The sequence below is a fragment of the Anguilla rostrata genome, chromosome 15, assembly GCF_018555375.3.
Source record: "Anguilla rostrata isolate EN2019 chromosome 15, ASM1855537v3, whole genome shotgun sequence".
NCBI classification, from domain to species: domain Eukaryota; kingdom Metazoa; phylum Chordata; class Actinopteri; order Anguilliformes; family Anguillidae; genus Anguilla; species Anguilla rostrata.
The window spans coordinates 32,974,673-33,244,672 of record NC_057947.1 but is presented as its reverse complement, the minus strand read 5'-3'; the positions used below and the strand labels follow the sequence as shown (position 1 = coordinate 33,244,672).

Genomic DNA, 270,000 nt, shown 5'->3' with positions numbered 1-270,000 from the left:
GGTCAATGGGTTGCTGTACATGTGTGTGTGTGTGTAGTGTGTTTGCCTACACGCATACTGTGTGTATCAACGAGACCCATGACTAGCTGTAAATGCTGTCTCGAGCTTCTCGCTCGCTCTGTTACTGACTGAGTGTGGCCCACCCCCAAATCTCACTGAGGTCTTTCTCTACAGTATATCATATTATCTGTCATGTGTCATGTACTGTGTTCCAAGCATCTGGGGATCTGTGCAATGGGCATGCAGCTCTAATCGATAAGGTTCTCAATGGGGTTCACCATACGCGGCCAGCCAACCCTGTAATGCGCATTTAAGCGACCACTTCATGGCTTGAGATATATCTGTTTATCTCAAATTTATGTGCGGATGAAGTGCTTTTAGCCCCCACGCACGTCCTGGGCGTTGCCGACTTAAAAATGCAATATCATGGCACTGATATAATATGTTTTTATAAAAAGAAAAACAATGGAAGGAAGATTCATCTGGTTTATATCACATAAAGGGCAAGATGTATAGCATGTTAAATAGATTTTCTGACATGCATTTTTTTAATGATGCTGGGCTATGCTTAGTTGGTTCACGATTACGTTTTGATGCCATTGTTTAAATTACAACCGTAAGCCAGCAAATCACTACGTCGTCAAAACACGGTGGCTAATAAAAACATGGCTGCTATCATCAACTCTTTAAACTATATTCTCGTTCTTCCTTTCTATCTATATACGCAGTTTACCGTCCCTCGACAGTGATTCTGAGCATGTAGACATTAGTACATGAAAGCAGAACAGCTTAATTCCCTGTTATAAATGTTATAAATGTATGGACTTATCTGAAAGTGTAATGATAAATGTATTTTACAACAGTTTAATATGTTGCATTATCTGATAATTTTAATAATTAAACATTTGTCAAAATATCGTATTGTATTGTAAAATATCTTGATAATATATTTTAATTCAATATGTTTTCAGTCCGTTCCATTTCTGTTACTGTCGGATGCATTAGAAGTACAAAAGGCACTGGATTTTTATTTATTTATTTGTTTGTTTGTTTGTTTGTTTGTTTGTTTATTTATTTTTCTGATAATGTGCACAGCCCTAAAAAGCACTGGCTCAGGATTAGTCTCATATAAAGGTACTGGAATCCTGTCTCCATCTCTTTAGCTACAATGGACAGCTACAGGTGTTCAGCTTTGCAAGAGTCTAACCTTTTTTTGTTGGAAATGCCGGTTGCTGAAAGGAAAGAATAATTCCTGCAGCCTCTGGCATCACACATTCTCTTTAAAATACTGAGCTGTTTTGGTCTTCTTTTCCCTCCAGAAATGAAAGGAGGCCTCTCTTTCTGCTTTGCTGGGTGCTATTTTTTTTACGTGATTTCATTACTGCTAGTTCACTGAACGGTGGAGATGAGCTGGGGTACCGATTACTTTGGAAATGACTTCTCCGAACTGTACTGTGTGCTCAGTCGGAGATTTCAGGATAACTGTCACACAGAGAGGAGAAAATTACAGCATTGTTTTAACGATGTCCGGGAACCTACGATTTTCAAATTATTCATGCGACCATGCCCCCCAGTACTTAATGTAATTGTTAAATTGCTCAGAGAAGTCTCTAGATGTGTGAAATTTATGATGGCTGGAACTGACTATTTTTGAAAGGTAAATGAGCATGCCATGTTTATTTGTTGTCGTGGAAATGAGTGCGTTTGTCTGAGGAGAATGCTTGTTTACATTATGATTTGGGTTAAATCATCAAGATGGCTTTAAATTGTCCTTCCGGACAATGCTGTACGGAAGATATGTTTTCTCATCACGTAAATCATGACTCCTTATATAACAGGTTGTTTTCATGTAACATAGTTGGGATTTATTGACTGAAAGGACACTGCTCGGGTGAATCCAAGAAATTTAAATTCAAAAATGTTTTAGACCGTTATAAACTGTTGAGTGCCAGATTTTATGGGAATAGTGGTTCTTTTATTTTAGATTTAATTAAAAAATATATCTGTATATTTTCTGCCATAGTATTGTTTTTCAAAAAAGCAGTTCTGGGTCTTAAATTTAAATGTAGCACTTGATTTTCTGCCATATATCATTGTTAAAGAACAGTCCTGCTATCCTTGCATTTTCAGTCAGACTGCCCGAATTGTCACTGCTTCCAAATTTTAGAATGTAAAATCTAAAACAGAAACACGAGCGTGTGCATGGGGACACACCCCCTCTCTCTCAGGGCCACATGCATGGAGACACACCCTTCCTTTCTCTTCACTTTTTAACAATACTGCATCATAATTTTGGGGTTTTCTTAAAAATTTTAATTTTTATCATTTCTGAGAAATATAAATGCCAATTAAAAAAACAGGGATGTCAACATCCCACCACTAGGGGGCCACCATGGATAGAGATAAGAAAACGCAAGACTTTCGTCATTTCCAAAGAAGAAAAGAAGTTTAATTAAGGTCAGCACACATAGCCTAGCCCCAGGTCTCAGTGCTGCCAATTTTTCCGCCCCATGTTTTTCGCCACCCTAGGCGGTCTCCAAGAGTCACCTAATGGACGGTCTGGGCCCTGTTTAGGGGGCATATGCGTGGGGGAGACACGCCCTCTTCGTTTCCTGCAGCCATTTTGCTGGAAGATTGATTCCAGAGACTGCAGCACAGACAGCAGCGCATTCATTCTCCCAAACGCAGTCAGTCTCCCTCCGCTGACTGCCCCCCCACCCCCCCCAACCCCCCCTGGCTGTAATCATTTATTCATTCCCACCCATGATGCACTGCTTCGCTCCCCACAATCTGAGTTGTCGGGAGCTGAGGCCGGAGAGGTGGGATGGCTGGCGTCTCTGCAGTCGCAGTGCTCGTCCCTGTGCGGGGGACCGGGGACACGTGCAGCACGGGGAGCTTTTCGGGAACACACACTTTAAAGGAGGAACGCTGCCTGTGCACCTCTCGGGTGTTTCTGAGTTTATGGCCTCTCTCAGAGAGAAAAAAAAGGGGCAGTGTTGGGACGTTAGGGAGCGAGCCACAGAGATAGGCTCTGCGCACCGGGGTGCTCACAGGGGCACTAATGTGCAGAGGGGGGGGACGTTAGTCTACGGGTGAATTAGTGCGAGGCGGAGACAGAACTGCCTCCGCAGCAGCTGTAGTGCAGCCAACCTCGTCTGAACCCCGGCGGAGTTCGGGCTTGCAAATGGAGTCAAGTTCACCGCCTAATATGGATAATTCACTGGCTAAGAAAAAAAAAAAAAAAACCTTGCTTCTGGATGCATATCCAATGATTGTATCACTGTGTCAATGTATCATACATCATTACAAAATTATGTCAAGTTCACAGCCTAATAGGGATAATTCACTGGCTAAAAAAAAAAAAAAAGCTTCTGGATGCATATCCACTGATTGTATCACTGTGTCAATATATCATACATCATTACAAAATTGAACATCTGCTCAATTTTATAATGATATATCACTATACATCACACACAAAAAACTATTTTGAAACAAGCGGTGCTTTGTAAACCGGCTTTATAATTTGTGTGGGCCAGAGTCAAGTGTATTTCCAGGCTGCTTGGCAATTACTGGTGTGTCATTGCACTGCAAACGACTCGGCTTGGAAATCATTTCTTGCTTCTTGCTTTCGGAAGGGGATGCATCGATTTCCAGGGGCCGGAGCAGCTGTTCAAATCGACTACAGATTTCCTCGCTCTTGTGTGTGTGTGCGTGTGTGTGCGTGTGCGTGTGCGTGTGCGTGTGTGTGTGTGTGTGTGTTGCGTGTTGTGTGTGTGTGTGTGTGTGTGTGTGTGTGTGTGTGTGTGTGTGTGTGTTGTGTGTTGTGTGTTGTGTGTTGTGTGTTGTGTGTTGTGTGTTGTGTGTTGAGTGTTGCGTGTTGCGTGTTGTGTGTGCGTGTGTGTGTTTTATCTTACTGTATATTCCAGGAGTCTGATAGTTGGCTGGTGTTCATCTGCCTTTGACATCCAGGAAGCCGATTGGACAGGCTAAGGCAGAGGCACAGTGGCTCCCCTGGCTCTCCTCAGATTGGGCGTGAACAGCCAATGGTGTGACCTCATTCCCTGCGGCTGAGGGGACTGGTCTGGGTGTCAGCAGAGGGGAGGGAGGACACTGAGCTGGGGTGGGTTGGGCCCAGTAAATGAGAGTTATGGAACCAGCCTGGATGGGGAGGCTGGTTCTTTAGGCTGCTGATGTCATTGAGGAACAGACGGGTTCCCTTTGGGGGAGAGGTTGGCGCTGGAGCCAGACTCCTGATGCAGGCAAAACCCCATAAATCTGTTCCTCTGTTCTTCTGGGTAAAATGGTCGTCTGGACTGTTCCCCTTTCAGTGTTCCGTTTCTAGTGACGAATGGCATGGAATCAATAACATGTGTAGGCAGTGGATTAAATGAAGCTTCCAGTGTGACACTTCACATGGAAATACAGACACTGTCCATTTTGTGCAATATTTTCATCATTAAGAAGAATTGCAATGCATTTCTGCTTACATTTTCCTGTTTTATTTTTTGGCAGTAAAGAACTTAACTTTGAGTCATTTCATTTTTATGCAGTTTTGTGGCAAAGTTACAGCTTCTCTGTTCAACTGTATAATGATCTTGCCAACACTTCACCTGAACTTGTGAAGCCTCCTGGCCCAATAGCCACGGATATTGCTCACTCCTGAGAATCCATGTCAGATTTGAAACCACGTTATATGAAATCAGAGAGGAAGGTGTAGCATATTCACGAGACATATTGCTGCCCCAGAATGAGCATTCACATTTCAGAACCCCTCTGTCACAGCAGTTCTTCATGTCTGCTGCTGCTGCTAGTGTGTGCGTGTGTGTGTGTGCGTGTGTGTGTGTGTGTGTGTGTGTGCAAGCGTGTACGTGCGTGCGTGCGTGTGCGTGCGTGCATGTGTGTACGTGCGTGTGTGTTGTGCGCGTGTACGTGTGTGCGTGCGTGTGTGTGTGCATGTGTGTGCATGTGTGTGTGTGTGTGCGTGTGTGTGCGAGCGTGTGCGTGTGTGTGCGTGTGTGTGCGTGCGTGTGAGTGTGTACATGTGTGTACGTGCGTGTGTGGTGTGCGCGTGTACGTGTGTGCTAGCATGTATGTGCGTGTGTGGTGTGTGTTTGAGAAGGGGAGAGAAAGAGTGCTCCATTGGACAGTGAATATGGCAACGGATCTGCTATTATGCAACTAAAATGTCTCTTCTTCACACTTAACCATGGATTAAACTCTACAGTCTTTGTGTTTAGAGGGCAGAGAAACGGCAAAATCACACTCATTCACGTTCATTCCTTTTCCATGCTGTGTTCTAGGCTCTGTGCCTCACCCTTTTCACACCTGCATGTGATCAGTATGCCTCTCAGACCCCTGCAGCGTCCTTAGGGTGCAGTATTTAAACTGACCTGTACGAACTGTGCAGCGTGTTCTGATGCAGACTTATGGGTCACAACTGTCTGTGGGGCATACGTTAGTGTGCAAGTTTTTTTTTTCTGAATTTTATAACGTGTGTGGATCTAACCTGGTCTCATGCCTTTGTAAGTTAATTGAACTGCATTTGCAAAATGGCATCCATTTCATGCTTTACACAGTGAAACCACTTACAATGAGCAGTTAGTTTTGTAATGAGTAAGAGTCCACCGATTCTTGATGATCTGCCATTTGATTGATTGATTATTTTGGCACCTTGAAGTTGGACACCTGGGAAGGTTGGATACAAAACTGGCACTTTACACATTTCATGGTCAGTCGTGTCATAGCAGGTTACCTGGAAAGGTAGCAGATTACCTCCCAAAACCTGAGAAGTGCTAAAATAATAACTTTTTGTGAGTTTCTGAATGTTTATGGAATATGCATAGATTGATTGAGTCTGTGTCATACGTGCATTGATCAGTTGTGTAGTTGTGTGGACGTTGAATGTATTTGCACTGATGGAACAGAATTGGTGGTGATTGTTCTTTAAACGCTGCTATTTGGAAGCAGAGACACATTTAGCCTCCTTTAACCAAAAGCACTTTGTATTTATTTAAGCTTGAACAATGATCCTTAGAAGTGCTCAATTGAATTGGCCACTCTCAAAATGAATTTTGCTGGCAAAGAACTTTTCAATTTCACAAAGTTTAATTTGATTTCTTGCTTTGAAGTCACACCACCAGGGATCTTTTGAGCTGGCTCTTCATTGGCTATAGAGCTTTTCCTTTTACTTATTTTGCACTACCTTTTTAATGAAATCTTTAGCTGGATTTAAGGCTTGGGATTTGAGTTATGATGTTGTATGGTGTTCAGATTTAATATATTGTTGATGTAACATATACATACTTTTCCTCCTGGATACTAGATACATCAGTTGCCTAGTGAACAATCATTTGGTTTTGGAAAGTTATAAATTATAGCTAAAATTATCTTTCTTTTGCTGTTTTTTGTTGTCCGTGTTATTTACACTTCCTCCGATTTGTAGTAATATCAATCAATACAAAGAGCACTGTGTCAAGTATTCCTGTAATGAGAAATCTCATTTCATTCACTCCAGCATTCATTGCATCATTCATTGCAGCAGCTCTGATCTGCTCTGCTTTGCTCTACGTGTGTGAAGCGTTATGGTACTTGTAGTTTTCCTTGCCATTTGCACTTCTTGTAGTTTTGCCATAACGGCCTTGTAAGCCGTCATGGTCGAAAGCGCTTGTAAGTCAATAGGTTTAAATGTAATTCAGCGCAAAAAAGATCAGACTTCTTCAGGACCTGCTTACCAAGATCAAGTGGTTTTCAAGGAAAACCTGAACCTGCCGCACTAAGACTTCTAATAAAATGGCCTTCACTGTGAGCAAGGTCAGGAAGCTCTGGACCAGCATTCAATGTAGTGCTGTAATGGAATCTTTTATATTGCATTTCACATTTTTGACCAAAAGCAAATGGAGGGAAGCTTTTTTTTTTTTTCCTTGAAAACACATTAATTTTCTTGATGAATGGTACCTTAACATGGTAACGATGCCACAAAGAGGCTGGAACAGGGGTGAATATATGCTTGCGGCATGAAAACTTTATTAAAGATACTATATTAAATCATAATAGCCCTAAAAAGGCTTTTTGCCAGCATCTCTACAAGTCAAGGTTATTACATGCTGATTTTCTGTGTATCGGAAGCAATAACTAAAAAAAAAAATTAAAAAAAAACTTAAATATTTACACAAATATTTTGAAAACTCTGCTGTAATTGTTTGATCGCCTTGGTTACTGTACATTTAGTGAGATCATAAAGTACACGAACATCTGCAGTGTGTTTTTCTTGTTTAATGGTTACGATGATAACCTCTAAAAGGCAGTTACAGGAGTAAAGTATTATCAGCTACATAAAAATGCACATGCACAATATTCCTCATAGGAGAAATGGCCTTTGATAATTATTTTGTCACACTGTACTATGTAGCTGATACAGCATGTGCATTTATTTATGCGGTGTCTAAATGGGCTGTATATCTGTAAGATAAAGTGCTTTGATCCTTAAAAAGATATGGTTATGGAACTCTCTAAAGGCTATTTTTTTCTAATAATTGCAGATGTGCTTAAAATATAAAAGTCCTAATTGTGCAGTTACGGAAATCTGCAGGACAGAATCTTAGCTCTTCACATGCTTTTTAAGTACCCTGTATGTAAAAATAAAGCACTCCGTTTCTCTGGATGATTTTCAGCTCTGTTGAAATATGAAATATTTATAGAGTTCGCAATCTATTAATGCCACCATGGCAGCAGGGCACAGACTGGCAGAGGCAGATAAAAGCCTTCTTACATGACACTGTTATGCAATATTCTGTTGCCATTCCATTTAAAATTTATACCGCAAGTTTCACGATAGGGGATGAATAACGTTATTACGAAAAATAACGTTTCTTACCTTATATAAGCATTGGATCGTGTTCCCCCCCTCGTGGTCATGTGGCCCCCCCAGTGGGTGTGGCCCTAAACAACCACATAGACCGTTTATGCCACGGGCCGGCCCCGATCAAGCGATGCTGAGAAAAGGCCACAGTCTCACAGTGCCAGCACAAACTGAGAATCACACAGAGCGAGGGACACAGAGTGAATGTGATCGGAGAAGGCCGGTTTGAGCCTCAGAAACGAGAAGAACGATCTCTAACCCAGGACGGGTTTATTGGAGTCGACTCGCCGCCGAATCGCGGAATCATACGAATGAAACGGTTCGTTTGCGCGTCGGAACGTTCAGCCGGCAGCAGTAAAAATTTATTTACGCAAATGCGCTTACAGTCCAGATTCCTCATTGCGCTGTTTTACAGAGAGCGGAGAGAACATTTGAGCCGGAGTGGGGGGGCGGGGGGGCGGGGGGGGGCGGGGGGGGAGCTGTAAAATGATTCATTGACTCTGTGAAAGTCATTCGAGGCTAGGCCAGGACCACCAGCTCCGTTTGTTATAGTCCCTTATCGCAGGCTCCTTTCGCTGGAGTCCTGACAAGGCCTGATTTGTTGTACGTCAGGGATCTCAAACTCAAATCCTTGAGGGCTACGGTGTCCGTGCGTTTCAGTATTTCAGCGCGGTCCCTGATTGGCTGAAGAAGTCACACGCCTGGTTTTAAAGGCCTCAGTTGGCAGCTGATTGAAAGGAAACCACAACAACCTGCAGACGCCTCGGCACCTCTGGACTGGAGTCCGGGCTCCCCGTCATACGTCTTCACTCATTACCTGGACAGAAGGAGACCTGTCTGCGCCTGTGTCATGTGACTGAGGAGGCGTGGTGGTGGCACAAAGGCTAAAATTAAGTGGAGTGAAGTGGGTCGTAAAAAAATGCAATCGCGTAGCAGAGGGAAACACAGGACTGTATTTTAGCGCTCAGATCCAGAGAAATAAACTCCCACCACAACCCCCCCCCCCCCCCGGAGCCGTCCCCCGCTCGTGTGTGAAATAATAAACCTGTCAACGCGCAATTTAAAAAGCCCACAACAGAATTATGGCGTCCAGCGTTCCGGCCTATAACAATCCATAAATCAAAAGTAATGGAGCTGAAAGAAATAAATGTAGAAGTAAGAGATTATTTCCGTGCTGTGCCGCAGTGCCAGGGGGTTGAGAGAGCGCTGTCTGTTGCTATCCGCTGTTATTGGATTGAATGGAGAGGCTCCAGCGTGGGCATGCCGACAGGTGAAAAGACCAGAACCTTAGAGAAGCAGGCCCTCTGAACTCGTCTAAACCCATCCTAATGGATGAATGAATGAATGAATCATCGCGTTTCCGAACGCTCAAAGTGCTTTACAGTGATGGATGGGAACTCACCTCACCCACCACCAATGTGTAGCACCCACCTGGGTGATGCACGGCAGCCATTTTGCGCCAGAACGCCCAACACACATTAGCGAAGGTGGAGAGGGAGAGAACATTTTTTTGCCAATTAAATCAGGGGATGATCAGGTGGCAAGTTTGCGCGAGCCATTTAGCCAGGAATTTAGCCAGGACGCCGGGGAACGCCCTACTCTTTGCGATAAGTGTCGTGGGATCTTTAATGACCACAGTGAGTCAGGACCTCGGTTCAACGTCTCATTCGAAAGAAGGATGCGTATTCCTGATGCAACAGGAAGCAATGTTTACATATGAACATGGCCTTCTATGGTACAGGTGTGCGGTCACGTCTCTGTGAGGACATGCTTAAAGCATCTCTGCCAGGTTGCAGCTTGCATAGGGCGGGGCCTAAATGGTAAATGGTAAATGGACTGCATTTATATAGCGCTTTTATCCAAAGCGCTTTACAATTGATGCCTCTCATTCGCCAGAGCAGTTAGGGGTTAGGTGTCTTGCTCAAGGACACTTCGACACGCCCAGGGCGGGGTTTGAACCGGCAACCCTCCGACTGCCAGACAATCAGTCTTACCTCCTGAGCTATGTCGCCCTGAGCTAAAGCCACGCCCCCTGCTCAATTAATCAGTATTAATCAATTAATACTTGTGATAAGAAGCTGCAGGTGACGCTGCATGGTTTGTAGAAGGATCACATTAATGCTTGGGTTCTCCTGAGTCGGTAGTGAAGCACTGGTGAAGGTCAGAAGAAACAAACCTGGGCCTGTCGTCTGTCGGGTAATAACATGTCTGGACTGATGCTGGTGCTTTCTGTGCGCATGGCTATGTGGCTTTCTGGATATGCGTTGCATTGCAGGCGTTTAGCAGACGCTCTGGATAAAACGTACACAACATTTATACAGCTGGATATGTACTGAAGCAATACAGGTTTGGTACCTTGCTGAAGTGTCTTGCCTGGGAATTGAACCTGTGACCTTTAGGTTACAACACCAACTCCTTACCCATTTTACTACACCGCCTCCCATGTGGCTGTCTGTGGCTGTGTGTGTGTGTGTGTGTGTGACTCTGTGTGTGCACACACTGCAGGGCCAGGGGCTAAGCTGTACTACTATGCTGTTGTGCTGATGTAAATGGGTGGTGTGGATGTTCTACTCATTGGCCTCAGGCTTTGACAGTTTATATAAAACACAGAAAGTAGTGGTGATATCACCAGGGTGATGAGATTAGGGCTGTCATTAAAATCATGTCTTCAGTATATTTTCATCTCTTCCAAATGACAGAGATTTTTTGCTGGATCAAATTGAAAAGTTTTCCTCTTTTTAAACAGAGCAGTAATGAAGAAATTAGAATGGAGAGGCTAAGGGGATGAATTTATTCCTTAATAAATTAAATCTTCTTCTTGGCATTACAGAAAATGCCCTTGATCTCCCTCTTTCATATGAACAGATATTGTTTACTGGTTTTTCTCCCCTTACTGAGATACATATTTCAATAAGAAGAAAAACAAGGCGCTCTCTTTTACTGTCTGGTCTCCATTGGTGTGGCTCACAGACAGAGCATTGCCTTTGACAGCATTGAATTATGGGTAAATATGGCTCTGCGATCCTACACATCACAGCCCCTTTGAGTACCACTGGGCCCAGCCATAATAAATCTGAGTCGCACCTAAGTCTTGCTTAGCAAAGAAACCTGTCGGGCAAGTAGAATTTTTTGCGAAAATTTAGGTTGCGGAAACTTTGAATCCATCCAAGGTCTGCTATCGATTACCCCCCCCCCCCCCCTCGGGGTTGATCTTATAAAATACAGCTCATAACCTCTTATGTGTGGTATATGTGATATGTGGTACCAGGAATTAAGTAATGGCGCTGTCCACCAGGGGCAGCACTGGCCCTAAGCACAGGTAGAGCGGCAGCTGTGGCCCATTGTAATCACCACAGCTGGTGCTTATTGCCTAATCACTGGGCCTTACAAAAGGTTTTGCTCTCAGGCCTAAAATTTCTACATCAGTGGGGTTGACTTAAATGAGTTAGTTTTGTCTTCGGAGAAATATTTGTGATGATTTTTCTGATTATGTCCCAGAACTTCACAAGTGTCAGTGCAGTGCCTTGTTCGCATTCTACTAATTTGTGATAAGCTAGTTGGAAAACTTGCCTTAATGCACTCTTTAGAAGCACTGTGTCATGCAACTTTCTGCTTGAACAGTGTTTCTAAATCCCTTTTGATTCGCTTCCATGAATTTGTCAACTTCTGGGAACTTGCTACCCTCACATGTGCCACGACGTGAGCCTTGCATGCTAACCAAGCTGCATTCAAGCCTTTTTACGGATTCCATCGATTGCTTTCAACAACCTGACCATTCTCAAAGTTCAACAAGCATTGGTACACGCTACCTGTGACTGAGCTGTAATTTAGGATTGTGAACTGAACGTTTGCTCTTGAAATTGCATCCGTAAAAATATTGTATGGTGTTTGTCTGCCATTCAATTTTACTGATGGAGGACCTTCCCTTGTTTCAGACCATTATTGATTTTTTTTTGTCTGTTAATGCTGTTTTATCGTTTTTTTTTTTTGTTTTTTTTTGTGCCTGTATGGATTTGTTGCAAACTGAGCACAAGGAATTTACTCCACTGGTGTGCAGTGTGTGCCAGGAGGGTACTGTTGCACCCAGTTTTTTTTCTGTTTGACATTTTGTCCAGACAACCAGATCCTGCTATTAGGAATGACCAAAAGTCTTGCTTCGGTACAACAAGAGCCAAAGAAAAGAGACAAAACAACAAAAGAACTACCATAAAACAAAAGAACATTTCTCCTCTTCTCCAAAACTTAACTCAACAAAACACTTAACTGAACTTCCCTGGGCAATCCTAAATACATCACCCAGCAAGAATTGAAGATGTTGGCCCTGATTAGGTGGTGCCAAGGTAGAGTACTGGGAGGGAAGGGTTGATTTATGACAAGGACCGCTTCTTCTAAGGGTTTGCCAAACTTTCTTTCTGAAAAGTAACTCCAATCTGTCAAAACAAGAGCAACCTGATTTTTATTATCAAAATGTGTACTGGAGCACCGTTATGTTTTTTTTGAAGAACACACCAAACAGAAGTATGTTCATATGTGATTCCGCCTAGTTTATAATATGAGAACGTATTGCCACCTCTCTCACATGCTTTAATACTAAAAAACCAGGTATCTGGTAAACCTAAAAGAATAGTGGGGAGAGTTCAGCTGAGTTTGGTTTCTGGCACCCGAATACACGTGATTGGACAGTATGCCTTCATGTGACTCGCGGCAACATTTTGCCCAATCAGAAAACAAAAATGTCTCATTAGCTTTCACCATGTGGATGGGCATCTTGGATTTTTTAGTGAGATCATTATATATTTTTTTTAATGAAATAGTGAAAATGCAGTTTTTATGCAAGTGCATGAATATAAGGAGCAGTCCAGGAGAAAGATCTATCTATCTATCTGTCTATCTGTCTATCTGTCTATCTGTCTGTCTGTCTGTCTGTCTGTCTGTCTGTCTATCAGGCTTCATCTCAAACTGTAAAGGCTCACTTATCCTAGAATAATACCGCTCTTCCGTAGTGTGATGTGTCTCACCCCGTACAGGAAGGTAAAGTTTGTAATATAATCCAGTCACTGGAGCAACTTTTACTGCCAGTCTGCACCGGACCCATCCTCTGGGGGCCCTGTTTTCACTGTGTGGCTCTCCTCCAGCTTTGTAGAGACTGAGGAAGAGACTGAGGAAGTGCCTCTGTAGTGGTTTTGAAGCTGCTGTTTGAAGTCACTGCTCTGCTGCAAAACCCCTGCCTTACAGGAGGGGCAGTGAACCTGTGAGCTCGCTTGTGAATTTTCAACCTCTGTGGACACTGATAAGACAAGGTAGTAAAATTTAGTTAGCTATGGGCAGTCGTCTAATTAAAAACAAAAAGTTTAAAACCTTGCCAGGTTCATCAGATTGCAAGCTAATTCCAGTCACATTATTATTTGATTGCTCCTTTGAAACTAAGCCAGTGTTCCCATGTTCACTGAAAATGATTTTGGCTGGGATGGACCGTGAATATGCATTGCAGCTGAAAAGCTTCTGGGCCGCTGAGCAAGCAGAACCGATGTCTAATTTAAAGGAGGATTTTGTACGCAGAGCGGTTCCGGTCCAAGTGGACCTAAAGCAGTAAAGCGCACGCACCCGCTGAGAACTCCAGTACAACAAGAACTCCAGTACATCAGCTACTGTTCAGAGGAACTTTGCAGATTGCCCACTGGATTTAAATACATCGAACTTCCAGTTAAGTTTCTGAAGCAGTAGTCTCATATACGAGTGCCCTCTCCATTTGTTTACGATATTTACTTTCCTGTCACAAAGTGGCGCAGGAGTGGCCCTTTTATTGTGTGATCAACATCTTAGAAGTGGCAGCACTTTTACTCTGAAGCTCTGAAGTGTCAGATAAGCGCTTCCAGCCGGTGGGGCGGGGGCGCGGGGGGGGGTTTGAGTGAGAAAGTGCCTCGTCCCACAGCCAGTCTCCACGGTGCTCGACCCGGGAGAATCGATAGCAGGTGAAGATATCATCATCATCGTCGCCCGCGCTCTTCATCTCCCGACCGAGGCGTTTCCGCTGAGTGGCTCCGTGTGCTTAGACGCATTAGTCCAGACGAGTGCAGCGGGTTTATTACTCAGCTGAACCTATCGGATGCTTTTCTGCCGTTTCAGCCTGGCGCTGTGGCTGGATTTGGGCTGGATGAGGGCGGGGTGGGGCTGTGGAAGCGGAGTCTGGAGGACTGGATTTGGGCTGGGTGAGGGCAGGGTGGGGCTGTGGAGGCGGAGTCTGGAGGACTGGATTTGGGCTGGGTGAGGGCAGGGTGGGGCTGTGGAGGCGGAGTCTGGAGGACTGGATTTGGGCTGGGTGAGGGCAGGGTGGGGCTGTGGAGGCGGAGTCTGGAAGACTGGATTTGGGCTGGGTGAGAGAAGGGTGGGGCTGTGGAGGCGTAGTCTGGAGGACTGGATTTGGGCTTAAGAGGGCAGGGTGGGGCTGTGGAGGTGGAGTCTGGAGGACTGGATTTGGGCTGGGTGAGAGAAGGGTGGGGCTGTGGAGGCGGAGTCTGGAGGACTGGATTTGGGCTGGGTGAGGGCGGGGTGGGGCTGTGGAGGCGAAGTCTGGAGCACTGGTTTTGGGCTGGGTGAGAGCGGGGTGGAGCTGTGGAGGCGGAGTCTGGAGCACTGATTTTGGGCTGTGGATGGTGCTGTGGAGGCAGATTCTCAGCTGAGCTAGGGGAGAGGAAGGACTGAGTTTCGGCTGAATAGGGCAGGGTGGGGCAGGGAGAGGAGGGATTGTGTACGGTCACAGGACAATGCTGAGTGTCACTGCATGAGGCTCATTGATCATCTCTATTGTTCTGTCTTCGCATTCATTCCTCCTTGGAACACAGTGTTCTGCGGGATGGTAATATATATGCTTATGAGGAACTTCTATTAGTAAGAGTGGGGAAAGGAGATATGGAAGCTGGACTGCTTATGCCCAGAGATGATATGTGTGCGATTGGTGCTGGGCAGCATGGCTGCACCTCAGGGTCCAGGCCCTGTCACCAGAACCCCCCGCGACATTTGTCTTAAGTAGGGGGAATTATTTCAAGCTTAGGACAAACTCAGAGATCTGGGACTCTGGGCTTCTACTGGGCCACAGACTGGGTCGGTGTGTATACTCCATAACATGACATTGCCATAGAGAAACTGTTTCTGTTTGATACTTTTCTCTTCTCTTCAGATCTTACGCACATGTGGTTTTAAAATTTTATTATTCCTCTGTCTTTCAACCCCTTGAGAGAGCAAGGGGTGGAAAGACAGGAAAAGATGAAGATCACGTAGCGTAGAATAAAAACACCTACCTTCATGTTTCCTGTGGGAGAGAAGGAGAGAGAGAAATAGAGAGCAAGAGTGAGAGAGGGAGATAGAAAGGCAGACAGAGAGAGAGAGAGAGAGAGACAGACAGACAGACAGGCAGACAGACAGGCAGACAGACAGACAGACAGGCAGACAGGCATACAGACAGACAGACAGGCAGGCAGACAGGCAGGCAGAGTTGTCAGTCGGGTTTCCACTGAGCAGTGCTCCTCACCTCCTGTGAACCCAAATCTGCCCACCATCAGCGTGTTAATATTCCGTCTTTTCCGATACATCACAGCTAGCCCGAGCGCTCGCTGGTGACAGCAGTAATGATGATGAGGATGGTCATTGTTATTGATGGAAGGCGATGGGGTATCGCTTTCCCCAGAGTTTATTACAAGCTCCAGAGTCTGGCATGACAAGAACTTTTAAACAATCTCCACAAACAACAACAGATGTATTAGAATGTACAATTAGAATGTACACTGCCTGGCCAAAAAAAAAAAACGTTGCCGTTTGGATTTTTTTGGACAGTGCCCACTGTACAAAGCCTCTGGAGGCAGTGTCGTGATCTGGGGTTGCTTCAATTGGTCAGGCCTAGGCTCAGCAACGTTATGCGTCTCAGTTTAATTAATCATGTTCTCATACAGTACAAAGACCAGCTCTGTGTCAATACTTGTGTGCATGAATCTTTAAAAATACATTTTGTATGACTTCCTTTTGATAATTCTCTTTTTAAAGTCAGTCTTTTGTTTAAAGAAAGAAGTGTATTGTGCTAAATGACTTAAAGGAGTAGGAAACTAACTCTGTCTCTGGCTCGAAGTCTACATAAAGGAACAGCAAATGAACTATTGTCTCTGACTCAAAGAAGGTTAGATAACTGTGAAGTAACATAGGATAGACTTTCATATTCTGCTGTGCTACTAAATGCTCTACCATCAAGGCTTCTAACAGGTCTCTCTCTCTCTCAGTTCAATTCAATTATTTTTAGAATGACAACGTGTGCATGTGCGTGTGTGTGTGTGTGTGTGCATGTGTGTGTGCATATGTGTGTGTGTGTATGTGTGTGTTTGTGTGTGTGTGTGCATGTGTGTTTGTGTGTGCATGTGTGTGTGCATGTGCATGTGTGTGTGTGTGTGTGTGTGTGTGTGTTTGCGCATGTGCGTTTGTGTGTGTGTGTGATAAGAAGTCCTGGCAAATCGAAATGCCAGCCCTGCTTGTTTCAAATTTACATTTCATTATTTATTCACTTTGCTGACACCCAAAATCCAGTGGCTCACAGATAATAAGAATCCACATACCATGTTTTCTCCTCAGTGGAGTCAAATTTGGTACCAAATAAATAAGTTAATAAAATAACTGAAGTATTTGAGATTCACGTTCACTTTCTGTTTGCGTCTTTATGTCACATATGTGAACACCTGGCATTTGAATTTCAGCCAACTGACTGCAAGACCAGCTCTTTCTCCCCCAAGCCACAAAAAACGGACTCTCAATAGCCACGGGGGAAAAAAAGTGACTCCTCATATTCCTAATATTGAGTTATTATCCTTTCTGCTTTCTTCGTTCCGTTCACATTCTGCACTTGTTCGGGCCGAGAGACTCTGCCGCTCTTCTGCGGTGGTGATCCATCGTCTCACCTGTGTCAGCTGATAAGTCCGTCGGCAGCGCGGCGACCAGTGTCTCCATAGAAACATTGACTCTCCGCGACGGCAGTGCCTTTAACCGCGGAGAGCGCTCGATCACACCAGACGAGCTATCGATGTCGGGGGGGGGGGGTGGAGCGATTTGGGTGGAGGATAGATATCCGGACGGGGGGTGTTGAAATAGGGAGGTAGAAGAGAAGTGTGACCGGTGAGAAATTGAGACGGCGGCGAGGCCCGAGTCACGTCGATCCGATCTCCTCTCCCGTGACGGACGGCGGCAGAGCCGCCATTAGTACAGAAAACCACAGGGGGGAGATGTGTGGGGGGTGCGCAGCCGTCAGTGAATAATGGCTTACATAGCCGATAACATGCATCGCCATTTCCCAACTGCACACACACGGTGGCTAATAACCGAATATACCCTAGTCATGATGGACGGCAGTCTATTAAAAACATTTGCTTTTACTTTTGAAGCCATAATTGTTTAGCCTGAGTCATTTTAGCAGCCACCCAAGTAAAGTTTGTCAGATTCACAACATTATTATTAAAAAAAAACATTATTATCCCTCTTTCTGATAATTACAGCAGAAGGAGGTCAGTTTGCACGATCTCCCCCACCCCCCCAGATTCTGCTGATTTTAAATGAATTTATTTATTTGATGTTTTTACAGTTTCTTTGATCTGGTGCTGGGGGGCAGTTTCCTCTCCATGGCCTGAGGCGAGGCAGCGATTGGTTCAAAAGCAGAACCAAGCTGTGCCAGCGTTGCATCTGGGCTAGAACCCCTCGCCACTGAGACTGGAAATAGTATTTAATGGGTAATTGAGTTAATTAGCATTCCCTTTATGGTGCTGAATTTAAAGTGCGGCACTGTTTGAAAAAAGAAATCTGAAACTTTATTTCTTTCCACTCGATCATCTTGTGATTATGAATTCTGCTGTGTGGCATTTCTGGAGCCTGAATAATGTAAGAATAAAAAAAATGTGCAGTGAGTGGATGAAACGCAACCATTCCCATTTAATAAGGAGTTCTCCGCCAAAATCGAGCATTTCACCATTTATGTGCGCCATTGTATGAGACAGGTAATTTGTTAATTTGAAAGCAGTTAAAATATTTTTTTAAAGACATACACGGGACAGTGGTGGGAAGTCATTAAGCAGCGTAATCGCACTGTTCCTGATTCAAAAGCAAACACCGGAGCTATTTTCCGTCTACGGTGCTGGAATTACCAGGTAACGTGAAGGAAGGTGTGCAAAAGGAAAACAATGGTTCTGATCAAAGTTCAGAATCTGAACAGGCAGAAAGGGCAGCGTTGCAGCGCCCCTGCGGTAAACGTAAGAGCTGTGATCAGTGTGGAAACGTAATGGCGTCAGACCCTCCGGTGAAACATAACATAACTTTAAATGACAACTTATTCGGGCGCGTAGATAGATTGTGAATGTGAGTCTGGGCATTTATTATGAATGACAAGGTCTCTAGCAAACGATTCTCCCTCCTGGAACTGCAGCGATATATTTGAATGTAACCGGTTCAATTGAGCGTCCCCCATACTTATATTGGAAATACATTTCAGACAAGCTGAAGAGGAGGCCACTGAGAGCACTTTTTCTTTTTTAACCTTGTTTAGACCTTTTGTTTATTTCCGTGCATATAGCAGACGCTCTTATCCAGAGCGACTTACACAACTTTTTTTTTTTTTTTTTCATAGCCTTTACATTGCATCCATTTATGCAGCTGGATATATACTGAAGCAAAATGCAAGTTAAGTACCTTGCTCAAGGGTACAAAGACAGTGGTCTTACCCGGGAATCGAACCTGTGACCTTCAGGTAACAAGACGAGCTCCTTACCCATTACACCACACTGCCGCCCAGTGACAGCTGGAATGCTAACTGAAACCCCATGTTAAAAAGCCGAGTCAAAGGCGTGTACTTTCAGTTATATTTAAAACTCCCAACCCCCTTCCAATCCACTTCAAATGAGCAATATAATATTTCTACACTTTGAGAGAAAGAAGGCAGGCTTGATTGGGTCTGTAGCTTTGGAGTTTCCTGCACAGCCTCCATTATAGTGGGCTTAATGAAAAAGTCAAGGAGTCAAATTCATTACAACTAGAGAAATTTGGGAGAATATATGCGTGTGAAAAGGAAAAAACTATTTCTGTAATATTGAATTACTGTTTACTTTTGCAGAAAGAGTGCATTGATTTTATTTATTTATTTTATTTTATTTTTTTGAGTTTGCTTATCATGACACCAATAAGTCTAACCCGGTCACAGTGTGTTTTGATTAAGAGGCTGCCATGGGCAATAGCACTGTTATTAACAGTTCCCATGCTGCCAAGCCTTTGAATAGGGCTTACTGGGCACATAGTAGAACATGTGCACTACGTTTATTTTAGTGGCCGATTCTCTCTTCATGATTAAGGATGAGGTATGCTTGTCCTTACTATTTTACGGTGGCTGTACTGTGCTAGCATTGAAACAGTTTCTATGTTACAGGCATGGTGTGTGAGCTATTAGATTCTGATGTTTCCCCAAAAAGGAAGACCTCGCGCATAAGCACATCTCTCTAGAAACGAAGAGCTGGGATGCCATGATGCGAATGTAATTTTTTTTTTTTTAAAACCTTGGCTGGACAATATTTTCTATAGCTACCAACCTGCAAACCTCACACTCAAAGAAATCATCAAGACTGACCTTAATAATCTGTTCCAATAAGCCATCTTGCTTAGGTTGTTTTTCTGCTGAAAAGTGAATCAGTAACAATTCCTTCTAAAATGACATTCAACTGCGCTCACATTGTAAACTGTCTATATTCATGAAGCAGTTAGCTGAGTTGATACAAACTGAATGGCCATTAACCAGAATGTTAAATGTTAAATATCAGCTTTTTATCCGTGTTTCTGAAAATGCAGGCTTGTATGGAATATGGAACAGCTGCGATGACCAGTAAACTGTCGGCGTATTCAAAAGCATTTTCAAAAATCAGGAAATCTCTGGCAGTGATTGCCCTGGCAGCTCTGCGTCTTTTCAGCCTCTACTCAGCCATCAGTGAGGAAGCTAATCCCGTCATTAAAGGACCTTTCAGCGGTTTGACATTTAGGGGATTTGTTCCGGAGATTGAGCAATCGTTTTTTTTTTTTTATATCAGACGGGCGGCCACTGTTCTGTTCCGCGCAGCTGTGGGGAGCGAGAAGGGAGTCGGGCGCGCGCGACGGAGGGGTGGAATCGGCAGATGTTCACGACGCTGCGCCGCAAGAACTCGTTCAAGTCGGTCTTCGTATGCACAAGTGTGCGGAGCAGGAAAGGTCAAAATAAAAAAAAAACCTTAATTCCAAACCCTAATCTACTCGCCTTTCAAGAAGGATCAGTGTGTATCATTTTATAATTTAATGAAATGTTGCTTTTGTCATTGCGATATAAATGACTTAATGTTCACCGAGCAGCTATTTGTTGGTGCTTTCAGACACACTGCAACCAACTCAGTATGAATTTGTGACCTGGAACACAAATGTGGCTATTTGAAATTTATCACAGACTCAACATTCACATGTGATTGTAATTTGGGTTGGGAGAAATCCTGGATTCTAAGGGAGTTTTTACTGGTGGTGGGGGGGGGGGGGGATTCTAAGGGAGTTGTTACCTGAGCTGCACTCTTGTTTGCCTCCCTGTCGTTCCCTGTGGCAGCTCTCACCGCTAATGCTAATCATATCTGAATTCTTCTAAGATCTGCTGCCTGCTCCATATTTCATGCACCAATGTCCCAGAATGGGGCCCGATCCAATATAATGCCTAAAATTACCATAAAGACTCAGCAAGCTGGAAATCAGCTGCACGTGCCTTACCTGTCCTCAGGTGCCTCAGGTCTGCCTGTAGACACACCTGTTTTCCTCATCCTCAATGTTCTCCCAGTATCATGTATGTGTATATGAGTGTAGATGTAAAGAAATGTACAAATGTGTGTGTGTATATGCATAGTGTACGTAGGAAGAAAAAAAAAGGATTTGCCCCTTCCTGATTATCTCTATTATTGCATATCTGAGCGTAGTCAAATTTTTTTCAAAGTTCTATTTTTGTGAATACAATCTCTCAACATGAGCTGGCAGGGGCATCAGACGTATCAGTATCAAGTCACGTTTCTGTCAATCAGCTCACCAGTTTCATTGTCAGAAATTTTGATCTCAAGTCATCAGACTCCATATGACAACCGTGCCACTAGACTCAGCACTAGGTATCAGTGAAAAGTGCAGATCTAAACTGAGCAATTACAAATTATTTGCACAAGAACATATTTATTCAGCTGCATCTGGAATACAGCTGAATAAATATATATTTCAGATTCTTACATAAAAGGCAAAGCATAGCCCCGTCTTTAAGCGCAGAAATAAATGTCTCCTCACTTGGAAATGTTTTCACCAAGCATTGCCCGTCAAAGACAACTGTTCAACAAATCTCTATGATCAAATTTAATTTGCAGTTTAATATCAACTTCACATTTACATTTAAACAGTCTATATGACTATATTTCTTTGCATTTACAAGTTTTAATATTCTAATTGGCTGAAATCTAATTTTTTTTCCTTGTAATTTATTTAGCCTACTTAACTTTCTATGAAAATGTTACATACCTACTCTAATTTTTAAGATAACCATGCTTCTGATTAAAATTTAACCTCCTCATGCAACATTTTTCAATACTGCTGCATGTCCATGGTCCTGAGTATTCAGACTGAATACCAATTGTAAACATCATCCATGCTCAATTAATGGTAATCACGTAATCAATGTACTGTGGAAAACTATGGTGGTACAGATGGGACAACTATTGGAACATGGCTTGACAAAGAGACTATAGACGGCTTGTGCTGAGGCAGATGTACATGCAAGATGACGAGTTGGTTGCCCTAGCTACAGCCCTAACTGTGACACAATCTTGACTTTGAAAGCGTACTGATTCAGTCATGCTTTGTAGAAAGCTTCAATGACTAAGATGGCTCAATGTCATCAGGGAGCTTAGTCAAAGAACACCGGCCAATCTCCCGGATTAAGGATGTCCATACTAATGTGTGAGGACAAAAACAGGCATGAAACTGCAGATCAGCATGTTCCTATTCATCATATCACTTTGATCAGGGCTTACCTTATAACAGAAGCTTGGATCCAACCGCCAGCACATCAGGCACTTATTCAAAATGGAGTGGGGGGGGCTTGCAGTCCTTGCAGAGACAGCCACTGGGCTGAATCTTATTCAAAAACTTCATGCCCTCAAAGACCAGGGCATGAAGGCTGAATCTTTTTTCAAAACTCAGATTCAGTTATGTCACATATGGCACGCTTGTTGTTTTAAAAACAAATTGAAACTGCACATTAACGAGGCGTAACTGTAGACGGCTACATTAATGCACAATAATTTGTTGAGTGTCAGGACTTGGGATGGATCTCCTCCTTGCTGGATTCCGGTAGCCAGAGACAAACATGTAAGCATGAGATCATATAAACCATTTACCTGTGTTGTAGTAGCAGCAGTCGTAGTATTTAATAGTAGTGGCTTCCTGGTCGGAATGTAGTAACATTGCCTTAGCTTCAGTAGAGTAGTAATTGAACTAGGGGTAGTAGTGGAAGAATCATCAGCTTTAGTTGTAGCAGTAATAAAAGCAATAATTGTCATTTTCCCAACGTTATTGGCCCCTCTCACTGGTTGCTAAGTGACATGTCTGCAGAAGCCAGCGCAATTGGCATGTTTGATGTGGTCTACGGAGTTTCATTGTTACTGTGTCAGGTGCCAAATTTTATTCCAGGTGAGGAATCACAGGCTTTCGATTAATGGAGGATATGAGGCAGCGAGATGGGGAAGGGTTAAAATGTTTAAAGTTATGCATTTGCATAGATATTGCACCTTTTTTTTTACTATTGCAATTTTTATAAGGTTCAAAATCAACATTTCAATGCATAAGCCTGAGACCGACCATTCGCATACATCCTCCTCGATCATTCTGTGCATTCAAATGGTTATTAAACCTGCATCCCTGTTGACAGTAATTTTTTTCCCAAACACGGCACCTTGAAATGCCAACATAATTCTTGTGACACATTCTTAGCATGTAGTTGCTTTGCATACTCACAAAAACAGAATTGTTTATATTCAGAAAGACACCTCTGAAGGAAAAAAAAAAATATTTATGGATTTAATCTGCATACAAATCACTCCAGAAAAAAGATCCAAATGCGTTGGTTATTTTATATAAATTCATTCTTCACACTCTTCAAGTGTGATTAATATAATTTGTTTTAATAATGAATGCAAAAAAAAAACAATCAAAATGGCTTTATATGCAGGCTGAAATGCAAGATTATGCAAATCCTCCATTTCTGTTTAGTTGTGTATAATATTCTTTCAGACTGACAGTTTTTTAATCCTATAGTGTCCCTTCAACTCCCCACCCACCACCCCCCCAACCCCCAACCCCCCAAGTGAGCCAGGACACCCAGCACAGCTCAAATTTAACTTGTGATTTTTAAAAAGCCTTTTTCTTCCCATCGGGAATCCCCAGTCCTATTCACCAGCTGCTCATTCGCTCATCGCTGAAATCCTATAAATTTAGGGGAGCGCAGACAAGCACATGCTCCCCCCTGAACTCACGCAATGACATCACCGCTGCCTCTTTTCACAGCTGAGTCCAGTTTGAGAGACCCATTTGGACCCGATTTGTCAGACCAGGAAAAGTTTTACTAATGCTCAGCGGTCCAGTTTTGGTGCTCACCGTTGCCTCATCTTGCTGTTCTTAGGGGACAGGTGTGGAACCCAGCGTGGTCTACTGTAGCCGCTGTAGCACATCCGCTCCATGGCTCTGCATGCCACTACTGCAAACAGCAGAGCAGTTGTGGTGTTTGTGTTAGCTTTACATTACATTACATTTAGCAGGCTCTTATCCAGAGCAACTTACACAACCTTTACACAGCATTTTACATTGTATCCAGTTATACAGCTGGATATATACTGAAGCAATTCAGGTTAAGTCAGGTACCTTGCTCAAGGGTACAAAGGCAGTGTTCTACCCAGGACTCGAACCTATGGGTAAGGAGCTTGTTACAAGACCAGCTCCTTACCCACTGTGCTACACTGTCGCCAACAAGTCTGCCCATTGTCCTCTGACGTGTCTCGTTAATGAGGTGTCTGTCCACAGAGCATGCCCCTCTCTGGATGTTTTTGTTCATCGGACCATTTTCTTAAATCTCTAGAAACTGGCATGCGTGAAAATCTCGGAAGGGCAGCTCGAAATCGAATGCTGTGCAAAACCAGGCAGAAGCATTCATACACAATGAGCATAAATAATATTATATATTCAGTTATGGAAAATATATTCTGCCACTCGGTCCTCAGTCTAATAAAGAATATTTGCAGATGCGTATGAGTAATATAGAGTTTGCGTCTGCGTTGTTGTTTGCGACGTGAAGATGCCGGAGCTCAGGAATAGTTTATAAATGATGCACTGTGTGCACGGGGCAAAGGTCACTGAGAGTCCATCGCAGTAAAATGGAACTCAGGACATATTTACTGCTGCCTGAAATAATAATAGTGCCTGAAACAGGATGCTTTGCTCTTGCCTAGCAATGCAGATTGCACACCACAGCTAAAAACACGCTGCATTTGTTTTGCCATTGTCAAGAAATGATGTTTATTTTGATAGTATTGATAGTATTGAACCAATGTGTGGGGAGTGTGATTGGTGCAGAAGAAGATCGTATAAACTTAATCATTCTTTGTGATACTTTGTGCTATCTCGTAAAACAAGTAATAGGTTGACTATAACTCAATGGAAAGGCCTTTGGGCACAGGTGTGGTGTTACAAGTGATACTACCTTAAAAGAAACAGGTGATAAAGGCGAACAGGTGATTCAAAACGGAAGGGTCAATCATGTGCCCTCTCCTTTCTCACTCTAGTGAACAGTGTCTCATATTAGTACAGTTCTATTCCACAACCCCTCAGACACTGTGTGCGCTCTGTCCGTGGTCCTGAAAATGCAGTTGGGCATTTTAGGTAGTTCCGGTACCAGTGCAGTTCCTCTCCTTGTTACTTTGTGAATGGTGTGCTAAAGCAGTGGCTGTCCATGGTCCTGAACAATAGCCCTGGTACTTTCATTAAAAATACATGCTTCATTAAAAATACATGGAGGTCCGCAACTCCCAGTGAGACAGAGAAAAGGTTTACAAATGAGAAAGGAAGAGGCTGTGGGAAAACAGAGGCCGTCACAACCTGTCATATTGTACAGCCTGGCATATTAATATTTAAAATAATCTTTGAGAACATTTTTAAAAAAATTTTTAAAAAAAGTTCATATGACTGCCAAAGTATTTTTTTTATATCTCATCCTGCAAAAACCTCTCATTGTGTGTTTTATCTAAAGCATAGCAGGTGCATTTTGGGTTAATATCAGTGATTATAATATTGTTAATATTCCACTGCCGTCAGGCCAAGTGTGATGTTTTTTTTTTCAGTGCTGGCCTAGCTCTGACAGCAGATTGCTTTGCTATTCTGATTAGCATGCAAATGGAATCAATATTTAAAAAGAGGGAGAGGAGAGTGTATGAGATTAATGAAGGCCAGTCAAGTATTCCCAAAAGAAGCTCTCTCTCCTCCAGGACTCTCTTCAGGAACCCCCCCAAACAGACACTCTCTCTCTTGGTCTGGCTCTTATTTGAGAGAAACCTTGTCTGACGAAAATAACTTATAAATAACATCCAGAATGCACACTCACACCTGCACACACATACACACACACACACACACACAGACTTACAACTTACACTCACTTGCTCAGATGCTGGCGGTTAAGAAAAAAAAAAAAAAACATTTTGAAGATACTAAAGGTTTGACATTCTAAAGAAACCTGCTGCCTATCACGACGGCATCTGCATTACAGCCGTGGCGGGAGATTCACTTCCTTAGAACGTCTCTTCCTTTTCTCCTCCCATGTTTAAGGGGTGCGTGCCACATCTGCGCAGAGTTTGTTGTCATTTGTTTGCGGGGCGGACAAAGAGCAAACAGAACGCTAATTACACACCGCGGTTTCATCACCAGCGTCTCGCGCTCACTCGCCAAATCAAAGTGGCACGGCACTTATGCACTTGACCGTTTCCTCAACTTCACTGTTTGCTGAGTGTGCATTGGGGGCGACATAGCTCAGGAGGTAAGAGCGGTTGTCTGGCAGTCGGAGGGTTGCCGGTTCGATCCCCCGCCCTGGGCGTGTCGAAGTGTTCCTGAGCAAGACACCTAACCCCTAACTGCTCTGGTGAACGAGAGGCATCAATTGTAAAGTGCTTTGGATAAACTGATATCTTTTTTTAAATAGGGTCTTTATTGTGTACGTCATACAGTAGGTGTATGTTTTCACTCAAATATGATCTTTAATATTTTTAAGTCTTAGCCTAGATATTGGCTCCGGTTTCACAGTCAGGTGCAAATGCTTCTCAGACACTTTTATTATTTTAATGCACTATTTCTGGATTTCAAAAAACCCCTTGCTAGGATTTGAAAAAGTCTGAAACTTTCAACAAACATTGCCAGTTTCAGCTCACTTTTCATTGGCTTCCTCCGCTCCTAAAATTCAAGTCTTGACTCCTGACATTTAAGGCCTGTCATGGTGGGGTTTGGTTTCTTGCTACTGTGTACCTTGGAGCTACCGACCCTAACGATCCCAAAGTAAGTCTCAGTACAGTAGATTTTGGTCTTTCAGACACACAAAACTTATAAAGGGCACTCTTTTTGGTGACAGAGCCTTCTCAGGAAACATACCACACCTTTGACGTTTTTGCACAGATTTTTGATTGACGTGTGGCACAGACTTCCTCGTGATTGGCAGTAAATTCGCTGACGGTTTGACACCTCGGAGGCGAAGCCGACCCATTCCCTTCTGTTCTCCGACCCGCCGCTCTACACCACGGTGTACCTCCGTACGCCCTTCGAGGGACGGGTCTGGAAGGCTGTCATGTTGGTGCAGAGTCACTGACGGCAGTTAACATGCAGTCATTCCCCTGGAAAGACAGGTGACATCTGACAGCCTGAATAAAAGGAGCCTTGTCTGTTAAAAGAAAAAGGCAGCAAGAATTTTTTTGTGTTTATGTATTTGTGTATTTACGTATTTGTGTTTATGTATTTGCATTATATTCAAATTATAATCCCTTTTAGGATTGGTAGCCTCCCTGCACTAGGGGACCTGCTGGTGTAAGATTTAGCACAGTTCCACAGGCTGTAGCCATCCCACTCTAGGTGCAGCTACAGCCAGTTATGTTGTGCTTTGGAGCTGCTGGCCTCAGTCAGGACTGAACCACACAGAGTCGGTTTTAGGATTCTGGTGGCCCTAAACGGGACTGAACTGGGGGAACCAATCGCAGACTGGGAAATCGGCGCAAGAACATGTTGGAAAGGGAATTATTAACCGAAATATGCTTCATTTTCCAAACCCAGCAGTTATAACCGTCAACACTCTTGTTGGACGTCCGGCATTCTGAATACCTAACACAAGTGCATCAACAGTTAAAACGCCTCACTTGTGTAACTTACGTGAAATATAAATATATTTCATTTCATTTGGTAATTATTTTCAAAGATGTCAAGTTAAATTGTGGAATTGTTTGATAGGCAGAGCAAACTATTGGATTAACCTTCAAATCAAAATGTACAACTCGCAATAATTAAAATGACTTTCCAAAAATACATGGAAAAAAAGCCTTTAAACTTGAGTTGTGTGTCACATGAGTGGTTGTGGTCCGAAAAGACTGCATGGGGCATTTATGCCAGTCGCTGGCCCTGAAACCATGGGGCTGTAAAAAGACATGAGCGCACCAGCGTCTTAGCAGGATTTGTCACACAGAGGTTAAAGTAAGGCACTCCCACAGTCAGTGGCACTCTAGTACTTCTCTATGTTTCCCAATAATGTTTTACTCCAAACAGGTGCTGCACATCGCGCATCAGCCAAATGATGTTCCTCGGTGCCCGTAAGGGTTGGGGAGACAGCCAATGAGCACCAAGAGCCAGGAATCTGTTGGCATGGCTGTTGTGGCAATGGCCCATTTGTGTATTTGTATTCAATGTCAGCCTGGCTTAGTGGGCCTCACAGGCTTGTGTGTGTGTGTGTGTGTGTGTGTGTGGGTACGTGTGCGGGCAGGTGTGCATGTGTACCCCTGTGTGCGTGCGTTTGCGCGCAGTGTATGTACTCACTATAAACCTCAAAAAATAACATTGTTGTAGTTACATGTATAGAATAATAGAAACTATTTTATGCAGGGATTCAATCAGCGATAGAAAGGCACTGAAGGAGGGTGTAACAACAGTTCATAGTCTCTAAATAAGGAAGTGCATCATTAGGAAGAGGACAGGTCTGTCTTGTTACATGGACACTGACTGTTCAGATCAGGGCTTCCCATTGTCCAATGTAAAGCTATACTGAAGAAAAGGGGGGGGGGGGGGGGGTAAAGAAGAGCTATACAGCGTGATAGCTGACATGGGAAAAAATGTCCATGAGTCAACACTTCACAAACTTGGCCTGCATGACAGGCAGGAAACCACAGGAAAGTAGGGTACCAAAAAAAGGTTTAAAAAAAAAAAAAAAAGAAAAGAAAAAAAAAAGAATCCAACCCCCATAGTAATTTCCATGACAATCCACCAGTACAATAGCCCATTATATAAAACATTGCAGTGCACAGTCTGCATTACAGTGTCCAATTTGAGAAATAGAGAGAGAAAGAGAGTTGGAGAGAGAGAGAGAGTAAGAGAGGGAGAGAGAGAGAGAGAAAGAGATTTTCTACTGCCTGACTTGGTTTTGAGATGACTGGCATTCAGGCAAAGAGATCCGTCATGCATTTTACATCACGATTTAATATGTCCAACCAGAAATAATGTAATATAAAACCCAAGGCCTCCAAGGTATTTATTTAATGTCAGACTTTACTGAACCAATAAAAACTTTCCCCTCACCCTTAGAAAATGGCACTGTTCCCTTGGGTACACGCTTTGTAGTTCAGTCGTCCACTTTTTAATCCAACCAGTTATGAATATTTCATGAAAAAAATCATTATGTGATGAATGCAAATGAATCATTTCATACATAACATATGACAGGGTAGAGCTAACAATGTAAGGTAGAGTCTGATATTTGTTTTGATAAATGTGGCCAAAAAATGAAATCACTCTCTGGTTCTGCAATGAAATGTATTCTATCTGCAATATATTTCACACACACACAGACAAAAATAATAAAAGGGATAGATCCACTAAGAATAATATTCAGAAGTTTGTGCTGCTTATTGTACAACTAACAGCTGTGAACAATATCATTTTCCATATTAATAATTAAATTGTTGATGCAAATCAAGTAACCACATATTTTGTTCAAATAGTTAGCAAATGTCTTTCATGAGTCCAATAATGTCATGTTATAGCCACAAAACATGGCATTTTTGCCAACTAATTAGCCGTCATAAAATATTTGTGAGTGAGAGAGTTTCATCTTCTCTGTTGCATTAGTTTCAGGTTGCAACAGAGAAGATGGCTGCGCCTTGTCTCAGTTGTCTGAGATTATTTTATTATTTATTATTATTTTTAATTCAAAAATGGGTCCGGGTTTCAAGTTATCTTGGAAAGTGCAAAAGAAAGTAAAAAATTAAAATGCTGGTTTTCTCTGCACCTTGAACAGGTACTGACTTAACATTATTTGGAAACTTAGCTGTAAATTACCTACCTGTACAAGGGATTCTAATTTGATGTACAAATAATGTCTCAGGAACAAAAATTGGAACCATAGTGCCACAGGAGATATTGTTTGAATGATCAGAAATCTAACGTCTTCAATATTTCTTGGAGGAACTTACCATCCCAATTCATAGACTTGGACCATTTTGAAGAATTCGTTGTCATCTTTTTCAGCAAGCAAAGGGCAACGCACAATTCGCTACTAGAATGTACGACAAACTATGTGCGTGTACATGTGTGTGCGTGCATGCTTGTGCCGTAAGCGGTGGGCGCGTGTGAGTGAGCGCAAGCATGTGGGCAGTTTTGTGCGCGTTCACCTGCGTGTGGGGTTGAGCCCCACAGACACGTGTTCAAGGAGAACCAAGGAACCAAGATGGAGCGGGGTTTGAAACTAGTTGGAGGTAGGGATAAAATTAACGCAGCGCGGTGGATGGCTTAGGGCCAAACAAAAGAGAATGGTTAACACACGGAACGTTTATAATAATAACCATTGAAACACAACAATCAATAGCACACAATAATCATTAGCACATTTACGTAGATGCAGTCATAAATGTTGCTACGTTCAGTCTGTTGCTAATTATTCTACGATATATGCCCAGACTTAGGCCTACTTGAGTCCTTTGGTTTGGTTCCGCTGTTGAAATGCTTTTTGTTTTCCAGAAATTGGTACGAAAAAGCGGAAGCCTTTTTCCCGTTTCTTCAGTTTCAAGACACGCAACTTGATCCTTGACACAGGCCGCTTGCCTCGTGGGACTTGCTCTGCAGGACTCGATCCCTGTCCGATTCTCTCCTGGTTCTTCTTCGACCACCTCTAATCGGCGTTCCTCCGGAGCGTCTCCTTCCTCCAGCAACCGGGGGTAAGAGTATACGCGAGATACCCGGTTGCAGGCCTCCGCACGCCGGCTGCATGCGGAGAGGGAGACGGGAGAAGGGTGGTGAGTACAGAGAGCGGAAATTGAACAGAGAGTGAAACAAATCCGACCTCGGTTTTTTACTGAAGGTTGTGTGTATTTCAAATTTTACAGTAAGCCAATTGATTTTTATAGTTTTTAGTCCTAAAACCCAGAAGTAAATTTGCATTTTTTAATCAGATTTCCAATGCTTGTTTCCCACTGGGAGATCATTTTCTGCCTAAAAAATAAGGTTTGTGGTTAATGCAAAAGGTGAGCAGAGTTTTTGTTCTACGAGATAAATTACTTCCAGTAATATATGAACCCTGTATTTCGAAACTGTTATGTGCTTCTTTTTTTTTTTTAGCCACAAGTGAATTGTTTGATTATAAATCGAAAATTGTGGTGTATATATTTGTCCCAAACATTATGGAGCTCACTGTACATATGAAGTGGGAATATTAAGAAATAGCTGCCTGCATCTCAGGCCAGAAGCCCCCATAATACAACACACAAAAAGTATTTCATTGTATTACAAAAATTAAACAAAATCAGTCCTTGGTCCCATCCACGTTTCTTGTTATAGGCAATATTTTGTTCAGCTGAGGTCATTGACAACATGTTTAAGTTTTACCATTGTAATCGTAACACCATCCAAAATGGACTCATTGCAATTTTTTTTTTCTTTGAACTAATGTTCCTTAAATGTTTTCAAAGACCAGCTGTCACACACAGCAATTAGTATCCTGCTGATTTCACAATTTGTCTATAATGTAATCAGTTGAAAATTGTAACCTCATTCTAAAGGAATTTCCTTAGAGCACATTACTGAAAATTAAATCATTAGTAGTCCTGACTGAGCACTGGGAGATGAAAATGGGCCCTGCATTTACTCTACATGGCCTGCATCACTATTTCATATAATGTGGCTTTAAGTGCAAAAAAAAACAATCCCGCAGCAGACATTAAAAGTGATTAATTTAGAAAAATGAATCAACTTAAGAACAATTTAGGTGTTGCAATCGTCAGATACCCAGTTTTACAGAAAATAAAAGGGACAAATATGTCATAAAGTAGTTTAATCTTTTATGGTCATCAAACAGCAACTTTGCCACTTGGAACATTGTGCATTTGCTTTTCTGCTAATATCATTGGCTTTACTTGTTCAGTCAACCAATGACCAGCCATTATTGCAATGGCTGTCATTCTCACATGACCCCTAGACGGTAAGGTTCAATAACTTTTTGGGGTAAGGCTGAATGTGTAAAAAGAATAATTTTACATTTTTCTATTTGACCAAATGATCTGCTTGTTTGAAATCTGCTGAGCTCCTTGATGAACTTATGTAGGGTTTTGTCTGTGTGCTGTGTGGTGAGAGCAGCATTCTACTGTGGGACTGTACACGTGGTTAAAGATGAAATTAGATACTCTTAGTACAGTGAGTTTGGATAGGTCTTGTGTTCTTTAAAATGAGAGAGACAGGGTATCAAGGTCTGCTGTCTGTCCAGTAGGTTTTACAGATCGCCATTTAATAGTTGTAGGAAGGTGCATTTAAAAGAGGTAGTTATTTATTGGAAACTGAATATTAAATTAAAATTACATGTTTGTGCCAAGTGTGAGAAATGTTGGCAGAAGTGGAAAGGGGGGAGGGTGGAAAGGGGGGGGAGAGAAATTTAGAAACTCTAATCCTTTTAGTGGGAAGGTGGGTACAGTGCAGATTATAACCTTTTGCGACCAGTACTCAGCTCTTAGTGGGACTAGTAGCAGAGGGGCTGTGGGGGAGGAGCCTGAAAGGGGAATCTGATAGAGGCGGAACTGATAAGACACAAGAACACTGATCTGTTGTAGGCTCTTAATGTGGGGGGAAAAAGAAACCTGGCAACTATTGTGAATTATAGGGTATAAGGGGGCTTTTATTAGAACCAGCTTCTTGACTTTAAATGACATGCATGCTCCGACCTAGTGCATTCTTTTGTTTAATTTGGAATGGAGGTGCAGTGAAAAAAGGTGTGCTTTTTAAACCTTCCTGGAGGGTGGATAAAGTTGTGTGTTCCGACGAGGCGGAGGATGTGGACAGTGGAGCGAGCTGCAGGGGGCTTCGCAGAGAACTTCCCGAGCGGTCTCTGGAGAAATCAGCAGACCCGGACTCTGAGCCCGGTGTGCTGGAACTCGCTGTACAGCGGCTGTGGGACGGATGTGTTTGGGCCAACGCCCCAGACACTGATGGACGGCCTGCTGATGCTTACGGGATGCTTTGGGGATGCATTGGACAGGATCTTTATTGGGTGGTGATGGAGCGTTTGAAGAAAAGGGGGGCTTCCACAATGCTATCACCAGGCAGTGCTCACTTTTCTGCCAAAGAAAGGGGACTTGTGTCTGTAAAAGTACCAGAGACTTTTGGCACTTATGTGCTGATTTTAAGATACTGTCCATAAATGTGTCGCAAATAGATTAAAGAAATGTTTGTCTAGACTCAACATACACAACAATCGAACATACTGTATCCCTGATCAAGACAATCTGTTTCTGATAAGAGATGTATTAGACTTAGCAAATGTTCACAACCTGAACTTAGGACTTTCTTTTTCCATTGATCAGGAGAAAGGTGTTAATCTTGTTGATCACTGAGCTAGCGAAATTGCTAGAATCATTTGGGTTTTGGGATGGATTTTTTTCCAGGGGTGTGAGGTTGCTGTATTCCAGTGTGTCCTGTTGGGTAAAGGTTGCGGGGTGGGGTGGGGTGTCAGCAGGCTGATAGAGGTGCAGCAGGGCATCAGACAAGGGTGATTATTAAGAGGTTAATATACCTATAAATTTGGCCATGAATTACCCTTTCTAGGATTTTTGATAACACTTTGTATGGAGACAGGTCTGTAGTTACCTTCTGTAGTTTTACCTTACTGTCTTTTTTTGTAAAGCACAGTAGCTCTGGCCTTTTCAAATTATTGGGGGACTTTTGATTTAGAAATTATAACAGATGTATTTATTAAAGACATTGTGCCAGAAGCGAAAGGTATTACGTAAGAACGCTGTCACCTTTTACGTGCTTTTCCTGGGAATGTTGCTGCCTTTGTTAACACTAGAGTTGTGGCGGAACATTTCTGCTAATCTTATGAGGGCTAACCTGGCAAAGTGGAGGAACGCCTTGCATGGAAAATCGACTCCTGCTCCTGTTCACACACGCACAACACCAAAAAGGAAAATTGCCAGATTTAGAAGGTTTACCGGTTAAGATGCGTGTGTGAGCAGGGCTCAGAGGGAAAGCTCCCCCAGCATCGAGCGAATTCAGTCAGGGCCAAACGTAGGGTAACGAGGGCGGCCCCAATCGAAACATCAAACAGCACATCAGAGAATGGGGGGGGGGGTTCTCTCTCATCCCCTCAACACTCTCTTGACGTATTTTCTCCCTGATTCACGCCTGCTTTGATTAGTTCCATTAGCTCTGGATTGTGCCAGGTGGCTGCTGGGTGGTCTGGTGCACCATTGCCTTGAACAAAACCGATGCTCCTTAACTGTTTGAATTAAATGACGCCGTTGTCCCCTCCCACCCACATCCCCACCGCCATTTTCATTTGGCTTGGCTGTAAAAGACCCCATTAAAACATGAATGGAATAAGAAAAACAATGCTTTAATGTCTTCAATAATCCGCTGCATCATAACCTCTGTCATTGTTGTTTCCAGGGAGTGAATTAAATATAAATCTACAAAAATACAATTCTTGTCTGAAAAATTATTCACAGGGCATGTTAGTTTGCAACTTCAAAAAAAAGAAGAAAAAAAAGCAAAACAAGCAGCGTCTAATTTTTGGCTAGTTACCCGAGCCATCCGACAGACACATTCGTTACAATCAGTCGGGCCATCTGAAGCATGCTCAGCAATGCGCGGCTAATGAGCCAAATTGGGAAGTCGGGAAAAGTACCAAAAGACCTTTTGGATGCTTCTCTATTCTGGTTCAGTTTCTATGGCGGTGATTTTCTAAATAGGCACCAAAAGTCCATCATTCCTGTCGATGTACTCGAGGCAGTTATGACAAACGGGCCTATTTGGAAGACTCTAGGCAAGCCTCTGTAGATATTGGATTGTCACAATCGCCTGAATTCATTTAAACAGTCAGTGGGGGTAAATGGGCTACACAGGTTGAGAAGGAACATGAAATAGAAGACAGAATAGAATAGAATGTCAAACTCAGAACGAGTATTTGAGTGACCACGAAACAGAAAAGAGCTGAGCAGCTGACTAATGTCGTCTGAGATTTGACGGATGTGTTTTTCACAGCAAATATTCCACTTGCAAAAACGAATTATCCTATTTTTACATGCATTTTAAATAGGCGTGGAATAAATGGCAGGGATATTTAGGATTATTTCGGGGGTGTTTTGCGCTTCTATCTGTTCCACCTGAACGCTGCAAAAATGCGCCCCCCCCCCACACACACACACACACACACACACACACCTGCAGTTCTGTGAGCTGAAAGCCACACATGAGTGTGGGGACCTTTCTGTCCATCATCATCTGTGCTTAATTAGGGATAATGCGTGTCCCTTACTGTGGAGGGGATAATTATAGACTGACAAGAAGGTCCCTTTGACCTGAGGTATGACTGAATTGCAGGTGAAAAAACTGCCCTAGATTAACTATAGCACTGTGGTTTTGTCATGTGGAGGTACTTAACGTTTTTCATCATGAACGTTTTTCATTAAATTTATGAAACGTTCACATTATACAGAGCTGGGAAACAGCAGGTTTTACAGAAGCCAGTCATTCTCTTGTGGCCTTTGCTAGTTAGTTTCTGACTATGGTGAGAACTATGTCTACAATCAATGTGCTAACTGAAAAGACACTTCACATTATATTCCAAATTGTAAGAGAGAGAAGAGTTTTATGTTGAAATTGAGAAAGAAAAGAGAATTACACTAATCTGCATGATATTCATATTTCAGAAGAGACGCCACAATCACTAATACAAAAGGCAGCATATGTGTGATCTTTTTATCTTCCGAACGCAAACACATTTGATTTCCTGTTGCCGTGGTTTCTACGTCCAAGCATCCTGTTAATTTAGCAACTGTATGCGTGCGGCAGCTAGTGCATATTTTCATATTATGCTAATTTATGAATACATTAGAGCGGTTCGGTGTGAAGTAATTATTTTTCTGCCCCATAATTAGGGTAAACGAACCCCTGCGCCCATTCTCATTTCAACTCAATTACCGGCGTGTCCTACCCACTTAATTCCTCTCTGTAATTTAAAATGTGAATTCACTTCTTTTGATATTTCATTTAAGAGTTAACGCCACGTGCTTTCTGTGATTTCCTGATGTTCTGTCTGTCCCCCCGGTTTGACTGACTGACTAGTTGCATGATTGTTTTTTGTGCGTTATGTTAGAGGTGCACCCAGAACTTTATGACATTTTTTCAAACGAGAGACATCAGGTATCATCAAACTAATTCTGTTTCAAGTGTGATTTTCAATGGAAAACTAAATCGGGTGTTCTGTGCTTTTAATCCGAGTGCTACACAATGTGCATTGCTTCCTGGTGTGCTCGCTGTATTCCCAGCAAAACCTTTATTTCTAATTACTTTTCACATTTCTAAAGCAAGCCAACAGCACTGAAAAGGTCATAATGATGAAGGTGTGATTCATAACGCGCATGAACACAGCCAACAGAACTTCTGCTGCAATCACCACCCCATCCGACTTACAGTCGAATGCCGCTCGGAAAATAATTTAAAGTGATATTTGGTGCAATCGTGTGTTTCCAGGATCGTAGTGGTAATCTCCATATGAGGTCCATCCATATTGAAAGGAGGCCAAGCAAAAATAGCAAAAGTGTCTCTACACCGGATTTTACGGTTTCATATTAAACTTGGTAAATTGCTTTTTTTTTTCTTTCTTTTTTTTGCTCCTCCCTTCAAAATACAATCACAAACGTTGACATTTTCTGACTTGTGTCCTTTGTCAACTTGGGTCTGCTGAAGAAGATGACTGTTCATTGTAATAAAATGCTTATGGGGGATAAGAAGGGAGATGGAAATCAGGCTTTTCATTATACTCCAGGTCGTTTGATGGATGGGCTCAAAGTTGCCTTGTTCAGTTGATTAGATTTTGCACCAGCCCTCCTCTCCAAACACACACATACACGCGCACACAGAGACAAACGCACACACTGATGCACGCACACGTACACACACACACACACTGATGCACCACACGCCCGCACACACACACACACACACACACACACACACACTGTTGCACGCGCGCGCGCGCACACACACACACACACACAGACATGCACTGACGCGCACACATACACACACACTGACGCACACAAACACACACACACACATGCACTCACACTCACTCATAGATACAGGCACGCACGCACATGCACACACACACACACACACCAATAATACATTTAAGAGTATGTATCCTGCTTTACAGAGAGAAGAGAAAGGTTAATAGAGTTTCTCCCGTTGAATTAAACAGGATGTGAAATCTCGACAATTATCATTTTTTTAACAGTCTTGGCTAAGCCTGGAACAGATAGCACTATTTAAAGGGAAGAGTTCATGAAAATGTGACAGAATCTTAAACTGAATAAAATATAGATGGGTTTCTGTACAGAAGGCTGGCTGCTGCGATTCATATTCATGCTCTGAAGTACATGGATATGACAGTATATGCTGTATATTGGAGGATCTTTGCACAAAGATGTTTTAGCTACTCATTAAAAACTGCACTAACATGTAACTACACACTACGCGATTTTATTCACTGTGAGTCGGTGGGTGGCATAAAGTTTCAGTGATATTAACATAAAGGTGGTTATAATGCTAATAGCCTTGTAGGCCTGAAGGTGCTTCCTGCTTCCATAGCAATGAAGATGTGGTTTCTGTCTTATCCCTCAGGTAATTTTGGTGGTTTTTGGCAGTTGTGGTTGTGGAAATGGATATCGATTTGGTTCTGTTGCCCCCCCTCCCCCTTCATGATGTCCAGCTCTACCCAATTAGAACTGACTTGACAGGATAACCTTACCTGATCAGAATTAGCCCATAGATTGCGTTTTGGCCAATTAGAAAAATGAGGGAAATTGTGTTTTAAACAATCATTACCTAATTAGAAAGCAAATGGGTCTTTGTAGAACATTAGAAAAATGTTCCCATTGACCCCTCTGTCTCACAGAACATGTATTAGGGAAAAACTGTGAACATTACCAGCAAATATGAGTTCTTTTTATTTTTATTTATTTTTACTAGGATTGATTATGAAACTAAAAATAAAAGTTCTTTCAAAAGAACTCCAGTTTTTTAGAAGATGTTCCATAGAAATGTTTCATGTGCTGTGATTGTCAGTATATCAGAGGATGCTTTGCTTTGAGTAGAAGTGCACTGCTTTATGGTAGTGCAGCTTTGTAACAGCAGGAACAAGAAAAAAAAAAATACAGAAAAATATATATTCTCAAAAACTGCAAAATGTGGTGAAGAAACTTTTTTGGTCGTAAATAAGGCATTGGTGACCATACTCAGGATACTGAGTTATTAATAAAGTATATATCATCTGCGAGTCATACAAGTAATCTTGGAATAAACATCAGGGAAGTAAATAAATATTGCACTATATTTCACATTCAACGAAGATGGTGTAGTGAAACATGTAGTGTTCAGCAGATACAGAAACAGAGTTTTACGGCTGGCTTATTTAGAGGCTGGGAACAACCGAGTAAGGTTCCACAAAATATGAGATGTCCCCAACCCACCCTATGGACCAGCATGCATGCATTCATATGGCCGGTATGAATGAATATATAATGCTGATAATGCCATACCTTCAAATAAGATTTATATATTTATATATAATATTCTTATAATCTTCTTGCATGTCATACAGCTTGCATTTTGGGCAGCAGTGTAGTGTAATGGGTAAGGAGCTGTGCCTGTAACCTAAATCACAGGTTCAGTTCCCAGGTTGGACACTGCTGTTGTACCCTCGAGCAGGGTACTTTAACCTGCATTGCTTCAGTACATATCACAGCCGTATAAACAGATGCAAAGTAAATGCTATGTAAAAAGTGTGTAAGTCGCTCTGGATAAAATTCCTGTAATGTAATGCATTTCCTGTGAGGACAGACATGGTAGCAGCTCAGATCTGATCATGCCTCATGGCCCAACATGGAACAGAAAGATTCTGCCCATGCAGGTCAGGCTGACAGATGGCTCAGTGACCTCAGACACAAGCTCCAGTTAATGCAGCTTATTTTTCACTGCTAATTACAGTCTTCCTTTGCCCCACAGTCAACATCAGAAACCTCTGATGAGTTCTGCCAGAGACCTGAGAGGGACAATTACCACATTGAAGGTCTGCAGCTGTAAGTAGAACTGACACACTGTGCTGACGCTGCTACTGTACTGTATATATTGTGTGTCCGTGACGCTGTCCGTGGTGCTGAATGGACACAGTGCTGTCCATGGAGATGAATGGACATGATGCTGTCCATGGTGCTGAATGGACATGATGCTGTCCATGGTGCTGAATGGACATTATGTTGTCCATGGTGACGAACGGACATGATGCTGTCCATGGTGCTGAATGGACATGATGCTGTCCATGGTGCTGAACAGACATGATACCTGGTGCTGTCCATGGTGCTGAAGAGGACTGGTGTTATCAATGGGACTGAACTCCACGGTGCTGCGGTGTCAAGACCCACGTTTATTCATTTTCTTTAAAACGGCAGGGGATCGTAAAAATTGGCAAATCAGTTCTTTGGACGAATGCTCACTTGGCCTTTATAGAACTCCAGCCCAGGCACCACAGATTTCAGGCCACACAATTTCCTGCTTCCTGGATTTTTTTTCGGTCCTTGAGTATGACACTGATCCTGATCAGCATAGGGTGGGACCCTGTGATGAGATGTATTAGAGTATGTCATTGTGCAAGATGGAGTACCCCAGTGTCTCTTGACACTTTACCGAACCTGCCCTCCTAGTGCCCCCCTCAGGAACCTACAATAGTCCTGTCCCTGTCCAACAAAGAGCCACCAGAAGGGATATAGAGAGGGGGGGGTGGGCACATTACTGAGGAATTTTACTCTTCCTCCACATTCTGTAATTCCATCTGAACAGTATCTCTTACAATCCTAAACTGGAAACCAAATGTGTGAGAGCTTTTCCCAAAAAAGGTACTTCACTTGCCCTTAAGATTTCCTACATAACTTGATGCACCGCTGCATGTCTGATATTGCTTTTCATTATTGCTTTTACTTCTACTGGCCATTTGTTAGCTGATCCAACAGACATACTGTCTCTGTTGCTTACCATCAATATATTTTTTATTATTATGTGTAATGCTCCCTGGATAAGGGCATGTACTAATTCATATTAACAAGCATACTTATACAGCCTGTTATTAATGACAGTTTTAAGGATGCAAATGGATGCAGTATGCACACCGCTCAAGTATTATTTGTTGTGGCGAGAATAATAGATCACGTCAGTTAAAAAAATAAAGATTAATAAAACATACTCTCACACATTTAAATGTGGATCAGGTTCTTCTTTTAAGGCTGGCTTAGCCTCAGAGTGTATATGTTCCAGAACATTCCGGAACAATCGATGAGAGCGCACTTTGTGTGATTTGAGAGCTGTGCTTCTCACGTGTGGTCCTGCTTTTTCTGGGTGTCTGAGTACTTGGTTTGACCCTCATCTGTGTGAGCATCCATACAGTGTCCATACAGCCTGTGCACAATTCTGTGTTTGAAACACTGATAAACAGCTTCTCTGCCCTGTCTCTAGACCTCTTCTTTTTTGGTAGGTTGACCTACAAGTGAGTTAGGGTTATTTTTTTGTGACATTGTAAAAAATTGTATCTGTTATAATCATAAATTGCAATTATTACACAGATTGCTCTTCTCCCTGGCATCTGACAATGTATAAAAAAATATAAAACAAACTCATTCTTTACTCAAGTGATCTGAAGGAGTTTGGAGATGCATGCATTCAATTTGCCTTGACACGAGTGCACCTCCTTGAATTAAACCAGGAACAGTGACTCAGCCTTGTTTCAGGCTACATATTCCATTGTCCTTATTAGCGATGACCGGGAAACCAATGAGCTTCAAAAAGGTCTTTATACATCCAAGGTCCTTTGAAAGGAACAGGGATGAAAGAGAATGTATTAGCAAGGTGCCTCTCTGTATGTTTGCCCTCAACCTGGATGTATTTCCCCTCGTCAAGCAGCACTATGTATTATATATGAACATTGTTGGCTTGCAGCTCCTTGTTAGCACCTTCTGAAAGCGTCACCTAGCAGCGGGTACCATGGTGACGGGCCCCATCTAAAGAGAATCCGCTTCACAGGTGTGACAATAAACGGCTCCAGGCCAGAGGTTGGCTCCGGGTTATTTGTGTTTGGCTCGTTGTGGATAATTAGAAAGGGGGTGGAAAAGCCAAAAAAACCCAAAAACTCTGGATTAATTCAGCTGGCAGGTGTTCCCCTCTGAATGGAGAGGCAAAGATAAACCTTGTGGGGGGGGGGGGGTAGGAGGGTAGGGGGGGGGAGAGGGGAGGGGGGAGAGCATCAAACATAGAAGAGAATAATAAATGAGAAACGGGATGCTGGGCCCTCAGCCTACAAATGAGGAGCAGAGAATGTGAGCAAGCGTCAAACCTTGCGCCTTGTGTTTATCTAAACCCGCATTTACACCCCTTTCCCCTTTTTTTTTTTGGAATGCTCAGGGGCGTCTGTGAGCCGTGCTCACCCCCTCCTCCGCTGGGACGTCCCGAGAGCACAGGCTCCCCTGTCAGCCAGCTCTCATTTTCGCCCGCGGTCCAGCCGAATTCGGTTGAGGGCTACCTTTCATTTTCAGGTGGCGAAAGCAGGGTCCAGCGGTATCGCAGTTTCTTCACTCCGGTTTTGACTTGAGAAGAATGTATGCATCCCCATGGGCAGGTCAAAATCATTTATAACATTCTTTTAATACTCTGTTGGTTGTAAAGAGCATCACATTGTCGGGTACATGTCTCTTGTGTGAGTGCTGCAAAGGCTACTCCTGTTAAAAAAAACAATGGGATCTGGAGTAGTGTGCAACTAAAACATACCAGATGAGACCAGGAGGATCACAGAGCAATAATCCATCATCAGTATCCACATGCATATTCAATACATTTATTTTAGGAATTATGTCTAATCTATGATTATGAATTAAATATCTAACAATATTAATATCAAAACATTGCTGGGCTATAGCAGGTACCTATCTGTCAGGGGTTGCTGGTGCAAAATGCATCAGTGTCATCCCACTGACTCTCACCCTCCCTCCCTGGCCAATCCTGTCCAGCCCACAGACAGCGCTGCCCATCAGGATTGGGTACCAGACCATCAGGCACATCCACACAGTGCAGGACAAGCCAGCCAGGAGGCCTCTTCCTGCCGAGGCTGCTTTCATCAGACCACACCCGCTGCAGTTCTCCCGTTCTCAACTCCACACCACACCAAATCGCCAGGCCTTAATGATGGATGTTTTTCATGTGACCTACAATTGGACATAGGTCACCTCTCTCTATATTGTTTTTTTTATTTTTATTTTTTTGAGGTGTGATGTCAATTAGCTTAACACGAACTGACAGATGTTCCCAAAGTGAGAAAACATGCCCAATCGCGAATCCTGAGTGTTTTTTTGTTTTTTTAATGTGACGGGACTCGAGATGACATCGTATCGCTTGATAGACGAGATCAAAATGATGAGCTCCGGGGAGCTTGTGCTGCCGTTCCTCTTTCCTTATTGCCACAGCTAATTAAGACGGAGTGCATGGCCTGTGCCACTTAAGGCTGTGACCAAACACCCAATCAGATCTTCACTGAGGAGAGGGTGCGTCACTAACTGCATCAAAGCCTCTGATCATTGAATAACCACAGAATTAATACCTCAGATATTATGATTCCTTTATGGTTTACATTTCGGTTTGTTGCCCTACATTGCAGCTCATATTACTGTGCAGTTATTAATTTTCTTGTCCCTTTTCATTTTTTTTTTTTTTTGTTGCATTTCTGCAGATGGAAGAACTGGAAGTACCAGCATTCAGCCTTGAGTCCAGCACCCCAGCCCTGCTCCAACACCGACACTGACACTATGGGAAAAGCCTTCCACCATCCCACTCTCCTTCCCATGACTCCTGCTGAGAACTCATGTGATACACACACATTACAGTTTTCAAAATTACTCCTTCATTTAAGCAGGGTAGTCACATTGAGATTGACATCTCGTTTGCAAAGCTCAAACGTGGCACTACAAGTCTCAGGAGGTTGGGTGGGTGACTGATTGCTCAAACCAAAGTGTCGAGTTTGAAATCAAACTTCGAACAATATAGAAACACAATAATGTGATTCAGATGTACAAATGCCGCAGCGTTAATGGATTCGTTCAACTGCTGATCCGCAACTGCCAAAGCTTTAATAAACCTTGATTGCATTTCCTGCTTTGCAGAATCTGGATTAATGGCATTACGATTTTCCTTCAGTAAGCATTTTGTCATCTGAAAATGACAAATGCTAAAGGTAAATTGATTTTATATGGAGATGGCTTTTATTGATCCCCTTTCGTGTATGAGTATCATAATTATCATAATTATATCACCTCAGATTCTTTGCTTCCTGGATAGAATCACATGCACCACAGATGCTCTATAGAAACCAGATGGTCAGCTCCTGCGTTCCGTCTATCTCCTCTACGATGTCTTGGCCGGTAACAGGAGTCCCTGGCACTGAATTACAGTTGCATCATTGGAGTGGGTCTTGCCCCTTGGTGTGACAGAAAATAGAGAAGGTGGGATTTGCTCATGTGTGGATTTGAAGGTGCTTAATGAAGCTACTGTAGCAGACAGATTTTTATGTAATTTTACATAAGCAACTGGTCTTGTAACCTGAAGGTCACTGGATTGATTCCCGGGTAGGACACTGCTGTTGTACCCTTAAGCAAGGTACTTCACCTGCATTGCTTCAGTATATATCCAGAAGTATAAATGGATGTAATGTAAATGCTATGTGAAAAGTTGTGTAAGTCGCTCTGGATAAGAGCGTCTGCTAAGTTTCTGTAATGTAATGATTTTTTTTCTGCATCGGAATGACAAAATGGCTGCAGATTTGCACATTTTTTCACATTTTGGACATAAGACTGGTGTTTTGATGTTTTTGCACTAAAAGACATTTCATCACACATCCGGGTTTATTAATTTACTTAAACATGATTTTATATGTATCTGACTGAAAAAATTATGAGCATTTTTTGGATGAATTTATTTCTCTATTCTTTTATGTATTGTTTCTGGTTTTGTATTAAAGAAATATGTAATGATAAATGTCTTGAAACCCATTGCTATTAATTTGCTTCAAAATGGTTGTTGAATAAAGAATTGTTTCGCACTTCATTTCAATTTCAATTTTTTTTCATGATAAAAAAACAAATTCTTTTCATGTTTGGCACCTGGTTGTATTTTTTCGCATTTTGGATTATAGTCATATGTGATTTGTAGTTTGTGTTCTGATAGAGATATTTCACAAAAAAAGTCTTCAAGCAAATTGCTATTGATTTATTTCACAATTCTTTTTGAATAAACTAGATTGTGCGTGCATCTGGATGAAACAATGATATCAGAATTTTAGCAATTGCATTTTTTTATTTTGCAAAGAAAGGTATTTCCTAATAAAATCCTTAGAACAAGTTGTATTCTTTTATTTCATTATAGTTGTTAAATAGACATGATGTGCATGCATTAGAATGAAATATTCACATATTTATAAATTGAGATTTTATTCACATTTTGGAAATTAGTCTAATTTAATATGCTGATTTTATAATAGTTTTAATTATAATGAAATTTATTCCACAATGGTTGTGAATGTATCTGGATGAGAAAAAAAAACACATTTAGAATTGTAACATTATTCCCATTTTGGATATAAAAGACTATAGGCTTGTGTATTTTTTGATTTTGCACTGAAACAGATTTCATAATGAAAGTTTTTCAATCATTTAAATTATTTTATATCATAATGGTTGCAGAATATACGTGATTGTGCATGCATTCTAATATAAAAATCACATATTTAAATTTTTCACATTTTTTTCACATTTCAGACATAAGACTATAGGCTTATGTATTTTATTGATTTTGCACTGGAAGAAATTTCATCATAAAAGTCTTTAAAATCATTTAAATTATTTTATATCATAATGGTTGCAGAATATACGTGATTGTGCATGCATTAGAATGTAAAAATCACATATTTAAATTTTTCACATTTTTTTCACATTTCAGACATAAGACTATAGGCTTATGTATTTTATAAATTTTGCACTGAAAGAGAAATTTCATAATAAAAGTCTTTAAAATCATTTAAATTATTTTATATCATAATGGTTGTAGATTATACGTGATTGTGCATGCATTAGATTTAAAAAATCACATATTTAATATTTTCACATTTTTATCACATTTCAGACATAAGACTATAGGCTTATGTATTTTATAAATTTTGCACTGAAAGAGAAATTTCATAATAAAAGTCCTTAAAATCATTTAAATTATTTTATATCATAATGGTTGCAGATTATACGTGATTGTGCATGCATTAGAATTTAAAAATCACATATTTATTATTTTCACATTTTTTTCACATTTCAGACATAAGACTATAGGCTTATGTATTTTATTGATTTTGCACTGGAAGAGAAATTTCATCATAAAAGTCTTAAAAATCATTTAAATTATTTTATATCATAATGGTTGCAGATTATACGTGATTGTGCATGCATTAGAATTTTAAAATCACATATTTAAAATTTTCACATTTTTTTCACATTTCAGACATAAGACTATAGGCTTATGTATTTTATTGATTTTGCACTGAAAGAGAAATTTCATAATAAAAGTCTTTAAAATCATTTAAATTATTTTATATCATAATGGTTGCAGAATATACGTGATTATGCATGCATTCGAATTTAAAAATCACATATTTAATATTTTCACATTTTTTTCACATTTCAGACATAAGACTATAGGCTTATGTATTTTATTGATTTTGCACTGAAAGAGAAATTTCATAATAAAAGTCTTTAAAATCATTTAAATTATTTTATATCATAATGGTTGCAGATTATACGTGATTGTGCATGCATTAGAATTTAAAAATCACATATTTAATATTTTCACATTTATTTCACATTTCAGACATAAGACTATAGGCTTATGTATTTTATTGATTTTGCACTGGAAGAGAAATTTCATCATAAAAGTCTTAAAAATCATTTAAATTATTTTATATCATAATGGTTGCAGATTATATGTGATTGTGCATGCATTAGAATTTAAAAATCACATATTTAAAATTTTCACATTTTTTTCACATTTCAGACATAAGACTATAGGCTTATGTATTTTATTGATTTTGCACTGAAAGAGAAATTCATAATAAAAGTCTTAAAAATCATTTAAATTATTTTATATCATAATGGTTGCAGATATACGTGATTGTGCATGCATTCGAATTTAAAAATCACATATTTAATTTTCACATTTTTTCACATTTCAGACATAAGACTATAGGCTTATGTATTTTATTGATTTTGCACTGAAAGAGAAATTTCATAATAAAAGTCTTAAAATCATTTAAATTATTTTATATCATAATGGTTGCAGAATATACGTGATTTGCATGCATTCGAATTTAAAAATCACATATTTAATATTTTCACATTTTTTCACATTTCAGACATAAGACTATAGGCTTATGTATTTTATTGATTTTGCACTGAAAGAAAATTTCATAATAAAGTCTTTAAAATCATTTAAATTATTTTATATCATAATGGTTGCAGAATATACGTGATTATGCATGCATTCGAATTTAAAAATCACATATTTAATATTTTCACATTTTTTTCACATTTCAGACATAAACTATAGGCTTATGTATTTTATTGATTTTGCACTGAAAGAGAAATTCATAATAAAGTCTTTAAAATCATTTAAATTATTTTATATCATAATGGTTGCAGAATATACGTGATTATGCATGCATTCGAATTAAAAATCACATATTTAATAATTTCACATTTTTTTCACATTTCAGACATAAGACTATAGGCTTATGTATTTTATTGATTTTGCACTGAAAGAGAAATTTCATAATAAAAGTCTTTAAAATCATTTAAATTATTTTATATCATAATGGTTGCAGATATACGTGATTATGCATGCATTCGAATTTAAAAATCACATATTTAATATTTCACATTTTTTTCACATTTCAGACATAAGACTATAGGCTTATGTATTTTATTGATTTTGCACTGAAGAGAAAATTTCATAATAAAAGTCTTAAAATCATTTAAATTATTTTATATCATAATGGTGCAGATATACGTGATTATGCATGCATTCAATTTAAAAATCACATATTTAATATTTTCACATTTCTTTCACATTTCAGACATAATACTATAGGCTTATGTATTTTATTGATTTTGCACTGAAAGAGAAATTTCATAATAAAGTCTTAAAATCATTTAAATTATTTTATATCATAATGGTTGCAGAATATACGTGATTGTGCATGCATTCGAATTTAAAAATCACATATTTAATTTTCACATTTTTTTCACATTTCAGACATAAGACTATAGGCTTATGTATTTTATTGATTTTGCACTGAAAGAGAAATTTCATAATAAAAGTCTTTAAAATCATTTAAATTATTTTATATCATAATGGTTGCAGAATATACGTGATTATGCATGCATTCTAATTTAAAAATCACATATTTAATATTTTCACATTTCTTTCACATTTCAGACATAATACTATAGGCTTATGTATTTTATTGATTTTGCACTGAAAGAGAAATTTCATAATAAAAGTCTTAAAAATCATTTAAATTATTTTATATCATAATGGTTGCAGAATATACGTGATTGTGCATGCATTCGAATTTAAAAATCACATATTTAAATTTTTCACATTTTTTTCACATTTCAGACATAAGTCTATAGGCTTATGTATTTTATTGATTTTGCACTGAAAGAGAAATTTCATAATAAAAGTCTTTAAAATCATTTAAATTATTTTATATCATAATGGTTGCAGAATATACGTGATTATGCATGCATTCGAATTTAAAAATCACATATTTAATATTTTCACATTTTTTTCACATTTCAGACATAAGACTTATGTATTTTATTGATTTTGCACTGAAAGAAAAATTTCATAATAAAAGTCTTTAAAATAATAATTTTTTAAATATCATAATGGTTGTTGAATAGATGTGATTATGCATGCATTAGAACATTAGAAAAATACATAATAACAAAACATTTTCATTTTTTTCACATTTCACACAAGACTAGGCTTATGTATTTTATTGATTTTGCACTGGAAGAGAAATTTCATAATAAAAGTACTAAAATATATTATATATATATATATATATATATACGAAAAAAACAAATATAAAGACAAATATATTTTCTGCTGTAAAAACAATTTCCGGTACCATCTCATTGTTTTGTGCTGTGTTGTGTAATACTGTATCAGTTGGTCAGACAGATCAACACCCCCCATGTGTGCATTGTACTGGATGATAGGTGATGGGCATGGAAAGTTCTTTGAAATCCAGACACCATCTTGCTTCACCCTCCGCTGTATTGTGTCCCCAGTGAATGCTGCATGGATGGTGGAACATACAGCCACCTCTCGTGTGTCCATCCACTTCACAAAAACCAGAGGACCATCCCTTATCCACCGTAAAGCTCCTCTTCCTGACTTCTTAGTCAGAGCATTACAAGCAGTGCGTGGACATTCCTTCCTGTTCTCCCTATATGTCCCACAAGCACCAAAGTTTTGTCCATACAAGTCCCTGAAGAGCTTTGGGCTCGTATAGAAATTGTCCATGTACACATAATATCCGGAACCCAAGAATGCACGATTCACAAGTGACATCACAGAGTTATATGAAAGTCCTTGTCCTGTCTGAAAGCTGTTCTTTCCTGTGTACACAGCAAAATCCACAGTGTATCCATTGCTGGAGTCACAAAGCACAAACAACTTGAAACCCCACTTTGTCGGCTTTTCTTTCATGTACTGTGTCATACCAGTCTTTGCTTTGGTTGCTACCATTCTTTCATCCACTGCAAGGTTCCTGCGAGGATGATAGAAGGCTTTGCAGGCATGCTGAATTGTGTCCATGAGAGGTCTGACCCGGAAGAGTTTGTCATGCTGCGGTGTGCCCCGCTTCCTGTCATTTTCTTGGTCCTTGTCTGCATCACTCATGTGTACATTCCAGCAAATAGTTCTGTATCTGTCCCTTGTCATTACGGTTGCTGGGAATGGGACAGAGAAAATGCTACTTTGCCGCCAGTAATCTCTGATTTGGTCCAGCTTTACCATTGCCATGTAAAAAATCAGTCCAATGTACCTGTAGAATTCCTCTATCCCAATGTCAGTCCATTTATACTTCCTCCCTTTTGCTATTGCCCTGGCAGCATGCTCGTTAGTGTTCTTGCACAGTGTCCTGACAGCATCTGTAGAGAAAAATAGTTTGAACAAATCCAGAGGAGTGTGGGCTTCTGTCGAGCTCAGCTGCACTCCAGGTTGCCGCGCAGGACGGAAACGCATCACCGGTGGGGCCACATCAGCAGATTTCTCAGTTTTCCATGACTGAGCTGGCTGAGCTGCTTGCTGCTTGACTGGTGTCCTCTTGCCACTCTTGCGTCGCCTCTTAGCAGGTGGTAAACTAGGCTGTGTTACCTGATCAGCATCTCTGTAAATGTAATAGAAACAAAATTGTTAGGAAATGTGACATCAAATCAAACTTTATTTAGCACATTCCCATCAACAACAATGTGATTTACAAAAAAGGGACAAACCACTAACTAATGAAAACAAAACTTAGAAAATGTGGCAGTTATATCTTATACAAACAAATAACCGAACAAACACAACCAGATGCAGAGAGGTAGCCTATAATTTTGAGATGCAACGGTTAGTGTGGAAATTTACAAACGCGCATATTACTCGATATTCCTACAAACACACACATAAATTGCAATACAGTACACATATTTACAAATAATAAAAGCTATCAACGAAACAACATTAGCTAAACTCACGCAACTCATAAATAATGCCTCAATCTGAAGTAGGTCTTTTTAGCTAAGTGGTTAGTTTATTTCCCGAACTTACATGCAATATGCTAACATCGATTGTGCGAGGACACCCGGTTTTAGAATCCTAGCCACGCCAATACACGCCACGCATAGGTTATTTACGTACAGTGATCAAGTAAAATAGTTACAGTGCAATTTTTTGAGATGCAGTATTTGAATCGTTCGTAGTGTGGCAATTTACAAACGCGCATATTACTGGATATTCTTACAAACACACAGATAAGTTGCAATACAGTACACACTACCAATATTATCGTAAGAAATACACTTACTCATGAAGTTGATCCTCAGCTGGATCAGTTCGCAGTTCGAAATGACACCGTTCTTCATCAGTGTCAGCTTCAGTGTCCGGACCTGATGAGTTCGCGTCTTCATGGTCGCTCTCCCACAAAGCATGAAGAACATCCAGTCCAGTCATTCGTGCCATTTTCCGAAATGAAATGTAAGGATTGCCCGAGAAGACGTGGGCTATGCTTCTGTGTGACATTTTATCCTTGTTTACAGTAGGCGCTCTCGCACATCAAACGCATCGCCCCTCCCCTGCCATCGATAGCAATTAGCATGTCATTATCTTGTGAATGTGGTCTGGGCGTACTTACTGCCGAGCGAACATCACATATTAATGAGAAAGACTTAGCACATGGCAATGGTCTGTTTAATCTCATTTTAAATAGCTTAAAACAATTCATATATTTTGTCAATGGGTACATTGGAATGCCACGATTCTAAGGTTTATGTCAATGTCTTTGTTGTGTCCGTATGATAAAAGCTCGCGAAGTTATTCATCCAAATAGCAACGAAATCTTGTCGAGCTCCGCCGGCGGAGCTCTCGACCCCAGAGAGTTAAATCAGATAATATAGAAAAATAAATCACTGAAGCACAACAACAACAAAACATAAGAAATCACAATGCAACTGAAAATTGCGAAGCAACTGAAAATCGCAAAACACAATAACATCACAGAAGGGTGCTGCATCTCAGAAAAATGACAACATAAGTGTTTTCCGATTTAGGCGGACATATCTCTATTAAATGTAGAATAGTGAGGACAGATAATTAAAACATTAGTTTAAACAGTCCTCACTGGCTCACAGGAAGGTACATAGGCTACACACGTTCACTTGTTGCTATGTTACAGAATGACGAAGTAAAACTAGTAAATAAACTTGATCCCATGTGGATGCAGTTCCTTTAGGCAACTTGCAGTACACCACGTTTACTTGAAGTCGTAATCTGCAGGCCGTGGCTATAACCAGAGAGAGACAGTGCTTCTCTCCGCGGGTTCTTTATCGTCTGCAGGCCTTTGCTCTCGCTCTTGCTCTCGCTCTCCCTCTCCGGCAGGGTTTAGGCCCAGATGTCCTTTCAGAGGCCGTGCAGAAGCCTCCAGGGCCCTGGCAAAACAGACAAGAGGAGGGCAGCAAAGAGACAAAAAGAGAGAGAGATAGTACAGGAAGTGATGTATTGCACCCAGTCACCATGTGATCTGTCTGTCCAGCCGTGATCATGTGATCGTGATGCGAGTCTGACCTGTCGATTCAAAATGGTGCCCTCGGGTGGTCGATAATGTATGCTCTCACTCTACCATTGTGTGTTCAAGTGTGTATTAACGTTGTAACACTGAGCTACTGTACACTATCATTGGACTTCATAGGAGTTTCAAACTTCAGACATTACACCCGAATAAAGAAAGTCTTTGATTCCACATGTCTAAGCTTGAAAGCTATTTAATTGTCGCTAGCTAACAGTAGGCATACTTACCGATCTTCACATTCTGCGACAAGTACCAGGTTAAAAAAAAAAACGCAAATACTACCTGTATGGGTCATTGTGATATTGCAGTGTCTGTGGGCTTCAGAATTGAAACCAATTTCTTGCAGGTCTCTTCATTTTTTTGGAAAAGAAAAAAAGCATCCAGAGGAGGGGCGATGCTTAGACATTTTCAGCTTGGCTTGCCTCACCCTCACAAAAGTGGCACAACATTAATATAACATTAATAACATTTACATATTACATGAAGAAAAGAGTTCACTGGACTTAAGGTTTTTATCACATAACAAATAACCGGTTAACCCTGCCCACTGAAAACCTGGCATTTGGCCAAGGGGAAAAACAAGCCAATTGCGGCACAGGCTTTTATGCATTAATTTATTTGTTTTTAATATTTTATTTCATTTTTTTGCAATTAAAAATATTTCTTGGCCATTTGTGAATGCAAAAAAGTATTAGAACAACGTATCAAACAACGTAGCAAAGGATTCAATTTTCTGTTGTCTGGACCTTTAATATTTCCAAATGTAATAAATGCCATAAGCCTAACCACAGAAATGCTTAGCTAAATGTAAGGTGTTAGCTAAGATATCACTGGATAAAAAACACATATTTAAGCTTTTTTAAAGTATTCATCATATGTTCTGCAATGCAAGACAGAGCTAACGAGACAGATAACACAATATCATTCCGTTAGATAGAATTACCAACAGAATGAGCCAATACTACTACCTGATTCACCCTAACCATGCTACAACTTCCAATTAAAGTAAATTAACCCTTGCAATACTCACCCAGTTCACCATGGTCATAATAGCCAGTGATGTGTCTTCCTTCTGGGAAGACCTGTTTTTCACCTTATCATACAGGACCACACACGTAAATACATAAAAATACATGACAATATACTGTAAAAAGTGTGATCACATGCAAACAGAATCACATATGTTCAGGAGGATTAGGGTTCTAGGGTTGCTCTATAAGTTTGGATCACATTTAATTTATCAATTTTATTTGAAAAATCTGATATTTAAGTGAGCTTTAAAGGGCAAAATTGGGTTTTAGAGTTAAAATTATGGTTTGGTAAGTGTTAGCTCTGAGACAAAATTATCCTTGTGTTCAGGAGCTTGGGAAAAGGTTAGGACAAGGGTTAGACTGATTTTAGATGAGAAATTTTCCATATTTTATTAAATTGATGATACTTTTGTTGGATCAATTTAGAATTTTGAATTAAGAGGATCAAGGCTTGATTGTTTATGGGTTCAATTGGGTTCAAAATGGACAGTAGACAAGCTACTAGAAGACGATTTGTCAGGAGATTAGGTTCCTAGTTGCTCTATAAGCTTGGATCACTTTTATTTTCATATTTATTTGAAAATCTGAATTAGAGCTTAAAGGGCCAAATGGGTTTAGATAAATTATGGTTTGTAATGTTAGCTCTAGCAAATTACTGGTGTTCGAGCTGGAAATTGGACAAGTACACAAGCTACTAGACAATTTTTTTGGCTCATCCAAAATCAAAAACAAACCCATGTCCTAACCTTTTTTCAAGCTGCCGAACACAACCGTAAACTTGCCTCAACCCTCAGACTTACCGTCTTCCTAACCCTAACCCTAGTTCAACCCTAATTTGAGCCCTAAAGCGTAATGAAAACCATAGGTACATCTAAAAACATCTAAATACTCATTTAGAATGAATGAATGAATGAATGAATGAATGAATGAATGAAAAGCAATGTGAATATTATGAATACAATAATACAAATGCTAAATAATATGTTCGAGGTCATGTAAAAAAAAAAAAAAAAGGTTCTCCCTAAAAAATGTGTATATAGATTTTCTATAGTTATAAGTCCAGTAATTGTTAAGGCAGAGACGAGATTGGGGTTGTTTTTAGGAGCTTGGGAACGGTTAGGACAAGGTGTATGAGCAAAAAAATATTGTGGAGTGGAGATGTTAAACTATAGCCATATATATTTGCATAATCTTTCAGTGAAATACTTTTGAAAATAAATTACTTCAAACACATTTCGTCATAGTTCTTTTATTTATCATGGTGCAGTTGTTTAAAATACATTTTAATTGAACCGCAAATAGCCTTGTCCAGATAGGATTAATTTCATTACAGGTGATGTAATTTTTTTACCAGCGTAATTCAATAATTTTATTGACCATGTCAGTGATTTTTACCAGGCACGAGAATAATTGTTCCGGCTGAAAAAAGTGAACACCGAGGTCCTCTATTAATTCTATTACCATCTGGATCAATGAGTCCATATTTGATGCAAATCACAACTATTTGGGACAGCATATTTTTAGAATATGTACTATTTCCAGCTTTGGATATTTAATATATTTTTCATATATGTTCCAAGTGTTCGTTTTTTTTTTTTTTCCTTTTTTTTCCCTGGAAGGGGGGGAATGTATGAGGAACAAACCCGGGAACAACCAAACAGACCCCTCAGTGATTTTGAGGAGTAATAAAAGGGAAAGCCTTTTTCTGTGTGGATGGGGCATTGAAATCACTGATGATCAATGATAAAAATAAAAAATATATACATTACCGACTGTCCTGAAATGCTAATCTTGGCTGGACAGGGCTAAGGGCTAGAATTAGGGTTTCAGTGTGAGGGCTAATGCAAAATTACAGCTGTCTTCAGGAGCAAAGGTTAGGACCAGCATTACTCTTTTTTCAGTAGTGGGATGTAACACTATAGCCATATATATTTGCAAATATTTTCAGTGAAGTACTTTTTTCAAAATAAACAACTTAAAACACATGTATTAATATTTATTTTATTGAATTGATGATATTTCAGTTGTTAATTGACGAATTAGATATTTAATTACAGTACAAACCTGGTTTAATAAATCTGACAACAGGTTGGCTCTGCAGACTATCTATTATATAGACTATATACCTTTCTTTTATGTAATTTTTGTTTTGTTTAATACCATTATTTAAAATAAAAAAAATAAAAATCACCTCTTCATCTAAGTTTACTTAATTTCAGACATGCACTTGTGCACTCAACAGAGAAACAACTCTGCAGCCAGCACGTTCCTCCTTCCTGCAGCTTCTGCATCCATTTATACACACCCTTTGCATCTTTTATATCCATTTCTCAGGAGGATATATAAATGGACCGCATTTATATAGCGCTTTTATCCAAAGCACTTTACAATTGATGCCTCTCATTCGCCAGAGCAGTTAGGGGTTAGGTGTCTTGCTCAGGAACACTTCGACACGCCCAGGGCGGGGTTTGAACCAGCAACCCTCCGACTGCCAGACAATCGGTCTTACCTCCTGAGCTATGTCGCCCCCACATATATACTGCAGCAATTCAGGTTAAGTGCCTTGCTCAATGGCATCGTTCTAGCTGAGAAGTGAACCTAGGTTACAAACCCAGCTCCTTAATAATCACATTACACTGCCACTGCTATGTAGTGCAGAGTACAGCACACCACAAAGAACCACACACTGACGTTCTCAGGTATAATTGTAATGTACCGCTCAACCAGTACAACAGAAGTGGTTTTTTTTTTTTAACATTCCAAAGGTTTGCTCCATCATTGACTTTAGCCCCTGCCGAATGCACAAATAAAAGAAAACTGTCGGCGTGTTCTGGGGCCAACGCACGTCGCTGTCCCCTAACAGCAACACCAAATGCACCGCCTGTACATGCCCTCCCTCGTACGGAATCCCAGTCCTGGGTAAAACAAGTATTCTTTTTGGATTCAAATGCTTTCCTGTGCTCTGTTGATCTCGGCTGGGGTAACTGAGCCTGCCAATATGACCAGAAGGGCAAGGGTTTGCAACTTTTTTTCAAGAGTGGTTTCAATGGTTCCAATACACCAGACAAGATCAGTAGAAAAGCGTAGAAAAAAGCATTGGAATCCAAAACAAATACATATTTTTGACCCAGGAGGTCTGCAGCATCCCATTATGTACTGCATGTGACTGCAGTGACCGTTCGAAAATGAACAAAACAAAAACCAGTGCACCCACACAAATTTAACAGACATGCATCCCACACTATTTGACGGGCATAGAGTCAGTCTCCCGCGTCCTTTGTGTCTCATTCAAGTAGCTTACATATTAATTAATCTAATTTCTGTGCATGCATAAATAGCTAACATTGGATTGCATAAATGAACACAGCTCGCATATCAAATAGGTTGAAATATTTCTTGCATCTGTGTTATGTGTTCATGCATTCATAGTGTGCAGTGCATTCATAACGGCACAAAGATAGCATAATGCAGCAGCGTTTGCATTTAAACCTGGTTTGGGCTGGTTTTAAAAACGCAAATGCATTATCAAAGACCAAACTTGCACAGCGCTTAATGTTGCTATTGACACACCCTCTACTGCAGTACCCAACCCATGTCAACACATTTCAGTTCACTGCAGACCACAAAACTGGCAAGTCTGGCACAGGCGACAAATATTCTGTTTGCGGGAGATTAAACTTGCGCCCTGGCACGTGTATTCTCACGTTACGACGAAAATAGGCCCCATGGTGTTAACAATCATTGCTATATGAAACACAACATTATATATCAGGTAAACCCAGGGAGATTCTCCAGCCTGCTTAACTAGAGGCCAGATATTAAGGCCTGGATAACCCGAAATTGGCTTTTATTTGATTAAGCTAAAACAGATACTAATAGTGGGCCGCAAGTTTTTGAAAGAAAAAAAAATCTTACATTTAAGTTAAGTGTCCGCGTTTTCTCAAGGGCATATAGTCTGTCACATGCACCAGTTGCGGGCTGTTCTAAAAGGCTGAATTTGAAAACAGCTTAACGAGGCAAGAAAAGCAAGACATTTTTGTAAAAATAGATAAACGTCAGATTGAGGGAAAAACAAGGGCTTAATGTGGCTCAATGACATTAAATCAAAATAAAGAAATTCATCTTTTATTCAGGCGGCAGGGGTATTCAAGGAGATAATGTGGTGAAGATTTTAAGTCAAAATGAAATCTATATGGAGGCCCACACACTTAGAGAAGACCCTCAATTGAAAGTGAACGGAACAGATTAAGCTTAATGCCACTTAATGGCCTATAACTGACGCTGAAAATTCAAACAAGTGTTCGGGGCACCACGTCATATGACCTAATGACCACCAAAAGGAATACACAAAGTTGCACATCCATGAGTGCACGTAATAAATTAAAGAACGGGTAAATTGCCCCAGAACAGGCCGAAATTAGAGCTTAATGTGGTTTAATGGCGGAAAAACGCCCAATGAAAGCGCGCGGCATCAGAAGGCCATGCGGAGAGAAGAATAGAAGTAACAAGAAATAGTTTTTGTTTGTTTATAATGTTTTTTCCAGCTTTTTTTTAGATCAACGGTCTTCTTATTCAAAAGAAAATAATTTGGCATAGAAAATAGTTACAATGTAACTTTCTTTTCACCCCTCCCTATGTATAGTTTAAAAGGAGTTATGCAACTATCATATAAGTCCGCATATAACTGTATATGGCAGTATAACAATCTCCCATTAAATGGTCCAGCAATCCAGCCATGAGTCAGCTATACATTTTAAACAAATTGCAGATAATACGTACCTATTATGTCACATCAAGTTGCGTATCTGGAAGCACAAAGTATACGGTCTAACAGAACACGAACCAGGGGTAAATACTGTGTGCATCGGACTACCTACATGGATAGCTTGAATACCCATTACAGGAGATAAACGTATAGTGCCTCACTGTGTAATACCGTTACAGTATAGGGTGTCTGCACCTGCATGTCCCAGAAGGTAACGGAGAATTAAATAAAGCATCAGTTCGTCTCGTCAGCTCTTCCGGGCATCCATCAGTAATGAACTTTTCGGGTTCAGCGTTCCAACTGACAGAAGGACGACGCATGTATGGCGATCCATGGGATTCCTGGCAGTGGAAAAAAAATCATTCGCCTAAGTAGGAGACTTGAAAAGTTGTTGTACACCGCCATGAGTGAGCTTGAGCGTGGCTGGGTATATTAGGGACGAGTGGAGACCGCGACCTCGGGCTACTGCCAGCAGAAAAGAGAAGGCTCTAATCTGGTGACCAGCCTGGCGCTGGGCTTGCATCGGCGAAGTCTGGTTTAAAAATCGGATTTCTACCCTCTGACTTTAGACGGGGCGATTTCCTGTTCGTTTTGCCAAAGGTAACCATTTTGTGAGGGCTTTGGATAAAAAACAAACAAACGGGTCACAGCATTCACCTTCTCCTATCATCAAACTCTGCCCATTTAGCCTCAAGCTGATCCTGTTTGGCCTGGTGCAGCGAGGCAGACATTTTAGCTCGTTTAACTTTGGCTTGCAAACAGGCAAAATCATCCTGCAATTGACCCGTATTTACTACAAAAACAAAGTTTGTTATTTTGGCGATTCGCACTAAGATGCGGCCATCTTGGAACAAGATGGGTTGTGACGTCAGTAGTTGGGTTGTCCCCCACTGCCTAAGTTATTCCTTATCAGTAAACTGCAATGAGCTCATTGATGAATCGTGAGAAACAACAAACCCGAGAACCTAAGAGGGATCCTTTTGTATTACCCAGGGTTATTACCAAATAAATCATATTAATTGTCTAAACTGCCTCTGACGCGACCGCAACTACTGTCCTGCTGGCTGGCGGCCCTGTGGGATGGGGCAATTGGTCTGCAGTGACCACATTTAAAACATTGTGAAGATTTTTAGGGATTTGTGGTCTGAAAAACAAATAGTTCGCATTCATCAAAGACCACCTGCTCCATGTAATCTTAATAATAAAGTGGCCACTGTAGACCAGTCATCAATAAATAAATTCCCTTGTACTTTTTAATAGACATGGTGTGAATTGCTCCTTTATTTTATTTTATTTTATTTTGGAGAAGGTGTCAGCAACTGAAATAGCACTTAGAATTCCTGTTAATATTTAAAAGGGAAGTTCCAGCACAAGTTGAAATAAAGCAGTTTGGGCTTGTGTGGTACGCATTAACTGAATTGTATTAAAGGCTGTTTCAGACCACAGGGCAGAAAATTGCAGAAAAACATATCAGTCAACACCACAGCAACATTTGTGTAACGGCACGTGCCACAACCACATTTTGTTAGTAGGGAGTCATATCACTTCACCGCTATACACGATTATCACTGTTATCTTAAAGAGTGCCTTAAATACAGGCAGTGATAAGCAATACGACTACAAAAAGAGCAGTATAACAGATAGGGAAAGCAGACTTTGTAAATACACAAAATATTATATTCGCCTCAATGAACATTGAGGGCAGATCTTTTGGATTATGGTAGATACAACTTTAGTATAATTTATAACAGTAAACACTTCTAATCCAGTGTTCCACATCGTAGTACTGGCTTTATATTATTAATTGAGAATAAATGATATAATATGAATATGTTTACAATGGCTGATGCGGAGGTATATAAAATATAAAACTGATAGGTCATCAGAAGCTTACATAAATGCCTAAATATCTGTCATCTCACTCACACAAAACTGTCTGGGCTAATTTTAAACAGTACAGTAAATCTGAAACTATATGTATTTTTTATTATTTGAATACAACTGAATGCAAATTATATGTATTGAAGAAATTGATCTATCCCTTTAAATGAGTAAAACTTTTTTTTAGCTTTATGCAGGATTACTGTTGTATCAATTCATGGTCAGCCAGTCTTCGCTGGCAGCAGGATTGGCAATGTCACTGCTTAGGTCATATGAGCAGGTCCTGATGCTGTTGTAGTCGCCATGGAAACAGAGAAAAGAGGTTGGCATCACAGAGCACGCTCATCACGGAGTGACACAGAGTGAAAAGGGGAGGGAGGGGACTGTGTGTGTGTGTGTGTGGGGGGGGGGGGGGTAGGAATACAAGTCAGACGAGCAGTAGAAGGAATAAATCACCCTGTTTCTGACCTTTTCCGAAGAATTTATTACACCGTCTCAACACCTGAAGATTGCCCTCCTAGCCAGTAATCTGTGGGTGTCTGCCGAGAGCCATGAGCTTCATCTCACAGGGAGTGGAAGTCATCGTGTTGCATATATCGCACCTCCACACAGGCACTCTGGAGAAATGCGGATATTTTTCCTAACTTATTGTTTGTTCCGTTCATATTTCAGTCCTTTGAGGTTTGAGACTTGCCACCGAGTTGGAAGGCGAAGAAACGATCCGACTGCGTGAAGCCAAGCCCACGACACAAAAAATGTGTTTGTAATGACGCCATAACCTCCGTTCCACAATGCTGAAATTGTTGTTTCTGAGACCCCTAAAGTTACGGCGACTAAGACTGTACCATTTCTACGACCACAAAAGCCTCTGGTTCCCAAAAAAGTAACAACAGTCTGAAAAGTAATGGATCGTGTCAGCTTTGAAAAAGATTATTTTAGAACACAAGACAATATTGTTGCTTCTGCATGTTCACATCGCTGCCCACAGTGACCGGATGACATACAAATCTGAGACTTTAGACCAACACTAAGCACATTTAGTCACATATAGTCACAACAAGCACTGAATAAATTAAAATGTAACAAAGTTTCTTTACTCTTAAATGGAAAAACTTAAGTATGCCTCCTTACCATACTATTCCTTCTGACTTAAATTCTGCATATCATAGTATTTTTGGGGATTCTAATGTTTCTGGATATCATCAAATAGCCAAGATCTTGCTGCATATTTGGTTCAAAAAATCTCAGTTTGTAAAAACTGCAAGTGGAGAGAAGATTGTATTGATGGAGTTACTAAATGACTAACACTGATGCACTCACTATCTAAGAGTAACTTTTTTTAACAGGACTGAGAAAGTACTTTCTTGTAAACAATTCAGTTCTGTTATCTGCACATGGAGCAGTGAGGAATGAGTTGTATTTCCTGGGAAATGAGACTGGATAATGTGGGGAGAAAGATGGGTTTTATAGGTTAATAAAGTGGCATCAGAGACAGCATTTTATTGTTTACTCAAAAACGTGGTGTTTTAATGTTTAATTGATGAGCTAATTCAGAGCAAAAGGTAGAGAGAATGTTATGAGGGCAGGGCACACCCATGTTAAGTTCTCCCAGTGGCCCAATCTGAACCCACACTGCAAGCGACTCCTAGCCAAATCTGGGCTGATTCTGGCCCAAAGTCAGCACTGCCAGCCAGGCCAGAATCAGTAGAGATTGCTTGCTATCAGGGAAGGAATTTTTACATTTTTTCAATTTAGCTTTATAAAAGTTAATTTACTCATTTGTGACAACATGTCGTCAATGTTCCCTTTAGTGCCAGCCCTACTAATTTCAGTTTCTCGACCACCTTACAGCTTGCATCATGTTAGTACCTTAATGCTAGCCAATAGGGCAGTGTATGAAACAGCTCAACAAAGCCTCTAATCTGGCTTCAAACCTTACACATCTGATAGATCTGTCGGCTCAACGACGAAAAGGAAAGGTTGGGAAATTGATCAGCCCTAACGCGAACATCAGCCTGCTCTTCATCAAGGTCTACCAGCGCAGAGCTTTTTGTGCCTACAGCCCTGTATATGTCTACTGTACCTCAAACAGATCTTGTCTAAAGATCTAAAACCAGTCAGTGTGTGCATTAAGAATATGCAATAAGAGGAAATCAGTAAGAGGGCAAACAATCTTTCATGGCACTGTAGCACACTCCCTCACAGAGATAAATGCTACTAACACACTCACAGGGTTTCACACTTCCTGTCTCGTTCTATTTCATAATGATTGGCAACACCTCTGGATGAATCTTTTCTCGTTGCGTGTGTACGCATGTGTGAGCTTGTGTATGGGTGCATGCACGCTTATGTGATCTGTTATCTGTCTGTGAGTATTAAATATAAGGAATAGGTTAACAGTTCAGCTGCCTACGTGTCATCTTATTATCATCACCAAAAAGGTTTTTTGATTTGTAAAGAAACGGAGGGCAGACTCATTATGGCAATCTCAAGTGCATGACATGAATATCACACGCCGATGACAAGGCCTTGATTTAAAAATAAAATGTCTAGACCAAGCTCCTTCTCTTGTTAAAAAAAAAAAAAAGTGTTCTCTGGATGCAGTAGTTTTTTTTTATTTTCCCTCGGTAGATCCAAGTGTCACTTGCTGCCCTCATTTCACCCCCCCAGTCTCATAACGAGGCGTGTAATGTGTTTAACAAGTGTTCCGTTACAGACAGGAGCTCTCCAAGGAACCCTGCCTTTACAAAAAACAAAAAAAAGAAAAAGAAATTTAATTTTAATGGTGAGGAGCCAGATGCAACCTTGTGAACTCAGAGAGGAGATGAAACACCTTTTTTGTGTGGGTGTTTTTGCAAGCTCTGCTGTTGTTTCCTTTTTCTTTTCTTTAAAAAAAAAAAAAAAAATGATGTTCACTTTGTCGGAGCTGAGGTTCTTCATATGAGCTGTGATTCTGTTTTCTCTGGTGCCGAGGGAGATTTACAAAAGAACTCAAAGTGCAGGCAAATCTGCAAATCTTTGTTAGATCGTGTTTATAACTCTAACAAAATCTTGTCTTTTAAACATTGAGCTAAAAACAATTATTTGATTGCAATTGCCACTGTGATCAAAACCAATGCACTCATCTTAAAGAAGGAAGAATGTTTTAAATACCCTTTTGGGGTTTTAATTAAGTGATCTGATTTTTAATGACAATATTTTTTGTGATGATGTGAACATGATTAATCTTACATTTTTTAATTAACTTTAAAGTTTTTGTTTGGGTGGATTTCTTGAAAAATGTTATCCAGTACTAATTGCACATTACATGACTAAACATTTAATTGCCAACATAATCTGTGGATTACTCAAAATATGTCATCTATTCTGATCACTTTTGGACTATTTCCAACTTCATTAGCCAAGTACATGCTGTAATATGTATTAACATAATTAATTTGCTTATTTGCACTCAAAGATTATAGGAGTCTCCTATAGAGGAAGAGTGCTCCAACCCTCAGGCCGCCTCTCCTTCATAAGCACAAGCCTTTGAGAAGCAGCATTTAAAATCACCTTAATGAAATGTGTCATGCCCTTCCTGCTCATGTCTAAGGGTGCCTTCAGGCAAGAGATGAATTACCAGGTTACAGGAAATCAGAGTGAGACACTGTTCAGAAACTGGCAGCGTCAAAGATCACTTATGTCAGCGGTGGGAGAAAACGGCGGCTTATCCGTTCTCCTGTAATCCGCCTCCAGCAGAGAGAGAGGGCTGTAATTAGCAGGCAGGCGTCACAGTTTTGGAAGCTCCACCTCAGGCCATTTGATGCCTCAGCATGGACCAAAGTACCCGTAGGTACAAGCTCTTAGTCAGTTGACATGCATTATATGCATTCATATATGCAGTAGATACCATGGTTACGGATAAAGGGTATTGTTAGGTGTGACATGGAGCGGAGAACCTGCAACCCATTTAGCCATGACTATAAGCACAATGTAGCACGGCCTCAAGTGTTGTATTGCTTTTTATAAAAGAATGGCTGCTGCTCACAACAAATGTTTTCTTTTTATATCCCACGGAAGACATTTTTTATTCACTAGAACGCGAAGATAAACAACTAGGGAAAGATGTCGAAGGACGATGAACGGGAATTTTGATTGAGCGTAATGTAATTTCAGACAGCTACTGCTGCTAGCCGTAGACAGACGCTGGCTCGCCCGTCTAATTTGTGCTGTAGGGTCAGCCTTCTATGCGTGTGGGTGGTGCTGGGAAAATCAAATCCCACTACAATGTTAAATGAAGCATTCCCTTCTCAGCAACATATCTGCATGCCTCATTTAGATTCCTACACTCTGCGGTGGATACTGAGGCGGCTGGGGTGTGAGATTATTACAGCCTTATCTGGCCCAGGCAGCAATCTCTGAACACCTATACATACCCATATATATATATTCTTTATTTTGTTTGATCTGTAGACATTTTCACAGAGCGGGTTTGGTAGTGAGAATGAAATTCTCTCTCATCAACTCTGCACAGCAGTAGATCGTTCCGTGCCAAAGGGCTTCTATTATGGGCTGCTGGGACATTAAAGGATTTTTTCGTTTGGTGTCTTTTTTTTGCCCTCTTTCTTGACCGCCGTGTGTCTTGTGGGAACTATTTTTTGCAGCCAAGGTGTCAAAGGTGTCAAAGCAGCGATGTCTCACTCTGGTGGCAAATTAAGGCGTGTCTGACACAGGTTAGTGACGAGAGACTTCATCAGGGCACCTGCAACACAGTGAAATTACCTGTGGGCGTGGTGGATGTTTGGCTTCATTATGGCCATGCAAAACAAAATGGCTGCTTTCTTACCCTTTAATACCATTTTGTCAAGGCCATAGCAACCGGCAGTCTTGTCATATTTGATATACTTGTCCAGGAGGGGCATAACTGTCAAATTCACATTTATGGCACCTCAAAAAAGCCGCCTCAGGCAAGGGATGTTGTGAAGATAGTCTATGACCTAGAGATGGAACAGAAGGCGCACGGGAATAGTTTAGTTTTTATATTTTCAACCTAAATTGAAATAAGTCTAAAGTATTGTGCTAATATTAATATTTTATTTTCTTCACAGTTGTAATTGTTAGTACTAAAACCTATGTATGGGCTGTATTTATTTTTGAGTTAGTTGCCACACTATTTAAGCAACAAAATCCATATTCTCTACTTGAAATACATTTTGTTGATGCACTTACAATGCTTTGCAGCACAACACTTCCATCGCATTCACTTAAACCAGTAAGAAACTTATAAATAATTCAGTTAAGCAATGTCGCCTTATCAATATTTAGCTCTGATGCAAAAAGGCGAGCTTTAAACCAAAACAAAACTCTTTGCATAATAAAAAAGCTAAATGCTATCAAGCTTAAGTAAAGGGGTATGTCTCACCACTATTGCTAGTGAATATATGATCTCTATATTTTTGCAAAAATTTATTTGTAGGACCCACCTAACTTGGTCACACAGCAAATTAGTTTGAATGCAACTATGGACACCAGTTTATTGAGAGCAGTTTTTCATCTGCAATTCATGCAATCCTTCAGCAAAAGGTTGTTAGAGCCTTTTCTCAGTCGATCATTACACTGTTCCTCCCCAATAATCTACATAAATTGTCACTAATTAATAGGGATGGTGAGTTTCAATTATTTTACACATTGAGTGATTGCATAATGTGCTCGATTCCAAATCGATTCCTAGCATGGGGAAGAATCAATTTTTAGAATGCATCTTGGCCGGGTGACACTACTCATTGTATAGAAAATGAATGCATGCACAACCCAAGTTTTTCTATCATAATGAAGTTTTAATGCTGAGCCTGTTGTGTCAACAAACACAGTCGGAATCAGATATGGTACAAATAATTTTATTCTAAGCTCAAAAATGATGTGCATCCACCAAACCAAGATACAACAGCGTGGCTGAATACTCAGTTCTGATTGGCTGGGACATGTGCATTGTTTTTCCAAAGTTTATTAGTATACTTATTATGTCATTCTGCGGGTTTCCATATATGTTTGGGAGTTACATTGAGAGAAAAGGGAGAATAATTTCAGCCATGTTTTGAAATCAGCGGATCAGACCCAAATATTCACTCCTGAAATGCAGTCTCTCTTAGAGAAACATATGGACATTTTTCCTCAATGTGGGAATTTGAAAATCCCTGTCATGTGATCACAGCAGTGTGAAAATAAGATTAAACGTCCAAGTTTAATCTTTGTTTTCATTTTGTGGGGCATGTAATTATATCTTATTTACTTCCTGTGATGTTTCTGGGCCTTGAGGGGGATGTCTGATATTTTATTGCTGGAAGCAGTTGTGTAGTATGATTACAATTTACATGTGGGGCAGATACAGTAAGATGCCCAACTGGAGAAGCTGTAGCAATTGTCTGCTTGATAGAAAATAGGGTTGTAAATAAGTCTGTTGTGAAATGAAGTGGATGCAAGGCCCTTGGCATGTAATAAAAAGCAAAAAGCCATTTTAATAAAGCTTATAAAGCAATTGTGGATACATACAGTATGTCATGTACAATATCCTCTGAGCTACTGGATATTGGCTTTAAATGGAATAATGTTCGATGAAAGTGCAAAACGTGTAAAATTTAAATGGTTGGATTCAGATGCGTAGGGATGAATATCATTTCAGTATAATCCCAGACAAGAAGATGGGAGTTATTTAAATGGATTATTTCTCCAAAAAAATGATTGGCTGGAATGTGTAGCATTTTTCAGGTATTTCAGAGTAACTGGGTGCCTAAAATCCTCTCTGCACATACCAGTGTGTCCCAGATTGTTGATTGTCAACATTATGTTTTCAGTCCTTTCTTCAAAGCATTCTTCAAAGACCCATCTGAGCAGATTTTCCCAGCACCTACAAGATACATTCATATTCATATTCGTATTTGAATTTTCAACTTTTTTCAGTGTTTCAGTGGTACCTACATTACCAATGCCTTACATGACCTCCATGGTCTTCTACTGTACTACTTGGCTTGTTATGTAAGTTATGTATAATATGTGTTGCCCCCCCCCCCCCCCCCCCCCCCCCCACCCCAAAAAAAACTGCTGTATCACCCACCCTTCCAAACGATCACTCTTCCCCCCAAAATCCTACCCCCAAACCTCCTGCATTCCCCCCCCCCCACCCCTGCCCCCACTGCCTTCTGTCTTCCCCTTCTGTGTTATGCAGTCCCATTTGATTAAACCTGAAACTGAAATACAGAACCAAAGCCCATACCCCCTCCTCCAAGTGTCCATCACTGCCTGAGAACGGGAGGTGGTTTCCATGGCAGTGGGATTCCACAATCGGAGGAGCAACAAGATGTGACAGTGTGCCTTTTACCCGTGGGAGAGAACTGAAGGTTCATGTGTTTAGAACAGAAAGGACTAGGGGGATTACAGCCTCAAAAAGTATCTTTACATCATCAAACACACGCACACACACACACACACACACATCTCTCACTGACTTGGGTATTCACCCAGTAAACCCCCTCCCTATTGGTCGATGCACACTCACATGCTAAAACGCTTGGCTAATCAGACCACTAGCGTCTCCATTTTGCTGCAAGTTCCTCATTTCTGATCACAGCCACCTTTTACAGCTACAAACTGACACACGCACTCTGGCTTGGATGCATGAGATAATGTCTATTCGTTCATGCGATCATATATATATTCAATGATCAAAAATTCTTTCAGAGGGCAGTGTAAGCACTTTGTTCTGACTGACCTTGGGCCTTTCTTTCAGATTATCTCTAAACATTTTTAATGTTGATATTGTGCTTGATAACACAGCAACTGTAATTGGTATCCCCCCCCCGCCCCCGCCCCCACCCCCACCCCCCACTCTCTCCATATTACCAATGCACATAATGATTGTTTATCATCTGCATTACTGCTCGAGTTAATTGGGTAAGGATTCACATGGGGAGCATTGTTGAGCAGACAGACATTAATGAAACGGATTGCGTATGCTGATATCGATGCCACTTTGTATTTCATCCTTGAGGCATCACAGAGCCAAAAGATCTCAATATACTGTAAAGGATAATAGCGTTGTCACAATAGACATTGTCTGAATTTATGTAGTTCACATAGGACGATTTCGAAAGTGCGGTTTCTCTCATTCTTTTATGTACTATCACTGTTATCAACATTATTGTTCTGCTTCTGAAATACTGGGCTCCACGTCTGACAATACCATTAATTTGTAATAGTAATTTTCCACTTTTAAGATATATGACGTCACGGTTTAGAGCTTTCGATAAAACGAGGAAGACCGGTTCATTTCATACAGTCTGACGCTGGCATGCTCCCGCCACATGAAACGTTGGTCGCACAGCGCAAGCAACGCCGCTGCAGGCATCATGGGTAAATTCTCTGTGCCCCTAGAATTCCTCTTTAGCTCGCGAACGGGGACAAATATTTCCAAACCATAAACTCAAATGTGCACAGCATGTATATGACACGGAAACTGCTTCCTCAAGGGCCACGTTACCAAGGCTCAGGTTCCACAACTGTGAGAATCATCTTTGTCCAAAGACAAGAGCAAGTGCTGTAATCAGAAAATGGTGCCAGAATAGTATTCTTGCATCTGTCCATTTTAACACTGAGCCCCATCTTACCTAAACATTAATTAATGAGGTATATACTATTTAAGAACTCTATAGAGTGATGTTGAAATTTTGCAGATTCAAGAATAATTCAAGACAAAAAAGTTAATGAAAATTCACTTTTTTCTCTAACTTCCTGTTCAGCGTGGTAAAGCTACAGTCTCCAGTAATACTGCGCAAGCATGTGCATCCCAGCTTGTTCAATTATCCATGCCCTCACTGCATTGTGAATGGATTAATACATTCAGGGAAACACATTTTGCCACATAGCCAATGTGTGATTGGATAACACAAAATTGACTAGTGCAGAGGAAACACAACCAATCTGACGCAAGTGCCCCAATATAATATGGTAAATACATGCAGACACCACATCTCTCTCTCCCCCCCCCGTGATTCATCTTTCCGCTGTGTTAGTAGCACATCATGGGGAGGGCAGGACATAGAGAAAGATGCAGTAGGGCTTTAAACAAATACGTGACAAAGGAACAGACCAGCATGGCAAACTGTGCCTCAGAATTTCCAGCTGAGTACCTGCTGAGATATAATCAAAGCCTTTAGTTCCGGTGACGCCAAAATTAAGCTGTGAATTTTTTTCTTTCAAAATCACAGTCCTCATTCAAATGACTTGGGTGATTGACTCTTAATCAGATAATAATCTGTAGTGCTGTGGGTAGTGGTATGTACTAAATGATTGTGGTGCTTTTGCGAAGCTTCGCACTGCTTATGGAACCATGAACACATTATATTTGAGGATATTAATGAACAAAGGGTGCGGAGCGAAGAGTGGTTTTTAAAAATTTTTAATTTTTTTTTTTTTTCACAAATGGGATGCCAATTCAAAATGTAACCGACTAAACAGAGCTGATGAAGGCTTCCGGATCGCCTCTCTGTACACAAACGAGGCCTGAGAGGTTAGCAAATGAGCAGGCCAAGGAGCTGTGAGCGAGCAGCGGGCTCTCGTTGTGTGACACGGGGGTGCGGGTGTGTGGGGGGGGGGGGGGGGGGGGGGGGGGGGGGCGGATGCAGGGCCTGGGACAACAGGGGCGAAGTGAGAAATCCAATTATCTCGGTTAGCGAGCTGACATTTCGATGCCCCCCTTCGCCCCACGCTCTCCCGCCTTATTTGTCCAGCTGTCAGTAATCGCGGCCCGGGCTGAGAGGGCACATTAACCGCACCGTGGCAACGGCGGCAGCGGCGGCGGCGGCAGAGGTGGAAAATGGCCGTTATTCTGCACAAGCCCCTGGCGGTGGCGAGATTAGGGAAAGCTGCAGCGCCCCCCTTTCAGACGAGGTGGGGGGGGGGGTCGATTCCTCACGCTCGTTCCCCCTGGATCAGCTGGCCTGCCCAGCTTCTGTTTTGATAAACTAGAAAAGGCACCGACTGTGTGCGCTTTAATGACTGTTGAGAGGACAGAACAATGGGAACTCATCATTGTAAATATTCCACTTAAAGGGGCTTTTGTGTGCCAGTATTGTTTTCTTGCTCCAGTCGGATATTTGCGATGAATTAAATGTGAAATTATTGCTGTCGTGCCCAGAAAGCAGGCCCAAGGCTGCTGAAACAGTGCCTGGCCGAATACAGTTCTTTCAGCATATGACCCCCCCTTCCTCCCTGCTGTCACATATGTGTCTCTCAGCTGGGGTTTGGATTAAAACCGGCATGAGCAATTTAATAATTGTTTGTCTGTGATTTTGACAGATCCCCTCCTGTCTTTGGCAGATCTTGGAGGCGGTCAGTGGAATTAGCCAGTTTCGCATTGCCCTAAAGTGGCTTTTGTGGATGCTTTTACTGAAATGGAGTCTCTTTCAGTGGTGAGAGAATCATCCATGGAAGCCAGACTGGAGACATCGAAAAGTAAGAGCACTGCTGTTGTATAAAGTGATGTTTGGCACCGGAATTAGACCTTCTCTAGAGGTCCAACAGAACATCCAGGATCCGTCTATGAAACCTCTGAAATGTAACCCAGGTAAAAAAAAATTTGATTATGTTTCAAAAAAATGAAAAGAAAATGCAAGTGACTGCATTTTTAGTTCTGGGGAAATCATCTTGGTCTGCCTGTGGGGGCAGGAAGGACATTGTGTGTTCAGCAGGTTGATTTCTGGCTGCAGTGTCTGATATTTGATATTGTAACTGTAAAAAGTTTTTTGTTTTTTTTTAAAGTCAGAAAAGTTTGTAAAAGACAGCCAGACATCCAGATCTTTAGTGAAATCATTACAATTTCGCCCACAGCATGCTCCAGACACCCCAGCATTAGTTGATGATTCAGACATTTTTGGACCTCTTGGGTACAAGTCTAATTCCCAATACAAATCTGTCCTGGAAAGAAATACCAGAGTAGGGCTTAGTAATATTGCCAAAAAGACATCACAATAGTTTATGCTAAATATAATGATCCCATACCAAATATTTTTATTTAGGGTTTATTTTCATGCTCTCAAAATCATGCTCTTTTGTTTGATTTATCTGCTTCGAAGGCTTGTTAGCTCTGGTTATATATTTAGTAAACCGTATTTGTCCTAATTGTGTTAGCAGCAGCACAGAGATGCAAATCAGCCAACCTGCAACATGCACGTCTATAATGGGCCACACACTATAAATACAATGTAAAATGTTTGGACAATAGAAATACATTATTTTTTTGTCATGCCCTCAACATACTTTATGCTGAAATTCTGTTTCTGAGATTGTTTGTGTTACCATCTTGTGCCTATAGTTAATTTTCATTTCTGGAAATTATTTCAGACACACATTGTCAGGTGGTGAATCCAGTTAGCCGCTGTGTGACCGTTACAAATCAATCTCACTGTTCTCAATTAGCTTGATCCTAAAGTAAGACACTGTGGGCAGCAGTTGGTCGGCAGGTCTATGATTCAGCTGTCATTCAAGTCTGGTAAACAGTTCACGGGAAATGTAAAAAAAAAAAAAAAAAAAATCCATAACATGAATATAGAATATGTCTGTATTGTGATCATGTTATGGCTCAAGCTAGACCAAGGGTGCGTTTAGTGCCCAGTATAACAAGAGATGTTTGTTCTGGCTGGCAAAATCCTCAGGTGTGGGCCAAAATATTGTTATTCACAAGTAGATGCTGAGCGCAAAAAAAAATGCATTTCAGGGCTCTAGCTTGTAGAAGCGCTCTTATTACACGGCCTTGCTTGCACAGTCTCTCTCCGGAGTGAAACCTATTAACCTTGCCTCAGGGGCATGAAGCGGAGGAGGATGGGTGTCAGCTCTAATCTGCCCACCCTTCTTGGATTCAGCGAAATCACAGCAGTCAAATGCAGCATGTCTTTCAACACCTGAAGATGTCGACTTCTTGCTTGTTTTGTGAACAAAAAAAAAAAAAAACAGACAAAAAAAAAGGACTTCCGGCCCTGCGTAAACCCGGGGCTGGAAATCGATCGATTGCGCTTTTAATAACTTTTATGGCATTTGCAGTTCAATCGCATCAAAACAAAGCAATTGTGGATTAGTCGAGTGCCCCGATATCTATCTCAATAAAGTGTTCTTGTTGCAGTGAGGTATTGTGGAGGGAGGCTCCAGACAATGAAAATGAATTTGAGCAATCGACACCTTGGGTTGTGTCTGTTTGGCCAGGCAATAATAAACATACCTGCCTTCTTTTTGTTTGAAGAAACTTAGCGCCTGATTTACTAAGACCTTTAGCATGTGCAAAACCTTCTCACGCTCACAAAATAATGATAACACAACCGATGATTGGTGCCAGACAAATACCATGACCAATCATTGATCATGTTATTGATTTTGCATGTGCTAAAAAGGTCTGTGTATGTACAAGGTCTTTGTAAACCAGGCCCTTCATGTGTGGTTCAAAAGGCAGACAAAATTTATTCTTGTCTAAGATTGTTCTGTTTCCCATCAAACTGGGGTTTGGTAAGCAAAGGAACGTCCTCTGTGAATAATTATTCGTGCTGTGCAGGGATATCTGATTGCCTGATGTTTCATCAGTGTACTCCACACCAATAACGAGTTACAGCTACAGCTTCACGTACTGTATTACTTCCATTCACTTAGGGCATCTCAAAATGTCCCTCCGTACTTTCCTTACTTTGATCAGCTCTCGCTGCGAACAGTGAACGGCAAAATGCTGCCTCAACAAAAACAGAATATTCAATGCACGCGCCACAACCATGATATGGATAGGTGAGCATCTTCATTAAAGTCTGTTCACATGCTGCATAAAGCTGGAAGGAGAGCGATAAATATTTCACTGATTGGATGCGAGCCTTAAACAAGTGCCAGAGGCCGTCACCTCCAATCAATAAAACACAAAATCCAAAAAAAAAAAAAAAAGTTGCTGACAGGTTGTTCTCTGGCGTATGGAGAAAGATTATTATTTGTGAAGAAAGATGGATGTCTCCACATATTGTTTTCCCATTTAATTTTCCACTGACTGCCATTTGTAAACAAAAATCAAGAGCTTTGTAAATAATCAACAGGAAAAAATAGCAAACATTTGCAATATTCAAATTTTATTATGCTTATGCTTCTCATAAACATTAAGTGTTACTCAGCGCTAGTTCAATTGGTGTTTAGTAATTATTTCAATTAATGATGCACTCATCACACATACTCACAATACTTCTGCTCTCACCCTCTGCTAAATTGCTTCCCTTTATAATAAGGGGATGTAAAGATCTCAATGAAATGACAAGCTACCTTTTGAGATGTTAAAAATTAGTGGCCAAAGCACATTAAAGTCTGACACGTCTCAGATGAATTAAAAATGGAAAATTATGTATTTTCCTCTGAACAAAGGAATGGGTCCAGTTTAATCAGCTATTGAAAGCGGAGGTGAAATTCAAATGTAATTAAAATATGTGCATCACAGAAAACGTAATTCACACTTCTCCTTTCTTCTGATTAACATAACATAACGTAACACAATGCCGAGAACAGACCATTCAGCCCAACAATGCTTGCCGTTTTCCCGACTAAATGAATGCTCTGATTGCCTACAGGCTAGATAGTATCTAACACAGTATCCAGCCTAGTCTTGGCAATCCCCAGAGTTTCTGCCTCTACTATATGACCTGGCAGGCTATTCCACACATTGACTTCTCTCTGTGTGAAAAAATTCTTCCTAATGTCTGTATGAAATATACCTTTTGCTAATCTCCATTTATGTCCCCCTCGTTCAGAACTCAACCTCATGAATCTCTTGTAGTTCACTTTGTTGATCCCTTTTATGAATTTAAAAGCCTCGATCAAATCACTGAGTCTTCTTTTACCAAGCTTGAAGAGGTTAAGCATCTTAAGCCTATCCTCATAGCTTTTATCTTTCATACCAGGAAACAATTTGGTTGTTCTTCTTAAAGGAGACGTTTCTTTTTTCTTTGTGATATATTTGCATTTATGCTGGCCTTTTCCTTCAGTTAGGATCTTGTTAATTACACAACTCAGTGGGCCCAAGAAAACCTCCATATTTCTTCGTTAAGAAATTGATTAAGAATGCAGATGGTGTGTGTTGCATTTACATGAGTTCATTTGGCTAATACGTCTCTGTTGAGTTCGAAGAATCTGATTTGATTTTTAATTTGAATCCAAGTGTATATTTAATCCTATTCACATTATTTTTACATTCACTCATTTTGATCTTTAATTTAAGATTCTATTCATTTATGTTCAAAATCTCTGTTCTGGGATTTTTTTTCTCCTATAAACTATGTGAAAAACAAATCCCCCTTGTTATAAAAATGCTTCTGCACACAGACATTTCTATTACATGTGATATACTGTGCTCTTCTGTAAAATTTAGTGTATTTAACTTGAAGTATATCATCCTGTATTTATTTGCTTGTCTGATTCCACTGAAAAGCATCTTTGTGTCACTGTAAAAAGCACCATACTAATAAAGTTGAATTGAATTGATGTTTTCCTTGTAATCAGCTCATCTTTAATTCTGTACTTCATCTTGGAAAAAAAACCATAGAAGAAAAAAAAAAACCCCACAGAAGGTTTCTCTGTCCAATATCTTTATCTTCTCTTGTCACGGTGTGAAGAGCATTCTCATGCTTGTTCTGCCTTTTTAGGCTCATTCTAGCAGAAGAAAAATCCAAGAACTAAAAATATCTAAGGGTCACAGTCACAGAGCAATTGTTCAAAACTGAGAATTACAAAGTGGTGGTGAAACCAGATGATAATTTATACGCCAAGACGAGTACAAGATTGGGGCAATTTTTCAAATACATCAATTTTTCAAAGCGTCCCATTGATGCACTAGGTTAAAGTAAATATTACAGATTGAGGAATTTTGCTCTTTTTTTCACTCCTGCATAAACAGATGGCAGGAGAGCTTCTGGGAGTAATTACACCAATAAAGATAACAGCTTGTTGCAAATGCAGTAACATAATTTTGGCAATATTAATGTCCATTTGAAAGAAGGGTTATATTTTAATCAAACATGTCATATTTTATTAATGATGATGTGAAGATATTTGATGGGTAAACTAAAAGCTTAGTGATTCAGCCAGAAGGTTGGGGGACGGGGGTGCATTGGATCATGGGTAGTTTCTTTCCTTCTCCGAAATTTTGTAATTTTGTAGTAATTTTGTAATTCACCTGATCTGAATCTACTCGAAAATGGGTTTCGATACAAGCAGGAGCTGAAGATGGCTGCAGTACAGGCCTGGCAGAGCATCGCAAGAGAACATACTCAGCACCTGTATATGGGTCACAGACTTCAAGAATCCGTTGCTTGCAAATGATATGTGATAAAGTACTAAATATTATTACTTTCATTTACATAACATGAATATGTCCCAAGCATTATGGTTTCCTGAAACTGTGTGTGTGTGTGTGTGGGGGGGGGGGGGGGGGGGGGGGGGGGAGTATAAAAAGTATTAAGTGCTGTAATTTCTGCAAGTTTATTAAGAGATACCCTAAAATAAAAGCTTAGAAAGTACACTTCAACAACATGTGACTTGTTTGATTACAAATTTTAATTCGTGGGGGACAGCGCCCTCTTTGTCCCGAACATCATGGAGCTCACTGGACATAGTGAACAAAACTGGATATACAACAGCACAGGGGATTAGTAGTTCCTTAATGGTTACATTATTCTGGACAGCCTTTCCTTGGAAGGCAAGGTTGATGCCGATCATTGCTGATCGGCACCGAGGGGTCATCTTCACCATGTATTAAGGTCAGTGTCAAGGCCTTAGTCTCCAGAAATGCCAAATCGGGCACTGACAAAAACAAAAAAAAAAAAAAAAAAAGAAAGACTAATCCTGGAACGATGCCTGAGATGGAATTTTCATTTCTCACTTCCGTCAGCTGAGTGCGAGTTTGATTGACTTTCTAATTTGGCAGCGCATGACCCTATTAATGACTTTACATTAATCAGGTCCCAGTTACTGATCAGATGTGGGCAACAGCAGAACACCGCGCCAGCAAGCTGAAAAGAGCAGTGGTGCAGAGACAGGCCCCGGGTTGATGTAATGCATTATCGATTATTGACTCTTACGCACACTTCATAAGTGAACTTATTTTTTGCCTATTTGCACATGAGCAAATAAACAAATCTAATTCACAATTATGTTAATATTATGGGTCACATAATATATGTGTTTAAAATTTGTAGGAAATTAATTATATTTCATTTCATGGTTTCCAAATTTATTGGAAAATTGTTTAAAAAGTGCATATGATTCATTTTAAATGAAAGAAAAATATGAATAAACACCATCCTGTATCAACACTACATTTGACATGGCTGATCCTTAAGGATACTCTGCATTAGATTTGTTAGAGAAGTTTGCACGTTGGACAACAATGCAGCTCTGTAATGTACAAATACATTTTAATTAAAATGCCACACATCCTCAAACAACGAAAATATAGCCACAAGCAGTTAATTCTTGTGGTCAAAGCATCGCAAGCAACAATTTGCCCAACACTTTGGGCCAAAATTTTCACAGTCAAGGCACAACTGTCAAGCTGTAAGCAGCGATGAAAGGCACTGGCGAATCAAGGCATGTCCGACTCAGTTTCGGTAATTTCAAGACCAGAGGGTGCACCTTCAGCACAGTTGTAAAGGAGGTTGGTTTAAAAGAGGAACACATTTAATTGTGTGTGAGATGAAGGTTTGGTTTCATTGTGACCAATCAGAATGGCCACTTTCTTTCCATTTAATACCACATGAGTCAAGGCCATAAGCAAACTGGCAGTTTCAGCATGTACTTCTCCAGGGGAAGCAGTGTTTTTAAGAGTCGGTAACCTTGGAGGCTTAATTCATCTTAGCTTAATATAAACCTAAATTATTGGGGGTTTTTTCCACTTCCTTTCTGCGACCGCACTAGTGGATTTCAGCTTTTATACCCCTGCTGAGCCACCAGAACTTTAATATATTTAAAATAGATTTGTGTTTGCACTCAACACCTGCACTATGAATGAATGAATGAATGAATGAATGAATGACTAATTGCATTTATATAGCCCTTTTTCCGTATGCTTGAAGTGCTTTGCAATGGTGAGGGGAATCTCACCTCACCCACCACCAATGTGTAGCACCAGCCGTTCAAGGAGACGTGTAGTGGGCCGTCGAGTTTGATAAACCCACTGTCACGCATCCAGACAAATCCACTGTGGCTTGTGACAGAAGGAAAATAGAGGCGGCCTTTTTTTTTTAGATGGTCTGTGTATAGACGGAGTGTAGCACAGTGGGTAAGGAACTGGGCTTGTAACCGAAAGGTCGCAGGTTCGATTCCCGCGTAGGACACTTCCGTTGTACCCTTGAGCAAGGTACTTAACCCGAAATTGCTTCAGTATATATCCAGCTGTATAAATGGACACAATGTAAAATGCTATGTAAAAGTTGTGTAAGTCGCTCTGGATAAGAGCGTCTGCTAAATGCCTGTAATGTAATGTAAGGATAAAACAAAAAAAGAGCAATGCAGCTAAACAAAGTTCACTTCCTCCATTTCCTCCCTCTTAAAATTCTAGTCACAAATGCGTTACAACGGAAATGTAGTGCTGTTTTTTTTTTGTTTTGTTTTTTTCTGGAGCAGTACAGGATCATTTCCTTGCTTGAGGGTACAAAGGCAGCACCCCCTGTGAGATTTGAACCCGAATTCTCTTGAGCACAAAGCCCTGCCAATTTCTTGGGATTGCTTAAAGTAGAAATTATGCGCAGTGCAATATCCGTCACTAGCCTACATGTCTGCTATCAATATATTAAATTATAGAGGTAAACGCCCTTTAGTCAAATATCTGAGGATGATACGCACAGTTAAATTGTTGTGTTGGCTGCGTCCTTGTAATTTTATACTTGCAAGTTAGATGTTACTTGTCTTGTTTTAGCTGGTTTATTTTTTTAGCAATGAGCAGCACAGTGGTGCGGTGGGTAGCCTCACAAAGGAGAGGATTCCAGGGCCTTCCTGTGCGGAGAGTCTGCATGTTCCCCTCGTGTCCGTGTGGGTTTCCTCCGGGTGCTCTGGTTTTCTCCCACAGCGCGAAGACATGCAGGTAGGCCAACTGAAGACTCTAAATTCCACACGGAATGTGTACGAGCGTGTGAGTGAATGCTGTGTGTGCCCTGCGGTGGATTGGCGTCCTGCACAGGATGTATTCCTACCTCTTGCCCAATGCGCACTGGGATAGGCTCTAGAACCGCCCATGATCCTGACCCTCCCGTACAGATTCAGACGTATCTCAGCTTCTCCTCTCCCACCTGTCCTCTGGACCTGAACACCTCATCTCTCCTCCAGTCCATTACTTGTGACATCCTTCTCTACAGGTGTACCTCTGGTATCCTCCTTGGTCTCCTCCTCTTCTTCCTGGGCTCTGCACCAAATTCCTTGATCCTCTCATCACTGATCATAACATGCTATATCGCTGCTCTGCTTATGACACTCAACTCTTGACCTTCCGACCAGCTGACCTTCTGGTCTCCATACATACTGTATCTCAGCCTCCACAAATGACATCATTAGCTGGATGGAAAAATCACTGCCTAGAGCTCAGCCTAGCAAGCGCTGAGATGCTCTACCTCCCTGCCATGTCATACCCCTTACAAGACCTCTCTCTCGCTCTCGCCCTGGGCAACTCCATCACCCATGAACCATGGAGTGGTGCTAGATCACAAATTTAACAACCAGCATGAATTGCAGCAGTGAGCCAGGACCTGCAGGTTCTTCCTCTGCAACATCGGGGCAATCTAGGCCTGTGATTAATCCAGCTGATTTTCTGGCCACTCCGCAGCCTCTGCACACCTGGCCCCTCAGTGGTGGAATGAGATTCCCCAGGTACTCCAGCACAGGCGTCCACCTCACAGGCTGAAGCCCGATCCCTTTAGACTGCACCTTGGCTCCTCCTCTCCACCCCTTCTTGATGATTTTTAGCCCAAACAAAAAATCTTTTCTTTTTTGCTTCAGAGCCAGTGGTTCCATCTGTTTTTATTTAATGTGGTTTCACACTTATTTGAATAGCTTTGATTTTTTTAATTAAATTTATTCGCACAACTTATACAACTTAATTTAATAGGGTATTTGACAAGTTCCAACTGTATCCTTTGAAGCTTTGTGTAAGATTTTTGTTTCATCCCATTTCAAAGAAGGTCAGTCTGTGATCATGTAGTCTCTCTCTCTCTCTCTCTTTCCTTCTCCCTCTCCCTCCCTTTCCCTCCATCTCCATCTCCCTCTCTCACTCCCTCTCTCTCCTCCTGTAGAAAGCAGTGGGACGGTTCAGCTGAGCATCTCACTCTCTCTCCCTCTCCCCTCCTCTCATCCTCCCTCTCCTCTCCTCTCTACTCCATCTCCTCTCCCTTCTCCTCTCCCCCTCTCCTCTCCACTTACTTTCGCTGAGCATGGACGTTCAGAGCATCTCCCTCCCTCTCTCTCTCTTCTCTCCCTCTCTCTCTCTCTCCTCCTCCCTCCTCCCTCCCTCCCTCCTCTCCTCTCCCTCCCTCTCTCCCTCTCTCCCTCTCCTCTCTCTCTCCCTCCCTCCTCTCTCTCCTGTACTGTAGAAAGCAGTGGGACGGTTCAGCCAAGCATCTCTCTCCCTCCCCGTCTCTCCTCTCCCCTCCTCCCTCCCTCTCTCTCTCCATCTCCCTCTCCCTCCCTCCCTCTCTCCCTCCCTCTTCTCCTCTCTCCTCCTCTCCTCTCTCCCTCTCTCCCTCCCTCCCTCTCCCTCTCCTCTCCTCTCCCTCCCTCCCTCCCTCTCCTCCTCTCTCTCTCCTCTCTCCTCCTCTCCTCTCTCCTGTACCGTAGAAAGCAGTGGGACAGTTCAGCTGAGCGCCTCGTGGAGCTGCGGCAGACAGGAAGATGAATGGCGCAGCCCGCGCTGTACTTGCAGACTCCTGCATTTTTCCTGGGGGGGGGGGGCTGAATACGTACTCCTGCTGAGGGAGAAAGTACAGAGCTGCGGGGGGGTGGGGGGGGGGAGAGAAGAAGTTCTGTGTGGAAAGGAAGAAAAATAACGGAGGAGATCAAGAACTTTTATTTCACCGCTGGTCACGAATTGCACCCTCATTAAAATTTCAGATAGAACAATGGAAGGGGTGGTGGGGGGGGAGAAGAGTGGTTTACTGGGTGTGGATTTGAACTCCCGAGGGAAACTGGTTGCTTGGTCAAACCGCGCGCGCTGTAGGTCAGTGTCCTCTGCAGAGGCAAGAGAGACCCACGGATGTCTAAATACTGCAAATATTAAGGTTTAATGAGGAAGATAAAAAAGCTTGTTTAAAAACTAAAAACCAGGCTATTTTAAGAGCACATTTCTTCCAGTTACTGTGCTCCAGGAGAACTGAGTTATCTTCACTTTTCTCGTGTATCTGAAGCACTCAAAGTTATTCACAAAAGGCTTTTTTTTTCTTCAGATGTCTTAATGGCTGCTTGTTGCCCAAAGCTGGGAGAGCATTGACTAATATTAATTGCGCTATGTCTTAGTCGATAACAAACATAAAATAAATCTGATATTCTAAATTCAAACTGAACAAAGAAAGATTATTCACTCACAAAACGTGTTGCACAGCATATTGACACATCATAACCTTTGCTGAATCTGTTTGTATTTCTTTATCTGAACTGAGGCTAAGGCACTTTAAATGAGCATTTGAAGACCATTTACTGAAGTCAGAACATTCACAAATAATATCAGACCCAGTTGGTTTCATTATGTTATCAACAGCAGATATTATATTTCTGAAACTGAGAAATGTGATAAAAACTCAGCAAGAATCCTTGCCAATTGCATTTTATATTCTGATTTTTTTACTTTTCAAGGTTACAAGCCAGAGTTGCTCCTTGTTAGCTTTCTTACTTGCTGAATCCAATAACAATGTGGCCGTGACACCAATAACACACTGAACCAAATATACTTACACACCGATGACATTGAGTTGTGTGTAAGGAAACCCCATTTTGGCAAGGTGACGTGCAATTTAAATGGAAAGAAAATGGCCTCACCCTTAATTGGAATCAACTCAGACAGTGAACAGTAGGAGGCTTCAGATTGCCGGGGAAGTGAGAATTTGTTTAAAATTACAGTTTCAGAATCCAGCAGTTTTAACAGCTAACACCCTTGTTTAATGTTTGGCACTCTGAATATGGATAAACTCCTCACTCATCCAACATGTAAATTAGATTTGTTTTATTTGATTTGTTAATTATTATCAAATATATCAATTATCAATTCAGTCACCAAATTTGTTGTTAGGTAGAGCAACCTGTTGGATCAACATGATGGGGAGAGAACTGGGTGAAGCCAAGATGAGATGTGGAAGGTGGGTTGGAGAAGGACTGGCTTATCTGAAAGCTGACAAATTTACTTAATAAAGTGGCCCTATGTTGTTGAAAGTAGGGCTAGGTACCATGATATTACCATCAAAGATAGATTCTCAGCCTTGTTTTAATGGCACTGGAAATGAATATGTTAGGAAATCGTTCGGCCATTGATTACCTCTAAATTTACTTATGCTTTTAACAACAGAGGCGATGGTCGTCGGCAATAATTGTTAAGGCTGGTACTGCGGTCTCCATCTTCAGGCAAAATATTATCAATGTGGCAAAGCCAGTCATACCACACTGACATCTCCTTGAAACTGGAACTGCCTCTAAAAATGTCAGTTCCAAGCTGGCAGGCATGAACAACAATTATCTACATAGACACGAAGACTTTCAATTGATGATTTCAATTGAATGTGACCGAATGGTTTTCCAGACTTAAAATAAAAAAGGAAACCATGAATAACTTTGTGTCCTGTGTCTCTTCAGAAGTAGGAGAACACCATGATACCTTTTAATTATCATGGCTTTTGCAAAAAAAAAAGTATCTTCTGTGGTGGAGCCTTTAACGGATCTTTTAAAAGCAAAAAGCCAAATCTGCCTGGTCTTCTACCTGTCGGCAGGCTTTTAAGCAGGAGGTCAAGACTCTCCTAACGGTGGCTCTGGTGTTGGCTGCCCCCCTCTTCTGGAGGTTGATGCCAGTAATGTGGGGGGGCAGGAGCAGGTCCTGCTCCAGGCTGATGCACAGGGGGTGGGTCATCCTGTCAGCTCCTTCTCCAAAAAAAAAATTTTTATTTTCCACCAACTGAATTATTCAGTTTATTGAGAAGGTGACGCTGGCTCTGGTTTTGGGTACTGGAACATTTGAAGGTTTATTTATGTTGGATCGTCAGTAGGACCCCTTGTGGTCTATACAGACCACCACCCCTCTTACTTTCCCGCACTCTCTTCAGAACCCAAATCAACATCTCATGCATGTACAGTCGTACCAGCCAGCTGACATTCGGCACGTCAAGGGCACCGAGAATGTGGTGGCAGATGCACTGTAACGTGTTCCTTGAAGTATTGCTGCTCATTCTCCATTTCTCCTGCCTGCTCTTGTTTTGACTCCTTTTCTCCTCTCTAGATGCCAGAGTTTCTGGGGGGTGAGAGGATGGTCACACTCCAGTCAACAAAGTCTCAGTGTTTCACTGGAGAAGTGTGTGTGTCTGTGTGTGTGTGTGTGTGTTAAAATTTGTTCTTTGGGAACTGAAGGGGTCCTTGATGTCTCATCCCCAAGTGTGTTATTTTTACCAAAAGTATAATCTGCTAATGTGCCGGTTTGACAAGCAACTGAAAGAAATGTCATGTTTGGATGTAACTTTGGGACAATGAGGACATTACTCATGCCCCAAAGCGACTAAATCCAGTAACAGCCATCATTTATTAAGCACCTCAAAGAATTCTGCTCCAATTTAAATTTGATAACAGGTAAGTTCTCTCCAGTAACCTAACCACCCCAAAACCTCTTTTGAATCAGATCATTTTACTCAGGTTTTCTTATTAAGCAGTAATATAATAATAAATGTTTTCACGTGCATATAATGCAATTAATGCCATTGCTTCCCAGTCCAAGCATTCATGAGCAACATTATATGGCGCTTCTGTGAATGTTGTTTAAACTATTATGGGGTTGTGGGGACCTCAGGTGGCTGTTTTAGGAACTACAGCTGACCACATCCACTCAAAATTCATTCTTTAAAAATAAATGAGTACTTCTTGACAACATTTAAAAAAAGATTATCCTGAGTGTTGCACACATTTTCTGAATTTCAACCATGAACAGTTACAATTAGCAGATAAATCATTGCACTCAGTTCAATCTGAAGTTGGTACTCACAGTACCAACTCAGCACCTATCATGATAGTAATCCAATGACGCAGCTTGATTAAATTTTCACAAGTTACAAAAAGCAGGCATAAAAATTGGTTTGATGTAGCATTGTAATGTGCCAGTCAAGTGCTTCACCAAGATCTCGTACTTAGCAATGACTGATAGAAGTCTAAGAGGCAAAAGAAACAGGGAAGTGGCTGTGTGCATTGGTTTCCAAGGAAAAGTTCAAAACAGGCATTGTGTAGAAACAAAACATTTTTTGATTGACGCAGGACAGGTAGCCAGACAAGCAGGCAACCTATTTTCAAAATATTAAGGATAATGACGAGTAGTGGAGAATATGCATGCCCAAGTGTGCATAACTTTACTTTTAAATACGAGTAGAGATCGTTCCACTTACATCACTGTGAGCAATGTGTATAAATCTTACAGTAGCAGCGCTATCTTGTCAAGCAGATTATTGCAGATATATAATGTTCTGGGTTTAGTTTACAGGCATTTTAGCAGATTCTCTTATCCAGAGACACTTATCCATACATTGTATCCAATTCTACAGCTGGATATACACTGGAGCAATGCAGGTTAAGTACCTTGCTCAAGGGTACATCAGCAGTGTCCTACCGGGGAATCTAACCTGGAACCCTTAGGGTGCAAGACCAACTCCTTAACCATTATACTACACTGTCTCTGCTCCACATTTGTGTGCGCGCGCGCGCGTGTTTAAAGTCGGTCAGTGCTTTTCTGGAGTCGGTAGCTGTATTTGTACATTTTTTAAAATCTGTGTAATATTGTGCATACTGTTTATTGCGCTGTCTGCACTGTTGTCGCTTGTTATCACTATTATTATGTAAACACTTTTTCACTGCACTTTTTTGTGAATTATTATTCTTGTCACGCCGCTCTCAGAATTCACCATTCTTTCGTTCACTTTTTTCTATTTAATGTTGCGCACCCCATTTACCATATCCCTAGACAGCCGGGTCGTAACACAAACACAAATATCAGTTTTTATATCATACTGGTACATGTTCATTTCTTTAAGCGGTGGCCTGAGGTTGCATGCGTGCATTTTTTTCCACCACAAGGGGGCACAATTACACCTCAATCACTTCAGTGATTACTAGTGCCACTCCTTTTAAAGGCTGTTGGTGCAATGAACAAAACAATCATTCAGCTCTATTCTATGGCGCTTCTCTTGACCAGATTTTGGTAGGGATGGGTGCGGGAGCAGGTTAAGTAACTTTGGGACACCAGACAGAACTCAATCTGTGCACCATAACATTTATTTTTTTAAAATATTTTGAGTCTCCATTTTTGACATTGTACATAACTAAATATCAGTTCAGTCTCAATTTACAGTACAGTAACAACTCATTGACACTCTATTGATAATCAACATGTGTCTTGTTGCTAATCAATAGATGGTCCTTAACTTTGTCACCAGACATTTTGATGATGTCATATGAGGATGAAATGTGGGTAAACAAAAAATGTTGATAGTCATGTCATTGTGTTGTTGAGATTCACTTAACTTCGCTTGAATTGACCACAGATAAGCCATATACTGTATGTGCAGTAGATAGTTGACATTCAGCTGAATATTTGACGCTCACTTGATGTCTGCTCACATAGTGGAGAGAGAGTTTGGATCATAGACTGTATAAAAACTGAGATATTGCAAACAGTCAATACTTTGTTGCTTGTCAATAGAGTGATTTGTGACAAGTTTTTGTGGAGAATTACCTGACCTACGACTGACTTTCAATTGACACTCAACTGATTTTCAGTTCATATCAAACTGAGTTTCAACACCAGGACACAAAAAATAAAGTGTTGCCACATATTCCCTGGTGATGCTCTTCCAGGTCTGAATTTCATCAATCTTCAGTTCCTCTTCGATTCAGGGGATTTTTGCCTTCAGTCTTGTCTTCAGCGAATGCAACGCATGTTCACTTGGATTCAGGTCAGATGATTGACTTAGCCAGTCAAGAGCAGTCCACTATTTCCCCAGAAAAAGCTGCTTTAGCAATGTGTTCGGGGGTCATTATCCTGCTGCAAGGTGAACCACCACCCTATGCATTTTTCTGGCATTTAGTTGGTTCTGAGCAGATAAGATGCTTCTGTGCAGTTCTGAATTCATTCTGCTGCTTTTAAATGTACTTTTTTAGAAAAAAAAACTGTAACCTGGTCGTTCTGCTCTTAAGGTTTACAAATGGTTTGTATCTTGCAGTGAACCCTCTGAGGTTATGCTGGTGTAGTCATCTCTTGATTTTAGCTTTTGACATGTCTATACCTACATCCTGGAGAGTGTTCTTGATCTGTCCGACAGTTGAAAATGGGGTTTTTCTTCACAATTGAAAATATTCTTTGATCATACTCTACAGTGGTACTCCGTGGTCAGCCGGGTTGTTTGCTATTGCCGAGCTCACGAGTGCCTTCTCGCTTCTGAACAATGTGCCAAACGGTTGATTGTGTCACACCCAATGCTTTGGTGATGACTCGGAGTGATTTATTTCGATTTTTTCCCCACTCCACAATGACCTGGTTTACTGGCATTGACACTTCCTTGGTCCTCAAGTTGAGAGACAACAGCAGCAGACTCAAAATGCAAATTCCACACCTAGGACCAACTCAAGACCATTTGTTAGCTTTCTTGTGCTTGAACTAATGGTGCATCAGCACACAGCTGGCCAAGAAACAGCTGAGCAGCTAATTGTCTAATTACTTTTGGTTCTCCAAAATGGGAAGACTATGTATAAAAAGGGCAGTAATCCCTACATGGTTCATCTGATAAGGATGTAAATACCTACAAATTAAAGCTGACAGTCTGCACTTTAGCCTCATATTCATCGTTGCATCTCAGATCTAATGTGTTGAAATGCTGAGCCAAAACAACGCAAACTTGTGTCACTGTCTAAATACTTAGACTGCGCTGTGTGTGTGTGTGTTTAAGTAAATGTCTAAGATTAGATTCAACTTGGCTTAACAGGTACTCTCAGTCAAAATCTGAGTTCATTTTTGCTAAGAGAAAAGTGATGCTTACGATAACGTCTGTGTTATCTAATCTCATGGGAACACACATAAAGGTTCTAGAGACACAGTCTAAATGAACAAGATCATAATCAAGTATAGCCACGTGAAACGACATAGGCCACAAGGTGATCTCATCTAGATATTCATGCCACACACGTGTGCTGGTTATCCACATCAACACTATACAGCACAGCAAATCACCCTGAAATACACCCACCTGTGGACCCTGCTAAATATCCACCTCTAGAGCAGTGTGGTGTGCGCATTGTCCCTGCAGGGGGTTAATGACACCTCTGCTAATTACAGAAAAATTGTTTAAAAAAAAATAAAAAAATAAAAAGTGTGAATGTGTGTTTCTGTAGACAGGCATATGCGTGCTGTTGGCTGTATGTTAAAACTGCAGCGTGTGCCCATATAACATATTTTCCATGCTAATTGTTCAAGGACAGATGGTGAGGAACATTTGGCTCTATTGCCATTCTGGGGGGGGGGGTGAGGGGTTAGGGGGTCAGTTCTGCTGAATTGCACTGTAGGGGCACGCGCATAATCCCCCCCCCCCCCCCCCCCAAGCCCAGGTGCAGGGACACACACAGGGGTACTACTTGAGAAATAACACAGTCATCAAGCTCTCCTGGGTAGCACTGCACTCACACAAACAAGGAAATGAAGCCCATCAGCAAGTCTCCACTTTTCTCCACAGGATTCTAATAGCTTTCTTTTCCCACTGCACCTACCTGGGGCATTTTAATTAGGGCCCGTGGCACTAATCAAAATGTACACACTGTGGAGGTAAGTTTAATGTGTCAAATTAGCATACATTCTGTGACAGAATCCGACTGTACCACTAAAACCAAAACTCAGAAAAATTTACTGAGATTAATAATATCCATCATAATAGTAGAGCAGTTTCTGTGCATGTGGCAGTGGTTAAACTGATCGAACATTGTTAATTTGGAGTGCATTTGACTTATACACTTTGCTTTTTTGCACTTAAAAATCAGCACATTCAAAAGTGGCTCCTTGCATAAACACATCCCTAATTCATGAAGGGCATTATCATCGCAGTTGTTATGGAGACCTCAGTCATAGATGCCATGAATTACAAGGAAAATATAAAGCAGACGGGCTCCTGCACAAACTGCCATGGTATTGGTTTTGCCACTGTGTGGCAGAAAAACATAACAGTTTCTATGAATGGTCCTTTGTAAGAGGTATATAACACTGTTATAAGCAATACGTAGTACATTCATAACCACAGCATAGACATTCATAAATACTTAAGTCAATAACGGGAAATAGGCATACACTTTGCTATGTCACACATATACTTTGTGATGTAGCACGAAATACTACTATGACAAACCAAGCGGCACACAATTTATCTGTCAAGAAAAATATAACAGAGGGTAAGGAAATGAAAGGAATTATACAGACCAGTAGATTAAATTCATAGGCACACTGAAGATTGATAATGGGTGCAATGCATTGTCTTGTATGTTTTCCGTAAAGCATGAAGGCGTTGAACTCCTGTCATTTTAAAAAGGCTGACAAATGCATTAGTTAAAGCATTGCAACACTTGCTTTGAGAAATACTATGATATGACCATTTTTAGAGGCATGTAACACAAAACATTCACTCTGAAATGTGTGCGACATCCAAAGCCTGTTTAGCTTGGCTGGTGTTCCATTCTTTGTGGTCAGAAGTCAACGCAAAACCGTATCATATGGAATCCGGTCTGGAATCCTTTTCAAAACAGACAGAAGTGATTTGGGAACAATACCTGTGCCAATGGTTAGTAAGGATGGATTTACATCAAGCATAAACAACATATTCACAAGGAATGCAGTGTTTGTAGTATCGCTGTATTCACTCGCTACCCTTCTTGTGCTGGCAAGGGACATCGCTTCATAAAACAGATTTCAAACATGTACAACTTCCAGAAAAGCAGTAACCGACTTTAAACACTCACTCGCACGCGCACGGGCACGCGTTCACGCACGCACGCACGGACGTTTGCACACTTACGCCTTCCGACCTAATTGAAAAATGACATGATTGCTTTGGTTACTGCACACGGTCCCAAATTTTCGATTTACAGTAGGCTACATGTCTTGAATGTACAGGATCCAGCACACAGAATGTTTACTTCAAACAATAACTAAATAATTTTAAAGTCGGTTTACATTCTTTGTTACTTTTGGCATTAGAAAGGTGTTCATAAACTTCTTTCATTCAAGATAATACATTATTGTAACGTAAGAACCTTGGTTGGCCGGATTGTTCTGTTCCACGTTTCTACCGGTAGATGGCAACACATTCCAAGCTTTGTTTTCGCGTTCGTGTAGCCTATTAGTGAGCGTGAATGTCAAATTCAAATAGCATACAACCAAACCATCCCCCTGATAAAATAACAAAAATTGCAGTTTTATATAAAGGAATTTCGTTTAAAATGTAATAGTATTGGCAGTAACATTTGGAACATAAATGTGTAGGCCAAAACATTTAGTAGATTAAAAATAATAATAATAAAGTCGTGGGCTACTCATTTGGATAAAATAAAGATTCCTTGGAATCAGCACCTTTTAATTTAATCTGAAATGTTTCATCTGTAGTCACCATGATTATACTAGCATTTAAAACTCCCTGCTTGTTTTTCAGAGACTGTCTTCCTCTCTATGCTACTGTAAATGTGATTCGTTTTTTAAAGAGAATGGGAGGACTCAGACGGCCCCCTAACCAGTCAGTTTCAGTGACTGTGTTCGTCGTATTTGGTTCAGCACAGGGACCTTGCATCCTGAACGTGAAACTACCAAGTTCACAACGTGTTTGATTTTCTTAACATCCACTGTATAAATGCGCAGGGTCGTGGAGACAAGACAAGACATATTTGAGGACTAAACGATCCGGCGCAAAGGTAAGCTTATACGCTTTCGTTGTTTTTAAAGCGTGTCTTTAAACGGTAGCCTATAGCCTAATAAGCGGTATAAATAGAGACGCAGTGTTCTCTTCGCCCACCCGTAGCACTATACACTGCGGTGGTGTATGTCGTTGCAAGCTAGCGACCCAACGTGAAGAAGAATGTACACAATACATTACAATGAGCCCAATAAGAAATTATCACTTTTGGGCGTGCTCCGTAAACATAGAATCACGAGTCTAAAAACGGTAAATATTGTGGTACAGCTATAGTGGAAATGTAGGCTATACGAATATATAATAAGATGCATGATTTCGCTTTCACTGATGACTCGTCAAAAGCGAGAAATAACATGGTACTTGCTATTTAAAACATTGCTATCCTTCGAAAAAAAAAAATGAATCAGAAATGATAACTGGCGACTATTAAACTAGCTTGATAGCAACGTTAATGTTCACTTCATGCTTCTGTCTATCGTGTCCACCTAACTGCAGTCTACATTAGGAGTACATAATGGAGACCGAATGGTACACACAATGACATCCTAATTATTGTGTATTAAATAAAATGTGATGTAGCTACGATTTCATTTTGTAATAATGGGGCATTTTCAGTGGACTCGAACAGAATCAAGACACCATAGCACGTGAAAAACAACAACAACAACAACAACAATAACTATAATAGTAATAATAATAACAATAACAACAACAATGAAATAATAAATAATGGTATACAATAACGCATAACAACAATATTGCAATAGGCTACGCGATGAAATCGCTCATTTCTCATAAGAAAACTTAATGAAGGCAAATAGACTTCCTTTCGAAGGCTACCACGTACTGCCTTATTAAATTTTGACTAAGGTTTGTCAGTGAACTATAATGGAACGAGCCATCCGATGTGTTTTCACGTATCCTAGTGAATGTTGAATTACATTCTAGGTCAGTGGTTATTTCTGATTGAGTGGTTTACTGTATCATTGTTTGCATTACATGAATGATGCCTCCAGACAAAGACGCGGACAGTTTTCTATTTAAAGGTTTCAGAGAGGCGGCTAGTTGACATAGCACAGTTAACAACAAAATGCTGTCGGCAGAGAATCAGGCTAATATTTTAGATCCATATATTTCTTTAAAAAAAAAAAAAAACTTTACCATAATGTTGGTGAACAACAATTTTGCAATTTATTTTGTAAGTTCAGTTTTAAGAGCTAAATTGTTTTAATTGCATATTTTTTAGGAATTTTGCTGAGCATAGGTGGGCGTGTTAGTAATTTGCATCAGACACTTTATGATCTCAGTTTACAAGGTGATAATGCATTCTTAAATCCACTCTGCTGGCAAGACTAATTTGAGGCAAAGTAATATGTGTTAATACGTTGTACTTCAGATTATAAAAGCAGTAGGCTACTCCTATTGTAACGATGCTGGGGGGGGGGGGGGGGTTGCCCAGTGTTTGGTAAAATCCAACCACATAAAGCTGTTTGCTCAAAGGAAATGTGAGTTTCACTTTGATCCTTTCATTTAATGAAAGTCATGTTCACAGTTACACCGGCTGAGAGGTTCTCTCCCAATTAGTTTGAAATTGATGGATTGCCTAAAATGTGATTTTATTGTGATTTTAAATGTGATTTATTAAAGCGATTATTTATTAGTATTTGGCACGTTTAGCCACAGTGTGTTACATATTCATTCAACCCTGTTGACGGAGAGCGTAATGTGAAATGGCATCCTCTCAGTGCTGTCTGTTACTGCACAGCCTTTCTATGTACGCAGAGGGGACAGGTAGGCGTACCGCGGAGGTAATTTGGACAATATTCAAAGCATCGCAAATGAGCTTAATCCGCTGTAGTAAAACATTGCCATTTCCCTGTAGCTCGCATAAGAAATCGAAATGAAGGGCTGATGTTCTCCTGTTCCACGAGTGCCACGTGTCACACCTTTCGGCCTCCTGAGGTTTCCCATATTCTACATATCGTTACATAGGATATACCTGTCGGTTCACCAATGTCCTTAATTCTTTCATTTGTCAAAGAAGAATATAACCGTTACAGCTGTTGTATGATTGCGGAGCTATTCGGTCACAAGGTTTCCAAATATTGCGCCAAAGATTTTTTTTTGGTTTGATGGAAAATATTGATTAACACCACCCCCCCCCCCCCCCCCCCACCCCCACCCCCACCCCCACCCCATCCCATGTGTATATTTAGAAACTCTTGTGGTTAAAGTGTATTGTAGAGGTGCAGAGATGCAATTTAAGGTGAATACATAGCATAGGTAGAGGTCTAATGCTTTGGAATTCTGCAGTAAACAAAGAGGAAACTACGGTTCCTGATGGATTTACCTTTGGAAACTTCTCAATGCTGAAGTTATCCTACAATGCCCTTCTGTCAGCAGTGAGTGGGTGGAGTTGGGTGGAGTTGGTGGGGGGGGGGGGGTGGTGGTTACTATTAAAAGAATTCTTATTTACAACTGTGGTGCACTATCCATGAGAGAAAATGGCAGGGTATGAAATGACTGTTGAAATTTCAGACACCTTAGGGACAGAACCTCTTCCAAGAGAGCGGTTTTTATGTTTCTTTTCCACCTTTGTCTGAAAACGGAAGGAGGTTTCTGCTGGAAACCTGCTGCGCCTTTTATTGTTTTTGCGGTTCTTGGGGGAAAAGTGCATTATAGTGTTATTTCAAAAGGCAGATTCCTAAAGGACAATATATAATAATATAATATTTTGAAATGTGAACTGCATTACTTGGTCCTGTTGGTATGGACCTATGGGTTGAATATTTGAATGAGTAATTTCTTAATTTGGTTAAGGTTTTTATATGGAAAATATTTTATTTATTTTAATTACCGTGTTTAGTTTAATTTGGCTCCATTTCTCAAGCTGCCTTTATAAATTAATGCTTTTGAACCTGAAACATGTGATTGGTGCTTCTCTGGGTGGGCAAAGAAGCAGTAGGAAGCTAGAAATTTTCTTGTGGCAGTCAACCGCTCAGTGGAGCTGGAGCATTATAGTACTAATCGTTAGATGCTATCTAGTCTGTAGGTAATCAGAGCACTAATTTGGTCTGGAACATGGCGAGCATTGTTGGGCTGAATGGCCTGTTCTCGTCATTATGTTATGTTCTGTTATGTCATTTCTTTGAACCTGATTGTGTGGCAGATGATCTTGTATAAAAAGACTTCAGACACCCTACTCAAGTTGACATATGCAACGAAAACAAAACTTGATATGGTGATACTTCTACAAAAGAAAAAGGCAAAAATAACAAAAAAGAAGGGAAAAAAACTGATTGCAGTCAGCCCTTTCAGAAGACGCTGGAGATTACTGGGATTTTACATTTCCGGAAACTTCATGAAGCATTAAGGCTTACTTTCCTCTGAATATTTACTGGAGTTCCATGGTTGAACAGCTTCATGTAAATGATCCTTGTTTCAGTATCTCAACACAGCTAATTGAGGCATCTATCTGAAAATGTTGCTTTGTCCCAGTATAAAATTAGATTTTCAATCACTTTGTTTGTTGTTTTTTTAAGATGCTTTGTTTAAGAATGGCTGCTAAATTAATGTAATGTAAAATGTTCTGCAGTATGGATCAAGTTATACTTGTAAATATATTTAACATGTGTGGTGCAGTGGGTAGCACTGTCGCCACACAGCAAGAAGGTCGCGGGTTCGAATCTCGGCTCGGGGCCTTTCTGTGTGGAGTTTGCTAGTTTGCATGAAACCCCGTGTCTGCGTGGGTTTCCTCCCACGGTCCACTGACATGCAGGTAGGCTAATTGGAGACTCTAAATTGCCCATAGGTATGAGGGTGTGGGTGTGTGTGTGCCCTGCGATAGGAATACACCTGCCTGTCCAGGGTGTATGTATTCCTGCCTTTTGCCCAATGCATGCTGGGATGGGCTCCAGCACCCCCCGCGACCCTGCTCAGGATAAGCGGGTGTAGATAATGGATGGATCCTGCCCAGGGTAAGCGGGTGTAGATAATGGATAGAACCTGCCCAGGATAAGCGGGTGTAGATAATGGATGGATCCTGCCCAGGGTAAGCGGGTGTAGATAATGGATAGAACCTGCCCAGGATAAGCGGGTGTAGATAATGGATGGATGGATGGATCAACTGTTACCCCTCGTTCCTTTCTAATTCTAAGTGTGCTTCTCCGCACCACACCTCTGTGTTCCCAGTACTTCAGAATATTTAAATGATCCCGTCGAATAAAAATTATCCTGTAAACTGTGTTCGATCAGCAGTTCAATTCATTTATCACCCCAAAATATAAGCGACATTTTGAGACATCTGATCGTCTGTACTTGGTGTTGCCGAGGTAGGCTTAACTTTTGTTTTTACTTAACTTTTTTTACGGGGTGAGAGTGAGATGGCACGGCTATTTGTCTAAAAACCTATAGCGGGTGTAGTTGATCATGTGCGTCACACAGGGTGTGTGAATGCGTCCAGGCTTTGCATTCTGTTGAGAAATGCACAGGCCGAAAACAAAAACAAAAAAAACAAAAAAAAAAACATTTCCTTTGCTTTTTATTCGTAACAAGCTGTTACCAGCCAGCAGTAGAAATCACGTGCGTGTGTTGAAAGAGCCCTGACTTCACACCAGATGATTCCCACATTATGCTGCATCTCCGCGGCTTGTTGTCATCTCCGGGGGCTGCTCAGTTCTGCTGCGGAGTATTCCAAGCATCTGGAGTAAAAGGACGGTCATGTGACTGGAGCTGAGCGTGGTAACCCTTTAACTCAAAGTCAAGCACCAGGCATCGTGCTCTGTTTATTACGGACGTGGGATTTCTGTTTTCCTGAGAGCTACGCTGACGTTTCTCCACTTCTGCGTGCTGCTCTGGATAAGAGGATCCGCTAAGTGGCTGTAGTGTAATGTAATGCAATGCAGCAAATGGGACCATATAGCACAAGGCCTGTTTTTTTTATTCCACTTCTGAGTCAGACAGTTTTACCATACATCAAGGGTGGCTATTGTTTACCAATACAAATCAGTAAAAAGGCTTATCTTACACACACAGGCACAGACATGCAGACACACACACACACACACTTTTTTATATAGCCTAATGCTTAGAATATATACTGTATACTAAATATTTTGATAAAGGAAATGTGGTATATACTACTTCAACTCTTCTGGAAAGGCTTTATACTAGATGTTGGAGCATTGCTGCAGCAATTTACTTCCTTTCAGCCAGAAGAGCATCAGTGAGATCAGGCACTGATTGGGCGATTTGGCCCGGCTCACAGTTGGCTTTCCAATTGATCCCAGGGGTCAATTGGGGTTGAGGTCAGGGCTCTGTGCAGGCCGGTCGAGTTCTTCCGTACCATTCTTGACAAAATCATTTCTGTATGGACCTCGCTGTGTGCCCGGGGGCATTTGTCATGCTGAAACAGGAAAGGGCCCAACACCGTTGGAGAAGCACGGAATTGTCCAGAATGTGATTGCATGCTGTAGCATTAAGATTTGCCTTCACTGGAACTAAGGGGCCTAGCCCAAACCATGAAAAACAGCCCCAGACCAAGGGGTGTCTAGATACTTTAGGTCATATATCCTAGTGTAGATGAGACAAACCTCAGTCATTTAATGGTTGTATAAATTGTATGGTTGTGTTGGCGACATCAGAGCTCAGGCCGTCCGGTTGTCTGGCCTGCTTACTGTACCTGCTGTACACAGTACAGGTATGTTTAGCCCAGAGGGGCCCCTGATTGGCCTGCTGTTATAAAGAGGCTCATTCAGGAGCCTTGGGCTTCAGGCTCTGGGGGTCATAAATCAGCGGGAAAGGAGCTTTTACTCCAGCGCTATGGTTGTGGTGGCATCGGGCAAACGGAGGGATGTTGGAGCAGCGGTGGTGGGGGTGGGGGGGGTGTTGTGAGCAGGGGTGCTGCTGCCGAATGCCTGGCAGAGCAGAGTTTGGGGGGGGGGGGGTAGGGGGTGGTGTTGGACCAGCATTTGGGGGGGGGGGGGGGTGGGGGGTTGCGCTGCGACTGGCGGAGCAGCAGAACACTGGGCCTTTCACCCGTTAAAGGAGTCCCGGGCGTGGGGACTCCCTGTAGGCACCGCGAGGTCCGGCTGCCGCCGCAGAGCCGGGGAATATTGAGGCCTTTGTCCCCCCCACACCCCGAGCCCCCCATCCCCCCTCCCGCCCGTACAGTCCTAACCGCAACCTCGCTCTGTTACTGTGACCCTCTGTTTGCCCTACCCCCCCCCCCCCCCTCCCCCCCATGTCCGCTCCTTGGGCTCAACCCCCAGTCTCTTATGCCATGAGCTTCAAAGGAAAGGAAAGGAAAGGAAAAAAGAAAAAAAAAAAAAGTCTTTCATTCAGCAGGCTGGGAAAAATCTGGAACCAGCACTGTAATAAATGACAAGACTGTTTTTTTTTGTTTTTTGTAAGACTATGTAATTTCAAGAATTAGGCTGGATATAAATGTGTTTGAAATGCTGTACTTTCTGAAGGGTACATGGGTATTGGGTGAGGTAGAATATTGTCTGAACCCTGTTGTTTGAGAGAACGCTTAAAAAAGAGGATATTGGCAATAAGCTAATTAAGGTTAATTATCTGTTCTAGTGATAGGTCTTGTGTGTTTAGGTCTAATGATGCTTTGCTTTGTGTTGAAACCGGGTCTGGGAATGGGGTGCATTGTGGGTGATGCTTACAGAGGCATAAAGGGATCAAAAGCCCCGGCACCAGGCTTTAGTGCCGTACATTAGCTGCGGCTTTTCTGTCGAAACGTGATCCAGGGAGGCTATACTGTAATTAAGAAGCCTGCACCAGGCACGTTGAAAACCGTTTGAAGATCGCGTGTCCTTCTCTTTTAATGACACGAAATGTCATACTCTCATAATAACACTGTATGGCTCGAAACACAGATACAGGGCGCCTCCAAAAGTATGGTGAAGGTAGAGTGAAATTAGTTATTTTTGCTACGTACGTACAGTAAGGGCATTCCGATTTGAGATCGCAAGATGAATGAGACAAAAGTACAGACGATCAGCTTTTATTTCGTGGCATTTTCTAGTCGCAGTTAATTTGAACGGCATTCCATTTTCTCTCGGGTACAGCAGGTATTCTGGAGAATGCCACGGTCTTGCATCACGACAGAAACACGGTCTCCCTGAAGGTGAGCGCTTAATTACCAGTGAGGCCGTTTCTGTCGCAAACGCACCAATAACCAGGTTTTCCAAGTGGAGGGAGTTTCTGAAAGCAGTCAGTCATTAATATAAATATTAATATAAAGTGCCGCGTGCGATGATGACCGTGCATGATGCACAGAAACGATATCCGGCGATGGCACAAAATGTAGTTCTGACATTTACGCACTCCCCTTTAATGCGGAATCGGGCTGCTTACAGCGGCAGGGACGCTCTCTGCATTGACCGCAGTGCCACTGGGAACTGGGCAGAAATTGATCTTGGAAATGAGATAAATGACCAATTTTAGCATGCAGCAGTAATCTCGGCCCGCATCCGTCTTACTCTCGGCCTGGGTCACAGGAGAGCGGCCGGCTGAACAGCATGGCAGCGTAGCATTTCACGAGCTGGATTAATGTCCACATATCTGTTCTCTTTTTTTCAGTTTCTAAAAACGAAAGGTCCATATTAAAGCATTAATTGTGATATACTGTATAATTAAATGCGCTCTCCCAACCACACAGTTAATCTTTTCCATTAACCTCTTTCCTAACTAGGCGGTCAGTGAGATCATTGTACGCGTTTTTCCATCTTTCATAATTTCAGGAATATCGGATGTGTGATTGATATTGAAGCTGGCATCCTGCGTTGTTCCCCTCACACAGTGGGTCTGCTGTATTAGTGCTGTGTGTTTTGCTGCAGAGCCAACTATTCTGTTTGCTGAAGGAAAAAAAAAAAAAAAAACTGACAGGCTTACAGTGCAGTCGTCTTAGCAACGACCCACCTCTCCATTGGTTCGTCACACATAATGTCAGCGCTGTAGGTGAGCGGTGACCCATGTCGCCAAGACCTCCAGCTCCTGTTCAGAAAAAAAAAAAACCAAAAAAAAAAACCGTGGCGTTTCTATTCTATCCCTGACATTGCTACAACACTTGTTTCCACGTGTCTTGGTCTAGTGCTTTAGTACCATCACTGACTGTAAATGTTGAGACGTGGTTGTGTTGTTACTTGATTTGCACCAATACCTTATTGAGTCAGCCATTGATGATGCAGATATAATTCACAGCTTATGCGCAAATATGCAACACTAACTGCTCGATATTCTCTCTTAGTGAAAAATTATGTACAGTACAACACCAATGTGTTAATTGATCAGTATCAAGTTTCACCCTTTGGTTATCCAGTTATTATTACTGTAATTGTTATTGTTATTTTGTAATAAATTATTTGTTTAGTAATACATTGCAATATATATTAATTCCAATAAAGCACACTGAATAAGACAAAAGAGACTGAGAGGGAGCCAGCCTCATAATATAGATTCTTGTGTCTAGCCCCGCCCACCTGCTTCCCAGCTGTCAATCACAGATTTATCTTACAACCTTAATGTGCAAATTACAAGGGTCACATAACCCAGCGAGGTTAAACAGCTACCATGAACTGAACCACATTTGATTTTTAAAGAGCCTTAATAATGCAGCACCCCCCCCCCCCCCCAACCCCACCCCAGTGCTTGGTTTGCCAGTGGAAGAATTTGCTTTGTTCTTTATGTGTGGCATTCCCATGCTCTCTCTCTCTCTCTCTCTCTGCTCTGCCAGGGATTCACCATCTGCTGATGAGCCTCGAGTGCCCGTGTGGCAGGGGGAGGATGGGGGGGTTCGGGGGGGGTGGGAGGAAGGAGAGAGGGACAGCTGATTCCCCTTCAGTGCTATATAGCACAAGGATTCCCCCCCCCCCGAAAGAGGGAATTTGTTTAAACTGTCCTCATTTATACTGCCCACCGTCTACGTGTCTGGATCGATGAGTTCCCTCCACTTACTCTGAAGTGGCGTTTCATGGTGAAAATGGCTCGGCTCTGGCCATTGAGAGCTGTAACAAATAGCCATGTGGGGAACAGGCTTTATAAAGCCTGTCTGGTTTTGTGATCATCATCTACTGAAGGTGATGTCACCAGTAGGACCAGAACAGTAGTGTGATGAATTCCATCGTCTGTGTGTACTCCCATTGGCTCTGTGTACGCCCATTGGTTGTGTGTACGCCCATTGGCTGTGTGTACTCCCATTGGCTGTGTGTACGCCCATTGGTTGTATGTACTCCCATTGGCTGTGTGTACATCCATTGGCTGTGTGTACTCCCACTGGCTGTGTGTACTCCCATTGCCTGTGTGTACTCTCATTGGCTGTGTGTACTCCCATTGGCTGTGGGTATTCCCGTTGCCTGTGTGTACTCCCATTGGCTGTATGGGGTGGTATACGGGTACAGTACACAGTCTGTGTGTTCTACAGGTACAGTACGCACCATCTATGTTTCTGCGATACAGCGTGTCTCAAGGTGCTGGTGAGCCTGGAACCAAACGGGTTCTAATTGCGATGGCTCCAGTACAGCTAATGCAGGAAAGCCGAGGTAACCGTGAGCCTTCACCTAAACCGTCAAAACGTTTCTTTAGCAAATGTGTCGGCTCGTGTCGGCTCCGCGTTTGCAACTAATCCAGGCGATGCGTTAAGCGCTTTCTTTGATTCGAAGGCCAAGGGCTGGAAGCTGACGTCCGCATCGCTGGAAGAGCAGCATCTAGAGCAGCATCCATAGCAGCATCTAGAGCAGCGTCTATAGCAGCGTCTAGAGCAGCTTCCAGAGCAGCAGCATTTAGAGCAGCTTCTAGAGCAGCGTCTAGAGCAGCGTCTATAGCAGCAGCATCTAGAGCAACATCCATAGCAGCATCTAGAGAAGCAGCATCTAGAGAAGCAGCATCTAGAGCAGCTTCTAGAGCAGCAGCATTTAGAGCAGCTTCTAGAGCAGCGTCTAGAACAGCAGCATTTAGAGCAGCATCTACAGCAGCAGCATTTAGAGCAGCATCTACAGCAGCAGCATTTAGAGCAGCGTCTAGAGCAGCAGCATTTAGAGCAGCTACGCATTTCAGAGCATGCGATGCAGTTTAGAGCAGCATCTACAAAGCAGCGATTTAGGGCACAGCTGTTTAGAGCAGCAGCACTTTAACGGACGGATACTACAGCAGCCTCCATTTAGAGCAGGTCTAGAGCCAGCAGCATGTTGGAGCCAGTGTGATAGCAGTCAGCATGAGAGCAGCATCCAGCAGCAGCATTTAGAGCAGCTCGTAGACCAGGCAGCATTAGATCCCCATCTCCCACAGCACATTTAGAGCAGCGTCTAGAGCAGCAGCATTTAGAGCAGCTTCTAGAGCAGCAGCATTAGAGCAGCATCTAGAGCAGTGTCTATAGCAGCAGCATTTAGAGCAGCTTCTAGAGCAGCATTATTAGAGCAGCATCTAGAGCAGCGTCTATAGCAGCAGCTTCTAGAGCAGCATCTAGAGCAGCGTCTAGAGCAGCAGCATTTAGAGCAGCATCTAGAGCAGCAGCATTAGAGCAGCATCTAGAGCAGCTTCTAGAGCAGCAGCATTAGAGCAGCATCTATAGCAGCAGCATCTAGAGAAGCAGCATCTAGAGCAGCTTCTAGAGCAGCTTTCCTCCACTGCTTCTTCCCAGGGTCCCAGGTCCTTGTTTTATACATTGTGTGTAATGCAGGCTGAACGCTTTCAGATGCTATTTATAAAAACGACGTATGAGTAGAGTGTGCTTCACAGGCACAAAGACAGCGGATGACTTCTGTGGCTTATCATTCTGCTGTTTGTGTGTGAGGTATGATGACACTCTGCAGAAGGACCTTTAACGGGACTGGATAATAATACAGGCTGTTCTTCTCATTGGTCAAAGGGCCTGAGGGTATGTCTGGGATGGGCCACTGTCAGCTGTCCTGGGTCACCAGGTGGTGGATAGCCCCGTTCTGGAGCACATGAGATGGGTTAAAATGCCCCGAGTCGGCAGAGTCGTTTATCTTGAGTCATTGGGTACAGCTAGCGCCCTATAACTCACAGTGAAACCCCCCCCCCCATTCCCCCGATCCCCCCCATCTCCCCCACCACCACATCCACATCTGTGGTCAGAACTGTGGTGCTTATCAGCTCTGCGTCTGCTCAGCCAGACTGTGCCGTTGCCGGCAGGCCTCCACCGTAGTTACAGTAGTGCCAGCCGCAACAGCATTGCAAGGAGTTTCAGCACCTTCAACCACTGACTCGACCCCCCCCCCCCCACCCCCACCCCCACTCCCACTTGGGGGAAAGCTGATCAGTTCTCTGAGAAGGGGGAAGCGGGGAGAACCTGATTATTTATTTAACCGTATACTCCATTCCTTTTGTTCTGGGTTATGCAACTTAAATTTCTAATGGAAAAGCCTCTTACTGTACGCGCAGAACGTTATTCCAGTCCAGTGGAATTGCGGCCCTGCTTTAGACATACTGTAGAGTAATGTGGTGGAATTAATCTTGAAATATTCAGCGTTTGCTTCCGCTATGGAATGGATTTTTCACCGTTTTATATGGGTGCTATTTTAGGAGAAAATCTATGGGAGACTTAAATCTTACTGAGACCTAAAATGGTGCGAATGGCCGCCTGGCTGTGATATACAGAAGGAGAACTGACAGATGTGAGGACTGTAGTTGTGCAGTGACAGTCTCTCAGTGCTTTTTCCCACTTTCACTTGTGGAATTACATTTTTTTTTTCTGTTTTTGGATGTCTGGCCCTGAAATTGTAAACGCCCCTTTATCGTGGTGTCGCTTTCAAAAGTGAACTTTGTCGTCTCCTCTCTTTTTCAAACCTTTAAAAAATCGTAAAAAAATCCAAAGCGCTGTTTATTGCAAAAAAAAAAAAAAGGGGGGACAGTCTGGTCAATTTAAGGAAGGGTGGGTAAAAATTCCTTTGTCATGTGGGGGGGGGAGCGCCGGCTCTGTGCAGTGATAAAGGGGAGCATGCAGGGAGGAGGGGGGGGGGCAGTGGCTTATTAGCACATTGTGTTCCTGGGTTTAGAGGGAACGCACAAACCCCTCCCTGCTAGGGGTCTGCAGCTGTCGCCGTTTCGTCAGAGGAAAACGTCAAATCTCCGATTGCCTGCTGCTGCGGCACGTGTTTGTGTCAACGGCATTAACACCTAGACTGCTTCCTGGATGCTCTCTGCCATTCTCTCTAACGCAAAAACACACAAATATGAGGTCGTCGGTCATTAAAACCACGGTAACTTCACAAGGTTTCGGGCAAGCCGGGTAGTACACACCAAAGACGCCTGCCAAAGGATGTGTTTTCACAAAGGGTGTCTGAAACCACGGACAGAATTCATAATTAAAATTATACACAAAATTTCTGTTCTACTTTCTATGAAGATATGCAGTGTGTCTATATGGAGGAAGAAAATGGAAAATCCTGGGAAGACCTGAACTGTCTTCAGTTATTTTTTCTCCCTCCATGTTACTGTTACAGTATTTGTATTATTTTGTAATATGGGGGCGGTGAAGTGAGTTGGAATATGAAGGTTGCGACAAAGCATTCCCCGTAGCTCACATGCATATGAACGCATGCAAGTTACACCGGCGCTTTTGTGTATGCTGCCACCTCTGGGGGAAAAGGGAAGTGCACGCTTTACAGATCGAACCGCCAGCTGCTCTGCCGGTGCCCCTCCCTCTCCACGCTGAAAGAGCTTGTGAAATTACTGCAGGGATCCCAGTAGATAGAGCATGCCTCCAGGACTTCCTGTTGAGCTTTTCAGTCCAGACGATTGTCAAAATGCTGACATGCATTGATAATTAATTTAAATAATAATAATAATAATAATTCCACACTGACTTAAGTAAAGTAACTGATTTTCATGTCCGATGCACCTAGTATGATATGCGTTTCATGCAGTTTCCGGGGCAACGGTTCAGCTGTGTTGTTGTCATTGTTCCAAAGACGACTTCCCCCTCCCCTCCAGTTGGAATTCCATGTTACTAGGACCACAAACTGAAAATGACAAGCTGAAAATTACTTACGCATTATCAATGTGGACTTGGATCTGAGTTGATAATGTGAGCAAAAATTTTTTTTTTTTTTCCTCTAGTTTCAATAACCAGTACCTGCGCGTTTGTTGTGCAGTTAGTTCCACATTCCAGTAAGTTTAAAACAAAACAAAAAAACATAACAGTGGTCGGAAGACGGAGGCCAGGGCAGGAAGCTCAGCACCAAGCCAAGGTTTCAGATCAATGTTTTCTATCAACACTCCTGTGAATCTCAGAATTGGCCCTCTCCCACCTCCCATCGCCTCCCTTTGTTTGCGCAGGACTGCATAAAGCATCGCCGCTTCGATTAGTTTTTGTTGGTCGGCAGCCGAGTCTTGAGTAGGCTAAACCAAACCGGCGGATGTGCAGCGATTGGTCAGGTTGTGTCCCTCTTTTTCCCAGCCTGGAGAAGTGGGAGTACTGCGAAGGGTTCCTGTCACACAAGCTGCTTCCACCAGAGCTCCCAGTTCTGCCCTGGGGGGGTGTGGGGGGGGGAGTTGCATTGGCACTTTTCACTGTGCTCACCTCTTTTTGAATGATGTGATGCGCCTCACATCCATCCCTTGTTTCTAAAATGGCTAATGGTCCATCTGGGGTCGGGCAAAAAGAATATACACAGGTGGGGAGTGTGGGAAGTGTAACAGAAAAGTACAAGTTTACCACACTGCGTCTACTGAGTTTGCACACTACATCTCATGGATACATTCGTTATGAAGAGTGATTGCGAGTCAGGTTATTGATTGGAATTTCTTTTCATTTTTACTTAATTTTTATTTAAAAAAATTTTTTTTTGTTTAATTATAATATTTTTTTGTTAGAAATTTTGACCAGATGCCCCCCAGTTTGCCGTGTAAGAACGTTGTGACAGTAGAAATATGCATAACCATTCCACAGGTTGTCTTTAAACCCAAAAACAGATGCATAAAAAGAGGACTGGTCTCAAGAAATAAATGGAGAGAGGATAGTGCATTACCATGCAGTGTATGGCATATTTCCTTTAAAACATGAATACTAATGAATCACCTCGCAAGGCTTTTTTTTTTTTTTTTTGGGGTAAAGCGGGCATCCATTAAACTATTAATCAAATTGGTACGACATTAGCCTTTGTGTTGCGATTCCTCTTGAGGCTAATTTCAATTAATCAGCGTGAGCGATAGTCTGATATATACGTGCATTGGGTAAAAGTGCCCTCTAATTAATGAATACCGATGGCACCATCCTTCATGGTGTGGCTGTATGGATTGTGTGTCTGCGGTGTGAGTCAGCACCGTGTCTCAATCTCTTTTTTTTTCTGGTCGAGATGCCGTCTGTGCTTACAGCGCCCAGGCCCCTCGTGTGTATCGACCGCATTTGCGGTGGCTCGAACGAGCGGAGGAGAGAAACGCCTTCGAAAGATCACGCTTTTCCGAGTTCATCCACGAAGGCGAAGTCTTGTCCACCGCCATCAAATGCTAATGAAGATTTAGTCTTTCGGGGAGTCTGACTTCAGCTTCTGAATTCAGCTTGATTGTGAAGCTGTGAACTGATTTTTTGATTTTGGACACTTGCGTGTTCTGAGCAGGTAGACCTAGTGCATTCTGAACATTGTCTGTCTATCTCAATTGTATTCGTATCTGCATAATAGCTATTTGCTCACACATATATATATCAAAGCATGAACTAACTAAATGATTTTTTACACAATCGTGTTTTTGTAAAGGTGAGGATGCACAAAGGTTTTTAAAAAATCATTTTATTGGCATAATTTGAACATGAATAGAATGAACAGAATTAAGTCAATTTAGAATTCTGTCCTTCTCTTTGTCCTTAATGAGAGAGCGAATAAATGAATGAATTCAACAGATTGCAGTGTGTGACACAGTCTGGTATTTCCAGAAAGTAAGGATCTGTTGTTGAGAGGATCTAATTTGGAAATTACATTTTACTCTCTTGAATGCAATGCTGATTTGGTTGTTCAGCTGCCCCGCACACAATGTCTGTATTATCTCTTCAAATGAAAGGCCAAATCATTTCTGCCGTTTAGGGCCTTCCAAAGCAGTACAGATCTCATTACATTACAGGCATTTAGCAGACTTACACAACTTATCCAGAGCGACTTACACAACTTTTACATAGCATTTTTTATTTTTTTTTTACATTGTATCCATTTATACCACTGGATGTATACTGAAGCAATGCAGGTTAAGTGCCTTGCTCTAGGGTACAACGGCAGTGTCCAACCCGGGAATCGAACCTATGACCATTCGGTTACAAGCCCAGTTCCTTACAAGCCCAGTTCCAGTGTCCACAGATCTCGTTGCTGTGTTGTGTTTATGCAACAGGCCATCGCGCTCTTCTGGCTGCGACTTTGTCTCTCTGCCAAAAGTGATGCTTCGAAAACTGTGGCGCGCATTCGTGCTCGAATTCCAGTTGGGATTAGCGGAAAAGGGGACATTGATCGCGATACGGCGGGATATAAAATCGTTAGTTGTCAGGTTGTGTCCCTCTTTTTCCCAGCCTGGAGAAGTGGGAGTACTGCGAAGGGTTCCTGTCACACAAGCTGCTTCCACCAGAGCTCCCAATTCTGCCCTGGGGGGGTGGGGGGGGGAGTTGCATTGGCACTTTTCACTGTGCTCACATCCATCCCTTGTTTCTAAAATGGCTAATGGTCCATCTGGGGTCGGGCAAAAAGGAAACACACAGGTGGGGAGTGTTGGAAGTGTAACAGAAAAGTACAAGTTTGCCACACTGCGTCTACTGAGTTTGCACACTACATCTCATGGATACATTCGCTATGAAGAGTTGTATTTCTGCAATTTGGCTTTTGTGGCGGGTACACAGTGAGCAGGAACAGGCAATGCGTTAACGACAGGCCTGGTGTACCGGACATTTCCATGGTGCCAACGAAGGCCATTTTTGGCACGATGCCGCATCCCCGCCCCCTGGACCTGCTTCGTGAGGATGTTTGCTCGCTCCGTGCCGTACACGCTCCTGATTGGACAGGAGCAAAAAAAAACAAAACATTACATTACATTACATTCATTTGGCAGACGCTTTTATCCAAAGCGACGTACAAAAAGTGCATTTTCATGATCGTAGACAACTGCTGAACACGGGTTCAGTGAGGTACAATTACTTATTTTGTACAGCTATTTCTAGCCGAGAACAATGAACACTATCCTGTTAACATCCGCAAGCCAACTAGCCAAAACAAAATGAAAGCATACGAAAAGACATTCACGCTTCTCGTGAATAATTCTTTTTTTATTCACGAGATTTGCTTCAGCGACCAGGCCTACGATAACCCACTGCAGTACGACAGCGAGACGGAGAACAATTCCCCCCCCCCCCATAAGAAACATAAGAAACATACCCGAATGTTGAATGCATCCCCATCCCCACTTTCTCATTTTTCCTCATGAATTATTTATGAAGAGACTTTTCTGAGCTTACCATGAAATGTCCTCACTTTCTTTTTGGCATGATACTTTGTGCAACAACATCCTCAAAAGGTGGACAGATCTTAGTGGCTTCTTTCCAATCATTTATTTTTAAAATAAATTGTTTAGAGAAACAGAGAGCGTTTGTGCTGCAACAATTTGTCCCGTGTTTCATGCCAGTATTCTTTTATTGCACCATGATGCTCTGAAGTACCCAATAGCGATGGCAGTCCCATTTCATATCAGTTAAATGCAGCAGCATGCGAGGCTAATTTGAATTTTTTGTACGACTTGCACTGCTGGACATGCAAATCATTTCTCACGAGGTAGTGCAGAACCCTACACTCAGATACTGACAAAGAATTTTGTGCGGTCATTTGAAGACTGTTTGGCTCTGGCTCGGTTCAGTTTCCTCTGCAGACACGGTCGAAGGGTTCCTTTGTCGACGGCCATTTTTTAATTTCAGCCCTTCAAAGGGAAATTGATGTCCTTGACATCGGCGAGACAATTGAAGGAACTCTGTTGGAAGACAGACCTGTGTTGAGGCAGGAAGGGGGAGGAGGGGGGGGGTTAGGCGTTGCCTAGGACGCAGGCCGTCCACCTGGGACAAGAGCTGATCGGAATCCGAAACGAGCATGTATGTACGTACATAATCTGACATGAGTGTGTATGCATATACAAAATGGCCCGGAGGAAGGTTGCAGCGTTTGGATCATAAAATTAACAGGGCTGAACAAACACTCCGGCAGTTTTGACAGTTTTACTGTGTGAATAATTCCTGTGGGCTTCAGAGATTATGAAAGACTTCATGAAATGTTCCCCACAAGTGAGGGAATTATTACTGTAGGCGCGCTGGTCCTTTGAATGGAGGAGGCCCAGAGAATGTTTGACTGGAAATAATTAATTTATCGGCTGCAGCGTCCCAGAAATGTGTCCCCGTGTGCCGTCAGAGCAGCTGTCATGCGGCACATCCTGCAGTACGCCGTTTGGTCCTGAGCTGTCACCAGAACGTGCTTTATACCCGTTCATTATACTGCCGTTTGGGTAATTATACTGTGCCCGGCACGCGGTGCTGTCACACACGGGCCCTGCCACATTCTGAAGTTTCGCTTCACCCCGTCTTCTAATATGTTTCAGTATCTTAGCTGTGCTTCGGGGTTGGACAGCTGAAATGCAAGAGCAGTTGTCATAGGATCCCTTTGCCCTGTAATTTTAAATATAATTGCTTGTGTGTGTGTGTGTGTAGGGGGGGTTGGGGGGGTTGGGGGTTACGCCTTTGGAATTAAGAGAAGGACAGTGCTGACTGTCAAAGCCTCTCATTTATCATCAAAGGATCTTGGCCTCGCTCATTATCTTGATGAGAAAACCGTGGTTCTATTACCTTGTGAATTAGGCAGTGATTAGAGGTTAGATTTGGTGTTTATTGAAAGCTGAACTCCACCATGAATGGAAATGACATGTTACAGGTTTCCAAGGTGATTTGTTAGTGTTTGGCTTGGATGGACCACCTCATTAAACCTGAGATAATACAGCTAAATTGCGATGCGTTTGAAATATTACTGCTGTCATTTGGCACCGTACATGAAAGAACATTAGCTTAAAACAAACATGCTTTTTTAGGAGCCTGTGTTTCCTTTTGATTTAACTAGACACAAAAACAGGAAGGCTAATGTTGTTTTTTTATAAAGCAAAAAAATACAGAAGAGAAGAATGTTATTGTGGAGCATAATGCTACTTCATTAAATGTGTTCCCTTTCCTCTCCCTGTTTTACAGATGTTCAGATGCCAACTGTACTGATGAACGTAATACTATTTCTTGATTATTTGGTCTGCATCACTCTTTGAGCTGCAGGTTGCTGCATTCTCCTAATATCCTGGGTTTCATTGCTAATGCTGCCCATCTGCCTCACTCCATAACACTGATTCCTCCAGTCAGTCTTGTGGCCGCAGTCGGCCTTTGTCACCTGCACAGGGAGCACGGTTCTCTGATGAGCGGTCTGACTGTGTCAGCTACACAGGGAGCGCAGAACTCTGATACACATTCTGCCTGTGTCAGCTACACAGAGAGAGCAGTCCTCTGGGGAGCAGACTGCACATTTTAGCTGCACAGGGAGCGAAATATGAGCAGCCTACACAGTTCATCGGCACAGGGTGCACAGTACTCTGAGCCGACTGCACAGTTCAGCTGCACAGGTTGCACAGTTCTCTGAGCCGACTGCACAGTTCAGCTGCACAGGGTGCACAGTACTCTGAGCCGACTGCACAGTTCAGCTGCACAGAGTGCACAGTACTCTGAGCCGACTACACAGTTCAGCTGCACAGGGTGCACAGTACTCTGAGCCGACTGCACAGTTCAGCTGCACAGGGTGCACAGTACTCTGAGCCGACTGCACAGTTCAGCTGCACAGGGTGCGCAGTACTCTGAGCCGACTGCACAGTTCAGCTGCACAGGGACCACGGTACTCTGATGCACAGTTGGAGAGTACCACCCCCTCCCTGTGCAGCCACATTCCTTCCGCTGTCCACCGTTTTTCTTTGGTGAGGCCGATCATGTTTACCACGGTTTCTATAGGAACAGGATGACCTCTCAGCTGGAGATGGGTGGGGAGAAAAGAGCCACACCTGCTCCGTGGAACTTTCTAGTTTTTTGTTTCTTGTTTCTGTTCTCAGGAGGTTTGGCTGTGCACTCGTTTCATGGGGGAGTTGATAATGTGCAATAGTGGTTTTAGCTGACCTCTTCATTGCCTTCAACAGCTGGCTGTGTTGAACAGAGTGAACCTTGGGCTTGTTCAGACAGAAGACAGGAGGAGTGTGAAGGCGAATGATCGGCGACAGTTGCTCTGTATCATATCATATCTTTTTTATGATAACATCACAAGGCCAGTTAGCCAACACATAATATCCTTTAAATAGAACGATTCCTTCGGTCCTTGCCGTGAGAAAATATTTGTGGGTCTATGGGAGTATGCTTTTCCACTTGGACTAACAGAGTTTAAAATGATATTGACGTGCTTTTCTTCCACTGACACAGTTCAGTGTGATCTTAACCATGGTGGAGGCTGGAGGGGCTCTTTCGCAAGCACCTTTGTGAAATTGGCCTGTGGGTTTCCCCCCAAATCCCCCACCCTGCCCACCCCTGCATTCAGCTCTGGCAAAAATAAGGCTTTCACAGGAAGGAGCGGTTAATAAGTCACGCTTGCAGAACAGCCAACGTCCTGAATTAAAAAAAAAACGGATGAAAACATCTCCGGTAGCACCTGCTTGCGAGCTCACGGCACGCGAAGAAGAGGGCGGCCTGTGTTTTTTTGTGACTGGAGTGTGTGCTTATGTGTAAGAGCTATTTATGAAGGCTGCCATTGTGAGAACGGTAAATTAATTACCAGACGGAATAAGACTATAGTGAACGGCTGCGTTTTTTCCCACTTTATGACGGCGCTTTTGTGTGTGTGTGTGTGTGTGTGTTCTTCTTTGACAGGATGGCGCGGTGTTGCAGAAGCAGATCCGTGTGGCCGGCTGGGATGGGTCCGAGGGGCGAGCTGCCCGCGTGAAGGGGGAGGGGAACAGCGGATCGGCAGGGTCCCGGCCTGGGCCCCTGTGAACGCGGCGACGCCATGAACCAGCTCGCTCTGTGAAACCCCCGCCCCCCCCCTCTCTCCATTCCTCGCACGCTCCCCCTCCCCCACCCCCCCCCCAAACGCACAGAGAAGCCCGTGCTCGGGGCCCACGCCCCCCCCCCGTCCCGTCCCCCCCCGCCGCCATGGGCTCGGTGTACCTGTGGAAGCTCTCCTCCCAGAAGCTGGGCTTCTTCCTGGTGAGCTTCGGCTTCATCTGGGGCATGATGCTGCTGCACTTCACCATCCAGCAGCGGGCGGCCCACGAGAGCAGCGCCGCCCTGCGCCAGCAGATCCTGGACCTCAGCAAGCGCTACATCCGGGCCCTGGCCCAGGAGAACCAGAACGTGATGGACGGGCCCTACGTGGGGACCATGACCGCGTACGGTGAGCAAGGGGGGGGGGGGGGGGCCTGAGACCCTGACCCGACCCCAAATCTCGCTCAGCGGTAGTGGAGATCCCGGTGGTTCCCGAGCAGCAATGCTAATATTAGCACGGAACGGCTTTTTCGGCACAGCTGAAAATTTCAGTTCAAAATGGCAGTTAACCTTCCCCTCGATTTTTCCTGGTAGGGTTCAAAAAAAACAACATTTTTTTGAACATTGAAAGCCTGCTGTAAATTGCACGGTACAGCTTTTTCGACAAAACTGAAAATTTCAGGTCAAAATGGCAGTTATCCTTCCCCACGGTGTTTTTCCTAGTAGGGTTGTATGAAATAAAAAAAAACAAAAAAAAAACATTGAGAGGCTGCTGTAAATCCTCCTGAATGGGTTAAAAATAGAAGCCTGGTGACATCACTTAGTCACGATGAATGATATGTTAAAATGCCAGTGGGAGGTAAGTGTCTGTTTGCAGTACACAGATAGGGTGTTAATTGCCGCGATGGCCATTACCATTGGTGAGGCGTAGGTGGTGTTTTAGATTTCACATTTTGATTATTATGGGCTTTTACGTTTGGGCAGATCCACAGCAGGTGCCGTAGTGGAGTTAATGAATGTAATAAAAGGTAGTGGGTGCACGGGGACATATTTTTATTTTATGGATGGGTGCCAGGATGTTCTCGTTCCCCCTCAGCGAATTAGCTGAAACCCTGATGGCAGGAACCGTATGATTTATGAAGCAGTTGTGTTGGATAGCTGTTCAGACAAACCCCCCCCCCCACCCCCCCCACCCACAATATTAAAACATTGCAGTGCAGTGCCTGAAATTGTCTCACTAATACATCTTATCTTAATAAATGCAGACAGGCCAGGTTTTCCCCCATTATAATACACGTCTCTGAGGTTAACAGAACCTTTTGTGGGACCAGTAAATCTACAAGATGAATCTCTGTTCGATTTCGAAGTCAATTTCTGTTTATTGAAGCATTTTATTTTTTGTTTGTCGTTTGTTTAATGCATCTTATCACAGGGCGTTGAGCAATGCGGTTTTTTGAGGGACCCGCAGGCTCCGGGGCAGCTGTGTAAACACAGGTGTGGAACGCACGCAGTATGCAAACCACCGCTTTCCACCGTCGGTGGACGGGCGGGCCCTTGCTGCGCGTGTGTACGGTGATGCATGGTGGTTAATGGGACGCCTCTTCATTTTAAGCCCGTGTCCGATGTTGGCGTCCAGTTGGTCTTCGTCGCATGGCACCCAACGAGAGAAGGTGAAGGTGATAGAAATAAGGAAAATGTGGGGCGACGCTGCTGACGGCCGACGCGCAAAGGGTTAAATAAAATACGGGTGTCGGTCTGTAGCAGGAGGCTTTTCAGAGACCAGCCGATCTATAAAAGCCATTAATGATATGTAACCCGGTTGCTCGTCTTTGAAAAGAGCGTATTGATTCGGCGCAGGGACGGCCACATGTCCAGGCAGCGGGCTGACTGGCGGTCGCCGCGTTATTCTGTACTGTCTAAGACCACGAGAATGACTATCAATAAGCGGTTCATGCAGCAAATAGACCCATTTGTTCAACGAGCAGCTTTGCGAAGAGGACTGCAGTCGTTATTGATTCCCAACTATAACCGAGCTGCACTTCGAGTGTAAAACGACTCACCTGAACGTGGCCCAATTTGACTTTCGGGACAGACAGTCTGCGTCTGTGTCGGAGTGACAGTTCATGTGATTCGTCACCTGTATTCACGGCGTATCTGAAGGAAGACCCCGTGCATCTCCAAATGCCACAGATTTGTACCCAGCCAACTGTCAGTGCTCAGATGTTACTTGGCCAGCTGTGTGTGTCATTGCTTCATTAGTTCTTGCATAAGAAAGCTGGCAAGAGGGTTGATTCTAGGTGTGGAGTTTGCATTTGGAGTCTGTTGTCTCTCATCATGATGAGGACCAAAGAAGTACTAATGCCTGTAAACCAGGCTATCGTAAGGATGCAGAACAGAGTAAATCAATCAGAGACATAACCAAAACATTGTATGTGTCAAAATGAACTGTTTGGTACATTGTTGAGAAGCAAGAACGAATTGGTGAGCTCAGAAATAGCACTCGACCTGGTAGACCATGGAAGACCACCATAGCGGATTACCAAAAAATACTTTTAATTGTGAAGAAAAACCCCTTTTGAACTGCCGAACAGATCAAGAACACTCTCCAGGATGTAGGCTGGACATTTTGTTTGCCTGTCAGCAGACATTATTGGCAAAAATCAAACAAATAAGGCGTGCTGGAAAGCTCATTTCTGGCCACTGAACAAGCAACGTTCTCATTGGCCAGGTGGCGGCGTGATGACCAGTTGAAGTGCTTAACAATGGCTAGAATTTGAATAGACATATCTTATCCCTTGTTTGAGATACAGACATGAAAATGTGTACGTACGTGCCTGTCCTCACGCGAAACAAGTTTGATAATGAGGCAGGGACGAAATGAATAACCTTTGGTGAATATCCGGAGTGTGGGACTGGCATGCTTTGTCGATTGAATATCGTTGGCGGAGGTATGTGCTCTACACCGAGTGCCAGTTTCCAGTTGACGTGTCTGCTGAGGGAAACTGCAGGATGAATTCGGAAGTGTACGGAAAGATCCCACCTGCCCAGATCTGATCGAATGCCTCAGAAATCATTGGACTACGGGTGCAGAAATCAAACATCAGGCACGTGTCCTTCTGGATTTTGGGTCTTAACGATGCCCTGTCGCCCGGAAACAAAAACGCAGCATTAATAACGCCTCTGAAGGGCGCTATATCAGTCGAATGGTGACTTTATGATCATTCACTTTGCAGCAGGACAAATACGCACTGCTAACACAAGCAGGGAGCAGGCAAAGGGGTATTTTAGAATATTTTGACAGTTTTACAGTTGTCTTAGCAGCGGAATAATCTAAATAAACCTGCACCAGAGGTAGTAAATATTTATATGTATTGCCCATTGGCCTATTTGTATTTCAGTTCTGACCAATCAAGTTACTGTTACCAAGTAGATGCCAATTCTGGCTACCCATCCATACTCATTTCAGTGTTAATTCAGTCACACACAAAAAAGAACAGTGATTGGTTGGCTTATGCTCTTGCTCTATTTAAGTTAAAGAGACAACGTGAACTAGCAGGATTAGTAACTGGCTAATAATGCCCATCAAATAGTTTTCCTGGGTTGGGAACATGCAGTATGTCAGGTGATGTATGACCTGGTCAGTGCACACAGATGCACAAAACATTGAGCCACGTATTTTGGGCATATTTTTGGTAGCCTTGACTTTTTTTTTCTTTAAGGAAATGAATTCTGAAGCGCTGATTGGAGCCTGTGGTGAATTTGACTTTCTTATTAATTCATGTTTTGAAGAGGTGAAGGACAAAGGAAAGGCGGTGTGAATTGTTGGCTGCTTGTTGCGTCATCCACAGCGTGTAGGATAGCATTCTTATGAGGCCAGTTGTGTTTTTTTTTTGTTTTTTTTTGCTTCTTCTTTTCAGTTCTCCCCCATGTCTGCATGTCTGCGATGTTTGTATTTGTTAATTTGCTTGTGGGGAATAACCCGTTGCTAACAATCCCGATGGTAATTTTATTGAATTTTTTCAACCAGGTGCCAAAGTTCAAAGCCCTGCTCGCACGTCCGCAGCCATTAGAACCTTCAAAGAGGCTCGGCTGAAGATTGTGGCTTTGATACTTCCGTAACGCGATTCATGTTTTATCTGAAATTAAATTGGGCCTTGGTTTTTCTACTCTGTATTTACTGAGACTGTCAGGAAGTGGCCGCTCTCTCCTGCTTGGGGATATGGGATTTGTCTGGCCGTGACATTAATTCATTTAAAGAATGGATGATTCCTCTTTGCTCCCAGTAAATGCCCTTAATGTCGGAGTGCACGTAAATTAAATATCGTATTCAGTGAGCGTTTGCCGTGGCGGGCAAGAAAGCCAGCGCTCGCAGAACACCATTTTATTGTTTTAAAAGGAAAGAAATCAAACGTTAAAAGGCCAAATAAAATTACAGTTTGGTAAATGCGGTGTCTGTGCTCCTGCGATGGCAGTGATCGGCCCAGAGCAAAACCGGAGATGATAAAATTGAGGTATTGGTACAGGAACTTTGGCCGGGGGACGTAGTTAAAGGAAGCGTCTTTTTCCCCTTCATATTCAAAAATGAATCTCTGCACATTCTGCGCTGTTGCTCGGCAGCATGTGTCTTTAACTCCCAAGTCACAATTAAATACAAGTATCGGTGGCACTGAAACTGAGCACAGGGTACAGTGTGCATTTTGACTCGTGTTCAGTCTGCGTCCCCTACACGGACTGGTGAAGGACCTTCTCTGGGCGGACACGGTGGCACAGTGGTTAGTACTGTTGCCTCACAGCAAGAAGGTCGTGGGTCCGAATATCGGCTTGGGGCCTCGCTGCGTGGAGTTTGCATGTTCTCCCCGTGTTCGCGTGGGTTTACTCCGGGTACTCCAGTTTCCTCCCACACTCAAAGACATGCATATTAGGTGCTCTCCTGCAGTTGCCCTTGACCCAAGGCACTGGCCTCAGAACTGGAGTTGGTCGCCGGGTGCTGCACTGTGGCTGCCAACTGCTCCTAGGGTAAGTAACTAGAGTGGGTCAAAATGCAGAGGACAAATTACCCCACAGGGTTCAATAAAGTATATCTTTATCTTTATCTTCTCCGTCCGATGCAGAGGAATGGTGATTGAAAAATTAGGGAAGGAACACCCGGCAAGAATATACATACATTCATGGAACTGGTGTGTGTGGAAGAAAGTATTGAAATGTTTCAAGGAAACAGAGCAAAGAAAGTGTAGCACAACAGGCTGAACTGACCTGACATACATCCACTCCTATGATGAATGACAAATGGAAAAGAAACAGATGATCCCCCGGGGTGAGTTGTCTTTCATCCGTTATAACCTAGCGACTGCAGCTCTAAACAACAGTCAGTTTGAAAGGGGTAATCTTACCGTAGACGTGATAGTTTGACAACAACGCACGCATCTTGACAGCAGTGCGTCAGAGCTAGCTCACTTGCTTGTCGGTTGGCATTTTGTTGTAAAATCTCAGATGGCCGTCTAACAAAGTTAGCCTTGCACGCCCTGAAGGTAGTGTGCAAATTATCTAGCCTCGAGGTGGGACATTGCCGTTGACAACCTTGCTTGATCACGTGCGTGGCCAGTTCGCAAATCCATAGCTGCGTAATAGCGTTACGTCCCCACCCCCCCCCCCCCCCCCCCGTTAATTTGTCAATGCTTTCTTCTCTGAGCGTCATTAAAACGCCAAGAACAGTGTGAAAGGTCTCTCTCACCACGTGGGCGAGCTCACCAGTTGCGACGGCAGGGCGAGAAGCGGCTTCGCTGGCTTTCTGCGAGCCGGTCCGCATTGAATTAAATTCGGATCTCGCGCCGGCGTGCCAAGCAGCGCTTGGTCCCCGCCTCTCCGTCTTCAGAGTGATTACAGCATGCGTTCCAACCAGACCCCCTCAGCGCAGCGTCCTCGCCAGCTGTCTGTCGCCTCTCTGAGCACCTGGCAGCCACTTAATGCGTCTGCTAAATTAGTAAATTTGTAAATAATTGCCAGCTCTAAGCAATGGGTTCAGATGAGTGAGCCATCAGAAATGAAAGCACTGCGGTATCCAGGCTGGACTTGCAGCCTTTGCATTTTTTTTTTCCTGGAAAAATACACGATTGATTACCTGATTGCGTGAGTGCTTACTTGAGTTCTTGATTACAAATATGGCTGTACGATTTGTACTGGACTTTTTTTCATTTAGTCTAGTACGACTATTGTTGTACTATAGATTTAACTATTGATTAATATAAAAAATATTGCAGCTCTAGGGCAGTCTGGCTTAGTTCAGTTGTCATCAAAATAAAACTTTGTAAACTGAAGATAATTTTTAAATTTTTTATTACTTTCACTTAATTTTTGGACAAATGTTGATTGAATCCATGCCACTCTTCTCTAAAAAACTAAAATAAAATCTTGAGGTGACCGGTTCTGTATCCTTTGCCATTAAGAAAGGTTAAAGCTCTGTAGTTTGGTTCAGAGGGAGGGAAACTACATTACGTTCGTTTAGCAGATGCTCTTATCCAGAGCTGCTGACATGCGTGAGCACTACGAGCTACACCCTTACAGTGTTGCAATGTGCCTAAATACCACTCTGACACAATATACACAATAAAATTCTCTGTGGCAAGTTAACTCTAACAGAGTTTTGCGTGGGTTCGGACCGGAGCACGTGCACTGTATTAGTGATTCGAGTTTACATTGAAGATTCTTCTGTGAAGGGTATTTACCCGGTCGGTACTCTGGAAAACAATGAAATGCTTTCATATTAAAAGTGAAATGCAAACACTGCCTTCACCATGGAAACATCTTTTTTTGGGCAGCAGTGTAGTATAATGGGTAAGAATCTAGCCTCGTAAAAGGTCACAGGTTCAGCTCCCAGGTAGGACACTGCCGTTGTACCCTTGAGCAAGGTACTTAACCTGCATTGCTTCAGTATCTATCCAGCTGCATAAATGGATGCAATGCAAATGCTATGTAAAAAAAAACACCTTGTGTAAGTTGCTGTGGATAAGAGAGTCTGCTAGATGCCTGTAACGTCATTCTTTCCGTTGTGAGGGTACGCCGGGGGTGTGATCCGATCTCTCGCCCTCTCTGACCCCGGGGAAGCGCCGGGGTTCAGCGGTAGCCTATCCGGTTTCGGCGAGCCACAGAGGGGGGGCCGCCCCGCCCCCTATTGTCCGCCGCCTGGAATTTACCACCCCGACCGTCGCCGGGGGCAGCGCAAAGCCAGGGGTTGTCATGGCGGCGGGCCCGAGCCCACCAGCGGTGTCTGCCTGTGTCTGAGATACGCGGGAGATTAAAAGAGCAAGACGTGGACGTTGGCCTGGCGCATAGTGGCGTAGTGTCACATGTCCCGGTATTGACCAGGTATTCTAACATGGCTCCCTAAAAAAAAAAAAAAGACACCTTCCTTCGCACATATTTGCTGACTCACTTCATCATGTTCTTTGTTGTGTCCTGATCCTTCAGGTAATGCACCATGGTATGATGTAACTTAGTGAAACACAGTACTGGGACCTTATTTCTGGCAAAGGGAATCCATGTTGTCAGTCTGTCAGTACTGGATGGACAAGGGCCTGTGTCACCCACATACTGTACGGTGATGTGACACGTGTTGAAGGTAACTCTGCAGATCCGATGACAGAGCTTAAGTGGCAGAGACCTTGCTGTAGAGTGTCACCTTAGCCCACTGATTACTCTGGCAAAAACGATCCTCCTGCATTGCAGTTAAAACAGGAATGAGCGCCAGTATATACGCACACACACACACACACACACACACACACACAGAGGGAGAGTGTGAGACACAGAACACAATGCAGAGAGGGAAAGACACATAAAGAAAGAGCAATGTACACAGAGAGAAGAGATGGCAGTACAGATTCCAGCTTCTGTGAGTGTTTGTTGAGGAAGGAGGAAGAGACCGTAGGAGCAGTTGCGGGTTTTCCCTTTGAGTGATGACGAGGCAAAAACAAAGAGAGATGCGAAACAGACGGGACATACATCCGCATCCCTTTCTCTAGCGGATCGTCCGCTTGTCAGTCATTTTGCAGCACAATCACCCCCCATCACAGAAACTCTGACCACAGCTGATGGTACCAAAGTGGTGTTGGCAAGCCATATGGGCAAGAGCAGTCAGTGTTGGGTACTGTATGAATCTAAACGTCCACTACGTTTCTGACGCATTAACACTTGTTTGCAGTCAGCTGAGTGTGTCAGAGGATTATAGAAATGGCACGGTGCATGATTCATGGTTTTAGCAGTTATGTCATCAGGTACAACCAGGGGTCCAGATATTTTGCAGATGGATTGAGGTTCGGCTGCCCCCAGTGGTTAAGGGAAGTACTGGTCATTGATCGTTGATAAAATTCGAAAAAGCTGAATTCTAAAGGTGCCAGTATACTCAAAATGAAGTCATTTTTTGCATTTCTTTGACACTTTAATCCAAAGCGACGTACAATAAGTGCATAAACTTTGACTGCAAACTGAAAATACATCTTCATTCAGATAAGACATTGTGGTTTGTATGTTGTTGGCAGTGGTAACAAGCTTGTGTGGGGAATCGACCCATTTGATTTATGGTTTTCTTTTACAAAAATGCTAATTAAAACAGAAAATGCTTGAAAGTTTTTAATCTTCTAAAGGTTTTTGTACAACTTTAACCACGCCAACTGGGGGGTATGCGGACATTATTCTGTAACAATAAATCTGATTGGCATAGAATAAAAGCTTTAAAGTTGATGAATTGGTCAAGACATTAAAGAGCACAACGTAATTGATGAATCCATCATTTTATAATATTTTTATTTCAAATCCATAAATGGAAGAGGGCTTAATGGGTATACTGGCTTAACCTCCTAAGACCGGGTGCTCTCTGGAATCCCTCAGAGTCTTCCATGATTTTCAGCATGGCTGCCCCGTTATCCAGTTACACTTCGAGATTTAAAAATAGAACGAGGGAGCAGACAGCAATAGCGTAGAATGATATAAAAAGCAGGAAAATAGGCCGGGGGATTTGCAGGGCAGAATCTCGCTCCCCGTGCTCTACATGCATAGGCATTCTATGGTGCGTCCCTGCGGTTTCCAAGGCAACGTGATTCTTTTACACCCGTCAGAGTGGAAGCATGTTAGGGAGCTCTGGGTCTTCTTAAAGAGCCCGTCTATTATTCATGGACAAAATAGGACCGTGGCTGTTCGTAGACTGAAGCACGAGTTGAAATTGGCTGGTCTTTTGAAATATAACCCCCCCTTGTTTCACTTGTTTTCAAAAGAAAATTTGGAGGTAAACAAGTTCTTGGTTAGGTGGTAATATTAATTTATGGTAGAGGCAGTTTGAAAAGTAAACCTACAAAGAGAAAATTCCCCTAATTTACCCTAATGTTGAATACACACAATGTACAGTCAAGATTCTAAATTTGTAGGCTAATGACAGGACACAATAGCTTTGCTTTGTCAAATGTAGATACTGTATTCGATTCAATGAACTTTATCGGCATGGAAGCAATTAAACAATATTGGCAAACCCATAGAGCACTACCAGCTTGGTACAGTATGGTGTGTGTTATCATAGCACATTGCAGTTTTTCCCAAAAAGTTTTTGGTTGGTGCTTGTCCACCTTGTCTTCGCGATGACATGATATAGCTTCTTCTCGAGGGTGTTAATGTTTAGGGAGTCGGCCTACAGTGGGGCTAGCCGTTTAGCGTGCCAAGTCAAACGTTCTGAATGGAATGGAATGACAGGAGGCTGTTTTATGGTGACCTACTTGATACATAAGTTGATACAGTCGGCTAATTGCAATAATTGCTTGGGAAGTGAATTTTTAGTATCGCGTAAAATGGAAAATTTCTTTCTCCAGTTTCTCCCTAGCTATTTCCTTTGCTATGGTTGAGAGAGGATGATTTAAATTAGAGGGCTTGCATGTTGAATAATTACTTCTTGCAAAGGCCTCTGCTTTATATGCAGTGAAATTCTTGCACGGTGACTGCATTGCTTGCGTCTGCTGGTTCAGTGAGTGAAAGTGACATTTTCAAGTGCTGCTTCATGCTTGTTCCAAATGAGCGAAAGTATTTTACACAAAAGGAAAAGTGGATGTGGACAGTCACACCTCTTTGCATACCAAATGCTCTGCATCTGTCAGTAGCTAGATGGAGTGGGTGGAGGGTATGAAGGGTATGGTTGCGGCAGGTGACCTTTTAGAGAAGTCTTCAAATATCACTTCTCTCACAGATATACAGGTAACTGTCAGTTTAGTTTACAGAAAGCAATGCATGCGCTGGTGCATTTGTTACAGACTTGAGACTTTTGAAGTCTTACAGTGCCGTGAAAAAGTATTTTACCCCCCTTCCCGATTTCCTCTATTATTGCATATTTGTCGCAATGAATGGTTTCAGATCTTTAGACAAAATGTAATATTAGACAAGGGGAAACTGAGTAAATACAATTTTTTTTTTACAATTATTTAAAACAAATAAATCGTAATGATTTCTAGAAATAAAAAACAAATCCTTTTTATGGCACTCTACTTGACATGTACGTTTTAAGCTTGGATACCAGTTATTTATTGTTAATTTCAAACAAAAGGCAGGTGAACCTTTTTCTCCAGAGACAGTTGGAGGAGTTCATTTTGCCGATTTCACTGAGCTGTGGAACGAATAAAACAAACACATTACAGCGGGAGTGAGTTTAGCTGGATTTCAGATTAAAGGTGGCCTGTTGTGCTCATCCTGTCCGCTGTAAGCTGTACAGTTGTTGTCTTGCCCAGCTGGTGCATTGGCTGTGCGTGCTATGTGTGTGTGTGTGTGTGTGTGTGTGTGTGTGTGGCCTTTTTCAATCTCAGTAATCTCCGCAGGGACATTGTGTGTGGAAACCTCACTGGAAAAAAATGAATAAATCCAGATGGCTAAAACAGCCAGGGAGGGATTAAATGCAGAATTTTGAGGTTTATTGTTATGCATCCAGTAGTTAATGCGCACTGTGTTATATTATGTAAGGGGATGCGTGCTCTTGCTCTTGGCTGCACTGGCAAAGTGTGTGTGACACACACACACACAAGCACACGCACACGCACAGAACAGACACACAGACGCGTGCACCATGTTGTGCATCGACATTTCATTTAAGGAAATGAGTAACACGCGGCCTACCGCTGATTGAGAAACGCTTTGTAGTTAAAACGTGTTTCAGTGGCGCCCGCGTGCAGTCCAGCGTGAGTTCTTACAGAATTTGTTCTGCTATTGGAGTACTGTTACCCTGAATCACAATGGCCACGGGGGGGTGGGGGTGGGGGTGGCGGCGGTAACACCGCATCCTCCGGGGTTTCCTGTACATGAGAAGTGGTCACTGAGAAGTGAAAGCACTGCTGTGATGTCACACGGCCAGCAGAGCGCCGGATGTCGAATTGTGCGCTGAGGATCGCAGCTGCGACTAACCTGGTCAATAGGGGCCGTGAGCTAGGGTCTTGACTGACCAAATCCATTCGCTTGGCGTCTCCAGCGTAATCCACAGGTTCGTTCTTTTCTCTTCGCCTTATTGCTCTGACTTTGCACTGCGGCTTTTAATTGGTCAGCTAACACGGGACTGTTCGTCTGCCTGTGGAGGGTTGTCATCACTCAAGACTCAGGAGAGCACATTCATTCACACACACAGACACACACACACACACTCACACACACCCATGCACGTGCGCACACACAGTCCCTCTCTGAGTGACATGCACGCACACGCACAGAGAGAGAGAGAGAGAGAGAGTGAGAGGAAGACAGATGAAATATGACGGGGTCTAAATAAGGGAGATGCGGAGTGGAGTGGAGGGGAGATGTGGAGGAGAGGAGGGCTGGGTTTTGTACGCTCCCCAGTTGTTAATCTCGCTCGTTCTCCGTGCCGATGGAGGGTGGGGCGCGTGCCCGAGAGCCTGCTGTATTGTCGGTATAATGGCATCGGGCCCGATGCCCAGGCAGTCGCTCCGGCTTTCCACTTGATCTGCTCCCCGTCCTCTCCGGCCGGCCCACGAAAACAGCAACAGCAAAACGGAGACGACGGGCACTCCCACCCCAAAAATCAGTCCCAGATCCGCAAGCCCGTTTCGCCCGTCATCTCAACCCCCCCCCCCCCCGTACTCCGACCCCGACCCCCGAAAGGGGGGTGATGTCACATGCAGTGGTGCTGGGGGGAGCGTTAGCTTCCACTGAGTGACAGGAGGGGGGGGGCTTTTCCTGCACCCCCCCCGTGATATCCCCTGCTGTCTCAGGAGCAAGCCCCTGGCGGTGGCATCGGCCCCTGAAATTAAGCCAAAACGGGGAAAAAAAACAACAACAAAAAAAAAAAAAGACTCATCTGTAAGGCATTTCTGAAGAATCTGCTGATTGGCCGCAGCTTGAAATTTGTTTAACTTACAAGTTAGGCTTGCTCAGATCTGTTAGCAGTCCATTTTCAGCACTGCACGAGTAAAAACCTTTACTATTGTCAATAGATAGAATCCTTGCTTTTAGGAATATAGAAATGCGAGCAGAGATCAGAATTAAATTGAAGGGTCCCCCCCGTCTGCTCACTGCCCCTCTCTGTTCCTGCGGTCTTTGCACCTCCCCGGGGTAACTATAGCAACAGAGCAGAAGCCGGCACCGATTCCTCGCGGCGAGAGAGGGTTGTAGAGGGGGGGGGGGAGAGCTGTTCCTCAGGGACAGTTCTGAGCACCCTGCAGGCTTTGCAGCTCAATTACCCAGAAACCCCCTGGAAAAATCAGGTAGAGGTGCCGATATCTGCAAAGAGATTTAACTCCACAAAATACTTTCTTCCATTAAATAAAGACCTGAGGCGGTTTGAGTCAGAAATCTTCCGCGGCACAGAGGCCAGAGGTTGAGTCCTGATCCTCCTGGAAGAAGCGTGCATGGCCACTGCCTGCATCAAATGGATTGTTTTTTTGTTACAACATAAAGCAACCACATACAGCTGCATTTCAAGGCCAAACCCAAAGAATAAATAAAATCCATTCTATTTTTTTAAATTAAAAGCTTAATGTAAATTATAGCCTGAGGTGGAAAGTCCAGGGGTCAAAAAAGTAAAAGTCTTGCCGTGTGATTTTTCCACCCATGAACTCTAAATATTGAGCCACTAATTATTTCTGCCTCCTGACTGAAGACTTGTGCTAATGAGCAAATTTGTAGGACCTTTGGAGGACCTTTACTTTATGAACGTGGATTACCCACCTCTGATTGCAGCGCAAATGAAACTATTTACTTATGTATTTTAATTAATTACACCGCAGCATAAATCAAAATAAATGAAATTCATTTTAACCATTTTTCTGGCTGATGTTTATTCTTTCTGGCTAATGTTTTTTTAATCCTCTGAATGTGTCACTCATGAGTGTTCAGGGTAACTGCAAGTGCACATTTAAATGTATTTTCGTGAAAGCTTCTCAGCAGATCCAGGTCCTAATGGGACAGGCGCTAGCCGCAGGCTAACAGACGGGGACTCATGTGGCTCTCTGAACCCCCCGCAGACCTGAAAAAGACCCTGGCCGTGCTCCTGGACAACATCCTGCTGAGGCTGGGCAAGCTGGAGACCAAGGTGGACAACATCATCTACAACGGCACGGGCGGCAACCTGACCAACGGGACCGGCGGCGGCGGCAGCACCACCGCGCCCGGTCCCGGGAACAGCGAGAAGGTCAACGTGGCAGGTGGGCGTCTGGCGGTTCGAATCTCAACTGCCGTTTGTTTATCAACTGTCAACAACACGACCTCAACACCTTCCCGTCTTCCCCCCCACTGGAATTGCACCACTTGAACTTCAGCGGGGCTGCTTTGTTAGTATATTGGCTGATATAAAAATCAAGAGTCACAAATAATTTCTACCCCTGTTTTTCGTGCTTTGTGGTTCCTGCCTTGACCCTTATAACAGCAAGTGGCCAACTCCGTTGTAGAATGGTCCCCCGTGTTTGTGTTTGTGGCTATGACCCAGCTCACCCCCCGTCAACACGCAGAACTCCCTGTGACAGGCCGACCCCGAGAGCTGGGGAATTGTGGGTAGGGGGGTCAGGTCCTGATTCGAGCTGGGTGGAGCTCAGATGTGGGTAGGGGGGTCAGGTCCTGATTCGAGCTCAGATGAAGCAGTGCCCTGCTTGGAACAGGGAGATCACTGATACTGTTGGGTCTGCGGTGTCCCTAACAGCAGCAGCAGCAGCAGCGCCGTGTAAATCCACAAGGAAACGACGCCTTCACGTGAGACCGTCCGCATTGCAGCTGCGCTGTGAATATCAGGAAGACGCCATATTAAATCATCGTTTTCATTCAGCGCAAATCCAGACATCCTGAAAAAACAGCTCCGTAAAATACAGACTCCACCGGCTGAAATTGTAAAAAAAAGATTGGATGGACAACACGATTATTGTTGAAAACACATTTATTTATTTTTTTTTGTGGAAAAACGGCTAAGTCAGTATACCATTTCACAGGATTGTGTTCTCCAGCTGTCCAGAGGCTACATTTACCGTGCTTTACTCTGCCCTGGTCTCCACATCGGCAAGTCTCTGTGGGTTATAATGAATTTTGCTGCCTTCACGACGCACTGTTTGCAAAAGCCAGTCCGTCTCTGTTAGAACTCAGGCAGCTCTTTTAAGGACTGCAGCCCCTGCAGTACACGGGGCAACTGAGGAGTCGCATTTGTACAGCACGTCTCGTTTATTAGTTTATATTGATTTTTCGCCTCCCTTACGTTTTTTTTTTTTTTTCACATGATAAATGTGCGGCTGAGAAAATGAAAGGTTTGTTGTTTTCGGGACCGGGTGGACTGAACTTCTGTAGGCGTTGAACGGTTTCCGAGCCGTTTCAATGAGGACTTTGTGTCAAACCGCCGTTAAGTTTGAATAAATGCGCGATGATTGATTTACTAGCAGCCGCTGCAGAAGGCCTTTCCCCCTCATTGGCAATGCGACGCGCACTGCAGAAACAACAGGATTCTTTATTCTCCGACTCTCGCATTAATTCTGCGCGATCCGGACTTTCGGCCATAACTAGAATCTGAAATATGAGGTCTTCTGACACTGAATCAATATTACATCATTATCTGCTCTCAGAATACCCCAGGACATTTTGTTCCATTCCAGTGCAATGCTGCCAGGGCCATTTAATATAATTTGAATACTGTATTTAGTTTTTTTTTTTTTTTTGATCACGTTTAGGAGATTACTGTCCGCTGTGACATTGTGTGCGAGTGCCTGGAAGTGATTTCAGTGCTCATTTGAATGCCCAATGCCGTTTCTGTGTAAAATTCAAATACAGTAGTCAGATACACGCAGCGATGCAGTGGAAGGCTGGGCGTTGACTGACAGGGCAGAGCGAGACTCTGAGCCGGCTTAGGATCACCCCCCCAGGCTCAGAAAAGCAGACCCTTCGTCTGGCAGAGCAGCGCGGAGCATGACCGAGTCGTTTCGGCAAGGCTGTGGCATTTTTCTGCCCCCCCCCCCCCCCCCACGATGTCTGTCTCTCCCCCCCCCTCCCCGTCTGAAGTGCTGCACTTCCTGGGCAACGTTCGGGAAGCAATCACGTAGATAGGATCGGCCTGTCCGAGAGAGCGGTAAGCGGGTCGTAAGCGAGATGAGTTATCCTCGCCGCGCGTTCTCCGACAAAGTGTCGTCGGAACGCCGCGTCTTAGAAGACTTGAGCGGTGATGCAGTGGAGATATCGCTGGAGCCGGGTCCGGGAAGGGCTGGGCCTTCCTCTGTACAGCCAGGTCTCAGAAAGGCTGGGCCTGCCTCCGTACTGCCAGGCCTGCCTCTAATACCGCCAGGCCTGCCTCTGTACTGCCAGGTCTCAGAAAGGGCTGGGCCTGCCTCTATACCGGCAGGCCTGCCTCTGTACAGCCAGGCCTTGGAACAGAAAGGCTGGGCCTGCCTCCGTACTGCCAGGCCTGCCTCTGTACAGCCAGGCCTCGGAACAAAAGGGCTGGGCCTGCCTCTGATACCGCCAGGCCACCAAATTAAGTCAATTCAAATAATCAAACCGACATCAATTGATTTAAACACTGAAATTTCAGTTAATCGCTCAGCACTAATTTTTTAGACATTACATGGACACTGCTTCACTCCATTTAGAACTCCGTCCTTGAAAAATTCTGGAATTAGCAACAGTCCTCTTTCAGAGACTGAATAGACTAATTGTAAGGCAAAGTTTTTAGTGCATTAATTCAAATGGGGCAACAGCAAAATGCTCTTACCCCAATATGCTGTATTTGCAGTATGAAAAAATAGGCTCTCTAACTTACACTGCATTTGCCAAGAGTAAATTAGCCAATTCCTGAACAGCAGTAGCAGTATGTCTACTGTACGTAGGTTCATATTCACAAATGTGCACCTAACTAGCCTCGCTTCCTGGAGGTGTGTCCCCAGTTCGTCCATCTTCCGCGCATAGTTCATTAGCCTCGGGCTTACTTCGGGCACCCCTGGGGCTCAGAGGAATGAAAACTTTAAGCGCGAGGCTAAGTGCTAACATTGGATGTTCGGTCAGGCGTGAATTTTACGTCAGTTGCACAAATGTGGACATTAACAAACGTCCTCTGTTGCTCAGGACTAAAATCTAAGCCCTGTAGGAAATGGGTGTAAACTGGGCTTTGAGTGCTGCGGTAATGACTAGGGTTGCCAGCTTCAATACAGAAATATAACAAAGCTCTGCCCCCCCAATAAGAAAATTTCAACAGACATGATTGAAAGGCTACCGTATATGAATAGACAACAGTTGACAACATTCGCACCTTTGACACGCACTGACACACACACACACACAGTGGAGCAGTGCTTGAGGTGTTGTCTGTTACCGCCACTGATTCTGCATGTCTCAACTACTATATTTCCTGTGAAACTGGTTTGATTTTATTCACGATTACGTTATTCTCACTACTGTGAAAGTACTTTGGGTGTGTGTAGAACTTTGTGTAGGAAAATGCAGAACAGATTGTGTCCCAGATTGCCAAATTGATTAAATAAGGAACAATTTTATTGAATCACAGGAAGGGATGGCATCCCTAGTAATCCTATTCTTCTTATTTAGATTTTTGTTCAAATTATTAGGTTTGGACCATAATATACTTTTGTTTTTGAGCAAACAAATCAATGAGAGAATTAATTTCTCAGTTTGAAAAACATGTTTCTCTCAGCTTTGCCTCAGCAGTTTTATAAGAAACCAAACTGGCATGGGCGCTGCAGTATGCAAATTAGAAGTTCACACGTTCATGCGTCTGACTGTTCGTGTGAATATCTGTCGTAATTAGTGCCCGTCAACGTCGAGCTGGCGCAGCCGACGTCAGCGCTGGGCTTACACTGGATGAACTGACGCGTGTGGGAACTTTGCTTGCTCCTACGTACGTCAGAACTAGCAGAGATGCCGCACATTTCAGAAGTAATGAAGATGCCACATATTTCAGAAGTACGATCCAGCCTAGGAGAGTGAGAGTGGTTCATTTCTTCCCTCTGGTACGGCTGAATATCAGAGGACTCCAAAAACATTTCTTGTTCGGTGACATTTTTAAAAAAATGAAAGCTATATAGCAAGAATCCTGATATTGGTGATATTCTGAACGTATTGACGGGGAACAGTAGAGAATGTTAAGAGGAATGCAGATAAACTAAAAGATGACAAATCACCAGAAAACGATGGCCTATTAAGTGAATTTTTTTAAAGCCTTCAAAGAGGATGTTAGTGAATTCCTTTCATTTGTTTTCATAGAAGCAATGACTCGGCTTAATTACCTTTATACCAAGGCCTTTATTTCTGAAATCCTGGACCTATTTGGCATTGGTAGGTAATTACCAATGCCAAATATTAAGAAAGCTATTCAATATTTGTATAGGAACAGTTGTTCTGTCAAATTACCTGAGAGAACATCTCCTAGATTTTCAATCAAAAGGGTCACCAATAACACCTTCTGTTTTTTCTAGTAACTCAAACAATGGCTTGGTATTCATAAAAACCTCTTTAAGGGTATTCAGATAGGTGGAAAAGAATGTAAATTTTGTCAGGACAAAACGACCATCTTACTGCAGAATAGGACACAAGTTAAAAAAGGAAGTGAAATGTCTAACTGAATTTCTCTTTCTGTGTTAACAATTAATGTTTAAAATGTTATCTATTCCCTCAAAGTCAATCCAGACAATGAGGTTGAAATTAAAAACCAAAAATAGCTCTTAAATGAAATTAAAAAAGGGGAGAAAAGAAAAGGAGAACTTAACGGTTTTCCCTTTTAGTTTAATTTTTATTTCACAAAACTCTCATCACAGAGTTTCCACTTCAGGGTAGTTTGCTTTAACTGAACTAAAATCTTGTGGATCACAAAAATGCTGAGTCTAACCTTTACTTAAAAGTTTTCTTGGAGTAGAGGAAAAACCAATCCACCAGGAGGTTAAGCTCCTCACCTTACCATTCTCAGTTCCTAAATGAACTTTAAGTAAAGTCAGAAGCAATCTTATATACCCTGTGGCTCATTAGGCACAGCTGGCCCAAATCAAACAGGCTCCGCCCCTTAACCAACTGACAACGAGGTGGCTCCGCCCACCAGCCTCAGCTCAGAGCACAAGGAACCAAATATCGATTTTTGAAACAACGGCTTCCAATTCAACGGCCGCAGCCACCCACATATCATACTGTTACATATCTTGGAATTAAGATTTATAAAAACCAAGATGAAAGAATGAATTTGAAGTTTGACCCTATCATACAAAAAAATGAGAAAAGGCTACAGAGAGATTTATCTATAAATGCCATTTTAATCTCTGAAACCGAAAATCTTGCAAGGCTAGTATATTCGCAGAACTGTAGTTAATGAAATAGACCGAAATCTTTTCAATTTCATCTGGAGAAATAGAGCACATTATTTAAAGAATAGTATTTTATGTAACTTTTTGGATCAGGGTAGGTTAAATACCTAGGCAGTAATATCATCTTTAAAATTAAGTTGATTCAAATTCAAAGACACAGATATAGCTCCCTAAAACTCCTCTCTCGTTCTCTAAGAAGGTATCCCTTTGGTTGTTTTGAGGTTTTCTAATTTTACTGTTCTGTATATAAGAAGCACTTAGCTTCTTGTATGTGTAACCTTGAAAAAGGCATCTTGAAGGAATGCGTTTGGGTATATCGATAAAATTTGAATTCAGTCACGTGTACAAAAAACATAGTTAGGCTGCATAGGCAAAAATGACTCCAAGAAGACAGACTAGGAGCTTCACATACTTCATACATTTGCTTCACATCCTGCTCTTCCCCCTCACAGTAATACCATTCACCATGGCGATTTGGCTTCTGCTTATTTTGAACTTAAATTTCATAATTGTCGCACATATTTTGGGGGTTCCACACCGCTTGGCTGTAATTTGATTTTGTAATTTGAAATTGGTCTCTCCTGTCTGAGGAGACAGACGTCTTGCAAGGGACTCCATATCCCATGAGCCCATCCGGCCTCCTCTCCTCGCCCACTCAATGGGAGCTGAAGGGTATTGATCTGATGGAGGCCCATCCGTCTCTGTCAGGTTACAGAAGTTTAAATCTTGACGGCCGTGTCTGTTAGCCAGTGACAGCGTAGCGGGAGTAGGAAAGCCAGTCCCAGTTCAGTCAGGGACAAGCTTTACACAGCTTCAACGCGAAAGTTAGAGCAAGAAAAACTTTGAGCGATTCAACATTTTTTCCTTAACTTTAACACATGTTTAAATGCCATTATTTTATCTTTTCACTAACAGTTTGGCAGCTTCAGTGATAACCTAAATTAACAGCATCTTATTTTTGAAACGTTTCACTTGCATACATTTCACATTTATTTTCTCGTCAGAGTAAAACACAAATGTTTTTTTCGAAGCCAAGCCAAGATGTGCATGCATATGTGTGTTTGCTTGTCTGTGGGTAAGATTGTCAGTTCAGTTTAGTGTGCTGTACCATACCATAAGATAACGTTTTTCCTTAAATTCGACTTCACACTTCGAGATCGATGCAAACGCTGAAACCCCAGGGGTCTTAAACGTCTGTAAAACTAGATGATGTTTTTCTTTTAGGGAGCAGATGAAAGGTGTTGATGTTTCTCTCTGTTGCGGCTGTCAGCTCGCGGTGATTTGCGGTGGAGATCGCTCTCAGTGTGCCTCAGGTCTCAGGTGCAGAATAGCCCATCTTCTCTCAGAATGGCCCATCGCTGTCCAGGTAACGGATGGCATCACATCTCTTCTCAGAATGGCCCATCGCTGTCCAGGTAACGGATGGCATCACATCTCTTCCAGATGATCGCTGTCCAGGTAACGGATGGCATCACATCTCTTCTCAGAATGGCCCATCGCTGTCCAGGTAACGGATGGCATCACATCTCTTCCCAGAATGGCCCATCGCTGTCCAGGTAACGGATGGCATCACATCTCTTCTCAGAATGGCCCATCGCTGTCCAGGTAACGGATGGCATCAATCTCCGAATGGCCATCGCTGTCCAGTAACGATGGCATCGCTGTGTCTCCGAATGGCCCTAAATCGTTCAATGAAACTCCAAGACGTCGCAACGCCATTGTGTCTGAAGGCTCTAGAATGTCAGCACTTCAGGCCTTCTGAATGGAACCCAAGACGCACGCCATTGTGTCTGAAGGCTCTAGAATGTCAGCACTTCAAGGCTTCTGAATGGGAACTCCAAGACGTTGCAACGCCATTGTGTCTGAAGGCTCTAGAATGTCAGCACTTCAAGGCTTCTGAATGGGAACTCCAAGACGTTGCAACGCCATTGTGTCTGAAGGCTCTAGAATGTCAGCACTTCAAGGCTTCTGAATGGGAACTCCAAGACGTTGCAACGCCATTGTGTCTGAAGGCTCTAGAATGTCAGCACTTCAGGGCTTCTGAATGAGAACTCCAAGACATCGCGATGCTATTGTATTATATTACTTTTTCACTTAAGCTCCTTGGAAACAGTGGTGAATTTTCTGTGTTGAATAAAGGGATCTGTATTGGTACAGGAACCTGTCCGTGGGTCCGCCAGCCCTCACTGTCCCTGTCTGACCCACCGAAGTCATCTCTGAGCAACTGTTCACTCAGAATATCAGACTTTTATCTGAGCACTTCTTCGTTACGCTCGCCCTGTGAGCCTTTTGGGTTCCATCGTTCTTTTTTGGGCTTTTGAAAACCCTCCTTCTCTTTTATAGTTCCAGTACTGCTCGTACCTACAATGGATTCATTCCCCCCGGGCCAGCTGGTTTAACCCCCTTTCTCTCCGAGTGACATTTTGGTCCATTGCGTTGCATTCGTGCTGGGATCACCTTCGGTGTGGAGCCCTCACCCCCCCCCCCCCCACCCCAACCCAAAAGGTGTTTCTGACACCCCCACACCACCCGCGATGCTGCTTCCCTCTGACCGTTTCACAGCTCAGCTTCCCTGCCAGAGGGCCACAGCCCCCCCCACCCCCCCTGCAGTTCTGGAGAGGCACGGTCTTGTCTGCGCTCCGGATCGATGAGACTGTTCTTCGCATACTTTCCAAATTTGCTGAAAAAGGGCAGCCTATCAGTTACATGTTTACCCATCACGTGTACAAGCAGAACAAGCATCACGTTTAAACAGATGTGATTAATGCGTTGGAGACACACGGCTTCCGTCAACCCTGCCCACTCACTTTGGCTCAAGGTTAAATTCTAGTGTCACACTTCAGCCGTTCAGCAGACTCTTTTCCAGAGCAACATTCAACATTCTTTTTATATTACAATCCGTTTCTACGTCTGGATATTTTCACTGAAGAAAAAATTCACAATTCAGGTTTAGTAATTTTGCAGAAGGGCACAACAGCAGGACCTAGCACGTAGGAGTCAAGGCTACGACCCCAGAGTTACGTTTCCACTTCCCTAACCATTGTGTTACACTGCCACCTCAAAGCTGCGATGCACAGATTTACAGTATGTTTTGGACGTTTAGCTGAGCTCCTTTATGAACGGGTAAACAATCACTGCATTGTTGAATGAATCAGGCAGTCAAGGGATCAGCCCCAGAATACCTCCACAAGATATTCAAACCCTACATGCCAGCCAGATCCCTCCGTTCTGCTACCTCAGGACGCCTAGCACCTCCCCCTCTTCGCACCTGCACTTCCAGAACACGTCTCCCGTCTGTTCTGGCCCCACAATGGTGGAATGACCTCCCCGTGGAGGTCAGAACAGCTGAGACACTGACCCATTTCAAACGACGACTGAAGACTCACCTCTTCAGGCTGCACCTCTCCCCATCCCTCCCTACCCCCCTGTAAATGACTGTAAGCTTAGGGTTGTAACTAGGCAGCTGTTTCGTAGGTGACTTAGGTGCATTAACTGTCTTAACTACTGCTTGTATTTCCTAGACTGCGTTGTTGCCTCTTTCTCAGGTTAAATTAGTGTTAATCAGGTTTAAACCTTCAGGCCACATTCAACTTGCTTTTTTCTCCTGCACTTGGACCTGGAAATTCCTCAGGGTTTTTCGCCGCATACTGGTGGTCCGGTTAGGTATTCTACATTTGTTACGTCAGCTCTGGATACAGAGCGTCTGGCCTAATGCCGTCAATGCACTGAATTGTTTACTCACAAAATGTATTGTCAGTCATATTTAAGGACACGTTGTTGCCTTGCTTGAGTCTGGTGTGCAGTAGCTGACTGTGCTGGTGATTGGTACTGGCACTCCTAATGTGTTGCACTGCGATCGCTTCGCTGGGTGCCCCTCCACTCTCTCAGACTGCAGTCGCTCACTTCTGCCAGGTGCACCTGATTTAGGGGGGTGGGCGGGGTTGGGGGGGGGGGTCACAGGTGCGTTTGGACCATGGTAATGACCCTGTGGACCGGTTCGCAGTCTGGCCTGCCTCAGAGAGCTGGAATTAGTCTACGTTACCAGCCACAGAGACCACATTCTCAGTATTAAGTCACCTGACAGAGGCCATTCTAGGTCCAGGAGGGGTCCACTGGCACTCTGTTAGAGTTAAATGTGCTCTGTAGCATTGCATAGCATTTCCCCAGGTGGGAAGAAGGTAAAGGTGAATGAGATCTCGCTGCCGACGCATTCAGGAAGGGACTGTGTTCCGAAACCACAGGGGGGTGCGGGGAGGCTGGGGGGGGGGGGGTTGTCACCGTGCCGATGATTGGAAAATCCACTGAAGTAAAGAGTCTGTCAGCTTTGCAGGATGAATCGTACCCCCAGAGCACAGAGCAGAATCTTCCGGAAGACAGAGAGGGGTGTGAGCGCGAGGGGGGGGGGGGGGGGTTCGTGTGGAGCATGCTCAGTGAGGTTACGGCCAGCCAAACGTTGGAAGCAGACCCTCAACCCCCCCCCTCCCCTGCCCTCCCCGGCTCAGAGCCAGATGGGCTCTGCTGCAAACAGCCAAACAGACAGATCTGCAGTCTGTCAGCGCAGTGTTGGCTAACTGCTAAACCGAAGTGCGAGGGATTGTTTTCTCGCTCGCAAAACCGACCAGGGCCCCCCCTTACCCCCCCTTCCCGAGGGGACCGTGCGACCGTGCGTTCCACTTATCATTACGGACTCCGTACGCAGGGCGAGCGGCTGAACGGGACACATCCGGGGAAGCCTGCTGTTCCCGGCGTTCCGAGCTGCTCAGGCGCACAGCGGGCACGTCGGGTTCTGTTATGTGTTTTTTTTGTGTCTTTCGACAACCTGCTTCCAATTATTAAAATTCTGTTTTTTGTTCTCGCATTTAACACAGGCCTCAACCGGGAGCCAATGGCGTGTCGGCCTTTTTAACGGCGAACACACACGCGCACTCACTCACACACACACACTCACACACTCACACACTCACACACTCACACACACACACACTCCATCACTCAAACCCACCCCCAACACAACTCCCACACTCCAACTCACACACCCACACCACTTATCGGGAAGTGTGTGATTCGCTCGGCCCTGGTGGCTTGCTGAGTGCAGCTGCGGGCTCACCGGCTGTCTGAGTCGTGTGGTAAGGAGAGGTATGTGGAACCGCGGGGTCCGTACGCCAGTCCCTGTTCTCAAGCCCCCCCCCCCCCCAATCCCCCCACCGCCCCCCCTCCCGAGCTGGGCCCCTTCCTAATCAGAGCTCTGAATGGGGGGGCGATCTTGGAAACATCTGGGATCCCTCACAGGCAGCGGCACGTGCGCTCTGCGGCTCTCCGTCGCCCCCCCCCCCCGCAACCATGCGCGGCGGCCACAAGGGGGCGGTGTTCTGGCGCCGGGGCGCATCGTGCTGTAGCTCCACCTTCGACCGCCGCCAGTACTGCCTTGGCCAAATTGTGAAGGATCGGACACGGTGAGAACAGATGACCTCAGTATTGTTTTCGCATTCGGCGGTGGATGATCTCACGGTCTTACGGTCCGTTTGGTTAGCATGTCATAGTTTTCAACTGTCGAAACCCGATCGGTTGAAATCTGTTGCCAGCAACGTGGAGCACTCCGCAGCTTTCTCATGGCATGACCGCGAGCACTTGGATGATAGATCTGTGAACATTAGGTTGCTGCCGGAAGAGTGTGTGTGTGTGTTGGGCCAACAGGGGACACACTCCCCCCCCCCCCCGGACTGAATATAAACCCCAGTGACCCGCCCCAGTGATGAGGGTGCTGTGCTGCTGTTCGGGACGAGGCGTTGAACCGGGGTCCTGGCTCGCTGTGTTCGGGGCACTGTGTGGCACTTTTAAACAGGGTAAGGGTGCTAACCCAGGCGTCCTGGACAAATTCCCACGTGAGCTGGCCAAACTAATCATCCGCTTGCACCTGGTTGGCTGTGCAGTCCCTTGCGCTCCGGCTAACTTTGCTTTCCCCCGGTCCTCTGCACTGCAAAGGAGAACTGAGTTCTCTGTTGACTTACCTGGTGGAAAAGTCAAATGAATACCTTTGGTGCCTGGAGAAGTGGTTAGAGTCACAGACCGCAGTTGTTTTGGGCTTTGATCCAAGACAATATACTGATGTTATACTGTCAGGAAACATCCTACTACTGTCTGTCTGTTGTGTTCATGTTATGCTAAATAAATGCAATATGTCCCCCTCCCCCCCTCACCAGTGAGATCAGGATGTCCATTTCTTTACCGAAAACACGGTCGGATGTTTTGTTTTGTTTTTTTTTGCCTGGTTCTGCTTTCCCGTGCATATGACTCAACCCCCTGGTGACTGTTTTGTCTGAATGGATTTCGGTTTGAATGGTTTCTCTCCCTTTTTGGCCTGGGGGCCGACTATACAGCTGGTGGATGGGACCTGCGTGGGACTGCCTGATCCGGTCACCGCAGAGCCAGTGGGGAACGGTTTGGTTTAGCGAACGCCCCCCACCCCCTCTACAAACCCCGGTCCAGGCCCCGCCCCCCCTCCATCTCGAGCTTTAAAGGGGAACTTCGGCCTAGTTCCATGTTATTGCACTTTTATTGAAACCTCCACTGTGGGAAGGTTTAAAAACAACTGCGGTATGCAGATATCATACGTATCTTACGCCATCTCCCGCGTTTGCCGCCATGACCGTTTAACCCAGCTAGTGTGGGCGTGGCTGCTCGATGACACAAAAAGCGGGTCACTCGCACAGATTTGTTTCTTTATTTTATTTAATGCGCGCAGAGGACCAAAGAGGGAGACTGAGGTTGGGTGAGGTTGTACTATGTTGCTGCGGCAAAGTTTTCCTCAGTTTATTAACCCCATCACTTGCTCATGTTTTAATTCTGTTGATTAAAACAGATTCGCTGGGATTGGACTCTACAGACTGGACTAAGATCTTTTGTTGTTGTTGTGGTCATCATGACTAGGTTCAGCCTGCTAGGTTGTATGTATTCGTGGCTTTGCCTGCTCAGAGGAAGGTTTTACGCTGATACGCACTAGCATGCTCAGTAGATGACTCTCTCGTGTCTGTCCCAGGAGAGAGCGGGCGCGGCTCTCCCCCCCCCTCGTCCTGCCCAGTTTCGGGCGCTGCTGTGCCCAGCCCCCGTTACCTCGCATTCCTCGATTAACTTGCATAAACTTAAAATAAAAAAAAAGAAAAATGTAAATTTTTTTGTCAAGGTTCGGGAATCTTTGCAATAACAAGTGCCTGCGGTGGACCTGGCAGAGAGCCCCTTTGGCTCACTGTTGCGCAGTTTGTTTCCTGGAGGTCTGCGCAGAGTCGGGGGGTGGGGGGGTGTAGATGACTTCTCCAGATCTCCGACGGCTCGGACCGCGCGGTGGGGGGGACTGCCGCGGTCATGTGCTCCTGAACGTGTTCCAGGGCCCGGCGTGGTTAGACCCCTGGGTAAACGGAAGGTTCTGGAAACGGTTTTTTTTTTTTTGTCCCAACGCATTTTTTTTCTCTCTTCGCTGGGGGGGTTGGTGCTCGTCATCCTTTTTCGAGTAAAATCGGTCGCGGCTAAAGCGTTTGTTCGGTACCTTTGTAACGTCCAGCTTCCTGCAAAGCTCAGCTGCTGAAGTGTGGTTGGGGGGTTGTGAGGGTTGTGGGGGGGGTGTGGAATTACTGACACAGCTGTGAATAAACGGTCCGGGTTTGTGTTGGAGGGTTTAGTGCAGCCTACGTTCACTGTGTTCATGGCATTTTTCTCGGTGCCGTTGTGTCAGTGGGTGGATCTTTGTTTTTACATAAATGTGGCAGTATTCCAGGAAGCCGTGAGGGTTCGAAGCTGTATGGCTGGACGGGGGGAGGGGGGATATCAGAATAATCTCGGGGAGGGGGGGATCATAAGCGGATACTGTTTCCTGACGTAGTTATCCTACTTTTTAAGAAAAGGACTGTTTATCATCAAAGAGCATCTGTAGGCCTCTCAGCCTTATAGGCCAGCTCCTGGGAAGAGGTAGAATGAAAGGCCAATCAGCTGTACATATGTGCGAACATGTGACCTCTTTGGCTCACCATGACAGATGGACAGATGCTGTTGGATCCTGATAATATGCAGCCTCTTGTGGAGTCTCTTGTTTTCCCACTAGCTCCCGATGAGTCACATCCCTATTATTCACCAGTCCTTATCCACATGTGTGAGAGTGTGTGTGTGTGTGTGTGTGTGTGAGACAGAGACAGAGTGTGCGTGTGTGGGTGTGCACGTGTGTTAGTGTGTGTTTGTGTGTGCGTGCGTGTGTGTGTGTGTGAGGGAGAGAGAGTTTGTGTGTGTGTGAGTGAGTGTGTGTGTCGGTGAGTGTAAGTGTTTGTGTGTGCATGCGTGTGTGTGTGTGTGTGAGGGAGAGAGAGTTTGTGTGTGTGTGAGTGAGTGTGTGTGTCGGTGAGTGTAAGTGTTTGTGTGTGCGTGCGTGTGTGTGTGTGTGAGGGAGAGAGAGTTTGTGTGTGTGTGTGCGTGTGTAACTCTGCCTATTTTTCATTTCACAAGGCCTCATGTACTCATTGCCAGTTAAGCTGGGTGTCTTAACCGTGAGTGTGACACCTGTGGTTTTCCTGGACCAAAGAGCTCGTGCTTGGCACTTATAAAGAACATCCTGTCCCGTCACCTTTACGTTTCTGTTTTTAGGCACGATTACTACCGTAATTTTGTCGGAAACGTTCGGGTGTTGCTGTCAATTAGGGAAGAGTGTACTTTCATTCGTCTCATTACCCAAGATGCAAAGCTCTGCATTTCTATGATTGGCTCACGTTACCGTGACCCGGCTTCGTTTGCGTGGAGTTCCACATGAACGCGTACAGCAGACGATACGCACACAGGAGCCTGTTACCATTATGGAACAAAGCCTCAGCTTGTTTTTGTGAGTGCTCTTGGCATTTTAATAGTTCTCCTGCAATGCTGAGCTGGAGCTCCGGAAGCTCTCCTGCCAGTAACCGGAGCTGTTGGATTCTGGCGCGCTTCTCGCGCATTCGCCATAGACGGTGGGGTCCCTTCCTTCCCCAATTGGAACCCCATCACCCCCCACCACCCCCTGCCCCCAGTTGGACCCCCATCACCCCCCCCCCCCAGTTGGATCCCCCCATCTGCCCCCCACCCCCTCCTTTGCACACACTGAGGCCACACTCCCATGGTTTGGCAGCGTGCTCGAACGCCCCTAATCCGTCTGCGTCTCCTCATCTCCCGGGCTCCGTACCCCTGGAAACGGCGCTTATGGGGGGCGGGGGGCCGGGGGGGCCGGGGGGGGGGGGCGCATTCCTCATAATGCGACTGCCAAATCAAACCTGCTGCTTCTCTCACTCATTGCAGCCTCTCATATTTGCATTGAGGCATTTTTTCAGGCACGCTTAGCCTTAGGGACTGCACACAAGTCTGCACTTAAAATGGAGAACCAATGCCAAGCCATTAGGGTCGCAACTGATCGCACCTGTGAATCCATAACTTACTTCTGCATAGTAAATCCATAAACCTATAAAGTGTTAATAGGCACAAGAAGCACCAAAATGAGATTCTCGGAAGAGGAGAGACACTTTGGAATTGCTAATTAATCATTTTAACTGATGGCTTCTCCAATATGCCTGCTACATTCAGCCATTACTGTCCTAATGAGCACGGTGTCACCGGTAACAGTGGAACTCATCGTCGAAGGCTTGGGAACAAAGCACGAATCGACGGAAATGGATGATCGCAAAAAAAAATGTCAGAGCGCTCCACAACACCGCTATTTATAAGTGGATATTTACGAAAGCCTTACCTTGCGGGATGCCATTATGAACGGGTGTTTTTTTCTGAACGCGTTGCGTTGCGCGTGATGCGCGTGAATATTTCGCAAGCTGCGCAGACTATGTAAAACTTTATGCAAACGGCGAGGCCTGCAGTGTGTCCCTCGCAGTGCCGCCGCCACAGCAGCGCTGCGGTAGATGTCGAGGTGCTTGTGGAAAGCGCGGCTGCATTGTCCTTCCCGTGCGGGAATAAAAATCTCCCCCCCTATCAGAGCAGGGTGTTCATGTGTATCGTGTGTCTGCTCTTGTTCTGAAATCAGTGCTGCGATTCTGTGGTTTTCCCTCTTTTTTTCTTTTTGTTTTGGTAAATGGTAAATGGACTGCATTTATATAGCGCTTTTATCCAAAGCGCTTTACAATTGATGCCTCTCATTCACCAGAGCAGTTAGGGGTTAGGTGTCTTGCTCAAGGACACTTCAACATGCCCAGGGCGGGGTTTGAACCGGCAACCCTCCGACTGCCAGACAATCGGTCTTACCTCCTGAGCTATGTTGCCCCTATGTTTTGCATTTTGATGTTCCCCAGTGCAGTCAGAAGTGTACGTTCCGCTCCTTTACCTTTATTGTGCAGAAGGGTACGCCGTGGAGATGGAGTGAATGGTTGATTTTTCTTTCTTTTTGTTTTTTTACCTTTAGAGGTAGCCCCACTTGGCTGAGGGTTTGGAGACCAAAATATTTTTTATAATATGTACAGCCCCTTGTAAGCAGAGCTTAGAGCTTGTGGTTGTGGGACAGAGAGAAGTCATATTTGTCGCTAAAGGAAGAAGTCTGGAGCACACAAATAAGGCTGACGTGTTTCGATGCTACAGTTTTATGTTGCACATATTTACATATATGACTCCGATGAAGTCGCAGTAGCGTCAAAGTGCACAAGTTTTATTTTGCGCAATTAAAGGGCTTATTTTGCATCTGTGTGCTCCAGAATTTTTTTCCTTTTGCAAATTTATATTTGTCCTTTATCTGAGAAGCAGCGGACACCGGATTGGCCTTTCAACGAGCGGATGTGTGGTGGCCTGCTTTTAGAAATTGTATTTTGTTGCGGTGGAAGATAAACAGTAATGAACAAATTTTCTTCCTTGCTGTGCCCATTCCATTTTATGTCATAATTAACTTTGATCCAGAGCTGAGCACCAAGCTCAGGGTAAAAAGGCCATGTAGTGATTTCATAACCGAACAATTTTGTTGATTTAATGTATGCAGTACATTATGCAGAGGACAGAAGAGGGAGAATGAGGTTGGTGAGGTTATACTATGTAGCTGCAAAGCTATCAAAGTTCTCCTCAGTCCGTTACCCCAACACTTGCTCATTTTAATTCTGTAAGATGGCCCTCTTTTCCCAGACCAGATATCCACTAGGATTGGGCTAAGAAGACGGGACTAATTCACTGTGAAGGGACTGTGGACAGGCCCAGTTCATGTAGGGGTGAGGTGATGGACAAACCCAATGAGAAGGCCTGAAATTTTATATACTCTGAGGGAGTTCTGCTCTTCACCTTCTCTGTCATCCTGCTGTTAAATAACGATGCCCCCAGTGCAAAGTGCACAAAATGTTGTCTTACATTCAAACTGAAGGGAAAAGATGTGTGTCCCCACTCCACCCCAACCCCACCCCACCCATGAACAGCCAGACAGCGCACTGTGTGAGCTCTCTCTCGCTCTCTTGTGAAGGATTAGGCACATTTTCTGTGGCTGACAGGATTTGACCTGGAGCCTACACCAGGTATGCAAACTGCACAGCTTTGAAAATGGAAAGCAATTAATCCACTGTGATCGACACTCCACACTTTACACTACACACTGCTAAACACTCCACGCTGCTCCACAGTCCTCTGTACTTCACAGTACACACTGCAAAACACTCCACACTGCTCCACAGTTCTCTGTACTTCATAGTACACACTACTAAACACTCCACACTGCTGCACAGTCCTCTGTACTTCATAGTACACACTACTAAACACTCCACACTGCTCCGCAGTCTTCTGTACTTCATAGTACACACTACTAAACACTCCACACTGCTGCACAGTCCTCAGTACTTCACAGCACACACTACTAAACACCCCACACTGCTCCACAGTTCTCTGTGCAGGATGATCCAGGGCTGGCAGATAACATCAGCTTTAAATCTGTGAATTTATGTGAACTAAAGGTGAACTTGTGCTTGAACTTGTTGTTTGTTTTATATTGTCTCCTTTGTGCATGTTTTTCACGGGTGCCAATTCTGGCCCTGACTTTAGATAAATATGCCATTAAACCATTAAAATATGTTTTTGTTAGGTTTGTTATGTCAAACTGAAAAGGAGGTTGATATCCATGGGCTTATTCAGACAAGAAGCAGAAGATTGCAGATCGAAGTACCAAAACTGCATAGGGGAAATATTAACCACGAATGAGTAATTTTGATATGTGTATTCAAATGCCCTTCTCTTCTCAGTACTTTATAAGTTTTCGGGTCAGATGACATCAGCACTGAAATTAATTCTAACCACCTACAGCTACGTTACGGAGATGAATACAGATGACTTCATTACCAGCAGTTAGCATTGTACCTAATTAGCATGTAATATTGACCATGTACTTAAACAGAAAATATAATTCATAGCCAGTAAAAGGTTTGTAAAAAGGAAAATAAAAAATGATTTTCACGACACATGTGCGTGTATTATGCATTATTAGGCTAACTATTGTGAATCTAGCTCGATATTACTCATTTGCAAACAGAAGCAAAAACAAATCAGCATTGTTCCATGGACAGTAGTCTTATTGATCCAATAGGAAAATGTGTAACAATGGTTTTGACTGTGTGTTTTATAGATCTTTGAAACACTTATTAAGGATGATTCATTTTCATTTCCTTGACTCACATTTTTCTCTCCAGTTGTCCAGTGGAGCATGCTACTGTGGTGATTACTTTCCCAAACAATTTCCTGACAAGTGCGTGAGAATTCTTATGAGGATTGTGGCCATTTCTATTTCCGCTTAAGAAAAGATTATTTTGCTGTAACGAACTTGCTTTCATATTGGACTCTGCTCTTTGCTCCAGAACTGCAGTCCTTTATAAATTCAGCTGCAGTAGAAATTTAGTAAATGTAAATGTAAAGAAATAAAAAAAACATTTTTTAGATATTGTATTTATAAATATGGCACAAAAGAAGAGATGGCTTTAGGCTAGTTTTGTATTCCTTCTGTGGCTGTGGAAAGAGAAACCTCGCTCTTCTAGTCACAGGTTCTGGGTTTTGGGGTTTTGTTCAGCCAGCACCATCGTATTAGTTCCTTTTACAAGTTGGGCATTATTGGTCAAAATATACCTCTGATGTTCGAAGGATTTGATGCTTGTATCTGTTTGACTGACAGAAATAAAGTTTAAAATATGTATATATATACCATTCTTTCCAGTTTTTTTCTTTGTTTCCTACACTTGGAATCGCCAGCTGTGGCTCCCACGGTTCCGCTGGTGCCACCCACAAAAGGGCACTGACCTGCGCATAGACCCGTGCGGTACAACAGCTGGCAGAGGGGTGTACTGTACCCCTCGGCGAAATCGCCTGGCAGCACCGTGGGCGCCTGCCGTGTCATTGGCTGACACCGATGCGGCCGGTCTCCCACGCTGTGGCTGGGTTGACGAGCCTGACACCCCCCGGGCCCAGCTCCCGACGAAACCAATTACGCCCTGGGGGGGGGGGGGGGGGGGGGGTGCTCTTATCAGTCCGAATCGCTCTGGAGCAGATACACTCAGGTGCATGCGGCAGTGTAGTATAATGAGTAAGGGGCTGGGGTCATGTAACCTAAAGGTCACAGGTTCGATTTCCAGGTAGGACACTGCCGTTGTACCCATGAGCAAGGTACTTAATCTGCACTGCTTCAGTATATATCCAGCTGTATAAACGGATGCAGTGTAAATGCTATGTGAGTCGTTCTGGGTAAGAGCGTCTGCTAAACGCCTGTAATATAACGTAATGTAATGTATGCAACGCGCGTGGAGACCCCCCCGCCCCCCCCTTCTCCGGCGCCTTCTTTGAGGTGTCACCTGACCACAGCGTTCTCCTCCCCCCTTTCCCTCACGCAGACCTCCTGAACGGCGCCCAGGAGAAGTGCGACCTTCCCGCCATGGACGGCTTTCCCCACTGCGAGGGCAAACTGAAGGTGAGCGGCGTTCGCTGCGACCGCGTGTCCGCGGCACGGTGCGGTTCGTATCGCACCCCGTCACCCCGTCGCCTCGTCGCCCCGTCATCCGCTCTCTCTCCCTGCTCCCGGTGGCGGTATGAAGAAAAAGGGCGGGGTTGATAACCTGCCAGTCACGGTGTTCCGCCGCCATTTTGTAGGACAGTGTGACAGCCGGCTCTTAGCTGAGTGGATTACTGCGGGTGGATTTCAGGGATTTATTTAAATTTGAACGAGTAAGTATTGCTATATTCATGCTTTCAGCAAAGGTTGCGGTGAATCCCCGTCTGGGCAAGTTCTCTCAGGCCTCATCCTTTCATTGTCCATCCATATATCCATTATCTATACCCACTTATCCTGGACAGGGTCCATCCATTATCTATACCCGCTTATCCTGGACAGGGTCCATCCATTATCTATACCCGCTTATCCTGGACAGGGTCCATCCATTATCTATACCCGCTTATCCTGGACAGGGTCCATCCATTATCTATACCCGCTTATCCTGGACAGGGTCCATCCATTATCTATACCCGCTTATCATGGGCAGGGTCCATCCATTATCTACCACACCGGCAGGTATCCTCACCGCTGGACAGGGTCCATCCATTATCTATACCCGCTTATCCTGGGCAGGGTCATGTGGGGTGCTGGAGGCTATCCCAGCATGCATTGGGATAGGAAACACTTTCATTGTGATTCCGGAAAATATTTAATTTGTCTAATTAGGTTTTTTATTGTTTGTATCTCTCTAATGGAATAGCAGGCTATTCAGCTCTGAGAGTGTATTTTATGTTATCTGTTTTTAAGTTGTTTCTGCTCTTTTAAGACACTGAAATTATTTTCAGAAGTGTTTATATTGTTTAGTCAATAAAAGCAGACGCAGGCAGGGTTTTCTGGGGTGCATTTTTAAGATTTATCACCACCTGCATATCAATAAAATTAATTGGTGGTTCAGGAGGGAGTAGTTTAGATGATATCAAATGCATTAAAATAGTACTTTTAAACTGGTGGAAGTCAGCAGTTTTTCCAGGAGTTGTAAGCTTTAATAGTTGTGTTTCAGAGAAAAGTTTTGAACAAAAGGGTAATTGTGTGCCCACCAAAATGTCTAACACACGTATGTGTCTATCACATGAACGCGTTGTGGACAGTTTGCCTATTTTCTGGGGCCACCAGTTTGTCTCCACGTTGTGAGGGAGTTGGAGTTTTGGGAGACCAACCGCGACTGAACAGGGGGTTCTTTAAGCTATTAACCCGAGGTAAAATAGCCACAAAGTCTCAAGAGACAAGGGAAAGGAAAACAATACTCCTTAGGGAGAGTATCCCAAAGAAAAGCTCTACACAACACACGTACGGGGTAAAAAAGAACTAAGGCTTAAGGAGTATGAAAATAAAACAAAACTGCCGGAGCAGAAAACGGGGCAACTCAAAGAAAACAGACCTCGAACCGAGGCTGAAAAAGTAAAATCCTAAAGAAAGAATACTGAGCTTAGATTGTGGCACTAACTTGTTGCCAACAATCTAAAAAGCTAAAGACTGTTGTGCTAATTTTATAGCCACAACAATCCGATATCGCCGCTCAATCCTTTACCTTTACCTTTACCTCGCTTGACAGAATACCGGCTCTCGTGCAACATAAGTGACACTGAAGCAAAGCTTATCGGCTTGCTCAGGGTTTAAATAGAACACCAACAGGTGCAAATAGTAAAAGGAAATTTGCACGTGTATAATTCAATCAACTCAAATGGCCGTAATAACTGAAGAAAAGGCGCATGAAAAAAACCAATGGCCGTAATAACTGAAGAAAAGGCGCAGGAGGAAAAGAAATGGTGGCATCAGCCAAAACCATGACAGGACCCCCCTCTAAGGGCCGGCCCAGACGGGCCCTCTGAACCACGCCTGCGGAAGTCATGAATAAGCTCAGGGTCCAGAATGTCTCTAGAGGGGACCCAACAGCGTTCCTCAGGGCCATAGCCCTCCCAGTCAATAAGGAACTGAACACCTCGCCCCACTCGTCTCTCAGCCAGAATGCGGCGTACTGTATATACCGGCTCCCCATCAATGAGCCGAGGCGGAGGTGGCGGTTCATCCGCCGGAGCCAATGCGCTCACGAGAACCGGCTTGAGGCGAGAGACATGAAACGTCGGGTGGATTTTCATGGAACGAGGGAGCTGCAAGCGAACCGTGACCGGGTTGATTTTACGCACGATCTTAAAAGGGCCCACAAACCGAGGGGCGAGTTTACGAGATTCAACTCGTAAAGGAAGGTCACGGGTAGATAACCAAACCCGTTGACCCACCCGATAGGAGGGTGCCGGACGGCGATGCCTGTCGGCAAGTCCCTTCTGTTTGGCCGAGGAGCGCAGGAGGACGCACGGACTCTCCTCCACGTGGCCCGACATCGCCGAACAAAGAACCCAGCAGACGGCACCTCGTTGTTCTTCTCCAGTTCTGGGAACAGAGGAGGTTGGAATCCAAACTGGGCCTCAAATGGTGAGAGCCCCGTGGACGCGTTACGCAGCGTATTATGGGCATACTCCGCCCACGCGAGATGACGGCTCCACGATGTCGGGTTGGAGGAAGCCAGACAACGAAGAGTGTTCTCTAGCGTCTGGTTGGTACGTTCCGTCTGTCCATTAGTCTCCGGGTGGAACCCCGACGAGAGACTGACGGACGCACCCAAAAGAGAACAAAACGACCGCCAAAACCGAGAGGCAAATTGAGGCCCCCGATCAGACACCACGTCTTGAGGCAGACCATGCAGTCTGAAGACGTGGTCGACTACCAGCCGTGCAGTCTCTGGTGCGGATGGCAATTTAGGCAGCGCAATGAAATGGGCTGCCTTAGAAAACCTGTCCACCACAACCAGGATAACTGTGTTGCCATCAGAAGCCAGCAGACCGGTGATAAAATCCAAGGCAACGTGGCTCCATGGACGACTCGGGACGGGCAAAGGGCGTAAAAGCCCAGAGGGTTGGAGCTGAGAACCTTTGTTGCGGGCACAGACCGAACAAGCGGAAATAAATTCCCGAACATCCCTTTCCATCCCAGGCCACCAAAACCGCCTGGCCAGGAAATCCTTAAACCTGTGGATGCCAGGATGCCCAGTAAGATGGGAGAAATGTCCCCACTGCAGCACCTGGGCACGTACCTTGGATGGCACAAAGACAGTTAAGGGGTCCCCCACCTGGATCCGGCTCCAGTCGTTGAGCCCTCCGCACCACAGACTCAATGTCCCACATAACTGGGGCCAAAATCTGGGTGGTAGGAACAATGGGCTCAGAGAAGTGGTCACTGTCAGAGTGATCGAAAATCCGGGAGAGTGCGTCAGGCTTGATGTTTTTTGAACCTGGGCGATATGTTAGTAGAAAGTTAAAACGAGAGAAGAAAAGCGACCAGCGAGCTTGCCGCGAATTGCGCCGCTTTGCGTTCTGAATATACTCTAGATTTTTGTGGTCGGTCCACACTGTGAAAGGGTGTTCAGCTCCCTCTAACCAGTGCCGCCACTCCTCTAGAGCCAGCTTAACCGCCAAAAGTTCCCGGTCCCCGACGTCATAATTTCTCTCAGCCGGAGAAAGTGACCGAGAAAAATAAGCACAGGGGTGCATTTTTTGATCCTGGGGAGAACGTTGTGATAAAATTGCCCCTACCCCAAGCTCCGAGGCGTCCACCTCTACCACAAACGGGAGTGAAGGGTTAGGGGTTATCAGGATGGGCTCCGAACTGAACCTCCTCTTCAACTCCGTAAAAGCAGCCTCGGCTTTGGGCGTCCACTCAAAGCGTGAAGGGGTATTTTTCTTTGTCAGTGCGGTAATTGGCGCAACCACTGAACTAAAATTACGTATAAAACGCCTGTAAAAATTAGCGAACCCCAAAAATCGCTGAACTTGTTTGACCGATTCTGGGGTAGGCCAATTCATGACCGCAGAAACTTTCTCTGGGTCCATTTGTACCTTCCCCTCTGTCACAATGAACCCCAGGAAAGAAACGGATTTGGCATGAAACTTACATTTCTCTGCCTTTACGAATAGCTGGGCGTCCAAGAGACATTTTAAAACCTGTCTAACATGTCTAACGTGCTCCGAAAGATTGGCAGAAAATATTAAAATGTCGTCTAAATAAACAAACACAAATTTTTCCAGCATCTCTCGGAGCACGTCATTCACAAATGCCTGAAAGACCGAGGGGGCGTTAGTGAGACCGAATGGCATGACCCGATATTCAAAGTGGCCGTTGTGCGTATTGAAAGCAGTTTTCCATTCGTCTCCCTCACGTATACGCACTAAATTATAAGCGTTACGGAGGTCGAGTTTCGTGAAAACTGACGCATCCTGGAGGCGTTCGAAAGCTGAGTTCATGAGGGGCAGTGGATAGCGGTTTTTAATAGTGATATTGTTCAGTCCTCTATAATCAATACAGGGTCTCAGCCCACCGTCTTTTTTCTTTACAAAGAAAAACCCTGCCCCCGCCGGCGAAGTGGATGGTCGGATAAAACTGTTAGCTAACGCCTCTTGGATGTATTCCTTCATAGCTGTACTTTCTGGAGCTGATAAGGAATATAAGGAACCGCGAGGCGGTACTGTGCCAGGATGTAAGTTAATGGCACAATCGTATGGTCTGTGAGGTGGCAAGGTGGTAGCCCTTTGTTTGCTAAATACCTCAGCGAGATTTGCGTAATCGGCTGGTACATTAGGTGGCAATGGAAATTCGAGCGCACCCACCATACTGGTATTCTCTGAACTAGACGGAGAGTGGGGCATGGAGTCAGAGATAGTCTCTGGTTCCGTTAACTCCCCTAGGGATAAGTCGTCAACCGGAGGATCCCAGTCGAACCGCGAATCCCAATCCAAACTCTCCTGTCTGTCCTCAGAAGGTGGGGATGGCGCAATAGGGCTGGACGGAAACCCCTCTTCCTCATCGTCCCAAGCCAAATTAGTCTCTCTTTGCAAACCATGACCATTAGGAGTTTGTGATGACCTCTGTAAGCAATGTTTGACACACTGGGGACCCCACTGAATCACTGTATTTTTCTTATTTCCCCAGTTAATGTGCGGTTTGTGTTTCATCAGCCACGAATGGCCTAAAACAAGTGGATAGGCTGGTGAATCAACCAGGAAAAGCCTGACTCGCTCCAAATGACCACCAAAAGGGACACGCATGCAGACAGGGTCGGTAATTTTTTTAACCAATCCGGTGCCCAGCGGGCGACCGTCAAGAGCTGTAATGTGGCGAGGCCGTGAAAGGAGAACCACAGGCAATCCAAGTTCACTAGCCCAGTTTGAATCCACAAAACAGTCAACTGCGCCTGAATCTAAAAAGGCGTCAGTTTTAACTAATTGATTATTCCAGGATAGCTCTACAGATAAAACGGTTCGAAAGGCTGATGGGTTACGCCTCACTGGGACCTCTTTCACCTAGTGAGGCCTCCCGTTTCCCCCCAGCTTAGGGCAATCATTCTTAGTGTGTCCCTTCTGTCTGCAATACCGACACCATTCGCTGCGCTGCCTTTGTTCACGCACATTGCGTAGGGTGGAGCTATCTATCTGCATCGGTTCGTCATGGCTCAGTGAGCCTAATGGGGGAGCCAAAACTGCAGGTTTACCCGGAAGGGAGGCAACATATGGGAGGGAACGGTTCTTCCTCTCACTTCACTCTCGCTCACGTTCCCGCACTCGGTTATCAATCCTGACAGCCGTCCTTAACAAAGCATCCAATGTGGCCGGGGGCTCAAGAGTTGCTAAAGCGTCTCTCACTGGCTCTGAGAGCGCATTCTTAAATAACGTCATGAGCGGAGCCTCTGGCCAACCCGTTTCACCAGCCAATGAACGAAACGTAACAGAAAAGGCTGCAACACTGTTCTCTCCCTGACGAATGCGCGTTAGCCTTGTAGCTGCTTCTTCTCCGCTAATATCGTGATCAAAGACCGACGCCATTTCTGCCATTAAACCTCCAGACGTGTTCATTACAGGGGCTTGTGAGCGGATGAGCGGCTCAGCCCATGCAAGGGCTGTCCCTGTTAGCAGGGATAAAATAAAAGACACCCGTGAATCTTCTGTAGTGAAACGTGATGGTTGAGCTCTAAAAAATATCGTACATTGCGCTAAAAAACCCCTGCATCTCCCTGATTCTCCATCATACCGCAGGGGAAGCTGCAGTTTAGGTTCGCGGACAATGACTGATACCATCGGCTCTGGGGTCGGGGGAAAGGAAGGTGCTTGTGGAACTGTGGGGTTTAATGCGCAAGCCAGTTGGCGAACACTGTCAGCAAGCTCATGCAGTACATTCTCCTGGCTGCGCAAACTTTCTTCCTGACGGTGCAGGCGTTCAAGCATTTCCCCCTGCCGTTCATAAGAGGTTGCTTGTTGGGAATGTAATATCTGAATGCCCCTATCATGGGCGGTTAGGGCAGCCTGTTGAGCTGCAACAGCCTGTTCTAAACCCGTTGGAGTCGCTGGTACATCCATTTCGTGGCTTCAGTGTACTGTGAGGGAGTTGGAGTTTTGGGAGACCAACCGCGACTGAACAGGGGGTTCTTTAAGCTATTAACCCGAGGTAAAATAGCCACAAAGTCTCAAGAGACAAGGGAAAGGAAAACAATACTCCTTAGGGAGAGTATCCCAAAGAAAAGCTCTACACAACCCACGTACGGGGTAAAAAAGAACTAAGGCTTAAGGAGTATGAAAATAAAACAAAACTGCCGGAGCAGAAAACGGGGCAACTCAAAGAAAACAGACCTCGAACCGAGGCTGAAAAAGTAAAATCCTAAAGAAAGAATACTGAGCTTAGATTGTGGCACTAACTTGTTGCCAACAATCTAAAAAGCTAAAGACTGTTGTGCTAATTTTATAGCCACAACAATCCGATATCGCCGCTCAATCCTTTACCTTTACCTTTACCTTTACCTTTACCTTTACCTTTACCTTTACCTTTACCTTTACCTTTACCTTTACCTTTACCTTTACCTTTACCTTTACCTTTACCTTTACCTTTACCTTTACCTTTACCTTTACCTTTACCTTTACCTTTACCTTTACCTTTACCTCGCTTGACAGAATACCGGCTCTCGTGCAACATAAGTGACACTGAAGCAAAGCTTATCGGCTTGCTCAGGGTTTAAATAGAACACCAACAGGTGCAAATAGTAAAAGGAAATTTGCACGTGCATAATTCAATCAACTCAAATGGCCGTAATAACTGAAGAAAAGGTGCATGAAAAACCAATGGCCGTAATAACTGAAGAAAAGGCGCAGGAAGAAAAAGAAATGGTGGCATCAGCCAAAACCATGACACACGTGTTTTCTTAGATATACTTAGGTCCTCTGCCTGCAATGGTAGTAATTAGTGTTTTTCTCAAGCCCAATGTCAAACACTTACCTTGATTGCATCACCTAAATCATCTACGTTGATGGAGCAAGTACCATTAAGTGGAAGACGGAACATGATTAAGAGAGGTGTTTACAAACGACACTCACGTGTTGAATTCAGTTATTTAGGACCGTGGACGTGCGGCAGTGTTTTCCATTTTTGGTTTGGTTTTTGTTAGAGGCAGTGGGAACTACATTAAAAATGAGCATAGCTATATAGCATTTAACAAGTACAAAAATTGTTTAATGAATGTGTGAATAAATAAATCAATAAATTAGTTCTAGTAATAACATTTTGCAGCAGAGATGTATATTAAAAAAGGTAAATGAAATAAGTGATAAATGTCATTTACAAGTTAAAAAGAAAGTTCAAGGTTGTATACTCCATGCTTAAATTCGAGGATGGTGTAGGTATTCAACAGGCTCTTCTGTCTTTGATTGCCCATGTTTGGTGAAAACATCCACATTCAGACACACAGAGTTAGTTCAAACGTTCAACTGAATCCCAGGCTGAGAGTCTGCACCTGCGCGCCATTGTTTACGAACCTACAGGTTTTATTGACAGTTGCCCTTCACCCGACTTGGCTATTGAGGTAATGTATTAATTTCTCCTCTTCCTCAGTGGATGAAAGACATGTGGAAGTCAGACCCGTGTTACAGCAGCTATGGTGTGGACGGCTCGACCTGCTCCTTCTTCATCTACCTGAGCGAGGTGAGTGTGAAATGGGCCTGGTGATAGCGATGCAGTCTGAGAGGAGCCCTAAGCGTTTGCCTACTCTTTGCATATTCAGAGAATTTCCTACTAGTATTGTCATCTGACCTTCTTCAATCTAGATGTGCGTCCTGTGGAACTGCGCTTCGTCATGTGCAGTTCATGTATGTGCCAATGGCGTCTATTCATTTGACCTAGCAGGTGTGTGAACACGCCAGAATATCTATATGATATAAACTGCTCTTTCAATTACAGTAATTTTCTCTTTTGTGGAATGCTGCTGAAGGGTCCTGTCATGATTTTAATTTCATGCCATGAATTTCTTAAGTGTGTCAGCAGTGTATGAACTTTAAAAATGTATTTTAAGTGTTTTTACTTTTTATTTTAAGTATGAGTTTGGTGTAATTTGGAGAACAGTTAATAGGTAGGTGATACACTAAGCAGAGCATGGGTAGCCATTCAAATTAGACTGGGGTACATTACTTTATTAGCCTCATTTATTAAAAAAAAATACTTGCAAAGGTAGACCTACAATATGATTTATGGGCTTGAAGAATGACAGATAAACAAACTTTTAAAGCAATATGAATGTAGTGATATACATGACATGATAAATCAAATGAAAATTCTTCATAATTTTGTTTTATAACACCTCAGATGTAGGCTTATGCCTATATTCAAAGGCAAAATAATTAACCCTGTCTGACAAAGACCAGCGTCAAATGCAGGCATTATTTTAATTATGTAAGTAAACTGATTAAAATGTGTTGCAAGATAACTGCTTTCAGAATTTGTAAACCGATAAATTATTCTTATCCCAAGAGGGAAACACGTGTTGCAGTGATGTTGTTGGAGCTAGTGTAAAAAGTGTATTTTTAAATCCAAACGCAGTTTGAATTTAAAGTTATGAATTAAACGGCGAAGCAATTTCATCAAAGCGCGTAATCCTCTCTCGCTGATTGTGATTCATTCATTCTGCTGTAAGGGGGATGCCTTGCCAAGTGTTATTCTTTAGCCTTGCTAACGGCTATCCTCAGACGCAGCAGGTGTTCAGTCAGCTTCGTCGTGCTTTTGTCACCTGCAAAAATATATGAAATATATCTTTAATATATGAAAAATAAAAATGCGCTCGCTTGTGTAAAGCCTTGATGGTCTTTTTGAAGAGTACTGGAAGTGTGAAGAGCATCATCCCACAATCCTAGCTCTGTTTTAAAGCCCAGTTTTAGTAGCAAAATGTCACGCAAAACAGGATTATGAGAGTTCTGTATATGGCCCTCATTTAGGCTCTGATCACGTAAGTCTTTATCATGATGTGATAATTCTCTGACACGATGAGGTTTTTGGGGCACGTTCGGTATCTTTTGGTTTCGGGCGTCAGACTCACGCTGTTGAACGTGAGGGTGAGAGAGGGCGTCCGCTTCCCTGAAGAACAAAATAAACACCGGGAAGCGCTTTGAACGAAAGCGTCCTTTTTCCTGGAAGGTTGTCAGTGGAGCGTGTGAAATCCATTTGGCAGGGCTGCAAGGGCACGTATGCCCTTATCACTGACTGGCCAGGGCACGGCACTCTGCCGTCACATGACCTTGCTCTCTATCTCCATGGCAATGGAGGTGCATATCTCTGTTCTGCCGGTTACCATAGTGCATGGCTTCATAGTGCAATGATGCATAATTCATATTCAGCCAACGAGCTGTTTGACCTTGAAGGGGGAGCCGGTCAGAAAATGCAAACAACACCTTTTGCGCTGGTGATTAATAGCATGGCATCATAGCGCTGAGCTTAAATACCCCGGGGAACAAAGGCACTAAATTAATCTCTCATTCTCAGGTGTAGAGTCGGTGCTGCTGTTTCAGTGGGTAATTCACACCAGCCAGCAGTTCATGTGATTTGACTGGCCAGGAGAGGCGGGAGGGGGATGGGGGGGGGGTGTGGATGACGGATCTTAATTGATGACGCACACCTGAGACGCAGAAGTAATTACAGCGGGGGGGTCAAACCACCAGACTCCAGGTAGAGCGGAAACCCATCCCCCCCCACCCCCACCCCCACCCCCGCTCGACAAGGCTGGAGCCAGGCCGGGGCATCGGGCGATGGATTGAACACCTGCTCCTCAGGACCTTTAGAGTCAGATCAGAGAGGCGGGGGGGGGGGGGGGTGGTCTGAGGGTGACATCTGTCTTCACACAGAAACAATTACCTGGCTAAGAACGCCCCCACCCCCCCAGTGCCCCCCCCCCCCGACCTCCCTCCCTCAGCAGCCTCTCTCTCTGGCAGGGTTGGGAGTGCTCACGCTCAGATTCTCCAGCCCTGGCTGGTTCCCCCCTGATATTTCCCTCCCCCTGTTTTTCTGCTGTCGTCAGGTGGAGAACTGGTGTCCGCGCCTGCCGTGGAGAGCCAAGAACTTCAACGAGGAGGCCGACAGGAAAGGCCAGGTGAGCGTTTCAGTTACCCCCCGCCCCCCCCCCCAGCTCCTGCCTATGCCCCCACTGGCACCTCCCAGGATGGTGAAGAGGGCGAAGAGTTCCACCAGCCTGCCGGTGAAACCGACGCCAGGCTGTCTGAGAGAGTTGACGGTTGACGCCGCGCTCTTACAGTTGTGTTAAACCCGTTCATGATAGAATGACTCAGAGAAACTTCCAGGCCCTGAGTAACAGGGTGGTATTGCTTGCCCCAATGACCTGGTTCCTCATGTTCCCTGTGAGGTCCTGTTGCATAGCAGTGGAGGCAATGGGGGGGGAGCAGGGCGGGGTGGGGGGGGGGGGGAGTGTTAGGGCAACGAACGTTGAGTGACGTGACAACTCACCCACTTGAAAAACCGAAACCTGGGCCCAGCTATCCCTGTGGTCCTACCATCACCCCAGTCGTCCTTTTTTAAATACAATGGACTACATTGTCATGGCTTGTGTAATGTGTCTTAATGAAGAACATATTGTGTTCTTTTATATCTATCTGTGTCAGCGCCGTGTTCCGTTTGAGATACTCTTGTTCGCCGAGGGTCCCGCGCTGGAACTGTGCTGGAAATCCCCCTGCAGATGCCTGACAATTAGCAGTGATTTCCTGCCGCGGAGAGCGATGCTAATCCTTCGCCAGCACATTGTTTCCCAATTATTCGGCTGTTAATGGTGGTTTAACACTCATTTCCAGCTATGAAAGCTCAGCAAAAAAAAAAAAAGCTCTCTTGGTTAACTGACACAAAGAGGAAAGAGCGGGGTCTCAGTGCAAAACCTATGAAGTGGTCAAGTGGGTGAGAATTGTCTCTGGGCCGTCATGAACCTTGCAGAGTGTACGAAATGTAAGGGCTTGGGTTTGCTGGGTGGCTCTGTTCCAGCGTAGATGGGCCGCACAGATTGGCATCGAATCCCGATGGTGTCCGGCGGCAACTGTGACTGGCAGCCGCTGGGATTCTCAGCAGGGATGACCAACTTGTGGACACGTGTTAAAAGAAGCAAGGTTTTGGAGGAGAGCATGTGCTTCTCCGCACTTCGCCGAATTGGCAGAAAGGCTGCAGCATTGAGCGTGTTTGGTGTGAGAAACCCCTACAGATACACCAAACTGCGCGTCATGGTCACCAACTGTAAGAAACCAAAACTTGTCACGTCGAGGTCCCCAACTGTAAGAAACCCTTCCGGAAACCCAACAGCAGAAGTATCGTGTGGTAGAAGCGGATGTGCCCCCTGGCGTGTGCAGCCTGAATAGATACAATTGTGTGTCTTGGTAACGCTAGATAGCGATCCGTATAGAGCCACCCTAATGGCGGATCGCTTGCAGTCTCCTTCTGTGCTCGACTGTTAGCACCGCGGGAAAGGTTAAACACTATTTGGGAGTCAGATAACCGAGATAACATATAAACTAATCCCGTTCCAGTAGCACCGGGTAAGACTATACACGCTTTCCTTCGTCACTGAGATCCTTCCGCTGTTTGTTTGGTGTGTCTGAGGGGTTTCTTACCTTGCTGATTACAATTGAGCATCAAAACTGATAGAAAATGGCTAGGAAAGTTTTTTTTTTTTTTTTTTTAAAGAAAAAAAAAGAGGAGGAGGATAGTCTCCAGGTGGCTGCCAGCGTTCCCCCCTGTGTAACTGTAGTCCCCCCTCCCCCCAAACTGAAGGAGCGCCTGTGCCTGTGCCCGCAGACGGAGATCCGGACCGGCTTCGAGGAGCTGTACCGGGTCATGTCCCGGCGGGAGGAGTTTCGCTGGATGATGTTGCGGATCCAGCGCATGGCAGAGCTTTGGGTCGGCGCCGTCCGCTCGCTCGCCGCCAGAGCAGCAAGCCAGGTGCGTCCGGGACCGCTGAAAGCACGAACTACCATATAGCTGACGCCGGAGCTGCGAATACACACCGCTGCAACACACACAGCAGGAAACTACCCACAACAAACTCTCTCAACACACAGCAACCTGGAAACTACACCACAACATACCCACAAACTACCACTACCACAACCTCAAGCACGGAAACTACCCAAAACACTTGACCCACACAACTACCACATACACACTCAAGCACTCAGCCAAGAGAATACTCCCCAGATACACACTGCAAACCCAGCGACAGAGAGACTCCCACATCAAGCACCACTCTCAGCCAAAGTCAGCATCGAGAGTACCTGACCCACACAACTAACCACACAGTACCACACATCTTCTCTTAATGGCACTTCACTCTCTGCCTTAAGATAGTTACATGCTATCTTCTGACGCAGGTACACGCCCTTCTACCAACACTGATATGCCCTGTCTGCTAACAGAGCTACACTTTCCCCCCTATTAAATATCCCCCCTCCCCCCCGGGGGGCCATTTTTGACTGTATTCAGCATTGTTATAGTCACTGTACTTAAAAGAGGAAGGGGGGGGGAGCAGGTGGGAGACTGATGTGCAGGAGCTCTGCTCCCAGGTTTTGAAACTCAGGGGTACGTTAAACGACTGCATCAGCGTCAGGGCACAGAATCCGTAAAAGCTAGAGCCAGTGCATGCTGGGAGCTCTTGGTAAGTTTATCGCTGATCATATGGCAATGCCTTGCAGGACTGTAGGTGGGTTTTACTGCACAGCAAGTGTGCTGTCCCTGCAGAATGAACAGAGCGCAACTGTGCCGTGTAAAAGGGATGAAATCTCTCCATCTGAGCAGCTGGTTTCAAACAGCAGGGATAGAATGGTAAATGGACTGCTTTTATATAGCGCTTTACAATTGATGCCTCTCATTCGCCAGAGCAGTTAGGAGTTAGGTGTCTTGCTCAAGGACACTTCGACATGCCCAGGGCGGGGTTTGAACCGGCAACCCTCCGACTGCCAGACAATCGGTCTTTCCTCCTGAGCTATGTCGGATAGGAGGGAAAAGTACTCTCTGCCAGAACTCCCACATTTTCAACGGCTGCTTATCCCGGAAGGCATCGACCAGAACCGCTGGACCGTCAGACTGGTTGTTACTGCAGTTGCATGTGTGTTTTCCTACAGGTGGACTGCACATGAGCTAACACGTGCACTTCAGATCAAACGAGGACGTCTTTTATTGACTGTCCAGTACTTTAACGATGTGTTTTTACCGTCTTTTCTTTCTTATCATCGGTCTAGCAGTCCTCCAATAAATGTTTTTTTTTTACTGTGTAAAAAAAAAACAAATTAAAATAGATTGAAAAGGGAAAAGAGGGGATTTGTTCATTGGAACTGCGAATATATGGCCAAGTTCCAGAGTGAATATTTGCATACTACCAACAGAGCAGAGAAATAATAGGTTTTTGACATACAGTATGGATCACTGTTCCAAAACTCGGACTCATAAATATGCATGAGAGAGAGTATGCGAAAGCGAGAATGCATTGGCATTCCGTGGATGTGTTCCGGGAGTGACTGAAAGTCATAGAGCATGGACTGAAGCATTCTGGTTCTCTCCGCTGTCATACCCACAATCCTTTGCTGTTTTATGTTGTTCTTTCTAGGATGCAGAGAGAGAGGGGAATGTGTGGCCAAACAATGAAGTGGTCATCGTGTATTTAAATTTCCTTGACTCATGTTTGATAGATGGTGCTTAATTTGCATTTAAGTGTCCTGCAAAGCGAAACTTCATTTTGCTCGTACACAATACACTTGCATGTACTGTTTGGCTGTATGTTCACCACAGTGAGCATGGCAGTATGCACTAATAAGTACAGGGGCATAGTGTGCTAATTTATGTCTTTAATTTCACAATGTGTAAGCGTATAGTATATTGTGAGCTGTTGGTTTGTTTTAATGTGCATCTCATGACCCAGGGTTTTTATCTGCGCCTGCAGCTCTATAGCTCTGTCTGTCGGTCGGTCAGTTGGTCCACAAAAGTGTCCCACCCCGTAGTGGCCACAGTTTTCGCCCCAGGGGGCTGAAATTCGGCATGGAGGTTGGTCATGACCGAAGGTACAGCTGAGTAACTTTCAGGCCGATTGACCAAGAGGGGGCGTGGCGCATGACTCCCAAATGGATTCACAGGTTTGCACAAGATTTTGTGGAAAGGTTGGTCATGAGCCAAAGAAGAGGTCACGTGTTTGTGTGACGGTGTGTGCGTGTGGATGCACGCACACACGGCTGCACGCGCGTGTGCGGTCGCAGCTATTGCGGATTCGCGCTTGTTTTTGGGGCTGTTGCTTTTGATGTGACCGAAGGTCCTGCGCCTCCTCCTCATCACCCCAGATCCTGGTGCACCTGGGCCTGCTGACCAAGGAGTCGGGGTTCAAGATCGCGGAGAACGCCTTCAGCGGGGGTCCCCTGGGGGAGCTGGTGCAGTGGAGCGACCTCATCACCACCCTCTACCTGCTGGGTCACGACGTGCGAATCTCCGCCTCGCTGGCCGAGCTCAAAGAGTGAGAAGCTCCCGTTACCTGTGCACCTGTGTACCTGTACACATACACACAGGTGCATACACACACTTAGACACACAACACACACACTCCTGCACGAGCATACTGTATACACAAACGTGCACGCACATACACCAACTTGTACAGACACACACACACACACTCCTGCACAAACATGCTGTATACACAAACATGCACGCACAGGCAACGACATGCACAGATAAACACATACACACACACACACACACACACTCGCCTTGGAAACTGGTCGTTCATGCAGTAGTGTGTGCCTTCTTACTTTCAACAATTGCTTCAGTATATATCCAGCTGTATAAATGGATGCAGTGTGAAATGTTGTGTAAGTCGCTCTGGATGAGATAAGATACGTGCGCAATCTGCCAACAAGCACAGAAGAAAATTCTAATACGGATGAAAGGTGAAAAATGGCAGGGGGGATAATTATTCAGAGACATATTGTTGATGGAATCGTGAGACGAAGGGATACAGTTTCCTCAGAAATATAACATTTTTTGCCAACTTTCCCTTTAAAAATAAATATTAAACTTTCCCCATCTAACGCTGTAAAACCCACTAACCCAGCACGGCAGCTTTCATTAAAATGCATGAGATTTTTGGACCCTGGTGTTTGAGCTTGAGATTGACTTGCGCTGCGTGAGTCTCACGTCTATGTGTGCGACTTAGGAACATAATGTAATGGAAAATGTACTGTGCGTTGGTACTGTAGTTTATGTGCATCCCCATCACTGCAAGATTTCCATATTCGATCAAAGCAAGCCTGACTATTGGGACTTGAGGTTTGCCCATTTTCCTTAATGTTCAGGCATGCCCACACGTTATGAAGACGGGAGACTAATTGGGTTTGTACTGTAATTCAATGGTGCATCTGTGAAGGTGTTGTCAGTCTCCTAAGTCTGACTGAATTTGGAGAGATTTTCAGCGCCATAGCACAATACAGTACTTGTCTGCAGTCAAGCCTTAATTCACCAGACAAATACACACACACACACACACACCATGAGTGTGATGAGCAGGGAGAAGAGCACTTAATTCTTTGTAATGCAAATCTCCAGCACTCCCCACCAATCACAGGCTCCTCAGCAGATGTCTCCATAGATCTGCGTGTTGAATTCTGAGATGTGCAGATGTTTCCTTCCTAGACTTAGGTGACAGTAAAATGCACTTTGGAAACTCTTCATAAGATGAGAACAAAAGTTAAGTGTCATATGCGGTCATAAATGATGTACATAAATATACAGTCTACATATAAATATCATTTTCATTATGAAAATCAGAGAAATGTGAGAAACATTTGGGGGAAAGAACGTAGAGTGTTCTGTTCTCCTGTTCCTCTCTCCTGTAAATACAATGCCATCTCCTGTTGTTTGGTGAATACACTGATCTATATCCCTGTTGTTTGCGGAACACACTGATATGCTCCTATTGCTTGATGAATACAGGGCTCTGTTCCTATTGTTTGATAAACACAATGATTTATGTTTCTGTTGCTTGATGAATACATGCGCTGTTCCTGTTGTTTGATGAACACACTGATATATGTCCCTATTGCTTGATGAATACATGGTTCGGTTCCTGTTGTTTGATGAACACACTGATATGTGTCTCTATTGCTTGATGAATACAGGGCTCTGTTCCTGTTGTTTGATGAACACTCTGCTATATGTTCATGTTGATTGATGAATATAGGGCTCTGTTCCTGATGTTTGATGAACACACTGCTATATGTTCATGTTGATTGATGAATACAGGGCTCTGTTCCTGATGTTTGATGAACACAGTGTTGTCACTTCTTTGTAGGATCATGAGGAAAGTGATGGGGAACAAGTCCAGCTGCCCCACCCAGGGGGACAAGGTGGTGGAGCTCATCTACATCGACATTGTGGGCCTGACCCAGTTCAAGAAAACCCTTGGACCCTCCTGGGTGCACTACCAGTAAGGTCACCATTAAAACTTGGGAAGGTCTTATGACAAGAGCAGGCCATTCAGCCCATCACCGTTCATCATTTTATCTGCTGTGAATATCTGGTACTAATTATGTTGCAGATGTCTAAGTGCTATTATCTAGCACCCCATAGATATCGGTTAATCCTTTCTTCTGTCTTCTGGACCAAAAAAGCATGTTTATGGACAGGCAGAACTGAGCAACATGATCAGTTAGTTACTAGGGTTATCTTACTAACCAAAAGATATAGTGTGAACCTAGCATTAAAAGAACAGGAATATTGCCTTGGGTCCTTTCAATATGGGTAGGTCTCTCATCCATAGTGTGAGAAACGTGCCTTTTCAACACGACGTGATTGAGAGATAGTCAATAAACAGTCATTTATCGTGTTTGTGTTTTCTTTGAATGACCTCCCAACACTTATAGCCAAAATCTACACCTTGAATCCTTGCTCACTGAAAAAGCTCACAGTAATTGTGTGTGTGTGCTGTGATGTAACTGTGCTGCTATATATCTCCAAAATGAGCAGGCATGGGGGGCGGGGGGTGTGGACAACTTGTGCTGTATGTCAGTGCTTTTCCAGTGTGAAAACAATCGGAAAATTGCTTTGGACAAAGGTTTCCATATGTCAGCAAGTTTAATTTGCTTGGAGCGACAGGTTTTTGAGTGCGTGGTGTTCCATTCTGTTTAGAGGAAATTAAATGTCAGTGTTCTACTAGTAATTCAGTAATCCAGCTCCCTTATCTGTCCGAGTCCAGCCCGGGTTCAGACGATCGTGAAGCATTCACGTGGATAAGAACATCCTGCTTGTCTCTTTCAGAGCCTCATTTTGTGGCCTAGTGGTATTCATGCACATAACAATCAGCACTTATGATGTGGGAGAGCGATAAGAGTAATATTGCGCTACACCATGTCTCTCCAGTTATTGCTTTTGCTGATCAAACATTTGCACAAGCCTCGATGCCATTCAGTTGGGCCCTCCCGTGAAATCCTAGTAAATCTGGGCCAATTTAATCGCAAGGCTCCACTGTCATGGTGATAATGGATGTTCCGGTCCCTAACCTTCCTCGACTTTAATTCTTAATTTACAACCCAGAATGATAATGCATAGTTTCTGAGTGTGCTGACACTGACAGCTGGCTGTCAATCAAAATAGCAATTGAAAAAAAAAAAAAAAAGACATTTTTTACCCAAAATCTCTTCCTCTCTTTTCTGTTGCTCTTCTCCCAATCTGTCTCTGCATACATGTAGGGCTCCTGCTCCTGCTACTTTAATATTTGGTCATGCAGGCCCTTTGTCCAATCATGTGTGTCTTAAAGCTTCTCATCCGGCAGAGATAGGACTCCCTGGGACCTAATATTTTAATATGTAGATATTTCATAATAGGTATATTGTGGGAGCCTGCTATGTCCTGCGCTTCTGTGGCTCAGTTTAAGTCCTAACTGAACAGCTTGTGTCTTCATTTGTGGTGTAGTGTCCACGTCAGCCAAAAACCTTGTGTGTTTTTTCTGTTGTTTTGTTTTTCACCTGTTGATGGTTGCAGTCTTCTCATGTAGCTATATCTCCTGTCAATGTCATGTCTCATAAATCAATAACTAATCATTTTGGTTTAGCCGAGGCCGTAAAGTTGTTGAAAAGTGGAGATTTTAGAAGTTTTTCGGGGTTTTTTCGCTCCAACAACAATGTTGGTCTGCAGCACCACTGTAAAATGTGGGCTGAAATTAGTCATGTGCCTTGTGTGAGAGTCGAGAGCTATATGTTTATACGCTCAGCCATATGTTTTACAAATGCTCCCTGTTTATAGAGGAAAAGTCATGGATGGAAGGTCATATTACTGGCCAGAAACCAGAAGTATTGAGCGCTCATGCCTGAGTTTACATCTCTGTTCACCGTGCCTTGCAAATCGTGCCTGGTTTTGCACTCAGCTGGAAGCAATCAGTCGACGGAGTTGATGCTCACTCACAAAACCAAATTGGGGTTCGTCTCCAACAGCTGGTATTTAACCAGCTCAGACACAGCAGATGGATCCATCCCTTTGCTTTGGAGTTTCCTTTCTGTTGAGCCCAATTTTTGAGCATCTGAGTCAAGCTGGAGAAACACAGGAAGCCGTCTAGAGAGCGTTCAGCCCCTGCCCAAAATAACTCACTCAGTCTGCCTTCTGTTTCTCCTAAGAAAAGTGTAGGAAAGTCGCTCTCATCGTCCCTGTATGTATATCTCTGCAAGAGGATATTCTATTGGGGCTCCTAGACCCTTTGAAAGTGACACTGGAGAGCAGGCAGTTTCTTTTTCTTTCCAACTGACAATTTTTTTTGAAAAGTGAAAGTATGATGTGGTCTAAGTAAACTGTCTCTGGTTACCTCTCAGGGTTATGTGAAGGTGGCTCTGTTTTTTTTTTTAGATGCTAAGAGCTATTCATAATGACCTTTTGGACTGTGACTGCTGCTTCCCGCTTCTACCCTCCTTTCATGAAATACGTCTTTTTTTTTTCCTTCCTTATTTCTGTGCGTCTCAGGTGTATGCTACGGGTGTTGGATTCCTTTGGCACCGAACCAGAGTTCAACCATGCCCACTACGCCCAGTCAAAGGGACACAAGACCCCCTGGGGCAAGTGGAACCTCAACCCCCAGCAGTTCAACACCATGTTCCGTAAGTCAATACCCACCCTTCGACCACCCCCCCCCACCCCCTCACCCCCCCACGCTTCTGCATTACCGGTGTGACCGAGAGGCGTAGCGTGGCTGTGGGGACTCTCCATCCCGTTTCTTTCTTCCATGCCCTCGGTATTCGGAAATATTAGCCCCACAGTCTCAGTATCAAGGCTTCAGGCACCGCTAGGCCCAAATCCCGCGTCCCGCTCAATGGGCCCTTTGTCCTCCCGATAGAGCAGGATATTCTCACATGGCCGTACTCAGGGAGGGCCAGCCTGGACCTGCAGGGCCAGCTCAGCGCACAGCTCCAGTAGATGGGGAAAAAAAAAGCACGCCGGAGCGGAGATTAGCTTTAGCGATGAGACGCTGAGCCGCAACAGGAGCTCTTGGGGGTTTTTTTTTTTTTCCTTTATTTACCAGAAGCGCAGGAGAAAAAGCAGATCGACTTCATCCCCCATTGTGTTTTTACCCCCGCCACCTCACCGCCTCGCGCTATTGGTTTTCAGCCCGAAAAGGCTCTCAAAGCATCCGGGCAAGCTACGCGAGTAGGTACGTGATGACCCCAAGGGGTCACGGGTGGAGGGAAATGCCCGTAATGACATAGTCAAGCTTTTGTTCCCCTTCCCCCAATTTCGGGCACACACACAGCGCTGGAATTGGACAGAATTGTCATATAAATCTGTATTGGCAGGAGGTGAGATCATCCCTGCGTGGAGTGGGAGAACCTTGTATGATTGTCTGAGCTTCTGCAGGGGCATGGAAATGACAGATATCCAGAGCTGTACGAGGTACACAGAGCAAAAATCACACTTCTGAAGGTGCACTTTTGGGAAAGGAGCTCTGTTCATAATAGAGGCACTCGTTTTAGGATAATAATTTTAAAAATAATAATAATCTGTTATTGCAACGGAGAACCCATCCAGGGAGAAAAAAGAAAAAACATTTTAAAACCAGGGACACGGGGCCCTCGTGTTCTAGCGCTTCTGACAAAATAGAATTTTTACTTGAAAATACTGAAGGTTTTTTTTCATGGCTGTCCTGACCCTTCAAGCTCTCGTCCTTCAGTGAGAGGAAAGCCTGTCGTGTCATAGCACTGGTCTCACGGTGAGCGAGCCTTGAAAGAAATGGATCGCTGCGTCTGGCGTGACAGTTGTATAAGGACATGTCTTATTGGTCAGCGTAAAGTTGTGTAAGGACATGTCTTATTGGTCAGCGTAAAGTTGTGTAAGGACATGTCTTATTGGTCAGCGTAAAGTTGTGTAAGGACATGTCTTATTGGTCAGCGTAAAGTTGTATGAGGACATGTCTTATTGGTCAGCGTAAAGTTGTATAAGGACATGTCTTATTGGTCAGCGTAAAGTTGTGTAAGGACATGTCTTATTGGTCAGCGTAAAGTTGTGTAAGGACATGTCTTATTGGTCAGCGTAAAGTTGTATAAGGACATGTCTTATTGGTCAGCGTAAAGTTGTATAAGGACATGTCTTATTGGTCAGCGTAAAGTTGTATAAGGACATGTCTTATTGGTCAGCGTAAAGTTGTATAAGGACATGTCTTATTGGTCAGCGTAAAGTTGTATAAGGACATGTCTTATTGGTCAGTGTAAAGTTGTATAAGGACATGTCTTATTGGTCAGCGTGGTTCTTCCTGTTAGGTCAGCTGTGCTTGCAGTGCCATTGCTGTGCTCCCTGTGGTGATGCTGCAGGACCGCCAGTGCGCTCAGTTTACGGCTGCAGTCGTAACCGTGTCAGTGAATGAGTAACAGTCAGCACAGTGACAGTGGCCTAGCACTGCAGGCTGTCCTGGATTAGGCTCCCTGCAAACCAAATGAAAGGAGAAATCAAAATCAGAAGCTGTTCGAACGGTTCGCTGTTTTACGGATCGGAGCGAAAGCTTGTCTGGGATCCATGTGTTTATAACGGGAAGAGGAAGGTGTCTCCACATCAAAGCAGTCTCCTGGCGCTTCAGGGTATCTCGTCATGGGTCTCAGTGCCCCCCCATCCCCCTCCCTCCTCCCCCCTCCCCCAGCCAAGCCAGCGGTAAACTGCCGAACCGTTCTCAGCCCCAGTGCAGGAGAATCAATAAGCAGGGTACGACACACCACCTCAGGTATATCTGAGTTCACCCCCCTCCCCCCCCTCCCCTGACTATCAGGGCCAGGCCTCACAGAGCTCACCACAGGCCCTCGGGTTCCCTTCCCTACACGAAAATGTTTGCCGTGCTCCATCCATCCCTTTTCGGCCGCTTACTTTAGCTCTGCGAGGGTTCGCTAAAAAAAAAAATAATAATACATTTTTAGATAAAACTGAATCCAGAGATGGGTTTTTTCAGCGGCTGCGCTGTACAAAAAAAAACAGACAGATGGAATGTCGTTTCGAACGTGAGGAAATGTAGCCCTCTCGCCGCGGCCGTCGCCAGGAAGCAGAGCGGCCCTGTGTGTCTGCGCGAGTAAGGAAGGCGGCTCGTATCATAGCAGGTGCCAGATGAAGGAGCCACTCCTACGCTGGAGGAGGATTAGAGAGCTGTTTGCCTGATGTCTGTCTCTCCCACTCTCCCTCTCCCACAGACCTGTGTCAGCAGATCTGTTCGGGCTGCTGTCCGAGCTCCTTAATCATTTCTTCTTTCTAACTTCTCTCCTCCGCTTTAAGTTGACTTTTCTGTTAGCTTCTTTGTTACCTCCTCTGCTTCTCCGTTAGCGTCTGATAGGGCGGCAGTGTAGTATAATGGGTAAGGAGCTGGTCTTGTAGCCTTAAGGTCGCAGGTCACTGCCGTTGTACCCTTGAGCAAGGTACTTAACCTGCTTTGCTTCAGTATATATCCAGCTGTATAAATGGATGCAATGTAAATGCTATGTAAAAGTTGTGTAAGTCGCTCTGGATAAGAGCGTCTGCTAAATGCCTGTAATGTAATGTGTCCACTGGCATATGAAGTGCCACGTGATGCATCCGTCTCTTTGAAGATTATGGGATTAGTTTTGTGTTTTCTCAAAGGCCTTGTGGAGAAAGGAAAATGTATTCAATACATTCAAAAGAACGTAAGTGTGGCTTAGCTTTGCAGCAGAACATTACTGTGCATAAACAGCAGCATCGAGGGATTATTTTCCGTCCAGTAAATGTACGCATGTTGATGCATGATGGGAGCAAAGACTACTTATTAATGAGGTCCTTTTATTAAGTTTCAGTTTCCCATTAAAACTCAGTTTATGCTGAGACTTGCAGCACTCTTTACTTAATAAGATTTAGCAAGTGACGCAGAAAAAAACATCTGTTCTGAATGCCTTCTTTTATTTTCTTTTTACACAGATGGTAATTTTTTTACTTTTAGCGAATTAATAATTCATGCAGAAATAAGCACGACTGTGACAAATTGCAGCCAGACGAAAAACTCTGTAAACACACAGCCCTGGCCGAGCTGTGCAGTGAGAAACCATATTGCTTTCCTCACCTCCTCCTTTCTGAAATTTACATTTCATTTAGAAGATGTTCTTTAGAAGGATTTCGGGCCAAAACAGGAGCTCCAATAGCTTGTCGAGCGCATGAGATAGGTCACCGCATCTCAACAGTCATCGTGAAATGAGGCCAGGGTGAGTTTGTCAACCCAGTCGGGTTGCAAGTGTTGATTTTTTTGTTTTTTGTTCCCTACCTTACATACACATTTGCATACGTTTTTTATGCCTTGCTCAGCTCAACATTTCCATTCCATATCATTACATTACATTACAGGCATTTAGCAGACGCTCTTATCCAGAGCGACTTACGCAACTTTTTACAAAGCATTTTTACATTGTATCCATTTATACAGCTGGATATATGCTGAAGCAATGCAGGTTAAGTACCTTGCTCAAGGGTACAACGGCAGTGTCCTTACCCGGGAATCGAACCTGCGACCTTTCGGTTACAAGCCCAGTTCCTTACCCACTGTGCTACACTCCGTCCCCCCCATTCCCCCCTCGGAGCTCGGAAACTCCCATGGGAATGCACACAGTGCCTTGCTTCGGCAGCCGGGGCCGCTGGGATGTCCTTGGGAAGGTTGCCATAACAACCTGGAATGAACCTTGAGAGAAGGCTCCACTCGCTTTTCAGCTGAAAGGCTTGTTATTTTCATCAAAGTGGATCTGCTTTTTTTTTTCTTTTTTTTTTTTTTTTTTAAGGGGACACCACCGGGGGCCATGCTCCAACTAAGCATAGATTTTTATTCATAGTTCATGCAAGAGTATGTTTTTTTTTTTTTTTAGAACCCATTTTATGAGCTTAGCAATTACCAAAAAAGAACTTGCCAAGTTGTTTTTGTACTAGGAAAAAAAAATAATCTCACCCCCTGTTGCTTGCAACCACTCGTGTACTGATTTCGACTGTTTTGAAAAATTGATTTACAATTTCGGTCCCTGTGAATCCACACCTTGAGCTAGCGGGAGGAAGATGGACTCTTCCTTTTTAGGTTTCTTCCCATTTGCCTCCTAGGATTTGCCAGAATTGCTTTTGTGGGGGTTTTAGACTGGGGGTAAACTGTGCAGTGTATTGTGACAAATGTTTTGCAAAATGAGCTAGATATAGTGCATATATTATTGCTATTTATTTTTTTGTCAAGGCTAAAAAAAAAAAGCATTAAATGGAATCCAGGTTGATTGTGTCAATAAAACTTCCACAGGCGGTGCAAGGGAATGATCCATATTGTCATCATATTGATAGAATGTTGCAGCAAGGTGATAATGTTGCTGCATCATTAATGAAATGTCTCCAGGCTGCAAGCCCGTACAGCCCGGAGTCGGAAGTTGAAACACATGCAGGTGTTCCCTCGCTTTTTTTAGCGCTTTATAGGCAATTGACAGCTTTGCCCCCCTCTAAAAATCAATAAACATTTACTCGCTGCAATCCAAAGGTTGCAGTTCCCCTTTAGAGTGAGTACTTTTCCTCCACCGCTGGTGATTTTCCTGATTTGGGTTTAACCCTAGGTTAGGAAGAGTAGGTTTTTCAGAATGTCTTTTTTTTTTTTTTTTTTAATTCCAAGTCAGTGTTCTAGAACTCCATTGCCTTCAGTGACCAGCGGTAAAGTTAGGAACCTTCTGATCACATCTTTGTGTGATCTTATACCTCAAAGGGTTAAAACAAACCAGCTGAAGTGTGAAATTTGACAAAAGCAGTTCTAGCTCTGTGAAGAGCTGAAGCAGAATCTCTAGCAGCTGCGGCTGAAGCAGAAGCTCTAGCCAGGGGTGGCCACCCCTGGTCCTGGAGAGCCGTAGGGTCTTCTCGTTCTCTTTGTTTGTACTTGGCTCCTAATTGATCGATTAAAGCAGTTTATTGCACAGTTAACTCACCTCACATGGTTTCTTTGGTCTAAATGATTGTTATATTTAAGGTGAAAACAAAAACCAGCAGACCCTGCGGCTCCCCAGGTCCAGGGTTGGCCACCCCCTGCTCCAGCCCTAACCGTCGCACTAGGACAGCTGGTTTTCTTTTCTACCTCATAGGTAATTGATTGATTAATGCCACTGTTTGGCCAGAGATTTAACTCACCTGGAGTCCCATGTTTAAATCAGTCCTGATTAGAGGGGAAGGATGAAAGCCAGTAGTACTACTGGCCTTGAGGGCCGGATCTGAGTATCCCTATGCCAGGAAGCTGGCCTTCTTACAGACCAAAGAAAACTATAGAGGCCATACATCGTGCTGCAGCTCTGCACTCTGTTGCCCACGTGATCAGTTGTGCTCAGCTGTAAGAATCACGCAAGGCCCAAGCGAAGTTTGAGAACAAACGTCTTCATTGTGTTCCAAGGCAATGCCAGCCTGTCCCCTCTTCCCTCACCCATGCACACACACACACACACACACACACACGCACACACACACACAAAGGGCTTTGCTGTGCGTACAATGTAAAGACAGGCATGCTTCAGTGTCTGTGATATGGATCCCTTTTCCCTGAACAACACTGTAAATCTTATTGTACCCATTCAGAATGCGTGTCAGCACAAGCTTCATTTTTCATAACAAAATGCCAGATCCTTAATCAACGTGTCTGCAACCAGATGTTCAAATTATCTTCATTGTTGATTCTGTCAGTATCCATAATTTTTTAAATGTCCCTTTGGTCATAGAGTCTCACAGAATCCCATTTTCTGAAAAGTTAAGAGCAGTATGCTGAAGAGACCGTTACAGGTTAGCTGTGGACTTCTCACAATGTCACTCTGGAGGCACTCAAAAGAACTACAAACTACAAATAACTACAAGTCCCATTATGTCAGTGACTTAAGCTTAACCAGTAGTGGACTGTCTCAGTTCTGTCTCTCTGTCAGTGTCATCCAGTTTATACAACCTACCTGTCTAACAGAAGTCCTAACAGAGCTATATTGCATTTGAATGTGGTTTGACCGGTTTGAGGGTATGAATGAAAGTTACTGATATTGCATCAATCTGTTTATATGGAGATGTGCTTCTGAATATTATATGGGCTGGGTATTACTGAACCTAAGACACAATAGTAAAATATGCATGAATTCATTTCATTCTATTTTTATAGTAGTTGAGAGCATGTTAGCATAGTACCTGCCATGTAGACATGGCTGCACATAATGAAATGTGTTAGCCAATTCCCCACTAATAGAGTTTACAAGGGTCAGAAATATGGAATATGTATTCTGTCAGAGTAAAATGAACTCTTGTCAGAGATAATTTAAACCCTGAACATCGTGCTGCACATACTCATCCCCTGAGCTGTGAGATGGGAGAAGGCAAGTGTTTTTTGAAATGCTACAGTTTCCCGTGCACGCTCTGGGCCTGTTGCCAGATTCGGAGGCCTCCGCCCCCCTCCTGTTTCCTGTGCCGTTGTGCCCCGATGCTGACAGGGAGAGCCGAAACCACGCACCGCAGAACTTCAGTTGGGCCGTCGGATTTAAAACGGCGCGAGAGGCAGTAGCTCCGGCTCCCAGAACAGCCCCAAAAAGTGTCACTCATTCAGATAAATATGCAGAAATTATGGCAGTTGATCGGGGGTTCATGGGTCCGTTACCTGTAGCAGGGAGAGTGATTAATGGGTGTTTTATCACCTATGGAGAATCTGGGACCACAAAACCAATGCTTAATTTGAGGGGCTTTGTGCCGCGTTTTATTTATTTATTTATTTATTTTAGCGTGTGGTTAATCATATTGAAGATCCCAGCTATATATATTTTTTTTTTCATAATCTAATTTATCATCTCCGCCTTGTCCCTGGGAACAGACGCAGATGTCCTCATCTCCCGATTTGTGTTTGGAAACGGACAGAGCGGGGGGGCGTGCCGTGGCCCGAGCCAGTGCTCGCTGCTCGGTCCGTTTGAATTCTCCGCCTGGCGTTGCTAGAGTGACAGCCTAGCGTCTGGCACTAAGGAGCGCAGAACAGGACGGCAGGCAAGCTGCTCCGCTCGGCTCGCACGGCGAGCACGGCTCGATGGCTCGGAGCCGCCAAATCTGGCAAAATGGCCGCCTGAGTGGCAGCACTTTGGCTCCGGGTTCGGCCACCTCGCTTCCCTACTCCAAATTAAAGACCATTCTCATTTTAGACATCTCCCTTTTACGTTACGTGGACAATAAGCAATATGCATGTGTGAATGCGAGTACAAATGTGTGCAATGATATTGCGACAAAAATAAATGAATCAAGAAAAACATGTTTTTGCGTTTAGTTTTTTTGGGAAAGCTATAGGCAAAACAGGGACGAGGTGGGCTGTGTAGCTGGTGTTCATGTCTCCCTTGCGGAAACATCTTCAGCCTTCGCCTTTGATTCGCAAGAGCCGGAGCGTTCACTGCAAATCTGCATTTCCTGCTGGAACAGCTTGCCTTGTTTAATAAACGAAAACAATGTGTCGTACGGAAGGTTACCCAAAAATATCTCTACAGGCAGTGCTGTGTTTGAGCCAGGGGGACTGAATCACTGACGTGTCTCAACACCGTTCGAAACCCAGAATAATTTCCCTATGTAACCATGACAGCATAAAGAAGGAAGACTATTAGGGCGCTGCAGTTTAACCTGCAGTGGTGGTGCTTTCCAAACAGAAGAAAGATTTACCTAGAATGATGCAAATTCCAATGGAAACAAAAAGAGTGTACCAGAATGAATGGAAGATGGATTTTACTTCGAAAATATGCCAAAGCTGAGAGATGAAATTATGCCTTTTGCTTGAGCCTGTTGAATCCCCCCCCCTTGCAGAAAATCATAGCAGCTTTTATCATTGGTTACAAAGCATTCCAAAGGTGCTTGGAAACAACCCACAATGCAATATTTTATTTAAATGCTACAGATTTCGGCAATAGTTAGTCGTTTAGTAGTCTTTAATACGGTGGCTTGATTGAAGAACTACAATTCACAATTCCCTGCCCTTCAATGTGCATAGAGGAATTACGTATTACGCCTGCATGTTGAGGGAGCGTACGTTTATCCCTTTCACATTTTTTCCCCCCCTTCACCCATAAAGCAACAGTGACGTTCCCGCAGGTGATGCTCTTAATACTTTTTAATACTCTGTCAACAAGGTCAGCCGTGCCTCGGAGTCTTAGACTGGGCTAAACAGGCTGTAGCTCACGGGCTGGCGGTCGATATCATCTTAACGCCTCGCCGTTTGTCAGGTCTAACGGTTTGCTGTCTGTTTATTTCATCTTGCCGTCGGTCCCTTACGCGTTTTCCGTCTCCCTTTCCCCCGTAGCTCACACTCCGGACAACAGCTTCTTGGGGTTCGTGGTCGAGCAGCACCTGAACGCCAGCGACATCCGACACATCGACGACATCAAGCGACAGAACCAGTCTCTGGTCTACGGGAAGGTGGACAACTTCTGGAAGGTACCGCAAGCCTGCTTAAGGTTCATCCGCAGAGCAGGAAGTGGAAACAAACAACAACAAAAAAGAGTTTAAGATTTTTGAAATTCTGATTTCTGTTGGGCTCACAAAAGGATGATCTCCATAATACATGTTTAGCACGCAAAGCACTTGTGTGTGTGTGTTTGTGTGTGAGTGAGTGTGTGTGTGTATGTGTGTGCGTGTTTGTGTGTTTGTGTTTGTGTGTGTGTGTGTGTGTGTGTGTGTGTGTGTGTGTGCGTGTGTGTTTGTGTGTGTGTGTGTGTATGTGTGTGTGTTGCCCTATCCTGGGACAGAGCTAGATTTTCCATGCTCCCGTTCCTCAGTGGCTTTTTATCTCAGTTTACCTGTCTGTTACTCAACAGTTTTCCCCTCAAATTACACTCATCTGACTCCCCGCTGTCGTCACCCTGCACCTGGAGTCAACCAAAGAGCCTACCACCTGGTATACTACAATACGTAACATTAAATTCACTGAGCAGAATCCATTACCCAAAGCAGCTTACACAAGTGTAATTGTACCCTTTGTTTGTGATCCACCTAAGACTGCAACCTCCTTGCTTTGTTTTGTCCATCTGGGCAGCTTAGAATATGCTTTCCTGTAAACATGTCCGACATTGGATATTGGTGGATTTCGTGAACGAAGGTGCCCATCTGAAGCCTACTCTGCCAAATCTTTGGTGGATTTGCTCTCACAACCTAACTTGCTAATCTTTTAGCGGCTAATGTAATACAGTGATGCTACTGTACGTATCCCCAGCAGTGCTTTGCTGAATCGGTTAGCAGCTAATGTTGGCTCTCTGTCAGTCAGTTCTCAATCAGTTTCTTCAAATCGATATTTTGCAAAATACCATATGCTGGTAAAGTTGGCTCTGTGTCAGAGTACCAGAATTGCCACATACAGTAGTTGGCTGCACCTGGTGTGAGTAAACGTGTCACTGTCAGACAGCTTCATCTGAGATTAGTACATTAGGATATCCGCACCCTAACTTGGATGATTTTTGTTGGGACATTCCTGCTGTCCAGTGATGGAATGTTCTTGCTGGCACTTTAGGTTACCAGCGAGTAAACCTAATGCTGCCCCTTTATTTACAAACGTTAGCACTGGGCCAACTTGAGCATGTTTAAGAGTGCCCATGGTCGATTTGACTTATCCAGGTAAGATACTGATTTGTTGCAGGGTTTTTTTTTTGTGGGATCTCCCCCCACGATTCTGTGCTAATTGTCTGAATGAAGAGAGCAGTGGCCCCGTGGATCAGGCATTCCCCTAGCCAGTCACAGGAAACGCAGACCTGGCGAATCGCGTTCCGCAGAACGCGGATTCCGCCAGCGGTCCCTCGGCGAGCGCGTCATTGGCCGACCGCGCGATGGAGCCGACTGCCGACGAAGACGAGCGGAGGCGGATTTCCCCTTGCGCGAAGACGAGCCGGAGTCGTGTTTCGTTGCGGTGGCAGGGTGACTCATCCTGAGGAGATCCCCCCCCCCCCCCCCACGAGTCTCGCTTCGCCTTCCTGTCGATGGTTAAACCACAGTGACGCATCTCTCTCTGGTCCCTGGGGGCCGTGTGCAGAAACCCATCCCTGGTCCTGGCTCCACCAAATCCAGGGATTTAAACATTTTCAAAGCCGTGGCCTTTCAGATTGCCACATTAACACGTTTTTCCCCCACCTTGATTAGATGTGTTGGGTTTTGATGCCCTTATTAGTGCACCAAAGTGGTTTGCTAAGCCACCGCCTGTGGAATAAAGGCAAACGGGTTTCAGACTTAACGTTTCTGACTCAGACCCCAGACTTAGTATTCCAGTCAAGCCGTTTTTGTTTGTATTCCTCCACTGGTTTGAAATTCCGTAGAAAATGTCAGCGAGGCTAATTCAGCCCTATCGTTAGCCCCTAGACATGTGACGCGGGTTAGCTGGGCCATGCGCGTTAAGCCACTGCGGTCTTGTGTGGTCCGATACGAAAGAATGCGATTAAGAGCAGATTCAAGTCGCAAATTGCCGGATAATCCTAAATTTGTGACAACAGCGCCGTGACCCGAATCGCGGCTTAATGTGGGGCTGGAGGAGGGGGCTCCGGCTCGGGCCAGGACTCCAAAGAGAACGGGCAAATGGCCTCTTTTCATATCTCCGGGGCTGAATTAAAGCAGTGCTAGATTACACGTTAGGTAATTTCAGCCATTTTGTGTCACGTAGGGTGTATAATTTCAGCGTGCGCATCGAGACAAACTGCGCCAGGTCTTTTTTGCCGTGCTGTAGGTGGTCTTGCATGAAAGAGCAACTGCCAACTGGGAACTCGGAATTCAGAACTTGTAAGCCCAGTTGGTATAACTGCAGATGTGTGTGTTTATCTGCATAGGATTATGGGTGCTGTAGTGAGCTTCTAGAGTGGTGTCGTGTAACTACGGGTTTAACTGAGCACATCAGGCCCTTCAGGCTTTGAGATGCGTCTCTCTCAAACAAAACAGCACAAGTCACGTACAGTTACCACATAAGCGCCATTAAAGGTTGTTCCCTTTTCTCAGTAACTATCCTAATTCTCTTTCTTCATTGGGTAAATCCCATCAGGTGTACATCAGAGTCATGGACTGAGGTCCCATTTTGTGTCTGAGCGGTAGAGCCAAAAATAAGTACAGCCATCGCTGTGCAAGCCTTAAAGACCAAAACTCCTACAGCTTACTCACCAAAAACATTAGCCTCAAATCAGACTCCCTGCTGCTTCCATTACACCCTGATTTTAATTAAAGATGGCATTGATGTTGGTTTTTAATGAGACACTGTTTGGTCTAGGCCTCCACCTCAGACTCCCCCCCCCCACCCCCCACTGAGTCTGCGTGGGCTTTGATGCCTGGTGTGTTTTTGCATAATAATGTCACTGAATCCCAGCATCCTTCACTTCATAAACATCCCAGAGAGGCTAGAGACTAGAGCGTTGACTGTCTGTGCTGGTGTCTCATTACCTGAAGTTTTAGTGCATGTCCAGTTAGCTCTTCACTCATAAATGTTGAATGGAGGAAGGTGTGTGACTAATGTTCCCCCAAAAAGATAACCCACCCCCCTCCTAAAAACCCGAACCCACACATTGTGCCTCTCACTCCACAGTCTGGAGCCTGATGCATGGATTCATTAGAGCGTGTGATAATGGCTTTACCTACTGACCCTTATCAGAGTGTGGAGATTAGTTTGCTTTATTACAGACATTAACCATAATTGCAAATCTGAACGTCCTGCAGGAAGTGCCATCCGTCTTTCGGCAACACAAACCGCTTATTCCTGCGCAACCTTAATTCATTAATGCCCAGAGATCTTTCCCCAGAGATTTCTTACATAAGCCTCTATAGTCATCCAAAAAATATTCACAGATGGAAAAGGAGTCAGTAGAGATTTCGGCAACTTTAGTTGCCCGCGGGCTTAAATGGGTTAAACTTCCGTTCCAATTCCCTCACGAGAAAGGCTCATGGTCCTGTCTTTTTTTTTTGGTATTTTTGGGTTAATGTCGCCCCACCCCCCGTGCCCACTGCCTCCTACCCCTCCTCTCCATAAAAGAAATAAAATTCCGCCTTTGGCAATCCGCCATTATCATCCTCATTTCCAAGGTGATTCTGTGTTAGGGCGTCATTAAATAATAAATCTCAGGGGAAGAGGAATTCCCATGCATCGCATCTGAGCCCAAGTTTATGCTGTTGTGTGCAGGTGTTTGTATTCTTGCAGTAGGTCTCCACCTAACGCAGGATATCTCCGCATGCTTTCACCAGGAATGCAATGGGGGAAAAAAAAGAGTAAACAAGAAACGGTTGACCTTGGTAAACAGGCTGTGTAGTATGATGAGTCTTCATAAAAAAACAAAAGCAATCCTTAGTTGGCGATAACACCTGAGCTTCGCGGGGCTGGGCGTTAGCAGCCCTAGCGTATCTGAAGGGCGGGGCATCGAGGTTTGTATAATAGTTTGACTCTAAAATGGCAGCCGCACAGTACCGATGCTCCAAAATATAATTTATTCACCAAATATCGACCAACAGTTCGGCCGAAACGTTGGTCGGTATTTAGCAAATAAACGATATTTTGTTTTTGTAATCTGACCGTCGTCAGCCCGCACCTGATCAAGTCATCGGGTGTGTGTCCCCTTTCGTTTTGCATTAAATAGTTTGACCCTAGAATGAGAATGGAGGCCAAGACTCTGAGGTTCTGTGGAGGATTCGGGCTTCACCGTCAGGATGTCCCTCCTCACCGTTTTCTGTCCCAACGAGCACGGGGTGGATGACAGGACAAAAAAAAAACCCCACCGCAGGGTCACTACTGAGCGTGCTCCACAAGCTGATGCCCGAGTACAATGAGAGGGAGAGAGAGAGCGGCCCCATACATATTGATGGTGTGGAGCGGGGCTGCGGGCTGGGGGGGGGGGAGAGGGTGGTGGATGGGGGGGAGTAATAAATGCGCCAGCCAGGAGGCCGTTTCTCAAGTAGGGGTTTCCATGGTGACGGGCTTGCATACTGACCCCGAGATGAAAGGAGGCCGTGCCTTCTAGATCCACTTCTGCTAGCTTGTGTGTGTGTGTGTGTGTATGTGTGCGCGTGTGTGTGTGTGTGTGAATGCGTGTCAGTGATTTTGTGTGTGTGTGTGTGTGTGTGTGTGTGTGTATGTGTGCGCGTGTGTGTATGTGTGCTTGTGTGTGTGTTTGTGAATGTGTGTGAATGCGTGTGAGTGATTGTGTGTGTGTGTGTGTGCTTGTGTGCTTGTGTGTGTGTGTGTGTGCTTGTGTGTGTGTGTGTGTGTGTGTGTTTGTGTATGTGTGTGTGTGTATGCGTGTGTGTGTGTGTGTGTGTGTGTGCTTGTGTATGCGTGTGTATGTGTGTGTGTGTATGCATGTGTGTGTGTGTGTGTGTATGCGTGTTTGACTGTGGAAACCCTTGGTGTCAGTACCCCTGGCCTTTGATCATAAGGTTCGGATGTTTGAAGTGGTAATATTCTCTCTCAGCACTCACGCTTGTGTTCAGAGACGCCGGTGTGATTTTCCCTTTTGCTCCACTCTCACTCTTTCCCATATTCATTGAGCTTCATGCCCTACGATCCATGTAAACAAATATGGCTGAAACACAGAAAGCTAACGCCTAAAGAAAGGTTGCAATACAAGGCATGCAAGGTTGTTTTTTGCGCTCCCTGTGCTGCCAAGATCAAGATAGGTTGATAGATCAAGATAGATCACTGTAAAGGTTGAAACTCAAAGTGTTGAGATTTTATTGCCATGATCTCTCTCTCAGATACTCACAGCAGTCTGAATTAAACAGGTTTTTAAGAACGGGGGGGAGGCGGTGGTTGTGTTCTCTCAAAGTGTCGGTTTGTTGGGTTGCAACCAGCTGCTTGGTTTCCTTGTTACTCAGCACTTAATTGACCTATTAAAGCAGTTGATTAAGCAGGTGAATTGTTTACTGCTGTTTTAAGTCTCTCTGTAGCTCTCCAGGACCAGCGTTGTAGCCGTTTGACCTAGTTATTTAAGGCCAAGGCTTTGGTAAGGCCAAAATAGGTATCGAAACCGTGTGTTCTGAGTAATCCACAGGTTTCATCCGGTCAGAGTACAGCCAGACCTTTTTATAAGTTCATACAGCTCACTGACAGATTAGGTGCAAAAAAAAAAGGTTGCCGTGCATTTGCCATTTTAAAAAAAACTGAATAAACGGCTCCACACCATTACCCATCAACCGACTGCGTCCGAGACGTGCCCTAAAGCAAAGCTTCATTGTAAACGGCTCATCGATGCCAAGCCGCGTCTGTGTTTGTTGTTCTTGTTCTATAGACAGTCAGCCGGTGCTCATTGTGCATTCCAGACAAACACAGAGTAACTGACCCAGCCACTGACCCCATTTATCTTGTCTGACAGCATCCCCAACACTGTGTGGATAGGGGGTTAGTTAACAGCGGAAGGCTCTCAAGGAATACATCTTCTCTGAGCTCGCTCCTCTGTCTTTGGCAGCCGTCAGTGGTGCGGAGTCACCGGTGCAAATGGAACATCCCAAACTTTAACAAGCAGACGCAAACCTCTAGACTGGACTGAACTCAAGAGGCCTGTTACCGAAAAGATGCCGGTCGGGTGAACCTGCTTCAGAAGTCTGGAATTTGTTGGATGAAAGGGCTCGGCGAGCTTTCGGAGTGCTCAGTCAGTCTGGGACCACAGATGGCATACTGGTTTTTTTTTTTTGGCACCCAGAAAACCCATCTCATCTTAGGCACGGGCCATGCTTAATACAGGAAAGTGACTTTTTAAATAAAATTTTTTAAAACCCAGGACCATTCCTATTGGTCATAAGGAAATGGAGGACAGGGCCGTTGTTTGCTGGGTGGATATAACTGTCTGACCACTAGAGTGTGTTTGTATAAGAAACTGCCGGACTGAAGCTGTGGTCAGGGCCCGTCATTGTCAGGGTGTTTCTGGGGTGGGGGGCAGGTGGGGGGGTAGTTCATATGAATGCAGACCTCCAGGGGGCTGCGTTGATGTGATGCACTTTGAGGGCTGAGGGCACCTGTGGCTCTTACTGTAATTCTCCAGTTGCAGCTCATTGGCTAAGGGCATCTGATGATGCCGTCCCAGAGAATGCAGCTCATTGGCTGAGGGGCATTTGATAATGCAGCTTTGGAGAATGCAGCTCATTGGCTAAGGGCATCTGATGATGCAGTCCCAGATAATGCAGCTCATTGGCTGAGGGGCATTTGATAATGCAGCTTTGGAGAATGCAGCTCATTGGCTGAGGGCATTTGATGATGCAGTCCCAGAGAATGCAGCTCATTGGCTGAGGGGCATTTGATAATGTAGCTTTGGAGAATGCAGCTCATTGGCTGAGGGGCATTTGATGATGCAGTCCCAGAGAATGCAGCTCATTGGCTGAGGGGCATTTGATAATGCAGCTACGCACAACCCTGCTGACCGCCACTCCCGACGCACACTTCAAAATACTCACTTCCTTTTCCACCGCCTTCAGTTCCTGCGAAAAAGATTCACAATTACAGAGTGCTGTGGCTTTTCATCACACCAACCACATGACATGTTTAACTGTATGAGAAGACCTCCCAGTACTGCTCAGTAAGTAAGTCTGTATGTATAACAGGCTTTCTGACATATGACATATTTTGTTTTTTTTTACCTAAGTCATGTTTTTTTTCCCCACATGTGAAAATTGTAGTTCACACTTTAAAAAGTCGGTGACTTAGGAAAATGTGAAGATCCAAATAACCTATTTTCTTTTCACATGTGAATATTTTAATTCCCTTGTGAAAATTTAAAGTTCCAAAGTGCATGTTTTCCAGTCTGCTGGCTTTGCTTTTGAGCAACATCGGCAAACTGAGAAACATTTAAACCTGCTGTGCAACTGCACACCTGAGAACACCTGTGAACACCAGAGAACTCCTGAGAACACCTGAGCACACCTGATAAAACCTGAGCACACCTGCTGCTCCAGCGCAGAGCCATCTGTGGGGGGATTTATACACCTCGGTGTCGGGGGAGCATCTGTTTTTACTCCTGTCTAATGCGGACACATGGCTTATGTGTCATCCTTCTCATGGCCTGGCATTGAAAACGAGCCTTTGCTGAAGCAGAATGAGTCACCTAATCGTTATTTAAAAGGGGTCGTTTACTGGGTTCACCAGCAGGGGGCCTGTGAGCGGCAGTGAGATCATATTTTACTTATTTTACCGATGCCACTGTCATGTCTCTCGTATACACTGTAATGTGCTATGATTATACGTTGCGTGTGCTGCATTTTACATGGAAAAGTGAACATTTAAGACGTTGTCGAATGCGGGAGACTCGACAGGGAATGCTTATTACTATCTGCATCCTGGCTTGATGTGTTTTTAAAGTCGACCTTTCATGGCCTGCTCATATAAAAAGCAAAGAGCATTCATGTGATTTATGTAAGCGACAGCAATATAAAAACTTGACAGAAGCAGCATAATTACGTCAAATTACTTTTGCGTACAGCTGACCAAAGTATCTGCATTCTGATTCAGTTTCAAATCTATTCAGGTTAGTTTGTTTTATGAATATCGCCAACTAAATAAAATGAATAGCTCAAGTTCAAATTCAAAATGCTTTATTGGCATGAAATGCATTCATAAATATCTCTGTCCTTAGTGCCACTGCCCATTATCTGTAATTATTGTTGAATTATTTTGGGTTTGTTTTCTCAGGGGAAATCTTGCTGATATAAGCATGGTAATCCCCCTCAGTCCCTGCAGGTAGTCCAGCAGACCTGTGACACAGCAGACTATTCTAATTAACCCCTTTTCTCTCTCTCTTGTCCCTCTGAAGCCCAGAGGAAGGCAGGTGGAAATCACATTCAAACAGTTATACCAGAACTAAAGCAATATTTTATGATGTGGTAAAAAAAAAAAAAAGAATAATAAATCTTGCTCCAAATATGTTTGCGGTGCAGTGCGCAAGTATTTGGGCAGTGACACATTTTTATGTTGTTTTTAGCTCTGTACTCCAGCACATTGTATTTGAAATGAAACATTGAAAATTTGCCAAATGTGTGTGTGCGTGAGTGTGTGTGTGTGTCTATATATAAACTCTTCTTTTTTAATGTACTGTATAGTCTTTGGCTTTTACCCGATTAATAACAAGTGACTCACCAGGCTGTCTTTTGACATTTCATGCTTTTTATCATGCCATATGTTGTTAATTATGTTTTTTGTGAGGTGCTGTGATAATACAACATTGTGATGCTTGTCAAAATATAATTTTATTAATAAAATGATTCATTAATATTATTAATAAATCTACTAATAATTCATTTCCTAATATTTGATAATGCACTACAGAGGCTACACTTTAATGTTCAGAGCGCCTGTCATAGAACTTTGGAAGACGTCCTATTGGTCAGCACTGGCAGAGCTGCTGCCAGTCACTAGAGTGGCCAATCAGGTGTCTGCTTTTTCAGGCGTTTCAGTCTGCACCTTCCTTCACTCCTGTGTCATTAATAATTAACCCCGCTCTCTCCTGGGCAGACTTGTCTAAGCTCACTCCTTTCCTGAGCCTGTGCCATTTCTGTTCATACATTAATAATACCGTATTAGGCCCCGCTGATAGCTTTCTGTGTCTCTTCGTGTGACTTTTTAAATCCAATGCGCTATGTTTCTCAGGCCCTCCTCCAAGTCCGGAGGGGTGGAGTACTGAATGCAGCGCTCTTTCTGTCCTTGGATCCCGATGCAGGCTTGTTTGTTTCTCGTGAAGCAAAAAGGAGTAAAAAAAAAAAAACCAAGGAAGTACAAACTGATCGACAGCCAGTTTGTTTTTTGTCCAACTACGATGAGTCATGGATGGACGCAATGCCAAAAAAACACAATGTTTTTTTTTTTTTTGTGATTTGATTTTTGCACCGCTTCCAAGTCAAATACATATTTCATAGAGGTTTTTTTGTTGTTGTTTGGATGCACTTGAGGTGAATGGCAGACCTCCAAGGCTCAACTAACGCTATGACTGTTCATTATGTGCTTACTTTCCTCATCTGTGCCATGCCTAGCACTATATCCTCAAACCTATTTGCAACTTAAAGCACCACGTCCTTAATCTCCCTCTTGCACTTAATATGCCATTTTTTTATTGGAGGTTCATGTGCTGATTAGCAATATCCATTATCACAATGACATCATGGTATCAGATCTGCTTCTTGCCCACAACCATATATGTGCATTTTGTAAATTGATCTGGATAAGCACATCACTAAATGGCTAAAGATGAACTGTAAACAGCAGCAACATCCATTTTCCTCAGACAAGCCTCTCAACAGTTAACTGTGAACAATCCCTTAGCTATCACAATGCTTTACTGGGTTCAAACCCACAGCCCATCATCTCCTCCATTGCTTTCTCTGACTAACCCCTGCCTGGACTGGATTTAATTAATCAACATTTATCCATAACTTTGACTCGAAAATTAACCCAACAGGTCTTTTTTTCCCCCTCTTCACAAACAGTTTGTGGAGTCCATTGATCTGAAGGACACTGATGGTCCGGGGGGGGGTTGGAAGGTTGGAAGGGGCTCTAATGTTGCGCTCCTGCTTTTTTTTTGTGTATGACAGGACAAGAGGAAGTACCTGGACATTATCCACAGCTACACGGAGGTACACGGCACAGTGCATGGGACCAGCACCGTCCACCTGCCCGCCTACGTCAAGAACCATGGCATCCTGAGTGGCCGCGACCTTCAGTTTCTGCTGAGGGAGACGAAGGTCAGACTTGGCCTTTAAACTTTAAGTTAAGACTGAGGGTTTACACTAAGGTTAGACTTGCACTTAGAGACTTAACATGAGGTTAAGACTAGGGGTTTACACTAAGGTTAGACTTGCACTTAGAGACTTAATATGAGGTTAAGACTAAGGGTTCACACTAAGGTTAGACTTGCGCTTAGAGACTTAACATTATGTTAAGACTAAGCGTTTCACACAGAGGTTAGACTTATACTTAGAGACTTAACATTAAGACTAAGGGTTTCGCGCAAAGGTTAGGGAAAGGTTCATTCCATGAGCACCATCAATCGAGACTACGAAATGTGGTCAGGACCTAATTCTGACTGCATAAGTGCCTACTGGGGCTTGGAGTCACATTGTTGGCACAGTGTTGCCCGGGGGGAGGGGGGGATGTTTTTAATTGCCTGGGTATTGCCCATTTTGTCACATGATAGCGACTCTTCTGGTTGGTCAAGGGCCTGTGGTCTGTCTGTATCAGCTGTGTGTGGGGGTTGTATCCGTTCTCCTGTGTAGTGACGGCACAGCTCAACTGGTGGATTGCAGAGTGAGAAACAAGACCTAACACACGTGATCCGGCCGACCAATGGTGTAACTGCATGACTCGGCCGACCAATGGTGTAACTTCATCACTCAATCAGTCAGTCAGTCAGTCAGTCAGTCAGTCAGTCACAGACTTTCGCATTTGTAGGGCTGGCCCCGCTGTTGTGGTCCAGCCAAAAAAGCAATGGCTGGGTGAATTTGGGGTGAATTTAGGTGCAAGTGTGCACCCTCAGCATGGACGGGGTGGGGGGACTGTGTTGGGACACAGTGTTTTTCCCGGTGTCTCAAATCCCTTGGCATTACTGGCCTACACTCTTCCAACTGGTGCACTTCCAACTGGAGGCGAGACTTGAAATTACAAACGCTAAGACTGCAGGGGTGCAGAACTCCGGTCCTGGAGGGCCGGTCTGCGTGCCAGTGCTCTTTTGTGTTGGTCTTCTGACAGCACTATAAACTAAGCTGGTTCGCTCCTGTACTCTGGCACAGTAAAACGTTTCGGATACACTTGCAGTCTGGAGCTAGTGGGGGGGGAGGATCCCAAATGTCACTTGAGGAACACAGAGGGGGGGAGTGGGCGGGGGGGGTTGGTGTTGGGGGGGGGCGGGGGTCTGGGTTTAGTTTCTCGTGAAGAGGACTGTAAGCCGCAGTTGTTTGCCAGCAATGCGAATTAATTTACGTTTTTTTCATCCAAACGTGTACGCAGTGCAAATTCTTTACCGGAACGATGTGATAAACGATTCGTGTGAAACTCAACGTCAAGATGACAAACGCGCCGTGCCGGCTTTGCCCGGTGATGAAGCGAAGCCTCGAGCTGTCGCCGAGACGTCGACTTTAATGGAGTCGTTTGGAATTATCAAGGCTTTGAGGCCCGAGACGTCCCACTGCTTCCATCATTCGGAAGGGATGGCCCGGCTGTTAGAGCCGCCATTGTTCTCCTCCACAGCTGTGGGTGGAAGGCGGCGTATGACATCGTCACCTTGACGTCAGTGAAGATGTGCGGAGCCGGCGACTCTGGAACCTGACACAGCGCGTCGTTTCCCCGCGATTATTTTCCTGCGCAAGTAGGAGGAGGTTCATGCCGATGACCCCTTCGCATTTTGTCTGGACTTTCCTAACGGTTTGCTTTTCTGTTTAGGTACAAATAAATGCAAGTCTGTTTTCCATTTGGATCACAGTTCGTCAAGCTTTTCTTTTCTTTTTTCTTTTTCTTATTACTGAACTCGCCAATTTGCGGGAAGTAAAAAACAAATACATGCCTTTGTTCAAAAGTCAAATTTAATGAGAAATGCAGTTCGGTTCCAGACCCTAGTTACAGTGTTGTAAGGTAGAAAGCATGCATATAAATAAAGAGAATGTTTCTGCAAATCTTTGTGGAGCAAACATTTAAAAAAAAACATGAATTTTGAAAGCAAGAGCTTAGATTCAAATTATCGTTTGGGTCCCTAATTAATTCTCATAAAACTGGATCGGTTTCCTAATGGGAATGGATGTTTAGAAAACAAGTAGGGAGCTCTGTGCGCCTTCTGTTCCTTTTAGTGAAGAATTCACCTGCCTGCAGTTTGCTTGGGCTAATTGCTCTCCTGGGGGGTTGAAGACCAAGCAAGGGTTCATCAAAAAAAGGGAAATTAATTGACTGAACTAGGTGTAGCCTGGCAGCCGTTATTCACAAAGTCCGTGAACTTTAGAAACAGAAGCGGCGCAACGGCACCGGGGCCTTTCACAGATCTTAGTGTGGGAAAGTAAACATTGTGGGTTCTGAGATCCATCCATTATCTCTCCCCGCTTATCCTGGTCAGGGTCGCAGAGAGTGCCGGAGCCTATCCCAGCATGCACTGGGGGGCGCGAATCAGGAATACACTCTGGACAGAGAGGTCACCAATCTATCGCAGGCATGTCAGACTTAATTTTTCTAGACAGATTCACATTTTCTTATCTTGCAGCTGTTCTCACAAGTACAGAGCCCTCCAGAGATATTGGCTCCCTTGGTAATATTGAAAGTCTATAAAATGCACCACACGGGTAATGAGCTATATTGTACGCTCAAAAAGTGGGAAAATTATATTCTTTCATGCCAAGGTTAAAAGTTTTTTTTCTGACAAGTAAACCTTTTCTTTCATGTGTGCCCCTGTTTTTAGTATTTTTATGCCTTCCAGCCACAAGGATAACACTACTGAGTGGTTTCCTGTAGTTTTTTTTACGAGATTGGATAAAATATTAGAGGGATTCAAATTTTTTATTTCATACAGCTTCTTTCGTAATCCTTCAGATCCTTTATCTGCATTTGTGGACTGGCCTGTTCAGTTCAAACCACAAAGAATCGGTTAAGGAGACTGAAATGACCAGTTAACCCACTTTTGATTGATCTTCAGGTATGTTTGGGATGATTTTATGGTAAAAATATCTTTATGGAAGAATGGTCAAAGACCTGACCCATATCTTTTTGGGAAATAAAAACATTACTTGTTTTTAAAAAAAAAAAGCTTTGCTCTGAACATTTGTTTTGTATTTAAAGGAATTTAATTGCTATATGATTTTGTGCAAACAATATAGGCCATTACCTGTGTTTTTATTTTATTTTATAGCCTACTAAAAACATTTTAACAGTATAATAATAGAACAAAACTTTTCGTTTTATAGTCTATTACAAACTTTTCAGCTATCTCGGTCAAGGGTGCCATTTTCTTTATTTTTTTAGGGCTCCATACGCTTATAGAAAACATACTGTGCTGCGAGGTGAGAAAGGCAGTGTTCATATTTAACTGACTCTTCTTTCCATCACAGTTTCTCTTATTCTAATGAGCAGCACATCAAAGGTCTGCGCAAAAAATATGCAAATTCACCAGGGTCTGCAGGGAACAGCATACGGAATGCGACGAACTGCGCTCCGGTGAAATGGATGCTGGGGGCTGTAGTTTTTGACTCTTTTACCCAAGGAACAAGATGCATGCAGGGAATTAGCATTTTCTCTCAATTAACTGTGTTTACGCTCCAGCTAAATACTTTAAAAATGTTTGAAATACCCACACACCATAGTAAACGCTGGGCAGTTTGCAGGTTGATGTCTCAAGCATCGATTCAACCTGCAGGTCTTTGTCAGATATGTCAGTCAACTTCACGCCCTGGGACCCAGTGCAATTATTTTTCAGATGTGCTTGTACGCCGACTTCAGCTTTTGAGTTACTGGTGATGGAGTGCTTGTCCCAGACCAAAGGTTCCAAAATTTTGGTCCTGAGACTTTGTGAAGGAGGCTGTGGGAAGCTCTAGCAAAATGTAAAAAATATTTTGTCTGGATGAGCCTCATGGCCTTGGATCAAATACCAGTGCTGACTGTAGCCAGTAGCGCGATAGGACAATGTGAAAGGTGATTGCCCAGGGAATGGGAGGGTTCAGTCGGTTAGGGTTCCTCCTCCATCGCCATCCAGCGACCCCTGCAAGGCCACATACTGTATTGAAAGGTCTTTCACGGCCTCCGCTCTGTGCAAGCTTAGCCGCGGTCTTGCGGTGTAGTAAAAGAGGCACCGGGTGACACCGCGTGTTTTGGGGGACCCCGTGCGCCCCGTCGCACACGACACAGCTGCTCCCGCGGTCGCGCTCGTCCCCCCCCCCTCTGAAAGCCGCTTCCCTCGGACTGAAAGGGCCAGATTCCGCTCGGCCGCTGGGGACGTAACGGGATAGGGGGTCGGGGGGGGGGGAGCAACAGGAACATCTCGCTGTGAAGCACCGCATGGGGAGGTTAGCCAGTGGTACAGGCTCTGGGGGTATTTTGTGTGGTTATGAGCAGGCTCTGGGGTATTTTGTGTGGTTATTACAGGCTCTGGGGGTATTTTGTGTGGTTATTACAGGCTCTGGGGTATTTTGTGTGGTTATGAGCAGGCTCTGGGGTATTTTGTGTGGTTATTACAGGCTCTGGGGTATTTTGTGTGGTTATGAGCAGGCTCTGGGGTATTTTGTGTGGTTATGAGCAGGCTCTGGGGTATTTTGTGTGGTTATGAGCAGGCTCTGGGGGTATTTTGTGTGGTTATGAGCAGGCTCTGGGGTATTTTGTGTGGTTATTACAGGCTCTGGGGTATTTGTGTGTTTAGCAGGCTCTGGGGTATTTTGTGTGGTTATGAGCAGGCTCTGGGGTATTTGTGTGGTTATTGAGCAGGCTCTGGGGTATTTTGTGGTTATGAGCAGGCTCTGGGGTATTTTGTGTGGTTATGAGCAGGCTCTGGGGTATTTTGTGTGGTTATGAGCAGGCTCTGGGGTATTTTGTGTGGTTATGAGCAGGCTCTGGGGTATTTTGTGTGGTTATGAGCAGGCTCTGGGGTATTTTGTGTGGTTATTACAGGCTCTGGGGGTATTTTGTGTGGTTATGAGCAGGCTCTGGGGTATTTTGTGTGGTTCTGAGCAGGCTCTGGGGTATTTTGTGTGGTTATGAGCAGGCTCTGGGGTATTTTGTGTGGTTCTGAGCAGGCTCTGGGGTATTTTGTGTGGTTATGAGCAGGCTCTGGGGTATTTTGTGTGGTTCTGAGCAGGCTCTGGGGTATTTTGTGTAGTTATGAGCAGGCTCTGGGGTATTTTGTGTGGTTATTACAGGCTCTGGGGGTATTTTGTGTGGTTATGACAGGCTCTGGGGGTATTTTGTGTCATTATGAGCAGGCTCTGGGGTATTTTGTGTGGTTCTGAGCAGGCTCTGGGGTATTTTGTGTAGTTATGAGCAGGCTCTGGGGTATTTTGTGTGGTTATTACAGGCTCTGGGGGTATTTGGGGGTATTTTGTGTCATTATGAGCAGGCTCTGGGGTATTTTGTGTAGTTATGAGCAGGCTCTGGGGTATTTTGTGTGGTTATTACAGGCTCTGGGGGTATTATGAGCACACTCGGGCCACCAGTTTGTCTGTATCCACACGGCCCGGAAGGATTTAACCTTACACTTCAATTGTTATCCTCCAGGGGTCCCTGTGCGCACTCGAACAGCACAGTCAAGTGGCTGATTATACAAGTGGCTAATTGTGATGATTTTAAAAACAATTAGTTGAACTAATATGGAGAGAGTGAAAGGAAGGATAGTGAACGTGGATATTCACATCAAATGCACACACTGCAGAAACAGTGTCTGTCTGTGCAAACGTGCACAGTATCCATGTTTCACAATGTAAGCACACATTAAAATCAAAAATGAAAAAAATAAAACAAACAGTTAAGGTATTAGATCACCGAGGTGGAATCATCTGTCAGCTGGGGAAGAGACGGCCTTGATTGGTGGCTGGATGCCATTCAGGATTTAACAGATGTTTTCCTGAGCGCAAACGCTGCATTAGAAAAACTGAATGATCCAAACATGCGTTTTTAATCAAGCATGTGATAAACAGTGGGACAAGTCCGTCAGCTAGACAGCTTCAGTAGAAGTACATGTGGCAGATCACTGCTTTACACAAAATCAGCTTTAAAGAACTTATCAAACAACTAACAATGTGTCTGTAACCACGGATGAATCAACCGATCGGACAGACAATTATGTTTTAGGAATTCTATTTGTTCCTCAAGGAAAATACATTGTGATCGATGTGAAAGATTTCTGATACACTGCAGGTTGTGTACGGCATCGGGAAGGATTTAAGATTGATCTGGAAAATTATGTGACCATTTGTATCCGGCAGTGCGAAACACATTATTAGCATATGAAGACATGCTTGAAGTGTGTTGCCAAATTCAGCGCATTTATCTGTGATCGGATTTAACCACATTTTAGAACCTTGACTTTCTTTTTTTGTGTACCCCTGCTACAAACTATTTTATTCTGAACACTCATTATTTACTTAAACATTAATGTTATGCAACTGCTCTCATTTTTTATTTACTTCCCACTGCTTCAAACAAAAGCTAACATCCCCGCACAGCACTTCAAAATACTGTGCCTTGTGTCCACGGTTCTAAATGAATCGTGCTGAATTTAAAGTGGGAGTGCCGCTTGCAAACATCGATGTCACTCATTGTCTGTACTTATTTAGCGCTCGGTGACCAGTTATGATGATTGACCCCCAGTCAGTGGGGATATTTTTGGGATGTTTGACATTTGGCTTAAGAAAAAGGCAGTTGATCAGTTATGATGATTGACCCCCAGTCAGTGGGGAGATTTTAGGGATGTTTGACATTTGGCTTAAGAAAAAGGGCAGTTGATCAGTAATGATGATTGACCCCCAGTCAGTGGGGATATTTTAGGGATGTTTGACATTTGGCTTAAGGAAAAAGGCTGTCGACCTTCTTGGTGAACTGCAGCACCTCTGAGGAATCGAGCTTGGACCAACTGGTGGCCTTGCGGTACCTCTCGTCTCTGCTATCTGTGTGTGCTCTGCAGCCATCATACATTACATACAGTAACTTATTCAGCTCAGCAACTTGTGATTTTTTAAAATCATTTTTATCATTTTTGTATTCACCACGACAAAACTGTCCCACTAGTCATTCGCTAGGCTGTAAAGCACTTCAGTAAATCAAACTTTTCATGCAAGACATTTTGTGAGGTTGCTTTTTTTTTGTTGATCCCCAAGAAGTTTAGAAAGCAATTCAAGCAGCACTGTGTGAATTGTCTGTGTTCTAGGTTATGTTACTTTACATTACAGCCATTTAGTAGACGCACTTATCCACAGCAACGAACACAACTTTTTTTTTTTTTTACATAGCATTTGCATCCATTTATACAGCTGTGATACGTACTGAAGCAATGCTGTTAGTACTGCTCATGGTAACGGAGTGTCCTACTGGAATCAATCTGTGAGTCACAACCAGGGTCTACCCATTATACTACACTGCCCTACTAGTTCTCTTTTTGATTTTTTGCCTGGGTCACAGGGTAAGGGTCATTGTCAGGGGCAGTGCCACCCCGTTAGCCACCTGCGCTCGGTGACAGTCTCTCACATGGCCGTACACCAATCACAGTGGTGCTCTCACCCATTTCTGGTGTTACACTGGAGAGACCTACGCATAGCACATATTTCCCAAGAATGTGAGCTGCAGCCAGGAATGGGCCTCTGCTGCCTCCTGCTGCCAGGATGCAGGAAGAGCAGCCGTGAGCTGGTTCCCAGAGATGACAGACTAGCAATGTTTGCTTGTGTATGTACAACATATAGACCAGCTTGTATATGCACCAGCATTGTATTTAAATAGAATTATACAAAAAGCTATTAAAATGGAAATTATACAGATGGAAATATTTTCACCTCACAGTTATGGCGTCACGTTTACATTCAACCATGTAGGTAAGCAAGAAAAACATTTCCGTTTCAGCAATCAGCATTTGCAATCGTTCAATTATAATTGTCATAAATTATTGATTTCTATGAATAAGTAAATTCATTCCCAACAGCAGATCGGGTCCACACAGGGGATGGCTCGGTACTGATCTGGTGCCACTTGCCTGTAGGATAAGCCTGTGGATAATTCCTGCTTATGCTGTAACAGTGTGGAATGTGACTAATGTTGGGGGGGGGGGGATGCAGGGGGGAGCTGGCCTCAGCTGAGCACAGAGCTCAAAGCAGCTGCTGCGGGTCCTCTGTCTTACTTTACAGACATTCTTACACAGCTTTTTCTTTTTTTCTTTTTTTTACATAGCATCTATATATACAGCTGGAAATATACTGGAGCAATGCAGGTTAAGTGCCTTGCAACAGCAGTGTACCTCCTACCTGAGAATCAAACCTGTGACCTTCAGGTTACAAGACCAGCTCCTTACCCATTATTCTACGCTGCCCACCTCATCTTTCCCACGCTGTGGCCACTGTGCCAGCCAAATCAGGCATCTCTATCAGAGTGATGTATTTACATGTTGTTTTCAGAGACCCAGAGGAAGTGGTGATTGGGGCACGCTCAGTGAGTGAGGTGGTACCTGTGTTTGTACGCTTTTCAGAGGTTAACTTCTCGCGTCTAGTTGAATCGGTCATGGTCTCCCCAGCCTATTGTGAACAAAAGAGTTTCCTTTGTGATGATTTATTTCTCAGTGTTCGTCTGTGTAATGTGTTCATTTTAATTACCGTGTGCTTTTGGAGTACAAAAGCCTATGCCGTAATAGAATAATGCAATGTAATAGAACTGAAAACATGTCCATCCAACTTTCTCAGAGCGTTATCCCGGGGGATAATTACTTGTGGTTGAAAATGCACCTGATGAAAGCCTCGCTGAACACTGCTAAGTGCAGGTCCACTGGCCTTGAACCATTCTTACAGGTTATACACTGCTGGCGTTATATTATTCTGTTTAATGGAGGCCTGTGTCAAGGCTGAATGTGATGCTGTATAACAGCTTCACGCTGCATGCACTGTGGATTTATTTATGCATTCTTAATTTGATGAGGTAAATTCTATTGATAACAAATTCAGTCACCTGGCCAAGAAGTAGCAATGTTGCAGGTGCAGCTACAAATAAAATAGGAATAGTAAATAAAACAGGTATTCATGCAGATAAAAAAATGTAGTGAATGCCAACATTATGCAGTGTCCATCATGATTTAAAACAAGTGCATCCCTGTGTTATTTTGAAAGCTGAGGTAAGGTTAACTGTGCTAAATTGTATTGGGAATGGAGGGACATGCAGTCTTTTTATCCATGATCCACATTTGATCCATGGGCTGCCACTCCATGCTCTCTCCCCGTCAGTACTGGTCTGGTGTGTGTGGAAGTCTGTTCTGTGTACACATCCATGCTCTCTCTCAGTCAGTACTGGTCTGGTGTGTGTGGAAGTTTGTTCTGTGTACACATCCATGCTCTCTCCCAGTCAGTACTGGTCTGGTGTGTGTAGCAGCCTGTTCTGTGTACACATCCATGCTCTCTCTCAGTCAGTACTGGTCTGGTGTGTGTAGCGGCCTGTTCTGTGTACACATCCATGCTCTCTCCCTGTCAGTACTGGTCTGGTGTGTGTGGAGGCCTGTCCTGTGTACACATCCATGCTCTCCCTGTCAGTACTACTCTGGTGTGTGTAGCGGCCTGTCCTGTGTACACATCCATGCTCTCCCTGTCAGTACTGGTCTGGTGTGTGTGGAAGTCTGTTCTGTGTACACATCCATGCTCTCTCCCTGTCAGTACTGGTCTGGTGTGTGTGGAGGCCTGTCCTGTGTACACATCCATGCTCTCCCTGTCAGTACTGGTCTGGTGTGTGTGGAAGTCTGTTCTGTGTACACATCCATGCTCTCTCCCTGTCAGTACTGGTCTGGTGTGTGTGGAAGTTTGTTCTGTGTACACATCCATGCTCTCCCTGTCAGTACTGGTCTGGTGTGTGTGGAAGTCTGTTCTGTGTACACAGCCGTAGTCTCACAGTGAGCCAGACCTCCTTCGTGCATTTGACCCAAACCCAGAAACATGTGGGTTTCTTTACAAACATTCCCCCCATCCCCTTTTTCCCCTTTTTTTGGGTAAGTGAAGCAGGAAACAGTAAAAGCTGAACCGCAGCTGAAGGGGGCGAGCTCTGGCCCGCACGCCTTTGGTTGTCAAGGGAACGGGAGGTGCGGCGTCCCCGCCCCCTGACCCCCCCCCCCCACACCCCCACCGCCCCCGCAGCAGAAGCGAGGCGTGACGGATCTTCTGCTCTCTCGCCCCGCAGCTGTTCGTGGGACTGTCCTTCCCGTACGAAGGGCCCGCCCCACTGGAGGCCATCGCCAACGGCTGCGCCTTCCTCAACCCCAAGTTCACCCCCCCGAAAAGCAGCAAGAACACCGACTTCTTCAAAGGGAAGCCCACGCTCAGAGAGGTGAGCTCATCTTCCACGTTTAACCTCTGACCCCGGGGATTGTGTATCACGGAGCAAGAGCCAATGAAGGAAATGCAGCTGCTGATGCTTTATTTTTCATTATCAGGGCCCTGTTCTTCCAAAACTTTTAAATCTGGATCACCAGTTGTCCAGAAAATGAAATCACCCCTTTTGGCAATTCGGGATCAGGCTGATCCTACTGATTTTTTCTCCCCAGAACATTTTCAGAAAGGATAATTCTGATCCAGATACCACAAGATCAAGATTTCAAAATACAGATTTTCAGTTATTTAAATCAACTTCTATGTTGCTGTTTGTTGAACCAAATAATAGCAACATGCTTCTTCAAGGAAATATATATACAATACAGAGAATTTTACATTTCCCTCTCTCCCCTAGCTGACCTCCCAGCACCCCTACGCTGAGGTGTACATCGGCCAGCCTCACGTGTGGACCGTCAACATCGACAACGCCGCAGAAGTGGACAGAGCCGTCAGATCCATCCTCGGCCAGAAGGTGGCGCTGTCGTTCACTCCTCGTCGCTGCCTTACACACCAGTATTGATTTCACAGCTGTGCGGTGCATATTTACGCGAGACATTTGCCTACGCTGACAGCCTGAATGTGCATGGGACTCTATATTTTACAAAGATAAACAGTAAGCACCCAGGAGAGGTTCCTGTGTGAGAGAAGAAGAGAGAGAGGAGTATAATGGCGGTGTCATGTTGCTCCTCTGGGCCGGGAGTCAAGCAGTGAGGGCAAGGCTTGTGTTCTGTCACGCTGCTGAAACAATGGCAGTGTTCAGCGAGGCCTGTGTCCGTGAGATCGTACTGCAGCCTGCAGCTCCCAGAGAGCCAAACATCCTTTAATCCTGCCATGCTGACTCCGCAGAGGACACAAAGAGCATTTCACTGGTCTGCGTTATTTGAACTGATGAAAAGACCAGTGTTATTTTAAACTTAAAAAAAAAAAACTTTAAAAAAAATCATTTTAAGTGAGTGTTTTATAAGGGAGCACCTGGACCTCTCTCTCTGTCTCTCTGTGTGTACACGTGACTCACCTGTGGTCCCTCCCACAGATTGAGCCCTACCTGCCTTACGAGTTCACCTGTGAGGGGATGCTGCAGAGGGTCAACGCTTTCATCGAGAACCAGGTACGCTTCCGTCCAGCTGCACCATCTTAACTTTCAAACCTTATACGGCTGCTGTGCTGCTTTTTTTTTGTTTATTTTTCAGCTCAACTGACAGTTTATATTTTTTTCCCATTCTATACCTGCTTATCCTGGGCAGGGTCATGAGGGGGTGCTTGAGCCTATCCCAGCATGAAAATATTTTACATATATTTTATTAAAATAATATTTTAAAAGGGAAAATATTTTCCATTTTGCTGAAAACCCTCTGGTTCTCTATTGTGACCCCTGAGGTACCCCAGACCCGAGTTTTAGAACCCCAGCCTATGACAGTACCCCTTCTCTCATCTCCCAATGTGAGTACAGCGCAGATTGGATCACGTGTATCCTCGTCTCTCGCCCGCTGCCTTCCGGACTTCAGCTGAGACGGTTCCCACACCTTTCAAATCCCAGCCTTCGATTTCCGGAGGCTTCCGAGCTGTCGATTCCCTGACTGGATCAATTGTCTCGGGCCTGTGATCCTGTGATGATCGTTTAATCTCTGCTGTTGAACCAGCATTTGCATCCAGCAGGGGGCGCTGTTATTAGGTCTATTGAAAGTCGGCTACAGCGCTGAACATGCCTGATGTGCATCATCACAAAAATGTGCATTGTTTGTGAAAGCACGGACGTACTGTGTTGAGGAACACCGAGGACCTTTGGCTTCTCAGTGTTCCAAAGGATGTGTGACATCATCCCTCTCTCTCCCTCTCTCTCAGGACTTCTGCCACGGCCAGGTGATGTGGCCCCCACTGAGCGCGCTCCAGGTGAAGCTGGCTGAGCCGGGGAAGTCCTGCAAGCAGGTGTGCCAGGAAGAGCAGCTGATCTGTGAGCCCTCTTTCTTCCAGCACCTCAACAAGGACAAAGACCTGGCCAGGTGCGTGACTATGCACACACACGCACACACACACACAGACACACATAAGCGCTGTGCATTTTGAGGACCCAGAAAATAGACCGATTCATAGGCTGAATAAAGTTTGTTTTGATTGATGGCTTGCTGTAAAAATGGTTGCTTTAGGTTTCTTAATGTGGCTTTTCATTTTTAAAATCTTAAATCTTAGTACCCACCGTCTTTCACATGTTGTATGTAAGTGTCTTTGTAAAAATGGTGAAATCTAACACAATAATACTTTTGTCTCATATTCATCTTGTCCACCCTGTCCCCTCCCTGTCCCCTCCCTGGCCCCACCCTGTCCCCTCCTGTCCCACCCTGTCCCCCCCTGTCCCCTCCCTGGCCCCACCCTGTCCCCTCCCTGCCCACCCTGTCCCCTCCCTGGCCCCACCCTGACCCTCGCCTTGTCCCCTCCCTGACCCCGCCCTGTCCCCTCCCTGGCCCCACCCCCCTCTCGTTGGGCGCAGGTTCGGGGTGGAGTGCCGCACGGCGGAGTCGTCGAGCGACACGGTGGTGCCGGCGGTGGGCGCGGCGCGCGGGCACTGCGTGTTCCAGGCGGACCTGCTGCTCTTCAGCTGCGCGGGCGCGCACCCGTCCCTGCAGCGCGTCTGCCCCTGCAGGGACTACATGAAGGGCCAGGTGGCGCTGTGCAAGGGCTGCCTATAGCGGCCTGCTCCCCGCTCCTCCCGCCTGGACTCCTCCCCGCCCCGCCCCGCCCCCCCGCCCCGAGCCAGGAGAGGCGCGTGTTGGACGAGCCGAAACCGCCAGAGCTCGGCGGTTTTATCACCGCTAGCCCCCGCTAGCCCCGCTAGCCCCGCTAGCCCCCGCTAGCCCCCACTAGCCCCAAACTCACGCGCACTGGGAGCAGGTCGGGTCTGTGGGGAGAAACCGCCGTTATTTATTTATTTTTTGGAGGGGGGGGGGCAGACCTCGTGGAATGTTTGCTTTTTTTTTTTTTTTTTGGAGCGGGCAGTTCTGAAGACGGGGCCTGTTTTAAAATGAATGGCGGGCGGGGGTTGGGAGGAGCTGTTTGGAAACAGAGAGGAGGAGGCGCGGTGTGTACCTCACAGCTAAGCTGTGTATAAAGGTGGCGGGACTCCAAACCAACGAGCGTGGCGAGGAGTCTGAATGGCTCTGGCGCCCCCTGCATGCTGGCAGTGGTGCTGCAGCGCAAATTTCCAAACCCAGCCTGTTCTCGTGTCCCTCATCCCATAGACCACATCCCACAGTGGGACCGATCCCCCAGGTGACAGGACAGGTTTAGGGAAGCCCGCCCGGATGCCCGCGCCACTGTGGACTGCTCCCACCCACCTGACGTCCGAACATTTGTACATCCGTGTTTGCACTAGCACGTTGTGCGGGAGTCTACACAGATCGGAGGCTGGCCCAGCGAAGAATGGCAGCGAATTTGGGTGCACCCCGATTCTCTTCTACACCGTCTAATCTACAGTGCTGCCTTTTATTGCCAGCAACAGGTAAGAGGACAGAAGACGGAAGAATAGTTGTTTTTTTTTGTTTGTTTTTTTTTACACCCAGAAGTAGAATTCACTTTATATGACAAACTGTACGCAGTCATTGTGGCCATCTTCACACTCTGTCGTCATCTCAGTCAGAAGAGCTTGGCGGTTGGAAAGGTCAAGCACTGTCCAATCGTCCCCCTCCTCCACATTTAGCCGGTCACGGCCAGTCAGACACAATGGGGCATTATGGGAAAAAAAAGGGTATACGTCTTTTAAAGGTCAAGATGCTTTATTTGGGGTTTTGTATCCGAAGGATCTGATTTCAATGTTATGTTCCATTCCTGAAGTTAATTGCTAGTATACTGCACTGTAATGAACCCCAGCGCAGATTCCCACAGCAGTGAGCACTGCACCTGGAAGTTTGATTGTAAGTGAAACAGATACGGTGCAAAGGAAAATCTACAGGCGAAAGGCCATTTGTTCTAAATTCAAGGAGAGATGTAAGAAGTAAAAAAAAAAAGAAACTGACTCCAACAGATGTTGCACACGTTATTGGCTTTTGCCGCAGTATCTGTTAATAAAATAGCACGATTAGAATTTATAGATTTGGAATATTTATACATATAGACATGTGTATCTATATTTATTTATATGAGTGAATAAGTATATTAATAAATATAGAAGTGCAAAATGCTAGCACATGTATGGATGTGTGTGATAGTTATGTACAGAGTGTGAAGACTAGGATATATTGATTGGATCACTAATCGGTTGTTTTAGCAATCATTTGCATTATTATTCTCTCATTTTGCCTGCAGAATTAAATCAAACACTTTAAAGATAGTCTAAATGTTGTGAATAAAATGCACTATGTTAACATATTTGTTGAAGCATAACAAATTTAACAACAATGTATATTGTTCATATGAAGTTTTAATTCTTTTTTAATTTATTTTGTATACAGATCTTTATTTGTGTTGCAGTTTTCTGAAAGAAATGGTGCATTTGTGTTCTTTTTTAATTTATGAAACAGAAGGGAGATTTACTTCTTTTTTTTTTTTAAGAAAAGGTTATTTAAAAATAATGTAAATGTTTATAAAAATGTATATTCAAGTGAGGTGTGGCAGGTGGACTAGTTTGTCCAGAGAAGATCGGGTCAGTGTCTGTGGTGAGAGATGTGGAGTACTCTTAACCCTGAGATACCCTCAGGCATTCTAAAAACAAAATTTATTTGCCATTCAGTCTAGAACAACATTTCCCAGGCCCTATATTTTAGCAACACTTGAAGTGAAACACGTTCAGCGGTTGCTGAAAATATCTAGAGAACACACAACATAGGCTTGAAAATACATCGATGTCTGGGTCTCACAGGGTTAAAGAATGAGTCCAGCATTCACAGTGAGGCTGCTAAATTTCACTGAACTGAAGTGCCTGCAGAGGACAGCATACAAAAAGTGAACATTCTCATTTGGCATTAGAGGAGGGCACCAATGTGCCATTTTATGAAGCCAGACAGCAGCAGGTGCCCTTGCATGCCATCATGCAGTGTGACTAACTACACAGCTCACAGTATTCGGTTCCCATGACATTCCCTGAATCGTAGGAATTTTAAACAACTTAAATGTCTGGTTTGCTGGAAAACCCTTGACTGCTATTTTCACGCCACACCGATCATCAGTGCAGGAATGGTATTGGAGCATTACTGGATTTCAAATACAATTCTATTCCATCTATTTTTTTTTTAAATGTATTGGAAGTACAGGTGGCCATTCGTGTTAATTTTAACTTGCAAGTAAACAACGTTCAACTAATCTGGCTTTACAGTACATTCAGAACATTTTAAAAGCGTTGTTGACGTCTTGCGTGGTATTGAGCACGCCTCGAAATCTTTTGTGACTTTGACGAAAACTCCTGGATCCATCTTGTGACCAAAAAGGAACCGTTGTGGTACAGTAGCTGCCCTGATACTGCAGTTGCTTTCATCAGTGTCTTCTCTGCAGCTGTCAGTGGACAAACGGGACACACCTGCACACTCCACTTTATTCTCAATGCCAGCAACAACCTCATGTCTGTGTTCTGCTACTCATTTGTAAAAAGCAAATTCATTTGCACATGTGTAAATATGGAGCCCATATCCTGTAGAGTGTCTACTCTTTGAGTTTTATAGTTCTTGATTGTAATGTTTGTAAATATGAGAATTATTCAGCAGCCAAGCTACCATTTCTAAGTACAAGATGTGCCTTTTTAATGGTTAGTAGACCTGCTTAATTTATCTATCCATGAAGAACATACTGCCTGGGAAATTATAGGCAACTGGTCCTCAAACATCTGAAGGGTTTGATTAAAAAAAAAATTATAATTTTTTAGACAAGTGATCAAGACCAATTAATTTAGCAGCAGTGATTGTGAAAATATTTGTTTAATGGTCACGAAGTGGCCACAGGAGTTCAGTACCTACTCATATTTAAATGTTTGCTGTTTCGTAAACGCAGTTAGTGTGTTCACTTCCTGTTCTGGGAAAGGATAAACAAGAGATCAAATCTCCATCTCATGGCTTACTTGGGTTTGACAGTTTTGACAGTTTAGGCACTAAAGTTTTGAAAAGGATTTTAATTTGTAGTTTGTCATGCCTCACTGCATTACTCAAACATTAGTTTCGGGGGGGGGGGAAATTATTTTTATTCAAACTGTAGGATGACAGGAAGAAAACTTTCATGCGCTAATTTTGCTAATGTTTTCAGTGGCATCAACCTAAGGTTTCTGTCCATGTAATTTGTTGAAAATTGTTTGTTTCATGTTCCCTGTAGCAGAGTGTGGAAGTGGGTAAAAAAAATGCAGTAACTCAAACAGCTTTGTAAAAAATTTCCACTCGAGTGACAAGAAAGAAAAGATTTGCTGGCACTGCTCTTGATGAATAAGCAGGATAGAACTTTATTTTTCAATAAACCTTTTTTCCTGTGACAAGTATCACTTGTAAGAGTGTTATATGTATATAAATATATAGTGTATACATCGGTAGTACCATTGCAAAGTTCACATTCATACATTAAATTCTGCTCTTGCACATCATGACAGACCTATATTACACTGAGAACCGGTTCTGTGTTTGATGGGTGTGTGGTGCATGTGAGTGTGTTATGTACATTTCGATGGGTGTGTGGTGCATGTGAATGTGTTTATGTGTCTCTGTGTGCGCGTTTGGAACGTGTGCATACATACAGTGGAAGAATCCTCGGGGTGGAAACCACGCAGGTGACGTGTGTCTGTGTCAGCCTATTAAAGCTCTATTGGAGTCAGTGTTTGGTCCAATCAGTGTCACTCTCAGCTTCCAAATGACTAATGGGAAAGGCTTACACAAACCTGCTGTGTATCTGAATCTTTTCTGAGTGTGTGTCTGTGAATGAGCGTGTGTGCGTGTGTCTGTGCGTGTGCGTGTCTGTGTGTATGTGTGTGTGTGTGTGTGTGCACGTGTATCTGTGAGCGCTACAAGGACAGAGCTAACACAAGGCCAGCGTGTTCAGCATTAGAGAAAAGAACTGTAGGAACAGGAAATGCCATCTCAAAAAGACGTCACATTAATTCAGCTTTAAGAGAGCTCTGGATTTACTCTTTGATACTTAAAAGCAATTATTTAGATGAGACTTTTAGATCTCAAACCTTGATAGATGAAAGAATGATTCAAAAATTATATCTGTACATGCATTACTATTCATAGACCAGGATTAGAGATCAACATTCATACTCTGCATTGAATTTAAAACAAATAAATAAATAAATACAAGTACAAATGTTGACTTAATCCTGGCTATTTGTACCATTGCAAAACAATGCACATTTGTGTGAAACCAAATATACAACCAGCAGTATTTCTTACGCAAAAACTACTAGGCTAGTTCATATTCCACACATTGTGTGAAATGTCTACAACAGTTAACATGAATGTTTTTGAAAATAATAAAATGCTAATATTGATTCACTGAGTTAAACTGATTCACCATCTTTTTAGGACCACTGTAAATTGCCAGAGGCACTTAGTCAGTATTGTGAATTACTGGTATGTATTCAGTCGATGTTAGTCCAGCACTCTGTATTTGAATTCCAACCATCAGCTGCGAACCAATACTGCGCTCCTGTTCTGCATTTCTGCTGAGTGTGCTCATCTGAAAGGGATGAAATTCTAGACTGCTGTGATCCGGTAGTAAATATATTTTGGGACCTTTCCGTTATGTGATGGTAAACCTAACATTTCCTGATAGTACTGCCTATTGGCTATTGTGCTATTGGCTGTGTGTGCGTGTGTGTGCACGCATGTGTGCATGTGCGTGTGTGCACATGTGTTGGGGTGGGGGGAGGCAGTACAAACTTGTGAGTTTAAACAAGCTGACATGACACTTGTGTTTTCTGGAAAAAGTGTTCACTGGAAAAGTGTTTGCTTATCCACACTTGCAACTCTCGCTGAACTTTCCTGATTTCTACACACAGCACACATACACACTTTACAATAAATGTAGGTTTACGGGAATATCTACCACTTTGGGGGAAAACACACAATACTGAGCCTTGCAAACTCTAAAATATTCATCTGTGATAACACTGAAAATTTGGAAATTTGTTTTCACAGGCTACTGCTCACTCTGGTAATGCCAGGATAAGTACTTCTGTTTATCTCACTGTATTGTGTACAACAGGTAACCTATATACAACAGGTGCTGCTGGTATTAAATTCAGAAACAAAAAAAAAAACAAGACCAGGTTAAAACCTAGTACATGGCTGGACCTAACACGTGATCCGGCCGACCAATGGTGTGACTTCTTCACTCACTCAGTCACTCATTCAGTCAGTCACAGACATTCGCGTTTGTAGGGCTGGCCCCGCTGTTGTGGTCCAACCAAAAAAGAAAAAATTTGAACAAATGGTACAGAAAGTATCCAGAATGACTTGCAAGGTAAGAACTTCTCTCTCAAAACTCCAGCCCAGCTTAAACTGTACCAAATGTAATGGTATTCTGAGGTTTTGGCACGTATCTTTACACTATGCCAATGTTTTACAGTGATGACTGAGGAACAAAAAGTTTGATGCACAAGCAGAAAAAAAAAAATAATAATAATTTTTAAAAAATTATAATAATTTAAATGCAAAACATACTGATTTCACTTCATAGACTGCACACCCTGCTCAGATATCATTTTGCAAATAGTATGTTTTGATTATTCATACATAATTAAAATCTTTATATTGGCCTTTTAGACTAATACAGTGTGCTTTCATTTGCCAGAGCCAAAGGTGCCAGAGACACGGGATAATAGCAATAACCTGCTAAGTGAGATGAAACCGAACTCATCCGACCCCAGGAAGCCGTCCAATCACGGCTCACACCTCTGGCGGCATCACAGGCGCAAGCTTTTCCCACTTCCTCACAAAGTGAAAATAAAAAAGATGTTTTCTTTCACCTCTGAGCTCCAACTGTAGCGTTGGGTTCATGGAAAAAAAAAAAAAAAAACCCTCATGACTGCAGTTCCCCCTTATTTTCTGGCAGCCTTGTTTCTCGATGATTTTTCCAATGCCTAGAACATAACATCACTCACACTACACAATCCCACATCGGAAGAGCATAAGCAAGCCTCTTCAAAATGGTGACCAAAAGCAGCCTGTTATTTACATTTTAATCTACATCGTCCTCCGCACCAGAAAGAATCTAGGAAATGTTGTGCTTCTGCTGTCGTACGTCGATAACGTAAACGCTGGAAACCAATGTGCCGACTTTCCACCTCAAGGCACCACCAGCACTCGTTTGGGGGACATTTTAACATCTAACCCCCATGACTGCTGTCCCAGTGAGAACAAGTGGCAGGTCTGCCAGCTGAAAACTGACTAAAAATCCGTCAGATCCCAGACAGACTGCAAAATTACAGGTAATGTTCAAATATCAAGGTCCTTGTATTTATGTTACTTGTAATGCCAAACATACTGGATGTACTATATACATATACGCACTCATGTATAAGCCTGTACATTTTTGAATGCGTTCAGTCCAAATGTGTACGTTTGTGGATGGTGAGTGCAAGGTGTTATTATTACTATTACGATTATGAATCCCTTGTTCCCAGTGTGCACTGGGCAATGATATCTGCATTACTGGGGAGCTAAGGTTCCTCAGCTGTGGGTTTGGGCCAGACTGGCGGGTTCTGCCAGGGGTCGGTTTGTGCTTCTCTGGGGCCCAAGCGGAGTCAGAGGGGGTGGCTCGGCTGCCCCTTTGGTTCCTTCGATTACCGGACCCCGGCATTGGGCCAGCACCGAAGCCCCCAGAAGCGGGACCTCAGCCGAAATAAAGTAAACACAAGCAACCCCCGGATCGCCCCCGTCTCAGACTCACACTGCTATACCCGCGTTAAAACCCCATCAGCAGATTTTTACACTCACACTCACACTGATATACACACATTAAAACCATCCGCAGAGACTCTTATAAGCGGGGATAGGAAGGGAGAGGAACAGGCAGAACATGACCGATTCACATCAAAGGGAAGCTAAAAGCTAATTCTGTTAGGTACAGTATTTTGAATTGTCACATTATTATATATATTTTTTAAAATATGTTATTGCTTTCTTGTATGAAATTTGGATGTTTTGGCCGATTGTGTTTGTGATCCTGCCTCATCGTCGCCGTGACGACTGTAATCAGCTCTGCAGAGTGCAGTCGTGTGCTCTGAAGAGAATTCAGCCGCAGGTCGCTGTCGCTGGGCTCTGCCCGGGAGCACCACCGACACAGCAGGCTGCAGCCCCGCGATCCACCAGAGGGGGCGCCTGTGCTCGATGGGACCCACTGAAGCCCCACCTCTCCCCCACCCAGAGGGGTGGTGCCACACATGCCGTTGGCACAGTAAATATTTTGATTAGGGGGCACTGGCGTGCATCGCTGCACTAAACCACAGGTGCCACTCGAACACAGTCACATTTTTCCAGAGGAGGCACAATACAGCAAATCAAGTTATACTTTTTGGCTGGGAAGCTATTTGTTCTAAATAGACAAGCGCGACAAGAAATAATCATTAGGATAATCATTCAAGACAGAGCAAATGGGAGCCTTTTAGGGTTACGCACTAGGACATGGTTAAGTCTATCCTAAACTATATCATACAAAGGGTTCAGTGTTTCCTTCAAAAAGCAGGGATTGCAGCAACCGCCTTGACGGACACCACCAAAACAACGCCGCGCACTGAACCAGACTCCGCCCACCTCCTCCTCCTCTTCTTCTTCTGTTCGCGGGAGGGTTGCCCTCCCCGCTTTTCCCAAAATTCTGTTTACAGACGCATCGAGTTTGGAGATATAAAAAAAAAAAAAAGAAAAAAAGAAAAGAAAAACAGTAATGGGTGGCCTGTTTTTGAACTGAAATACCACTGGCACCTTAAAGTCTATGTTTTATTTGTCCTCTGAAGTCTTCCGGGGGGGGGGGGGGCGGGGTGTGGAGGAGGACGCGAGGAGGCCCGCACGGACATGGCTCCGCCCCCTCCTGCAAGGCCCGCCTGTTCTGAGCGCGCTCACTCGAACCTCTCGTAGTGCCTCGTCTGTCTCACCCGCGGGACCATGTCGACCAGCAGCCTGCAGAACACAAGATCTGTCATTCAACCGCAGTGTGGCCAAGAGAGGGCGCCATTTCTCCAATCCCGCATCAGACTGCGCTTGCTCTACACCGGAGAGGCAACCCATGAGCACGGGTTTAAGAACAAACTTATAAGAATGAATGAAATCACTTTTGTGCACATAGTAGGGATACACAAGCACTTATTGTAATTTGTATCATTGTCCTAATGTTGTAGCTTGTGCTTCCGCCTAGTTTGACTTAGCATAGGTTAGGTCAGAATAATGTTCACTGCGTGAACTGGACTGTGTTTCTGGCTATGACTAAATGTACAAAATGAGTATTGTACCTTATCGAACCTGCGTTTTGTCGTTGTTCCAATGACCTTGATATGCACTTTTGTACGTTGCTTTGGACAAAAGAGTCTGCTAAATAAATGTAATGTAAATGTAATGCACAAAAGGCCTATTATTTGAAATCATATTTAGATTTTGCTGTATGTACATTACATTACAGGAATTTAGCAGACGCTCTTATCCAGAGCGACTTACACAACTTGTTTACATTGCACTTTACATTGTATCCATTTATACAGCTGGATATATACTGAAGCAATGCAGGTTAAGTACCTTGCTCAAGGGTACAACGGCAGTGTCCTTACCCGGGAATCGAACCTGCAACCTTTCGGTTACAAGCGCAGTTCCTTACCCACTGTGCCACACTCCGTAAGTTTTGTACGTGTGTGTGTGTGTGTACGTGTATAGTAGATGTGCGCGCGTGTTCGTGTGTGTGTGTGTGTACGTGTATAGTAGATGTGCGCGCGTGTTCGTGCGTGTGTGTGTGTGTACGTGTATAGTAGATATGTGCGCGCGTGTTCGTGTGTGTGTGTGTGTACGTGTATAGTAGATGTGCGCGCGTGTTCGTGTGTGTGCGCGAGCTGTGACACACACACTCACTTGACTCCGTAGGCCAGGATAATGAGCCCGATCAGGACCCCTATTGTCCCGTCCAAGTACCACACCGCGGGGTCGTGGCGAAAAACCTCCGCGCTGACGAGAATGGAGAACCCCATCACCCCCCCGACCAGGGAGTTGAACCCTGCCGGAAAAAAAAAAAAACCAAGACAGGGGGGGCAGGTGAGACGGGCAGAGGGCGCAGGGTCATGTGATCAGTTCCCCGGGGGTGGAGGGGGGGGGGGTAACCTTGAGAAAGGTATCAGCTTGCCTGCCCCCCAGATGTTCCCATGAAAACAGAATTCATCTTAAATCTCAGCAACATACACAAGCCACATTAATAATTTAATATATTCTGTATGAGTACACACGCTAAATATACACCATACAGCCTCCGTGGTCAGCAAATCCATTAAAACGGTGAGAAATCGGTTCCTCTATTTTCATTTGTGATATTAACAAGTTAATAACAACTCATGGCGTGAAATCTAAAAAGCAGGTTGCCAGGGGAGATGAACTGGTGTGAACTGCCCCTGCAGTGCGATAATATAATGCAGAGTAAAATAAACCTTTTAACACCTTTTCCTTAATGATAAAAATAAAAATAAATTCTCATTTCATTATGATACATCTGAAGCACAGCCAATCTGCATCTCTCTCCAACCCATTTGGCACAGTTCAATTAAAGGACATGATTGACAGCAGGATGTGTTTGTTGCTAAGCAATTATTTTTTCTTCTGAAAAAGAGCATCTTCCTGTCTAAAACGTCCATTCCAGGAAAGCAGAACCTGTCTGCCTTCCACAGAACAGATCAAACGCGCCGCACCAACAAAGTCCCGGCAAGGAGCAAGAGGAGTTTCACTTTCACAAACCGCAGAATGCAGCCAATCGCAGTCAGCCCTGCAATAATGCTCCGTTTTGGGAGAAGATCTGTGTTTTTAAACAGTGTGAAGTATCAAAAAAGAAAAATATCCTGCTGATTTATTTATTTTTTTTTTAAATCTTGTTTTAGCCTCCCAAGCCAGATAGAAAAGGCTTTGATGAATTTTACATGAAGCAGCCCTGTCTTCAGCCAGTGCACAGAGAGACTCTGAACTGCTGCTCAGAGTCCAGATTTAAGGGTGGGGGTGACATCAGTCACAGTTTTTTGGGGGGGTTGGTGTTAGGAGGAGACAGCAGTGGGCTTGGCCAGAACCGCTGCTGCTGGAGTGACAACAGTGAAGGGAGGAGAGGGAGAAACAGGATGTGGAGAGGTAGCAGCACCATCACATATCCTCTCTAAAGGAGAGAATCACTCCTCAGAAACCAAACTTCCCATGAATAACCTGGACAAGGAAAGTGCAAGTGTTCAAATTCTGGTCATTTTAAGCATTTTTGTAATTTCATCCATTCTCACTTCACAGTTCCGTTAAATGACACTTTTGCATTTAGTAGATATTCTAAATCCACAGTCATTTTCAGATTACCGTTCTGTTCCCCCCCCCCCCACCCACCCACCCCACATACAGTCCATTTCTACAGCAGGATATTTGACTGAAGCGAATCGGGTTCGAGTTCCTCACTCGAGGGCACAACAGCAGAGTCCCAGCAGGGCACTGAACCCTTTGAGCTAAAAGCCCAGTTATCTACCCACTGCACTACACTGACATCCTTATTTTCAGCAAGCGCTATGATAGGAAATATGCTCGCCATTTTGTCCTGGGGGGGGGGGGCAGTATCAGTAAAGCAGCTGTGTATAGCACATAGCTCAACAGCAAAAAAGCAGATCTCGTCGCAAGTGCTTATCTGCCATCTAAGAGTTTAATTGCCAACAGACTGTCTATCTGTTCGATAGACAGTGTGTGGAGGGGTGGTGTGTTTAGGGCGCCATCTGCAGGTGGAAATGGAACAGTCTAGCTGGTCTGCACAGCTGTTGACAATGAGCATGATTCCTCTCTCTTTATTTGCTTCTGACAGCAGCGAGACCCAGGGGGCTCGAATGAGAAGCACGCTGGAGCTATATAGCGTATTCCCTTCTATTGTGTGTTGTTTGTTTGTTTGTACGTACCTATTGAACGCACAATAAAGCCTGTGTGCGTCTGAACCGAGAACGGTGTGGTTTGTGGGGATGAGGAACAACCGGACCTTGCTACTAATGCTACCTTGCTACTAAGGGGCTAATAGCCTCAGCCAGTCCAGCTCTGGTTAGCGGTCAGCCTCTTCCCCTCTTTCTCTACCCGCCACCAACCACCCACCCACCCACAAAAGCTCCTACGACAGAATGAAAGCTCCACCGTTTTAACAGACACACGTTCCATAGCCCCCCACTTTTTTCATAGTATAAGAGATGGAGTCGAGACCGATAGATCCACGGGGCTGTTACAGTGCTTGGCACTATACCCGGAGGAAATCAGCCTAAAAAGTAAAATAAATAAATAAATAAAATAACATGTTATATGATTGCCGTGTGAGAGGAGGAGAGGGGGAGGGGGGGCGGGTGGAGTGTGATAGACTGAGGGAGGTGATAATGAGATCTTCTATGGAAACAAGCTCAGGAGACCATCTGCGACGTAGCCGTACCACACACACACACACACACACACACACACAGCCTCACGCAGCGCTTCCCGAACCCACGGTGCGTTTTCTGAACGATGGCAACCAGCCTTCCTCACGTAGACATCTCCCCAGCGTGTGACCCTTCTCTATCTCTCATTTCCCCAGAGAGGCTTTGAAGCTGCACTGCTAGCCTCGATGGCATCGCCATGGCGCGGCGGTGGTCGCTGCCGATTGGCCGGCGCCCCCCCTCGGTTACGTACCGTCCGTGACGAGGGCCCGGCTGGTCAGAACCCTCCCCAGCATGAACTTGAGCACGGCCAGGATGATGCACATGAGCCCGCTCACAATGGAGACGCTGAAGAGGAAGTCATCCTGACGGAGAGACGGAGGTGGGGAGGGAGGGAGAGAGAGATGGAGGGAGGGAGAGGGAGAGTGACAGCGTGAGAGGAAGAAGACAGGGAGATGGAGGGGTGAGAGAGAGAGAGAGAGAGGGAGGGAGGGAGGGTAGAGAAAGAGTACAAGCTTTAAGGAGGTTTCTGCTTCTCAGCAGAACTATTAATATTAGACAATAAGCCTTCGCTGCGGAGAAGCCGCCTCATCACAAGAAAAGACATGAAGTAGGAAAGCACATTCACTCTCCTTTCATATCCAGTTAGCGTACCGTCTCACTCCAATATTGCTTAAATACCACTTAGGATATGACAAAGATTGCAGGGAAAGTGCCTGTGCGTACACAATCACAGGCTGGGCTGTGAGGTCTGTATACGGCTGTGTCCCCAGGCTACATCTGCATTCAAAGTTTGATCTTCACATTTTCTGTGACAGCAAAACAGCAGCTGACTGCATGAGAATCGAGTTTGTTTCCCATCTGATGAAACATTCTCTTCCACGAAAAAAGTCCCCGTGGAGAAGTGCACCCCAAAAAAGAACACAAAACACAATTCTCCCTTTATTTCTCCACTTCTTCTCCTGTATTCAGTCTTTGTTTACTTCCAGGATGCAGAAAAACGTCAGAATCCATCACTACGGTAACGTGCCCTGTGTCCCAGATCCACTCAATAAGATAGAATTCATGCAAAAGGTCCAGATGTGATACTGTAATGTGAGAAGGCATCTGTGTTGGAAAGGGGGGGAGGGGGCAGAGAGGAGGTGGGGGCGGTGGGGGCGGCAGAGGTGTCTGTCTGTGAGGGGGGAGGGGGGGGGTGGTATCATGTGAGCCTGACAGGTCAGGTGGTCTCTGCTCAGTGACCTCTGTTCACACCCCCCCTTCCCCCCTCTCTTCTGACGAGATGAACTAATGAACCTCCGCTTTGCGGAGCGATCTCACATCAAATCTAGTGGGGAAATGCCACTGGGGGAATCAGAAGAAACAAGCTGAAAATCAGAGAAGGGTAAATTAAGAAGAGCTCTCATTTAGTTCCAGGTTCCATTTAGTGCTTAGTTTTTTATTTTATAAAAACTGTTCTGCATTCACTGGGGTCAATCTGTGTCATTCATGTAATCCCAAATGGTTTTAACTTTTTAAATCAGCTATTATCCCACATTGTCAGTAAACCATTTGCATTTGATTTCATATCGCACATTCATACAGACTATTTAATCTCAATTGTTTTGTAGGGTCTGGCTACACTTGATTTATTTTTCAGAAACACCCCATGCGTCCCCTCTCATTTTTTTGAAAGCCTTGAAGTGCCGAACATAATTGCAGTCTCTCATCAAAAATGTCTGGGTTTTGCAAATATTATAGGCATAATAGGCATGACATATTTATGAAAATACATAAATGGGGGGTAAAAAAAAGAGCTTTAATTTTGGTTTAAAAATGAGAGCATTTGTTCTCCAGCTTAAAATTAAAGCATCAGCAGCATCCCCCCCCCTCCACCCACCCACCCACACAGCTATTTGAGAAACCAATTTCCCACCTCCTTCATTTTTAATCAGATGCCGGGCCTGGGCCCTGCACCTCCCCCCTCCTCCTCCTTCCCACTCCTTCCTACGGGACTAGGCGAGACGTGAGCAGAATTGAGCGCAGTCCCTTCAATGCCCAAATTCAGGATAAGAGACCTTGACCCCGGGAAAAGGGCAGGGCCCACAGGGCACACATACACCAAAGTGAGGCCTGAAGGTCACAGGCTTCACCTGCACATGCTCAGAAGGCACAGCTCACACAGACAGCTCTGTTGATTTGATGCATAGTCCTGGGGCGTTGGGGTGCAACAGAATCCCCCTCTCGATTCACTTGCGATTCCTCCCAATAGAGAATATTCATAAATCAGTATGGATGTGAGCTGGGGGTTAGGAACACAGAATGGGGGGTGGGGGGAGGGGTGTTGAAATTGTGTTCGTATTGGCTTGGAATTGAACAGTCACAGACATCACACAGTATTGATGTTGATTGATCCATTTACACCGGCTAGTGTTTCAGGGGCTTACAGCTTTATTGTTAAAGAGTTCCATGCCAAAAAAAAAGGTAAATTGCATTGCTGCTTTTGACTTCAATCCATCCATTATCTGGTACCGCTTGCTTGGTGCAAACCAGGGTCACAGAGGCAACAGGGCAAGCAGAGCAGCCCAGATGTCCCTCCGCCCAGCAACACCCTCAACTCAACTTAGTTGGCCTAAGAATGTACTGCATTTTAATGTTCCACAAGCAAAAAAGAAAAAAAAAAGCAGGACGTAATCTACCTGAAGAAATACCATGGCAACTGAACTCAGCACACAGAGAAAGTTGGAAGTTCACCTCCTATGGCCACAGTATACTGCCATGAATCTGTACCATGAAACAGAATCTAAAATGGTTTATTAAATTTCTGGTGGCATGTCATTGAAGGCAGCCTGTTTCTACAATCAATGGCTAATAGGTTGTCAAGCCATTTTGAAAAAGCTCAAAATAATGCGCATGATGATAAAATACTTATAAATACATAATATTAATGAACCTCTCTCCTAAAAGAACAAAAGCACTATCAAGGGTGATATACTTTAAGGCTTTTGCGGGTTAAATTATTAATACGCCGCGCAACGCAATACATCAAACATGACTTTACTGCTTCTCAACGCGGCCATTTTGTCCGAAAGCTAAGTCTTAACACCTGCTTCTCAGAGGTTTTAAGATTCTCGCCTCCAAATGAGCTCGCACTTAAAACGGGTTTTAGTAAACTCGGCGGAATGCTTGATGTTCCCCCCCGTTTGAAAAATCCCCTTTCCACTTAAAAGTGCATTCACCCTTGCTGCTGCATATGCATCAAGGGGGTGACGCACGTGGTGATGCTATCCCTGAGAAACCCCTCTTAAATTGCTCATTTTCACCCATTCCAGTTGTTTAGCAGATCCTGTGAACATTTCTGCAAGCCTTAAAACTTAACTGCCTTTTGTGATCCCTGGAGCAAAGGCAATCCAATCGTAAATCTCTCTCAAAGTCGTGCTGCAACTTCAGTGGTCCGATTATGTATCATTGCAGCACAAGCACAATTAATAGCGTTTAATAATCAGCATTAATGTGAAATGATCTGAAAGGCAGGGGGGGGGGGGGGGAATAAAGCTATATGTGAAGTTAACCTCCATGTACTGGCTAGCCTCTTGTCCATGTCACACTTACTCATGTTTGGATGGGCCAAAAAAAAAAAAAAAAACCTTAGTCACTGTCAAATCAAAAATAAAACAGCACTTACAGACATGCCATGCAACATTACTTATAAGAATAACACGATTAGAGAGGCGTCTTCAGTGTGCAGTTTGGGTTCACTAGTGCTATGGGCGGAAGTGTAGTATAATGGGTAAGGAACTGGTCTTGTAACCTAAAGGTCACAGGTTCAATTCCCAGGAAAGACACTGCCGTTGTACCCTTGAGCAAGGTACTTCACCTGCATTGCTTTAGTATATTTCCAGCTGTATAACTGGATACAATGTAAGTTGCTCCGCATAAGAGCATCTGTATGTAAATGCTATGTAAAATGGTGTGTAACTCTGGATAAGAGTGTCTGCTAAATGCCTGTAATGTAATGCTATGTGCTTTCAGGTAACACGACTCTTGGGAAAGCTGCTTTGTGGAAAATGACATATCTTGCAGTCTATCTGCAGCGCTGGCTGGCTGTATTACCTCTGAGCGCAGTGTTGAGAGAACAACAGCTTTAATGAAATTAGAAGCAGGGACGTCGGCCTATTTTCTCAGCCACAGCTGCACGCACCTCCGCTCTCACAACGGCCATTAGAACAGCACCGAATCGCAGGCTATCCATATTTTATACGTTTCTTAGAAAAAAATAGAATGTCTTGACATCAGCGCAGGCAAATGAGAAGAACTGGGAGTCCTGTTACTATTTTTAGGAAGTGCCTGTACTGTATGTGCCGAAAAGGTTTTCAACGGATCACAAATTCTTCAGAGTAAAGGCTCTGTTGTAAAATAAATAAATAAAAATACAAAAACACCAGCTGGTGTCACTTTGTGAGCTCTTGTCTCTGGGTTCCTCGGGTCTGCCTAATTAACAAGAGGGTCGACTCCACAATTAACGTGATTTCACTGTTTCCAGGGCATTAATTTGGTAAATGGTAAATGGACTGCATTTATATAGCGCTTTTATCCAAAGCGCTTACAATGATCCTCCATCGCCAAGCAGTTAGGTTGTTAGGTGTTGCAAGGACACTTCGAATGCCAGGCGGTTCGAACCGACAACCTCGACTGCAGACAATCGTCCTACCTGACAGTCACCCGCAATTTGAGCTCAGGGCTGTTTCCATTCCTGTTTCGTTTTTTGTGAAATGAACACTACAACTGTTTGAACCGATAACTGAAGATACTGAATATAGACCAGTCATACTGAATAACTTTAACGCCAGCTTATCCAGGTATTACAGTTATTTAATATAAATAACACAAGTAACGATATAAAATACATAATCCTCTAGTCACCATAAAGTGTGTACAATTCCTTCATTAGCATAACATGACTTTGACATCTTGCCTTTCAATAGCAGAACTGATGAAATGTTAAATATTAATGGAAACATTTATAAGCATTTATTATCAAATGTAATACTTTATATAGGATGACATAGCACACTGTGTAAAATGTAGTTCTCAAAACTGACAATTTAAAAGGTGACTTGGCCAAAAACTAAAATGACGTTATGCTGGGAAGGCATTACACACAGGCTTGGGGAAAGATTGAGGAAAAGCTACTTCAGGAAACGCAATGACCCAGAATTCATTTGCAAATCCACCTCATCTGCAGAAAGGCCGGCAATCCAGCACGCCCAATTAACACAGCATTTCTCACCAGCCTCGGTGTTCATAAGCTGAGCACAGATGGAGCTTCCATCGATCGCCGTGGGAACGTTACTGAATCCCAGTGCAGTCTTTGGGCTTTACCTGCTTCACCTAATAAAAATCAGCGCTTTTCCGTTCAGAAAGGTCAGAGATGCAGTTTGCCTGAAACGAAGCCCCCAAATGTCCTCCGCAGTCAGGGGTGTAGCACAAAATTTTGGGTCCTATACATAATCTCTGTGGGCCCCCTTCCTGTCTTGATCCACTTCTCTCACGCATCATTCCAGGCTTTTCGAGGGCCCTCCCCCCTCCCCCCTCCCCCCTCCGTACGCCCCTGTCCACAGTCACTGAAAATAGGGACGCAACGCCAGGCAACAGCACGGTTGACTATTCTGGGATGTGAGGATCTGAGAATCTTCACACACCGCCCCCCCCCCAAATCCACTCTCACACCCCCCCCCCCCACACCGTCCCATGGGTGATTACGCAAGTGACACTGCTCTGATGCTGCACGGAAATCGCCTCTTGCTCTCCTCGCCGTTCTCCCCCCCCCTCCCCCCCTCCCTCTCCCCCCCTCTCCAGAGGTGTTGTCTTCACACCGTCACACCAGAGAGTCTAGCCAAATGGAATTCACACTCGGCGACCGAGGCCTTGTTGCAATGGAACGAAACGGGCTTCTCGGGTCCCGGAGAGAAGCTGGGGTTCTTCGACACGGCTCGGCACCCTCCCCACCTGAGCCCAGGGCGATTGGGCTGATTTCAGAGGATGACGGCACCCTCCCCACCTGAGCCCAGGGCGATTGGGCTGATTTCAGAGGAAGACGGCATCCTCCTCACCTGAGCCCAGGGCGACTGGGCTGATTTCAGAGGACGAAAATCTGAAACGGTTTTAGAATTTCAAAGGCTTCACGAAAGTATCAATGATCCAGTGACTTGATCCCATTAAGTGGCAACTGGGGTCAGCGGGGCAAATGAGAAACACTCCCAATACTGGCATTGTGATTGACAGGGTCTTCCTGTGCCTTTAAATTGAAAACCACCAAACAGATTTTTTTTTTATTTTTGAACTGATTTGCACAGTCATCAAGTACACAAAAAATAATGATAATTTACACAGCCTCATGTTGTCTTTTCTCTCAGAGTAGGGACTGAGCAGGTTTGTCCTGAAATGTGTGAGGTCTAACAAGCCAAAACATACAGTTCCCTTCAAAACTTGCCAAAATCCAATTTAATTACTAATCAGTGGGGAAATCTAAGGAATCCTTGAGGAGACGCATTCATTTCCAGATTCTGATCAACTGAATCCCCTCAAGGGGGGGAAACTGTTTTGCTTGGGCCAGTTATTGATGTACAAACACATTTATATTCTGATGAAGATGTGCGTCACATCTATTGGCACCCCAGCATTTAATATCTTTGCAAAGGGGAGGTTGCACAAGGTAACAGCACTGAGTCTTACAGTACCTATTCTTTACAGGTATTGCCTGATTTATGAAAGCCACCTTTCACGAGCCAATAATTTCTCATATATATATGAGCAGAGGTGAAAAAAGAGCAACAAAAACTTTTTTTCTCTCTCTCTCACCTAGCACTCCATATTAAATACTTCGATGGAGCCACTGAACTGTTCTCCGAGGGGTACTCTGTCCACGCAGAGACAACAACACTCGAGAAAGGATTCATGACAGCAATTCCCCGGAAACACAATTAATTCACTGACTGATGGGCCTTCAACCACACAGCACAAGCAAAATCATTCTCTGTGATATTCTGGTTGTATGAAATATACACATTGGCATAGTGATGCTTTTATCACTTTATTCAGACGAGGGAGAAGCAGAGAGAGATTAGGAGATAGAAACGGGGTCCCCGCAGAGACTGTGACAAGGCAGGGAATCACACCACTGGTCACAGGTGCCACAAAGTCTCGCCACACTCTCCGAAATAAAAGGCACAGTGGTGGTACATTTTGGTTCTTTAAGGAATAAAATTCCCAAATGTACCCAAAGATAATGGGTAGTAACAGACCTGGGTAAAATACGTATTTGTTTCATATTCGAATACTTTTCTGTGCTCTAGTAATCTTGCCTGGTGTAACTGAGCCTGCCGATATGACCAGAAGGCGGGGTTTGCACCTTTTTGAGAGTATTCCATTGGTTCCAATACATCAGACAAGATCAGTAAAGTGTAGAAAAGTATGTGAATCCAAAACAAATATGTATTTGACCCAGGTCTGGGTAGTAATATATACCTTTTACAAGAAAAAAAAGGGCACGAATGAATTATGTATTGCTGGCTAGGGCTACAGTTATATGTACTGTACCCATAGGGCACCAGCCCAGTGACCAGTGTTTGTACATTTTCAGGCACTTTTTGTATAGTTTCGTGTAGCTTCTCACCATTTCTTTCATTTGTTTTATTTTCAGGTAATATTTAAGATATATATAATATTTCAGTTGAAATATATTTCAGATATAGCTCAATTTATCAGATATATTTTGATTTGTATGCTAATCTCATGTGGCACTAAGGAATATGCATATTGTTTGAAATTAGCATAAATAAAGTCCCACACATCACCATAAGTTGATAAGGCCAAAACTCCACCTGTCAATGTTTAAACTTTCCCATCAAATACGCAAGGACTTTCTGAAATAAATAGCAGAGGTGCAGACTAAGAACAATGGAGTTATTTTAATACCAAAACTATTCTTGTTATCACAGTCACAATCTGTGCTATTCCAATACAGAAATATACAAATGAGACTGTGCGTCACACTGTGATAAGAGAAGATTGTAGAATGGGTTTGAAAAAGGACAAATTGTGATTTGCACATACAAAAATAAAAACAAATCCTTTTGGCATAAAAATAAAGAACAACCTTTTTTTGGTAACATGAACAAGGTGTTGTTTGTTCTTCCATAAACGAACACTGCGACAAATCCCCGCTGAGCATTAGGCTACCTCACAAACAAACGCAGAGAAAACCACAGAAAGAGACACGGTGTGACCAACACAATCGGGCACACAAACTAAACCGTGTATTCAGGTACTGATGAACCTGGAGTTCACATCATTCACACACTAAACTAAACTTATTGTAACTCACTGTGATGCATAAACGTGAATTAGATGGGGCGACATAGCTCAGGAGATAAGAGCGTGTCTGGCAGTCGGAGGGGGTTCGATCCCCCGCCCTGGGCGTGTCGAAGTTTTTTGGAGTTACTTCCCAAATGCCTATGTTACTATGAAATGCAATATCTAAAGTATAGTATATAGTATAGTGTGGGTCGTGGCACCAATGCAATAATCCACCTCCTTTCAAATTAAATTAGTCTTACATCCCCATGAAAAAGAAAGAAATTAAAAATTAAAAATGCTAATCCATGCAAACAATGAAAGAAAATCAGTCTGCAGTGGTTGCAGGTCGTTCTTGGGGAATATCATGTAGAGTCCTCACTTGTTTGTAAAATGAAGTAAAACAATTTAGGGGGTGGGGTGGGTGGGGGGGTGACTGGATACAGAACAGCGACTTTTCTTACCACTTCAGGGAGGAGCCTAGTGGCCAGGTCATGGATGGCCTTTCCCAGAATGCACAGGGAGGACAGGATGAAGACCACCCCCAGGATCACGCACGCTCTGCAGAGAAGCACAAAACACACGTGTATGTAAAACAGAAAGCTGTGAAACCAGGGTGGACAGTAAACTCTGTAGCAAAGAGGAAATCAGCAGTTGGCTCTGACGGTTACACAGTGTTTTTAAATGGAAAGAAATGGGGCGATCTGATTGACAATAAAACCAAACCCCCAAAACACAGTTAATCTATTATCAGACTAACCGCTTTTACAACTGTGCCGCAGTTGTGTTACTGCCAGAAGCCACTAAATTACTGAAATTGAGTTGGACACGCCTAATTCGCCACCGCTCTGAGCTAGCATTTGACACTCGTGCCTTGACTGTGAAAATAGACAGGCACAGTCTACTGCTGTGAGTCAGGTGCTCTGTGGAAATAAATCCATTTAAAAAATATAAACAACTCAGATTTGAAGTTAATTTCAAATGTCAATTTAATAAATCCTGCTCATAAAATCCAAGTGTATCTGTCATCAAAATCTATATGATATAAATCATAAAATCATTTAGAATGTTGCCTTTCCTTGTCCACATGACGTCAACACAATTGTGGAGGTAACAAAGCGAAAGTTTGAGAAATTGAGAAAATTGACTGAGAAAAGTTAGAATTTCTTGAAAGAAAAATTTCCTAATGGCAGAGAAGCCAGAAACTGGAGACAAGGCATACTGTTCAAAACTGACCTGGCAAACATTTTTTCAGGTATCTGATCAAACTAAAATGTGAACATACAAGTGAGAGCTGAACTCACAAGCACAAACAAGGATTCCAATGCAAGCTGACGCATGTCGTCTTGGCCAGGTCAGTGTCGTAAATGAGAATTTGTTTTCAATCGCATTTACCTGGTTAAATAAAGGCTTAAAAAAAAAAAGCTCACCTTCTGGCACGTATGCATGAAAAAGCTCTAGAGCATGTGTGCAGAAAAGCTCACCCCCTGGTGTGTACATGTAGAAAAGCTCTGACATGTATATGTAAAAAAAAAAAAAGTACACCCCCTGGTGTGTACATGCAGAAAAACTCTGACATGTATATGTAAAAAAAAAAAAAAAAAAAGTACAGCCCCTGGTGAGGACATATGAAAAGACTCACCCCCTGGTGTGTACATGCAGAAAAACTCTGACATGTATGTGCAGTTAAGTTTTCCCTTCTGGTTCTAGGTTGGCATACATTTAGTTATATTTAGCACTTGATGTTGCACATACACGAATATCAAAGAATGCAGCTCATATAACCACCAGGTGAGGTTACACACCGAGTCGCTCTGGATGAAAGCGTTTCATGTATCTCGTGTAAAAGTCATGAAAATGTATCAGTGTGGCAAATGGGCTGCATGTGCCCACATCTGCTATTATGTAGAACAAGACATTGATGAGACCAAATGACACTGGGGGGGGGCACTGTGCCAAGCAGAGGGAAAAGCCGTTTAGACAACAAGGGACGTGGCACTGAGAAGATCACTGGACCGTAAAGGACGCTTCTTACTCAGTGACTTACTCCACAGTGAATAGCTCCGTAGAAAGAGAGAGCAGTGCATCGAGGGAGCACAGATCATGTCCTCTCAGCGCTCTCTCCGGCCAAAGAAACTACGTCGCTCTGTGGAGACGCTCTTTATAAAGACAGCACATCAGCCTCAGGACCGCCATTTGCAACGCTGCTTTTAAAAGGCAGAGCAGACGGGCTTCCTTAAAACCCCAGTCAGCCAAATAAATAAATAAATAAATAAATAAATAAATAAAAGCCATGTCTGTGACCGTCTGGTTTTAATTCTTCTAGTACAATGCAAGCTGTCGGCTAAAACATCCATTTGAAATGTCAAATTCACTCTCCTTTCCGCGGGCATTGGTACAAGAGTTCCAGAATCCAGAAGCAAAGGAATTCCGGAAAATGGCCACAGGAGTGCAAAGGAACAAAAAATTGAAAATCAATGTTGGCGTTCAGCTCATACGGACAGTGATGTAATTTTCCGTAAATGGACTGCATTTATACAGCGCTTTTATCCAAAGCACTTTACAATTGATGCCTCTCATTCACCCATTCACTCACACACTCACACGGCAATGGTGAAAACCTGCCATGCAAGGTACCAATCAGCTCGTTGGGAGCAATTAGGGGTTAGGAGTCTTGCTCAGGTACACTTCGACACGTCCAGGGCGGGGGATCGTACCGGCAACCCTCCGAATGCCAGACAACCGCTCTTACCCCCTGAGCTATGTCGCCCCCCCTGTCCATAACGTCCGTTTATCATATGTCTACAGGCACATCAGCATACGACATAATAAATACCTATATAAGCATCACCTGCATTTAATTCTGCTTTGTGTGACCGGTATGAAACAAATGCGACAGGGCAGACTACGCTACCTAGAGTTTGTGTGTGCCTGTGCGTGAGGGAGAGCGTTTGTTGTGTGTGCGTGAGGAACAGTGTTTGTTGTGTGTGCGTGTACACACACACACACACACACACACACACACGTCAACTTGTCTGTTGCGCTTGCTAGTGCCAGGCCCCGGGGAAATGTAGCTAGGCAACAAGCGAGCGGGATCGGTAGAGCACAGCAGGGGTACCTGGGAGCGCGCGGTAAAGCTAGCCCCCCAGGGGCACCGCGCGGCGGCTGTGCACAGGCTCCACAATCCAGGTCAGATTGGAGAAGCCTGCCCAGGGATACTCAGCAGCTGTAGGCCCTGAAAGAAGCCTGGGACCACAGTACAAGCCTGGCCTGACCTGCAGCCCCTGACACTAGGCCTCAGTTCAGTGCGGTCTGGTTTTGCCTATAGGAAATTAGAAACTCGAATCACTTGCATTTATAGCGTAATAAAACTTATCGGGTAATGTAGCAATTATGTTAAGGCAGATAACGAACCAAAATCACTCTTTATGTTCGGTTTAATTCATTTTAAGTGTCACTTCATCAGACAAATCCCATGGGTTTTATATTCTCAAGCCACTTTTACTCAACTTAAAAGTTGAAATCCAAATCAAAAATAGTGTACAAGCGGCATCTGGCTGCATGCATTTTGGAGGACTCGTGTGCTGCTTGTCTGCACCCTCTTCAATAGATGGATGGCGCTGTAACTGTGGGCCAGGTGGGCTTGGCTGGCACAAAGTCGCAATCAAGCATTCCACACTGGGGGACAACAGACAATTTCTTTAAAAATCAAGTGTAAAGGGGAAAAAAACTGGCAAAGAGGGAAAAAAAATGACTTGATCCTTTGACATCCACACCTACGGTGGCAGAACGAGACGCTGCTGAACAGCAGTTTTCCCCCTCATTGCCCGAGAGCAACACAGACCACGCCTAAACCAAATCTCACCTCCACCCTCGTCAACCTGACCCCGTCGGCAGCAGGAACGGGCGCACCCAAAATTCGCATTTAACGCGCTGGCAGAGGTGCTGCGCTCCGCTTCAGCGCTCGCCGAAACCGACAATCGGATATTTGTAAAATAACCGAGCCTTAATGAGACCTCTTCCTCATTACCTCTCCCATAAATCTCCCAGGGAAGGCCCGTCTGCAGTCTAATTAGACGGCCTGTGGGCTGTGCTTTTCCACACCTTCCTCTGAGGTCTTTTGGCTGGCATGAGCGTGGGAACAGCGTGATACGGACGACGAGAGCGGCCATCGTTTCTCAACCCGACGGTCCGAGCCGCGGGAGCCCTGTAGGACGAGAGCGGGGGCACACACACACACACACACACACCCCCCAAAAAAAACTCTGGCTGCCAGAACCTTCCACACTATGAGCTTCTGCACACTGTGAACTCACACAGTCCAGAGAGATCGTGCCAAACGCTGGCAGATGCTTAGAGAAACACGCGCTCAAAGAGAAGTACTGCGCAAGCATTTATGCGCTGTGTCCCTCAGCTCTGCGCCAACGTGACTTGGGTACGTGAAGTTCCACCACGCAATGACACAGATGATTGTTAACAGCATTTTGTAAAAGCTCCGGTGATAATGAACCCATACACGCAATGGCAATGATCCACCACCCCCACCCCCCAGCTAATGGACAAGTTGAGTGATCTCCAAGCTATCAAGACAGGCAGGGTTTCTGCTGTCCTGACTGTGGTGGGAATCTCATTCTATCACTGTGGAGTCAGAACAGACAGGAGAGGTGACTTGGAAGTGCAGGCACGTGGCATTGGGGGGGGGGGGGGGGTGGGGGGTAGGGTTTGGGGGTGCCAGATGGCCAGGTGTACCAGAACGGAGGGATATGGGAGGTGTAGATGGTCTGACCATCTTACATGCACAAGGGGGAAATGAGCAGCAGAATTCTGAATGTAAAAAAAAAAAAAGCGTCTGCCAAATAAATGTAATGAACTGCATAGGTTGACAAACAGAGGCAGGGGGGCCAACAAGCAGGAAGTTGGCAATAGTCCAGACAGCAAATGAGTGCCTGGACTAAGGATTGGCTCAAGGAGGTGGTGAAAGATTATGCAGATGTTGTACAAGAAGAATCTGCACACAACCAACAGACTGGTGTGATGTTCTCGGAGAGGGACAGGTTGTTGTGCAGTACTACTCCAACATTCCAAAGCAGATGAAGAGGGTGACACTGTGGTGGCATCCAAGGTGAAGGATAGGTCCAACGGGGGGGGGCGGAGGGGGACTAGGCTGGGAAGAACAGCATCTTGGTTTTAGACAAGTTGAGCGCTTCAGGCAATGGTTTTGCATCTAGCTTGAGATGTTCTGTCGTCAAGCTGAGATGTATGGTGATATTGGAGTGGTGTGTCGGAGTATCAGTGTATTGAAGTGGTGTGTGTGTTGGGGGGGGCAGGTTAGAAAGAGTTGAGCACCAGTTGAGAGCTGTAACACACAGATCCCCAAGGTAGTCAGGGAGCACAGCAGGAGCTGGTGGTCACGCTTATCAAAAGCTGTGGAGAGGTCAAGGACATTTAGAACTGTGTGTATCCAAAAAAAAGGAAAGGAAAACAACAAGACACACACCTTATAACGCAAGCCAAAGGAGAATTGTCCACAAATTGCAGTCAGATTGTAGTGCACCAGGGAGCTTAATGGACAGGTGTTGGGATGAAATGATCGTAACACATTTTGCATGAATATTCAAGAAGTGGTCATTAAGTGAACAAAAATTATCTTTAGCTAGCTGTGACAGCACGAACACATTCATTGTCATTCAACGCAGCAAGGTAGCACCCAGAACAAATGTCAAGCCCACCTCATAAATATGCATGAGGAAGCACGGGCACCGTGTCAGATCCGAGCAGCGCCATTCAAAATTATTTTTCACAAAATTGACTTTCCATCACGTTTTTAATGTCTCTCTCTCTCTCCCTCTCTAACTCTCTCTCTCTCATATAGTCCCGATCTTCTCTGTATCCACTGAGACCAACAGGAAAAAAAAAAAAAAAAAAAAACTACCTGCGCCATAGATCTTACTTATTATTCTGCCAGCTAATGAGGCAAGTGACACAGCACAGAATTATCGCCCCCTGCCTGGGGGAGGTCTATGCCGCCCCCCCCCCCGTTTCTGAGTGCATTTACGGGCTGACTACTCTCCAGCTGAGCCTTTTCCACTGGGGCACACGCGTGTAACGGTCCTGTCGTTAGAAAGCTGGCCAATTACCTGCTCGAGGAGGATGTTTGGGTTGCACCTCACATTCTCATTAACGCACTGTTTCGTTATCTTGATGTTGTGGAGCTTGTTGTCATGCCTCCCGGTTTAACTTCACATTACTCTCTGACCTAGCCTATGTTTTACTGTGGGAACTGGACTTAACATGTGGTTCATGGTTATGAATAACTATTACATAATGAGTACTGTACCTTTTCGGACCTGTGTTTTATAGTTGTTCCAGTGGCCGTTGGTATGTACTTACTGTATGTCACTTTGGATGAAAGCACCTGCCAAATAAATGTAATGTAATATTGAAGAGGTTATCTTTTTGGATTGTTTTGTATTTACAAGGGTGCCAAGTGAAACTCTGGGTCTGGGTTTCAGGGCAGAGGATGAGAGATTTATATAATTTAGCCTCTGAAGGAACATGTACTGTACCTACCTGTTCTTATATAGTATATAATACCAATACTAGCAGAGCCGCTAGGAGACATGAATACGTGCTAGCAATATGAATAACTGTAGTCTTCCCTTCTGCTACTTCCTAAAGTTCAACCATCCAAATAAACTAGCATTCACTGTTGTAAGAAGAGTTGATATTGTCCACATGCTTTATTGAACCCCGTGGGGTAATTTGTCCTCTGCATTTGACCCATCCTAGTTACTCAGGAGCAGTGGGCAGCTGCCTCTCTTGTGCTGCACCCGGGGGCCAAGTCCAGTTCTGAGGCCAGTGCCTTGGTCAAGGGCACCTGCAGGAGTGCACCTAACATGCATGTTGTGAGGGAGGAAACAGGGGTGTCCGGAGTAAACCCACACGAACACAGGGAGAACAGGCAAACTCCACGCAGAGAGGCCCCAAGATTCGAACCCACGACCTTCGTGCTGTGAGGCGACAGTGCTAACCACTACGCCACCGTGCCCGTCTACACCTGCACTGTGTTGGAAGCGGGTTTCACAGTCCAGTTCAGACGAGTTCACACTGCAGGGATACCTGTACACGGTGTAGTATATTACTGAGTGAGTAATAGACAGTTTATATGGTGAAATATTGCTAAAACTAGCAACCCCCCTCCTTTCAAGGCCTCTTCGCTGTGAGCCAGCTGGAGAAATATAGCTTCGGCTGGAGAGAAGCACTCACTTTCAGGGAGAGAAACCGCTGACGCGAGAAAAACAAACTGGCAAGTTGGATTAACAGGTTTCAGGGGGGGGAAGGTGGCATTTTCAAACCGGAAAATAAACTCCGGTGTTTGTCTAAACGGAGAACAAAGCGCTCTTCTTCCACAGCAAGTCAGCAGAAAAAGCTCCCGTTTCAGATGGAAATTAGTCTTCAGACAAATCGGCGAAGGGCTTCCATTGACAGAAGAGAATGAATATTGTATGCCTTCGCATGAAAGCACTAAAACAAACAGTTTCTATAACTTTATCCCATTTTGGTGACGTTGTGCTATTGTTGTACCCAGTCAGCCAGCTAACGAGCAAGCCAACAAGAAAGCCCAGTCACCTAGCTGCCCTGCCAGACAGAAAAAGGACTGGTCGGCAGTGTAGTATAATGGGGAAGGAGCTGGTCTTGTTATTCTCAAGACACTGCGTTTGTACCCTTGAGCAAGGTACTTAACCTGCATTGCTTCAGTATATATCCAGCTGTATAAATCGATGCAGTGTAAGTGCTATGAAACATGTTTCGTAAGTCACTCAGGATAAGAGCGTCAGCTAAATGCCTGTAATGTAATGTAATGTAATAGTCAGCCTGGCCTAGGTCCGTGACACATTCTCCACTCTCCAAAAAGCCCCCAACATAAATGCCTGTTTTTTTGACTAGAATTCAATGTTGCATCTCTCATTGGCTGAACATTCACAGGTCTGAATTGGGTATGTTGAATTACAAAATTTAAAAAAAGAAAATTAAAAAAAAGCATGTTTCCTCCCCCCGCCCCCCAGAGAGACTAGAATATAACGGAATAAAACACACTCGGATGGAGTGTCCGTGAATGCACTCAGATGTGTAAACCCCCCCTCCGCCCCCACCCCCTGTTTATCCCAGACGGGGGCCAGCAGGAAGAGCTGATGTAATCCATCTCCATAGCGATCTGCATCCCGCCAGGCATCCCTGGGGGGGGGGGGGCCCACAGCCTGCGACGGGGCGGGCAGGGCAGGCATCACCGACAGGAGCAGCTCAGGCAACCGGAGGCTGCCGCTGGGAGCCCCTGGGGGTGGGGGGGGGGGCGGATAAAAATCAACCCTTCTCTCCTCCGCTTTTGTTTTCTCTCTCTCTCTCTCTCTCGCCCAGCCTGTCGGCTGAAACCCGGGCCTTTGGTTTCGGCGCACAAAGGCGCCGCGTTTCGCCGAGCCCCCCCTCGCACACGCTCCTCCAGCGCCGATAAGCCAGGCTTCCGCGCCAGGGCCTGGGGTTTGGGGGGTCCGAGCTGCTGCTGCTGCTCTTCTTCCTCTGCAAAGGCCATCCCCCCCCAAGCGAGCACCTCTAAGGCCTGACCCTGGAAACCACTGCCTGGGCTACGTTCATAGCCCCAGGGCCCTGTGTACTAAATATAGCCCAACACAGCACACAGGCTTCTACCCAAGTCCCAATGCATATTAGTTTATGCATATTACATCTTTGTTGTGAGAGTCGTAAGCATTTTTTTGGATGGTGTGATCTGGTTTCTTCTTTAAGGGAAATTCATAAACCATAAATCAAATCATAAATCATTCGTAATTGCTGTTTGGTGTCAGGGCCTAGAGTTCTTCAATAAACAAGATATGATATCAATGATAAAGGAAGACGCATTTGTCTTAATTCTTAAATGTCCATACATCCATTCATTATCCATGTCCGCTTCTCCTAGTCAGGGTTGCAGGGGAGGCGGCTGCTGGAACCTATCCCAGCATGCATTGCATGCGAGAGGCAGGAATGCACCCGGGACAGGTCGCCCAATCAATCAGAGGGCACTCGATTCCATGTAAACGACCGTGAGCATCGTTTGTCTTAATTCTATGTCCATCCATCCTCCCATCCATCCATTATCTATACCCACTTCTCCTAGTCAGGGGCGTGGGGGGGGTATGATGCAGATAGGAAGAGCATTGCTATTCTCCATACTCTCAGTCGCTTCCTGTCAGTTGCAGGGCGGCTATCCCAGCATGCACTGGGGCCAGAGGCGGGAACGCACCCATTTTGGGAGACGGTACTCACATGTACTCTCTGTGGGCCGAGTGCACGGCGGCCGCGTTGCTGTAGCGCCACAGCACAATAATGGAGGACAGCACGTCCAGCGTCGCGTCAAACTGAGGACCAAAAAAAAAACAAAAACAAATGCTCATTAGCCACTTAACAGGGGGGAAAAAAACACAGCAGTAGAGTCCAACTCTCCAAAAGTGTCTTTCGTAAGTTCCCGTTAACCACAAGCCTCTGGCTATCAGACTTTAATTAAAGAGCTTTCATTACTTTCTGGTAAATAAGCAGACCCTTGTAGAGGCCTCGTTGTAACGCACTTATTAATGCACGCTCACACCAAACGTGTCGCCACGGCGAACATCTCATCTGCTCCGCTGAACAGCCAAGCAAGGCGCGAGTTGTTTGTAATTAACGAGCGAAATATTAAGGAGTTGTAGAGAAAGTACTTACAGCAAATCCAAAGGCGGAGGCGCTGTGTCTCATGAAAGAAACGGCTGGAAAGCAGAAAGAGAGAGAAACCAACACTTGTGTGAATCATACAGTGAAATTAAATGCGTCTTCGTAAACCTCCATCCATTAAAAATGGGAACACAGGCTTCTAGCCTGTTCTGGTCTTTGATTAGCACATCAACATGGATTTGATTGCTCAAGAAATACTTAAGATATATTGAAATAAAAAATACTTAAATCTAGCTGAAGGTGTACGTAGGTGGAGGTGTAGGCTTATCGTACGCCATTAAGCAAGCCATTAAGGAGGACTGGAATTGAACAGAAAGTGCCAATGAACTAAAGAGCCATGAGCTGGTATTGAACAAGTGAAGAAAAGAGCCATACGCTGGTCTTGGACTGAAAGCACTGTACAATTGAGCCTGAATATAATGGCGTTAGCAGGCAGCACACATTCCCAATTTCAGTACACTTTATATTTGAATTATTTTTCTTCTTCTCTTTGGCAGTAACTTCTCATATAATTTCGCATTCACCCTGAAATAAAGCAGTGGAATATAAAACATTTATTAATGCTATTCATAGCTGCTTTTAGCATATTTATGTTGAGCAATAACGCTGTCCAGGACATAGCCTACATACAATTTGCATGAGATGTTGGGAGTCCATGACAACGTCATTTGAGTATTTTGACCTATGCAAGTAATTAGTATATATTTCCCTCAAGTGCTGAGTTAAATCTCTGCTTTCTCTTCTGTTGTCTCCTTATCACACAAGCTGAAGCCAAATACAGTGATTTTTTGTGACTTGCGCTGATGCCAGCAGCCAGTTCTCCCAGTATTAGTACTAGTTGTGCAAAAACTCTCAATAGTACATTTCTGAAATGCTCATTTTAGCTGGAATCAAATTCAGGCAAAACCTTGCTTTGCTCAATTACTGGATTCAGCTGAAGCAATTTATCCATGAAGATCAAACGTAACCAACAACAAGTGACTTTACAGAAGGTAGTAAAAAATTAATCTAAACTCTAATCACATCCCACCCGAGAGACTGGCAGAGATGGAGGTGAATTGAGTCCACGGGACCTCCTCGGGACATAAACGGCTTTCACACGGAGGTGAGGGAGCCAGAGAGGTAACAGATGCGTTCTACGGGACCCGGTGGCTTGCTAATTAGGCTTCCTGGATCGCTGATAAACAGGGCCTTTGGAGCCCCCAGCCCACTGAGGCCCACCTGAGGCAGCGAGGCAGCCCACCTGAGGCATCCCGACAGGTGCCAAGCTGTGACTGACAGGGATGGGCGACGCGGGCGAGCCGAGGCGATGGAGCTCTGACACAATCGGGGATGATAGCCTGCAGCGCTCCAGCGCTGAGCTACCAGACAGCACCAAAACAGTCACCTCGCATGACCCGCATGAAGAATAACTGAAACTACGGCTTCTCCGTTTTAAAAAAAAGAAAAGAAAAGAAAAGAAAAAACACCCTTTGGCTCTGCAGGACCAAGGTCACAAAACTCTGTATTAGAGCAAAGAAAGCTCAAGTAAAAAAGCCACTTAAATTGATTTTTGATTTTGGTGTCCTGAGAACACAGCTCTGGCCCCCCCACTGGGGTGGATGTAGAGAATTATTTTGCTGTTGCTTACTGCAGGTAGGAGCCAGCTGAGCAAACACTAACTTAAAAACGCAAGCGTCGCAGTGAGGGGCAGAGAAAAAATTGCCAAAATTACCAGTTCTGCCTCTGGTTTGTCCAATCCGTATATACGATTTGAGGAGATAACGTCACACAAAGCCATTGATATGCAGTAAACAGAGAGAGATCACAGGAGACTTGTGATCAGAGAGAGAGAGAGAGAGGTAGAGCGAGCTGTTCCGACTACCATTAGGAGAGGTGGCTCTCATTAAGCCTGTAAGTGTGACTGTCTACATTCCAGAACTGTGCCGTAAAAAAGGGGGGCTCTAGAAAGAACTGAACTAATTGGGGTAAGTCCTACACAAGGACAGAACTAATACATCAGTGCTCCCTCTCTCTCTCTCTCTCTCTCTCTCTCACACACACACACACACACGGCATCTGAAGGTACATCACAGAGAAAATCACCCACAGCTCTTCCATTACACATGTCCCCTGGAGCCTCTGCATTTGTGTACAGTATCTCCAGCTTAAATTCGAATGAATTCAGCCTGAAAGAAACTGCTGGCCGAGTTAAAATGGAAGCTGCATCTGTGTACCGGAGGTTAAATGCACAACTTGAGTGTTCAGCTATAGCCTACATAGTAGCCCGTATGTATGAGCAAGGTAAATAAGCAAGATAAGTTCTGTAAATAGCCATCTCTGTTTTCAAAGATGAGGCTTGGTCATTCAAGGACAAACCACCCACACACTGCTCTCGATTGTGGGGCCATTCCTCCCATGGACAAATTTTGGTGACTGAATCTAATTCATTTTGCACTATTGTTTCCATGACAGCACGTCTCCGGGCAGACTACTATGGGTTATGGGGGAAATGGTTGAGGCAGTGCTACTTTCACGCAGCTTTGTCCTAGAACCCACATCCCTCTGGTAAATTGTACGGGGTTTTACATACATTCTGGGAAATGCTACACTGTGATGCTGATACTGTACAATATTTTGAATAAGAACTGACGTAAATTCTGACCTACTTGTAAATGACAGCCAAAGGCCTTGATTTAAAGAAACCTTCAGCTTTTTCTTCACAAACGCAGTTTGACCTGTTCATCGTCATCTCTTCAATTCATCTTACAGAACCACACTTTCCTTTGACTGAGTGAAAGTTAAGGTCAAATGACAGAATCTAAGACTTAATTCTTGTAAGGGTACTTCAGAATGAAACGCAAGAAATCTTGCCACGTTGTCAAATCAAACAATGCAGAAAGACAGTCAACTGAGAGTGCATGAGTACCATCTTTGGCAATCAAAATTCCTATAATCCCCTCTTAGATAATCGCCCACCAGAACGAATGTGATTGGCTCAGACCTGTCAGCTGACCTGTGACTCACACCCCCTGCAGAGGCTAGTGCGTTCCTCTTACACTGTCAGTGAAGCAGATATAACCACCCTTCAGCCACAAGGTAACATCTCCATCCCAATTCACGCACTTAACATGAAACATGCCAGCCATTTGGCTTTACCCTCAAAAACTGCCCTCTTTAACCACTTGGTCACCATTCATACCAGAAATGAACAGCATCAAACATCGGCAGATTTGTGGTGTGGTACAGCACCATTTGCATTTCATTTCATTTGCAAGCAAAGCCCTCATATATTCCTGTGCGCATTTGCATACAAATAACTCTGCAGAACGGACCGACAAGCCCTCAGAAAGGTTTGACAGTTTGTGTTTTTTCATTTGTAGCCTCTGACAGGTATCCTAACTGTTTGCTTAGGATGCTAATGCCAGCAACCCAGCAGCCCTCTTCAAAAGACTGGTGAAATACAAGAAATGATATTTCATTTTTGATTTCGGCTACACATGTACAATACAAACCAAAGTGATATTTTGTAGGTGTTATACAGAACAGCTTACTTACTAAAACAATAACAATTATTATTTTGTGTGAGAGGAGTGCACAGATGAACCGTAATATGGTTTCATGGGAATTATACACTGCAGCAGAGACCATGAAATAACATCTTACCAGAATCGGCATTTTAAGGAGAGAAGTATTCGAGGCTGAGGAAGTGCAAAAGCAGCCATCTGGTACTGGTGACCCATGTTTCTACACGGCACTACCCATGTGACACATGCATTCGCAGGCAGCTATTAACCATTTATTAGAAAGATGTTTGTGCGTGGCTATAGGATCAGCCTCTGCAGTGCATGCCCGTAGGATCAGGCTCAGGTGTGCGTGCCTGTATGTAGGATCAGCCTCGGGTGTGTGCCCGTAGGATCAGCCTTGGGTGTGCGTGGCTGTAGGATCAGCTTCGGGTGTGCATGCCTGTATGTAGGATCAGCCTCAGCTGTGCGTGCCCATAGGATCAGCCTTGGCTGTGAGTGGCTGTAGGATCAGCTTCGGGTGTGCATGCCTGTATGTAGGATCAGCCTCAGCCGTGCGTGCCTGTATGTAGGATCCGCCTCGGCTGTGCAAGCCTGTACGTAGGATCAGCCTTGGCTGTGCATGCCCGTAGAATCAGTTTCTGGTGCGCATGCCTGTATGTAGGATCAGTTTCGGGTGTGCATGCCTGTATGTAGGATCAGTTTCGGGTGTGTGTGCCCGTAGGATCAGCCTCGGCTGTGCGTGGCTGTAGGTTCAGCATAAGCTGTGTCTGCTTGTAAATAAGCCTGCCACTGTTCCTAATCCTGAAAGCAACCCTCGTCCACACCCCTCCCAATATTGCACTTAATTGATATTTTTACTTTGAAATATTTCGGGTTTTAGGTTTATGAATGATGCAGTTAACAGCATATGCAAGGCTGTCCATCAAAAGTATCGGTACAGTGTTTTGCTGACAAATTACAACTATGCATATCATACGAATCCCAATAGTTTTTTTTCATGCAAGTAAAACCTGTCACAGCTGAATAACCAGCCCTACTTTCCCACAGCTCTTGTATTTGGTACACTCGGGCAGGTAGATATTTGAGTGGTGTTCAGGCGGGAAAATGCAGTCCACCAGACACACAACAGATCTAAGGTAATACCACTGATGAAACTGAACCTAACGGAAGCAAATTACCACAGCACAAATCCTAAACGTGAGAATTCAAAGCAAGCGCGTACCCTCAGAGCCTGGCATTCATTATAACAGCACTCAGGTGCACAGCCTGCCATCAGCACACCTTAATAGACTCTGGAACTCATATAACAAACTCTGAACCCAGAGAGATTTGTCCAGAGAGACTCGGGTGGACCCGATTTCATCCCCCATTGGAACTCCTCAGTTGAATTAACTTTCTTTTGAATTAGTTTAACACACTGAACACGGTGCAAACCTAATTTTGGCACGTGTGCAGTTATGTAGTTTGGCATTGTCAGCTCCATCAAAGATTCAAGAATACGAGCATCGGTTTTCAAATATTTAACCAACGTTGGATGCCTAATGCAGCAGTTAAATGTATTTGTTTGTCAAACCGGCCACATCGAGCAGCCGTGAAAAATATTGCAAGGCTCAATTGAAACTGCACAGAATAATAACTTTATAAAACACTTAACCCCCAAAGCTCTCAGCAGACCACTTCGAGAGCACTTTATTAGTTAATAAGCAGCCAGGGAAGCAGTATTTGCACAGTTGCAAGATCAGTTGTGCTGAATCTGCTGACTCCCCTGCGTATTTGTGTTTGTTTTTGTTGTTTCAGGCAAGTGTATAGTACGGCAATGGTGTCCGTCTACTGGACTAGGTCAAGGGGGTGGGAGGCTAGGTGAACAGGGGGGAGGGATGGGGTGGTGGGGTTTGTTTGGTTTTTGTTAACATGTTTCTGTACCTTTCACCCCAAAAGGGGAAAACGTATGTACACAGTATGTTTCAGACTTCAATTTAAACAATAACTAGCCCCATGGCTGAGGCTATAATGACTACCAATTTTAAATGCAATTTCTGTACCAGTCATTAAGTGGGGCAAAAGAAAGTTAGGGTTCTGCAATCGCATGCTTTAAAAATGATTTACAGTATAGGAAGCTTGGGGTATTATTAGGTTCCTAACATAAAATAATGAATATTCATTTCTCCCTCGTGGGAGGATGACGAATAGCAGCACGGAAATTATTCAGTGCAATGTGAAGGTAGTTACTCGGTTTTTGGTTAAAATAAATAAACAATAAAACCGTCCCAGTAATAAAATTCTCAGAAATAAAATAAATAAAACCACAGCATTTGAGATGCTGCCGTTTTAATTAAAAGCTCTTCCCATGGGCGATAAAAACCTGGATGGACCGTCGCACTGATGAGCATTTTCACTTTGTTTCCTTTCCTTTCCAGCCAAACCCCACCGCGTTCTCCTGCAGACCAAGCCATCTGACTCTACGTGCCTGCTTCCTGTTCCACTGCTGTACTGTAAGTAGTGCTCAATAATTCATGGGATACAGGAAGGCTGTTTAGGAGTGTTTTCTTACAGAATTAAGAGTGTAGTAGGACCTCCAGCCCCTGTAGCAGACCCATATATCCAAGAGTAATTGAGGGAAAACTAGTAATTGAGAAGAAAAAAAAAAGTAAATTCTGGGTAGGTGCAGTAAGAAGGTGTGTGAGTGAGCATGACCAGATAGGGCAGGATAGAGATAAAGACAATGGTTCTGTAACTGACATTTACACATGTATGTCTTGCTGGAACTGGGGCACAAATCTGTAAAGTTTGCTTTGGGCAAGCCATTCAGTCAACAGTAAAAGTTATATGCCCTACTTACATGTAAAATACCTGACTGGTATCCCACAGATTACACCATGACAGTTAAAAAAACCAAAGCTATGAAGAATTGTTTTTAATTGTTAAAAGGCTTTAATTAGCCTTCCAACAGTAGAAATTCAATTGATGTTTCTTTTTTAATAAGCCAAAGAACAGAAGCCTGTGAATCGTGCATTCAATCTTGCTATGGTCACGGTTGTTTATATTTACTGAATAACATGGCCAAGGCCTTCTACATCTAATTTCAATAAGACTCACAATTCAATTCCTAACGAGATCCCAGTGGAGGTGCTTATGTCTTTTCACATCTGCATATGCAAATATTTAATAGATTCGTCCTTAAGTGTAAATATTCAACCGGAAAAAGTGAATGATCCCAAATTATATGCTTTTTGTTTTTTTGTTTTTTAAACCATTTAAAGCATCTAATAAATGGGGCGATTCCACCAGTTAAGCAGGCTTGAAGTGTGTACTGCAGACATCTGCTTTGCATACCCTGAACATTAAAGAACCTTCAACAGATGGGGCAGCTAATTGTTCAACGTGTTTATTTTGTTCTTCAAGGAAGATCGATCGCAGCAGATCCGAAGGTTCTCCTAGCTGATCCACTACACCTTACTGCCATAAATTGCCTGAAACAGATTGTGTCGTTGTACGTTGCTTTGGATAAAAGTGTCTGCCAAATAAATGTCATGTAACCTATTTCAACGCTGATCAAAAAACAAAAAAAACAAATCACATTTGTCAACCAGCTCATGAATTTAAGGATGTCAGGAGTGTTGATCCCAAGCAAGAGTGCAGACTAGACTCTCCCACTAGGCTAAATTTCAGGTTTCAACAAAGAAGTGTAAAAGTGTGCGAGGCAATTACAAATTATTTCCTCTAGAGCTCGGCACTGCGATGCCGCTGGGTGAATTCTGGGACAGCGTTGAGAAAACAAGCATCTCATAAAAACCAACCATTAAACCGTCTCTGTCTCTTTTACACATTATTTAACGCGTGCATTTTATGGATCGGTTTGTGAATTTCAGGCCTTGATTCAGGAACGGTCCACCACTTGGTGAATTTATGTCACCATACAGCAACAACCGCAGCAACGTTTGCCTTTTAGTTTTACGAACCAAAACTATTTGGGGAATATTATTTATCATATCCCCTGGAGAGAGAACGTTCCCCGCTCCAATTAAACATCACACGTGCTTGGAATTCGTTATCGGGGGATCAGGCCGCGAATGCAGCCATGCTTCTATTGGATTTCAATAATCCAAAAAGACATCTACAAATGTTTTTTATAAGGCTCGTATATTCAAGAAGTACTGCTCGGGTCTTTCTTCAACTCATTATTGCCGTCAACACGCGGGGGAGACAACTTACGGAAAGAGCTGAGCTGGCACAGTGCAGCCGCAATGTGTGCGGCAGTCAATGTTAAAAGCAATAAAGAGCAAGAGGGAGCCAGAGCTAGCTTAGCTCTCTCAACACATGATGATTTATTGAGGTCAAAAAGAAGTCTGGTACAGCCCTTGCCCTCTGTTGTGCCGGCCACCCCTGGAGACCAGATTCAACCACTGCATCAGTGTTGGATTTGAGTGGCCTAGAATTAAAAACAGACTCCTCGTGCACCACACACACACAGCACTTCCCCTGTCCCTTCACCACGGTTCGTCTGCTCCTCCTTTGCACCACAGGGCTGTTTGGATTGCAGGGATAACTCGATTTCAGGCCGATTCTAGGTCTCAGTTCTGGCAGCTCCCTCTTTAAATGGGTGCATACACTTCATACAAAGTCAAACTCGGCCACAACTGAACAGCAGCAAAAACACTGTGACGCATACAAACGTGCCGACACTCACTGCGGCATCAAACTGGTCGTTTAGTGACATTTCATGCCAGTGGGGAGCGGGGATTATTCCTTGGATGTATTAACCACAAACACGGAAGTAACAATGCCTCCAATTTAATTTCAGTGTTTTGTTCACACAGTAGATATAGTGTGCTTGGTTTGACTTAATGTGTAAAAACGGTCTATTGTTCAGCTTTGAATGCCGTATGTGTTTGTAAATTGTTCTGAAATTCATAGGCTATGATAAAGAAAACGCTTGTCACACCAAGCACAGAAAACAACAGCTGCTGTAAAGGAGCAGGAACTTCAACAGATGGACGTTGATTATTTAAACGCTGCTTTTGTTTATTTAGCGCATACAAAAAAAAGAGAGAAAAGAGTAAAGAGAAGATGGTATGTTCGTACGCTCAATCAGATGAGGAGGCGGGATGCAGCCAATGTCGCCACCCATGTGATATTTTAGACCAATTGCAGATATTTTAGACCAATTGCAGACTACGTCCGCATTGCCGTCAGTGTGTGGACATCTCGGCTATTTCGGCCGGGAGGGATGCGTACACCGTGGTGATCAAGGTCAACGTGAAACTTTATCCGCAAATGACTAATTTTACGTCATTTACTTATTTTCCCACAGCAAGTATGCATCCAGCTTTAGTAAGGTGGACTGTTGGAACAGGGCCATGTGATTTGCTGTGATTCAAATAATGCAGTATACGGCATCCTTTAACTGGACTCAGATAGACCATTTCACAATTTGCCAGGTTTCTCCTTACTTTGATGCACTGTGAGACAATCCATTTAAAAATGGCGCGAAACAAAATATTGTTCGATTCAACGATTGACAGACTGAATGATTGAAATGCTGGTTGGTTAAACGGTAGTAACTGGTTACAGTTTCCTGTATTGCTGTAAAGCTTCCTCAGCTTCACCTTCGTCATGTAGACAGGTTGCAAAGATCCGTGTGGATCATGAATCATATTTCAGCCGTCTCAACTCCCACACTCTCCATTACCGGCAGCCCTGTGCGCTAGACTTCCCCCCTCTCTCTCTCTGTTAAACTTTACCGCTGCCTCGCTCCTGAGCTTTCCCCGCTCCGCTCACCGTGGGAGAGCTGGCTCTGCGCCGGGCCGGCGGTGTCCATCTGTCAGGAGGGCAGCAGTCCTTGAGAAAGTTTTGATAATCTAAACTGCCAGGCACATGCTCACAAAACAGCCGCCCTCTGGTGAGTCTGGCAGACAGCGCTGCAAGCGCTGGCAGGCTCAGGGCACTGCTAGGGGAAGTTTTCGAAACCCTCCTGCCTGCATACTGATGTCTTCTCGTCTGCGGCAGTCCTGCCTGCTGCGGGAAGCCATCAAATCAGCGCATCTAAAGAGCACCTCAACTTGTGCGTCAACTGGCCATGACGCACTGTCCAAAGCACTGTAGTCACTGCAATGACTGCAGTTAGTTACATTACAGGCCTTTAGCAGATGCTCTTATCCCGAGCAGTTTACACAACTTTTACATAGAATTTACATTGCATCCATTTATACAGCTGGATATATACTGAAGCAGTGCAGGTTAAGTACCTTGTTCAAGGGTACAATGAATTGAACCTGTTACCTTTAGGTTACAATGAATTGAACCTGTTACCTTTAGGTTACAAGACCAGTTCCTTACCCATTATACTACACAGCCATTAGTTAGTCACTGACTGTTTTAACCTCAGTGGTAAAGGTCCCTTAATACATGATTTGTTACAAAATAAGCTTAAGAGCTCTATAGCGATTTGTATTTATAGCATAAAGTTGTTACACAGAATTTACTACAGATACGGCACTGTGGGTTATAAATATTTTTACTGCATAAATATGCTTGTAAATAAAACAGTAACGCATTGTTTGTATTGGTTATAAATAAAGCAGGAAGGCAATGTATTGAAGACAAAACATTTCCATTGGACATTAGATAAATCCCACCCTGTAATTTCACACTCGCAAACTATTTTAAAGGGTTTCTGAACAATGACACTGCAGTTCTGACAATTTACATGCACTCAGACTGCTTAGGCTCATCCACAGCTACATACATTTTAATAAGCTAGCTCTGTCAGTTTGTGCTAGCGTTCAGGTTTCCTCATGGTACGGCTTCACAGAGCTGCAAGCAATGAAAAGCTAACGAGGCAGAACTAATTCACTGTGAGTTTGATCTCCACACCCAAGTGGAACAGTCAACAAGCTATGTTTTCCGTGAGAAAATGTAGGGTCTACCTTACACAAACACATCGTTGTGTCTGCGTTCCAAAGCTCCTCTTTGCCATCCCCGACGATAAATATCTGCCTACAGCCAGGGGTGTGTCACGGTTGACCTTGCCCTGGCAGAGGGTGTAAATTGGACAGGTTTTATTTGGTTTACTGCCCCATTATTTCCCCCCCTCAACAACATATCAGATGCTACCAGCTTAGCAGCTGCCAAATTCCATACTGCTCCCTGCTGCCCTTATTGTTCAGGGGGTGGGGGATTATATTTCACGGTGGCAAAGGGCAACCGCACAGCAGGTAATTATGTGTGCATGCAAATGAGAGGGAATGGGACCCCAGCGTGCTGCTGGATGCAGGGCCCGCAGTCCTCCCTCACTGTCTGCTCATCGGTGCAGCAGCTCAGGGATGAATCCGCCTCCATCACAGTCCCGCAAAATTCACATCAGTAATGCCAAGAAGCTTTTGGGCACAGGGGCACGCGGGTACAGGGGCACAGGGCATAGGCACAAGGGTGCAGGGGACAGGGGACAGGGCATAGGCACATGGGTACAATGGCACAGGGCGTAGGCACATGGGTACAATGGAACAGGGCATAGGCACATGGGTACAATGGCACAGACACACAGGTACAGTGGCATGCGGGTACAGGGGCACAGGGTGTAGGCACGCAGGTACAGTGGCACAGGGTGTAGGCATGAGAGTATAGTGGCACAGGGTGTAGGCACGCAGGTACAGTGGCACAGGGTGTAGGCACGCAGGTACAGTGGCACAGGGCGTAGGCACGAGAGTACAGTGACACAGGCACGCGGGTACAGGGGCACAGGCACGCGGGTACAGTGGCACAGGGCGTAGGCACATGGGTACAGGGCAACTCGCCCGGCAGGGCTAGGCAACCCGAAACAGCGCCGGGTACGTGTGGTTAGGGTGGGCTTCACGCAGCCCTTGCCATTCTGCTCTGGGAATTTCGTGAGGGTCTGATAACCTTGAGCAAACATCAGATTTTTATTATTCAAGAAAACTAATGGATTGATTTCCAAAAGCAAAAACGAACGGGGGAAATGCATGTCCCTGAGCCGTACTCCACACCTAGAATCAACGGCACACCTTTCGTTAGCTTCCCTCTGCATAAAGTAATGATGCAAGACACACAGCTGGCCAAGAAATAGCTCCGCAGCCATCTGTCCCATTAATTTCGCTCCCCTAAAATGGGGGTGGGGGGGGGGGGGCACACTATTGTATAAAAAGGGCCATAACTCCTACCAGGATCACTAAATATGGATGTAAATACCCCTCAAATTGCAGCGATACCATTATCTCCAAACCCAAGACCGAATACTGTACAAACAAAATAAGGAAAAGAAAAACGATGTAATTAAAATTATGTATTAAACAAATGACACTTTGGTTTCAAAGAAAACACTAAATGGATTTTTTTCTCTCCCTCTTCCTTTATAATTTACAATATTTTCTACAGAGCAACAAATAAAAGAAATCACACGAGCAGGATGATTGTTTTCACAGCACAACTTCAATAAACAAAACAAAGCCTGCAGGGCTAGACAATCCAGTAGTATAGACTTGCAATGATTAGCCAAGTCTAAATCTGCTGGTCACCCCTGGCACAGCTGACCCAACAGGGTTGAGTTTTCAAAAAGAAAATCGAAAAATATTTAGGCCGCCCAGTTCTTCCGCGGCCTCCACAGGCTTGACTAAAGCAATGAAACCCTCAACTTAAAAAAATAAACAAAAATAAAAAGTCCCACCAAGTTCCCAAACCAAAATAAAACTGCTGACATTAAGGAGTGCAGTGAGCAGAAAATGAACCAGAACATGCCATTTCCTGTCTCTTTTAACCCCAACAGGAAGGGCGTCGTCACACCCTCATTGGACAAGAGGCAATGCACCACAGCTGCTCTCAATGACCAATTAACTGCCAGTCTCCAAGGCACTGATCAACAGCTGATCCACATTGAGCCCTGTAATCGTGTGCAGAGTCAAAGGAATCTCGAACTGAGTGAGTTACGAAATCGAGATCACAAACTCGAGTAGAAATAATCGAAATAAGCAAACACGGAAGCACGCATTGGAGGAATCTAGCAACAGTGCCACAGATATGTGACTGCCAAAAAATTAAAGCTGACAGTCTGCCCTTCAACCTCGCATTCATTGATTTTATTTCAAATCTAAAATGTGCTGAGCCAAAACAAACGCACAGAGCCAAAACAAAAACTGTGTCACTTTCTGAATACTTTAGCATTTAATTAAGCTTTGTTCTCCGCTGTTCCCGTGGAAATCTGCGAATCCTCTTCATTCACCGCACATTTCAGTCTAAAATTATCCTCGGCTGCAACACAAGACGTATGCTTGCCCTATTTTTTTGTGTACTCTGCGTTTTGAAGGTACTTTTGGAAGATAAAATTCCAGCTTCTGCAACTCTGAAAACAGCATCTGAATATAGATACATGCCACATTGCATTACAGTCATTTAGCAGGTACCATCATACACAAAGTGACTTACAGTGTATAATAATAATAATAATAATAATAATACATTTTATTTATCAGGCACTTTTCTGAGTACTCAAGGTCACCTTACATGGTATTAAAATAGTTAGAAAAATGCAAAAACACTGAGCATACAGGGCATGCATGGTATTACAGAACTAAAATAAAAATACCATGAATACTATACAATATAAACACTAGTGCCAGGCTGGGCTAAGGACATTCCCAGACCAAGTATCTGTACAACATTCCTAAAGTACACATTCAAATCTGAAACAAGAACCAGGATTAAACATTTTTAATTCACTATCAATAAAGCAAGCCCCTGAATAAGAACCACCATAATCTGAACTAGTGCAAAAGGTGCAGTAAATAGGCAATGGGGATGAGCTGAGAATCAAGATGCACTCCGAAGAGGCAGATCTTCTGTTTGTACGTTAGCACCAAGAGTCGAGCATCAAGAATCGAGACTCGAGTAACGATTTTTGGGCTTCTCAGCACAAATAATGACATCATAAACCTGCAACCTCATAGGACTGTGCTGTAATGTTTGAAGAATGAGCTCACTAAAACTCCTGAAACACCAGTGAAGGTTTTCCATTTGGAAAGTGGGAAACTATCATCCACACTACATATTATAGTGAGTTATTTTGAGAATATGAAGAATATTAAAATATCAAAAATGTCTAGGATGCTTTGTAAATCCTGATGATTTTGCATTCTAACCCCGATTAGAACTAGATCTAAATAAAATTCTACCGTGTATTCTTGGCATTCCAGATTGGGCGAAAACTGGAAAATTGAGCTTAGAAAGTTGTTTTTAAAAGTCTACTACAGGGCAATTGAGTGGCTCACTCGGTTAAGGCACCACACAATCCCTGCTTAGAAACGGTTGCTATGTACAACCTCCTCCGACATCTAGCTCCTACACTACTAGCTGTACAGCTTTGTAGCTGACAGCGGAAAAAAACTTTTACAAAGCAACAAGTTACGAAGCGTCTTCTGGAGGCGGTTAAAAGGTGCTGTTGGTGAACGTGCAGAACAGATACCGAACTTGTTATCCTGAATGTCTGGGGGGGGGGGGATTTTTATTCCATTCCCCAAGTCAAAGTCAAACTTGGAAAAGTGTCTGATGCGGATAAACTTTTATCCACGACCTCACTCGCAGCCTGCCATGCCATTACCGTAGACAGACACACATACATTTGCTCGAAGCTACGCCATGGGCTAGTCTGCTATTAATAGCATCAGACAATATATCTGATCTACATAAGCTGTATAAACTGCATGAACTGTATAAGCTGTAGTTAGATGGGTGATTAAATCAAAGTTTATTTGTCAAATGCACAGTTAACAAAACAGCAGATATGCAGTTTTCAGATGCCAATTAAATATTTAACATTAGTCCTCATGCAAGTGAAGTGAAAACCAAGTAAAATAATATCAGAAATAATTAACTAAAATAAGAAAAGATAAGATAGATAAGAAACGGAGTATAGATATTGCAGATGAACAATCTATCTAGGTTCAATCTCCTGCAACGTTGCAGTGTAAATTGGGCAAAGCCCTACAGGTGGCAAAAGTTAGGTAGGTTAAACTAGCTCTAGCTAACATTAGCAAGCGCTACTTGGGCTACTTTTTTTTTTTGCAAATCTTGCAGTAGTATTTTTATTCCAATCACTATTCAGTAGCTAATGGCAGATAATCTTTTCAGACACTTTGTCAATGGAAGACCAAACGATACCTTCCCCAAACCTGTGGGTGTAAGGAGAAAGATTGTCACGCCATAAAATAAACATAACCCTGTTAAAAGGTGCATAATCATCTTTCTATATATCAAAAGTTTGATGTTTTCCTATTTATATATCATTTACAACTGTATCAAGCGAAACGACTTTTTGAAGATACCAGACTATACTTCCAAAAACCATCTGTAATTTCTTGCAGTAGTTCACTGAAGTGGATGCCACAAGCTGACGCCATCTTCTTTTGTCGTACACAGCAACAACGGACGGAGTGTAGCACAGTGGGTAAGGAACTGGGCTTGCAACCGAAAGGTCGCAATGCCGATTCCCGGGTAGGACACTGCCGTTGTACCCTTGAGCAAGGTACTTAACCGAAATTGCTTCAGTATATATCCAGCTGTATAAATGGATACAATGTAAAATGCTACGTTAAAAAAAAGTTGTGTAAGTCGCTCTGGATAAGAGCGTCTGCTAAATGCCTGTAATGTAATAATGTAATGCAACAGTCACTAGAGGGCGGGGCTTGTGTATGTTTTGCTAAAGGTCAAATTGGTGATTGTGTCGCCCAGTGTATAGGAGGCCTCATACATTTAGGGTCCAAGCTAGCAACCCCCGCTGGTCGTCTAGGCTCCTGTGGACTACGTGCTAAAGCCGCATATGAAAGGTCTTCCTCTGACTCCACTCCACTGTGTTTTTGAGGAGGACGGTGGAGGTATACACTTTCCCAAATCAGCAGAGCGGTTCGTGTATTAATTTGGCCGCAGTTGTTGACAATTGACCATTCCGAATTTGAAGGGTAATCAGACAGCCCAATGTTGGGCACCGAATTTATTCATAAAAAAATTCTACTGCTGATCAAGTGCTAAATTCCTGTCGATGGATTTCTGTACAGAAACTTTATCTGACACACCAGTTCAGCTGGACTAATTAATTTGTTTTGTGAAGAATGACTGATGATGCAATGAGATGAATATTAATGGCGACACAATCAATTAGGGGTCTCAATTAATCAGATAAATGAGTGACATAACCTCAGCATATTATTTGATATCAATTATTTTCAGCCGCAGGCATAATAATTCCTTTTGGGACAGTGAATTACTCACAACTGCCAATTTCTAATCTTTCTCAAGAAGATCCAGAACAACTGCTTTCCACTATCCCGTTCAGTAATCCTTTATCTTTGTATCAGAGGGAAGAAACCAGGGGAAAAAAGCTTTTTATATGTGGCAGATATAACATCATCAATACATATTTAAAAATTAAAACTGTCAAAGGCTATGAAGCTCAGAAATATCCCAAGTATTGACTCCTCTACATATTTAAATACGGCTGCATTTCAGCAGAAAGAATATTCTGAAATGAAACAAAATCTGTATCAGTTATAAAAAGCTTGAATTCAAACGCAGTGCCGTTTCCCCGGTGTGTCAGATGGTGCTATGGTAACGACTGAGAGATGAAGGCAGTACATGACTTCCTTGTACTCTTTTTTCCTTGGCAACAGAGACTGGCTGAGGTCCTCTCCGATAGGCTGCTCAGCCGAGTCTCTGCTCCGAACCCAGCCATGAAATTAAACATTCAATCGGGGCGCCACCACGCGCACACACACACTTACACGTTCAGACTACTTCTGCACGAATCTCTTTATGTGACACGGGGGCCTTTTTATCCAAATGTCACTTGTCAATGTGCTCTTTCCCTTGATGTGCCAGTGCACTCTGGGAAACTCACGGCGGAGACGTCTGAAGTGCTGTACAGAGTGTCACCTCAGCCCCCTCGCTCTCTCACAGTCTCCTTCATATGTGAGTAAACCCCAGACAAAAAGGAGGGGGGGGGGGGGGTGAAGAGACAGATGGTGCATGAGTGACAGAGAGAGAGAGAGAGAGAGAGAGGGAGAGAGAAAGAGAGAGAGACAGAGTGAGAGGGAGAAAGAGAGAGGAAGAGAGGAAGAGAGAGGCAAGAGAGAGGGAAAAAGAGAGAATTTGTAAGTATATAGTAAGTAAGGCTGGGTGTTTGTTACAAAAAAAGTCACAGAGTAGTCGCGGCAAAGTTGTTGAAAGTCACAGAAAAATGCAAAAAGTGGCAGAAACCACAGAACGTTTTAAAAAGACATGAATTTATTAAATGAATTAACAGATCTTGTGCGCAGCAGTGGGAAACTATTGAAATAACATGCGTAGCTAGCAACAGTAACAAGTGCTTGAAGTTTGAAAAAAAAGAAAATCAGCAGGCAGTTGCCACTAAGAACAAATAGGAGTAAAATGTATTGACCCGGGTGCATTTAATCACTTGAGTCCATAATGCTTTTCTGCCTTTAATTAAACAAAACCTTGTTAGAAACAGAGCATGTTCGAATTGCATTATTGATAAAAAAAATAAAACAGGGCTGCAGTGTGTCAGTTTTTATATCTAAAGTTTTTTTTAATTATAACATCTTGTACATTGTGAGGTTTGAGACTTGATAGAGTGCCTGTCGTCACTGAAAACCTTATCCTAATTGGGAAAGGAGGGCTCGGCATCAACACCGTTGACAGGGGCCGTCAAACGACCGATTACAACAACAACGGACGAGGATGAGAATGTTCATCTCAGCACATTCCAGAATCTGTATACATTGGAGGGATGGTGATTTTCGATTATTCCATAGATGGATTGATCGCATAATGTGCTCAATTCCTAGAATGGGGAGGAATCTATTTTTAGAACGTGTCTTGGCCGAGCGGCACCTATCGTCATATTGAAAATGAATGCACCCAGGTTTTTCACGATACAGTCATGATACAGTCTTAGCGTTGAGCCTATTGTGTTAATAAACACAGTCAGTGTCAGGTATGGTACAAATATTGTCGTTCTCAACTCAAAACTTTTGCCCCAAAATCTATATACAAGGGCTTAGAAGAACGCTCAATTTTGATTGGCTGGGACGTGTGCATTATTTTTCCATATACGCCGAGATATGAAGTAGCACCTGTAGAAGTTCAATCATGGTTCTAAATAAAAATAAGTGAACCGCACTCCAAAGCAAGGACTGCGCAGGTGAACTGCACTCCAAAGCAACGATTGAACAGGTGAACTGCACTCCAAAGCAAGGACTGCGCAGGTGAACTGCACTCCAAAGCAACGATTGAACAGGTGAACTGCACTCCAAAACAAGGACTGCGCAGGTGAACTGCACTCCAAAGCAAGGACTGCGCAGGTGAACTGCACTCCAAAGCAACGACTGAGCAGGTGAACTGCACTCCAAAGCAACTGCAGACACGCACTCCAGTCTTTCCTTTTCTAAACTGAAAGACGGAGGACACTGTGGCGACATGACAAATGCCTGAACATGACTGGACCGGAGCGGAGAGAAGGAAATAATTTGAGGCAATTGCGAGCATTAATTAAGGGCAAACCAGCCTTCAGTGGAGGCTCAGCTGGATTCATTTGTACCGTGTTAAAATGAGGGGACTGGGATTCTCGGTTCTGGTTGCAAAGCCAGGCAGACGTGGCTTGTTAAGTCAAAAGTGCAGCAGGCAGTGACTGGCTTCAAATGGAGCGTAAATTAAACAGCGCTCCGAGAACAGACAGCCTGTCACAGCAGGGCTGCTAATTGGCTTACACCGAAGTCTGGAGTTTCCGGGATCTCATTGGCTGGTGTTGAAGTTTGCTTACAAGCCCCTCCACCACCAGCCGCAGCAGAGAAACAGGGCGAACAAAAAAAAAAAAACATTCCAGAGTTATAGTAACTCCGTTTAATGCGATCTTCCCCTCCGTGTGAATTACCTCAGGACTACATTGGAAAAATACATCCTGGCACTGAGAGGTGCTTTCATATCAAGCACATACACGGGGGCTACAAATGTATGCTGGAGTTACACGTGGTAAACGTGGTTAGAGACATCTAGAGTAACCAGATAAGAAGTTACTGATTGCTCAAGCACCTGCCCTGTTTCTCACGGAGAGGAGAACCACCTCTCTGTGTACCTTAGCTACGCATCACTGAGCTTTTTGTCCTGGTAAAAATGTGTAATAGTGAGAAAAAACAAAATAAACCTTCATATTCCCAAAAGGCATACAAAAAATGAGATTCCACTCAGAAACTATGGCTTTTGCAAGACATATTTATGTATGTATTATACAATACATTTGTTAGTCCACACTTGGGAGTACTGTGTGCAGTTCTGGGGGACCGTACTACAAGAAAGACTTTAGCCGCGTTTCCACCAAAATTACCCGGAACTTTCAGTCCCAGGAACTACTTTACCAGGAACTAAAAGGTTCCTTCAGCCAATGGTTGTCTGCGTTTCCACCGGGGTCTAAAGTCCCGCGAAGATTAAGCAAATTAGCCCACTGACGTATGAAAAAGCGACGTTGTCGGTCCATCTGTCATATGATTTCTTCTGTAACCCCATACTACCACCGAAATAGCCTACATAAATTTAGACCCTAGTTCCTGCGGTGGAAACGCACGGAGTTCCTGAAAAGGTTCCTAGTTCCGGGGTATAGTTCCTGCGGTGGAAACGCGGCTTTTGTGGCTTTGGAAATGGTTCAAAGAAGAGCAACCAAATTGATTCCTGGTATGAAAGATAAAAGCTATGAGGAAAGACCTAAGATGCTTAATCTCTTCAAGCTTAGTAAAGGGAGACTTCGGGGTGATTTGATTGAGGCTTTTAAATTCATAAAGGGGATCAACAAAGTGAACTACAAGGGATTATTCAGGTTGGGTTCTGTTATTAGAACGAGGGGACATAAATGGAAATTAGCAAAAGGTAAATTCTGTACAGATATTAGGAAGATTTTTTTTCACGCAGAGAATAGTCAATGTGTTGAATAGCATGCCTGGTCACGTAGAGGCAGAAACACTGGGGATTTTCAAGACTAGGCTTGATACAGTGATCTAGTCTGCAGGTAATCAGAGCACTAATTTAGTCATGATAATGGCGAGCATTGTTGGGCTGAACAGCACGTCCTCATCGTTATGTTGTTACATATTGTACACACACACCCACACATATCATATATAATCCTCTCAGGTTACAATGAGTTTTTTTCATAAGTGCAGAGCAGCAGAATGAAACACATTCAGCTTGGCACGTTTCTAAGAAGCCCTGTGGAATAGCAGGCAGGTGTGACTTTTCCATGAAGAGCACTCATGTAACACAGCATGTGTGGGCTCAGAAAGCCTGTGTGCATCAAAGGAGACCTTGAGGTAATTTTCACTTTAGCCTTTATTCACAATACATCTGCCTAGACAGAAGAACTTCTGTCTATCTCTGCTGATAATCACAGGGCCTCATTCACAAAACTTTTCTCAAATTATTCTTACTTTTGTGCAGACCTTTGTCTTTGTGCATATCCCAGGTGTATGAGATGATGAATGCTGACCGTGTGCAAATTTTATGCACCGTCCTGTTCATGTGATTAGCATGAGGAAATAGCCATGAAGTACTAATAAGAAAAAAACGCCGAAATGTTCGTGGAAACGTTCTTACACACAGTTTACGCTCGAGTGTGATCGTACGCATGTTTCGTGAATGAGGCCCGTTGGTCTTGCTCATTAAGGGACAGCTAGGAGCATTTCTCAGAACAGACCAAGTGCTGAAAAGAAAGAAAGTGCTCACACTTCTCAACCTGACCACCATAAAGATCCACTGCCCGAGACTTTCTCCATTCCGCTCCCCCATTACCAACGTGTTGCCAGCATGGTTATGATACGCGGTGGAAACATTAGGTCATGTATAGATTTTTCTAGTCATAATGCATTTCGCAGGACAGAGTGCGTATAGGGATGGGGGGGATGGGGGGGGGGTCACTTGGACCAGAGACGACCGTTTCTCCGAAACACTATCTACCCATTTACAAGGGGGTGTGACATTCTGCACCTCCTAATTGAATTGTGGGAATGATGCCCACCTTCTCCATCATACCCCTGTCAGGCTCGATTACAGCTATACTCCGTGGCCATTATCTCGAAGAATGGTAGAACATGCATTCAGTATATGAATGATTTAAATGCAAAGAAAAACCTGTGTTAGTGTACATTAACATGTCACAGGTTTCCATGTCCATTCGACTAATGTTAATGCCACTTGTGTATGCTCTGCACAGGCCATTAATGATGTACTGTATACAAATACATATCTGCAAGAATAGGCAATCAATCCCTCCAGTCAGAATTCAAGAGAGATAAGTCTACCATTAGGCTGTACGCTCTTAATATATCCATCCATTATCCATACCCACTTATCCTGAGCAGGGTCGCGGGAATGTGCTGGAGCCTATCCCAGCATGCACTGGGCGAGAGGCAGGAGTACACCCTCGACAGGCCGCCAATCTATTGCACACAAACCATTCACTCACACGCCCATACCCATGGGCCATTGAGAGTCTCAGAATTAGCCAACCTGCATGTCTTTCTGGGAGGAAACCAGAGCACCCGAAGGAAACCCACTCGGGGGGGAACATGCAAACACACAGAAAGGCCCAGGCTGGATTTGAACCCAGGACCTTCTTGCTGTGAGGCAACAGTGCTATCCACTGCACCACCGTGCCACCTACTCTTAATCTTAATCTTTCCTTAAGAATTCACTGCAGTGCGATGAGGTGGAGACGGAGACATTGGGTTTTTTAAAAATCGTGAGCCAAAGGTAAGTTTAGCAGTGAACCTTTGTTCTCCCGCTCCGTTCGGCTTGTCTCAGTGACGTTCTCGTGAAACCAGCAGCTGAAGCAGAGAGAACAGCAGAGAGGGCAACCAGCGGGCACTGCCCAGGCCCTTCCAGCGGGCACAGAAGGCGGGCATCGCGGGGGAGGCATTGGTGCCACGGAAGCAGAACATCTCCCGCCAACAGAGATGCCAACATCCTCGGTGGTTGTCAGCGTCCTCGGTGCCAACATCTGACTGCCAGTGAGTACAAGCTGTCGTGAGTAGGGCTGTTTGCCGGTGAGTAACGGATTACTGGAAGGGCTGTTTTTCAAACTTTATTTTTTTTTAAATATATATTTCCGCCTATGAACCAGAACCACAACCGCAATGCTGTTATAAACAACAGAGAGAAACAAAGCTTCTGACACATTTATAAGACACGTAAATATGCCCGTCCTCTGTAGGAAATAAAAAAAGAGACTGATACAACAGGATATTATACCCACGTGGCTGAGAAAGAACGAACTTTACAAAAGCACATAACCAATCCTGTGTGTGTCACTGTTGAGATGACAGTGATGAGGAATCCTCAATGGTGTTGTTGGGATGGGGTGTGGTACTTGTGGACGTGGAGGGGAGGTAGTTTTCATACATGCAAAATAAAGGTGTGCCAGTGCCTTTTACAGTCAAGGGTAAACTGAGACTTGCCCAGTCATAGTCCTGCAGCATGCCATTCACAGCTCACTTTGGACAAATGGAGTTATTGCTGAAAAAAAGAGCAAAAATGGCCAACAGAGTATTTGGCATCAGTCCAGAATCCAATGCCAGTGGTTGAGCCACTATTAAAAAATGATGCCACGTTGAAAGAAACCCTTCTAACACAAGTTTGAGCCACCTGACTCAAAATATAGCCCTAGGACTCCAGATTGAGTGGTGTGTGTGCCCTGCGATAGATTGGCGGCCTGTCCAGGGTGTATTCCTGCCTCTCACCCAAAATTAATGCTGGGATAGGCAGCAGCACCCCCTGCAACCCTGCCCAGGATAACTACTGTGTGTGTGTGTGTGTGTCTGTACTGTATGTGTATGTGCACACACTGAGCAAAGCACACTGACACATTCACACTGAGCAAAGCACACTGACACATTCACACTGAGCAAAGCACACTGACACATTCACACTGAGCAAAGCACACTGACACATTCACACTGAGCAAAGCACACTGACACATTCACACTGAGGAAAGCACACTGACACATTCACACTGAGGAAAGCACACTGACACATTCACACTGAGGAAAGAACACTGACACACTGGAAAAAGCAAACAGGACGGCTGCAAGTGAATGTCAACTCAATGACAAAGGACAGCGCTGCTCTTATTCATAAAAGCCTCTGTGCGGTTTGCGAGACCAGCAGGAGCACTCACTGCAGCTCCCTGGCCCTCCTCACTAATACTGCAGCTCCCCCTGTACGTCCCTGTGCACAGTATGCTGAGTCAGCACTGGCCCACACAACAGTGGTGGACGAGGCCATTCAGGAGATTCAGGTGTGTTTCCTTACCTTTGTCTACAAACTATACTCTGCGGCCCTTATGGAAATAGAATACACTACAATATATTCTAAATGTGTAAACACTTTTGTAAAAATATAATGATACATATATTACAGACACACATATATATATATACACACACACAGACGGGTGACCAATTAAAGAAAAAACCTGAATAAATGAGTGGAGATACAATTAACATCCTATCATGCTCTGTGGCATGTATAAAAATGCTGAGCAGGCACAGTTGACCTCGATTTTGGATCAAAATGGCAAGAGGAAAAGATCTAAGAGACGTTGAAAGAGGGTTCATTATTGGGGCACGGATGGTAGGAGCTTCAGTCACAAAGACTGCTCAACTAGCTAGTGTTTCAATAGGGTTACTAAAGTCACATCTGTACTTACATCTATGGGAAAGACATCACTGAATAGAGTCTGAAATTGTGGTTGAAAGTGCACATTCGATGACCGTGACACCTGTGCATTAGTGCAATATGTAAGGAAAAACAGAAGAGCAAATATTCCTCGGGTCACTGAGAATGTCAATGCAGGACGTGACCAGACGGCGTCAGCAAGAACAGTCCATCAACAACTACAGAGAGAGGGAAATTATAGTAGGGTTGCAGTGCATAAATCCCTCATTACAAAGTCAAATGCACATTTGAGAGTCCAGTGGTGCAAAAACCATCGGCACTGGTCTACACAGATGCGTTAAAAAGTGATAAGGTCAGATGAGTCATCCTTTAATTTCAATATATTGCAGCATATTACATTTCAGTAAGGTACTGTTAATTGTACAGCAAGTACATGAGTTAACGCGTATTCAAATCGAAGGGCCAGTGTACCTAATTCTTGTTCATTTCCCTTTGCTGCTTGATATATGCTGACAGAAATGCCTTGTGTACATAGCGGATTAATAATTAAGGACGGACAGAATGCCAGCCTGGCAGGATTCTGAGGGACGCAGCAGCGTCCGAACTCCTGGCTCTTCTATTTTTAAACAGCGATAAAATGTTCACAGCTCACCACCGGAGGCTAGGGAAGTTTGAGCAGCAGTTTAGAGGAACTCCTGGATGACTTTGGCTTCTCGAATGCGAGTGACGGCTGCCCCCCCACCCCCCCACCCCCAAACCCCCCCGCCCCGTGCAGGGTTCTAGCCCCTGAGCCACAGACAGAAAGGTGGGATTGCTAGTCTTCCTTCTCTTTAGCTTTATAGTCAAGCTTATTTGCGGAGGCTGTATGGTTTCCAGCAGGGTTGTTTGGTAACAGCAAATAGTGGAACACAGACGAAGCACTTAGGCCCATGTTTTAGGCCCACTTAGGCCCTGTTTGAGGATTTTCTCCCCACTGGGAGTTTTTTTTTTTTTTTACCTCATGTACCTGCTATTTGGGGGCTCAGGCCTGGTGTTTGCTCTGTTTGCTCTTTTTGCTCTGTCTCTTGCCTTGCTACTCTGTAAAGCGTCTTTGTGACAGTTCACTGTGAAAAGCGCTATACAAATAAAATTGAATTGAACTCAATGTTTGCTGTTTTTTTTCTAACAGACATTTTTTTTTGAAGGTATAAAAGCATATGTACATTAGCTAGGCATTTAAGTTTAAAAAAATGTATTTGTCAGACTGCATTAGCAAATCTACACCATGAACACTGAATTCAACTACTGTCTGTCAACTTTATTTTTAATCCCCCCCCCCCCCCAATTTACTCTTGGATGTCATAATATGCACCAGGGTTTAATAAAGGCAGGAAACTCATAAAAAGCTTATGATTTTATGTTGCAAAGAAATTAATCTTTCATTTGTCCCCCTGGCAACCTACAAAAGGCTTTCTGTTTTCTCTCCTATCTCCGAATGCTAAAACCTTGCTGAATGTGGAGCTATGTGTCTTTTGCACAGTACACACAAGAATGGGCAGAAACCTCCACTGAAGTACTGTACAGGGAAATGTGAGTGGCGCTATCGAATCCAAATTAATTTGTCATCGAGGACTGGTGAACAGCTTTCTCTGTGACACAGACACAGACCAACAAATTCATAGAACAGCTCACAGACTAAAGGCAGAACTCACAGAACAGCTCACAGACTAAAGGCAGACTCACATATCAACAGACACTGTAGGACACTGCTTCTTGCATTCCACAATTCTTGAAGATTCACCTTTGTTGCTCCAAGAAAGAGATGCACAGGACAACAAGTCTAGAAAAGATCTGTGGCCATTTGATGCACTGCTGTTGCACTGTTCAAGCACACCAATAGTGGAATGCTTTCTTCTTTCCTGGTTGTCTATGAAAGTGTCCTGTTGGCACTGATTGTCCAAAATAGCCAAGGGCTGTATTCAAGGAATTAATACCATGAGTCATGAAAGGAACGCTGTTGTGACAGACAGTAGGCATCTGCATATTTCCTGCATGTGAAATGTATCCACACTGCAGCCCCCCAGCCCGAGCCTAATTTCGATTTTCTGCAGTGCGCTCGCCTACCTCTCAGACTTAATATTTAGCATTCTGATCGTTTTGCCCATACTGTAGGTACACTTTTTTTTTTTTACCTAACACAAAACGTCTCTATGAGGGTTGCATTTCAAGTTAATGATCCTAAAAAAAAACATTTAAAAAAAATGAATTAAGTAATTTTCGAGGATCCACATCTTTATTATACACATGTCAGCAATATTTACCCTGCCTCCTGCTCCTGTAGGGGAACTACACTAACTGCACACTGTCCATTTGTAATTATTCCTGCTCTGGGCAGAGACGGGGAAGAGAGTGTGGAGGTGGGGAGCCCGGAGCCGAATATTAGATATCCCCCGAAGGTGTGACACGGATACTGTCCTGGGACTGAATACCGCTGCAGCCTGCCCGCTTAATGCAGTGAGCCACAGGATCCGGGCTTTCTGTGGCTTCACTTTCTACCAAACCAGCCTGGGCACTGCTGAGGTAGCTTGTCTGCAGCGGAGGGTGGGGGGTCGAGTGCCTGGGCCCCCCCGGGGATGGAGGCATCAGTGGTGGTAAAGCGCATAAAAGCAGCATACCATCATTACATAACAGTTACAGGAAACTGGAATATTCCGGTCCTTTTAAAACTGGCCAGATAGACTACAGCCTGATTGCCCCCATGTTTGCCCAGCCCCCCAACCCCCCCGCCCCCTCCCCCAACCCTCTCTCCTTCATTTCAGTAATTCGCAGAGAAGCTCTCCATGTGGCCTTCAGGGACTCCGATCCCCACATTGTTATGGACGAGAGCAATTGCTCTCTCTTAACGAAGGGGGAGAGATAAACAGCGTTGAGCCTGAACTTCAACATGAATCCAGGGATGAAGACAACTTACAGTATGCTACAGCATAAACAGCAGGTGCCTTTGAAGCATTGTGCATAGTATTAGACTCAGGGGGGGAAAAAGTGGGTTCTTTAGCTTGTCTTTATGGGGGAACCCTTTTTAGTTATTTATGGAATCCTCTATAGTAGGTATTAATAGTGTGAAAGCTCACAGATTGAACCATTTTGCCAGTCAAAGAACCCTTGAGCTAGATAGGGTTTATCTTTGGAAACACAGAGGAGCCTTTTGGAACCCTTTCTTCTGAGTGTAGAATACATTACAGGAATATTAAATTCATAGACAGGTAGCCTATTCCTTTTGGCTTATTTAAGCTGGCAGTTTTTCCCCCAGAAGAAGAAACAGAGGTTAAATAATTTCACACACAAATGAGGAAATATTCACTTCACCTCAGCTCAGTCAGCTCTGTGATCGTGTGCAATCAAGGCAAATTTCTATAGCTAGATTATACCACAGATTTTTCAGGCACTGATGGCAGTCTCAATTAAATCAGCTTGGATGCCAGAATGTTTTTTAAAAAAAATGTATTTCTCTTTTCCAGCACAAACCTAAGACAAGGGAGTAGAGGTCTGCGTACTGACCCGATCGAGCCAGACAGGACCCAAAGGTATGCTGCCATTTTGTCGAGTATCGGGCCTATTTTTAGCTCTGTTACCTCAGGTCAGATCGGGTAACAGCCTATAGACTTCTCTCGCGTAAGTGCTGCCAACCAGGAAGTTTACAAACAGTGGCGTCGCCACACTTCTGCCAGCTGTTGACAACGTTTGGCAACAAAAGATTCCAGTCTTTGGAGTGTACTATCATGCTCAACTAGCAAATTAAAACACCCATATTTGACAGCACACGAGTGAGAAATTTATTAAGGGCACGTTTAATAGAAGGAAAAATGTAACTAAAGCTAGCTGGCTAGCCTGCTCCTGCTCTGATCACTACAAACAGCGATATATGTATTAGTCACGTTCAACAGGACATTAACTGCACTTTTAAGGCAGCTAAGGCTGCCATCTCAGCACAACGTAAAACCCATACGAGTTCTGTCCAGATTTGCTTTGAAGGAACATAGATGGGTTACCAGGAAACTACATCAAAGCTACGAAGGATTTTGCTGCAGAATAAATATAACCAGGTCGCTAATTACCATCTTTTTTTTTTTTTTTGCAAACGGTGCAGGTTTTTTTTTTGCAGGAGCTTTTAAACATCCAGTATCCGGCCCCATTTCATCATCATCATCATCATCATCATTTCTGATTGGTTAGCAGACCAGCGGTTGGAAAGTCGCGGGCTACGGTACTCACTGAAAGCAGCCACGGCCAGGATGAGCGTCACCACGATGGAGATCCAGGATACCCACAATGCCTTCTTGCGGTAGCTCTGCGCCTCGTGGGGTTTCAGCCGCATGCTGCTCTCCAGCAAGCCTGGGAAAAATGACATCATCAAAAATGACATCATCAAAAATGACATCATCAAAAATGACATCATCAAAAATGACATCATACCACCCGGCCCATCACACAACGCTGGATAGGAAACGCAAGAAAAACGCCTAATACTAATTTTTCACACTTTTTAACTTCATTTCACAAGTCAATATATGTACAAAACATTGGAGGCAATTTCTCACATATTTCATATTCCCTCCGGTCCAGATCAGATTAACATCCATCCATCCATTATCTATACCCGCTTATCCTGGGCAGCGTCGCAGGGGGTGCTGGAGCCTATCCCAGGATGCATTGGGCACAAGGCAAGAATACACCCTGGACAGGCCGTCAATCTATCGCAGGGCACACTCAATTCACAATTCACTCACACACTCATACCTGTGGACAATTTAGGGTCTCCGGTTAGCGTACCTGCATGTCTTAGGACTGTGGGAGGAAACCCACGCGGACATGGGGAGAACATGCAAACTCCCATATTAACATGGATTGGTTAAATGTATAGGCCTTTAGTGGCACCTTCAGGAATGGCTCCATCACTCTCCCATGATCAAACTTTAGGTTATATGTACAGGATACACAGTTGTGTGTGTGTAGCAAATATTTAATCTATATAATGTCACAATACTGGAAGCTTATTTTCATTAGAATTCTGGGATATGCAGCTGAGTTTTTACTAGAACGATGTAGGCTACAAGAAATAAGAATGATGTGTGTGTGTGTGTGTGTGTGTCTGTGTCTGTGTCTGTACTGTGTGAGGGTGCGTACATGCGTGTGTGTGTATGTGTGTGTGTGTATGCATGTGTCTGTGTCTGTGTCTGTACTGTGTGAGGGTGCATACATGCGTGTGTGTGTGCGTGTGTCTGTGTCTGTACTGTGTGAGGGTGCGTACATGCGTGTGTGTGTCTGTGTCTGTGTCTGTACTGTGTGAGGGTGCATACATGCGCGTGTGTGTGTGCGTGTGTTTTTGTATGCGTGTGTGTGTGTGTGTGTGTGTGCGCACGTGCTCGTTTGGCTACGTGCCACAAAGTGCTGGACACTGGGAAGGAATGCAACTCTGGAAGAGAGATTAGGCAGAGAGGGTCACATGGCCCATGCTATGTATTGGTGGTATGCACCCTTGACGTCTGGCTTTAAAGCTGAGGGGTGCTTAGTTCCTACCATGTGACCCCATCTCTCTTCCTCTGACAATTACGAGAATGAGACGATACAGATATTAAGTATATGCATTTTAGCTAGAGATAACTTTCAGTATTCCTTCAAGTGTAACACAAAAAATGGGTTGAATCTAGAAGGCAGGTGCTAATTTGGTCACAACCAATCAGCGTGGCCCACATTTCACATGTGACTGTGTAATTTGTCGGCCGTCCAATACACAGCAAGCACGTGCTCATTAGGGTTTCCTGAAATCTCCCACCCACAGAAGAATGTTGAGTAGACGTACAACAGTTCCACAGGCTGCACCGACCGTTTCCAACAGAAGCTGAGGTTCCTCTGACCTTATAACGCTCCTCCTATATGTGACCCATGTGCAAACAAGCCCTGTAGTAACACTCATCATTTATTCACTGCACATAACTGATTGTGCAGGTTATTTCAGGTGACAAGCAATAAAAAAAAAACAGGAGGCCATTTTCTTTTGCAAAACACTAATTAGAGCAAACAGGGTTGAGAGCGTTTTCTATGAAACTGTAACCCAGGGATGAGTAACCCAGGGTATCAAGTCACTATCAACCGATCTGCAGAAGACATGAGCACAAATTCATTATCATATGAAATGAGTTTTTGAAATGAAATGAAATGAAATTTATCATCTTTGTAAATCAGCAAGTGATAGCTCTGACAACGAACAGAAGTCTCCAAAAGAGTCCACAAGAGCACCCATAAAAATAGTGTATATTTTCCATACTGTATGTCGCAATTATATATTTCTTTCAGATTTAAAAAAAACAACCTGCTTTACAAAATATTTTCTGGTAATATGATCATTTTAACCACATATTCATAATTTACTAAAAAGATGTGTGCCATAGAGCCATAATATAGGAAATCTTGTTTTAGATATTCTTTTCATTAATTGGGCGATAGTTACTGCATTATAGACCTGCTGTAGACTGAGCCCAATGCCTCACCTCCCCTCACTGCCAATGCACAAGCCGAATTACCCGCAATATTCAAATGACTCTGCAAAAACTGAGGAGCCTTTCATGTAGAGAGGGGGGGAGAGAGAGGAAGAACAGTATCCTGCAGACACCACTAAAATAACCAAGCCTAGATATTTATTCTTTCTAATCTCCTTCCTTTAGAGCGCCTTCCTTGCATCAACTTAGTTCTTCTGGTGGACGTCGTTAGTCTCTCCCTTGACGACAGCGCCTTCCCTGTATCTGTCCAGCGCATCACCAGACTATCAATCAGTCATATGTTCTATATGGTTATGCTAAATGAAAATGCAAACAGATCTGAGGGAAGATGTTCCAGTGCAGAGGGAAATGCAAACAGTGGAGAAGGCCTCTACAGTGTGTGCATCGCTGACGTAGATGCAGACAGGCCGGTATTACACATTTTTAGAAGTCTTTATGGTCGCACCCAATGGAAACTTTTACGCTAATAATCATATGAAGTTTCACGTTTCACAAAACTAATTTGTCTGAAGGATTATGAAATTAACTTGTGAGGAATTTTGAGAAGATTTAATTCACACACAGTTCATATAAGGAAGGGAAACACTGGATTGGATTGGAAATTTTATTTTTATTTTTTAATTAGCCATTAAAAGGCTGATTTCTCTTCTTTACTCATCGATCCATCGATGTAGCTTACTCAGTGTAACTATTTTTTTCTTCAATGATCTGAACCCATGACACTGTCATGAATCCAAACAATGGCTGTTGACCTCCCATCTCCCCCAGCAATAAAGATACTTCCATTTGCTTATGTTTTCAGCCTCCTGCTGTTCCAAAATGACCCGCAATCAGGAACAAACAATTCAAGATACTTAAAACATCACAATTAAGCATAGTGAATCCTTTAAATGGGTCGTTATATGATCTTTCTACCTGCCACAGAAAATACACGCACACACACACCTCAGAAAAGTAGGCTCAATACTAATACTATCTCAAAACTATCTGACAATGCCATGCAAGGCCACGCAGCAAGGCCACGCAGTCTCATCACCGCACATTGCTCGGCAGCAATAAACCTTACAGAGGCAATAAAGTCACAGATTTTGAGCTTTGTCTTCCTTATCCTCCATCACATAATATAGGCTACATAATTGAATTGCAATTATAATTTGTCTCTTTTTCAAACAAGGTCGACACTAGGCTAACGTTGCACAGATATGTGGATCTGACACATCAATGTCAAAAATCAAGATACATTAATTAAAACTGAATGATTATCAAATCATATCATAATTTGTAAGTATGAAAAGTACTGATAGTTACTAGTTCGTTAAAATAATTCAAGCTTACTTTTGCATCCACGTAGCCGCGAAATTGTGTTAATAAGCTGTTCTACTTTCTGTGTATGCATTATAGATTTCATACACAGCTGAATAATTAAACACACTTCGCAGACGCCATAAATACATTCCAAGGTCCCGCTGCGTATCCATTATCAACCTAAGACTGTCATAAATTACATACAAAATAAGGGAACGAAATTATTTTACCTTGACCCTCTACGCTGTCGCTTATTTTCATCTCTTGGTCCCGGTCCATGTTGAAGGGGTCTCCCAAATTCGCCCTTTTGGGTGGCTGCTGTTCCGGAGGAGCGCACTGTCCGTTCTGAGTAGCGGGCTCCACAATTGTGGGGTCAGGCACTGGGCAGGGGTCTGGTGTCGAGGAGTCGGTCATCGCTTTTTGTTTCAGTTAAAATAAAGCACTCGAATTATGTCACACCGGAGCGAGAACTCCAGTCCTCCGGCGCGCTGATGCCGCCGGCGTTGAGTTGCTCAGTGCGAAGTGGGCAAACAGATAAGATATCGAGACTCTCCTCTGCATCAACAAAACCCCCCCTCTCTCTCCGACACGGACTCGCTAACTAGAGAGCAGCGACTACAGCAGACAGTCTCTAATTAAAAATATCCACGTTCTTTAACTGGACTCCTGCTCCGAGGTTGTCCAGAATTCGTGCACATACCACTGTCAAGCGCCCGAGCAGAAAATCACTGGCGAGACTTCTGGCGAGCGGCAGTTTCTCCGAAAGCGATTGTTTTCGGTAGGATGCGCTGCGCATCTCGCGCAGGTGAACAAGCGACTTATCTTTTGGCAGCCCGCGAGTGATCCCGTGGCAACCCAACTCCTCGCCGTCATAAATGGGCTACTGATATATTTGCTCTGTGGTTTAATCTAAAAGTTTTGGTTGTTTAACGTGAGTTAAGCATCGCAGTGTTGTTTAATTGGGATAAACATTGTTTTTGTTTTGGGTCCTATTTATTTCCATGTATAGCCTAGACCAGGGGTGCTCAATACGTCGATCGCGATCTACCAGTCGATCGCAAAGGTAGTATTGGTAGATCGCATGAGTACCATGGTGGTTGAACGTGACACTTCCCAGTTGTCTTTAGGCAACAACAAAACAAATGTGCATAATTTTTTTATTCTTCAGTCATTTCAATGTACTTTAAAACGTATTTTTCTAAGCCTAAATTTCCCACTATAAAAATTCACCCGAACCGTCTGGACGTGGTAATGAGAACTGTCAGTTAGCTATGATTGACAGACCGTGCCCCGTTACCATAGCTACCCCCATGCTACGCTCTCTTTGGGAGACTGAATTTTCACAAGCTAGCTAGCTTAGTAGTATATCAAGTATCGATAGATAGCTAAGGTAAGGACGTTGACTTATATCCAATTATAATTTTTGCTATCTAGCTAGCCAAGTTAAGATAAAAGCACAACTATAACGTCCTCATAAAAGCAAACTAGCAAGCTAACGTTATCGATAACATTGCCTTATGAAAGCAAACCTCCTAGCTAGCTAACGTTAGCTAGCTAGCTAAATGAATATCTGATATTCTGATAACCAGAAATAATCTAAAGGCACTCTAATTTAAGTGAACCTAACGTTAGTCAAATATTTGCATTGTCTGAACAGCAGGACGGTGTGTCCTGTCAGATTTCTTTACGTAGCGTGGAAATGGGAGTGGTTACTGTATTCGTGACGCAGCAAAATGACAACTTTCTCAACCGGTTGAAAATAGGACGATGAATTTAAAACGCATATTTCCCCAAAAATACAGAACGGACATATTTAATACTTTGCTCATTGTGTTTCTTCAATGCCTCTTGTGCAAATAGCACATAAAACCGAGAAAGTGTGAAAATCACCATGGTACTCCTTTAAAAAAAATAGACGTCAGCCTATCATCCATCCCGTCACTTGATTGATATAGGGCAGCCAGTTAGATGACATCTGAATTTTTCTGACACTTAGGTCACTGCGCATGTGCAAACAACGGCGAAGTGCAGCAAAACTAACAAGCTAGTCAGTCCAAGTACCGTTCCACCATGACTGATGAACATTTGGAAGTGTGCTTGAGGCTGGCTGTCAGCAGCTACTGTCTGGACTATGTATCCCTGGCTGATTCAATTCAGTGCAAGTCATCAGACTAAACTCAAATAATGACAAAAAAATGTACATAGTTAATTATGTTGTGTTGTGCAATATTGGCTCATGCGGTTATGCAAGGTACATCAACATACATTGTACATATAAAGAATCCTCAATATATTTGTAAATAAATATATGTTTTGCATTTTTGTAGTGGGTAGATCATTTTGACTTGGTCATTTTATAAGTAGCTCGCATGCTGAAAAAGTGTGAGCAGCCCTGGCCTAGACGATTTAACTGAAATGGTCAATGTTGATTGATAGTCTGTCAAACCCAATGCAGCACGTGCAATGCCGCTAGTTAGACTATAGTAGTAGCTATCCATGTCACGTGCTGTTTTTCCTTGCGCTAGGGTCTTTCGGTGGATAAGCTATTTAACAAGTAGGCCTACGTTTAAATTGTGTTTACATTAGACAGATTAAACTTCCTACACTAATGTTACGTCACCTGTCGGAATGAAATTAAAATATCGTCTGAACGCACACAGTACAATGTTCAGTGTTAATCTTTAGTGTTGCTTCCTAAAGTTATCCTGAGTTAACCTGTCGTTTCGGGTTTACAGCAAAAACAAATTTTAAACTAGGAACTCAATTTGGTTAAATCAACAGTTACTCTTTCAAAGGTGAGCTTTGTTGACTGACAGATTAGAATTGTTTGACAATGACTTTCCCTTAATCGCATTCAGTTCGGTCGTGCATAATATTTTAAAGGCATGTGATGACTACGTTAACATAGGCTACAAAAGAAGCATCGTTTATTCAGTAAGATTAATAGGGCTGTATAATAATCATTCTTGGTTATCTTGTTAATTATGCACTTACTTTCCATACTAAGTTTTCAAGCGTTCATTTCTTAGTTTTTTATAGCTGTTGCTACTGTTGCTGTATTTTTTTTTACAGATGCATATCTTAATATTAAATGTTTGAACCCTGCCATTTGACACCTCGAATGCAGTCCTTACTGTAAGTACTGTGAACGCTTACTTTTTTGACACCTGAAGCATATTAAGTTCAATTACCACATGATGACACAGGGGGGCGACAAATGAGCGCCACGAAGAGTTATTTCAAACAGAACTCAGTTTATGTCGTATATTTATAGGAATATACGACATACAGTATAACCCTGCGGGTAATTTTATGAATATCACGTTGAAGGCCTTCATTGATTTTTTTAATTCCAGATCAGATATGCGATACAAAACATTTTACCTGGGTCAGCAGGGGAGGGGGGGTAGAGGAGGTTTTCTGAGGGATTTACAATGATAATTAAGAATTCTTTGAATGCTGCTTTTTATGTGCTTACAGTGCGAAAAGAGCATTTCAACAGAACTGCATATTTCAGAAGTGTACACATAACATTCAAATTCCAGTTCACTTGTCTGCAAAATTCTACATACACAGCTTAAGTTCAAACACAGTTTTCATGGTGTCACCCGTTTTCACCTGGTACGCGTTTGACTGCGAATGATAAACTCTTATTGCCAAATCAGTTCTGTACACACCCAAAGAGACAATTTGGGACAATGTCAGTTTTCACCACGCCACACTCATTCAGGAGTAGATTAAAAATCAAGTTTCAAAATAACTGACAAATTGTTTTTGAAGGCAATGTTTGGTTTTGTACATGATATATGCAGGATATGTTTTGCAGCATCAAAATATCATTCTGAGAATTGTTTTGACTGATTTGACAACCTGAGACATCGAGTGTCATCCAAAAAATGTGTATTAACCACTGCAAAACATCGTAGTACACAAAGACTATATTGTATTTCTTCTGCTATTTTTCCTTTAGTTATAATCATTCCAAGTGGTTAAAAAAAAAGAAACCTTGAAATAAAAAAAGCTCTCTGCTGCTGCCAGGTGGACATCTGAAAATGCAGCACTAGAAATATGTTGCTGCAGAAATGCTGTTACATTACAAAATGCCCAATATGTGCCCACCCCTGCATTATGTTCAGGACATATGGCCTCAATCGCCAATAACAGACTCCAAGAGCAATCCAAAAGGCAAGAATCAAAACTAGATGCTGAAACCACTCTCTCAATAGCTTGGGTCCCGGGGCCAAGTACTAATAGTGTACCGTTGTTGTTAACAATGTGACAAAATTTGATTACACTGTTCTGAAACATGACAGCACGAAAAGAATTGCAATTAGAGCATAGGTCACAATGATATTGCAATGCAGTTATTTCACAATCGGAATGGTGTAATGTACACAAAAATGGCACTCACCCAAAAATTAAAGAGGTGCAGACTGACGGAACATAAATAATAGAAAATAAGAAAGTCGAACTCTCAGATTGCTGAGTTTATTAAAGGATTTTTTCCCCCAAAACGTTGGTTTAATAAACACAGCAAGCAGGAATCTGAGTGTTTTACTTTCTTGTTTTCCACAATATCATGGTAGCCATGATAACGACAAAAAAAAATTTTTTTTAACTGCCGGTATGGTTAGAAAAAGAAAAGGGTATTTCACCTAATATGCACCTGTAAATTGTTTGGTTCTCATATCCAACATGAATAATCGTAAGATAGTGTGTTTCAATAAAGAAAAAGGTAACTTCTTCAATTCTCTTTAAGTAGGCTATGTGGATACTACACTTCCCATGAGCCTTTTGTTTACTCTCGGTTCTGTGTATGTGACGTAGTAGTTTCCGGCGCTGTCTTTGGCGTGCTTGCGTGTGTCCGTTCTCGGCGCCCTGTGCTAGTGCTGGAGCGCAATGGCGGCGTGCCGGGGATCCTCTTCAAAATGGTTTTTCACCCGGGATCAGCTTGAAACCACGCCGTCCCGCCGCTGTGGAGTCGAGCCGGACAGGGAGCTGTCATATAGACAGCAGGCGGCTAACCTCATTCAAGATATGGGCCAGAGACTCAACGTGTATCCTTTCTGAAAGTGAAACCAACAGGATTTCTGAACGGAAGAGCCGCTTGTGGTAGTGATGGCTAGTTATGCCGTAGCGCTTTGGAAGGCCCCTCGCTTTAAATTACTTGCTAACGATTGTTGATGGCGCAACAAATAGCCTTTACGTATGCGTCTCCTGTTAACTGCATAACTGAACTGAATAGTTTATTTCCTAAAACATTAACTCCATACAGGTTGGTTATATAGCAGTGTAAATCTGGTAGCTTGCTAACTACCAAGCTAACGTTGCTATTGGCTAGTTATAATTATAAAGGATGCTGCCACAAATGCCGGACTGTGTGACTTATCTTATAGCTACTATGTTGCTGGTGAGCACACAAGTACCACTACACTAGCTAGTTACTGTTTTATGCCATTTGTGTTAAGGTATGTCAGTAAGCATAGTCTTCGTTTTATTTAGCTAGCAGAAGTGAAACCTGTAGTTCTGTGTCAGTGGGTTCAAGACGGTAGCTAACTAACGTTATCTAGGCTAATTCTAACTAACAGTCTTTCCAGCCTCGAACACTTTTTATTGGTATGGTGGCTAAGTGAAATATCATTAACTTTAATAAATACTATCGTGTCTAGACTATATGTTTTATTCAGTTGATAAAATTGATCTGGCTTTTGTTTAACTGAAACAGGTCATTACTACATCCCCCAATAATTGGTGAAGATCTGATTAGGTAGCTAATCCGATGAAAATTATCTTGCGAGTGAAGTTAGTTGCCTAGATTGCTAATGAAACATTAATGAGGATAAAATCACTGAAATATGAGGATTTGTTAAGAAAACCTATAAACAATAACAACATATTTGTCCCGGGTATCAAATTCAGATGATAAATGTCCCCCACTGTCAAACACAGACCGTGAGAGCAAAAGGCCGAATACTCTTGCACCTGGCAAGCTACGCGGTTTCAGATGCGATTAATTTGGTTTCCTGTCTCAAAGCGAATTGTATTCCTCCGTGCAAAGTATCTTGGTAAGCATTCAGCAACACAGCGAGCCATGAAAGCTGATTTCACAAAGCGATATTTCTGTCACTTATGTTTATACACTGATGGCAAGAAATGGACAAACAATCAAATGAAGCCTGGCAATTTTCCTTAATCCTTGTCTTCAGCTCCCAACTTACAATTAACACTGCAATTGTTTACATGCATAGATTTTATATGTATCATTCTTTCACCAAATTCCACAGAAATGTAAGTACAAAATTTTTTTTTTCAAGCTCTTGTGGGGAGAAGTTAGAAAATTGACGACGCCTCACGTCGTTCTGTCATGACAGCCTTTGAGAAATATCGAATGTTTTTTCTTTTGTTTCGCAGATCATTTCTCCGACCACCTTGTTCTTGGCTGCGAAGGTCGAGGAGCAGCCTCGGAAACTTGAACACGTAATTAAAGTGGCACACGCCTGCCTAAACCCTCAAGAAACCCCGCTAGATACAAAGAGTAATGTAAGTCTGGGTACTGCTGGTATTGTACTTTTTCCCCTCCCCTTATACGGTCTTATACGCTCGTTATGAGAACGATGGTGTCCTACGTGGTATCTTGCCATGGAGGTGTTTCTGCATTGTACTCGAACCTGAACTTAATTCTGCCCCGCTCGTCCTCCGACTAGTCCCTGGACTGAGGCAAGGGAGTGTGCCCACGTGCTCTTATTGAGCCCTGCATATTCATAACGTCCAACAATGCGTCCTTGGTTAAAACAAAGCGTTTTTTTGGCAGCATTACCATAATGGGTCAATGGGTTGTAAATATTACTACGATGTTCCAGGCTTTCTGGGAACAGTATTTTTTTTCCCTTGTTGCCTTGGGAACGAGACGCCTGTTTTCTGTGCCGTTAGTATTATTGTGGACGAAACGCAGAGACGCTCCCCGCCAGCACCCTCACAGCAGCTTGAAACGGGGGTGCTGTATGGATTAGGGCTGGAAAGTGTGGAGGCGCAATACAAACGTAATGTATTGATTGTCTGTTGAACCTCAGGCATACCTCCAGCAAGCCCAAGAGCTGGTGATACTTGAAACCATAGTGCTGCAGACATTAGGTGAGTAAAGGCTTGCAGTTGAGACAGAGCTGCTTGAGCGACAGCAAACTGTACGTCAATAATGTATGAGGTTGCAGCTGTGCTATATACAGACCTCCTGTCAGTGTGCCCCACCCCACTGCCCATTTCATTTCTCAGAGCTGTGCTTTTTGTTTGTTTGTTTGTTTTCTCCACCCCATATCTTGAGCTTTATCGAGTGTTACGTTCTACTTGCCTAAGAAAAAAATGCATCCATAAATGTTGTTGGATGGTTACAAATCTCCCAACACAGCCGGTCACCTCTTCATGATTTTATCTGTGGATTTTGCTTAACTGGTGGCTGTGTCTGTCTGGAGTTTCAGTGAGTTTGAATTCTAAGAGTGCTCATTCTCACAATTGGAGTTTTTTTTTATTTTCTGGAATGTTAGTGGTTGTAATGTGCCCTCAAATCACTTATAAGGAATCTTTCTTACAAACAAACAAAGTCCGATGTTCACCAAGTGAGCCATAACAAAATGACATGTATTCGAATTCCTGTGCAGAAGTAGTTGGTTATATACAGTACTAAATGGCCAGACATGCCACAGTGTTAGTATTCAGATGTGTACGATCTACTGTCACGTTAAAGTGGGCAAATTCTCTTCACAAATGTTTGCATGTTTGTCCTGAAATAACGGCGGCCTAACGGTGCGATGTGTATTTTATTTCAGGGTTTGAAATAACAATTGAGCATCCGCATACTGATGTTGTGAAATGTTCCCAGCTAGTGCGAGGTACAGCCTTCCCCTCCTCCCTGTTGTGCTGTCCGTTTTGCCCCTGTTGCGCTGGGAAGAGAGCAGCGAGGTCTGCTAACTGTGATGTCACACGTGACAGTGTCTCAGCAGGCCAGTGTAATGATTAGACTTGCGAGGCAGAGGTTGCCAGTGCAAATCTCAGGTGGGGCACAGCCTTTGTAACCTTTAAGTACTCAAGTTAATTGCTTGAGGGTGCCTCCATATATTAGGTTAGGGCTGTCAATTAGACCAAAAAAAAAATTAAATTTGAATATTACATTTCAAGAAACAACAGTGATTTGAATATTTCTTGCAAAATTTCCCATGAAAATGTCACAATTGCATCATCATGCAGTGGCACGAAATAAGAAAAGTGTTACTAAGCGTCCATGTACGTATGCAAGTTACTGATCTTGTTTTGACGGCCCTAGTATACAGGTACTCCAGCATTAGAAATGGCTCTTAAGCGTAAAGTTTGCCTTGTAATGTATACGGTTGCAATGGGTAAGGGTGTTATATTAGCTGATATATTAAAATAATAAAAATGGTCGGCCTGCTCAGTGGTGAAGTAACGCTTCCCGTTCTCTCTTCTCTTGCAGCGAGCAAGGATTTGGCACAGACTTCCTATTTCATGGCTACCAACAGGTTGTTATCCTGACCCTCTTTGTTGCACTGATAGCACACTATAGCTTCCTTTACTGCAGGGTCCCCTTCCCGTGCCCAGCGCCCTCCCTGCGCCGGTGTGTCCGCTGCGGCGCCCCCTGGTGGGCGCGCTCGGGCCCGGCTGCAGCGCGGTGTACTGTACGAGGGTCTGCGTTGGCAGCGAGGGGTTGAGTGCGCATTGTGAAGTGTAGTGGTGCTTTTCCGCTGACCGTTCGCTCGGTAACGAGTGCGTATGTCTAAAGATGCAAACGGTAGCCCGAGTGGCATCTAAAGAGTAGCTACAGAGATGTAAACTTAGAAGGCCTCTTGGTAAGTACAAAGATTTTTTTGTTGTTGTTGTCGTTTTTTTTTTTTAATTACTTGAAATATAGCTTTTTTTTAAAACTGCTTTAAATTTTTCTGTTATGATAAAAATGTTACATTTAAAATCCGTTGTTTTTGTAATTCACGTTTTCTGTAATATTAATATATTTTAGGTATGCAAGAATGTGATATCGGTGCTTAAGCAGTATTTTTAATTGATATTAAAACCCATTAAGGACCTGGCACCTATATTTCATTTGAAGAGATTTGTCTCAAAAGCATTCTTGCAAATTCAGTCCAAATTGTTTGGAGGAGTCAGTTTCTCCTCTTAACTGAGTGAAGCTTTAGATACTCTTCGTGTCGTTGAATTGAATTCCAGTGAATATGCTTACGGTTGCAAGCATTGTTGTCAGGGTCGAGTCGGTTCTCTGAAAAACATTTGACTCTAATCTCTCTTTGGTACTTTTCATGTAAACGATAGACTTTCAGTAACCTCACAAGATTTACATTTGTTTGGCGCACTAATAAAAGTACATGTCTGATCCTTAAAGGGTTTGTTTATTGTTTTTTGTCCGCGTCTGTGACTATGTTCTGAAGAGTCTTGTAGATGTTGTGGCAGATCTCAGCAGGAAAGCACAATGTCTGGACATGGTGCTGAAAATCCTTCATTGTCGCCTGACGCACAGGTGCACAAACACACAGGTGCACAAACAAGACTGATTTTGATCCTGACTCGTAGAACATAATTCATGACAACTAGAGGCACATTTTGACTGTTTACTTTTATACTAGGATATTTTTGCCACCCATGTTAAGCAGAAAATAAACAAATCATATAAAATATCAGTGAACTGCTAATCGGCCTATTGCTATAACAAACTATTGGCTGGTACCAGTGCCATTTCTTGTTTTTTTGAGTTAATTTGCTGGCTGAAGTACTTAGAAGTTACCTAATTGTTGGTTACAGTAGAGAGTTTGTGGCAAGCTGTTGGTAAGTTAATGCTACAATCACACATTCTGATAGGGTGGATCATAAATGTCAAATGTATTTTACCAGCTTCGGGATTAGCCAAGAATGTTGATGCCAATTCTCCTAGCAGTTTCCATGGCAATTTTCCATTGTTTTGCCAAATTGGAATACTGAAGTTCAATACGGAGTTCAGCCAATTTAAAATCGGTGGAGACCACTTTTTAAATTTCTATAGTTTGAAAAGAGTATAAGTCGTATATCTGAACAAAACAGACAAAGTCAGTCCTCAGTAGTAGAAATCGTATGTATGACTTGTACACCTTGTGTCACCTTGTTGACCAGTGTTAAAAGGCCCAAATGACATGAACCATAGCAGAATGGTCGGGCACAGTACATGCATCTCAAAATTCAGACTTATTTAAAGTCTTGCCAGTGCACGCAAAGGGTAATTAACGGAATAAGCATGCCAAATGTAAAACAACTTTATCTCAAGGCCATGGTGCAAATGAAGAAAATGCAGTTTTCCCTTGTACTTTACAGAGACCACTGAGAAGAGTGTAAATTGTAATTGTTCATTAAAAGACAGAAGGCCACTTAAAAAAAATCAAGGTGTTCTACCTAAAATGACTTTATATCTTACAAAGAAAATATTTACTAGCCATTTGTTTCCAGAACTCTGCTTGAATTGAATTTCGACCTGACTGTAGTATGTACTCATGCTCTTCAGAATAAAATCATACCACCTGCAAGGTGCAGTGGTCTGGGCTTCTGTGTAAGCCCGTTTGAGAAACTCAAGTTTACTTGCATGTCACATTTCACAGAACATTTTTCACCGAGTGCTTCCCAGCAGACCCTGGCCTATAACCCCCCCCCCCCCCCCAAAAAAAGCCAGTCCAGCACTGAAGTGGCAGAACGTAAAAAAAGCTCCATGAACCCCACGGGGGGGATCTTGTTCTCTGTATGGCTCAGGGTGCAGGTTTACCGTGAACCACATGATCAGGGCATTATGGGTAGAGTTTGAGTTGCTAAACCCTTGCGTACGGAGACGTGCTCCCGTTTCTGAGAGGGATAAGGATAAATGGTGATACTGAGGTGCTTTCTGGTGCAGTGTCCAGACATTGTGCTTCACTGTGTGGCCCGAGGTTACCATCCAGTGTCCCGATCGGCCTTTCAGCTTAGAAAAACCTTAAATTTTGCATAATCGTTACATTGACCCCTAGCGATCCCAGTATCATGAAAGATTTGTTTAGAAAACAATTTCAGTTATCTGAAAGGATGAAATTTGTAAATATAAAATTAGAAACTACTATTTATTACATTAAAATACACTTTGGTGAGGACTCCCCATTTTGGGAACCCTTCATAGAGTTCCTCCCTGGATATAGTGAAATGGTGGCAGAGAGCTTCGGATTTATTAATAGATGTTTAGCCTCTGTTGACTGTGTCTGTTGACTCAGCATGTTCCAAAATGAGTCCGACCTGTATACTCCACCTTATCACTATATAATATTGGTATAAATATGTATTAAAATGTTTTAAGCGGTAGAAAACCTTTCCCCTTTGTAGTGCAGTACCTGGATGGTAACCACATGGTCCCTGTTATTATTGTAATGTGTATGAAATGTGTATGTTTGCAAGTTAATCATTGTTCTCCTTGCAGCATTGCTACCTAAAACAAGTAGTTTAGCACTTGAGCATTTTTAATGTGGTAGAACAGGAGCACACTGTTAAATTTTGGAAGTGTTCTCTCCTTGGGCCCTCGAGGGTTAATGGTGGTCCCTCTCCTCTCTCCTCTCATCCAAACCCCCCCCAACCCAACCACAGCCTGCACCTGACCACCTTCTGCCTGCAGCACAAGCCCACGGTCATCGCCTGCGTGTGCATTCACCTGGCCTGCAAGTGGTCCAACTGGGAGATCCCCGTCTCCACGGACGCAAAGCACTGGTGGGAGTACGTGGACCCGTCCGTCACGCTCACGCTGCTGGACGGTGAGTTGCCCCACCCCCCCCCCCCGGGTTCCTGCTCTGCCCCCCACCCTGCCCCCGCTCCCTGGCCCGGGGCCGTTTCCACCACCGCAGTGCGCTGCGTTCGTTTAGCGAACCCTCCTCTCCAGAACAGGGCGGCAGTGTAGTGTAACGGGTAAGAAAACTGGTCTAGTAACCTAAAAAAGGCCACCGGTTCGATTCCCGGATACAACACTGCCATTGTCCATTGTACCCTTGAACAACTGACTTCAGATTGGATTAACAACTAGCATTCCAGGCTAAAGGATTCCTTGTATATATTTCAGATGTTGTAATTCATTATTTTATTGTAGCATTTAATTTACTGTGATTGTTGTACCCGGGAGTGAAGTATAAGGCAGAATTGTATTTGGCACAAATAGGGTTGGGTTATGCTGAAGAGAATTGTTTAGCTGATGAATATGATTATGGTAGTATGTGTGGCCCTGTAAATGCAGAAGCTCATTGGCTAAATTTGCTGTAGATTTCCTTTCGCTATATTAACTTAAATTATTTCCCTGTGAAGCTGTTGAGGCATTCCTGTGTTAGTAAGTTCCATGCTGTGTTTATAGCATTTCAGATCACCCCAACGGTCCCTAGAGTTTGTGTTCATATACTTTGATTGCTGTGTAGTTCCCTCTTTCTTCCACTAGGGGGAACTTGAGCCCGAGGGACTCCACAAATCTAGAACCACTAAACAGATGTAGATTTCCCTGCTGTGTTCTTGCATGGTTTGCACATGCGTTTGAAATCGAGCAGCATTGGTCTGAATGGCCTTCCCTCTCTTCCCCTTGCGTTCAGAACTGACCCATGAGTTCCTGCAGATTCTGGAGAAGACGCCCAGCAGGTTGAAAAGAATACGGAACTGGAGGGTAAGGAGTGGACTTCCGCTTCAAAGGTGTTTGGCCCTCAAAAGGGGGGGGAGAGTAAAATCATTGATCTGTGTTTCAAGCGTGAACAAGCTCATCTTTCTGCTCTAAAGTTAATGAGGATTGTTCATATTTTTGATAAAACTTTTTAAAAAAATTTTAATATTCACCAACATGGCTCTATGTTTTATATGCAAGATGGTTTTCGACCGGCTTTTCGACCGGGGCGACATAGCTCAGGAGGTAAGACCGATTGTCTGGCAGTCGGAGGGTTGCCGACCCCGCCCTGGGCATGTCGAAGTGTCCTTGAGCAAGACACCAAACCCCCAACTGCTAACTGCTCTGGCGAATGAGAGGCATCAATTGTAAAGCGCTTTGGATAAAAGCGCTATATAAATGCAGTCCATTTACCATTTTAGCTGTTGAGTGAAGATGCGCGTATGTTTCTGTGCTGAGCATCAGGGAAGTGTGTGCTAGGTTGTGTCTGAAAGCCCAGCGTCTCACGACGGCCATTTTGTAACTCCGTCTCTCTGTTTCAGGCCACGCAGGCGGCCAAGAAGCCCAAAGGGGACGGGCAGGGGCCGGACAGCCTGTACCCCGGCCCCTCCCTCATGGAGGGCTATTCCACGGTGGACGGCCTTCCCGGCGTCTTGGCCGGCGCGGAGTTCCCCAAGGGGGACTCCTCGTCCTTCCCCGTGGCCCTGTCGCTGGACAGCCTGGGCACCATGCAGGGCATCCCTTACACCTTCACGGCCCCCAGCGACTGGCCCCTGGAGGCCCCCGGCGCCCACGCCCTCCCCCACCCCCACCGCGCGGACAAGTGCGCCGACCTCCCCCCCGCCAAGCAGGACCACCACAAGCACCCCCCGCCCGTCCCGCACCCCGCCCAGAAACTGTCGCTGGACAAGTACCGGGAGAAGCAGGCGAGCGAGCTGGCGGCGCAGAGACGCCGGCAGGACCCGGGCCTGGAGGCGGAGCCCAGGGACCCGTACCCGCCCCCGGCCCTCGCTGACCCCGCCCCCCACCACCACAGGAAGCCCCACGCCCACCCCCACCTTCAGCAGGCGCCCGGGTGCAGCTCCACCCCCACCGCCTCGCCCCACAAGGTGAAGGTGCCCCTGCAGGGGGGCGAGCGGTGGGACAGGGCCAGCGCCCTCAAGCTGCGCATCCCCGTCCAATCAGGCGACGGGGGCGGGGCCGGCAGGGAGGAGCTGAAGATGAAGGTGAAGGTGTCCGCGTCCGAGCGCCACAGCTCCTCGGACGAGGGCGGGGCCAAGAGCAGACATTCCAGCCCCCTGGTGGCGGGCAAGGAGAGGCACAGGGAGCACTCTGCCCACCGGCACCAAAAACACGGCCACGCCCACCCGCACCAGCACAGCGGGAACGGGAGGGGGGGCCCCGAGGGGCCCCTGGCCCCCGCGGCCGTGGCCCTCAGGAGCCCGGTAGGTTGTATCGGCGAGGGTGCGGGGCCGGGCGGCGGCGGCGGCGGCTCCTCTTCCTCCTCCTCCTCCTCCTCCTCCCGGAAGAGGACGCACCCCGACGCCAGTCACAACCACCACCACCATCACCACCACCACTCCAAATCGAGCAGAAGCGCCCGAAGCGCAGGTACAGTGCCTCTCGTCGTTCCTCTGCACAGCAGTGTGTGTCCTCTGGCGGCTCTGATCTTAACCCCCCCCCCCCTCTCCCCCCCTCCCCCTGTCACACAGCAGGTGGGGGGCGGACCTCTCGGCAGGAGGCCGGTGGAGAGCCACGCCCCTGAGAGGACCAGCGGCGAGCAGGCGGACTACAGAGACGCGTTTGACGCGCTCGATTCGCTCCTGAGCGCCCACGGGAATGCGCTCGCAGGCCCGGCAACAACGGGTGCCTAGCAACACAAAAAACAGACGGGGGGGCGGGGGGGGAGAGATAACCGTAGGTCATAAAAAAAAAAGCGAAACCACCGAACCAACAAAAAAACAAAATGGCCGCTCGTTTTTTCCCCGTCGATCCATAATTGCTGCTTCGTTCTTCCTCTCTGGGGTAGGGGAGGGGGAAAAGTGTACATGTGTTAAACTCCACACAAAGAGTAGTATTATAAATACTGTAAAGGCATGAAAGGTGCAATTTAGTTTCTTCTTTTTTTTTGGTTTTTGTTTTGTTTCTTCTTTTAAAATGGAAAAAACAATAATTTAAACAGTGTTTTGTGAAGTCTGTGAACTTCCCGCAGGACAGCGGCCGCTTCCAGTCCGCTGCAGTGCCGCGCGCTGTCGAGCGCACGGGTCTAACTGCAGCCGCGAAAATGCATTTTTAGTTGCGTAGTTTGAGTTTTTTTTTTTGTTCACTTTTTTTTTAAGTATATATAACTTTATACTGTGTGTATTATTTGCATGTTTCAATCACAAAGGGAGAAAACAGGAGACTGACAACTGTTTACAGAAAAGTGGAGAAAAATGTACATACATTTTTGTATGTTTCAAAAAAGCTATACTATAAATACTCAGGTTTGGAGCTGCTTGTAAGTATAACAGAATTTTATATATATATATCTCTATATATAAAAAAGACTATTGTCACATGATGTGAGATTCCGTTAGTGATTGGTCGGCAGCATTCCAGCAGTGTGCTTTGAGCCTGCAGTCGCTATGGCTGCCAGGACGGCTTGCAGGGCCCGTTTGTTTTTCGGGCAATCCAGACTCTACCAAACGATCACTTGGCTTGGCTCGAGGTCGTGCAATTTGTACCTCCCGAGACCTTGAGCCGAATGCCAAAGGCTGTGCCTCAATTTCAGATTTGGACAGTTGTAGGACTATGAAGTTTACATAATCTTTGTGAAGTGCATTAAAAAAAAAAAAAAAAAAAATCTTTCTTGGCTTGATGCAGTAGCCTAGATTCAAGAGCTGTAAATCAATAATGATAACATAGCATTGTCTTTGAGCAAATGGCTAAAAATGTGTGTTTTCAAAGTAAATGGGGGGGGGGGGGGGAGAACCATTTTGCGCCATACATTGTAGGCCAGTTTCCTACATGATGCAATGTTTTAATTCCTAATGCAGATTATTGTTATAGACGGATTAGTCCTCAGTTTCTGTGTGCAGAGTTTGAAATTAAGCCAAGAATGTACGTTCCTAATAACGGTAGTGATTTTACTCCTCGATGCAAGTTTACTATAGTTCAAAAAAACGAAAATGTGCAAATCTTGACATCCACACCTTTAAAATTCTATGAATAAATCTTAAGGTTTTAACTTACCTTAAAATCGTGTCTTGTCTTTAATCCATTCTGTGCAGTCTCCACTTGAACGTTGAATGTTTGACACGCACACAAGTGCAGTCTGTTCTAGGACGCGCGTGCATTTTTCCTGTTTCTAGGATGTACATCAAATTGGACAGCACATAATCCATGAAAACCATGTGCGCATTGCGTGGGAAAAGCCCTGAAATTATGGCCCTGAAATTAATAATGAATTTTATTATAAGATGGGCTGCAATTCACGCCACAGACCCAGTCTGAGCGGGCGGGTGGCGAGGGGGCAAACCAGAAGGACTGGAAAACAGCAATGAGCTGCACCAAAATTGCAGCCCGCTTCTCTGATGCAGCGACCCTCCTCCCCCTGTGGGAATTTCCCACTTTGGCGCACAGCGAGTCAGGGAATTACCGAACTGCTCAGGCTCGCCAAAATCCACGACAAAATTACCATTTTGCCAGTGCGACGGCTCGCAACACGGCATGGAAAATGGAGCCCATCAAGTGAACAAATACTCAACCGTTCTACTGTTACTTCTTGAAGTTGTGTGAAAATGATTTCACATTTTCACCTATTGTTGATATTTCCTATTCATCTGTGCAGTGCCGGTCACATAAAATTACATTT

The 270,000-nt window shown here is 43.9% G+C and overlaps 4 protein-coding genes and 2 long non-coding RNA genes across 10 annotated transcripts; 3 read left to right on the top strand and 3 right to left on the bottom strand.

Annotated features, from left to right (window-relative positions):
* Positions 1-13,983: 13,983 nt before the first annotated feature.
* LOC135241310 (uncharacterized) lies at positions 13,984-23,646 on the bottom strand. The gene is made up of 3 exons (XM_064311567.1): positions 23,564-23,646; positions 15,160-15,170; positions 13,984-14,570 (listed from the first exon to the last, which is right to left on the bottom strand). Exons 1-3 carry the CDS (start codon positions 23,644-23,646, stop codon positions 13,984-13,986), a joined length of 681 nt encoding a protein of 226 aa, XP_064167637.1.
* Positions 23,647-29,802: 6,156 nt separating this feature from the next.
* LOC135240772 (uncharacterized) lies at positions 29,803-44,169 on the top strand. 3 transcript variants are annotated; one of them, XR_010325785.1, is made up of 4 exons: positions 29,803-29,952; positions 30,215-30,411; positions 38,747-38,820; positions 42,507-44,169. It is a non-coding gene; the product is annotated as an uncharacterized LOC135240772 (long non-coding RNA). The 3 variants fall into 3 exon arrangements; XR_010325783.1 differs by having other exon boundaries at positions 30,215-30,489; XR_010325784.1 differs by lacking the exons at positions 38,747-38,820; positions 42,507-44,169 and adding an exon at positions 32,505-34,069 and having other exon boundaries at positions 30,215-30,489.
* A 9,631-nt stretch (positions 44,170-53,800) lies between these two features.
* LOC135240992 (uncharacterized) lies at positions 53,801-58,068 on the bottom strand. Its single transcript, XR_010325848.1, has 2 exons — positions 57,663-58,068; positions 53,801-57,346 (listed from the first exon to the last, which is right to left on the bottom strand). It is a non-coding gene; the product is annotated as an uncharacterized LOC135240992 (long non-coding RNA).
* Positions 58,069-87,908: 29,840 nt separating this feature from the next.
* mgat5 (alpha-1,6-mannosylglycoprotein 6-beta-N-acetylglucosaminyltransferase) lies at positions 87,909-196,185 on the top strand. Its single transcript, XM_064310002.1, has 18 exons — positions 87,909-88,079; positions 108,003-108,525; positions 121,610-121,789; positions 140,761-140,837; positions 148,842-148,931; positions 151,291-151,362; positions 153,063-153,206; positions 155,426-155,443; positions 155,591-155,760; positions 157,594-157,728; positions 160,251-160,384; positions 169,054-169,187; positions 179,271-179,420; positions 189,550-189,696; positions 190,096-190,212; positions 190,774-190,848; positions 191,583-191,740; positions 192,226-196,185. Exons 2-18 carry the CDS (start codon positions 108,285-108,287, stop codon positions 192,422-192,424), a joined length of 2,241 nt encoding a protein of 746 aa, XP_064166072.1. The 5' UTR covers positions 87,909-88,079; positions 108,003-108,284; the 3' UTR covers positions 192,425-196,185.
* A 2,843-nt stretch (positions 196,186-199,028) lies between these two features.
* LOC135240490 (transmembrane protein 163a) lies at positions 199,029-254,430 on the bottom strand. The gene is made up of 8 exons (XM_064310001.1): positions 253,687-254,430; positions 249,867-249,986; positions 222,382-222,425; positions 221,950-222,041; positions 213,096-213,192; positions 204,551-204,662; positions 201,755-201,896; positions 199,029-200,818 (listed from the first exon to the last, which is right to left on the bottom strand). The coding sequence occupies exons 1-8, from the start codon at positions 253,868-253,870 to the stop codon at positions 200,758-200,760; spliced, it is 852 nt and encodes a 283-aa protein (XP_064166071.1). The 5' UTR covers positions 253,871-254,430; the 3' UTR covers positions 199,029-200,757.
* Positions 254,431-258,296: 3,866 nt separating this feature from the next.
* LOC135240654 (cyclin-T2-like) lies at positions 258,297-269,385 on the top strand. 3 transcript variants are annotated; one of them, XM_064310442.1, is made up of 10 exons: positions 258,297-258,513; positions 259,663-259,744; positions 259,868-259,996; positions 260,527-260,587; positions 261,277-261,339; positions 261,939-261,984; positions 265,100-265,263; positions 266,080-266,150; positions 266,687-267,755; positions 267,860-269,385. In XM_064310442.1, exons 1-10 carry the CDS (start codon positions 258,356-258,358, stop codon positions 267,907-267,909), a joined length of 1,893 nt encoding a protein of 630 aa, XP_064166512.1. In that variant the 5' UTR covers positions 258,297-258,355; the 3' UTR covers positions 267,910-269,385. The 3 variants fall into 3 exon arrangements, 2 of the variants coding, with proteins under 2 accessions (XP_064166512.1, XP_064166511.1); XM_064310441.1 differs by having other exon boundaries at positions 267,857-269,385; XR_010325740.1 differs by lacking the exons at positions 266,080-266,150; positions 266,687-267,755; positions 267,860-269,385 and having other exon boundaries at positions 258,301-258,513; positions 261,939-262,311; positions 265,100-265,236.
* The last annotated feature ends 615 nt before the right edge of the window (positions 269,386-270,000 follow it).

Coding starts and splice junctions, on each gene's coding strand:
- mgat5 (XM_064310002.1), top strand. CDS start 108,285: ATGGGCTCGGTGTACCTGTGGAAGCTCTCCTCCCAGAAGCTGGGCTTC. Junction 157,729..160,250: donor CCCTCCTGGGTGCACTACCA/GTAAGGTCACCA, acceptor TGTGCGTCTCAG/GTGTATGCTACGGGTGTTGG. Junction 169,188..179,270: donor AGGTGGACAACTTCTGGAAG/GTACCGCAAGCC, acceptor TGTGTATGACAG/GACAAGAGGAAGTACCTGGA.
- LOC135240654 (XM_064310441.1), top strand. CDS start 258,356: ATGGCGGCGTGCCGGGGATCCTCTTCAAAATGGTTTTTCACCCGGGAT. Junction 261,985..265,099: donor TATTTCATGGCTACCAACAG/GTTGTTATCCTG, acceptor ACCCAACCACAG/CCTGCACCTGACCACCTTCT. Junction 265,264..266,079: donor CACGCTCACGCTGCTGGACG/GTGAGTTGCCCC, acceptor CCTTGCGTTCAG/AACTGACCCATGAGTTCCTG.
- LOC135240490 (XM_064310001.1), bottom strand. CDS start 253,870: ATGACCGACTCCTCGACACCAGACCCCTGCCCAGTGCCTGACCCCACA. Junction 222,042..222,381: donor CCTCCGCCTTTGGATTTGCT/GTAAGTACTTTC, acceptor TTTGGTCCTCAG/TTTGACGCGACGCTGGACGT. Junction 213,193..221,949: donor TCGGCCCACAGAGAGTACAT/GTGAGTACCGTC, acceptor GCTTCTCTGCAG/AGCGTGCGTGATCCTGGGGG.
- LOC135241310 (XM_064311567.1), bottom strand. CDS start 23,646: ATGGAGCGGATGTGCTACAGCGGCTACAGTAGACCACGCTGGGTTCCA.